Source organism: Poecilia reticulata, chromosome 5 (genome assembly GCF_904066995.2).
Source record: "Poecilia reticulata chromosome 5, P_reticulata-male-v2, whole genome shotgun sequence".
Lineage (NCBI taxonomy): Eukaryota > Metazoa > Chordata > Actinopteri > Cyprinodontiformes > Poeciliidae > Poecilia > Poecilia reticulata.
In genome coordinates, this window is record NC_088834.1 from 16773523 (window position 1) to 17017415 (window position 243893).

Genomic DNA, 243893 nt, shown 5'->3' on the forward strand with positions numbered 1-243893 from the left:
TGATAACAGTCATTCTTGAAGAATCCTTCGCGTTCATGACGGTGTGATGTCAGTCTTATGCTCACATTCCTCGTGCCCCGTCACACAAATCTCCAGTAAAAAGCACTGCAGTCTGTTTTTCATAGCAAGACAAAAGATGAACAATTTCTAACCGTACTGATCATCAACAAAAGTCGCTCAGATTGTTCTTTTACACAAAACACATACAGCTGGCATGAAGGGACTTTGGGACATAAATTTTAAACAAGCTCTTTAAATTCAGTTGCCTAAATGAAAATGTATAAACAAGCAAAAACTGGGCAAAAGCTTTCATCTCGACCCCAAAACATGAAATTTACCTTCGAGGCAGACGGATCGGATTCAAACAAACGAAGCCGTAAACAGCCTGCTGCCTTCCCATCATGCAGCTCTTCTGTGCATCTATAAAATGTCTGCCCGTAGCTGGAGGTTTGTTGATCAAAGGCGCTAAGACTTTGTGCCAAACAGAAACACAGCTTTGTTTTTGAAGGGGAATTGAGGGTAAACCTCACACAGCCTGGAATTGTTTGTGCTCCTTCACATTTAGCCTTAACGTAATCATTTACCTTTAATATGTTTTTAATGACTAAATGTAACATTAATGTTTTGAAGAGCCACATCCAGAGTCCAAACTGGAAGTTGGAGGAGCTAAAGATTAGGGTGATGGCAAGGAGACCTTCTAACCTATAAGATTTGGGGACTCATAAAATAAAACATTCTTCAAATGGAAAAAAGCAAAAGACACAAGGTAGAGAGGAATGAGTGAGAGTAAAGAAGAACAGAGGACACAAGATAGGACAAATGGAGTCAAGGAAGGTAGGAAGCTAGAAAGGAAGGACAGAAACGAGAGGTGGTGTAAGGATAAAAGGAGGGAAAGACTAGAGGGTAAAGAAGCAAGAGAAGAAGAAAGGAAAGAACGATACAAAGAAAGAAAACAAGGTAGAAGTAAGGCAGGATACTAAGAAAGGACAGACAGATACAAGGTAAAGAAGGAAAGGATGTGAAGAAGGACATAAAGGAAGTAAAGAAAGGATACCATGCAAGAAAGCAAGACTGACAGATACAAGGCAAAAAAAGAAAGGAAGGAAATATGGAAGCAGGACTCAGGAAAAAATAAGACAGAGGGAAGAACAGAAGGAAGAAAGGACACAATGTTTGCACAACAAGACAACAGGATTGGAATAAAGTATAAAAATACAAAATATCTTCAAATTTCATATGTTCTTTTTCAATACATAAGTATTGATATTTCTTATTTGAAGATATTTATTTGAAATTTGAAGATACAATATATCTTCAAAATTTGAAGATATTTTGTACAAATTTGTAAAACCCAAAAATCAGACTTGCAGAGTTTCCCAGGCTGGAGACGACTCTGATTAATTTATATGAACAGAAGACAGGAGACGGTTACCACAAACAGAGCATTTATTACATTCAAAGCAGAATAAAAGCCCTACAGTATATCAACAGGCTATAGTCATCAGGCCTCTGCGTGTATTATTGAAAACAGAGAAGTGCGTAGTGTTTATGTGAGCTCATTCTGATAACGCGGCTCTGTGGGTTTATGCCTTCAAAGAAAGATTCAAAGTGCCATAAGGATACTACAGAGGAAGCAGCGTGGAGGAGGAGCAAAGGCGAGCAGAGAGTCATTACAGCTGTGGCTCTAGCCTCCGTCTGACACGTGGGGCAGCGTGGGATGATGGTGCGCGTGAGGGTGGGCCTGCTTATCGGACAGGCTGTCTGCGTGGGGCAGAGAGTGGGCCAGGTCTCCGATCAGGGGGTCGGACAGAGACGGAGCTGAATCCAGGGTGTTGTCTGCTGGATAGAGCTGCATTACCGCCCCCTCCTGGACACTTTCCTTACTGCAGGACTGGCAGCTGCAGTGCAGGATCCGCTCCACCAGCTTGTCCACGCGTGGAGAATCCTCGCTGCCAGGGCACTCCAGAGTCACCTGCACGCAAACGCATTAACGCAAATTGACAGCCTTTTCTATTAAATACATTAAAAGATGCAAATAAACAATTAAATCCCCTTTTAAAATAAGAAATAAACATTTATTTCCTAAAATGCAACAACATAGCATTCCTTTGGCCATTTGTAGAAAAAGGTGCATCTTTAAAAAAATAAACGTGCAAAGATCAGCCCGTTCTGCTTGACTTAACATTAACACAGTGCAGGACTGATCCGTTTAGTTTTTCAGTTAACTGGTTAATAAATGGACAACAAAAGTTGCTTAGTAAGACATTTTTTATTTTTTCTGCAGAATTTGAACCAGGTCAAGCTAAAACTGCAACTTGAGGAGTTTTGATTAGAACATATTTACAAACAAAGGGTTTTTACATTTTAAATGCTAAAATATATACTTTTGTACAGTTTTGGCTTAATTGCAGATGTGACTATGTTGTTATTTTAGCTTTTTTGTTTGAGCCTGTACTTTAGGTAACGATTAATCAGTTACCAGACAATTATTATAATAATTGATTCAATGCAATTAATCTGATTAATCATTTCAGCCGTATGTGATCTTTCTGCTTTCTGACATTTTGAAGCGTTAGAAACATGGCCTGTAGTTTTATAAATGTTTTACAGTACAGTATTGGTAAATATCTGGTGGTGCGTTCAGCCCAGTTACTCTAACATTTCCATATAAAACCAGTGCAACTGACTGGCTTTAGAGATGACAATCACTAAACTGATCCCTCCTGTGTAATTTAACCTCAGTGGAAATCATCTTTACATCTGTGGAGGCTTCAGAGGCTTCTTCTTAGTAAACAAACAGCGTCAGGAAGACCAAGGAAAACATCAGAAGGTCAAAGAAGTTTAAAGCAGAGTTAGGTTAAAAACAATAACCTGAAGCAATGTTCAATCTATCACTCAAAACTGGAAAGAGTGTCAAACGAGCCCATCCTCCCAAACTGAAAGGCATGGCAATACTAAAATATTTATACCCCAAAATAAAAGTTGGTATATGCAAAAAAAATATAAATATTTTAATCTGTAAAACCTCAACACTTTTACAAGCTCAAAATGTCAGAGTTCTCAGTTCATTAGTTTCACACTAAAATATGAAATACTGAAGTTCTGCATGACTTTATGGCAGATTTTTCTACAGTTGGGAAACGTGAAATTCAGTATCTGAGAAAAAAAGAAACAGGAAGGACACTGAAGCAAGAGGAGAAAGAGTCTAAAGGACGAATGTAGGAAATGAGGAAGGAAGGACAGAAAGACCAGCGAGGAAAGAAAATAAGCAAGAAAACAAGGACACAAGGAATGGAGAAAGAAAGCAAGTAAATTACAAAGAAATCATGGAAGGAATGAAAGAAAGACTAAAGAGGGACAATCTTTATGCAATACTTTAGGGTTTAAAATCTGGAAATGCATTTTTTTATTATTATTTTCATATTTTCCTTTTTCCAGTCTTATCCAGACTTGAAAAATAAATAAATCAAATTCAAGTTTTTTAAACAAAACTACTAAAAGCACCAATGCTACAGCTTAAGGTTACCATGCTATGAGAATTTCATACTGACCCACGCCTATCTGACACTCAGTGAAACAGAGATAAAGTTGGTCAGCTTTTAACATGAAGTACAAATATTCATATTTAGACCTGCTGAGGAGCTTTACACAAACTCAGCCGGCTCTCCAGACCTCACACAACTCCCTCTCTGTTTCTATTACCCCCTGAAAATTATCATTCAGCCATTTCAACGAGAGCCGGAGCATCAGGGAGCAGTGTCTTCTTTCGTGGGAACCGACTCTGCTTTTCTTCAAACTCAATTAGATTAAGAGTCCTGAAACAACAATCATTTCCACAAAGGCATCCATTTCCACATAAACAGGAAGAAAGTGATTGAAAATGCATTTTTTTTTTCTTCTTCTTGCCTGTGTTCTCCTCCAGGAGGATTAGTACCTCACCTGTCATGTCTACCTGGCAGCTCTCCAAACTACACCTCCCACAAAGCCTTTGTTTTCACGACGATTTCCTTCTGGATTCAAATATCTACGTTGAAACGTGACGTCACACGCGCAAGATCCCGCCCCCGGCAAACTCGACAATGACTACCATTGGTTATAACTGTCAAGTCGTCAGCATAACCCGCTAAATCTTAAATATAAGCGTAATATATAACAGGAAATGGGACGCAATGTTACTAACCTTGCTCTCTTATCGACTGAAGGTAAAATTAAGTTCCTTTTTTTATCGTTTATTTCTGTTTGGCTGTTAACTTTTTCTGTGTTGCGGTTAACCGTCCCGTTCCGTTACCATAGCTACGCTCACTCAAAAGTTACCAAAATAAGAGCATATAGGTAGTTACAAAGGCGTTTTTACTCAGTTTACCTTTACACTACTAACTTTCAACACTAAAACAACTAGGAAATAAGGTCCAAGAATATCACATTTCACAGGTCAGTAAAAAGTTTTAATAATGTCAGCTAGAGGAGCTGGTGTCAGTTGGTTGCTATGGCAACGGGTCTGCGTGTACCGTAAAGCCGACACAGAGAGTGAGAATGAAAAAAGAAGATGAATGCAAGTTGTTTTGAGTTGCCTTAGCAGAATATAAAACACTACACTCTGCTTCATCTACTGAGACTGTTTTCATGGTTTTTCTCTTACGGTTGTTTAAAGAAGCAAACACATCTCATCCCACATCCACAGGCAAGTGTTGGTGTGCATTTGCACTCCAAAATCACAAAATGTTACCAAGTATTTTTGCTTTAGTTTCTTGTGGAAATATTTTAGTACACTTGAAATAAGGCAAACTTACAAGTAACTTTTCAGCAGGAAAAGCTTGTTTTAAGTCAATTCCTTCATATTCATGAAAAAGTACCATTTCTACTCACAAAATGGAGATTATTTCACTTATGGAGAAAAAAAAAAGTCTTATAAGACTTTTTTTCTCTCTTATTATAAGACGCTTATAATAAGACTTTTTTTCCAGTGGAACTTTTTTATAGACCAAAAACTTTACTAGACCAAAATACTTGGTGAGATTTTGTGTTTTTGCAGTGCGCTACGTTAGCTAACGCACAATAACTCTTACCACTTCCCACTGTGTCTGGGCAGGCGTGCAGGAGTCACAGTGCGCCAGGGACTCGGTGGACTGTGGGAACGTGTTTGGGACGCTGTAGCTGAAGCACTGGCCCAGACAGGCTCTGTACAACAAAGAGGAGAGAGTACATGAACGTGCCTGCCCCACAGACATGATGTGCTGGAGTCGACCGAAGCGCTCGCGCCTGTGTAAGCAAGAGCTGCAGGGGGAAAAAAAACAGAGCGCCTGAAATCTGAACTGATTTACAAAGCCTGAGGATTCTCAGAGGCCTCGGGGAAAACATACACTCACAAAATGGAGACTTGTTTTTCACAAATGGTGGTCATTTGAGAGTTTTCCGATGGTAAAATTGACATCAGGTTTCAGATGAATGAAGTGAGTATTTCCCACAAATGAAGGAGATATGTTTTGCTTTTGAACTTTTAACACATTGATTTTTAACCTCTAGATATCCAACATACAAAATCATTTATGTAACAAGAAACATTCAAAAGTAGGACAAATCTGAAACAGAAACTATTCTAACTTGGGCTACTTAAAGGTTAAATAAGTCAACCTCAGAAATCCAAAACTTATTTTTCAACATTTATTCTTCCATTGTCCATTAAACTTTAACTTAACTTTGTTAAAAGAAAATGTTCCACAGATATCTGTAAGAAAGTTTTACTAAACTAATATCTGCTCTCTTGCTGTTTTGGAGTCTGCATGACTTCATTGGAGAAGACTGCTTACCATAAATAGAGCCTGCACTCCAATCTAGAGAGAAAAGTATAAAATGATTTGCGCATGGAAGGCTCTTAATGTAACTTTCTTAATCCGATAAATCTGCACAGTCCTTATTTTAATTAATAGCCTTTATTTTAAAGGCCATTAATTTTCTTGTTCGATCTTTATGCAAATATGTAGAAATTTTAGCAATGAAAATATTAAAACTAATAAAACAGAAAAATAAAATGTCCTGATGCCAATAAACACCTGTGGTGAAATTATAAAGGTAATGAAAGGAAGCAAGTTAAGAGCAAACATAAAATAAAAATCAAGCTTAAGAAAACGTCACATTATTTTATGTAAAATAAGACAAGACAAAATAAGATGAAGATTAAAATAATATGAAATTCAACTAAAGATAACCCCAAGAAATGAATACAAACATTCAAATCTAAAATAAAATAAAAAATAAGTGAAAATAAACTATTAAGAATAAAATAAAATGATATTAAGAAAAATATTATAAAACTTAGGAATAAAATTGTCTACATCAAATTAAAGCAGAAACAAACTGAACAATTCAAAACAAGCTGCGTGAGGCTGCTGTTGTCTTTCAGCCTGTTGGCTGGACAACCAGAGAGGGCCTTCATCCTGACCTGTTTTGGATAGAGCGCGGCTGGCATCCTGTGTGTCCGACGATCTGAGTGATGTTCTTGGCTTCGCACCAGGCGCTCTTGTCGGGGAACAGCGCCAGGCGGTTGATGTGTGCAGGCGCTGCCGCTGAATGCAGCGCAAACAGCGTGCAGCAAATCTGAATCCTCTGCCACATGGCTGCACCTGTAAGGCAGGAAAACCACAGCATGTCACTGATAACTGCATTACTTCAACCGGTCCGACTACCGTCATGGTTTTACATGGATTTGCTTGTCTTGATGTTGACTGACAACTTCCAGGTGATTATCAGATAAATCCCCACTGATCAGCTTTTATCTAGATACAGTTGGCTCAGCTGCGTGAAGGATTCAGACGAGCTTTTAAATATGTCAGGGAGATGAAGATCTTGTTCCCGCAGATGTAAAACAAAGAAGCCAGGAGGCAAATATGTGCTCTTCCTGTCTACAACAGAACTGCTGTCCGCTGCTCGCTTTCACTCTCCTCCTTAAAAATGCCTCAGCCAGTAACGTCATTTAAATCCTTTTCTCCTGCTGCTTATAAAAAGTTCCTCGATGTCATCAACATTCAGACCTTTGTCCTCACTTTAGCACCTCCATCTGGCATTTATATTTTCCTGCAGCTATAATGTTCCCAGATTAAAGAGCTGAAGTCTAGACATGGATTTCATTCACAAAGAGCAATTAGAAATATGTCAAGGTCCAGATGAAGCACCCTGCTCATGCTAAAGTGAAAGCCTCCTCACATTTAAGGGTTAAAGTGTAATTCTGAGCTACAACTAAAACACAATAAATCAAACCACAATATCTGTCCACAGTTTAAATATATGAACACTTTGATGAAAGATTGGATTTTGTTTTGTAGCCGTTTTACTTTAGATAAACTATTTTCATTTTCAAATACCAACATTTCCACATAACTATATACTTTAGTTTGCCTGATTATGTAGGTTTTAAATATTAAATAATTAATGTTTTGATCAGTTATTCAGTACCCGAGTTGTGTTTTTACCAAATACTTCTTGAATGGCTACTTTTTACTTTTACTTTGTAAAAATATGTTGAAGCAGTGTTACTCTTACTTTACCTTTTATCAAAAGAGTGTTTTTTTTAAACACATGCAAATGAAAACTTCAAACGACCTCGAAAACGTCTGAAGAGCCGTTGAAGATATGAAGAAAGTCTGACAGAAAAATGACATGAAGAAATCAGCTAGTAACTGAAACAGAAGATTTTTTTAAATGTTTTACATTAAGATATAAACTGTAGTGATCTGCAAGTGAACTTTCATTAAAAAAACACCCAACAGGATCCTCACAGTTACCAGATCATTACATGTAATCATCACTAACTCAGTCTATTAAATTATTCCACATGTCACAGTGCAAATATAATTAGTTATATTTTTGCTTAACACGTATCCTTATGGATTCAAACTAATAAACATGTACCTTTTTCATATTTTGTCCAGCTACAGCCTCAAATGTAAACACATTTTGTTTTCTTTTTAAAATCCTGTGACCTCTATTAGACAGTAAGCAGGCAGGAGAGAGGAGGGAAGACATGCAGGAAAAGAAGTGAAAATCAAACCCAGGACAACCGAGCTGAGGCCTGCAGCCTCTGCTTACGGCGCACTGAGCCTCGCAGCACCGTCAAAGTACTTTTACAAAGCTTTTTTATGACATAAACATTATCAAGAAATGGATAATTGCACAGTGGACTCAAATGAGCACATTGTTTTTAAAATATGTTGCAAATAAAAATGCAAAACGGCTGTTGTGCATGTGCAACAAACCTTTATTACTCTCATAACCCTAAATAAAACCCAGAGTTTTCAGAAGAGACTCAGATTCAGATTTGTTTGCCAAAGCCAGCAAGGCCATGAAATAGTCCTAAGAGAATTCAACAGAAGTACAAATAAATATTTACAAAGTACAAAAGAAATCTAGCAAACAATATAGTAAAAAAATAATGGTTAAGAATGAATTAATTATATTTCACAGGTGGAATAAAACTATTAGTAACTTACTTGTCTGTGATTTAATCTCAGTGTAAGTTCAGGAGCTCTGTGAAACTATCTGAGGTTTGTTAGAGAATAAACAGCATCAGTAATAACAAGGAGCGCAGCAGAAGTGAAAGAACTGGTCTACATGGCATGTGTGGCAGAAATCACTGTCAAAACATAATGGTGGCACCGTTATGCTGTGGGAATGTTTTTTTTTTTTCAGTAGGGACAGGGAAGCACTAAAGATGTTACAGTCCAGGGAGAAACAGCAGCAAAAGAGGCTCATGTTCCAGGACAACCACCCTAAAATACAGCCAGAGCTACTAGCTACAGTACAGACAACAGAATTCATTGAGAGAATCAATGATCAAATCAATGAATTTGCAAATATAATTAAATGCTAAAAAGTGACAGTGTTAAACTTAGTGATAAGAACCACAATTCTTTATGTGACTGGTGTCTTAAAACAGCGTTACAAGAGCATTATTTGCGTTTGTGTGGCTATGACTGCTTTGTACACTGAAAAAAAAAACGATGGAGGTCCAACTTTTAAAAAATTGATTTGTTTCATGTAATCAAGTTAAGTTTGTCAAACTTACTTTGTTTACGTTTGTGTAGCATGACAACTTAATGTATTTACTTGAATAAACTTAATTGTACTTGTTACTTGTAACAAATTAACAAATTTTTTAAGTTGGATCAACTGTTTATTTTTTTCAGTGTACAGTCACAGCCAGACAGTTACCTAAAAATGAAGCAATAAATAAAGCTTTACACAAACTGCGGTGATAAAAGTTGAAGTCCATATCGCCCCTCTAAAGTGTAGCCTATGTTGTAATGTGAGAAAATAGGTTAAAAAAAACTTTTAGAAGTGTGAATACTTTAGCAACGCACTGACCTCTTTTCTCTTCTTCTAAAAAGAAAAATAAGAACACAACTATATCACTTTGGTTGGTGTAGTTTATTAGCCAGTGATCTTAAAAGCGCAAATTGGTCCTGTTTATCACTTTTATTATAAAAAAAATGTACAGAAAAAGTTTAACAGGACACTGAAAAAAGAAAAGGGAGGTCCAACAAATTAAAAATTATTTTGTTACATGTAACAGAATTAGGTTTGTCAAACTTACTTGTTTATCGTGACAACTTAATAAACTTAATATATTTACTTGGAAAAACCTTATGTGATTACGTGTAACCAATTAACTCATTTTTTTAAAGTTGATCACCTGTTAAATTATTTTTTTCAGTGTACAGTCACAACCAGTTTAAAAAACTGTAGTTTTCATCATTACTTTTATCGTGATCAACTTGAAGTCCATATCGTCTTATGTTTGTAATGTGGATAAAACTTATATCGGTGTGAATACTTTTGCAAAGCACCGATTCCCCCCCCCCGCCCTTTTTCTACAAAACACACACAATTAAACTTTTTATCTGTCAATTTGGTTGGTGTAGTTTGCATATTAAATCATATGGAAACTTTTCCAGTTTACTATTTTTAAAATAAATAACTTTAAAGGGTACTGGAACATCTCCAGAGGTGAGGGGTTAGTCGGGGCACCTACCAGCGCTCATCATCGCCGAGGTGAGGAGCCTCCTCCGGATGAACTCCGCGCAAAGTTCCGCTGATCCTCTATCCAGCGGAAATGTGAGGATGCGGGCTGCCTTCGTACCGACAACCACAAAAAACAAACAAAAAAAAAAAAAAAGCAACGTCGGTAATGATGATCCGAGCTCAGCCGGTCACACAACAGTTACATCATCCGGGAAAGAAGCGGCACCGAGCGTCGCCGTCCAAGCCGGGAAGAGGAAGGAGGATGATGGGGGATAGATAGAGAGGCAGAAGGCTATCTCATCTCCGAGTCTTTCCCCTTCAGCGTTCAGTCTCTCTGTAATTCCTCTGGAAAACACTTTCCAAGTTGTTGTCTTTCGTTGTAAAACTCTCATGCGAGGGGTTGAGGCGCGGCTGAGCCCTCAGTCAGGCGTCCTGCTGCGCCGTTTCTGGGAGAAACTAAACGAGGAGGAGGAAAAGGAAGAAGAGGAGGAGGAGGGGGGCCAAACTGCTGGAAAGGTTTCAAATGTTTCCCCAAAGTGGAGCCATCATATTTACTCTCCAAATGTGCAAATGCAACGAGATTAAACACACAAGGCGTGTTTACAGACATCCGCACACATCTGGCATTGCTTTGATAACATGTGCTTTCAGGTTTTGTAATTGAACATTAATAACAGCGTATAATAATGATGTATGGCTGGAAAACAGATGTGGATTCTGTCCCGTTTCTCAAGTTCTGGAACATTAAAAGAAAGTTTGAGATGCTGAAATTGTTGAAATAGCTGGTTACTAAACAGAAGCTCATGACAAATTGATTTATTTGAGGTCTGCAGTGAAACCGCAGAGAGACTCGTGAGCATGTGATATGCTGAGAGGCATTATGTTCCCTGGTTTGGCTGACCTGAGGGTGAGCCCTCCTTCAAATCCGATTTAAAAGGGAACGCAGGAAATAATAAGCTGACCTTTGGAGGAAATAGAAATCTGTGTCCTTGCGGTGTCAAAAACTCTGGTAAGTCAAAGCTGAAATCCATAGAAATAGACACAAATAACTAATTAAAGGTACAGTACATGCAAAATTATAACAATAATGATGTAAAATGTGACACGGTTCTGTAAACAGCTCAGTAAAATATAGAAATGGAATAAATAAGATGAATTATATATTCAGATTTAGATAGCAATGTTTCCAGCCTCATACTGTGTTTTGAATGTTGGCCAATTCTTCTTGGGCTTTTTTATGTCCGTAATTTCTGGCCAAGTAAGACTGGAAGGTAAAATCTGAAATGTGAACAAAATAACCTCAGTAAAATTATCAGCTTAGCAACATGAAATCAGATACTATTCTTTGCATAGTACATCACAAATTGTTTTTATTTTTCATAATACTACAACCAATCCATGAAAACCCATAAAATCATTCCCACATCATAATGCTGCCACCACCGTGTCTAACTCTTACCATCTAGTTGCTCTGTCTGAACATAGTTAATACATTATTTAGCCATAAAATAATGTTTGCATGATCAGCTTTTGCATTTTTGAGTCAAGTTTCAACTTGGCTAATGTCTTATATATTTATGTATTCATTAATTTTTTAAGTTAAACATTATTTTACCAGGAAGTCCCTTGAGACAAAATCTCCTTTATGAGGGTGACCTCAAAACAAATTATAAAAAGTGAGTATAGACAAATAAAACATCATAAGATTATCCTATGTGAACAAGAATAGAGTTTAAGATTGAGACTTATTTAAACAATTTAAAAGGGGTTAAATTGTTTAAATAAGAAGAGTTTTAAATTTGTTCATGGGAATAAATTGTTGGAGCTGAATGAGAATACCAACAAAAACACACATCTAAAAATATTTACTTTCTATTAAGCAAACCAGTCAGGATTTCCCCCAGAAAACGTGTTAAGCCTAGTGGTTGGGTGCTAGGGCAGTCCTCTAGCGGCGGCCATGTTTTTGAGTTAAATTTTTTTTTACAGTTGACAGAAAATTTTAAAATATCAACTGATAGTTATGCGTTATTGGAAGACTGAAAGATTAATACCTAAACACCAACTATAGTCTTAAAAAAAAGGCAATAATTAAAGAAAAAATCTAAAATAAATAAGCAATGCTAAGCCTGGCGCACAAGTAAAGCCTGGTGGCCCTCCAGGCTTATTATAAGCTGTGGGAAACCCTGATTTTAACAGCATCTTGTCTCTAATGCTCCCCAACACCAGACTCCTTTTGAGTCTGTTTTATTTAAAAGTGTCAACACTGTTAAGTATTCCCAGCTGAAGTCCAGTCGTCTGTTTTCTCTCTCCGTTCGTTTCATTGCCTTTACAGAGCAATTCGCTGCAACTAAGATAACCACTATTCAGAATTTCTCAACTGAACCACACTGTTTAATTTCAGCGCTATCTCTTTAATTTAAATGTTAAATGCTACCTCGATTGAAAGTCACATTAAAAGTTGAGAAGTTTGAAAAAATAAAATGCCTTAAAATATGTAAAAATACTTTTAGCTTTGTGGTCTCAGGCTTTAACAAACTTAATCTCTAGACTCCAGTAATGCAGCTTCTGCTCACATAGTTCAATTAAATTTCACACTTTAGTGAAATGTCACAATAAAAGTAATTGATTTTCCTCAGGGGGGAATCAGCTGAGAAACTATTTGCAGCTGAGAGATCCTGATCTCTGCAGCTGGCCCGGGCTTCTGGGGTGATGAGTACACTGCCTCTAATGTGTGCTCAAAATTAAATTTCTCTTTGGTCTTGTGGTGGGATCACAGATACAGATGGGTTCAATGCAGAAGTCAGATTCCTGTGTCTCTTAAAGAAATGTTTGGGAAATAAAGGAATTGTTCTTTGGGCACTCGAGTGTTACAAAAAGTCACAAAATTCAATTTGAGCAAAATCTTGGAGACAGTAACATCTGATAATCTTCATAACCCAGAAGTGGACTGAGAAAGTGGGATTTGACCTATAATGCTACCTTGAGCCAGTTAGGATAAGTTTATGAGATATACAAACATATTGATTACATTTTTTGCACAAAAGCATCCTTAGATACGATTTTAACTTGATCCGTTCTGCCTGTTTTCAGCTCCTTTCAGAATGAGCTGTTTTAGGGCCTCTTGTCACTTTAAATCCTAATATGTTTCTGCTGGCCATGCTCCCTCAACTCAACATTTACACTCCCATGTGAAAATGGCTGCAAACAGACGCACCATGATACGACTGTACATCTTTGAAAAGCAGAAGTGGAGCCTCCAGCACAACAAACAAGTATGCAGCACATGCTTTCTGGCTGGTAAGTGAACAACAAAACACTTGTCTTTCCCAGCAGCCATTGTACAGCAGTAAAACCAGCTGAGCAAACGTGCTGGAGATGTGCTTGGGTTGCTAGGTAACAACACATTTCCTGTCTATTGTGAGTCATTTTGAAACGGCTCGTTTTTAGAAGCAATTGAAACTCAAATGGAAGTATAAAGACAAACAAAAAAGTAATTTTGTCCCTTTAAGACCATCTTATCATTCTGGGGTGAAAATCTCAAAGAGCTACATCCCGCTCCTTCACTCACACCCAGCACACCTTCTGCTCCCGGGTGTTCTCGTCCACACTCGCGCCCCTATCGGCTTCACGCTTCACCTGCTAACAGCTATTTTAATGGATGGGGGATGAGTGACACGGTCTAATTTCTGACAGGGTTACTCTGTGCCAGATGCATCTCAGCACAAGAAGCGGGCCTTTGAGCGCGGTCCCAGGACCAGGCCCTGCTCCTATTGTGCAAAGGAATGTATGTGCTTACATTACTGACAAAACTGTTGCTGTGATGAAAAAGGAAATATGAGTGTCTGTGTAATGGAGAGGGTGCAGGCAGCGGTGTTTGCTTTGATGTGAAAGTGTTCAACATGTGTTACACTCCGACGTGAAAAGTGCAGAACTCACCTGTTAGTAATAAGGCCCGGGTTCCAGTCCAGAAAGGGCATTTCGCTACATTCCTCAGATTCTGCTCCACCAGGGTGGCTGGATGGATGTGTGCACAGTCTCTCCCTCACACACACACAGAAACATTTTCCTGTCACTTTCCAAACCCATGCAACAGCTCATTAGATTGTCATGCAGAGTTGGTGGATGCACAGGACAAAAGAGAGTGTGCAGATAAATCCTTTCTCAGCTTACACAGATAAAAAGCGGTTTTGGTAATTACAAACTCTTCTCTGCAATAATCACAATGTAAAACAGGACAATGCATGTTGAATCATGTTTGGTCTACTTCTAAAAAAGTGGGGAAAAAAACTTGATGTGGGTCTCCGTCTTCTCTTGATATCTGAAAGAAATCCATCTGTCCGTCCGTATCAAAGCAGCAGCAACAACCAAAGAATGTTGGTGGTGAAACAAAAACATAATAAACTTTTATATTACGAGATAAACAAACACAAACTTCTAAATTAAAAGGACACATTTCTCTATTAAAAACCTGAAAAGGGCAGCATGCATTTGAATTCAGTCCCTTTATTTTAATACTCCTCAATAAAATTAGAAGCAATCAAAAGCCTTCAGAAATCTGATTAGTAAAAAATCCATTTGTAATTTAATCCCATATAAATCTATCGGTTCTTTGAGGTTTGTTAGCGAACAAACTGGGTCATGAAGCCCAAACACAGCAGACAGGTCAGGGAGAAAACTTCAGAGACGTTTAAAGCAGAATGATGAGATAAAATAATATTAAAAACATTGAAAATCTTAGAGCTCTCTCTGTTCAATCCATCACCTGAACTGCAAATCCTCCAAAGACACGCCTGTCCACCCTGACTGACAAGGAGAGTATAAATCTGGTAGCTGTCAGGGAGCTGCATTAGAAAATGAAAGAGATACAGAGGGAAATTTAAGCAAAATATTTAGTTTGAAAATGTAACATTTAGTTTGGAAAATCATTATTTGGAACTAAATATTTAGTTAGCAAAATAAGTACTTAATTTGAAAGCTAAATATTTAGCTTGTTACATATTTAGTTTGGAGCTCTGACATTTATAAATGTATTAACATGGTGGAAACATGACTGAAAAATTAACAGCCACATTTTTTTCTGCTTGACAGGCTAAATAAACCAAATTATTGCTGTTGATTTTTTACTCTACACCTGCCCATACATAACTTATTAAAAATGAAAAAGCAACAACGTGGAGTGAAAGGAGTAAATGAGTACAACACCTAGAGGAAACTATTGATAAAACAGGAAGATTACATCACCAGTTTGGTAGTATTTCAGATATTTAAAAATGAATTGATAATTATTAACATTGACTGATATAAAAGCCTTATTTCGTGATGTTTTTCAGCCTAACTTGCCTTTTTCTGCAGGGAAAATGGAAGCTGGTCACAGTTGATTAGATGATGAATGAGCTAAAAACAGAACAATCATGGGGAAGAAACGCAAAAGACTGCAGGAAAAACTCCACACATACAACAAAGCAATGGTTAAAACAAGATTAGTTGTGATTTTCTTAAGTTGTGTGACGTTATCAGTCATCATTCCTTTACCTGTAACAGAAAGACGTTAAATTAGACATACTCTGTCTGAGTTGAGCAATTTAAAACAAGTCAAACAGAAAATGCTTAACATGATGTTAACAAAAAAAACAACAAACACATAAGTGGTCTACAGTTTCACAGCAGATCATTGTTGAGAGGCGTTTTGTTCGACAGTCATTTGGAGTTAGCTTGTTCAGTGCACCAGCTGCTTCAGCTGATGGAGAGTCCGCTGTAATCATTTTAAAACCACCATATGAGCTTAAAAGCACAGAAACGCTGACCAAGAGTGATATTCTGGTCCAAAAATCTAAACGTTTACTCCAGAGAGGAGGAGGCAGAGAGGTGCAGCTGATCTGGAGGACAGATAGATACAAGTCCCAGTCCGCATATAGAAACAATGACGTTCTTCCACAGAATAAAACCACACCATTTTTTAACAATGCTCTGTTGAAAAACGTAACAATTCCTAACAAATGCTGCGACCTGGGAAGTGGGAACTCGAAATTTCAACATGGCGACGCCCACATTGTTTGCCAACTCTCTTACAAGCATTATTTTAAGCTTTACCTTCCGTAGGTAAACACTATTTTTAATTTGTTCAGTTTAGAATTACAGGCCTTACATGCAACACTGATTTTAGACACTTTTTTGTGTGTCTTGTAAAATAAATGCGTTTCCACCGCAGCTCACATTGTAGATGCAAAGAGCGGCCATCTTGAAACGCAAAGTCCGCACTGGAGGTAGTTGACCGGAGTTGATCCCAGTTTCAGAATTGGCAAGGCCTTACAGTCGATATTTCCGACTGGGAAGTCGGAATTTCCCAGTTCCGAGTACAACTGGAACGCAGTATTTGTTGTATTTGCCCTGCTATATTTTTGGTTGGAGTTATTTTGCCAACATGAAGTGAGTACTTACTGCAGTGTATTCAGGTCATTAGACAGAAAAAAATAGTAAATTTTCACCAAAAAAACTCAGAAATTTTTAGATTAATCTCTAAACAAGGACATTTCTGAGCTCCAAAAGTAGAAAATTTGCTAGAAATAAACCCTCAAATTTTAAGATCTCATTAATTTTCTAGAAAAAAAAAAAGATTTTATAGAAAAAAAAAACTTGAAAATGTGTTTCAAAAAGGCAAACATTTTCAAAACTTGGGAAAAATAAAAACAAAAATCCAAGGTTTTTTTTCCAGAAAATTTGTTTTTTGATAGAAATGTACTCCTTTTTTATGTACAATGGCTCTGATATGCTCTTGTAAGGATATCTGGCTGACTAGGAATTAACATTTTCAACAAGGTCAACACGATACAACTTCTTTGTTCTAAAGGCATGGGAACTATTACTAAAAACTTAACAAAAACCTATTCCAAAAAACCTGAACCAAATCCTTAATGTGCTGAAATGGCCCAACTCCGTTTCTTTCTTACCTGTCAACATTTGGCTTTGTTCCCCTGCCAAATCCACGTCTTTATTCAATCATTCAGTACAACTATTCATCCTCCCACTCTCTGTACGGGCTGCAGATGCTGAACCTGGCTCTCATTCCAAAACAGCAGGAGTCTGAGTCTCCCCGCTCATTAACACAGAGCATTACCTTCCACCCCCAGAACACATTTCATTCTCACACTTTCACACAGCAATGGAAAAAACAGACAGAGAAAAAGCTTTATGCAATAATTTTATTAAATATACATTTACTGTATTACAAGATACACATAGTGGGCATCTTTGGAAGTCAGTGCCAAAGAAATCATTCAATTAAACAGATGAGATTCTCATGTTGTTCTTCAGTTTTTCATCACTGGTCCTGAAAAGTGAGAGGAGTTATAAAACCGACGTTCTGGTGTAAGAAGCAACACATTTTCCACTGCGTACTCACCTTAACCATGCGGCCATGAATCAGATATGGTGACCTGAAGTCATGCTGGCAGTTGCTGTATCCCATTCCCAACCCCAGGCCCGATCCGAACGACACAGGCCACGTTCGACCTGGTGGGAGGAGAGAACGGAAAAACAAAATCACATCTGCTTGTTTTCACAGAGATACAAAGAAATAAAACTTACGCTTAAAGAAGAGGACGGAGAACACGATGCCGATACCGACGCCAGTTGCTGCAAGAAGAGAAATATAAAGAAACTGATAAAAAGACAGAACATGAAGTCGGGTTATTATAACGACAGGCAGTTGCGTGCAAACAAGAAAAATAATCAAATCATTCAACATCTCTGCACAGGGAACAATGTGAATGCATTTTATTTAGCATGAATATGTGCAGAATAAAAACAGAATAAACCCAATAAATGTTTTCACATTTTGTCACATTACAAAATCTGTATGTTGCATAAATAGTAAAGTGAAAGGAATCAGTTTCTTTTTTTCATAAATATAAATATGGAAAGTGTGGGGTACATTTGTATTCATTCGTTTGGCTGCGATGAGCAACAAATCTATTAACTGCATGATAAAATAAAAGAAGCTCAAAAATATCCATTTGCATGATTTATTGTTTTTCTCTTTTCTCTCTTTTTACTAAAAACCAGATGATAAAAGTCTTCTGGAGATTTGGTCTCACAAAGCCCTATTTTGTTTACAGAGACTTCATAATTAATTTCATTTGTTGTTTCTGTTTTGGATATTAAAAATGTTTTCCAGTTCTAGTTAAATGTCATTTTAGAATTAAAATTTTATCCATCTTTACGAGTGTGTTATTGCATTATTATGACTTTACAATTATATTACTTGAAATTGGTCTCAAAGCAAATTAAATTTTCAGCAGGGAAGCTGCTCTGGGTTTAAGGATTCAGCCAAATATGGCGATCCTAGGGAGAAAACTAGTCAAATGTTGTAAAAGACACAGGACTGGGACAAATGCCCATCTATCAGCAGGACACAGACACTAAACATTCAGCTGGTGTTACAATTAAATCACAGCATATACCTAAAGTATCCCACAACACGATGCTGCCAGCATCACATTTCATTGACTCGAGTGAGATGATTAAAAATAGATGCTCATGTTTGTCAGTTTAAGTCTAAAAATTGTGATCATCATGTTTTTTTTTTTTTACTTTTCCATCCACAAGTAAAAAATTAATTAATTAAAACACACTACGCTAAAAAAACAAAATTAAACTAGTGCATAAATAGACAAATAATAGTAAAATTTCTACCAAAGGCAAAAACACAAAGTCTCTCCAATAATCACTTGATAATTATGAAATATTTCAAGGAAAAAAATGGTGTGCCTTTTTTTCGCTGCATAAATACTTTTATGTATTTACTCAAAGTACATAAAAGTTTGTGATTGTACAATGTAAAAAATATTCAAAGGAGTTATAAAATACAGTTGCTAAATTTTGCTCCTAGAGACTAAAAAACCCAAGACAGATAAGCCAGGGGGATCGACACGAGTGGGTCTGAAAGCATCCGTTGCAGGTCCGTCTGTGGAAACCAGGGAGGGTTATTAGTAAGAATGCATCTGTGCGCCGAGTTTCACCTCGCTGCAGGCCACACCACACCCAACAGCAGGCCGGCCAAAACACAAAACACATAAAAAAAGCCATTTGGGCCCATGCGGCTCCTAATTAGATACAGAGAACTATGCGGCATGACCGATGTGCCTCAACCAGAACCCTCAGACTGTTTCTTATTACACAGTTTACACATGTCAAACAAGACCACAAAACCCTCAGCTCATCTTTATTATCGGTACACATCAACAATAACTTTTCGTCCATTTCAAGCGACGACTTTGTTAAAATCTGAGACTTTCCGTCTGCTGGAGCCCGAGTCTTTCTTTGCTCTCCAGCCAGAATGTTTCTGAAGCCTCTGATTTTTCCACTGTCAGGGATAAAATGAAAGCTTTTGGGGGAAAATGAGAGGGTAGATCAATATCTCATTCCCTTTTCTTTTGTCTGGATTCCTCCTCGGGGACTGGATTATAACAAAAACATTTGTACATGAATCGAGTGAAAAAAAAAAACTCAGTGGGCTTTTCCAACAAATGAAGTCCAGAGCTGTTTAATTGCACTGTTATTCACTGTTTGAATTATTTTTTGCAAATGACTTCAAAAAGCCAGTCATATTCAATCAGCGTGATTGAATACTGCACCTCGAACCCTAACCCCGACTGTTTTACTCTGGCAAATGTTTCTGCTCCACACTGTTGTTTTTAACCAATACCATGACTTCAAATTCCTTTTTTGTTTCAGTCGCAAGTTATATTTGGAGACCACACTTGCAGCAAGGCAAAAAAGAAAATTATGTTTACCGAGCGTTACAGCTAAAATAAAAAGTGGATGTCTCCCTGGAAGGATTAAATCGGGCTCCACAGATGACGAAGCCAATCCAAAAACGGCTTAAACAATTAAATAAAAGCAGTTTTACAAGCATTTTAACACTAAATGAGATTTTTAATGACTATTACTCATTACCCTGGTGGATTTAGGATAAAATTTTAATTTTGCCAAAATGTTTTTATTAATGTTTTGGAATCATGACTAGTTAAAGAGAATGAAAAATTAGGGTGATGGCACGAAGGCTCTTCAACCTCAAACATGGATCCACAAATAAACCATCAAAATATCAGAGGAAACAACGAAAAGCTGGTCAGCAATTATAAGAAAGGTGTGATTTCTTTAGTGTTAGTTATTTTACTGTGATCACCGAGTCATGATTTTTGAAAATGTTGTAAACTCTAAGAAATGTATATTTTTAAGTACATTTTTTAGAATGACAATTCCTATCGGTAAGAAACTTCTTGGTTAAACAAAATCATTTTAAATTTAAAGTCACAGTATAATTTAAAGTCTAATTGTACCCTTTTGTCTTTTGTGGATAATTTTAGAAGACATTTTTTATTTCTTCTTTAGTTGCAGTAATTGTGGTTCGTATTTATTAACGTTTTTGACTGTCAACACGTACATGTTTACATTTATCACATGAACGTTAACTAAGACTCTCTTCATGAGCCAAGCTGCGTACATTTCTAACACAAAACATGAATGTTCCATTTAAGAAGCATGATAATGACATCTTTGATGTAATAAAACTTGTGTTTATAAGTGAAAACAACCCAGCTGCTTTGTGGCATTTCTTTGAGCTCCCTGCTCAAAGCTGTCAGCCGTGCCAAGGTGTCTGGTTGCCAGAGAAAATCTTCAGCATATGTTCAGCTCGAGGAGGCGCACAACAAAGCTCTGTAACTTTCCATAACCAAGCCGTCATGCAGCCCTGGCAGCCTTTTCTCTTGCATTATGTAAATGGGTTCACAGCTCATATCTTTTTATTCCTCCGAGTGATTTAGAAGCATTCTTCTGAGCATGAAACCAGATCCACCGTCAGAGTTAAATGATGAGTTATTCAGTACAGGATCTGCACCGTGATTCACAGTCCAAGAAAAAAAGTGAGCTGGACCTGCTTTACTCGTCTCTAGAGGTCAGAAATAAACACGGAATCGGGAATGAGAAACCAGTTTTACAGGCTGCAAGCCTATTAGCTCGTTCTGGATGTAGCAATTAGCAACATCCCCCTTTTTAACAGGAAACAACTGGGTTTATTTGAGCTGTGATGTTAAATCTGATGGCTGCCAAACGTAGCCTCTGAGACAATCTTACTCAAGTCTTTTAAGAAAAGCATGACAGTGATTCAACGGGCTTTAGGTTCACTGCTGAGTTTAGTTTCTCTAGCTTGATTCTGTGTTTTTGCACATTTAATGCAGGAAGTCTGCACCTGTGCAACCTGCGAAGTTTAGCAGAGATTTTAGCTGCCTCTTGTTCTGGGTGTCATCTGATGCATGTGCAGGGCCAATTCGCATCCTGATTTGGTACACAAGTATTGCTTCTTTTGTTAGGGGTGCAGCGATTGCAGCTTTTTGGTTGATCACTGACTGACATTTAAAAAGCCTGACTTCCAGATTCAGATTTATTTTGTTTAAAAAGTCGCCAATGTTGAGACAATTTCACCAAGTTAGCAATGCTGGGGAAACTATTTTTAACCGTGAATGTGCAGATGTGGCCAGATGGGCGTATCGGTCAGTTCTCTCTCGAAGCAGATCAAAACAGGACAGTGGCTGATTTCTAAACCTTTACCAAGGTAGAAAAGATCGGTTTCACACCGAAGTATCGGATGATCGAAAACCTCCCAAGATTATGGCAATCAGGGTCGCTTTATCGTGGGACTGTAATTTTTTGTCCCTTAATGAAGGAGCCCTTCATGACAGTCATATTTAGTACTTTTTGAAGGATTATTTTTCTCTCATGACCTTTTGCTAATCTGACTCCACATCTCACGTCTGCAGCACCAATAGCTGGTAAACCATGTTGTGATGACGTGCTGTTTACCAAAAATGTCTCCATAAATTTGTCAATCATCATCTGTGGTGTCACCTGTCCAAAGGGCATTATTCCACAAGTCTCGTGATTTTTAAAAAATGCAAATTTACAAACCTAAGTTCTTTTACACATTTTTATTACTGCCCTGGACATTAGCATTCAGCATAGTGTTGTTTAGTGCCAAGATACATCTTCTGTTTTATTCATCAGTAATTTGTTTTAGCATAACCACAAGGTAACGTTGCTTTGAGGTCTTTTACTGAAAAAATATGCAAATGTCTTTAATGTTTGAACCAGTCAATCAGGTAGTCATCGATGTTTCAATGAATTTGTGATTCCTTGTGTCACATTTTTCCTGTTGGCCTTGTGTTAAGACTAACACAAATATGTCACAGGAGTAAAATGCTAAAACTTCTCCCAGGAAATCATCCAGTAATCACTTCATTTGAAGTATTGGTAGCTTCTTATGCAGTAGTGGGGGCAGTAAGTCTGTTTCTGACACACTATGTTGAATGACAGTGTAATATTTCACATGTTGTTATTACTCTGATTCTGTGATTCACTCGTTTTAAGATCCAATATGAATCAACTCATTATCAACATGTTTGTTTTGATGCGTGAAATATTGGAACTGATGGAGAGTTTATCTTATTTTTACCAGGAGTGTTTAGGTAACAAAAGATCTATGTGAAGAGATAGAAATAATTTCAATCAGCAAAAGTGTTTCTCAAGATTTTAGATGCACCACAGTTAGAATAAGGGTCCATTGAACCTGAACATAGTAATTATAACCAAGCATTTTCTAAAAAAAAAAGATGCTCTCTACTAAGCAGACAAAAGTCAGAATAATGCATCTATAAGTATTCTAATAACAATGCATCCTCGGACATTTTTTTAATAATGTTCATTTAAAGTGCATCTCTTCCAATCTTAGGTATAGTTTTAAACATGTAATAAATAAGAGTTTTGAATGGTAAATCTGGAAACGGTATAATTCGTCTAAAAACAAGAAACCAGATTGCAAATCCATTGGATGTTAATAAAACGGGTACATTTCTTCCACACAACCGTAAGTTAACATATTTCCCACTTAATCGATCACAGATTTTCTTAAATAAAACAGCTATCCTCATTCATTCAGCTTTGACCTTAGCAACAGTTACAGCATGGTTACAATAATACCCAGCTCAAAAAGTTATCCTTTAAACCGTCCGCGGCTTTCTAAATGCCAAAACGCACAATGAAACTATTTAGACCAGTAAAGAAACATTAAACCACATGAAAGGAGAGATATTTACCTGTTTTTAAGGCTGTGTCAGCAAGACAGCGGTCCCATTTTCGCCCAAGCTCGTCTGCCATGTTTCCGGATGTGTCGGAGATCCACGAGAGTATCGCGAGATCGACATGAAGTCACGCGAATCCTCTGAGTTCTATTTGACTTGTTGACTTGATCTTGATCTAACATAGGTAAGCATGTAAAGAAAGTGGAATGAAAGTCTTAATAATAATAATAATAATAATAATAATAATAATAATAATAATAATAATAATAATAATAATAATAATAATAATAACATTAAATATTTTTGAATATGTTAGTTGTGCAATCAAAATTAATTGGCTAAAATCCATATGTTAGTTGTGCAATCAAAATTAATTGGCTAAAATCCTAAATTAAAACAATACGTTCTGGTTTCACATACAAGCAAATGTTTCAATAAATTTGATGACATAATTTATTGTCAGGTGTAATTATGATCTAAAGAAACTCGTAAGATTAATCTTATTTCATCAACAGGAGTGGAAGATGATTTTCAAACTTAATTTCACTCCCCATAACACTCAGCTATTCTAAAACTGTAGAACAGTTCTAAACTAGAACTGTGATGTCAAAAAAAGAAAGTTTATTCAAATTGACTGAAAAAGGGCATATGGTCTGTTTTGCTTTTTTTTTAGATAATTATTGGAAAAGAAAAGGAAGAAAATAAAAGGAAAAGAAAAGAGAATAAAGGAGAATAAACTGAAAGAAAAGAAGAGAGGCAAAAAGAAAAGGAAAGAAACAAAAAAATGAAAACAAAAGATGGAAAGAAAAGATAAGCAATGTTTGTAGTTATACTGATATATTTGGTGCTTTTTGCTTGATTGCTCCAACAAAGCACACATGGGAGTTAGATAATTGTTTCTAACACATCATCAACAAAACACAAAACTTGTTTTGGTTTACAAGCAGGTTTTTAGGGGAATGCATATTTCAGCAGTGTCGTTATGCTGTGATTTTGATAGAAAACACCTGGAATACATTTTAATGGCTGGGTTTGCTTTTTCACCAAATTCTTTGATTTTTTAGAAGCAACCACTAAGGAGGCAGAATAGAAGATCAAAAACTCCCAACTTTTGCACCTGCTTGGAAAACATTTATGCCACTTTCCCAAGTATTGATTTCTTTAAACAGATCAGTCAGAAAAAATTGTGTTTTAAGTGGTTCTATTTTATTTTCACATCAGGTATCTTCAAGATAATCGGTCTAAAAAAGATATTTGTTTCGAATATCAAGATGTTTGTTTCCAATTGTCCTATAACAGAGATCCAAGACACAGCTTCAGACTTCGCTTTCCGATTTAGATGTTTCACACTAACATGTCAACAATTAAATTCATCTACCCTTTTATAAATGAAATTCTCTCAGTGGGTAAAAATATACAGGTCTGTATAATCTCTATGTTCTTTATGTGCTATGTGTTTGTTTTCTTTAAACTAAGCTAAAATAAATTTTGATCATTTTGAAGTCAGCATACAACATTTCTGTGACTATTTTTTGGGGGAGGTAACCCACTGATTTCAACTTTGGAGCTACATGTAGATCTCGCTTAGATATCCATCAATGTTAAGTGTATCCCTGGTTTAGACCAGTATATTTTATCTAGATTAGACCAAGCAAAACTGCCTTTGCTAAGAGTGGACTAAGTTTTTTAGGTTTCTCAATTATCTGCTACTAATCCCAAAAGGTCAGAAAGGACACTGACATTTTTCCTCTTGTAAAACATAGAGGAAAAATGTCAGCTGGTCTGCATGAATTGTAATTTCCAACCAGAACAACTACACCTTTATAGACAGCCAGTATCTCTGTAATTGAGGTGTTTGTACTACTGATCATGCAGCACCAAAAATCATTTCTCTGAAGTAGATATAATTTACTTTGTCTTCAATGATTAGGCTTTGCAAACAATAAGTTACAATTGCAGAGCTAATTTAATTAGAAACAAATAGTAAGAATAGCGAAGAAAGAAGAAAAAAATGTTAGTACAGTGGGATTGTAGTGTTTTCATTAGCAGTAGCCATATTGGATTTTAGGGATTCGGTGGAGAAGCCACAACCTCTGATTTCTCAGTAAACAGAGACCACTGCTCTAGATGATCTATCACAACTTTTATCAGTTCTTGTTTGTTTGTTTCGTTTCCTTACATGTACAGACCCGTGACATTGCCATTTCAGACAGGTCCAGCAGCTATGCTCATGGTACTTTTGTACTGCACTTGTAGTACTTTCAGAACACAGACTTTTAAAAAAGTTTCCTGATTCTGTCAGGTGGAACGTGTGTATTGAAAAGCATCCTGTCACCCTTTTTGTTCCCAATGTAAACATACTCCTATAACTGTTTTGTCATAATTTTGTGTAACCGTCTTTCTGCCGCCCTCTGCGTCCGCATATTTGTCGCTCAGCGGCTCTCTTTCCATACTTGGCAATGCCTTTCTTGCTCCTTCGCTATTGGTTGCAAGCGAGCAGAGCTCAGAGTGACCCGGAGGTAGAAGCGAGGCCTGCTGTTTTCTCACCGCAGCCTCCTTCCTGTAGCCCGGTTGAGGAAGTGAATTTCGCTGACAGGGCTGGGTTCAGTGAGGGAGAGGCGAATAAAACATCTTCCACTGGGGGAACTAAAACAAATAAAACGAAAAGATTAAAAGTCGTGAGGAGCCAGGTGTATAACCACAGCGAAGCTAAGGCGTACAGCCGTTGGTGAAACCGTTCCCCGCAGAGACCGTCGCAGACATGGTAAGGGCCGTGCTAACGCTACTGGGAAGCGGGGAAGGGGTGAGAGGCTTCTGGTTGGAGTGCCGAAGCTCTCCGGCCAGCTGGATGTGCTGGCTGGTAACCCGAGAGGACCGGAGAGCATAACTCAAGGAGGCATCTTAACTGTGACCAATAAGGAGCAGTTAGCTTTGTGGTTAATCTAGCTTTTGTTTCTTCCTGCTAGTTAGCCACCTGCTAACAGCCAAGCTACATGCCCCGTAGGCACAGAGTTAGCACAGGATGTTTTGGATTTGACACAAGTTTGTTAACGGCAGCGGAGGAGATTCCTAATATAGCTCTCATACAATCCCTCCAGCCTTTAACGCAGACTTAAATAGCCGAGCGTCGGTTTGCCTGCTGCTAAAATAAAACTGCTGGCTCTTCCTTTTCTTAACCATGACTAGCTGGCAGCTCTCTGCTAGGTTTCCCTGGCTTAAGAGTTTCACAGTAACTTTGTTTCTCTGTAGCAATGCCGCTCATTTTAAAACATGTCACCAGTCGATCGACTCTTTTTGTATCTTTTCAAGTGGGTACATTGATGTTCCTTCAATTTTACAAACGATAATATTCAGGATTAACCAGGAAATCGTAAAATGACAGCTTAGGTCAGAGCAAGGCGCAATGTTATGAGAGTCTGATTGTATACAAATATTCGGTCAGAATTTAAACCATGATTTTCAAAAAAGCAGGCCTGTAAATATGATTCTGTGCTGACATGAATGATAATTCAAACAGACTCTTGATGACAGACATTACCAGCAACATCTTGTTGTACTACATCAGCATTGTCTTTTACAATAACAAATCTAACTGTTGGCCTGTTGCAAATAAACAGCATTAGTAATATTAGATTACATTATTTAAGTTAATACCCTTAAACCGATTAAAAGCCAACCCTGAACAATAAATTCTAGACTTTCCCATTGAATATTGTGAGCTATATTTTAAAAAAGAAACAAGTTTTCTCATGGATTTATTGAGAATCTGATCAAAGATTAATCAAAATTCAATTATAAGGAAAATCAAGAATTATATTCATGAATGTACCTGCTGACATCTATGCAAATGGAACATCAAGTAAAGACTAATAAACCAATTACAGACTAATTTTAATGGGAAATTTAAATTATTCACAGTTTTCCTTTTGTAAACATGTAAGAACTGCATCAGCCATTCTACTAGAGATTAGAGTTGGTCAGTTTTCCCTGGACTGTTTCACATGAAACCAATTAAAAGCTTAAAAGTCAGATTTATATAATATATATATATATATATATATATATATATATATATATATATATATATATTAGAGGTGTGCCGATTAATCAGCCACTGATCATAATCAGCCGATTTCCGTGAAAAAGTGTATGATCGGTGATCGCCGATCACGGTCTCTTGTTGCCGATCACACAAACCGATCACCTGCATCTAATTTCGCAGCCTGCCTGTGCAGCTGGTCTCTTCCTTTCTTCACACTGAGCAAACGCGCAGCAATAAATACTAAGCGATGTGTAACCATAACGCACTGAGTGATTGAGGACTTTTGCGTGTTGAGGTGAAAAATTGAAGCATGTGGGGTGAAGCAGGTCAAAATGCATCAACACGACGAATCTAATATGGCATAAAAACAATGCCATACTTGACGGAGTTTGGCTACATCGAGGCTCACTGCAGTAAAAAAGACATATGGAGCGACGATCAGATTGCAAGTAAAGCAGCGCGCAGCTACAAACACAAGAATTAGCATGACGGTAAGAAAGCTAAACAAATAACCTGGAAAATAATTTAAGTCTTTGAGCTGCAATTAAAGTCTAAGACGCTGGTTCTGCTCTCACTGTTGAACCACTGCTCCGCGCTACAGGTAGTAATATTTCACAGACGGAGCACCGCTTCTGCTCCACCTGGTAGTGACTCTCACACCGAACCTCTGCTTAAAGCTGCAGCATCTAACTTAAAAAAATACATTTAACACACGTATTAAAACTTTCGCTATCCTAACATGAGACAGATAATCTCTGAAAAAATAATCAATCTCCTCTGCCTCTTTCCTGTTTTGCACAATTACTCCGCTCAGTCAGAAACAACCAATCAGAACTAGCAGTAATCAGCTAGCCGCCATGCTATCAGGAAGTTTTCATTCAGTAACTGAGGTGGCTTAAGGTGGCTCTTTATTGTAATGGAACCTGTATTTGCCTTTGAATGTTAAGTTTTATACTTGAATTTCTTTGGCAATGTTGAGAGGTTTTATTTTGACTTTTTGCATTATTTAGCCTCTTCAGAGCCTTCATATGTTTTCAGTCTGTTAGAGATGGTATTAACGATAGCAGTACAATTTGCACAATGCCTGTTTTGTTTTTTTCTTTAAAAAAGTTAAAAACAAGTTTTTGTCTATATTAAGGTGAATTCATGGTTCCTTTTTCCATATAATGTAACCGGTAGAGCTTATGATTAAAAAAATAATAATTATGTGATCGGTATCGGTGATCAGCCCTCATGGGTGATCTGAATCGGCAGGAAAAAACCTGATCAGCACATCTCTAATATATATGTATATATGTATGTATCCATTAAATGGACTTACACAATTTTCTGTCTATACGTACAACTCTGTCAGTGACTTTTACTTTTAGATGTTTTTTCTTTAATACAAATCAAAGAAGGTTATGGACCTACACATCTATTAATAGCCTGCAGTACATGCAGGCTATTTTTCTTTATGTATAAAAAGCTTTGGGGGCAATTAACAAATAATTTATTACCCATGTACTTAATATGGGTATATCTGTTAATTTATCTCATTTTATGACCATTAAGTCATATAAAATACCTTTAAATTCTACATTTAATTTAATAGTATATTTTTTCAAATGTATTTGATGCTATGTCTATTGTTTATTGATTTGTTTCAATCTGTACACAAAGAGAAAGTTGGTCCATCTTGTATTTCCTGATTTAAAAGGTTAGCTGTTCTGTAATTTTTACCCAGCAGTTCTCTGTTTTTCTGTCGGGTCTTTCTATATAAGACAGTAACTAAAAACTCACTCTTTATCAGAATTCCAGCTAATCCTTTTATTCCCAGCCAGTCACATCGGACTTTAAATAGACCACATTCACCCACAGTACTGTGGTCTGTTTCACTGGCTTTTTTATTATTTAGTATCATTTAATTCAGTTTGGTTTCCTTTAAAAACCTAGATGAAAGAAGTGTTGGTAGTTGTAAAAATCTAATCTGCTGTAATCCATCTTTTTTTTTTTTTTTTGTCCTTCATGTTAAACCCACTTGGTTTATGTAGAAGTAGCACATCTCCATGCAAACTAAACACTGCTGTGTGTAAGAGGAGAGCAGCAGCTGGAGTTTCTCCGGTGTCGCCCTCTCTCCTTGGTCTCACCTCATCCATCCTGCTCCGCCCTGACCTGAGGGGGTTGTCTGCTGGTCTGAGCGGTGTTTACACCAGGAAAGCACTGCTGAGGAATGCAGCTGCTGTCTGAAACAGGCCGTCTCATCAGGTGAAAGAGATTTTGGAGAAGATGGGCAGCAGGTGACCTTAGAGAAGAGGCATTGCGTGGGAACTTGTTGAACTCGGTTCGGCTTAAGGAGCGTGTTTATATACTCCATCATGAACTCCTTTCTTGGATTATATTATAGTGCTGGATTATGTTAGTTTTACAACTTTTACAAGTACAGAAGGTGAAATAAACATGTGTAGTGGTGATTGTTGATTAATGCCAAGTTTCATAAATGGATCCTGTTCCTCACATGTAACTGTTTCTCTTGCCTCAAGAACAGAGGGACAATTTTGCTCAAGTCGAATTTTATTCCAGTATTAACTTTGACACCAGAGGAAAATGTTTGTCGCACAGAGTGTAAACCTGTAAGTCATGATAAAAAACAAGTTTTGTCTGTATGCTGTTCCAGTTTGGAGTGCATCCTCCCACACATTCCCCACAGTTTCATGCCCTGGCCGGTCCGCTCGGCCCTGCGATCTCATGACCTGCTGTTCGCTGTATGTTTGGGGAGAGAAAGCCCCCCTGGGGTTTAGTTCAGTCCTGCATCTGCTCCGTGCTTTGTAGCACTCACTCAGGTCTTCATTCAGCTGTAGCTTATTTGCTTGCCCTTTTACATTTCTCATTTCATAAAGCTGCTGCTGCAGCAGATAAAGGCCGTCACTGTAGATACAGAAGCTGCTGATGTACAGAAGGTAAAAATGTTTAGTCTGGCTGCTTTAAGCTGTTTTATGATTAACTCAGATGTTTAGCAAAGCAAATTTAACTGACAAGTTACACATGCATACAAAAGTCACCTCTGATTTCTTTGTATTTTACTGTCAGGTTGCCACAACTTGCTGGTTTTTCCACCTTCAGGTTTTCTCAAGGTCTTCCTTGACCACTTTTTAAAACTCACTTTCAGTCTGGCTTTTTAATTTAAGCTACTTGACTCTGATCTACCAGCCATTCAGACAAATAAGGTTCTAAAATTAAAGATTTTCTTAAAGGCATAGCATTCATATAATGTTCATCAAGTTATTTTGACCTAAAGCATCATCTTTATCTTCAGACACCTAAACTATGTGTACTGACATGGTTGGGTACAAGAGCTAGTTAAAAGTTTTAGCAAGAATTATATTCATTTAAGATTTTTTTTAATGTGCTTTTAATTCTCACACAAAACTACATAACCGTGTCTCCTCATACAATTAAATTGTTTAATTTATTTATTTTTGTTCCGTTCTATGCTGGTCCATCAGTTTTTAACCTCTATAAAGCATTTGCGTTATAGTTATCAGCATAAAAAGTGCTACAAAATTACATTTAATGCACAGAAGCTGCAGAAATAATCAGTTTTAAGGAAAAACATTGAAAGACCTTCAGAAAGCCTGGAGAAGTGTTGATCAAACCACTTTAAAGGATTAGAAGTAATCTGACTGCTGTCAAAGCAAACATGAAGAAATTAGAAGTGGTTTTAATGTTTTGGTTTCCGTTCATCGGATTGGTCGACGTTTTTTTTTGTCTTCTTCTTTTTTGTCTATGTATTATTGGGCGTTTGCTGCTTAACCTTCAGTTTTTTACTCCGTCTCTAGTTCAGACGCCATTCCTGCCCACTACATTATCAATATCCAGACACTGTACAGAAGCGGTCCTGTTTAAACACTTTTAGATTCGCCATTTGTCTTCCACATCCGTCAAAAGATAACAAGATGATTTACAGTTAAACAAGCACTTTATCAGTGGGATTTTATAACTTCCTGCCTGTCTTATATATGCCAAACAGGTTATATTATCGTATTAGTTGCCTATCTCGGTGGTAAAAACGAGTTAACTTAATAAGCAGAGGAAAGGCGATGAACCTCGGATTGATATGTGCTTTTACACATGCAGAGCAGTTTGTTGAAAGTGCTAAACATGTTGTAGCCACACCCTGTCAGTGAGCTCTCAGCAGCTTAATTTACGTTTTGGCTCATGATAAACACTGGGCCAGCAAAGCAGCTAAGGTTTCCACGGCACACATCGATCTTTCTCACCTAATGTCCTCTGGAAAAACACACACTTTATCACTCATTAAAAAGTTATTCAAATGTTAGATATAACCTTTTGTTAAACTATATATTATCTTCCCAGATGATTTAACCAGTATCTAAGCCTTATAAATTGGCAATCAGCAGTAATAATGCATTTCTGGTCCATTTGGGATGTGAACTAGTGCTTTTGTGCAAACCTGTTGTACTTTTTATGAACTTCTTTTTGTGTTTGACCTCAGAACATTTTCCTCTTCCTCTGCTTGTTCATGCCTGAGCAGTGCAGGGATCCCGGGCCAGGTCTTTGGGGCCCACTGCCCTGTCTGCTTCAGTCCATCAGACTCAGATGACTGTATTGCCTCCTCTGCATCCTGTCAGGTTTTACAGGAGCCTGTTCATCATCCATTCATTTACGTCATGTGGGTGGCAGCAGGGGAATGCCTAAACATGCAGGACATGCCCTGAGGACCAGGGTAATGAAACGTCTAAAATGCTCCATGCAAACTAAGGAGTGCACAATTCAGAAGTTCCTGGGTGATTTCCCATCTTCTTTTTTTTTTTTGTAAAACGTTGACCTACACATAGAAAATGTGATTAATATAAGAAGAGCTTTAACATAAAACATGAACACATTCAAATTTGGTTTTTTACTAGCCTTCCTGCTGTGAGCAGTCATTAAATATTTACCTTAAGGATTGAGGCATCCTCGTCTCTCTGTGGGGGAACATTTGCTGTAGATATATGGAGTTCCTTAATGGTCAAAATTATCCCAGAGTTGAGTTTTGAACAGTGTTGACAGTCTCCATTGGCACAGCTGTCATTACAGAAACAACCTCATCTGTGTGTGTTGTCTCCAGAATTTGGGTACTTATCTTGACTCTAAGATTTCCACAAACCGTGGCAACATTTCCTAAACCTGCCTGCTCCATAATCGACGCAGGATAATCAACGCAGAGTTCAAAAGTATAAAAACAGCAATCTTGCTGGAATATGTCCGGCCTTCCTGTTACCTGTTGAAACTCTGAGTTACAGAGACATGTCTCAACATGTTGCAGAGATTTGCTTCCTTTTAAATGGTCTCTTGCATCTCTGTTCTTTCGAAGACTTCATTATAAAACTCCCTATAATAAAGATGGACGTCTGCCAGACTGGAAATTCTTCATGTCTGTGTTGGTGATGCTCGTCTGTGGTTCACTTACTGGAAAAATAATGGACTTTCAGTTAATGACTGACCAGTAAAGCTAAAAATTGACTCTGGTGAAGAACTCATTTTTCCCCTCACACATCCCTGTCAAACAGTGCAAAATATTAAACATCTAATGGCCTATTTCTGCTAGAATTTTGACATAAAAACCTTGTTGTGATCTGTGTTCGTTTTGCAACTTAATAACTTTGACATATTTGCTGCTCCTTTTGTCCTTTACCAAACGCTCACATGGGAAGTCATGAGGCTCCTCAGGCTGAACTTGAGATGTGGAGTCTGTTACCGATCGCTGAGTACGAGAGAGATTTCCTGCAGAGGCGTAAAGATTTCCTGCACAGTCAGATTGTGCATTTAATGTACAGAATGTTGCAATACTGGTCATTACATGCTTTGTTTTTATTTGTGGAGCTGACGGATTATAGAGCTTTAAATACAAAGCAATTCAAAATATGCTAACGGATATGAAAGAGTGACTCATCCATCTGATGGCTTTTAATTACTGTGTATTGCATCTTTATGAAATTATTTAATTTCCTTGAAAAAATAAAATGTTTACCATACCGATAGTGCCATTTGTAATGCAGAACACATTTATCTGATTAATTGTAACATGTGACACAGTTTGATCAATGTTGTGCTTTCAAATAAAACTTTGTCTTAAACATGAATTATTCTTATTTAGAGGGAAAACATTTGTTTTTTTCCACTAAAACATAGAATTATTACATATGTCAAGCAATAAATATAGAATAAAAATGTATCAGTATGACCCTGATGTTTGAGAGTCACTTAAAAATATCAGTACAGCTCCTGAATCTCCAGAAGAAGTGGAGCTGCTGGACGACACAAGCTAACGCTATCTAGTTAAATTGGCTTTAGGGTCATGAAAAGTGACGGTGTTCTGACAGTCTGAGATGCTCTTCCTACCTGTAAATATCCAAACCTAATTATTGATTAAGAAGTAGAAATATTGCAATTAAATGCAAGTTTTGCTTTTAGCTAGAAAGAACCGTGATTCTTCAAAAATGTTGCAGCAGTCAGCATTGGAAATACAGTATTTCTTTCCTAGTCTCGGTGTTGAGTTTAAGGTTTTAGTAATGTGACAACCCTGGTGCACAGCAACAGGTGGTGGAGGGGAAGCAGCACTTATTTACTGTGTCATGCTGCCAAAAAATAGCGGTAATTCTCTTCAATCAAAACTGTAATGGTGTGACAGAAAATCTGAGTAAAGGAAAGCAATCAGTCACGACTTTTAATTTCAAAAAGGCACCATTTATTTCATTCATTTATTCTTACAACTGCTGTTTTTATTAGGTAGTTTTTCCACTTGCAGAAAGACAACATGATAGCTTTGTAAGCTCAGGAGAATCTGGGTGAGTGAGTTCATATGTTAATGTGCTTATTGAAGGTGAAGTGGATGAAATTGACTTTTTTTAAATAACTTTTTAAATATATTATGAATACCGTGTATAAATGATAGGATAAATGAAAAAAAAAAAAAAAACCTCTTGGTGCATTTTTTTTTACGTCAGCTATATAAACAACCATGTTAAGTAACTAAACCTCCATTATTAAATATTAGAAATTTGGGCTTTGCAGGTTTCTCGGCATATTTCATACTGTCATTAGTCATGTAACAAAAACAAACCTCTGTATCTTTTTAATCCATTAATGTAAAGGCATTCTGAATGACCTTATCGGTCATCTACGTCTTTTGTCCAATCTTTTGTTTGAGTTGCAGTTAATATTTAAATGAATTTTAGTTTAACGTTGCAGTCTGTCAATCACAATCAGGTCTTGATGTGAAATGTTTAAATCTTCACTAAATGTGGAGCTCTGGATCAGGTCACCTCTTTGGTTTTGTCTGAATAAAATATGTCTGTGTTTTGTTTTCTGTTTTTTTCTCAGCTTTCTTGCGTCCTTGTACTGCCGCTGTAACGATCCTAATCATTTGCCACACTGCATTCCTAGCGTTGGCGTCAACTTCCTGGGACGTCCACTCCTCAGAAGAAGATTCACTGACTGTTTTAATATTTCCCGCTAATATTTCCTGCAGTGAAATATCGGATTTGATCTCCTTGTAAAGGACGATTGCAACATTCCCAGTTTGATGTTTGTTTGGACTGGAACAACGGCTTCTGTGTAGTAACTGCTGCTACTGCGTTGCCGTATCGGCATCATGTTTCACACACACAAATGTTCTTGCTAAGCCGGAGCTCCTGATTTTATTGAAGTTCTCACACCCTGATGATGGGTTGTTGTGTGTTTTAGGTTGGGAGTAGCTGGCTGCCATTTGGCGTTATTGCCTGTGGACTTTACTTCTGCATTTTGGCTCAGTTTGTCTAAACGACTTAACAATTTATGTGTTTATGATCTGAGTTTGTACGCATTAAACCCCTAATGCGGAGGGGCGTAACGTGGTGTTGTGGAATGAGGTTCTGCAGTGATAAATGGCACATTCAGTCACAGTTGTTGATATTGACAATCTGGCTCTCCACCTGGGGCAGATTGGTGTTTCGGGTTTTAGAAGCTTTATTTTCTGGGATAATGTTAAAAGTAGATTCTCTGATGTCCAGAAACCCCATTTGTTTTTGTTTCTTTAAAGAAAGGCCATGTTGACTCTCTTCAATCAGGTTTGAGTTTTAAGTGTTTGACTTCTCTGTGTTTCAGAACGATCAACAGTTGGACTGTGCTCTGGACCTGATGAGGCGTCTGCCTCCTCAGCAGATCGAGAAGAACCTCAGTGACCTCATCGACCTGGTCAGTACTTTCCTTTGGTCTTTGCAGGGATTCCTGTATGCCTTTAAATTCCCTGTGTTTTATTTATTCCATGCAGCGATGATCATTTCTGCTCACTAACAATTTCTCGATGAATGGTTTTACTTTAGCAGCTAATATAGCAGTAATTTAGATTTTCTTTGTTGATTTTAACAGAAGTTGCATCATAAATTACCTTAACTTAGACATGAATCAAACACTTTTCCTCCAGGTTTTCCATCCGTTTCTTTTCAGCCAGATCCCCCCTCCTCCCCTCTAACCTGTCACCCCATGAACACCTGCTCTTTTCATTCCGAGTGACCACTATGTCCGGTTATTAGTGGTCATTATCACAGCTGTCAATCACCTCCACTGCCAACTTCTTCTTGGCTCTGCCCACCGCTGAAACTTTATCTTGCCAGCTAAAATCTCTTCTCCTGTTCCTGTTTTGTCCCACATCTCTCATCTTTTCCCCTCTGATCCTGCGTTTCTTTACCCTCCACTATATTCCCAGTTCAGACTCGTTTCTGTGCTCTTGGCCAGTCTGGGCTGCCAGGTGCGTTTATGTGGGAGAGTGTCTGTTTGTGGGCATGGGGGCTTTTGCAGAATAACAGGGCTGCCTTTGTGTCTGTGCTCTGATGCAAGAGCGTGAAGGAGGGGGGGACTCCATGTCAGTCTGTGAGAACTAATTTGTACCCCTTTATCCTTTAGATATTATATTTCAAAATTATATTTTATTCTACCTCATCTGGGTGATGCTGGAATGTGATTAGAGCTTAAAAGTATCAAATAACCCAACTCCATCTTTTGCTTTTCTGTTTCTCTTCCCTGAGAAAATCCTGTAAAGCTGCCATCAGTACCAGAGTCTCAACTAAAGCATCACTGAGATATCTGAGGAGTGTAGCTGCTTATTTGAACTAAATACAGTTTTGATTAGAGCCGATGTCTGTTTGGCTGTAGGTGCCCAGTCTGTGCGAGGACCTCCTCTCCTCAGTGGACCAGCCCCTGAAGATCGCCCGCGACAAAGTGGTGGGGAAAGACTACCTGCTCTGTGATTACAATCGAGACGGCGACTCCTACAGGTGCAGTACATCATTTAAATTAATTACCTGAGACGGAAAATTTATCCAATTATTATCTGGTGTGAGTCGTGACGATACCGCCTCATATGAAACTCCACAATATTTCACGTCAGTTTGAATTTTGTCAGGCCTGGTGATGTTAGAGCCTGACATCACCAGGCTCTGGTGATGTTTCCTGGGAAGTGGGTACTCGGAGCAGCCAGACTCGATGACAACGTTCTAGTTAAGAAGTCTGAATTTCAACATGGCGACGCCCTGAAACATTGTTTGCAAAAACTCGTACAAACATCATTTTAAGCTCTGCTTTCCATAAGTAAACAACACTTTTAATTTGTTCAGTTTAGAGCTGCAGACGCTACATGCAACATTGATTTTAGACGCTTCTACTTGTGTGTTTGGTAAAATAAACGTTTCCACCTCTGTTGACGCAAAGAGAGGCCATATTGAAATGCAAAGTCTGACTTAGAAGTCATAACTGGGGGGAAGTCAGAGTTGATCCCAGTTTCCCAGTGGGAAAACCGGCTTGGGATGGCTGATTTCTCCGACTGGGAAGTCGGAATTTCCCAGTTCTGAGTGGAACTGGAACACAGCAATAGTTGCTGCCAGCTTGGACCTTCATCTGATAAAATAGGTGCAAGGGATCAGTGTGCAACCGGAATATAAAGAAGAATTATAATGGGATTCATCAGCTGCAGGCTCCTCTCTCTGGTTGTCTTATGTGTCTAGGAGTAATGATGAACCGGAGGAGAATTTGGAAAGGCTTTTCTTAAATTTGTGCGATAGCCATAAGAAATGTCTTCCACATTTTAAGATGGTAGCGTTTTAGATGCTCTGTAGACAAAGAAACTGGTAAAATGCCACAGTGACTTGACACTAGTTTGCAAATAGTAGTTTGTAAAGACGCATTACCTCAATAAGAGTAGAGCTCTTTTAGTTCCCACTCTACAACTGCAAATATTTTAGTTTTAATATATTTCTTAAATTCTAGTTTAGTCTGATCCTGAGTCAGTGTAATTATATTATATTATACTATATATTATATTATGAATGAATGAATATAAAGTGGATTTTCTGTTTTACATCATCTCACAGCCTCAGTGTAGCATTAGCATGTAGAGTGTGTCTTCAGGACTCTTGGAATATTTTAGCAAACAATTATTACATCAATTAGAATAGTTTATCATGTTAATACTTTAATATTTTTATTTTCTAAAACCCACGCATGGCGATCACGAGCATGAGTACAACCAAGTGTTTAAGTGCAGGTGATTTTTGTTTTTTGCAGGGTAGAATGCACCTTATTTGTTATGACTTATAAAAATAACACAAAATAAATCCACTCCAAACCAAAACTGATCTCCGGCTAACTTTGTCTCTGTGCCTCCTTCAAAGTGAACAAAAAAATGTCAGAAAGTAGTTCCCCTGTCATGACTCGTTTAATGATTAGCATTGTTAGCAACCAAGCTTAATAGGGAGCAGAGGTCCCTATTAAGGACCTCTGCTCCTTAATAGAGATCTATTAAGGAGCAGAGGTCAGCAGAGCAGAGCAGAGGTCAGCGCTGAACCAGCTCTCCAGCGCTGATGCAGCAGGCCAATGCATCATGTTCTTACGCCAAGTTTTGCTGTTATTCAGTAGTTCCTTTTCCTGTTGCAGCAGAGCAAAGCGCAGCAGCAGCAGCAGCTACATTAGCATGGTTAAAAATAACCTGGATTCCTCTTTGCATAGCAGATTTTTGTTCGTGCTGCTCCTGCAGCAGCAATCGACTGACTGGAGATGTTTTATTTTCCCCTACAGTTCTACAAATTCAGCCTCAGGCCTTTTTACGCGCTTGTAGTCTCACCTTTAATTTGGTACTTGGAGGCTTGAAGTCTGTTTTGAGACTTAACACTGAATTTGTGTAATTTCTCAATCATCAGATCCCCGTGGAGTAATAAGTATGAACCTCCCATTGAAGATGGTGCGATGCCTTCAGCTCGGTTGAGGAAACTTGAAGTGGAAGCAAACAACGCCTTCGATCAGTACAGGGACCTGTGAGTGTCGGACTGGAGGTTAGTACGTACATATCAGTGCTGCCCCCTTGTGACCGTGGCATTATCTACCCGTAATGTTCAGGTACTTTGAGGGTGGCGTGTCCTCTGTGTATCTCTGGGACTTGGATCATGGCTTCGCAGGAGTTATTCTCATCAAAAAGGCCGGCGATGGATCCAAGAAGATTAAAGGATGCTGGGACTCCATTCATGTGGTGGAGGTGCAGGTGAGATAACGCTGACATTTCCAAACTTTGTTCATAGTTAACTTGGCTTCATTTTTCCCCATGAAATGAGGGTTTGCAGGTATATTCTTACCAAAATCCAGGTATCTGCTAAAATTATTTGAACTCTTTTCCATGATCAACATATATTTAAAATTATTTAAATATATGTTGAACCTTTTAAAGAAACAACTAGTTGGATGTTTTTGGCTGATTTCTAACCTTGTTTTCTGGCTCTACAGACTGAAATCAAGTTTTGCCATTGAGTTATTTATATTTTCACGCCTGATTTAAATAGTAATGGCTAAGACGCTCAAGCCTTTGACAGAAAACACAGAAAAGGAAACAACTGATATTATTATTTCTATTAGCTTATAAGTTTGGCCGTTTTGACTGAAAAACGTATCACGATATAAGCGTTTCGTATCAGTCTTGATAATTATTGATTTTTTTTTAGTTATAAATATCTGAATTACTGCCAAGCTGGTGGCATTACCTCTGGTTTTATTCTCAGTTTTCACTTCATGTCGTTTTTTTTTTTTTTCTTTAAGCAGTTAAGAAGCACAGTGGCAAAACTTTAAACTGCTGCTGTGCCAGTTACTCAACAGGCTGTTGCTAGGTAACCAAAGAATTAGTGAGTTGCTAGGTAACCAAAGAGCATTGAGTCAGTTGATTCCACCAACTTTGCTTATGTGACTCTAAGGTTGAATGGCTAAAGTCTTCCCACTTTTCCCAGAATGCAGTGCGGTTCTAGATCAGGTGTTCAGTGAATATTTTATATATTGAATATTAATCACTTGTCTACCCCTATCTATGTTCTTATTGATTTATTCCCCATTCCTGATTGCTACGATTATCTGATTTCCTATTGAACTCTTCTTGGGATTTATTTTTACGTCCCCCAGCATCAGTGAATGTTTGGAAAGTTGGTTGCTGTCATGTTTTCTAACGAGCTGCTGTTCGTCCTGTGAGCAGGAGAAGTCTAGCGGTCGCACTGCTCACTACAAACTCACCTCCACCGTCATGCTGTGGCTCCAGACAACCAAGACCGGCTCTGGCACCATGAACCTGGGAGGCAGCCTTACAAGACAGGTACAACGCTGCTCGACGGAGGAGCACTGCTGACCGTTTATCCGTCCTGACCAGGAATTAAAACACTCTTTAAATCTTTTTCACAGATGGAGAAAGACGAGACAGTCGGGGAGTCCTCACCTCATATCGCCAACATCGGCCGCCTTGTTGAAGTCGGTGCATTTATTTTTCTTTTAAGCTCTCTACTTAGAAATATCATTTGTGTTTTGTCAGATTTTCTAAACTTGCTTGAGAGAGAAGCAAAAATGTTTGTCAATATGAAACTAAAGTTCAAAGAAAATAAGAAGAGGACACAGTCTTTATGAAATAAAAAGTCACTCCATGAGTTTGATCTAGTTGTGAACAAGGTGGAGCTGCACAGCAAAATAACAAGGACTTAATCTAAACACTGAGCTTGTTCAGGGTAAATACAGATTTATTACCAAAATGGCATAAAATACAGTTTTACAAGCTATGCACACAAAAATAGGCCATCATTTTAAAAACTGAAATGACCTTTTGCAGAAAATCTTTGCCACTAGTAGATTTCTTACGTTATGCTACACATTTGTCACACCTTCATCTGAAAATGTTGTCCAGTTAAAATAAATAAAGCATTTTTAAAAATGGTAATAATTGTGCTGTTTCAGGACATGGAGAACAAGATTCGCTCCACACTGAATGAAATCTACTTTGGGAAGACCAAGGATATCGTTAACGGCTTAAGGTACGGCAAACACCTCAGAGTGGTCCTCACAACGTTTATTTATACCGTTTTCGCTCAGCAGCTTATTGAATCTGCCCCACAGTGAGTTAACCTCTAAGCTGCTGAACTCCCCTGTCTCTTCATTTCTCATATTTCTGTCTCCTCCACCAGCGCTGTTTCTGTTTTCATGTCTCTCATGTGTCACCTCTCTCTCCTCCTGCCGCCTCTCCTCTGTGCTCCAGATCTATCGAGTCTTTGCCCGATAATCAAAAGTACCGGCAGCTCCAGAGGGAGCTGTCGCAGGTCCTCACTCAGCGTCAGATCTTCATTGACTAGGGTCAGAGGTACAGCTGGCATGGCCGAGTGTTTCTGTGTGAAAATAACCTGAAGCCTGAGCTGAAGTCACAGCGGTACCAACAACCAGTTAGAAAACTGACACACCTTTTCCACAGGATGGTGCAAGAACAAACATCAGAACAGAAACCAGACTTGCATTTACTTGAGTAATTTTCTTAAAAATATTTACTTTTAGGAATATTTTTTAATACACTGTATTATTTACTTCTACTTGAGTAATTTAACCAAAACTTCACCGGACTAACACACACCTGCAGGTTTTGTTAAAGTTTCATAAGTTTTATATTGAAAGAAACTGTTTTTTTAAGTAACTACAATTCCAAAAAACTTTTTTTTTTTTTTTTTTAATTAACATACTTACGTTTAGCCATTTTTCTGATGTCCTGTTGCCCTGACTTGCCAGAGGATTTTTGACTCCGCCCTACAGGGAGTGTATGAATAAATTCGACCCTGAATGTAAAGTTTTGATCTCGTCTGAAGAAAATTTACAATAAGTTCAATATTTTGAGTCCCGTTTTGTGATTAAAAAAACATAAACTTCAAGAGAACAATTTGGGAAATTAATTTCCACTTGGGACACAAAGTGTCTTCAGTCAGAAGCTTCTTCAGATTTCCTGTAATACAGACTGCTACATCCCCATCTATAATAACTCTGAAGAATCTGAATTAATGAGATCCAACATTTAATTTCCCTTTGGGATCAATAAAGTATTTTTCAATTTAATTTAAATTAACTTTATATTTTGGTCTGTCTGATTAGTAATTTTTAAATATTAATTTGAAAAGTTACTCAGTAATTGAGTAACAAATACCTTTTACTCTTGGATGGTTACTTTTTACTTGAGTAAAAATATGTTGAAGTAGTTCTGCTCTTAATTGAGTAATATTTTTAAGACCTCTGCAAAGAACCGTCTATAAAATCAAACTTTATGTTCATCTGTGGAAGAAAATCTATTTAATTAAGCATCTAATTTTTAATCTCTTGCTTTAGGACAGACTTGCATGTCCAGCATTCAGAGTTAGAAACATTTGTGAAGCATGTTGTGAAGGTTTGTTTACCTTTGTGTTAACACACTAACCAGGCTGATGATTTTAATTAATTGTCCTCTCAGCTTGTTGTCCTGATGAGGTTGTTGTTTTTTTTTAATCACAATGAACAAACCCGACTTTTACAACCCAAAATTTGAGACGCTGAAATTAAAGAATGGCAACAGCGAACTTTAAAATGTACAAATAATGAAAGTCAAATTTTACACACAGGTTTGCCTGTGACAATGTTTACTCTAACAGTTTTAAGTTTTCACAGTGTGATCTGTTGGGGTCACATGTTTACATACACTCATGGATAACATCTCCATGTTCAGCTTTAGTTGATGCATTTTAACGCTTCTTTTTGCAGATATAACCGACATGTTTAAAAACAAGAATGTGATGCACAAGTTTGAATTTAATTTGGACCTGCAGTTCACAGTCAACTGTATTTATTTGTGCAATATGACAATCTCAAAGGAATGTTTGAAGGATTTATTAAGGCTGCAAATTATGTTTCAAGTGACATACAAGCAAATTCTGCAGGCCTGTTGGGAAATTGTATATTTGTAGTTGTGATGTTAAATCTTCTAAAAAGTGACAGTGTTATCATAAAATATATAAATAAAAAAGAAGGTATTGTGTTCTGTAATTGATATAGTTGCCAACAAAAGTATTATGTTTAGATGTTTTTCTGATGTCTTTCCAGAGGATTCTTGACTCCGTCCGACACGGAGTGTATGAATAAATTTGACCCTGACCGTAAAGTTTTGATCTCGTGTGAAGAAAATTCACAACAAATTCAATCTTCTGAGTCCGATTCTCAGATCTGAAGTAGAGATGCACCGATCCGATATTAATATCTGTATCAGTCCCAACATTTAAAATAAATCTAGATAAAGTGTGAAGAATAAGGGCAGATCTATTCAGTCTAATTCTATGCTTTGTGCTCTGAGCGACATCGTGCTTTATTATTTATTTTTATATTTATAGATCCTAATTGTACTTTATGTTTGCAGTTCATTTTTATATGTTTGACCCAGGCAGCCACCTTTTGTTGTTATATTGGCTGCTTTTCTCCTAATTGCACAGACTGAAGAAATTAAAGCTGTTTTTACATGTTTGAGCTTGTGAAGCTATTGGTGAATTTCAGTGTGCTGTACTGATGCAGAGTTATCAAATAAATTAGTAATTCAGTACATTTATGTCGATTCTTCTGTTTTTCTGTATCGGATCGGTATCGACCGATACCAAACATCATTTATCTGAATCGGTATCAGAAGTGAAAGAAGTGGGTCGGTGCTTCCCTAGTTTGAAATTTAGTGAACATGTGTTGTCATTCTTCTAAAATCTGTAAAAATGGTTAAAATAAATCAAATTAAAGCAAAAACTTTGATATTCCTGCCTGTCAGAGATGCTCTGCACGTCCCAATCCTCCCTCTGGTTGAGTAATTAATCATAATTAACCTGTTTTCTCTGACCTGTCGGGATGAGCGCGTCCCTCTCATTTTCAGTCTCAAATGTAGATGTGATGTTTGAGCGCTGATCATCTCTCTCTCTGTCTCTCTCTCTCTCTCTCTCTCTGCACAGGAGTGTTCAGAGTCAGGCTGACAAGCAACAGAAGGAGGCTCTGAAGGCCGACTTAGTGAAGGCCCTCAAAAGCAAACATAACGGCTAGAGAAGCTACTGTCGGTTCTCCTCTTCTCCCTTTCCATCTCTCCACCTCAACTCTGCCGTCTTTTCTTTCTGTCTCTCCCTCCGTACCCTTTTCAGTGCTGCACTCTTTTTATTTGTTGAAAACAAAAAAGGAAAAAATGCTTTGCTTTGTATGTTTTTTTTTTTGTTGTTGTTTTGTTTTTTTCCTCCGTCTTACGTTTTTTCATCTGCCATTAAGCCATTCGGTCTCACTCCGTTTCTCTCCGTCTCCCATGTTGTTGATAGTATTACCACGGTTAATGATAATCCTACAGTGTGTAGTAATTATCCCTGGTTCAAAGAAAACAGGAGCGACTCTGGACTCGGACACAGACTGAGCTGTAGTTGCTGTAGGCTTGGCGGCGGTTTTGTTTTACTCATCGGATTTATCTCCTGCACCTATTTTGTCTACGACTCCCTCCCCGATATATTTGTATAGAGTATAACTGTCCACATATATCTATCGGCCTTCTAAGGGATGTAAACATGAGGGCGTCCTTTCTTTCTGCACAACCAGGTTTTGACTTTGTTTTCCTCTTTCTGCATGCATGTGAGCCTGTGTGGGATCATGGGGATGGACTGTTATAATCACCCTGGACACAACACCCCACCCCAAACATGCACACAGACAAACATCACAGTTACTTCCCCCTCTACTCTTCTTCTCTCTCTTCATCTTCTGATTTTTGTTTGGGGGTCACAGTTTGTCTTTGTGTCTCAAAGGAAACATTTGTTTCCATTTTGGAGGGGAATCTTTTGTTCTTTTTTTTTTTTTTTTTGGTTTTGTCTTTTGTAAAGCTTATGATTCATATTGTATTAGAGCCTCCAGCAACAATAAAAACTGTAAAAGCTACACTTTGCTCCTCGGTCTTCATTTGATCTCACACCTACAGCAGGAAGTGGACGTTTAGACTCTTTAATAGCAAATATATGGGCACTCTTCAAACTACTCTGCAGCTAAAACATGTTGGAAACACATTTACACACTTTTAAATGTACTCTGAATTAATGCTAAAAAATGTTAAATATTGTATAATTTTAATGCTTCTTTGTTAAAAAAATGCTTTGGAAAAGTTTCTCTTCTCATCTTCTCACATGTCTTATGTTTTTTTCCTTTTCTATTTTTTTTGGTCCTGTGTGGAAAATATAATTTCAAACTTTGGTAAATGCTAAATTAACTGCAAAAGCTGACTTCAATTTCACACCTAGCCCTCATTCGAGTGAAGTTATTGGTTGAATGTAATATTTTAATTTTCATGGAAGCTGAATTTGAGGATTCACTAAGTAATTATCATTATTGGCTAAAACAAACACTTCTCTCAAGTGGAAAAGTAGGTAATACTTTGTTTGAAGGGGTGTACATAAGACTGACATGACACCGTCATAAACATGACATAACATCTGTCATGAACATTAAGAAGTCTTCATGAATGTTTGACAGTTGTCATTAAGTGTCATTTGGTAAATAATGACACTTTTAATGCAAAGTTGCTCTAAAAGGTGTATTATAAGTCCATTAAAAGTGTCAACTTAAATAAAATTCGCTAGTTTGTGGATTCATCTTTCATGTACTGCAAAGATTAAACCTGACATGCTGTATTAAATGTAGTTAAATGTACAGACATACATTTTCTAATCTCTAAAATTATTCTTTATTTTATGTTCTTGGGTTCCCTGGAAGATTTAATTTGATTCATCTTCAAGGATTCAGTCTAGTTAAGTGACGTCAGTGTCAAATATTTAGAAGAATCGCGATTTTCTGCGTTGCACTGGCAGAAGCTTGTGGTTTCTGGTTGTGCTGCTGCTGTTTGTCCACTAGGTGTCAGTGTTGTCAAGTATTTATGTCAGACCGGATATAAATATCTGACTGCGCTTGTTACTCTGCTTTACAAAGGCGTTCGTGTGAAAGTCACAAATGTCTCTAATATGCAATTTATATCTAAATATTTCCACCTTTTCCGTCAGGACTAACTTTTCTCATTCAGAACAGTGAGAGGAAACTGTTTAAATAACTAGAATGGATAAATAAGCCATGAAATTACACCAGAAGTATACAGATGTATTCTTAGCTTAATGGCTTCCGATTAGTGTGTTTTCACAGGTTATTCTAGATAGTAAAACATCAAGTATCCATAATTTTGGCCATTTGGGAGAACAATGGAATATTAAAACTTATTAATAAAAGTGTATTAGTATTGGCAATAGTAAAATTGTAAATAAATTCCAACCATCCACCCAAAAACAATTCTAGAAGTGTGACATTGTTTTACATATAAGGAAACCACATCTTGCTCGTGATCTCAGACATTTAGTTGTTTTTTATGTTAATATTTTCTTACAATGCTTTAACATTGTCTCCCATGATGCTCTAATTTCATGTGAAAGTTTTAAAGCAAATAGCCTATCTTTTCTCTAGAGCTGATTGAACTTAATTCAAGTGTAACTCTCCACCCGTCTAACAACATGCTGTGGTCATTTTTTATTAGGTTTTTTATTTTATTAAAAAACAGGATTTTTCCCAAAACAAGCTCTCAAACACGTGTTCCTTTTCATAAGTGCATAAGGCAACTAATCTGAGATATATTGTCAATCTCCTTTTAAAGAACTGATGTTATTTACTCCTTATTTTCAGACGTCTGCACTGTTTGTGGCTACTTTGTATTTTTTATGTTATTTTTTTATTTAAACAAGCTAATTCCCATTGAGATATGTATAGAAAAATGTTTTTCCAAGTCCTGGTCAAGAGGCAACAACAAATAAAACACAAAAATGTTACATGTTTAAAAGAAAACGACAAGGAGCGTGTTACTGAATCAAAACATTTTAGTTTGGAGGTAAATCCAGTAGCTGGAGATGGGCAGCAACCCTTCCGACCCCACTAAGGGACAAGGGTGTACAGAAGATGGATGGATGGTAAATCAAGTTATCAAAGTTTTCTGTCTTTTTACCCATTTCAGAGTGTTAATGCAACTTTTAAATGTTTTATTAGCCTGCTGAGATATCTAGTCTCCAGATTTGTCATTATATCAGTCATTTCTATCTTTATATTTCTGTAAATGTCATCTTCATGCTGATGATGCATTTGTGTACTTTTATGTCATCCAGAATTTTAAACCAGGAACAAATAGATGTCGTTCACAAAACCTACAAACATTAATAAGAAAAATACTGGAATCCTTTTTTATATGCAGCTGTTTGCTCTGTGTAATCTGGTTTTCTTTAGAGCAATCCTCTCTCTTTCTCAGCGTCTTGCACAAATGATGCACCTATCTTGAAGTTCTTTTTACTCTGCACATTTCCTTAAGCATGCATATTAGATTTTGAGGAACTACAGCATTATTTTTTTATGTTGTTAATTTATACGTCTCTTATTCTTACTTTTTTTTTGTTTTTATATCTTTCATCTTATTTTGAATTTGCATGCTTCTATTTAAATTGCTGTTTGTACACCTGAGTTTTCCCATTGAGGCAAAATAAAGATTTATTTCTTTTTCCATTCCATCTCTTTCAGGATTGTCGAGTTTGATTCTGCTTGAGATTTTCTGCTATTCCTAAAGTAGATCTTTTAAGCATCTGACTGCTTTCCTGTTAAGCTAGTAACCAGTTTTTGACCAAGAAACGAACAACCTTTCTATGTTTGGGGATTAGACATAAAACTTAATGTATGAATCTGTTAAATTTGGGTAATCCTGGGGTATCACTATAATCATGCTGCTGCACTTCAAGACTTTACTGATATTTATCCTGACAGTCATTTTTTATTCTTTGTTTTGGCCCAATGCTTCTGTGTCTCCACTATACAAATGTTTTTTTTAAGTCTTCCCACAAATTTTCAGCTTGACTCAAGTTTGACTAGACCATTTTTGATGAATATGTTTTGATGTAAAGACAGTTTCAGTTTCATATCTGGATACTAAAGTTTTCCACAGGATAATTGATGTTCGCTCATCTTTTATAAACAGTTTATGCTGTTATGGTGATAAACGGTATTTAAGGGTTTCCTGAAGCTTTCCGCTGAATGGCTGTCAAATTGCATTTACATTTTGAGCAAATTAATGACGCGATTGATTGTGATGTCAGGCGGAGTCATTAATCTGAGCAGAAGTCTGGCTGTTTTTTTGTGTTAATGAAGCTTTTAGAAAGTTATCATTTGTCTCTAATGGCAGAGTGTCTCCCTCTCTCTCTTTTTCCTCTTACACACACACACGCACGCACGCACACACACACACACACACACACACACACGCACACACACACACACACACACACACGCATGCAGGTTTATGTTAATGAGAAGTCTCAAGGCGCAGAGGGAGCAGAAGCCATTTTTCTATCATTCAAGCGAAGTTGTGCAGACTGAGCGGAGGTGCAGCTGCTTCTTGTCCCGGCTTGACTGACTGTATTTGTCCCATGTGAGAGCAGCTCTGACCGGACAAGGTTACCGCGGGATCCCCCTCTTCCAAACCTCCAGAGCGAGCGGAGAGAGCATGGCTCTTCCTCAACAAAGGGAAACTGGCGGCCGGTGGAAAGTTTAAAGAAGCGGGGAGCTGCAGAGTTGCGCGCTTGTCGGACTGGAAACTGAGGAGCGATGCACTTCGTTAGATGGGAGCTGCGGCTCATGCTGTGGTGTTATGAACTGGTTTCACTGGCGCGGGCTTACACCGTCCACATCAGCGAGGATGCGGGGGAGAGGACAGTCCTGGCCGGCGAGCAGCGCGGCGCATGGTGCGCCTTGGATCAGGTTCTCGCTCCTGGGTTCGCGCAGCGCTTTCTGGAGACGGACGCGGCGGCGGGCATCGTACTCCTCTCGGACTCGATACGGTGCCGCTCGCTGCCTTTAAACCCCTTCACTTTATACATAGTTGAGGACTGCTGGGACTCCGGACACAGACACCTCCTCACCAGTCAGTATGACGTTCATGTTCACGGTAGGAACTGTTCCCATAAGCGTAAGAGGAAATCTGATTGGGACTTGGAAGTCCTTAGTTTGTTCAGCCGCCGCAGCTCAGAGTGCCGCGGAGCAGGCGCTGCTTTATTTCCAGTGGGGGGTCTGCTGCCTGGGCCCCCGCTCCGCTGCAAGGTCCCCAGCAGCCGGGAGTTTTACTTCTCAGAGGGGGGTCTGTTTGTGTCTGAGCCGCTGTGTTTGGTGCAGGACAGGCTCCTGGAGCTGGACATGCTGTGTGACGTGCTCACAGAGAAGGGAGCCGGTGTTAAGCCCATCTCCATCCACTGGCGAGTGGGTCAAGGTCCATTCAGCCAGGCGCACTTACAGCAGCTCCTAGAGAGGGCAGCTCAGTCTGATTCAGGGATTGTGAGCAGGAAGAGGAGAAGCATCAACAGCAGCCCTCAGTTTAAGCCCCCAATGTACCAAGTGTCAGTGGCAGAGAACAAGCCGGCCGGGACGGCTGTGGTTGTCCTGAAGGCAGTGGATGTGGATGAGGGAGAGGCCGGAAGGCTGGAGTATTTCATTGAGGCTCTCTTTGACAGCCGCTCCAACAATCTTTTTGCTGTGGACCCGGCCAATGGTGCTGTATCAACAGTAGAGGTGCTGGACAGGGAAACAAAAGACACCCATGTGTTTCGTGTGACAGCGGTCGACCATGGCTCACCTCGTCGTACGGCCATGGCGACCCTCACTGTCTCCGTCAGTGACACCAACGACCACAATCCTGTGTTTGAGCAGCAGGACTATAAAGAAAGCATCAGGGAGAACCTGGAGATCGGCTACGAGGTGTTGACCGTGAGGGCCACAGATGGGGACGCACCTGTTAACGGGAACATCCTCTACAACATCCTCAACAGCAACGGGTCCAATGAGGTTTTTGAGATAGACTCCAGGTCCGGCGTCATCCGCACTAAAGGTCTAGTAGACAGAGAGGAGGTGGAGTCCTATATGCTGTTAGTGGAGGCAAACGACCAGGGTCGTGACCCCGGGCCCCGCAGCGCCACAGCCTCCGTTTACATTGTGGTGGAGGATGATAACGATAACGCCCCTCAGTTCAGCGAGAAGCGCTACGTGGTCCAGGTGCCAGAGGACATGACGCCAAACACAGAGATCCTGCAGGTCACCGCCACAGATCAGGACCGGGGGAGCAATGCTGTGGTCCACTTCAGCATCATGAGCGGAAACACCCGGGGCCAGTTTTACATCGATGCTCAGACAGGTAAAATGGACCTGGTGAGTCACCTGGACTATGAAGCTAACAAAGAATACACCTTGAGGATCCGGGCGCAGGACGGAGGACGCCCTCCTCTGTCCAACATCAGCGGCCTGGTCACGGTGCAGGTGCTGGACATCAACGACAACGCCCCCATCTTTGTCAGCACCCCGTTCCAGGCCACTGTGCTGGAGAATGTTCCTCTGGGCTACTCCATCATTCACATCCAAGCTGTAGATGCCGACTCTGGAGAAAACTCCAGGTTGGAGTACCGCCTCACTGAAACCACACCCCACTTTCCCTTCGCCATCAACAACAGCACAGGGTGGATCATAGTGGCGGCAGAGCTGGACAGGGAGAGTGTTGATTTCTACAACTTTGGAGTGGAGGCCTGTGATCATGGCTACCCTGTCATGTCCTCGTCCGCCAGCATCAGCATGACCATTCTGGACGTCAACGACAACAACCCAGAGTTCACGCAGAAAGCATACTACATGCGTCTGAATGAGGATGCAGCTGTGGGGACCAGCGTGGTGACAGTGTCAGCTGTGGACCAGGACATCAACAGCGTGGTGACTTACCAAATATCCAGTGGAAACACTCGCAACCGATTCTCCATCACAAGTCAGAGTGGAGGGGGTCTCATCACGCTCGCTCTACCTTTGGACTACAAACTGGAACGCCAGTACATCCTTACGGTCACTGCAAGCGATGGCACTCGCTTTGACACAGCCAAGGTTTTCGTGAACGTCACAGATGCCAACACACACCGCCCTGTCTTCCAGAGCTCACACTACACCGTCAACATCAACGAGGACAGGCCAGTGGCCACGACCGTGGTTGTGATCAGCGCCACCGATGAAGACACGGGCGAGAATGCACGCATTACCTACGTAATGGACGACAGCATCCCTCAGTTTGACATCGACCCTGACACTGGAGCTGTCACCACCCAGATGGAGCTGGACTACGAGGACCAGGTCTCCTACACTCTGGCCATCACCGCTCGGGACAACGGCATCCCACAGAAATCCGACACAACCTACCTGGAGATCCTAGTGAACGATGTCAACGACAACTCGCCCCGCTTCCTGAGAGACCACTATGTGGGGTCGGTGATGGAGGACGTGCCGGTGTTCACCAGCATGGTGCAGGTCTCTGCCATTGACAGGGACTCTGGCCTCAACGGACGTGTTTTCTACACCTTTCAGGGCGGGGACGACGGAGATGGGGACTTCATAATTGAATCCACCTCTGGCATTGTTCGCACGCTGCGCAGGTTAGACAGAGAAAACGTGCCTGTCTATAGCCTGCAGGCCTTTGCTGTAGATAAAGGTGTTCCCGCTCTGAAGACAGCTGTGAACATTCAAGTGACGATCCTGGATGTGAACGACAACCCTCCTGTATTTGAAAGAGACGAGTTTGACATCATGGTGGAAGAAAACAGCCCCATCGGCCTTGTGGTTGCACATATATCGGCTACAGACCCAGATGAAGGCAGCAACGCGCAGATTATGTATCAGATCGTGGAGGGGAACATCCCAGAGGTGTTCCAGCTGGATATCTTCTCCGGGGAACTGACTGCACTCATAGACCTGGACTACGAGCTGAAGTCTGAGTATATCATCGTGGTCCAGGCCACCTCTGCCCCTCTGGTGAGCCGGGCCACAGTCCACATCAAACTCATAGACAAGAACGACAACGTCCCGGTGCTGAAGAACTTCCAGATCATCTTCAACAACTACGTGACGGACAAATCCAGCAGCTTCCCCACTGGTGTGATCGGACGCATCCCGGCCCACGACCCCGACGTCTCGGATCAGCTGCACTACAGCTTCGAGGTGGGGAACGAGCTGAACCTGGTGCTGCTGAACCAAAGCACCGGGGAGATCCAGCTGAGCCGGGCCCTGGATAACAACCGGCCCCTGGAGGCCTCCATGCGGATCTCCGTGTCAGGTGAGACGGCTGGATAATTGCAGCCTCCACCCTGTGAGTGGAGTGCACTGTCGTAATATGAGATGAAGCCAGTGAGGCGTGCTATAGCACCAGTAGTATCCTGTCTCGTAACATTTTCACTTGGCTTCACAGAGTAATGACAATTATTTTATACAGATTTAGGTTTGATGTATGCATGAGGGAAGATTATTACGTGTAATCCTTCCTGTCTTGGGGAAATCACATTCAATCATTTATTGTTATTCATTGTTAATCATGGACCATAATTAACAATTAATTAAGCACATCCTGGTTTTACCCAGGTCTGTTTTAGCAATGTCTGCTGATTTAAATAGCTGTTAGTCTGAGCTCATCTGTGTCTTGTGGGATCTACTGGCCAGACTGATCATCCTCCTTAATTTCTTATCAAAGCTTCATTCCTGCACACAATGAAGAGCCGAAGTCAATTATGATCAATTTACCCAGATTATGAAGAGTCAGAGTGGTCTGCAACAGGGCTTTTGTTTGATTGGCTTCTTTTCACTTGACTAGACCTTTGGAAATCAATGTTTTATCACATGTCTGGAAGGATACAATGCAAAAACACAAACTTTTACCAAGTACTTTTGTCTTGTTTCTACTGCAAATATTTGAAGTAAGACAAAACTAGCTTAAAAGTAGCATTTCAGCAAGACATAGGAGCTTGTTTTAACTAAACAAAATACCTTAATATTGAAAATATATTATATTGAATAAATATAATATATAATATTGAAAAAAAATTACAAGATCCATTATATGTCTTGCTATATAGATTATATAGCAAGACATTCTGCCCATTTTAAAAGTGAAATAATCTGGCAGTGGAAGTAGTACTTTTTCATCAATATTGACAAGATATTGTCATAAAACAAACTCCTATGTCTTGCTGAAAACCTACTTATAAGTTAGGTTTGTCTTTTTGAAAGTGTAGTAGGATATTTTCACCAAACTAGACCAACAACACTCGGTGAGATGTTTGTGTTTTTGCAGTGCAGTTTAGTGTTCAAGGTGAGGGTGAAAGGTTATAGACAGGTAATATCTCACTTGCTGTGGACAAGTAATTGGTTCGTTTTGATGCTAACAGCTAGCCAAAATGAGACAGAGATGAAAGGGAAAATGACTCCAATCTCAAAAATGTTTATGAACTTTTAAACAGTCGTCATATTTGACAGCAATAGTAAACAATCAAGGTTAATTTTCTCTTAAACAGAGACTGAACTCACTCGTGTGTGTGTGTGTGTGTGTGTGTGTGTGTGTGTGTGTGTGTGTGTGTGTGTGTGTGTGCGTGTGCATGTGCGTGTTTGTGTGTGTTTGTGGACGTGTATTGGTGTGTGTGACTGTGTGAGATGTTGGTGCTGATTGGACTCCTTGGCACAACCTGAAAAATAACTGTAAGCTTAAATTAAACATTGGACATTTACAGGAAGAAGTGAGCATTTATCGCATCGTTTATCATTTATTGTGAAAAAGTTTGATTCGTTGTTGTCATGATACATTTTAGTTAATGTTAAAAAAACTGACTGGAATGTCATTTTTACTATTTTATCCTGTGTTTTTTTCATGAGTGCATAAAAAATATCAGTAAATTAAAAGATCTGATTAATTGAAGTTTCTGTGCAGCTTAGTGATGTAAATCACACTGCTGTTTATGTGGCGTCATGAAGAAATAGTTTTTCAAGAGCGGCATTTATATTTTTGGCACTATGGGTGATGTGTCATTCAGCTACCTATAAATATCATAATTTTTATCGTTATCTCTAGAGTAATACAAATATTGTGATAAAATCCACAAACATCGTGACAAAATCCATAAATATTGTGATAAAATCTACAAACATTGTGATAAAATCCACAAATATCTCGATAAAATCCTGGAAACAAGAGAGGTGAGAGTGGCTGTCGGTGTTTGAAGGCTCTCCTGTTGGACAGTTCGTTGTCCCTGAGGAGCAGCTAGCGCGTGGTTAGCGTGGGCAGTTGTTAGCGTACTTTGTGGCTCAGCGCTGCCCGTCTGGAGAACAATAGTGAGCTGTCGATGGAGCGACGGGGGCTGTGGCTCATACCAGGCTGAGGTTTGGGGCAACAGCTGTGACTCCGCTGAGGACCAATTAGAGGCCAGGTCTCCCTTGGCGCGTCCAGCACCTGCTGGGGTTTATGTGTCTGCTCCCCTGGCGGAGACAGAAGGACATGGAGGGGGACAGGAGCAGGGAGGGAGGACCTGTTGTGTAAACAGGGCAGAGGAAGGAACATGTAGCTGTACTGTAAAAAGAGGAGAAGAAGAAACAGGAAGAGGAGCGTCTCTGGATGCGGCTGACCCCAATTTTCCAGGGGCCTCATCTTGCAGGGACCTCCCAGGTCCCGCCTTTCTTTTCTCCTCCACGTTCCCCTTTAGGAGGCCCCCCATGATAAATGATTTTTAATGGTCTCTTTGTACCATCATCCTTTCTAAGCTCAACTTTCAACGATGTTCTCGTGAAACGGACAAGGTTATTGCTGTTAGCTAAAATAAATGAAATAACAAAAACATTTTTATTAACTGAAATAAATATTAACAGTAATTAATGGGGGAAAAACTAAAACTAACTGGACATATATTGTGAGTTTATAAAACTAATTAAAACAGTGCAATTAGAGATATAACACCCTTCGCTTCTGTGTTTATGAATCTACGATTTGTTTTATTTACAACAGTTTACATTAAGATGAGAAGAGAGCAGGTTGTTTTCACTATTCATCAGCCTTTTATGTATTTTTCCACACAAGCAGTTTACGTCAGCTGTCAGCACATTTCGTCTCTCCATGCTCCTCCTAGTGGGACTTAACCAAAAACAGAGTCAGCTGTTTGTTCAACAATAACTGAATTAATCTTTTGGAAACATTATCTTCTGTTAAGTATTCATTACCTAATCGGTGTTCACAATCACAATACTTGTTTTAAATTTGCACCTAAATATTAACACAAGTATGAAAAAGCCAATATATTGTAACTAATAAAAATTAAGCTGAAACTAAACTATATTTAACTAATAAATCACAATGAAATAAAGCTATTAAAAAAACTGAGGTAACTTTATCTTGCTTTAGTGTATTGATGTTATGCAGGTATTTTACTGTTTAAAACATTAAATATCACATTACAAAGGGATTCTTGAAGCAGATATAGAATGAACTCACTCAGAAGTATTTAAACTTTAGTAATAACTTTGATCAACTCAGTAAAAACCGTAGCACTTGATCGACATATCTGCTCTTAAATACTGTTGACTTGTTTAAACATTTAGTCAGCATGAATATGGTTGTATTTTTATTTTTTTCTCTTTATTTTAATATTTTCTTCTGTTTTCTGTTGTACGATATTCTGTTGTCAAATGTTTTCTGAACAGGTTGTTCCAGAAAACGAGAATTTATTCTAGATTAATTTACCTGGTTAAACAAAAATTAAAGCTAAAACTTTTATAAAAATGTTTGTTGAAACTGTAATTATGTTGTGATACTTTGGTATGAGACAGATAATCTGAAGAAAATTGATCTCCTCTGCTTTCTCCTGGTGTTGGCTAGAATCAACCAATGAGAGCCAGGAGGCGGGTCTTAGCATGCTGAATGCCAAGGCTAATTAGCATAGCCACTTGATGATGGAGGATAAACGGTTTTCCTGTAAAGGTAAATTGTTTCTCTGCCATTAGCACATTTAGCAGTGAGTACATGTGCTTTATTGAGAGCGTTAAGCCCCGCCTCCTGGCTCTGATTGGTTGTTTTGGTCGGGATCGGAGCATTTCTGCAGCAGCAGCTCAGGGAGGAGGTGGAGGAGATCGATCTTTTCACAGATCATCTGTCTCATATCAAACTGTCATTACATGCTTAACAAATATGTAAAATATATTTGTTTTTCTAAAAGTCTCATACTGCAGCTTTAAATAAAAAAGGTGACATATTTTTAAATTATACACAGCAACTCCTCTAAAACATTATAGGAGAATAAGGAGAATATCAGTGGAAGTGGTGATGGATACCAACAATATTAACATCCAGGTTTTCATTTCTGCAGGTCACATGAGCAGAAGCTGTTAAAAGGATAATAAAAACAAACACTCGCTTCAAAACAAAGGTTCAGAAATAACTTTGACACGCAGCAGCGGACAGACTCCTGCTGAGCTTCGTTCAGATGTTTTAGCATGATACTGTAATAAAACACTGTAATCACACAGAGGCATAATCAGGCACATTGCAGCCACACAGCTGGGGGATTTGCTGCCAGTGGTGCATAAATATGTAATGTTGACGAATTAATTACACGAGCCGGTTAGGAAGCCAGATTAATGACACTAGTATCCAGACACTGGCTGCAAGATGAAACTCTTAATAAACTCGTCTCTCTTACGAGTGGAAGTGTTGGATCCTGAATTAATTTTTCCAGGGCAGAAGAGGGCTTGGCTGTGTTTTTTTTCTCCAGGCTGTTAGCAGAATGCTGGTCACATGGCAGGCGAGACGCAGGTCTTCATCTGCGGGATTAGATCCGTGCATCTGTATCCTGGATGTTTCAGTCTGGTGTTGACATACGCAGGGGCTCATTCAGCGTTCCCAGGCAAGCGTGAGCCTGCATAAGTGCCTGTTTGCATTTGATTGCAGAGATTTCTTCCCCCGGCGGAAAGCCCTGATCGTTCTCATCCAGAGAGAGAAGCTAATTATTCCCCCTCACTACTCAGCAGCTTATTATCTTTGGTATTTGGAATATGGGCTCTATTTGTTGTGGAGTCAGTGGTTTTGTTTATGTGTCAATCTTTATGCATTCCTTGCTTTAAAAAGTCACCATTTTGGGTCTGGCACAGGTACGTTGAAATTCTCAGCTCTGCCACAACATGCTCCAAACTTTTCCCCGACTGCAGAGACTCTTTAATGAAATTATGTCTCTGAAATTATGTTTTCCATTTTTGCTCAGAGATTCAATGCACAGACAGGCGTCTGAGACTAATGGCTGCGGTTTGATTCAGATCACACCTCACTGCTGGTTGTACAAGCTCTCCAATCGGCGGACAGCGGGGATTTTATCTCTCAGCAGCCAGGTGTGAGTTCAAGGTGAAGCTCAAACTCCTTCACCAATGGAAATGTGTGAGCCGGCTGGCGACCCGAGCAAACAATAAAACCCGCACAACTGAGTCCGTATTATCACTTTCTGACTGTTTGGCATATTTTAATGCTTTACACCTGAATCATCTAAGCTTCAATGTGTGATATTCTGACAGAGGAGTGAGAATAAATAAGCAGAAACACCAGATATTAATAGAAGTAAAGATAAATAAAAAGCATAACCTTTTTCTGTATTCTGATTGCATGTTTAGATAATCATCATTGGGCATCAAAACTATTCACTCTTTCATTTGTATTTACTCAGATTAAAATAATTGCTATGTAGTTTCTTAATGTACTCTGTCTCCAATCAGCAGCCACTATAAAGAGAAAAGAATCTTAATTCAGACTCAAAACTGGAATAAAAAATGGTGTAAAGTGGAAACTTCTTTCAGCTAAATCATCAAGGAAGGTTTACAGAAAATAAATGTAAAAATAGGCAGTGGTGGAAAACCAAATTATAACATCTAAGGAACACAAGTTACATACGGTTACTATTCTATAGCATAAACTTCACTGAATATCAGATTAATGTGTTCAGAGGCAAATTTTGCTTTGAAAAACAAACTGATGGAAGTTTGAATAAAACCAAAGCACCATTTGTTTTTGAAACGGTGAATTATCCTTTCACAGAAGCACAAGCAGTTCTAAATTAACGCTTGAAACAAAATCACTTCTTATAAACCTTCCAGAAAATGAAAATCTGGGAAACTGAGGAAATATTTTATCATCTTAAACCAAACTGTCTAAAGATTCTCAAACATTTTTGAAAACATGCATAAATTATTTAGATTTCAAGCTTACAAAGTAAAGCTACAGTGGAATTAATCTGACTGAATATTTTAATACATTTTTGTTTTGTCCTGAACTTTCTTAGGTAACTGGAAATGCGCGTGTGTGTGTGTGTGTGTGTGTGTGTGTGTGTGTGGGTGTGTGTGTGTGTGTGTGTGTGTGTATGTGCGTGCGTGCGTGCGTGCGCGCGGGTGCGTGTGTGTGTGAATCTCTCCTCTTCTTGATGTCTGTTTTCCTCGCCCTTCAGTCAGAGGATTCAGTCGTAGTCTGCAGACCAGGATCATCCGTTCTTCTCTCTCGCCCTCGTTGCTCGGCGTTAGTCGCACTTTGAATCTCTGATGCCGCAAACTTTTCCTACATTCAAAAACACAGAATCTCACCAAGTATTTTTGTCCAGTTTCTATTGCAAATAATACCTTAGCACAGCTGAAATAAGACAAAACTAACTTACAAATAACTTTTCAGTAAATATAGGATCTTGTTTTAAGTCAGTAATTCTAAAATTGACTTTTTTAGCTTTACATAATGTCATAATTCCTCCATCAAAAACACACCTGGTGTGTTGCCTTGATTCTTTCATGCATGTTTGAGAAATCTTTCAATCTCCATGGCAACCATTCAGTCGTCCTTGGGATGTAGTTTTCAAGCTTCCGCCTCACAGAGCAGCTCCCACTCAGCTCCTACAGACTAGCCAGCAGCAATTAGCAAACATCTGGTGGAGCTGAGCATCAGCAGAGCTCTTTATAGGAGCTACTGCTCAGTGAAACTCTGGTACAAACATCTATAAAGGGTTAATAGAGGAGCCATGTTGTGTTGACTTCCTGAAGGCGGATTTTCAGAAAGAGGAGTATTTAAAGAGACAGAGGCCCAATTTCAAGGAGCTAAATCAGAAAGAACAATTTATTTATATAGGTAGGTAGATATGCTATAAAACTTCACTATGTGCCTGGAAACACATAATACTGCCCCTTTAATATTGATATATATTTTTTTACTTTTTAAAGTGAAATAATCTGCTGTCATTGGATCTGGTACTTTATCATCAATATTAATACATTCATTTACTTAAATCAGCTCCAACATCTTGCTGAAAAGTTACTTGTGAGTTAGTTTTGTCTTATTTAACTTATACTAAGTCATTTGCACTGGAAACCATAAATACTTGGAAAGTTTTTGTGTTTTTGCACCTTGATCCTCTTTCTCTTTCCGTCTTTTTGTTTCCCCCTCTGTCACCACTCTCCATTTTTCTTCTATCTATCCGAGTCTCACCCCTGCAGCCTCCACTGCTCCCTCCAATCATTTCGAGCTCCTCTGCCCTCCTCCCCCTTCCTCCCTGCTTTGACTGTTGTCCCCCCTGTGAAAGGAAGAATGCCTAAGAGAAATGGTTTATTAAGCACCCAGTTGTCATGGAGAGCCCAGCAATGCCTGAGAAATTCCTCGTGGGTGGGGACAACGGGTTAGGCCTCCTTTGTGGAGCGAATGAGGGGGAGGGGAGGCCCATAAACTTCTAAAGAGTAACTGTCCCCCTGTTCCCTGTTACCGATGAAGCATGTAAGGCCCTCTGCAGACCTGTGGTGCTCAGGGACACCATGACCTGTCCTGCAGGACGTTTCCACTGGACATGCATCGGCGTCAGCCGCAAAAAGTTTCCACAAGATGTCTGCAAAAACACAAAATCTTAACAAGTGTTTTTGGGCTGGTGGAAATACCTTCGTACACTTTGGGAAAACATTTTCAGTCGCTCAGTTCAACACTCCTGTCCCTCACTTCCGACGTCCATCATGGCGCCTTGAACGAACGAGTGACGTAGTTGCAAAGGGTCAAGAAGCGGCTACGTGTGCGGCGTTTTGGTGAAATTGTAGTGGGGGATTTTATAGAGGAGCTGTGGATTCACCCAAAACCTTTTATGAATCTGTGAGAGCTGGTGGGGCCAGCAGCACAACCTAAACAAACCGTGCCACCACTTCCTGTTGATCCTGTGTATGATGCGAAAACACTGTCTCCTAATGCAAAAACTTTTTATCTAAACATTTCCAAATTGCCGTGTTTCCATTCAGCTAATTTATTTTTGTAAGTTCAAGTTGTGCAGTGCTACGTTTAATGGAAACGCAGCTAATCTTACTGACGTTCTATTTTAATATAGTTTTGGCTATAAGCTTGTTTTTCTTTATTTAAAATCCTGGCGCTTTATCCTTGAAAATAAACAAGCAAATAAACTGACTGAGAAGGACGTTTCTTGTCTCGCCCCCGTTTTGTAAAATGTGTTTGTATGCATCATGTAGCAGCTTGTTTAAGTTTAACTCCTTAATATTGATTAATATTGATGAAAAAAGTCCTGGTTTCACTGGAACTAGTTGTTTTTCATCAGCATTAAGGAATTATTGACGTACACATGCAATGTTTACTTTTCAATTTCTTTCTCTTTCTTTTGCAACTTTTTTAATTTGTGCGAAAAGTTGTGTTTTTGTTTTTTTTTGCTGTTGCCATTGCTTACAACTAAATATATTTAAAATAAAAGGCAAATAATGGAAGAAATGTTGGAATATTTTGACGTACAAAAGGCAACAGATGTGAATAAACAAAAACTTTAAAATAATTAGCTTTTTATCACAGCTGGACAGTATTGGGTCCAACACAATAAAAACACCACCAATCAGATAATTAAGATTATACAAACCAAGGACAGAACTGAAAACAAGCTGCTACATCTTGCTGCACAGTTGCTTGTAAGTTAGTTTTGTCTCCTTTAAAGTGAACTAAGGTATTTGCAGTAGGTATTTGGTCGGACTTTGTGTTTTTGCAGGAGTAAAGTCAGGCCTTGCCGCACTCCAGAGGCCCTCTGTGCCTAAAAACCTCGGCGCCACATGACACCGTCGTCATTAAGCCCTTTGATTCGGGACACAGATGCGCTGAGAGAGTATTCGGTTTCCTGCTGCCGCCTTGTTTCTCAGCAGCAGAACCTCCTGATGGTCCGGATGGGTCCGGTCAGGTGCGGCGATGACATCATCCGGGGGTTAGGAGGGGAAGCGGTGTCAGGGATTAGGGTCGGCACATTGCTGGGGTGAGGTCTTGCGGAGCTTGCATATATCTTGGTGTTGTCCTGCTTTGTCCTCCGTGTCCCAGCAGACAATGGGACAGGGTCCTGTCTGCAGCCGCCCCCCCCGTGTCTTTGTGTCCACTCGTTTCCCCTGGTGACGCTGGCCTTTTTTACCAGGCTGCTTATTTATACCTGATTTAACCTATTTTCTTTTTGGGGTGATGATGTTTTAGGAAATTAATGATTGGACACATATCACACCCCAAGTCTCTGTTGTCCTAATTTAAAGGGGCTGCAGGGTCTCGGTTTATTAAAAAAGTGGAAGTTGTGTTTTTAATATACACACATTACGTTGCAGTAGTGATAAATCATCCTTTATTACTTTATATTAATATCCAGAATTTATTATAAATATTACAAATCAGATTTTCTAAAGGTTATTTAAAGTTTTCCTTGTACCATTTGGAAATGAGGGAATTGTTTTCTTTTGCATTACCTTGCAAAAGTTTTGCGTTCATTCACAATAAGTGAACAAATACATCCTGGTCTATTTTGTATGCACATTGATAAGAAATGTCCATTTAAAATTTAAAACGTTTTCATACATTTTTAACACTCTGGTGCAGAAAACTGGTCGAAAATCGACTTATTGACTTTGTGTTCAAGTTTTTGTGTGTAATATCTTTTGGTTCAGATTAAAGGACAAAACCAAAACTAAGATGGCGACAATATCTGATAAAAATAACTCTGAAATAATCCATACTTGTATTTTTTCTTTGTATCTTTCCTTCTTATGGAAGGTTTCTGTTTATTTACTTTTGCATTTTGTACATAAGTTTGTGGTGGATTTGTATCCTAAAGAAAAAAGATATAAAACTTCAGATAACTCACAAACAAGATGCAGATATAAAACTGTAAAGTAAAAACCTTGTTTTGTTGCAGTCTGTCAGTATTCAAGATGCATCAAGTCAAATTTTGACTAGAACATCATTGCGAGGGAAAGCAATTCTTCCCACGCAGCAATTTGTCTAAACTGTCCTTGATTTATTTATTTTTGTTTTGTTTTTGACGTCTTTTGAAATGCAAATGCTTGGAGGAATTGTTCTGTCGTTGGTAAAATTTTGTCTGGATGTAATTATATGATGTTAATTTATTCATTTAATACGTTTTTTAAATTTAAATCAAGTTTATTGTTGTGCCTGTTCATTCACCACCAGCTCTTTTCACGAACCTGACGCAGGTAAACTCTGCAACATCAGTGAAATATGTGTGAACGGGATATCAAGCGTAGGAAGAGTTTAGAGAAATATCAACAATATTTGCAACAATGTTTTATGGCTATAACTACAGGAGATCAAATAGTTGTGGATGAAGTTGCAGCAGGTTCCTAAAAGTCGTGTGACGAGTTTAACTCATTAAAGTAACGTAATAATGGTGATAAATGCTTTGAATTCCAGTCATTTCGTCTAATCTGGAGTTCACTGCTCCTTCTCTCCTCCTTTGAAATACAAAACAGAGTTTGAGCAGCGACGTTACTCCACACATTGTGCGCTCTGCAGATTATGTTTATCTTGCTGGCTGCTACACTTCCACTTTGTTGCACTCGTTTAGTGTCAGGCTGAGCCTTCGCTGTGACCTGGTTTTACTCGCCTCAGCTGGGAAATACGACCAGCGGAGGTGGAGAACCCTGCAGCTCAGGAGGTTTTTATGTTTTATTTCTGATTCATATTAATGCAGGATGAGGCACAAATGTCTCTTTCACCGCTGAGTGAGAATAAACAAATCACTGAGGTAAATCTGTTAATGTTTGTTACAATAAAACAATCTGCCGAATCAGAACCTGCTGTTGTGATAATTAACAGCAGGTTCAGATTCTCACAGTTTGATCATTAATCATAAAATTATTACGTTTTTCCACATGCACATACTAATTTAAAAACATGATACAATTGATTTTCTTTAAACCAGAGAAGCAACAGACATTGCTTCCAATGTTAAATGTTAAGTGTTATGTTATTGTGACATTTATTTGCTTTTATATTTTACATTTTTGTATTTGTGTTGTTTACTGAGCAAAACTTTGACTATAACAAGGTGCCACTGCAGCCTCTTATCAGCTATTTCCACCATGAAGACACTATGAACTACCATTAAAATATGAACCCAGTGGTTTTCATTCTAAAACCAGAGAAAATGAAATGTTAGTTGGTGCTTTGCACTTACCTGAACAAACAAATGTAGCTCTCAACACTGTAAAAACACAAAATGTTGCCTATTATTGGTCTAGTTGATAATGCAAATATCCTGGAATAAGATATATTCCAAGATATATATAGAATATTGTTTAGGTCCTTAATATAAATGGAAAAGTACGAAACATTTTTTCCATATTGTTAGTTAAAATGTCTCGTTCCTCTGGCAGATTATTTCACTGACACTTTTTCATCAGTATTAATACATGTCTGAGCTAAAGCAAGCTCCTGTTTCTTGCTGAGGTTAATTGTGAGTTAGTTTTCTCTTTTTTCAGGTGTACTAAGACATCTTTAGTAGGAACTACACCTGAAATACTTGGTGAGATTTTGTGCTTTTGCAGTGAATAAGACTGATAGGTGACGCTCTGTTAGTTATGCTTCTCAGTAACATAATTTTTCTAACCAGCCAAATTTGCATATTTTGTAAGCAAAGGAAAAGAGTAGTCTCCTTTCAGCCAGCTGACTGGAGGCGTGCAGCAAGAGATGGATTAAACTCTTCGCTTCATTCACTCTGAAATCTTCAAGTTTTGACATTTTTTTGTGCTGCTTGTTGTTGTAGAATATGAATCTTGTTTGTTGATCGCGTTGCGGCGTTAATGCAGTGTCTCACGTTTCTGCATGCTAACGTCTCTCGGTTGTTGTGCTGACAGAGGTTTTCCTTTGATATGCAAATGTTGTGATTGGAAGAGAGACGGACCTTCTTCTCCTCTGCTTCTGTGCAGAGCCAGGATTTGAGGAATGTCCTGCTGTTGAGGCTTTTCCCTTTTTTTCTGAAGATGCAGCAAAAAAAAAAAAAAAAATAAAAATAAAATGTTATCTGGGGGTTGCTGAGGCACATTTTGAAAATGAGTACGAATGACCTCTGTGCAGCAGTGTCAGCTGGCTGGAGGAGTCAGGCGAGGGATTGTGGGTTTGCTGTGTCTCTGGACTGATATCCTTGGTGTGACATTGAGCAGCACAAGCAGTTTTCATTATTGACTCCACAGGAGCTCCAGGAATCAGGAGCCGTTTGCTGCCGTCGTTATTACAGCTGATCTGTTGTCTTTTCTCTCTATTTGACCCTCTGCAGAAGATTAGGACCCAATTTTACACAATTATTTCAAAAACAAGGTTAGATGGGTTCAATTTTATTTGTGTTGAAACAAAGAAGAAACAAAGTCGCATTTTTACTCTGCAGAGCAGAGAGAGAAATTTCTGGCTCTTTACTTGATATCAGTGAATCTGTTGTGTAGGAGTTGGTGTCTTTTCCTTCTTTCTTCATGTTGGTTTACTGTTAAACACGAGCTGCTCGGTGATCTGCCGCGCTTACCGTTTTCTTTTTCAACAATGGCGTTTTCGTCTGGCTTCATGGCAAATCTGCTTCACTCGGCAATTTTTATCTGCTCTAAAAATGTATTTTAAAAGCATTTAATTTTTGCTATTTATTGTTCTAAAAGCGACTCTTGACCTGCACTTTATATGTAGAAAATAACTGGATTATAACTAAAGATGCACAAGAAAAAATATATGGTCAGTTTTCATCTTTATAAGAATTGGCTGGTGAATGGCTGCTAAAAAAATAATTTTTATTTCAATCAGTGACCATATAGGACCAGAGTCAGAGGACAGATACTATACAATATCACTAAGACATGCACTTGTGCAAATTATATTTTAGAATACATTTAGAAATATTTGTAGGAAAATGTTTTCCAAAATATTGTTTAAAATACCAAATGGATCTCAAACTGCAAATAAAATCCTTTTTTTCTGTCTTTTTTCACCTTGATGACAAATTTGAATGTTGGATAAAATAATTAAAATGCATTTTAATTTGACTGTTGATTTTTGTCTTGCTATTATGAAAACAAACAATTGACATTACATTCTTAAACAGATTTTATGATAAACAATGCACCATAAAACTTCTGGCTGCTGAAGGGTGAGAGAGAGCCAGACTTTCAACAGATAACAGGAAGGTAGAATGACGTTCAGCCAAGTTGCTTTGTTTTATATTTTGTAATTGTCTGCTGATGGCTATGCTAACTGTGCTAACTCATTTAAAATGCTAAAGACAGCTTACAGTTAAATCTTTTCAATCGTTGACCAACATCGCCTCTCTAACACTCACAGTGTGAAATAAATGACTCCTGTAATAAATAGTTACTGACCGTTTATGACAGGCTTGAAAACATACCTGAATGCTTATAACATAATTCTTAAAGACAATTTAAAATTATTTGTAATCAATATCAGCTGACAAAACCATTACAAAATGAAAAGCTCAGAAATCAACAACAAAAATGTGACTGCCTCAACTTTAAGAACCGGCAAAGTAAGTGAAAGATGGGGAAGTTAACTTAGAAAACTGTAGTTGAAAGTGATTTAAGGAGGAACTGCAGGCTATTTATTAGTGTTTTTTTCATGCTGTGAACTTTAAAGAACTCCTAATTTAGCTGAAACAAGCAAAAAACAAAAATTAACTAAAGAGTTCAGTAAAAGGGTAAATCACTTATTAGCCTAAAAGAAAGTAAAATAGACTTTACCCCAAACATTAAAGAAACCAGAACAAATTATTCTAGACAAATTAGACCAATTTTGCCAGAATTAAATGAGGAGGGTCTGCTCTGGGTCAGGATCTGAAGAGTCATGAAAACAGACGAACACTTCGAACAGCAGTGGCGTTGGGTCAGACGCAAAACCAGTGAATTTTTGACGTTTCCACTAAAAATACACACTTTGACCAGAGTAATAAAAGAGGCAAACAAAACAACAGTTTAACCAAACTATGGTTAAACTTTAGCTGATTTCATTGTGACAGAGATCCAGTTTAATATTAAAAAAAGATTAAACAGTGAAACAACAAATGAAGGCTTTCTAGAGACCTGGTAGCAGACTACGAGACGTTTAGGTACGTTTCCACTGTGGGAAAATTTCTCCTGGATTAAAGTATTCATAGGCCATAAATTAACCCCCTGAATCAGGGTAAAACCAGATTACTGAGGCAGAAGATAGCACTTTTGAGATTACCCTGAACCATCAGTGTAGAGCTCTGTGGATGGAGACTACTTTGGAAGAATATAGTAACCATTATGTTCCAGTAACTCCAGTTTAATCCCATCTACAGACTGGTTTTATAATCTGCAATTGCTTTTAAGTTATAGACTTCCACTTTTTGCGATCTGTAGAGTAAAGGAAGTCATTCCTACAGTTAAAGCTGCAGTAGGTAACTTTTATAAAAAAATTTTACGTGTACAGTATGTATTTTTAATTTTAATGCTTATATTATTATGTTATTCTCCCATCAAAAACTTACCTGGAGTTTTGCTTTGATTCTTTCAACTTCCAAAACCTGATCATAGTTTTCTGAACATCCCTGTTGTTTCTGTTTGTTTTTTACTATATTTATTTAAATTTACTTATTTATGTACACTGCCTTTGAGAGTTGCTATTTTTTCGTTCACACCAAAAACGCGTCCGACGCTTCGGATTTGACGCGCGTGCACCTTGAATGCAGATGATGGTGCATTCACACCAAACACGTTTTATGCGTCTGGTTTATATTCAAAGTCTATGTGGAGGTGTGTCGACGGCGCATCAGACGCATCAGAATCGCTCTAGCCGTTGTTTTCTGTTGCCGTCCTGCGTCAAATGCTCAAAACTCTCAAATGCTCCAAATTGCGCTGCGAAACGCACCTCCACATATACAATGAATGTAAACCATGACGTGTGAAACGCAATTGGTGTGAACGCACCATTAGAAAGCGTATTTACATGTAGCTCCTCCTTGGAGCTGAAGTCACCAGTCGAGCTTCTGCCTCACTCAGCTCCTCTAGACTAGCGGCAGCAGCAATTAGGAAACATTAGGAAACACCTGGTGGAACTGTGAGGCTGCTGATCTCAGCATAGGTACAACTACTTCTCAGTGAAACGCTTCTAAGAACGAAGGTTAGCAGCATCATGGAGGAGCATTGTTCTGATGAAATGCCAAAGGCTGAGTGCCAGAAAGAGCAGGAGCTTCTTAAAGAGACAGTGTCCCAATATCAAGGCGTTAAATTGCACAGTCGATTTTCTTTTAAGTCAAATTAAAGCATTTTTCTAACAACTGAAAGTAACATAGTTACTTGATTTCCCTATAAAATCTCACTGTGTGCCTGGAAAATACTTAATATACGGCCCATCTAACTTTTCTAAAACAGTTGTAAGTATTTCTGCCGTGAAGCTGGAAGTTAGTAGAACGAGAGGTTATAGTTTGCTGCTTTTTTTATTTCGATGCAGACAGGAGGAGGAGGAACAATCTCAACATCAGCAGATGTAATTAATATTATTACAATTCTGTATGACAGCAGAAATGCACACAGGATAGGGTGCAACCAGGGTTCAGGGTAATTAAAGATGATCTTTGTTATATTTGAGACATTAGATGTGGTTGCGGTTGTTTTTTAGTCTTGTGTTTAATTCACTGAGTCGGGTTAGCAGCATAAATCTGTTCCTCCTGCAGCCGTCAGTCCCCAGTCAGCCTTTAGTGTCCATTCAGGCAGAAGTTGAGTGTGCTTCACCTCTCAGCGCTGCTTAATTCAAACACGCCGCAGCACTACAGCGTTTTACTGCTCCCCTTTTGATCACCAGATCCAGAGATTCCTGCTTTTAAATTAAATGAATACCAAAACGAGGGCTCTTAACTTTAATGAAGGAGAGTTGATCTAATAGACATTATGCAGTTTTAGCTGTGGTAGAGCTGGAGTTGTAAGGCTCGTTTTTAAAGCCACGTTGGCTCTCATTAGTGCCTGTCCAGGACTGATTTGTTTCGTTTTTGCTCTCTGGCAGGTTAACTGAACCTTGGCTTGCTGACTGGTGTAAAGCAGGGGATTAAATCTTTTGTCCTGGTGGCTCTACTGATTTTTTCCCCCTCTCCTCTGTCAGCACTGATGAGGAACTTAATGATCAAGGTCATTTCTGTTTCACTGAGAGTGGGGGTTTTCTTGAAAAGGACACATTACGATTTGTGTATAAAAATGTAGTTTTTGTCAAATAAATTAAGTTATTAGAAAAATGGGTTATTAAAAGATAGGGCTGGACAGTAAATCAATAATCTATATCGCAATAGACACGTCATCAACGTCAATAAATAGTATGTCTGATAAAATATTCACTAAACTGTGACTCAGAACCGCACAGCATTCTGGGTGTTCGGATGAAAGATTTTTTTATGTTGGTGGAATCAAGTAGCTCGCACACTTTTTGGTTACCTAGCAACAACTTGTTGAGTAACTTCTGGTTACCTAGCAACAACCTGTTGCAGCAGCAGTTAACGTGCCTCATAAGTGCTTAAAAATGAAAAACAGCGTGGAGAGAAAACTGGACAAAACACAAACGTCATTCCACCAGTTCGGCAGTATTTCAGTTATTTAAAACCAAAAATTAATCAATAATGATTGATACAGGTCGCATTACGGCAAAACAAAAAACAAAAGAAACAAAACAAGCAAAAAAAAAAGTCGGAATTGGATCACTTCAGGCTACAGTGTGAATGCAGACACATAGACATTTCTGCCTAATGATAAAGATTTACAAACCAACGCAAGAGAGCTACTGATGGAAAAACAAGTGAAAGGTGATTAATTAGTCAGGGTTGCTCACATTGGCGGCAGGAAAGTCCACTAATTACCAAATGAGACTGGAAGCATCTGTAAGGGCAGAGCGTTTAATTCAGATTAATTAAACTGTGTCCTGTTGGTCCCACAGGACCTTCTCAGAGGTCATAAATCTGTGGTTGGTTTGGCTAACGAGCAGCAGCAGCCTCCCGCCTCTTTGTGACCCAGTGGGATCCAGACTGTGTGGTAAAATGTCACCAATTTATTACCTTTGATTTACAATTTTATTTCAATGCTTGAAACTTTTTCTTTCTTTTGTTGTGGTTTTCCTAACAGAAATGAACCTGGGATGATTTTATTTCCATTAACCACCAATACAGCAGCATGTTTCTGCAGCTGTCAGCAGTATATAAAATATAATAAGATTCTTATATATTTTTTGCAAGTGTTTCAGATGTATTCATATAGCAAACATTAGCTTCTTGTGGGATAATTTTCTAAATTTCTGTAGGACAAACTGACTGTATATGTAGCCGTTTTTACATGATAAACTTATTTAAAACTTCCAGTTTAAGCTGTTTGGATGAAGTCATTCCTCCAGTGTGATTTTTAATTAATGATCCTGTATTGACGTGTCGAGTAGGAGCGAGGCTTTGGGCTCTTTGATGCTCTAAGCACCCAGTGTGTGGTGCTCCGTCTGCAGAGAAATGATGCTGAACAGCAAAGACAGGCTCTGCTCAACCTCATTACTTTCTCACTCAGAGGTTTCCCCCAACATGACACACTTCTGCTGTGAAACCTGTGCAGCGGATCACAGATTAAACCTGGCTGAGGTGCTGTGAAGAATAGCTGTCTGAGTGGGATTAGTTATCACTTGTTTTATCCTCTGCTTTTTCTAACGACTGCTTTTATATGAGGTTGAGTTCAGCGTCTAGACTTCAACTTTTTCCTGTTTTATTGCATTAAAATCTCAAACTTGTTTGATGCTAGTTTTCTAATGTTTTCTTTAGAAAATTAATGTTTTCTAAAGGAAAAGTCTGAGGCCTTCACAGAATTAACACATTTATGACAAGTAAATCACAATTAGGTGATTTCTGTTGGGTTTTTTTTTATAAGTGTATCACACTAAAGGGGACTGATTACAAATGCAAATGTTTTCTGATTTTTGTTTGCAAAAAGGTTAGAAAACAATTTGAAATTTTATTTATTTGGAAGAGAGAAATCGCATTGTTTTAGATTTTTGTAAATGTGTCAGAATTAGGCAAAATATTATTCTTCATCTGTTTCTTCTGCTTCACAGTTATGCACTATTTGGTGTTGCTCTGCCACATAAAGTCCAATAAAACACATTGATGTTTGTGGTTCTAAAGTCACACACTAAAGTATAAGATGGATAGATAGTTCTGGTAAGGTACTGCGTTCTGGACCACCAACAAAGAGCCTCAAACAATCCTGACGTACTTCCAGAGCCACTCCCTGGATTTAGTTAATCAGTGAACCTTCAGTTCTTGTCTTTTAATGGCCGAAAGAAGGAACTTGCTCTCAGGTTGTGTAAACAGTTTTCCTTGCAGGAGCTCAAGTCTTAATTTAGTCCCTGTTTCTCTGGTACCTGAAAGTTTTTCTCCTGAGCCCAAATCCTTGTCACAAGCTCAGTGGACCGGGCCCAAGCTGCCGGCTGATGTCTCTGTCCTCAGCTGATTTGGTCCCAGAGTCCCTCTGATCTTTATCCACCATGACTTTGTTGACATTTTCTGGGACTCTGCGGGGAGATTGGATGCGGACTTTGTGTTGTAATTAGGCCGGTCAAACAGAGTGGCTCCCTGGCTTCGTCCTGACCTCCCTCTCAGCCGTTTATTAGCTCAGTGGGAGCTGGCTCCAGGAGAAATAAACATGACCTGGTTTGATTTTATGATTTTAATGGTAAACACTCATTTTTATTAACATACGATTAAATTTGCTAAAACCAGCTAGGCTTTGTTTAAGTTTTTGGAAATAAAAATCATTGGAGCTTTGTGACCGCTCAATCTCTCAGTTCTCAACCTTAGTTATAAATTAGTCAGATTAATAGTGAGTAATCAGTTCTTGAAATAATCGTTAACTGGAGTAAACTGACTCAAAAAAAAGCTAATTACTGAAAAAACAACACACTAAGAGCAGTAATTCATTACAATTGTACAAAAATGATTTTATCTGCGAATATGTTGTAGCCCAAAGTTTCCAAAGTGGCTTATTGTCACCTGGTTCAAATTAAGTAAAAAAAACCATCTATTAAGTAACTTTTGATATCCAATTATTAATCAGTAATCCAAAAAAAAAACCACTCAGATTAGCCCTACTCTGTATTAATGTTCAGTCAAGCGAGAAGAGTTGAGTAGTTTCAGCTGCAGATGCAGCCTTTGCTACAAATGACCAAGTTTACACTAAATAAATGCTATGTTACTGCAAATTAGGCAACAAAATGTATGTTTTTATTTTAAAAAAAGGGAACTGAATTATTTATTTGCATTTTTTTATGTTTTTGAAGTGTTGTAAAGTTCTGAGGGAGAAATCAATAGAGTAATCGATAGTTTAAATAATCGTTAATGTCCTCTGAGATTTCGCTACATCACAATGAGCCGACTTGTTTCTTTAATTCAGATTATTACAGACGATGTTCTGACCTTTATTTTTATGCCTGATTGAATTCAGGGAAATGTTTTCATCTGAATCATGCTTCTGCTGTTTGTCATTAAGCGTTGTTTACTCATTCTGACTGTCCGCGCCGCTCGTAGTGACGTATGGGTCGCTCCCTCACGCACAGAGCCATCCCCAGTCCTGCAGCCCTAAACCTCTTCCTAGCTCAGAGCATTCCTGGCACCAGGAGGCCCAGAGGGGTCGAACCACGGCTGAAAGCAGCGTCACACTCCAGAGCTGGCACCGGGTCTCGTAAACAAATAAGAATCCCATTTTTCCTCCTTTTTGCCTGCCCAAAGAGGCGCCGCTTACCCTCGGCTTTCCGTGGGCTCAGGGTACTTCCGTGGAGAATGACCCCTTTGAAGGATGGTCTGGTTTCTTTGAGAGGAGATTCTCCTCGCGCTCAGTTTCCCAGCGCTGCAGCTACCTCTGGACCGCCGCCCGAGCCCCCCGTCCAAGAATGTGAATTGGCAGAGGATGTAATTAAGGCGATGTTTCTCCTTACACTTGGCCTAACCTTTGAGAGCCGCAGCTCACGTAGAGCAGGGGTGTTTTTGTGGCGACTGTTGCTGCATAGTATCAGGTTTAGGTTTGTTTCAGACCCTTTGCAAGAACAGAACAGTTGGATGGAAAGACAGCGAAGCAGAATCAGCAAAACAAATAACACATTTATAGATCTTCTGCCTGTTCTGAAAAGGAATAAGTAGAAGCAAAAATATATATAAAAAAACATATAAAAGTTAAAATATCCAAAACAATTTTTGTTTTAGATAAGTTGGATGAATTAGTAAACAATAAGTCCTTGTATATTGTGTATAATAAGATGCATTGATGTCAGTTTATGGAATAATCCTGATGGTGAGATAAGAGGAGAGGAAAAATCTAAATCTCTTTCAGCGCTTTATAGATATTTGACATTTATTATGACATTGAGTAAGCTGATATATTTGTTGTGTATTTTTTTATGCAAGTATTTTTTGTTTATTTGAAATATGTTTGTACTAGTCTTTTGAGTTGAATAGCTAATTTTATTTTATGTGGAAAAACTCCTTTCTGCTCCTTTTCACCTTTGATTTCTTTTAGTTTTTACATGAACTATTCATACTACTATTAAAAAAATGAGTGAAAATAAAAAAATGAAATAAGTGTTTCATATCAGTTGATATCAATAAATATTGATTACGTTTTTTATTTTAAATGTCTGAAATCCTGCCAAACTGGTGACGTGACCTTTCCTGTTTTATCTGTAGTTTTGGCTCCCGGCCGTTGTTTAATTATTTTTAATCAGTTATGAGGAACGATGGTGAAACATGAAGCTTCTGCTGCGCAAGTTACTCTGCAGGTTGTTGCTAGATAACCAAAGAGTGAGCAAGTTGCTAGGTAACCAAAGAGTGAGTGAGTTAGTTGATTCCACCAACCTTCCTTAGCTAGCTCCCAGAATGCTGTGCGGTTTTAGATCGGAGTTCAGTAAAACTACTTAATGAATGTATTGATATAATCTGTTGACATTGATCACATATCGATTGCAAATATGTGTTGTTGTTGATTTGTTGTTCAGCCTTAGTGTAAACCGTGGCTGAAATCTGTCGGTTTGGTTTCCACTCTGTGTTTTAAAAGCGAGTGTGGGATCTGCCTCCGATCAAACGTGAAGGGAGCACAAACATGGCGGCTGTTTGTTCTCACTCTCTTGTATGCGTGTGTTACCTCGTGTACTCAGATGTAAGTTTTGTGTTTGTTTACAGTAAAGTGTGAATTAGAGAAGATCCCCCCCACCCTCTGTCTATCCTTTGATTTTTTTTCTCTTCTTCCACTTCCTCTGCTAAGGCCCTGTATTATTAGCGCACTGGGATTGCCTGACTGAAAGCTGAGGGATTAAGTCCGTGTCAAACATGCTTCTCTGTCTCACTTCCTCCACGACCTCTCCCCCTCCCCCTCCCCCTCTGTTGGCGCTCTGTGTTTAAACTAGCTCAGTGCCAGAACAGGGATCTGCTAACTTTGGGAAGTGCCGCTTGTGTGAATTTCTGCTTGCAGGTTTTGCTTTCTGGAGGGTTTCCAGACGTCCCACACAAAGCAGCTCATTGATTGTATTAGAGGCAGCAGTCAAGGCTTGTTTTTAGTGAAAACATTTCATTTGATTAAGCATGATTTGTGTTTGCTTTGAAGCTACTGTAACTTCAGCTCAGCTTGACTGAAAAAGTTGTCTTTTTCTCTCATTTTGACCTGAAATTTATTAAAATTATTAAAATGCCTAATAATTTATTGATATGTCCAGAATATGTGTTTTTAGGAACAGTAAGCTTTTTAACATGTATTACTCTGTTGAATTGCTTTTATTCGAATGGTCATATAAAATTTATGACAAATTTTTTATGCCTAACTTCTTACTGTTTTTTAAATTTACGTACAACTGTCGTGCAATGTAAGCTGACTTATTCAGTTTAGAGAATGTACATCAATGTACGGCTGCATTAAAAACTTAGAAGTTTGTTATGAAGATTATTAATTTAATACCAGCTTCTTGGTTAATTACTAAACCAGGTAGTTTTGTTGAGTAATTAACCATTTTTCAAGTCATTTCTGCATTTTGTGGTGTATAAAAAGTAATGTCCTGAAATGTTTGTCATGTTTGGCCTCGGCTTTGGTTTTGATCTTAGAAGAATTGGTCTGGACTCAATCCCTGATATTTACCAGCAGCATATTCTTGCACTTTTCTGAGTTACAAACATGTATTATGTTGTCACCGTAAGTCTCTAACAGCATCTAAACACAACTGGAAAGTCAATAAATATAGGGACAAAGTTTACAAGTAAGCAACAGTGGTCATTTCTTTCTGATTACAGCCCTGCTTTAATCATATTCAAACTGTCTTTTGGATCCGCACGCTTTGGAGAATTTTTTCAAAATCTGTTAGCTTTCAGAGGGGGCTAGTTACACTTTAACATTAGCTAAATGTGTCCAGCAGCTGCTCTTGCCGAGTCCCTTTTTGTCTCTGAGCAGAAGTTCAAAGCATCCAGGTTGATTGTGGGTTTATCTCAAACTTTCCAGAACGATTCAACCCCAAACTGCAGGCTTCCTGCTCGTTAGGAACAAGCTGGGCTTTCTCTCTGACTGAGGCCATTATTATAATCTTCATCATGATTTTACTCTTCAGTGAGCACTGCTTCTGTCAGAGACCTTCAGCTGAGGAGGAGTTAGGTTTTATTTTGAATGTGGTCTCAGGAGAAACGCAGACTGTAACACGTTTTTTTTTTTTTTTTACCGTGCATGGACTGATTTGATGCAATGTGCTGAAACAAAGTCATTTACATCTTATAGGCTCACAGCAGGGCTCCGTTTGCAGCTGATTATAGTGAATAAAAGCTTTACATGTGAGTTAATGTGAAGAACCGAACATGTAGGGGATAAAACATGATGTACGGAAGCAGCAGAGCTGCTGAGCTGGGAAAGGCAACGTAAAGCATAAATAATGAACCAGTGTGTTTCCATGGAGACAAAGAAAGCAGAGATGAGCTATGAATGCAGGCGTGAAACTGCTGATTAAAAACTTGGACTTTTCTGAAAGAAAGTGTACACTTGTTTTCTCTTGGCACTTATCTTTTATCTGTTCTGGCAGACGAACATGAAAAACATCCATTCCAGCCAAATAAATGTGAAAAGCAGCGTTAATGTTATATTTGTCAATGTGCCACTGTTCTAGTTGACCGTGTGGCCCGGCGGAGCCGAACCCCCATGACCTCACAACCCCACATGCAGTAGCTTGGTAAGACAAAATGCACTATGAAATGTGCATTTTGTTTAAACCAGTACAAATGAAAGAACATATATTTTGTTTATTAAGGTTAGGCCATTTGACATATTAACTGACCATCATTAAATGAGTATTTGGCACCAAGGGTAAAATTTGAATGTAAAAGATTTAGCAGACAGTTTTTTTTTATACTTAACTTGCTTTTAGCAAACTTTCATCACATTTAAAATGAAAATGCCTAAAACAACCGTCATATATTATCATGTTTACATTTCACCAAAGAGGAGCAAATCTAAATGTTAAATCTAAATCCAAGTATTAACAAAATGGTAAAATCTAAATCCTAAATAATGAATCTAGATCTTAAATCTAGATATAAATTTTAAATCTAAATCTTAAATATATTATCCACTTGTCAGTCCTGCCTGAATATATATATATATATATATATATATATATATATATATATATATATATATATATATATATATATATATATATATATATATATATATATATATATATATATATATATATATATATATATATATATATATATATATATATATATATACTGACTGTATAGCTCAATAGGTAAGTCACCAGTCTTCCACCCGGGAGACCCGGGTTCGAGGCCAGGCTGGGGGCTGGGGCAAAAAGTTACAACGGTGACATTGAGCTGTCAGTGTGGGTCCTTAGGCAAGACCCTTGGAGCTATATAGCCTACCTCATACCATGAGAGACACAAATAAGCATGACATGCCGGCTCAGACGTCGCCCGGTCAAACAAGGTCTGCGTCAGGTGCTGGGGGACCAGAGCACCCTGATGAAAAGTGGGCTACTGGAACAAGACGGAAATGGGCGAGAGATGAAAACATGGATCTGTTGGAATGCTACTACTCAAGTAATCCTAGCCAGAGGGGCTACATGCAAAGACTGTGGGAGGAATGGTTAGCTCGACATCCCCAGTCAACACTAACTGCCAAACAACTAGTAGCTCAGTGTTCCAACATCCGCAAACGGCAACTGCTGTCACAACTGGAGATTGACGAGGTACGACACAAGTGCTACGGGAAGGAGCCAGGATGCCAGGTCAGAAGGGAGTCAACTACAACTCCCCGCCCAGAGACTGGGTATGTAGCCCCAGTAATGAACGAACCATCTGAGCTGAACGAGGCAGCAACTGACCTGAGAGAGAGAATCATGGCCCGAATGAACACCAGACGACCCCGACGCCAATTACAACGGCTGAGTGAAGTACCATCAGAAAGTCTCATTGAAGATGTGAATTCGGCATTGAGAACGATCCCTACCAACACCATAACAGAAACCAATGAGCTGATATACAACTCAGCATCAGTGATCCTTGAGATGCTTGGTTATAAGAGCAACCATGAGACCCAATACCCACCATGGAAAAGACGGTTAGAGGCTAAGATCAAGATAACAAGGAGGGAAGTGAGTCAACTGTCAGAGCTCCAAAGGGGTGCAATGAAAAGATCAGTACCCAAGAAGTACAGCCAGATGCCCATACCTGAAGCACTCGAAACTGCCAAACAAAGGCTCCAAGCCTTGGCCAGCCGCCTAAAGAGATACACGAGAGAGAATGAAGCCAGGAGGATTAACCGGTTCTTCGCCACCCAACCAGCTAAAGTGTACTCTCAATGGCAGGGTAATAACAACAGAGCAGACCCACCCAGGCTGGAGACTGAACAATACTGGAAAGGCATATGGGAAAGGGAGGCGTCCCACAACAGCAATGCACAGTGGCTAACCTCTCTACGAGAGGACCACAGCAACCTCCCTGAACAAGCCTCGGTAACCATCACTGTGGCAGATGTCCAAGACAGAGTCTCGGGTATGAAAAACTGGACAGCACCAGGACCTGACATGATCCATGCCTACTGGCTTAAGAAACTCACTGCCCTCCATGAGCGACTGGCAGCTCAACTGAACCAGCTGCTACAAAATGGGACTCACCCTGAATGGTTAACTGAAGGGCGCACAATCCTGATACAGAAGGAACCCTCGAAGGGTTCAGTCCCATCCAACTATCGGCCAATAACCTGTCTCTCTACAACATGGAAGCTCATGTCAGGCATCATAGCGGCTAAGATAAGCGGGCACATGGATACATACATGAGCAAGGCACAGAAGGGCATAGGCATAAATAGCAGAGGAGCCAAACACCAACTCCTTGTAGACCACACAGTTGCCCGAGACTGCAAAACCCGACACACCAACCTGTGTACCGCTTGGATTGATTACAAGAAAGCCTATGACTCAATGCCACACACTTGGATCATTGAATGCTTAGAGATGTACAACATCAATAGGACTCTAAGAGCAAACCTTCATTGCAAACTCGATGGGGCTGTGGAAAACCACCCTTGAAGCCAACTGCAAACCACTTGCACAAGTGTCCATCAAATGTGGCATATACCAAGGAGATGCTTTGTCCCCACTGCTGTTCTGCATAGGCCTGAACCCTCTCAGCCAAATCATCAACAAGACTGGCTACGGATACCGACTCAAGAATGGGGCTACGATCAGTCACCTCCTCTACATGGATGACATCAAGCTGTACGCCAAGAGCGAGCGAGACATCGACTCACTGATCCACACCACCAGGATCTACAGCACTGACATTGGGATGTCATTCGGACTAGAGAAGTGTGGTCGGATGGTTACAAAGAGAGGGAAGGTCGCCCACACAGAAGGGGTCTCACTCCCAGAAGGAACAATAGCAGACATAGAGCACAGCTACAAGTACCTGGGAATACCACAAGCAAATGGCAACCTCGATGAGGTCACAAGGAAAGGAGCCACAGCCAAATACCTCCAACGAATAAGGCAAGTCCTGAGAAGCCAGCTCAATGGCAAGAACAAGATCCGTGCAATAAACAGCTATGCCTTACCAGTAATCAGATACCCTGCCGGAATAATTAGCTGGCCAATAGAAGAGATGAAGGCCACGGATGTTAAGACTAGGAAGCTACTAACCATGCATGGAGGGTTCCACCCCAAATCCAGCACCCTGAGACTGTACACGAGCCGTAAGGAAGGAGGCAGAGGACTAGTGAGTGTGAGAGCCACTGTCCAGGATGAAACATCCAAGATCCATAAATACATCAAGGACAAAGCCTCAACAGACGATGTGCTCAGCGAATGTCTCAGGCAATGGGGAACAGAAGACAAGGTGCTGGAAGTACCATCATGGGAGGACAAGCCCCTACATGGGATGTACCACCGACAAATAACTGAAGTGGCTGATGTCAGGAAAACCTACCAATGGCTGGAGAAAGCTGGACTCAAGGACAGCACAGAGGCTCTCATCCTGGCCGCCCAGGAACAGGCCCTAAACACCAGAGCAATAGAGGCTCAGATCTACCACACCAGACAAGACCCAAGGTGTAGGTTGTGCAAGGAGGCCCCTGAGACAGTCCAGCACATAATAGCAGGGTGCAAGATGCTGGCAGGGAAAGCGTACATGGAACGACATAACCAAGTGGCGGGCATAGTGTACAGGAACATCTGTGCAGAATATGGACTGGAAGCCCCAAGATCAAAGTGGGGAACACCCCCAAAAGTGGTGGAGAATGACCGAGCTAAGATCCTGTGGGACTTCCAGATCCAGACAGACAAGATGGTAATGCCGAACCAACCGGACATTGTGGTGGTGGATAAACAACAGAGGAAAGCCGTTGTGGTGGATGTAGCAATACCAAGTGATTACAACATCAGGAAAAAGGAGCATGAGAAATTGGAGAAATACCAGGGCCTCAGGGAGGAACTGGAAAAGACCTGGAAGGTGAAGACCACAGTGGTGCCTGTGGTCATCGGGGCCCTCGGGGCAGTCACCCCCAAACTGGAGCAGTGGCTCAAACAGATCCCAGGAACAACATCAGACATCTCAGTCCAGAAATGTGCAGTTCTAGGCACAGCCAAGATACTGCGCAGAACCCTCAAGCTCCCAGGCCTCTGGTAGAGGACCCGAGCTCAGAGGATGAAACAGACCACCCGCGGAGGGTGAGAAGGGAATTTTTTATATATATATATATATATATATATATATATATATATATATATATATATATATATATATATATATATATATATATATATTCCCTTCTATATATATATAGAAGGGAATTTTTTATATATATATATATATATATATATATATATATATATATATATATATATATATATATATATATATATATAGGGTGGCCTTTAACTAGGCCACCCCAAAACCATAATTGTCTGTCACTTTGAAGTGTCTCAGAGGTGAATTTCCTGATGTGCTTTAAAATGTGAGTATCTAACTGAATCACACAAATTTATATGATTTATTTAATTTGCATTTTTTTTGTGTGTGTGTTTGCCTTTTATTTTAAGGCATTTTAGTTTTTGTTTAAGTATTTTCAATCATGTCTTCCATTCACACATAATTATCTGGTCCTATTTTCAAATTTCCTTTCAACTTGAAACATTTTTTAAGACAGAAACTGGTGGACTGCCCTAGCGCTCTTCCCGCTAGGCTTAATGAGTTTTCTTGGGGAAACCCTGGTTTCCAGCTTGAAGCATCAGAAGTATTTTATGTGCGAGTGAGTTATAAAGGTTTTACACGTGAGAGTCCCTCCTCCTGCTTTAAACAGTTTTAAATCACTTTAATGCACCACATTGTAAAGGTGGCTCCTACTCACAGCCCTGCCTTAAATTCTGTGATCTGGGCCACATTTGAAAGTAGTTCAGGATCCACACTGAGTAACATTAGCTGAACGCTACAGTACGTCCCCATTTTAAAATATTCAACACTTCTTAGATTGAATATTTATAAGATGGTTTTTCTACTGATACAGCAGCATAGTGATGTTTGGAAATGCATCTATAAACAGAGTTTACTCAGTTCATATTATGTCAGGCTAAACTGTTTTTATTAAATTATTGAGGAAGAGAAATGGTTTCACAAAAACATGCTGGGATCCACACTCTCTTTTTTACTTTTACTTTAAAATACTAGAATGGCACAGTGTCAATTCACCAACTCCTACCAACCCATTTAGCCACTTCCTATCGGCTTATTTTTCTTATAGTTTAATTATTTTATGAATTGTTAGAAATAACAATCACAGAAATGTCCATATTGAATTGATAATGTAATTTATCCCCATATATTTTATAGCTTGTGACCCTTTTCCCTGTTATAGTTACTATGAATATGAATCAATCATATTTTCTCACAATAAATTCTGACAATATTAAATAAAATTACTTTTAGTGAACAGTGTGATCACTAAAGACTGTTCGGTGCAAAATTACTCCTTTTCATATCCAAAACGTCAGATATGAAGCAACCAAAACAAACACAAATGACATTAAACCGTCTTTGTTTTCGTTGCAAAGTTTCATCGGTAAAACCAGCTGACCAAATGTGCTCGAGTTCTGCTTGGGTTGCTAGGTAACGAACTGGGCATGGCTGTGGTTGCTAGGTAACATCACAGCGCTAATTTTCCAGGCACCAAAAAACATTAACTTATTGCCAGAGAAATGGCTGATGGTTTTTTTTAAGCACTTAAGCTGTTTTTAGAAGTTGAGACGTATAAAAACGTGCAAAATTTGAATTTTGCATAAAATGTCCATTTAAAGAAAACTAGATACGGTTATTTTAACGCTCTGCTTCGAGTCACGTTAATCCCGATGTGCTTCCTGTGTTTCTTCTCAGACGGCATCCACTCTGTATCAGCTCAGTGCCTCCTCCAGGTCACCATCATCACCGACGAGATGTTATCCAACAGCATCACCTTACGCCTGGCCAACACCTCCCAGGAGCACTTCCTGTCCCTGCTGCTCTCCCAGTTCCTGGACGGCGTGGCGCGCGTCCTTTCCGCTGCGCCCGAAGACGTCGTCATCTTCAACATCCAAGACGACACGGACGTTAGCGCACGCATCCTCAACGTCAGCTTGTCCGTGGCCGTTCCCGTGTTTGGAGACGGACACCAGCGTCCCGGACGTCTCGGGAGCGACAGGCCCGGCAGGGGGCCTGAAAGCGGGGAGTTTTTCGGCTCGGAGGAGCTCCAGGAGAGGCTCTATCTGAACCGCAGCCTCCTGGCACAGATCTCCTTTCAGGAGGTGCTTCCCTTTGACGACAACATCTGCCTGCGCGAGCCGTGTGAGAACTACATGAAGTGCGTGTCGGTGCTGAAATTCAACAGCCTGGCGCCGTTCGTGGCGTCCGACACCATCCTCTTTAGACCCATCCATCCCATCGCCGGGCTGCGCTGCCGCTGTCCCACCGGCTTTACAGGAGACTACTGCGAGACTGAGATTGACCTCTGCTACTCGAAGCCGTGTGGCGCGCACGGCGTGTGCCGCAGCAGGGAGGGGGGCTTCACCTGCGAGTGCCTTGAGGACTTCACAGGTAAAACCTCGATTCCTTGTCTGCAAAGAGTGATTGTCATTTGTCCACACCAGGCACTGATTGTGTGACGCTCAGTTAGTTACTGACGGTAAATGCTATGTCAGAGCTCAGCGATATGGCTGAAAAACTTATCACCTTATAAGGGTTTCATATCAGTCGATATCGATAACTATTGATCAGTTTTATGTTTTAAATATCTGAAGTACTGCCACACCGTTGCTTATGTTTTTAAACAGTTATGAGGCAGTGTGGCAAAACCTAAAACTGCTGTTGTGCAAATTACTCGACAGGTTGTTGCTAGGCAACCAAAGTTGGGGGTGAGACTTGAAGCTTCTTGTTACCCAGCAGCTTGTTGCTAAGTAACCAAGGGGTGAGTGAGTTAGTTGATGCTACCAACTTTTCTTAGAGAGCTAACAGCGGCTAAGATCTTTTCTCTGCCAGATAAAATGTCATACATAACATAAATCCTAAAGCAGCCCACTATGAAATAATGACTACAAATCTGGTCTTCTTTACACAAATTACAAAATTACAACTTATATCTCTAAAACAAATTGTTACCTTACCTTTGTTTTTGTTTTTTTTTACCAAATACAATTTAAACTTACTCATTTGCCTCTGATATTTTGTGTTCACAGAGAACAGCAGAATCAAAACTACAAAAAGAATCAAAGTAGTTCATTAATACTGAAACAAATTACAAATTTCAGTTTGGACTTGGGGTTTAAAGGCTTTTTTTTGTAGATTAAGGTTTTTATCAATCCTATCCAGGTTTAGACAGACCCCAACTTGACAAACCAGTTTTGATTTATCTAAAGAGAGAAAATATCCAACTCTAAATAAAATGTCAATATCAGACCTGACATTGAGGTTTTTGTCCTCCACAGAAATCAAGTCTAATGCTTAATTGGTTAGAGAAATAAACAACTGGCTAGTCACCAGTCAATAGAAATGGTGCATCCCTATAAAGCTATACCAGAGTTAAAAACCTTTGTGTTTGTTTTTAGAGACAGTAGAAGAGGCTTCTTTGAATTCCTGAGATTATGGATTATCTAGTCAAATTAATTAATCCGTCCAACATTGTGAAATAAGGTATGCTAGTTTAGGGTTTGTTTTCCATTAAATTTGTTTGGATCCCACCTTCCAAGTGTCAATTTTTGACTCTTTCACAAATGTCTGACTGGGACTTCATTGTTTACATCTGGCCATTTGACCCCTTCCTCAGCCCTTGTTGACTCTTTATTGGTTCAGACCGTCTGCTAATGAAAGGCTCTGCAGACACAATCTGAGTGATGAGGTATTGATTTGAGTTGACTCATTCCACTTGTAGAAAGCTACAGGAAAAATATACCGGAGTATTTACTTATCTGAGCGTTATATGATTGTAAAAAGAAAGTACAGTCTTTGCTTAGACTGACAGTTTTAATATACAACTGATCTGATCTTTGGCAGATTAGATTACATTTCTACCATTTTGTCTGTCAAGTTATCATCTCTGGTATTATTGCATCTAGTGTTTTTTTAAAACAAAAGGATTAGTGATAGTGAAAAGCTCAGTGTTTCTCCCTTTTGGTTATCTTCAGGTCTTCAAAATACTTCTCCAAAGGAAGTAGATCTAGGCCTGTTCACAGAAGTATTGCTGAAGAGAACAAGGGAAGGAAATTATTAATTTTTAATTATGGCTGCGGATGTACGGTGCGTCCCGGCTGTTAAATGCCTTGTAGTCAAAATACTTAAGAGAGAAAAAACAACATAAGTCTCAGAATATGCTGAGACTGAAGGGACAGCGGCTTCCTCTTTCAGCATCATGATGAGTTAATTTATCACTGACGGCGGCAATACAACAAACTGGTCTCAAAATTTGTTATTTACTCGGGACTGTAAATTTTTATTACATCTTCAAAGGGTGAAAGATCATCTGATGTAGTTTATGGCTAAAGGAAATAAGGAGATGCTAAAAAAAAAGAGTTTAAAATGTAAATGTATTCAATATGGAAATGAAGGTTGTTACCCTCATCTTTTTATAGAGAGGTTAAGTGGGTCAAATCCTGACTTTTAATGAGACTCAGGGTTTCATGCCATCATTGAACAAACCAAGGTTCTTGTTGGATAATTAGTTAGGTAGGATTTTTGGAAAAACTGAGGATACAAGACTTGCATAATACAAAGATGTCAAACATGCACAGAGAAATCAGCAGATTTTACTATCAGCTGGTCCAGATTAATGACTCTGAAACTTAAAATTCTGATCTTTTTCTGATCGGTGAATGCGCCATATTGAAGCGCTATCAGCAAAACTCACTGGTGTAGAGTTTACTTGTTTACTGTAAAATTAGTTTTTATCAGCTGATATTACTATTAGGTTGTTAGAATAATATGGCACACTTCAATACTTAAAATGCAATTTTTTTAAGCAATTAGGCGGAAAAACCTGAAACTTCTGGTGGCTGCTAGGTAACCACAAGTAACCACAAGTTAATCACCAAGTTGTTGCTAGGTAACCAAAGAGTGAGTGAGTTGATGCCAGCAATCTTGCTTTGCTTGCCCTGAGAGGTTGAGCGGCTGAAGCCTTTCCTTTGTCTACATCCCCCAGAATGCTGTGCGGTTCTATATCGCAGTTCAATTAAATGATTGAATATTGTATCAGATGGATTATCGATTGATATTAATCACGTGTCTTTCACAACATATACAGCTCTGGAAAAAAGTAAGAGCCCACTGTACTCTCCTGGGTTTTGAAAACCTCATTGGTTTTTCCATCAAATATTGATTTCTGAACTCTTCCTGAGTTAAAACATTAGTTTTGTTGTTTCTAAATGAATATGAACTTGTTCTCTTTGCATTATTAGAGGTCTGAAAGCACTGTGTCTTTTTTGTTATTTTGACCATTTTTCATTTTCAGTAAGTAAATACTATATTATTCTTGCAATTTCGGAGACATGTCAGTAGTTCATAGAATAAAAAAACAATGTTCATTTTATTCAAATATTTACCTGTAGATCATACAATAAGAGTAGCCCTAGATGCTTCATCTGTAGGAAGATGAAGCGTCTGGTGTTGACAAGTTGCTATGGGGGGGCCTCAAATGAAGATCTGCTGAGGACCCCAAAAAGTCTTAGGTCGGCCCTGGCTGCAGGAGATCAGCACCAATGATCCGGCTGGTATTTAAAATGGATGCCAGTCACGTTTGCCTCCAGCTAAAAATGTTTCCTATTCTTACATATTCTATTAAATTCCACCTCATCAAATACAGAAATGTTTTCTTTTCCTTTCCACTCATTTGCAAAGCTGCTTATGAAGCCTGAAATAGTGTCGGCTGCTAAGTGTGTGGGCCCGGTCGCTCTGAGTCCAGGCTGAGTGGCACTTATTAGTTCTCACACAGCAGTGGGTGTTGGAGCTGGATGGCAGGAGCTTTTAACGTGAATCAGCGCGGAGAAGGGGAGGCGCGGGGAGAGCAGTGGGCGTATTTTTACCCACACTTTCCAGAATTAATTCCCATCAGCTGGTGAGGTTTGAATGCGAGCGCTGTGAGATGCAGGTGCAGAAGGTCCTGCATCTGAAAATAAACCTGCAGCTGATGTTTCCTCATCAAACTGGGTCATTCAGGCAGGTTCTGTTTGAGGTGTTTTCCTCTGATCCAAAGCTCCCGCTGCTTCTCTTTCCACGAGTGTTGAGTTTGCCAGGCTCCGAACTTTGATGGGGCTCGGTATGTGTTCGAGTGCTCAGCTACGCCCTCCACGAGTCTGGGTGGGTGGGTAAGAGCCGGAGAAATGCCATGGTGTGTGTAGCAAGCGTACGCAGACGATCTGGGGACTCAACGTCTGTTGATGCGTATTTGTGTGTCTTCTAGTGCGTGAGCAGGCAACGTGGGTGTCGCCAGATGGTAGCAGGGAGGAAAAGGCAAAGGGACGAAGTGAATGGTTTCCTTTGGCTGAGTCACTTTGTAGATGCAGGAGAACAACATGTTGTTTAGCTTGAGCACATTTTCCTGCAGAAAAGGCTCAGCAGGAGAGTAGCATCTTTTTAAAACATCCCCACACTTTATTGCATGCAAGTATTCACCTGCTAAACGCTCACCTCAATCCCTCTGAAAGTGCTTTTTCTTTATCCTTTTTGTGATCAGGATTTAAATATGCAGGCGTGCTCCAGCTTTGGCTCAAAGAAAATAAGGCAAACTTCCACATTCAGAGCATCTCAGTGTCTATGATCGCCTGCCAAACACTAAAAGCCTCCACAGTTTGCTGCTGAGAACGAATAAAAAGCATTTCCAGTTGCATGCACCGTTTTTAAAAAGAGGAGAATTTGCATGTAGTTTGTCCCTGGAGAAAAATCAACCCGGAGAAAACGTCTCATTTCACAGCACTGATTCGTGAACAGAAAGCACACTGCAGAAGCACAAAAGATTATCAAGTGTTTTTGGTCTAGTTTCTATTGAAAATATCTTTGTGTACTTGAAAAATATAAAACTAACTTACCAGTAACTTTTCAGCAAGATCAAGCAGTTTGTTTTAAGTCAATAATTCCTTAATATTAATGGAAAAGTAATAGTTCCGCTGGCAGATTATTTCACTTATAATGTTAATGACCTAAAACAAGCTCCTTAATCCTGCTAAAAAATTACTTGTAAGTTAATTTTGTTTATTTCAAGTGTACTAAGGTAATAGAAATTAGACCAATAATACTTGGTGACCTATTAATAAACCATTAAAATTTCTCTGCGTCTAATTTGTATTTCTTAACACGTGGTAATATTTGTTAACTTGGTCCTATTCAAATGAAAACTGATTTGATTTGACTGATAAAATAATATTTAAGTAAACAACTGTTATCTTAAAGTTCAGTTTAAGTCAGCTCAGGCGGGCCGGATTTGACCTGCGAGCCTTAGGTTTCACACCAGTGGTTTAGAGAATTGATGTGAATTTAATTTATGGACAGAGTAACGAAGATACTAAAATAATCTGGTGACAATGTGAGCCAATTCCAGTTTATGATTCCTGTAAACCTCTGATGCCACAAAAGGTTTTTGTTTATTCTGGTTTTCCTGTTATCCTCTGTGTGACTAACATTATTGTAACGGTTTTCATCACTTATTTTGGGACCGTATTTATGTTAAAAGTATAAACATCTGGTTTCAACTGTGGATGTTATTTTAATCTTTACACGTGCTTGACTTTACCTGTTCAGTTTGTACCGTATTTTACAGATATAAAGTGCACCATGCTATAAGACGCACATAGAAATAAAGAAAAAACAAACAAACAAAAAAACTGGAAACGTACATATAAGCCGCACTGGGCTATAAGCCGCTGGTATCTCCGCCGCTCTCGGTTTTCCACAAGGACCTAATAAACCTGCTGGATATATTAAGGACGCAGCCCTGCGTCTCCAACGCCGAACCGTGGATTTGTCCACGCCGAGTTTACGCAGCGGCTCTATTTCCCTCCTGTACTGCCAGATTGACAGCCCTCAACTTAAAAGCTGCATCATAGTCGTGTCTCCTGCTAGCATGTCCTAAATGAAAATTAGCACTTTCTTCTTTGATTTCCAATTTTGACTTTCAATGATTCACTTCCTGCTAAAGTGCCCCCTGGAGGCTGAAGAAAAATCAACAGAAAAACCGCACCGGGCTATAAGCCGCATGGTTCAAAGCTTAGAAAAAAAGTAGCAACTTATAGTCCGAAAAATACGGTAGTAAGTCACAGGGTGGCCCACTAAATAATAATGACGGAAAACAGCACACAATAAGCAGAAACATGTCAATATTTTACTGAATTTACTGCAAATCAGAGAAAGAATAAACCAGCCTGAACCACATTATCAAAGTTTACATTAATCTGACGCCCACTGAGCGTGCCAGTTTTATGTTTGAATAAATATGCTGATGGTTTCCTGTAACAATCTACAGAGCAATCTTTCATCTTAGATCTAGTAGCAGTTAATTATCACCAGTCTGATTGCCTGCAATCACATTAACATATTGGTACACACATCATCGGGGTTTAATTTGGCACATGATTCGCTGCTCTCAGGAACCCAGCAGATTGATTTTAAAGCTTTGATACAGCTTGCTATTATTATTATGTGGTGCATAAATCTATCAGACACATAAACATCAGGGATTAAAGTATTAGTCTTCTCTTAATTAAAAACAGAATCCGACAGAACAGGGAAGGTTCTTGTTTAGTGTGAAAATACATCTAAGCTACAACAAAAAATAATAAGGAGCTGAAATTAAACAGTTAAAATAACATTTACAATTTGGTTTTTGTCTTCATTGTTGTGCAGCAGCTTGTCTTAGTTGCTTCTTTATTGAACAGATTAAACAATCACTTGATTAGGGTACAGAAACTGGAGCAGTAATTATGGATTTTAAAAAGGCTTATGCACATTTAACCATAAAATTTTTATTCAGAAGTCATAGACATGATTTTCTGTGGTTGTTTGAATCATATACTAAAAACATGAGCAATGTGTTACGAGTGGCAAGCTTTCATTGTTTCAAATTAACAGAGGTGTACCACAAGGCTCAATTCTTGGCCCACTTCTTTTAAATTTTATATATAAATGGTTTGCCATATAGCCCATGGCTATAGCCCATGTTGTTTAAAATGTTATTTCTCTATACAGCTGCCTTGATATAAATAAGTTAAACTAAACCTAAATTTGTCTGAACTATATAATATGTGAGGTTAATTACAGATAGAGATTTGTTTTTATTAGTAATGGTTGCTAACAATAGGAATAGAAAATGAAATATAAGGAATTGACTGAATATTACAAGCCAGGTCAAAGACAATCAATAATCCTCCTTACTTTAATGACCCCCTGCTGATTCATACATTCTTGAGCTGCTTATTAAATAAATCTTTTCCTAATCTTATGGTTGTTTTGTTCAAGAAACAGAAACATCCCAGAACTTAATCTGTGTTTTAATTTGGGCCTTTTGTGTGAAATTATCAGACTAAAATCACAATTCTCTGATTTAATAATCGGCATGTTTGAGTGGGTCAGCGTCCAGATGACCTGTAGCTTTATGAAAAGACTAAATTACTTGTGCATAAATCTGCTGCTTTACTGATCTGATCTCATTATTCACCTCATAATCCCGAGTGGTTGCTTGTTTCAGCTCCTACTGGTACAAAATACTTTGGTGAAACCGACTTTCACTCACTGGGTTTGTCATCTATGACCGCTCACTCGTTTCACTGCAAGACGCTGAAAAAATTTAATTCAGCTGTAAGACCTTTAAAGAAACTTTGAATGCAGGGTTTCTGTGCAATGATTCAGCTCTTTTATGCAAATACAACCTTGTTAAAATCTATACCTAATATTGATGGATGCAGATTAAAGTAGGTATTGACATACAGCTTAATAATAAAGTAAATTTTTATCTTCCACAATGGTAAATTTAAATCTGTGGCTGTTATTTATTCACAAGGCCTATCATTTTCCATCCTGTTTGTTGGGTTCAATAGTAACTGGATTTAATTTTATTTTGCATGCTTATTATGTGTTACAGAAAATACAACATGCCACAAATCTGTTTACCAGATGAATATCAATCATCAATTTACATAAAGCACACATATATACCACATAAATTACTTTATTTATTTTTTATTTGTGTATTAGATTTCTTAATCTGTCTGAATTTCGTACCACAAACAAGCAAAGGTGGTACGACAATAAAATATCCTTGAATATCACAGAAAACAATAAGCAAATATTTAAATATGAGGGTGAATGGGTCATATATTTATTTATATTGCCGTGTTTTTGTGGGTTATCTCAACTCATTTTAGTTTGGTTTTGTACATTTCTTTGAATTAAACTGATATTTTTTGGGATTTTTCTAACGTCTTTCAATTCAAATAATTATTACCTTTCTGTGCAGGACTGTTTGAGTAAAACTGACATAAATTAAGTTCAAATGTGATCAGAGATGTTACTAACACCTCATCAAATCATCAAACATGTTTCATTTATTATTATTATCTTTTGTCTAAAATTCAGTTGCATTTTTGGGTTGTTTGGCGAGTTGCTGCTTAATGATGCAAACCAGCAACAAACACATACTTTGTTTACTGTGTTGGATGTAAAAAGAGGCGTGAATACATCAGGAGAGACATGTTTGAGTTATTGATTGAATCGTTTGTGTCCCACGCTCCGATGTCCTGCTCACCTGGCTGCTGCACCTGCTGGGGGTTTCCTTCAGTAAACGTCTGACCACACGGAGGCATTTACCCGATAGCAATAAACGAAGAGCAATAAACCGGCTCTGGCAATATGTTTTCTCCACAGGAAGTCATATCTCAAAGTGGTTTTGACTTGATGTTGCGCTGCAGTGTTTGTCCTCCTTGATTGCCTGGAAAAAACTCTGAAAGCTTTATTGCTTTCCACTGGTTTTTAAATGAACAACAAGGCAGCTCTGTGAGGAAAAGCTTCGTTTTAGAGACGCCTGACTGCAGCTGTTTGCTACAGAGATAAAAAAACAGATGGAGTGCAATTAATACAAGCAGAGAGAAAGCTTTCTATCAATCATCATTCAATGTGGACAACACAGACATCACCATAAAGAGTAAAGTTTTGTTCATTCACACTTTATGTTAAATAACCCATCAGTTTATTAGAATATTTAATCTTTATTTAACCAGAAATATGATTATTTTCTAAAGAAAGAATACCATTGCTGTTGTTTAATTTAGACACCTAAATTAAAAGAACAGTTGATGTTTAGTTTATTACAAAAATAACACTACTTGTTGAACTTTTACACATTAACAACTGAGTAAAAATCTGTGTAAAGTGAAAAGTGTGGAGTGCTTTTGTATCCGGCTGCTATGAGCCAATCCAATGCCTTTGACTGGAGATAAATTCTTCCTAGTGTCGAAATGGATAATTAAAAAGGACCAAACATTCAGCCATGGGAGATTCCTTACGAATATGTGCACCTGTTATAAATGACAGTGGTTAGGATATTAAAGCTTACACGGACCTGTAGGTACAAAATGCACAGCAGTGTTTGGAAAATGTGGATTGATCACAACTGATATCATCGTTACAAAATAAACAAAAATACCAACCCAGAATGTATACATGAATTTTAACAGGTTTATTAACTCTTCTGGCACATCATTTGCTTTCCACTTTTCTGATGAGAATAAAACTTTACACATAAATTAATTCAGATCAATAGGACGGGTTTGCTGTAAAGTATGAAAACGTCTAAATAAAAAATTGACCCAGAAGGCAAACATCAAAAAAGCATCGCAGAACAAACACAAGTTGAGCTACTTATTATAATACGCTTCTTAATGCATGGCTTAGCAGAAAAACATGGCTGAATATTAGCCCAAAACACTAAATTACTTTCCCTCCAAGAATAACATCTCAACCAAGAACTCTTGAGTTTATTTAGACTGAATGGATTTTTCCCAAAACAAAGAACAGACTGAATGGAGTGATTAATAGTCGGGAGTAAATAAAGAGCCTGATAATCAGAGCTGAAGACGTGGGCTCTGGGTGTGTGTCAGTGTTACAGGAGCGCTGCAGAAACCTTCGCCCTGCTGACTGAGTGGCTTTGACACAAATTCCTGCCCACCCAGGGGACGACAAACAGCCTCGCCTCAGCAAATGCTGCAGTCCCGACGGGCCGGATGAGCGCGATAAGATGGATGTTATTCAGGAAAACTGCAGCTGACCAGAATGTCAGTGACGCCGATTTGGAAGAGTTTTATTTTCCTCACAGATCACAGATGACAACAATTTCTAATAAGCTTAAACCAAGATTCAAAACTGCTGCTTCACATCGTAATGGCTCTAGTTTTTGGAAAAGAAAATGGACCAATTTGTCTCTCCTCCACTTCACTCCACCATTATGAAACCAAGCGTCGCCTTTTCTGCCCATTTTACTTACATTTCATCCGTTTACACTTAACTCATTAGTTTAATTTCCTTGATAGTTTTCAATTATGATAAATAAATATAAAAATTTGAAAACCTCATGTATTATCCAACTTAGTTGCTTGTTATTTTCTGAACTTTTTATTTTTACTGATTGACTCAATTAATCGTTGCTAAATGAGAGAGATTAGTTTCACTGATCAATCTAATAAACTTCTTAGCAATCTCCTGATGGTAAATAATATTAATCAGAGTCACAGTTTCAAGCAAACAACCTATGAGCATATTAGACAAATATATTTTTCATTATAGGTTGTCAAATAGGTGTGAAACCTACAAACAGCTGACTGTAAATCAGCCAAACCTGTAAAAGTTTGTAAAGGAAAAAGGTAAAAATGATCGAAAAACATTTTCCCTTCAACTATAATCATCTGCTTGCAATTTTCATTTTTCCTCTGTTTCCTTTCATCTTGAAACAATTGCTCAATGTCAGTCTATAACAATTGCAACAATTTATTGTGATTTACTTTGATTGTTTTAGGTTTTGCTTTATATATAATTGGTAACATTTTAGTCCAGTGACTGCTTCATCTAATACCCCATTTATCTAATAATTAATTTTTTGTTGATCAATCTTTTTATAATCCAAATGTTTCTTTGCATTATAAAGGAACATTGCTGTGTTAAAATGTTGCTGTGTTTCATTTCTTTGTTTATCAAAATTAGTAATCTATTAATAGCTTCAGTAGAACTACAGAAATGTAACAAAAATAGCCTCAGATCAGGTGACGAGTATTTTACTGACTCGTCACCTGATCAACATTAAGGTGCAATTTATGCTCTCCAGTCAGTTTATTTCCTACTCTACAAAGTTAGATTTATTTTATCACTCTTTTACAAAACATGGATGTCGTGTCTGATGTGCAGGCTGCACACAAACTCTCTTTTCTTGTCTGATTTCTTGTAATGCTCTGATGAAGTCGTCAAGCCGTCTGCAAAGTGTGAAAAACGCTCAGAAAATCATCCTGAGCTGCCACAGTCTGCAGAAAAGTGCAATCATTTTGTCTTCAAAACCACTTCCAGCTCGGTGCTCTTGAGCCATCACGTTGTTTCGCTGAATGAGAATTGAGCTCAAACTGCAGCCTTATTCCCAGAGGGAGGCGGGGGGCGTCAGAGCAGAGAGAGAGGTTAACCCTGCAGCTGCCGCCAAGGAGAAATAAACCACGGTTCACAGTCTGAACATGTCACAACGAATAATGATGCATCAGAATTTGAAATCAGATGTCAATTGATGCTCCTAATCAATTATTTTTTTATCAATTTGCCCTGCAGACCTGTTTGAATGTGAAACTATTTTTACATCACAGACATTAGGATTAGGATTAATAAGATTGGAATTTCGGAGACGTGTTGTCAGTAGTTCATAGAATAAAATAACAATGTTCACTTTACTCAAACATTTACCTATAAAAAGTAAAATCAGAGAAACTGATCGTTTTAACCTCCTGGTCATGAACTGTATTAATCCTCGTTCCTCCTCTCCACCGATCTCCAGGAGAGCGCTGCGAGCTGTCGTCCCGTTCGGGTCGCTGCGCTGCTGGAGTCTGTAAGAACGGAGGCACCTGCGTGAACCTGCTGGTCGGCGGCTTCAAGTGTGAGTGTCCGTCCGGCGGCTACGAGAAGCCCTACTGCGAGATGACCACTCGCAACTTCCCTCCAAACTCCTTCCTCACCTTCAAGGGCCTCCGCCAGCGCTTCCACTTCACCCTCTCCCTCACGTAAGCCCTCCCGCTCCGCCGCCTGTCAGTGATTCACACTCCACCCACATCACACATGGGTTAGTGCTCACCTCCATCGTTGGGTGCTCAGATTTACATAACCTTAATGGAGATAAGTGACAGTAACAGCATCATTGGAAAGCAGTCCTCCTCATAAGGGCCACTTCAGAGTCAGAGTAAAGCCCTGATACTGAGCCATTAGAGTTGACTAAGTGTTGGATGTGAGCAGCTATGTTAACTAAAAGATGAGCCAAAAAAAGCTTTGTTTTTGGAGAGGTGTTGCATAACGGGAGGATGTTAGTCCCATAAAGTCGGGTCTTATTACAGTCACTGTGTCAGTCGTCACTTTGAGCTGTGAGTCAGAGGTTGGCCTATTTCAGCACAGTCTTCCTCTCCCTGGCGGTGACTGACAGAAGCTGTCTCATCAGCATCATCATTACTGCGGTCAGTCTTCCTTGTGATTTCTGCTTCTGGTCAGTCTGTGTAACCCAGTAGCCAAGAAATCGGGGCATGCTCCTGGGAGTGTTATTTCTAGGCATGACTGTAGATGGAGTCAAATTTATTTGATCACTCAAACCATGACAGGTTTGACAATCAGCTCGACTGTCGTCTGATACTCGACGCAAGGGAACCGTGGAAAATGTTTCAAATGGGTGTAAAAATGTAAAATTATGAATGTATGATAAAGGTGGCCTGTTATGCTTTAGGTCTAAACAAAACATGTTCATTACATTTTCTGAACAAACTCCTTCTCAGATAATGAGATTTTAGTATGTCCAGTTTAGAATGAGAATGAGATGTTTGAGTTCTTCTTGTCGCCCCCAACTCAAACTATTAGGGCTGTTGTAAAAGAATATTTTAGTAATCGAGTACTCTAGTCATTATTTTTACGATTCTTTCTCTCTGTATAACTAGCTGGGAGCGCCCTTCCCACCGTACGCCTTCAAATGGTGGGAACCGCACTGCCGGGAGGGAAAAAGCTGTTGTACTACAACCGTCGCATCCGTAACTTTAAAAACGCTTAATGGTCCCCCCAAAAATGACAGAAACCCAGAGACACTGCCTTTATGCTGCTAGCACATAGCAGCAACTCAGAGGTGGAAGTGAGCGCGCTGCCCATCACAGACAAGGATCTGGCTCGAACATGGTGCGCTAAATGATAAAACATAATTTTACGAAGCTTTGAGGCAGATACATTTTCAAGGAGTCGTTATAGCCCTAGAAATTATACAACTATACAATTATACAACCATACATATTTAAAAAGCATTAGTAGGGCCTCCTGCATAACCAACAAGAATGCAGCAAGTGGTTTTTGGATGGTAAGTCAGGAAACAAAGCACTTTCCAGCAGCAATTGTACGGCGCATACAGCAGTAAAACCAGCTGACCAAACGTGCTGGGGCTCTACTTGGGTTGATAGGTAACGGTGACTTAACAACCGTTTTTGAAAGGGCTCGTTTTCTAGACACCAAAACACTTTGACTGACTGCCACAAACTGACTGGGTGTTTTTTTAAGCACTTGGGTTTTTTAGCTGCGGTAGAGACACAAATGGAAGTACAAAAATGTGCAAAATGGAAGTTAAAATTTTTCAAAACAAACTCAAATACTTTGTATAACTTGATTTGGTATAACTGGCTGTAATCACATTTCAGAAGGAGGACTTGAGTTGAATAAATCTTTGGATTTGCTCAGCAGAATGTAGGTTTTGTAAGTAGTGATTTCAGCTAATTAAGCCAGATGCTGCGGGTCAGAGTTAAGCTGCATGCCGGGACAGACGGGCCTCCCCATCTGTGTGATGAAATAAGGTCCGATTTAAAAGCTGTTCACTGTGTTTCGTATCTGTCACAACAGGTCAAAACAAGTGTCGGCTTTCAGATATCACACAGAAATGCGTCCTGACATTTTAGCGCAGATGTTGCAGCGGCTGTCGCTCACAAAGGCCGCCGGTGGAAACAAAACCCCCTCAGTGAGCTTTACGGACCCGGTCCGCCTTTAAGGATCCGATGACGGTCCCTTTTTGATGAAGAACCGCTCGGACCGGTTTTGAAAGCGGGCCTTGTTTCAGAGGCTCGTCGGAGGAACTGCGAAGTGGCTGCTGTGAGAAAGGTGTCGGGTCTGTCACCTGAGCCAGCGCCGATCTGGTTTCTCACTGAAAAAAGCCTCCATTATGACAACTCCGGACCCGGATCCAGCTCTGCAGGAGTGAAAACTAATTTTAGGCCTTTAACTTTACAGGCGAGGCTTAGATTTCACCATAAATGCAGTCCTTTGTTTCGGGTTCAGCAGCGGCTCAACGTATCAGCTGTTAACAGAGATGTAAAATAAAAAGCTGTTTCATGTTGATGTTTATAGTTATTCTGTAAATTAAGCATGCTAGGATGATATTTTGATGTTTTGAATAATCTCAGTGAATGAGGGAAAATATACAATATTGTTAGTATTCCAGAGAAAATGTGAGTTTAAATCTATCAGTAAGTAAAAGGAGCCTGGTAGAAATATTAGTTTGCTCTGCAGGTACAACATAAACAACATATTGCATTTTTAGGATCAGATTTTTTGTTGTTTTTTATTAAATAATCCAATGGTCTCAATTAAATCGAGACTAAAAAGCTTTACAGAAAAACAATTATCTGAGCACCAATTAGGTCAGTGTGGTAGATATGTGCTTCTGAACTGGTTTTTAAATGGTTTTGCTACCAATAAGCCAGAACTTTTCATTTATAAGACACTTTGATCAATGATTTTCCAGGCTTTTCAAAGATCTTTGGACTACTTGTTGGACTCCTAGCATTAGTTTGGTGTGGAGTGATTTTGATGTAGCTTAATCTCCTTATTTTCAGTCATAATAATTTATAGAAATCAGTGAAAACATAACGTGCAGTGATTTGTCTCAAAACGTTTTCACATTTTCTTCCTTTTATAAACCCATAAATCCTTCAGACATATATTTTACTTTCCTGCAGGAAGCAACACCCACAAAACCAAACATGCAGACAGATCTATGGTGCAGATCAAACCAATTTTCATGTGCTCCATTGACCCAGGGCCTAAATCTAATAGACTTTGTCTGGCAAGACTTGAGAATGTCTCCAAGCTGAGTTTAATCTGACTTGAGTTTAAACAAGTTAAGAAAGAAAAAAAGTTTTTTTCACTCATAAAATGTGCAAAACACACAGAGGCTTGAAGCTAGCATTGACTCTGAAGGGCTGGATACAAATACACGCCTCCTCTTTTAGATTTATGTTTGTTAACACATTTAAAAACCATGAATCATATTTCTCCAACCTCACAAATATAAAATACTTTAGATTGATCCATTACAGTGATCTGTAACCTTTATAATCCAAAGAGACTCTTATGTCATCAGTCCAGCAGAACTAATGTTATGTTACCTTTTGAAAAAACAAAACTTTTAACTTTGGAGGAATATCTACTGCAGGAAATGTGTTATAATTGTTAAAGATCCACCGTTTTGTTTGGGTTTTAGGATTTAATATAAAAATAAGCAGAAAACCTTTGCAAAAGGAGGATGGGTTCATTTTCAGCTATGGGATGTTATTTGTGGAAAATCATGTGGATAAAAAACACTTAGTTTCCAATCTAATGGTAAGAACAAATCTAAAAGAATACCTGTATCGTTTGGGCTTTTTGTGGAAGTTTGTCATATAAAACAAACAAACAAACAAAACAGCTAAAATCCGCATTTGCTGTTATATAAATATAAACATTAACTTGTTTATAATTTTCTCTGCAGGCCCTCTAGTTTATCACAAACACAATCTGAAATTTTTTTGGTTGTTACTTGACAAAACTGAAAAGGCTGAAGGGATGTAAATACTTTCCTGTGCAGGAACCATTAAACACCTCTGGTTCCTTCCTACTGGTGCCTAAATGTTGAGGAATATCTTCATACTGGGTAGAAAGGTGTGAAACAAACTGCAAACATTTGAATGACCAACTTTAAAAGCCATTGATAAACCCTGACATGTAGCCAGACACATCATTGCTAAGCTAACAGGAAATGGTAAATGTAAGGAATTAAAGGATCGATCACGGTTCTTCCTTTATTGTCTTTAAATAACCAGACTAGCTGGTTGAAGCAGTAACGTGTTCGTAACGTGTTCGAGCGACGCAGGAAGCTGAGAGGTCTCCTAAGTCATTACAGTTCATCCTGTTGGGAGCTCGAACCAATTTCAGATTAACGACCCATTAGACACGTTCACTTAAGGAAGCACCAGGAGATAATTTAAGGTATTAGGATTCATCCTACTTTTATTTGCCCTTCATATTTAATACACCTTTGAAACTTTCACTTCCACCTTCTCAAAGTAAACAATTTAAAAACTACAGCAGATATGGAGATGTTAATTGTGTGGATTTTACTGTAAGTCCCACAGAGGGTTTTCCTCTTTCCGCCCCGCTGGTCCCACCCTATGGATCTTGGCGTGTTATCATAGCGTGACACGGTCCCCCACATACGGCCAGGCTGGTTGTTATTTTTACTGATGGGTGCCTAATGTGACGCGCAGTGATGCCAGTAAAGTCGCTGTTTAGTTCTGGCTGATTACCCTCATAGTTCAGAGGGCTTAAGGGGGGGCAATGTGGAGCATCCTTTTAAATCGATACGTCAGAGAGTGAAAGAGGATGTAGATGCTGATTCTCTTTGGCTTTCTGGGCTTTTTGCTGTATCTCCACCTCTATTATCCACTGGAGCATCAGCATCCTCTTTTTCTCTGAGGTCACGATTAGTGTTTTTTTTTTTTTTTTTCCAGTAAGCAGGTCAGTGTTGCAATGCCCCCTGGCTGCTCTTCAGCTCGGGAATCCTGCACTAACAGCATCATGACAACATCGCCTGAAACCCTGATGACTTCAGGAGAGGCGAGGGGGGCTGCAGCTGCTAAAACTAACCGCACTGATAGACATCCGGATGTTTGAACGACATCTTTCCTCTGAAAGTAAAAGAGAAATCACAGGAAAAAAGCTGCGTCTCCATTAGAGGGAAGAGAGAGAGTCAGAGTGACCTTTGTGGAGGAGAAATGTATTCCTCTAAGGACGCTGCATTTTAGTCGAGTAACTGACCAGAAAATTCAGACGCCAATCTGTACAGCATTGTTCGGTTTGCTATGGGGAAGATGCAAAAACTGCAAAAACACAAATACTTTTGTCTGGGTTCTGGTACAAATATCTTAGTACACTTGAAGTAAGACAAAGATAACTTAAAAGTATTCATTCAGCATGCTATAGGAGCTTGTTTTCAGTAAATAATTGCTTAAAACTGGCATATTATTGTTCTTTTAACAAAACATTTTCTCCAGGTTATAAATGAAATAATCTGCCAGGGAAACTAGAACTTTAATCAACAACATGGATTTATTTACTTAAAACAAGCTCATGCTGAAAAGTTGCTTCTAAGTTTGTCTTGTGAACTAAGATATTTGGTAAGTTTTTGTGTCTTTGCAGTGAAATAATGTAGGTTTAAATATCGCAGTGACCCGTTTCTGCAGACCACAGCAGACAGGTGAATAAGGGAAGTTTTATAACCTTCTGTGCACAGATAGAGCGAAACGAAGTAAACTTTCTGCTTCTAAATGTCTTTATGTATTAAAATATGCATAAAAGAGCACAAATCTTCTAATGTTGTGGCTTTGAGCGTGCAGAAGCAGAAATCTGACTTAAACGTTTGGTTAGACACCAGGAACGTTCTGCTCTCTCTTCTGCGAGGAGGAGAAAACATTTTTAAAGATGTTTTTGCCATCACTCTGAACCGTCTTACTACGCTCTGCTTCCTGCTTGCAGCCCTCTGATGCCCCCACCCCACAGCTTTGACTTTGCCCTAGTTTTCGTCTCTTTGTTTTAGTGTCATTTAATGTGCATCTCCTATCTATTCCTTTCCTGAAAACTGAAAAGTTCCCATTTTTCACTGAGACTTGAGCTTTCGGTGAACATCATTATCTGGAGAATTTACCCTTGTGATCAAACTGATAGTAAATGATGATTTAATATAATTTGAAATGTCTCCTGCAGTAAGGTGAATGTGAGGAAATAGTAGATGCTGTTAAATAGGTCAGAGCAGACCATTACTCTATTTCTTCTCTCTCATATGTCTGCCAGCATATGCTGTTTCTACTTTATCAGTTGTGTGATATAAATAGACTTACTCTGAGGGAAAATTTAATCTGAGCATCAATTTTAACTCCAAGCAACAGAAAACAGGAGGTTAAACAGAGTGAGTGAAAATGTCTTTTCTTATGTCCAACTGAGTCTGATCACCAAAACCTTTACTCAAGTAAGAGAAGCACGACTTTAACATGTTTTTTTTTTTTTAAGGTTTTATCGGCTCCAGGGGCCTTTATTTGATAGTTAGTTGACAGGAAAGTGGGTAATGAGAGAGAGGGAAGACATGCAGCAAAGGTCACCAGGCCAGGAATCGAGCTTGCGACGGCCACATCGAGGACTGAGGCCTCCATATGTGGACTGTGCTTAACCCCTGCGCCACCACAGCACACCCTCAATGTGTTTTTAATCAAGTAAAAGTAAAAAGTCATCCAAGAAATTACTTAAAAGTAAAAAAGTAGCTGGTAAAGAGGGTATGCAAGTGATTTTAAAATAATGCTGTCAGACAGACATATATGAAGTTGCAATGAAATGTAAATGTAAACTAATTCTGATATTTAAAGGACTCAAATAAAAAAAATGACTACAAATAATTACAAACTAATATGGTGGAGTAATACTGCCATACTAAGAAAAAAATAAATACAATTACGAGAAAAAAAGTTGCACAAGAATTAAGTTTCAGTGTATTTTAATCATACTTTTGTATTCAGTGTAAACTTTTAACATGTTTGATGGTTGCAGTGTCAGCATCACATTGTTTTAATGGGCTGTTACCTAAAAACATTTTAAATACAAACTGTACAGTAAAAGTTTTCCAATTTGTTTCCTGTAATTTACAGAATCTAAAGATGTGTTGTGGGTGTCCTAGAAAATTCTTAAGATATTTCGTGTTTAAGTCTCTCTCAAATTTATTTACGAACTTGTTTTCTTGTTCAAAGCATTATTTGTTTTATTTTTTAACATTTTATTACAGCCTTATTTTAAGGTAAATTTTAGAATGAGATATCATTTCAGAAACAGATATGAGAGCTCAGAGTTGGTTGGAAAAAGTTAAAAGTAATAATCTTGTTTTTCAGATTCGCCACCAAAGAGCCAAACGGTTTGTTGATGTATAACGGACGCTTCAACGAGAAACATGACTTCATCGCCATGGAGATTATCAACGAGCAGATTCAGCTCACCTTCTCTGCAGGTACATTTTCATGTTTCTTTTTCTTCCCTCTACACAAAATCGTCAAGTCAAATGAACCTGAGGGCCAAAATAATGTTCTTTTACCTCGGCAACAATAAGCTAAGCATCCAAAGTAGTCAGATTTATTGTTGGGATAGGATGTGAAAATTAAAATAGATCCAAAACTTTAAAAAGGTTTTACGGGTTTGCCTCCTTAAAAGAAATGTTACACACAATCAGACCACGGACCACAAATGGCCCTAGGGCCGCAGTTTGGACAGCTTGAGTGCGTCTCCTGACCCCTGCTGTTGTTCCTCAGGAGAAACCCAGACCACAGTTTCTCCGTTCATCCTGGGAGGCGTCAGCGATGGCCAGTGGCACACGGTGGAGGTCCATTACTACAACAAGGTCAGTGGGAACGACTCACTTCATTCGGCATAAATGCTTCAATGTATTCTTCAGTATTCAAGGAATTTAAATGTTTTACTTTCTGTCCATAATAATTTGCATTGAAAATGTTGACAGGCTAACAGGAAGTTTTTATGCTAAGTTAATCATCTGAAACCTGACGTGTTATGGATTCATGATGTACAGCGGTTCCTTTAAACCAGAGTTGATCAGAGTTTCAAACTTTTAGCCAACAGAAGACCAGCTACAGACACACCGGTAACCGGAGCTGTCTGCTCTCAAACATGGAAACACTTTATTTGAAGGGCTGCACATAAGACTGACATGACACATAAACATGACATCTGTTACGAAGATGAAGTAGTCTTCATAAATGTTTACGACAGTTGTAATTAAGTGTCCATTTGGTAAATAATGACACTTTTAATGCAAAGTTCCATTAAAATTTGCATTAAAAGTCCATTAAAAGTGTCAACTTTGCATTAAAACTATCATGATTGCAGTTTTCTGGACGACGGCAGATTACTGATCTTTAAAAGAATCTGACCTGCTGATTCCAATTTTGACCAATGCTATATTTTTTGCTCTGAAATGTTGATAAATATATCAAGAAAGTTGTTGAGTTGGTAACAGTGGAGTGACTTTTAACTGTAAACCTGCAGACGTGAGCTGATCCAACGTCTCTCACAAAGGAGGACAGTGGTTGATTTTTAGACCTTTGCTGAGGGAGATCGGCTTCCTTTCTATCACCAAAATTAATGAATTGGTCAAGCCCCAAATGAACATTAATTACTTGATTGTGCTATAAATGGCAATATAACGTATAATGCTACCTTTTTAAGGATTATATGCTTAAAAACTGGCAGTATGTGTATTTTCCACTTGGAGGTGCATTTGATAAATGAGGGCTGTTGTTTTGTAGGACCTTTAAAAAGCCACAGTGTAAGTGTGAACCTGTTAGCATTCAGAGTGTTGTTGTCCTGCAGGCACAGATGACTGGCAGCTGCCACTCTTCCTCTGTGGTCCTCAGCATGTTCGTAGCCTGTCTGTAAACGGTGCAGACAGGGAACTGTGGGCTGTTCTCTGTCTGCTGACATGCTGATGATGTGGAAGAGAGCCAGAGCGACTCTGACCCAAACAGACCCTCAGACCAGACATGAGGGGGCCTGACTGAATGAAAACCAGAGAGTGGGAAGACATTGTTTTTCCAGACATGCTCTGATTGTTCTAAATATGTTTGGCTGCTACGTTTCTGTGTAAGAATATCAGAACGGCTCAATCAGTGCAGGAATGTGTGGAGCTGTTGTCTGCGCTCAGTATTTTCCCACCCTGGACAAACACAAACACACACAGGATGTCACATTTTTGTCTATTGAGGAAGTCACTTTGCATCATAAAGATGCTGCCAGGCAACCCTCCTGCAGCGCACATTTACCATTCAATGTGTATGATGACATGAGCGTGTCAGATTTTAGCCTGCGGCATGCAGTGATGAAGAGGGAGTTTGGATGAAAACTTGTTGACTCTTTGCTTTTTAATCTTTTTTTTTGTTTTTCTGCAGACATTAAAACCTCATTAATCCCTCAAATCTAATGGCTCACTGATTCCTTTCTGTTTCTCCAACCTGCACGTTTCATTGCAAGCGTGCTGCATGTGATTACCAGTGTGATAAAAATAACTTCAGGTTTCTGTGAGAAGGGGCACGGCTCAGCTGCCTAACTCGACTGAAACTCAAATAATTCAAAACATTTATTTATTTAAATGAGCTTTAGAGTTGTCATGGTAAAAACTAGGAGAGAATTTGTCAAAAATGTTTAGTCCACTTCAGTCGAACTCCGGTTTGTTTGCCGAGAAAGTCCGGTTCGTTTAGGGAGGTGTGAACTCTGATGTGGACCTAAAAACCTGAACTCTGGTCCACATTAAACCCAAGTTTCCATTCATTTGAAGTGAACTCTGGCGTAGTTCAGATCCACGTTTACGCTAATCGGACCGGAGACCGCTCGAAAAGCAGGAAGTGGACTACAGCATAGGGAATTCTGGGTACATACAACAAAAACAAACTTGCACGTCTCCTTGCGCTATTTCTACTAGCGCTAGCATGCCTAGTGCTAGCATGTCTCCCAGTACTAGCATTTCTCCTAGCACTAGCATTTCTTCTAGTACTAGCATGTCTCCTAACGCTAGCATGTCTCCTAGTGCTATCAGGAGAAATGTTTTTTTTTTTTTAACCAAAGAGAAATCCTGCAAATGTTAAAATCTGATGGTATTCCATTTTTGTTTACGTTTTGTGAAGAGGGAAGTTGAGCTCATGTCTTCTTCAGAGGTTTTTGTGTCGTTTCGTTCAGTGATTCTTGGTGCAGCGCCACCACAAGTGAACTGCAGCAGCTTCAAATGTAACAAATGTTGCAGCTTTGGTCTACCGGACTATGAGGTGCGAAAATCCTCCTGGTTACTAGACCAGCCGAGGGAGGGACGTCTGATTAGCACTTAAGAAAGACTGCACAGAAACTTCATTCTGGCATTAGTTTATGGTGAGAATGTAATTATTTTATTGGTTTCATTTATGTATTGCTGAAGAGTCTCTGCTTCAACACACCTGAGTCATTTAATAGGTAGGCCTGTCACAGTAACACATTCTGCTGGATGACAAATTGTCGCAGAAGTTATTGCGATTAAATTGTTGTTTTGAGACTTTTTTTCAAGTAAAAATAATGAATAATAATTTAAGAACACATCCTCAAAAATCAATAAACTTTAAATTATAATGAATATTTAACACTGGACATGGAAGACATTTTAAATATTCCAAATAAATAAACAAAACAACAGAAACAACAAAAAGTGAATTATGGAGCCACTGTAAACAAATTTGTCCTTCAATAAAAGACCGAAGCACCAAACTGACGACTTTTATCAGTTTTTGGTAGAAAAACGATAAACCATGCAGATGAAAACTATTGAGCTTGTTTTAAATTATCATGCCAGTAATTGATTCATTGCTTGTTGCAACAGGCCTAATGATGGGGTCATAATTACCAGAAGTGTTTGGGGGTTTCCTAGCTGAACTCTCCACCTTGGTTGTGCTGCTCCTCCTGAGGTGGGAACAGAAGCTCCTCCTGCTGGAGGTGTCCCACAGCTCCCCTCTCTGACCCATCCCTATCCGCAGGGGGCGGTGCAGGGGGGTGTTTTAGATTGAAATGTGGCTTTCAGCGGGGTGGGGGACTGTGGAGAATGGCAATGACCGCTGCCTTTGTGTTTGGCCCCCGCTTCCTTTGGGGGCCGCGGGCAGTGAATGATGCGGCCTCGGGGGAAGGTGCCCCTCTCCTCCTCTAAAGCCAAGCGGCGGAGCAGCGACAGAGGAGGGCGAAGAAAGTATGAACGAGTCGGGGCCGACCTCTCCTGTTGCTATGGTTTCCCAGTCAATCTCAGATCCAGTATTTGTGCCGCCTGCTGTCATGCTCCTTCCTCACTTTTGTCACCCTCTGCTCCCCCCATGTGACAGGGAACTCATATTCCCATAATCCCCTGTAGTGGCGGGCGAGAGCGGTGTTTAATGTGCTGCAGAGCAAATATGTGCGCTGCAGTCAGCTGTGACAGGACGGCGTTTTGTGCAGCGGAGAGACGTCCTGACAGACGGGCTTTATTGGAGAGTCAATAGGCGTGACTGATGACAGCAGAGGTCGCTGAAAGGAGCGTCCAAGCTGGAGCGCTGCCTTCCTCCAGCGCTTTCACAGCGCAGGGGAAAAGCCGTGGAAAAGAGCATGTCGGATGATTTCACCTTCATCAATTCACACAACATGTTTGCTTTTTTCATCATCGACAAATTTGTAACAAATTGGCCTCAAAGAGCTCAAACCGGAAAGGAAAAAGCTTCCTTTGGGGTTGTGGTGTTTTTGTTTTTTTAAACATTTCACCGCTGAGTGATGGAGAGTTTCACTGTGCATTGTGACTTTCTGTGGGAAAGGTGCAAAGTTACACGGCCCGAGCGGTTATATATTATCAAATAAGCCTCTCTGAAGGCATTAATTCACCAGAAATGCTCTCTGTGGTTATTAAACCATGAGCCTTTCTAAAGTGAGACAGTCAATCCGGAAAATTGATTGCTAAAGCTGAGCTGCAAGGTGTCCAGCAGAATAATTAGGAAGCTCCTGATGGTTCTTAATGAGCTGTTTACCTTCAAGACAAGACATAATGCTCTGAGCATGCTCAGTGGCACTTCTCACCATTTATCTCCTCAGACACTCCATCCTGCAGCAACTCTGGTTAAACATTTAAATCTACAACATTTCATGGTTTGTATTCAATTGATTATATATGTGGATTTTCAGGTTTGTTTTGGTGAGAATTACTATAAAAGGTCGGGGCAACGCCTACGTTATGGGGCTAAAATGGTGAAGATAAATGTGAAAAAGTCAGGCTTTAGCAGGTTTGTTTTCAATTTACATCAAGCTTTATAACAGAAAGTTTTGGTGTTTAGATTACCAACAAGCCCATAAAATATAAATCATGAAGAAAAATGTTTTAAACTTAAAACATCTGAAATATGTCAGCAGATTTGTTTTCTGATGGATTCATTTTACTTAATTTGAGTGAATATGTTAACCTTTTGAAACTTTTAGGCAACTTTAACCATATACAGCACAAGTACTAGCACATTTGATTCTAATGGTTTTGGCACATTTTGCCATAAATTTGTGTAGAAACTGTGAAATAGAATAGATTTTTAAGAGTTGTTTAGCGAAATGGGGGTCTGCGTTACATCCAGAATACCCAAAATTGTTCCTATAGAGTAGCACTACTTCAAAATATTTTACTTATCTGGTAAAAAGGCTTCTCAGTTACTGAGTAAATGATTTAAACATCAATCATTTAATATTAAAAAAATTACATCAGCAGCCAGACCAAAATAAAATTGGATATGTGAAAATTGTGGCATTTTAAAGACCGTTAAAGCTCTTGAATAGTTACAAAACCTTTCTGAATGTAACATCACAAATCAGCAGGCACTGCCTGTCTCCTAGCAACAACAACAAACCCAACTCGTTTCCTAGCAACACAAGCTGAGTTCCAGCATGTTTGATCAGCTGTATGCGCTGTACAATGGCTGCTGGAAGAGCCAAGAGTTTTGTTGTTGACCTACCACACAGGAACCACTTGTTGCATTTTTGTTGGATGTGCAGGAGGCTCCACTTGTGCTTTTCAAAGCTGTATGGTTGTATAATTGCGCATCTGTTTTCAGCCGTTGAGTTGGGCGGCGTGGCCGGCAGCAGTTTATTTGGATTTAAAGTGACTAAAATCTCATTATCGGAGAATGAGTTTGTGTAAACAGTTTAATGAACATGTTCTGAATGATTTACCAGTTCAAGGAAGCTCAGGAGGTCACCGTTAATACTGTCCCCGTCTCGTTCATATCACAAGACTGCAGGAATTCGGTGGGCTGCAGCCTCTCCTGTAACTGGAAACTCTGAGAATTAATCTAATCTGCTCAGTGTGGAAATCATTAATCTAGTGACGTGAGTGACGTCACTAGATTAATGTGAGTGACGTTCAACTGCGGCGGCGCCTTGAGCTAAAATTAAATCAGTCATTGTCGCATTGTCTCATAGAGTCTGTTTGATTTTTAATAAACCTCCGCCGTGATGGAGCAGCTGAGGATGTTGCAGTTAGATGTCCACTTTCTCTCCCTCTGGATGTCTGCTGCATCGCAGACAGATAAAGCTGTCTGATCCATAACAGCTGAGCAATCAGGAAATTATAGTTCCTCAAACCCCTCGAGCCGAACTGAAAGGTTCTGTTTTAATCCAACCTCATAAAGTGTTAAAGATCCTGACAGTAAAAAAAATAAATAAATAACGTCACTTATTTTTTAATATCTGCTCATGAGATGATTAAATGTGTGTGAGCAGCTGAGTGCTTGGCGGCTCCAGCTCGAACCCACGTGACCTCTGAGTGACCCCGGAGACGCCGGGCAGCGTGTGACGAGGTCGCGGCCTTTTATTGACGCCATCATAACTCTTTCCACCCTGAACCCGCCTCCTTTAGTTGCTATTGATTCCAGACACAAAGAGTAAGATTTCTATCCTCCTACAGAGTAAAACCCTCCAAATGTGTGTTTGTCTGTTTTCACCGTTGGAAGTTTTTAGAAATCATGTTGAACATTTGGCTCAGTGTTTTGTTCAATGAAATTTATCAGACTGCTAGGATATTTTTTAACCGCACCGATTGAAATGTTTGTGTATGTTGATATCATCTATGTGGTTTGAAGGATTAAAACTGTGCAAAAGTCTTGAGTCATGCACAGTTATTGAGCTAAATCAATATTTCTTCTTGGCACTCCAAGTAACAAAGCTGAAGTTTAATGAAAAGTTGAAGAAAATCTAAAGTTGATAATGATTAGATCATTAATCAACTTTTGCACCATATTCTGTTGTGCAAAGCTCAAAATGTCCCCTGAACTTTTTCACATTTTGTCACATTTACATCCACAAACTTCACAATATTTAAATTTAGATTTTATACAATGAATCAAACTAAAGTAATGATGAGTTTTAAAGTGTGACTTTCAGATTTTTTGTTTTATAACCTAAACCTGAGTTTGATTTTCTCTCTAATTTTGTCCAACACACCTCTGAGATCTTCTCGTTAATTTACACTGAGACTAAATTAAACAGGAGGGTTGTTTACACTTCTAAAGGTAATTGATTGCTCTTTATTTAATTAGAGGCTTCAGAGTGAAATAGACTGAAAACAGATATTTGAAACATTGTTTTTCTTCCAGTCAATGACTATTTGAGTCTTGTTTTTGAAAAAATCCCACTGGATGCCTGTATCTTAGCAACCCCAGCCAAGCCCAGCCCGTAGCAACACAAGCGGAGTTCCAGCATTTCCAACATATTAAAGTCAGGGTTCTTTAACCGTTGTATGCGCTTTAATGAATTTTTGAAAATGCATTAAACTCTATGGTGTAATATGATAAAAAGTGTTGAAGGCTCTGGTTTCGCAGTTAATGGTGACCTGTTTTTGGCTGTAATTTGTTTCTGTCTGGTCTACAGCCGATCCTGAACCAGGCCGGTTTGCCTCAGGGCCCTTCGGACCAGAAGGTCGTCGTGGTGACGGTGGACGACTGTGATTCCTCTGTGGCATTGAGATTCGGTCACATGATCGGAAATTACTCGTGCTCGGCCCAAGGAAGCCAGTCTGGATCCAAAAAGTAAGTGTGTCTCAGTAAGGGGCTGAGTTGTTGTTATTATTATTATTATTATTATTATTATTATTATTATTATTATTATTTATAAGCCGTATTATGATGTTTTTAAACCAGATTAAATTTTAATTGACTTTTTTTTCTTCTAAAGAAAAAAGACACAAAAAATATTTTCAAAAGTGTTTTTTATTTCAGTCATCCCTTCTGTGAGTTTTAGTTGTAGAATTTCTCTGTTGTGCTAAGATGATTTTTGTTTAATTACAAGAATATAGTTGAAAAAAGTTACAGTTTTACTACAAAATTACAAGAAAAAAGTTTTTTTTATAAAATAAAAGCTTTGAGAGAGCTATCAGAATCTGACTTGAGCAGCTCAGTTCACATCTTTCTTTGATGTGAACTGAGCTGCTCAGTTCACATCAAGAATCATCTGTTACATTTATACCAAAGTATAACTTTACAAAATGCTCAACATTCTTCAACGTAAACTTTAGTTGTTTTTGGTATATGAGTGCTCATAAAATTACTATTTTATTCTGGTATAATTTCCACTCCGTTGTTGTACGACTGTATTCTTGTAATATTATGACTTTATTCTCTAATTAAAAATAAACTCTTAGCCTGAGCCTCATATTCCATCATAGAGTTGATCTGAATTCAAAATCCAAATAAATATAAGCTGCAAAACAAGATGGCGGCTCTGACATCACTCTGAATTATTGAAACCCAAGGAATGAACTGGTGGGAAAAATACAGATTTTCCAAAAGTGAAATCTTAAAAAAACAAAAATTTGATTAATTGACCAAATTGATTTCTTGTCCAGCCTTAAGGAAAACTTATCCTCTCATTTTTTTTTCCCCTTTTTGTGTGAATTATTTTGTGAATCAGATTTCTTTGGTTGCAGCTTGGAGTGAAGATGTTTAGAAACATCATTGTCTGTGTACTTTCTTTATTTACGTCTTTCAGATAAACATTGCAGATCACATGATGAATTTCTCCTGTGTTTCGCTCGATGCTGCACGGCTCACCGCGTCCCTTTGTGTCCTCAGATCTCTGGACCTGACCGGGCCCCTGCTCCTCGGAGGAGTCCCCAAACTTCCAGAGGACTTTCCCGTCCGGAACCAGCAGTTCGTGGGCTGCATGAAGAACCTGCGCATCGACAACCAGCACGTCGACATGGCCAGCTACATCGCAAACAACGGCACCCTGCCAGGTAAATCGGCCTTCTGCGGCGCAGCTTCATTCAGTTTGTGGCTGAGCAGTCGAGTGTGGAAAACCTGCAGAGGAAATAACCGTAATGAGAACAGCTGGAAGGGAAATGATGGCCGTACCTGCTATGAATATTTGATGACCAGCCGACTCTGATTCTCTGATGAAATAATGAGCCAGGACACATCAAACGGATTATTCCTCTGCTTTCCCACACCTCCCAGGATGCTCTGCCAAGAGACATTTCTGCAACAATAACCCGTGTGTGAACGGAGGGACGTGTGTGAACCTGTGGGGCTCCTTCAGCTGCGACTGCCTGCTTGGATTTGGAGGGCAGAACTGTGAGCGAGGTGAGCTAAGGAGGAAAAGCAGTGCTGCCATTTTATCTGGGCGGATGCTCCGGTTTACTTACAAAAACAGGTTCAAACAGATAAAAACTCAGAAAACCTCTGTTTATTGTTTAATAACTTCCAGTCCTGAATTAACAACTCCACATCCATCTCTTCAATCAAACGTTTTCAGGGCTCGGATGGGTGCTTGAAATCCTTGAAAATGCTTGAATTTCGGTGTTTTCAAGGTTTGAAAAGTGATTGGTTTCTGTATAAAGTTATTGAAAGTTTGGTAATAAAGTGTAATGATTAAAGCCTAAGTTTGGAAAGTGATATTTATAGCTGAGAACAGATATTTTCATACACTTAATAAAAAGACACTGAGATTTTTTTTATTTTGATCATTGCCTGAATTTAAATCAGACTAAACTTTTCTTGTTTCAGGTCATTTAGAATTAACAAACTTATTTCTATTTGCTACAAGCCAGAAAACTTAGTGAGAATTTTTATGAGAGATGTTTTGTGACTTTCTTTGTTTATCGTGTTAAATTTGAGGGAAAGTCAAATTAAATGGAGAACATTACCTAGAAAGAAGCTGTACCAATACCAAAACTTCACTGCAATAAAAGTCTAATTTCAAATATCTTAGTAGAACTGAAATAAGACAAAATTAACTCATATGTAACTTTTCAGCAAGACACAGGAGCTTTTGTCAGTAAATAATCCCATAATATTGATGAAAACGTTCTAGTTTTATTGGCAGATTAGTTCACTTGCAACATGGGAAAACTGTTTTGTTGTGAATTGAATAATTTGTCAATGTAACAAGTACTTTTTCATTAATAAATTGACTTAAAACAAGCTCCTATGTCTTTCTGAAAAGTCAGTTTTGTCTTTTTTCAAGTGTCCTCAGATATTTGTACCAGAAACTAGACAAAAATCACTCATCAAGATTTTAGTGGGGGGTTTTTTAAGTGCTGGGAAAATTGTAACCAAACATATGTTGATTGTTTACAGTCATATTTCTCATCGATACAAATCTCTGCAGACACAAAAAAAGCGATCCCTAGGCCAGCAGCCGGGCTGCTGGGAAATGTCCCGGTGCGCCCGACGGCCGGTCCGCCTCAGGCTGGCAGTGATGATGTATCATCATCATCATCATCATCATCATGTCACCTAAAGAGAATCTCTCATCTTTCAGTCTCTGTGTGCCTTTCTTCATCCGGACTCCCTCTGTGTGTCGTTCCTGCAGTCATGGCCAACCCGCTGCGTTTCCAAGGCGATAGCCTGCTGCAGTGGAACAACCTGGAGGCGTTGGCAGCCTCCGTCCTCTGGCACGTCGAGCTCATGTTCCGCACCCGTCAGTCCAGCTCCCTGCTGCTCCACATCTCCTCAGGCCTGCAGCACAACCTCACGCTGCAGGTGAGATCCCACCTCCTCCTTTTTCACAAAGGATGCTGGGAGAAAATCACTCTTCTCGGAAAAGAGGCTGTTCTTGTAATATTTTCAGCTGCCTTCCTGATTTCGTCTAGACGGGGGATTCTTTGATGTTGCTCTTTCTGTTCCCAGCAGTATACACTGAGGACGTGCAGCAGCTCAGAGTCTGAACTTTTGAACCCACAGATTGTCTTTTTATCTCCCTCCCTCTGTTTTGGTGCTGCGTAGCTGCGTGGGGGGAGCGTGCTGATGGGGCTGCACAGGGGGGAGGACTCCACTCTGTCGCGGGTGGAGGAGGTGCTGGTGAACGACGGGGACTGGCATCATCTGCAGCTGGACATCAGCAGCCTGGGCGGCGCCGCCAGCCGCCACCAGGCCGTGCTGTCGTTGGATCAGGGGCTCTACCTGGTGAGTGGGTGGACCGACACGTGAAATGTGATGAAACATCGAGGGGTTTATGCTAATGCCGTCATGCTGCTGTCCAGGCCAGCATGGAGGTGGACGGAAAGCTGCGGGAGTCCAAGCTGAAGACTGTCAGCGTTGGTGGTTTGGCAAAGCCTGATGGGAAAATTCAGCAAGGCTTCCGTGGCTGCCTGCAGGTTTGTCCTCTTCAGAGCTGAATGCATGCTAAAGCTAATAAAGAGTCAAGATGTAGACAATAGAGAATCACCCAACTAATTGTTTTAGTTATTAATTATTCTATCGATCATTTTGACGATTAATCTGATTTTAAAAATGGACACATTCTGCAGGTTTTTCATTTATCTGCTTAAGCTGGGAGTTATTGTTGTGAAAATAATTTTTTTTTCTAAAATTTTCCAGATGTTTTCAGTCAAGGAGAATCAGTTAAAGCTCATAGGATGACAGTCAAAGCCGACGTTTTAAAAACATCAACAAGGAAACATTTTTACTTGCTGCAGTTGCCCTTTCCTGATTCAAACTGTTTCGTGCTTCATGAAACTGCGCAGCATAAGTACGGTGCCTCCCCTCCTCCAGGGCCTGCGTGTCGGTGGCGCCCTCAGCTTGTCCATGGCGAGGAAGGTGAACGTGGAGCCGGGCTGCAGCGTGCCGGACACCTGCAGCTCCAACCCCTGTCCTGCCAACAGCTTCTGCAGTGACGACTGGGATAGCTACTCCTGCACCTGCCTCAGCGGTCAGTCCCTGCACACACTGCGGTCGCTTCGCGACTCCAGATCGCAGCGGCTCATCATCGTCGGCTGTATTTCTCTGCAGGTTACTATGGCACCAACTGCACTGAAGCGTGCTCGCTGAACCCCTGCGAACACGCCGCTGCGTGCTCCAGGAAGCCGAGCGCAGCCCGCGGCTACACCTGCGACTGTCCCAGGAACTATTTCGGCCGATACTGTGAGAAAAAGTACGTCTGGGTTCCTAATTAATGAAGCCATAATATTGACACTTTCCATATTTCCTCTTGTAATCCTGTTGATGACAAAAAACCCACATTGGACCCTCTTGTTATTTTTATTTACTTCAAAAATAAAAACAGCACAAAGAATAAAACCATATTCTGAGCTGCATTGCCACAACCCAAACCTCGTTAACTGTTTAATAAGCAATTAATATTCAAGTTTATTTGTAGAGGGTCTTAGTATTGTCTCTAATATTACAAATTCCTATGCATGAGAGTTTTCAACCTGCAAATTGTCATCCTGCACATATTTTCACTTGTTTTAGTCATTCTTACCCCAATAAACTGAAATTACCATAAGAAATATGAACTTAATTTGACCTGAAGATCTGAATAAACTGAGTACTGCTGCCCATAATTAACAGCAGCTGTTGTTGTGGATCATTTAATTAGTGAACATTTAAAATAAACTGGCTGTGTTCTTCCACAGGACTGACTTGCCGTGTCCCAGAGGTTGGTGGGGTCATAAGACCTGTGGGCCCTGCAACTGCCCCACTGACCGAGGGTTTGACTCCGACTGCAACAAGACAAGCGGCGAGTGTCGCTGTAAGGTGAGTCTGAAGACCTGAATTATTCATCTTCACCTGTCGCTCTCAGACTCAGGACCCAAAGAGAAAACAGAGCTGTGTAGAGTAACGTCCATGGAAACATGGCAAAGCAAAAGGGAGCAACAATTCTAATAAGGAGTTGATGATAATCCATCCATGACTTTTTATAAAGTAGAATAAAAATATCCTAAATTTCTGTGCAACAGCAGAAACGTTACAGGAAATAACAGCAAATAAAACAAAGGATGCATCTGCAGATAAAAAACGCTTCAGTCCTTTCTGCTTAGCATCAATGCTGACTGATCTGCTGATGGATTTTTGGATCAATCGATTGATAAGTGGATAGAAAAGTCAAGACGCAGAGGACGAACGAAGATGTTCTTTGATTGATTTGGGGGAAATTGAGAGTGAAGAATGTTTATCCAGATTTATTTTATTTAACTGATGGACATAAAATGCGTTATTTATTTAAGCACTTTGTTTTTACTTTTAAATACATTAAAAAAAATTTAAAAAATGTTTATGTCTGTGCGCTTATATGTTTACATTTTATTGTTTTATTGGGCGTCTGTAACAGAGTGAATGACTCACATGAAAAGACTAAATTTCTTTAAAGAATTTGATCCAAGTGAAGCTAAAGCTGATACTAGAGGATATTTACAGGAAAACATGTTGTTTTAAATCTCAAATACAAAATAATTTTTGCACAGTTTTTCAGGAGTTTTAGTGTTCTTTCAGGAAATGACCTTTTATAGAGTCTGCATGCTTAAGTTAATTATTAATTGATTAATAAATTAGTTGATGATTATTTCAATAATAAATGCATCACTATTAATCGTTTCAGTCCTGAATGCAAGCATCCGCCTTCATAGTCTGAATACCCGTCAGGATCATTAGATCCCTGAACCAATCAGGATCCAGCTGAGAGATTAAAGAGCCTCCTTTATAAATGTGTAGGAACCTGAAAGTCTTATTTTGACCTGAAAAATAACAACAATGACATCTTATAGGTTCGGTAAAGTGTTGTTATTTTCCAGTTTGACCCACCAGCAGTTCAGCTGTTGCACGTTTTCGCCTCTTGGCTTCACATTTTTGCCGGCACAGAAAAGCGAAGGTGCCGTTCCTTAGCGACGTGTCTCTCCGTCTCCTCGTTCAGGACAACCACTACCGTCCCGAGGGCAGCGACACCTGCCTGCTGTGCGACTGCTACCCCGTCGGCTCGTTCTCCAGGGCCTGTGACAGAGAGAGCGGCCAGTGCCAGTGCAAGCCAGGCGTCATCGGGCGCCAGTGCGATCGCTGTGACAACCCGTTCGCCGAGGTCTCTGCCAGCGGCTGCGAAGGTCTGAATGGAACAGCTCTATATTTCATAAAAGCTACATAAATATTTAAAAATATCTCACATTTTCTCTCCTTCGTGCTCCTTCTCTCGCAGTAATCTATGACAGCTGCCCTCAGGCCATCGAGGCGGGGATATGGTGGCCCAGGACTAAGTTTGGTCTCCCTGCAGCCGTCCCCTGTCCCAGGGGAAGTGTTGGTATGATGGCTTTTTGGCACCTCATCAAATTATCATAAAATAATGGCAATACATGAACTCAGCCTGAAGGCTTCTCCTGGCTCAGCTCCACTGTGACGACTCTGTGTCCGCATTCCCAGGAACAGCAATCCGGCACTGTGACGAGCACAAGGGCTGGCTTCCTCCCAACCTCTTCAACTGCACCTCCGTCACCTTCAGCAAGCTCAAAGCCTTGGTGAGTAGCTCCTCCCAACAGAACAACACCCAATCCTACCTCACAACGTGATGGAGACATGAGATGATTACATCAATAAACAGATGTAATCAATAAAAGCCAATGTTGAAAGACATAAAGGTGACCTGATATGCTTCGCTGAACAGGTTAGGATAGATTTATGAATGATGCAAAACATTTGTTGCACAAAATTATTCTTAGATAATTAGATTTCAATCTGATCAGTTCCTCCTTTTCAGAATAAAATGTTTCAGGGCTTTTTGTCGCATTAAATCAAAATAAGCTGCTGCTGGTCACACCGTCCAACTCAGTGTTTACACTCGCACATGAAAATGGAAAATGGAAACTAGAGCTTCAAAATAAAATGTCCTATTTTTTTAATACCAAATTCAGTTTCTGATTTTCATCAAGTTTTTTCCCCTCAAGTTACAAATCGCAGAAAACGTCTTGGCTTTTATTTAAATCTTTCTATGAGTTGACCTGAATTCAAAACTGAAACAGTGAGAAGCTTTTAAAGACACTTGTTAAACAAGATGGTGGTTCTTAATATCACTCTGGAAACCCAAGAAGTTAAATTTTAAAAAACAGAATTTTTTTCTTTCCAGCCCAATTGCAAACAGATACACAATTATACAGCTGTACATCTTTGAAAAGCAGAAGTGAAGTTTTATTTCTGAATGAAAAGTCAACATGTGCTCAAGTTCCGCTTGGGTTGCTAGGTAACAGGCTGAACTTTGCTGGGGTTGCTAGGTGACGGCACAGTGTCCGTCAAATATGACTTTTGAAACGGCTCATTTCCCTACACCAAAAAAAACTTAAATTATTACCGGAAAACGTCGGGGTGTTTTTTGTTGTTTTATTTTTTGTTTGGCTGTTTTTAGAAGCAGAAGAAACTCAAACGGAAAAATAAAAACACAGATATTGTGTAAAGGGAAAGGTTCTTTCTTTTCTTTCATGCTCTCCCACTCATCCAGTGACATCAGTGTTTATGTATAATGAAGTTAGTGAAGATCTGTACAAAGTCACCTTACAACCACAGATGTCACTGCGTCATATTTAGGTTTTGCATAATAAACACAAAGTTTTTATGAAGTTGAATCACAATGACAACTTGCTTTCAAAATCAAAACTAGACAGAAAACTAGGGGGAAAAGTTCCAGCCTATTCCTTTTTTGTTAAATTCTGGGTTAGTGAAGGAGAATTTTGTTTTTTTCTGTTTGTAGTGTTGATAATTTGCTAAAATAAAGTGATACTGAAGTGAAAGTTTGGTGAATTTCTGAGAGGAAACTCTGATTATCATCTAGAAGTTTACATACACTCATCATGAATCTAACATTTTGTGAAAGAATCACTAACAGCTTACTTCCCGCTGGTAGCAGAGGAAAAAAAAATCAATCTTAAAATGGTCCAATGCATGAATAAAATGTAGAAGTGACTGAATATTTGTGTCTGACTTCCCTCCTCCAGTCAGAAAAGCTGCACCGCAACACGTCGCTCCTCAACTCTGGGCGCGTTCAGCAGACCGCCGCCCTGCTGGCCAACGCCACCGCCCACACAGATACCTTCTACGGCAGCGACGTCAAAGTGGCGTACCGCCTCACTCAGGTCCTGCTGCAGCACGAGATCAACCAGCAGGGCTTCAACCTCACGGCCACGCAGGACGTCCACTTCACCGAGGTGAGCGCAGTGGCGTAGCCAGAGAGGGGGGCCAGGGGGGCCAGTGCCCCCCCTGTCATCTGATTGGCCCCCCCCGTGGTCCCCCCTGTTGATTGACATGTAACGGCACCAGGTTATTCCTGTACATTATTTGGAATCATTCTAAGTCAATATATCTAAAGAAGAAAAGCAATAATAAATATATGAAAAGAAAATGTATAAAACTTTATATAAGTCCATGTGATGACATAAATAAATAGATTTTTATCAGGCGCGATACCAGCCTCCTTTATACTCATAACAACAAGCTGATATTCTTCTCCTGGATGTTTCAGTTGTGCTGCGCTGTGGTGCAACTCAAAGGCTAAAGCGCTTCATACCTGGTGGTTGTAAAACACCAATAAGTTATTTATTGATCCTCCGCAAAAAAGAGAAAAAACCGAAGAGGGGCAGACAATGTTCGTAGTTTGGAGCAGAGGTGGCGCTGGAGTTTTTTTGTTGTCTGTCAAAAAAAAAAAAAAAATTTTATTTCCAATTTGTAGTCATCAAACGAAACATTTATTATTTCTCTGCGAGAACGTTTTTAAAATCAGGCAACATTTCACGAAATGACGTGATTAGAAGACAGCAGAACTCTGATCGTTTCCTGATCCCGCATCACTTCCCTCTGCGGGAGAAAAAACCAGCAGAAGCAGATCAGCTGCGCTAGGCGCTTCAAAGCCTCTGGTCCGTTAAAGCGACCAGATCAGAGATGATTCTCTGACAGATATTGTTCTTAGTCTGATTAATAATGAGCTCCACAATGTTCTCCGTGGGTAAAGTTGAAACTGTCTGCGCACCAAGTGGTCAGCTGATCACAGTCTGGACAGAAACCAGCGAACCGCTCTCTGTTCTTATCAAGACGAGGTGAGGAGGGAATCTGACATATTAACTCAGTTAAGTTTTTACTGGTTTTGTTTTTAAAACATCATTAACGTATGCAGTGTAACTATATATTGTATATTTGGCGTTTGCCATCTCACGTGTGATTAATTGGAGCATTTACGCGCATTTATTGCCCAGCGCTCTGCGCTTGTTTCTGTTTATCGGATCTGCACTTTAATTTCTTTCCTCTCTCAACAGTCAGCTGTTATTCCTCTACTTAAACTATAATAAGTAGATCATAAAATTCTCTTTAGTTTTTCTCTGTGTGCTCCAAACTCATTAAATGTAAACTCATCAGAAGCCCGAACCACCATCAGGCTAATTCTGGTCCGACCCGAACTATTGTTACCTGTCAAATTACCTGTCCAAGCAGAGCTTCCTAACCAAGGTGTCCATAACTCTTCAACACGCTGTCAGCTCCCGGTCAGAAAGACGCATTTAGTTCAGTGTCCATGAGATGATATTCAGAAAGGATCTTTTATTTGATTGATTTTAGTTTCCTCTGCGATTAACTCTTTGCATAAAGTCTATCATGTCTCCATGTGCGGCAGTCAAAGGTGTTAATTATAAGATGTCAAATGACAGAGGGGCTTAAAAATTAACCAAATATTCAGTTTGGTTATTTTTTTAAATTTTATATATATATAGATGTGCACACACACATTTAAAATTTTGTCCCCCCGAGAGGTAGTCCTGGCCCCCCCTTCGCCCCCCCAACTTTAAAAGTCTAGCTCCGCCACTGGGTGAGCGGTGAACCTCACACCAACTCTGCAAAGCGAAACTTAAAGGAAAGCAACAGCAAAGACTTTGTATCACTGTGAGTCTGAAGTATCGATCGCTTTGTGACAGAACCTGATCGCGGTGGGCAGCAGCGTCCTGGCTCCAGAGACGAAGACGCACTGGGAGCTGATCCAGCACTCGGAGGGCGGCTCGGCGGCGCTGCTGCGGCACTACGAGGATTATGCCAACACACTGGCTCAGAACATGAGGAAGACCTACCTGAGCCCCTTCACCATCGTCACGCCTAACATAGGTGAGGATGGTTACAATGCAACAGGAAAACCTGCATTTATTTACTTTAGTTTTTATGTTCAGTAGCATCTCTAAGCGGGGGGGGGAGGCGGGGCCATGGCCCCTTCTGAAAAACGCTGCCCACCACCGGCCAATCAGAGGCATGATTATGTCAGAGAAATACATAAAAACCCAGTAAATAATTGAATAATGAGTCAATAAAATTACATAATGTCTGTCTTGTGTTTTTTTCTTCTTTTTTTTTTAGTTTTTTCCCCTAATATTTTCACTATCCTGGTCTGGATGCCCCACTGTTAATATTCTTAGAAATATTTACAACCACCATAATTACTGCAGCTACTAATACTACCAATAATAATAATATTTACTATGATTATTATTATTAGTAGTAGTAGTAGTAGAGGTTGTGTGCAATATAATAAAAATAAAATGCCTTTTCAGCTTTGTCATATGTATTTTCAATAACTTTTTTAACATTTTAAATATTAATGATACTATAATTGTTTTTTTTTTTAATGAAGAATGTCATTTCTTAGTAATCTCCAAAAATGCACATCAAAGGTTACACCACATGTGTTCATTAAAAGATGGAGACCAAATGCAAACGTTTGTCAAAAACACTAAAAACCCCACAAAATGTTTTTATCTGTTTAAACAAGATATACTTCCCTTTTCGCCAAGATTTATAGATTATATGAATCTTATAATAAAACTGAATAATTCTAACAATATTAATATTGACAATTTGTGAACTCAGTTCAAACAAGTTTGAATTATTTGGTTATTTCACTTACTAAAATTAAAAATCTGTGCAGATTCTTCTGCTCCTTTCAGTGAGGAAACAAGAAAACATTAATAATGAAAATTTTGCTTGTGTATAATTTACACTTTCTCCAGAACTGCAGTCATAAGAAATCTGAGCAAAACTCCAAAATCTAATATTTATACCTCACACCTGTTGTGATTATGTGTGTGTGTGTGTTTTTTTTTTATCATATTCATTATTTAAATATTTTATTTTTAATTTGCTCAGCGCTTTGTGTTCTTGGAAACTGGATATTTCTTTAGATGAACTCGACATATTTAGGTCATTTCAAGCTGAGATACATTATATAAAATCTGATTTATTTGAGTTTTTGACGCTTCCTCATCTTTTGTCCGGTTCTGCAGTCATCTCCGTGGACCGCCTGAAAAAGATTAACTTTGCCGGAGCCAGGCTGCCGCGGTACCAGTCCCTGAGAGGCCCGCGTCCCGCGGACCAGGAGACGGCCGTCACTCTCCCCGACTCGGTCTTCCAGCCGCCCATGGACAGCAGGGGCCACAGACACCTGGACGTTTTCCCAGAGTCCTCCTCGCAGAGGAACCACTCGGCTAACAGGAAGAGGCGACACCCGGACGACAGCCAGCAGGACGCGGTGGCCAGCGTCATCATCTTCCACAGCCTGGCGTCGCTTCTGCCCGAGAGCTACGACCCGGACAAGAGGAGTCTGCGGTGAGACGAAGCTCTGTCGTTTCTTAAAGTTTATTACTGTAAATATTTGATGTGGATGCAGAGGAGAAAATGGAGTAAGGCTGCATTATGGATGTGGAACAAAAACCTGAATGAACTTCTCTGATTGTTTGAAATGTGGAAGTTCAGATGATTGAATTTAGATGCCATGAACAAAGTAATTTTGGATTTGTATATGGCAAGTTAAACCGCAAAAACACAAAGTTTTACCAATAATTTTGGGCTATTTCTAGTACAAATATCTCAGTACATTTCAATTAAAATAAAACTAACTTACAAGTAACTTTTCAGCAAAATAAAGGAGTTTGTTTTAAGTCAATAATCATTTAATATTGACTTTAAAAAGTTTGAGTTGGCAGATTATTTCACTTACAGCAAGACATTATTCCCATGTTATTCGTTAAATAATCTGCCACTGAAACTCAAACTTTTTCAGCATTATTGATTTAAAACGAGCTGCTACGTCTCGCTGAAAAGTTACTTTTAAGTAAGTTTTGTTTTAATTCAACTTTAATTCCAGACAAAAAATACGTGGCAAGATTTTGCAGTGTAACTGCAGCCATCAGATTACACAACACCCAACTCTGGACTCACTTATAGCTTTATTAATATATTAATATACGTTTTATTATTTCATTTTACTTATTTGCTTTATATTTAGGTTGTATTTAACATTAGTGCACCGATTGCAATTTTCTGTCCGATTACTGATTTAAAAAAAAAAACCCTGGTCTGCCGATTCCGGTTTTGACCGATACCAATACTGACTTTACTTGTTTGAAACGTTGCTAAAAATATCAGACGTCTGACTGGAGAACGAAAAAGGACAGTGGTTGATTTTTAGACCTTTGTTAAGGTAGATAAAATAGGTAGATAAGATCATGTAGGTAAAATTTTATTAAAATACCTTTGTATATGCTTTTCATAAGTTTTATGTCGCTTATGGTTACAGCGATTTGGCTCGAGTCGCTTTGTCGACAGAAAAGCGTTTTCCATGTTCTGATTCTGACTCGTTTTGCGGCAGCGTGCCGAAGCGTCCGGTCATCAACACGCCGGTGGTCAGCATCACAGTGCACGACAACGACGAGCTGCTGCAGCACGCGCTGGACAAGCCCATCACGGTGCAGTTTCGCCTGGTCGCCACTGAGGAGCGCTCCAAGCCCATCTGCGTGTTCTGGAACCACACCATCCTGTGAGTGCGAGGCCGCTCGGCGTGACGGACCGACAGGGCGGCGCCGCACTCCTCTCATGACGCCTGGTTGTGTTTCAGAGGGGGAAGCGGCGGCTGGTCAGCGAAAGGCTGCGAGGTGGTTTTCAGGAACAGCTCCCACATCAGCTGCCAGTGTTACCACATGACCAGCTTCGCCGTGCTGATGGACGTCTCCAGGAGGGAGGTGAGTCGGCCCTCCGATCAGCAGCAGCCTGGCTGCAGCTCTGTGCTAAATAAACGATGTTTGCACCAGAACGGAGAAATCCTGCCCATCAAAATCCTGACGTGGAGCACAGCTGGCGTGACGCTGGGCTTCCTCTTCCTCACCTCCGTCTTCCTCGTGTCCCTGAGAGCCATGCAGTGCAACAAGACAAGTATAATCAACAATGGAGCCGGCGCTCTCTTTCTGTCTGAGCTCATCTTCATCCTGGGAATCAACCAGGCTGACAACCCGGTAAACCACTTAGCCTGTCTCTTCTTCTCTCCTCACACTTTTCCTGCTTTTTCATCCCAATTCTGGAAGTTTTTCCACTGGTTTCCATTTCCAGATTTTCCCATCACTCTAAGCCATATGTTTCTCAGCAGCAGGTTGATCTAAATGTTTCAATGGAGCAAGGTTAGAGGTGAAGCCTTTGCAGATGCACTGGCAAGTCCTGTAACGGCTGAGTCTTCAAATGGCCTAATAATTCTTAGATTTAAAGTTTTCTGATATGTTTGACATTAAAGGTTCGTCTGTGGTTCAGTCTGTCCTTCTGTCCTGCAGTTCCTGTGCACAGTCATCGCCATCCTGCTGCACTTCTTCTACCTCTGCTCCTTCTCCTGGCTCTTCCTGGAAGGCCTGCACATCTACCGCATGATCAGCGAAGTCCGAGACATCAACTATGGACCCATGAGGTTCTACTACCTGATCGGATGGGGCGTCCCGGCCTTCATCACCGGTCTGGGTCTTCCTCATTTAAAGGAAAACAATGTGTCTGACATTATGGATTTAGCTTCTGCCAGTCTGAATCAAATGTGAAGCCAGGTTGTGATGATGTGAAATAGAGATGATCGCATTGGTCCAAAATATCAATAATATATATTATAACACTAACATGCTAAGATCAATACTTTAATTTAAGATTCTCTCATGAAATTTCAACTGAACTCCACCTCAAAAAGATTTTTGCTTTGATTTACTTTCGTATTATAGTTGTTTGTTTATTTAAGGAAAAAAAACACAAATTACTTTATTCTATTCTTTCTGTTTGTTTTATTAATCTGTTATGAAGTACGTTGTATAAACTTTGTCCAAATTCTGTCTTTAGGTTTTTAAAAAACACCTAAAGGTCAGAAGTTTAATATATCAAACTTGAATCAAAGGTAATAAAATCAGTGTAGTATTGGCAGTACTGACTCTTTATTTAATTTATATTAAATGAATAAATTGTTACTAAAACATGCAGCATCTCATCCCTCCAGTGTGAACAGCACTATGAAGCTTACTACTTCCGGTAAGCTTCATAGTGCATATAATGAAACAAAATAAAACCACTGAATAAATAAACACATTTGGCCAAACTTCACATCTGTAATACTGTTAAAATAAAACCCTGGTGCACTATTGTGTATTAAGATTTTAAACGATGCATTAAAATGAAAAATGTCCTACAGAGTTTAGTTTTAGAGTCTGTGGTTTGTGGCGTAATCTCCAGGTTTGGCAGTGGGATTGGACCCTGAAGGCTACGGAAACCCCGACTTCTGCTGGCTCTCCATGTTCGACACGCTGATCTGGAGCTTCGCTGGACCGATCGCCCTGGCGGTGTCGGTGAGTCCGTGCTCACAGGATGTCCGACTGAATGTATTGTGAACGAAGTCACCTTGGCAGAGTTTGTCGAATTGTTTTTATCCAGATTAAATGTTTAGGCTCACAGGTGTGAGATGTCTGGTGTTTTGTCTGCAGATGAACATCTTCCTGTACATCCTGTCGTCCAGAGCCTCCTGCACACTGAGACACCACAGCATCGAGAAGAAAGATCCCCGAGTGTGAGTATCCAGACTCGGTCATTAAACATCTCTAAAGGTGTTAGCCTTACCCAAACAAGTTAGCTTAGATCTATGGGCTAACCAGAATATGTTCATTACATTTTTTCACAAAATCATTCTTGGTTAATGATATTTTAGTCGGGTCAGTTCTTCCTAGTGTGAGACCCTAAAACAGATTGAGCTGCTTTAGGGGGTCCTGTCACTTTAAATCCTATTCAGCTGCTGCTGGCCACGCCCCCAACCCAACGTTTACATCCACACACGAAACTGGCAGCAAACAGATGTTCAATTATGCAACAGTACATCTTTGAAAAGCATTAGCAAAGCCTTCTGCACAACCAACAAGAATGCAGCATGTGGTTTCTGCATGGTAATTCAACAAAGAAACACTTGTCTCTTCCAGCAGCTGTTGTAAAACCTAATGTACTCGAGCTCCCCTTGGGTTGCCAGGTAACGAGCTGGGCTTCAGTGGGGTTGCTAGGTTATGCGTTGGGCTTCACTGGGGTTGCTAGGTGAGTAGCAGCTCCAGCTGGTTTTGAAACGGCTCAATTTGAAACATTAACTTATTGCCAAAATTCACATTTTGCCTAACAGATGATCAATAGACCAGAAGGAACTCATCATCGGCTTTCATTCTTCGGATCCCTGAACCTTTGCAGATGCTCACTAACTTCTTCCCTCCTTCTCTGGTTGGGTTTTATCCTGCAGCTCGGGCCTGAAGACCGCCGGCGGCGTCCTGTTCCTGGTTTCCGTCACGTGCTTCCTGGCTCTTCTCTCCGTCAACAGTGACGTGATCGTCTTCCACTACCTGTTTGCAGGTTTCAACTGTGTGCAGGTGAGACCTGAGCCTCGACCGCTGACAGCTAATGACTGCAAGTCCTGTCACCTGATCTTTGTCCTTCACGTTGTTTTTGTTTTGCTTTGTTGTTGCAGGGTCCGTTTGTTTTCTTTTTCCGCATCGTCTTCAATAAGGAGGCGAGGAAGGCCATGAAGTACTGCTGCAGCAGGAAACGCCCCGATCACTTGATCAAATCTAAAGCTTCGGTGAGTTCAGAGGAAGAGCCTTTAATATGAATCTCTTTCATTTATCGGAGTTATATTATGTGATTTAGTTACAAGTAGTCCAGATTTTTGATTAGACAGCAGGTTTCCTTTGTTCATTCATTCATTCATTCATTCATTCATTCATTCATTCATTCATTCATTCATTCATTCATTCATATTTTCTTTATTTATTGATTGTTTTCTTTGTCTCCATCTTTCTGAATTTCTCTTTCTGTCTTTTTCCTGTTATTCATTCATTGTAGGTTATATATTTAAAGGCTGATCCATGTAGAAATATCTAAATATCGTTGATATTTACTTTAAGAAATTATCTTTACAAACCCTGAAATCGGAAACTTGAGCCTCAAGCAGTCAGGAAGTCAAACATGAGAATCGTTTGGTTAAAAAAGGCCGATGCATCTTCTCTTCCCTTTTCTGAACAGAAAAAAACCTTCATTACCAACGACTTTATATTATTTACTATGTCTTCTCAGGTTTTCTACAGAAAATAATCCTAAAAGTTAAAACGGTTCAACACCGTTTTCTGTCCCTATGTGTTTAAATGATCAGCTGTGCATAAGTCAGCAGGTCTTCCATCTCTGCGCTGCTTCATGTTCCAGTCATTTGATCGTTGTAAAGCCTTTTCTCTCTTTGGTTCCAGAGCTACAAAGGCAACAGCAGCTACATGGACGGCCGGTTGTACCACCTTCCCTTTGGAGACTCCAGCGTGTCTCTGAACGGCACCATGCAGAGCGGAAAGAGCCAGCAGAGCTACGTCCCGTTTGCCCTCCGGTGAGGGCGATGCTTCAGGAGCGGCCGTGTGGTGATGATGATGATGGTGGTGGTGGAGTAACAGTGAGCTGTTCTGTCTTCCTACAGGGAGGACGGACTGAACAACAGCCAGGCTCACATCGCTCTGAACGACCAGACGTCGCTCTTCCACGAGACGAAGGAGCGTCTGGACGGTATCGTCTTTCATCCGCCTCACCAACACAGGTTCCACCTCCAGACTTCACCTAACGCTCTGTCTGTCCGCACGGCAGACCATGACACGGACTCAGACAGCGACCTGTCCCTGGAGGACGACCAGAGCGGGTCCTACACCTCCACACACTCCTCTGACAGCGAGGATGAGGAGGGTCCGCTCCCACCAGAGGAATGCTGGGAAAACCTGGCGTCTAACGGGACTAAGAGACCTCAGCCGCAGGGTAAAGAGCCAGATCACACTGGACATATTTCAGTTTTCCATCCTTCTGGTTGGTTATGCTTTTTGTTTTTGTGGGGGGAAAAAGATCGCAAATAGAGAGAAAGATAAAACCAGCCACTGGTTCGACACTGTTTGTTTCATCCAGAGGATCTGAAGCCTCGACTATTGAGAAACGATTGCTTCCTGGAGGCGTGGACTGCGTTGAAGTTTTATGTTTTACCCAATCACTAACGTTTGTCCGTTTTGCGTGTGATGCAAAACGGACAAAAGTTTTGCATCGTTTTGCTTACCGGAAAATGCCATCCTCACTGCAAAAAGAGAAGAGCCAATCTGAAAGGCAGTGAAAGCTGCAGCATGTAGCAAAAGTATGTTTTTTACATATTTGTTGAAACTGTCGCCATGTCGTGACAGTATAACATGTGAATTGCTGATCGACCCGGTTGAAAATCTACCGGAGGAATCCATTTCAATTAGATAAATCCCAGAGGGAGCAGAGAAGAGAGGTGAAAATCAAGCAAAGTTTCTTAGAAAGACAAAAGCCAGGCTTAGGGATCTTTGAACTTTGACTCCTTTCATCTCCTTGCCAGCAGAATTGAACAAACTCCACATGATCACGTTTGTGACATGAAGACACGCCTCCTTTGATTTTTATGTAGAAAGCATCTGACTTGGTGACCCCAAGATGCTGCTTTTCTCAGCCATTGTTTTGTTTCATTGTAGTCTTTTTATTTTTTTTACTGTAGGAACTGAATTTAATTTTTGTCCCTCCGTTTTTCAGACAACAGTTTAGGTCCGATGCCCTGGCCTGTGAACCGCTCAGCAGCAGTGAGTGACGATGAGCTTGGCGATGGCGAGGGATCAAAGCTGAACAGTCCAGAGTCAACGCAGCCAACTCCGGGTCGCAGAGCAGACGAAAGGTCGCAGGACTGCATGACGACGCTGCTGCCTGCATTCCCAAACATCGGCGCCCATCCGCACAGAGGCAAGCCCTGAAAATCACAACCATTCACTGATCTAATGTTGGCTATACTGAGAGCAGAGATAAATCCGATTCTACGGAATGACAAAAGTGCCACTGTGTCATAAATAAATAAATCATACAATTATAATGAATGTCTGTCAGTAAAATGAATTAAAGTTGGAACCAATTTGGCAATAGACACAATGAAAAATAAACTATTATACAGTTATTTACATGTGAAAAATGTGCATAATATCTAATTAATAAAAAAGTTATCATATGATCAGCATTTATTTATTCATTTGCTGTATGAATAGTCTTATAATTCAATAAATAAACAAGTAAATAAACATTTATATATTTAATCACTAAAATACATTAGAAATAATAGATGAATGAGCAAATATATCCATGAATATTTAAATGTTCAAAAAAATTTATAAAAACAAATTGGATGTAGAAATTATTTATTGAAATTTGCATTTATTTGTTAAAACAATATATTATTTATGCATTTATTACATAATAAATACTAAATACATGTTGTAAAATATCTGTATTGTATATATATATTATATATACTTACATGGGTTTGTCTTTAAATACATAATTGAACATACATACATGCAATTAAAATTCCCCAGTTACTCAAATGATTGGCTGTTAAAGTAGTTGTAAATTTATCTGATATTCAATAAATCTTTTTTAGAGATAAATATTATTAATATTATTTATTTAGTTATTTGAATTTGGCACATTTGAACTTCCATAAAATACAATCCAAGTTTTTTTTTTATGTTTGTGTGAATTATTTAAAATATATATTTTTTAAATCATAGCGCATTTTCAATTAATTTGCTTCTCACTTAAAATATGACAGATCAAAGTAATAAGTTAGTAAATGAATCACTTAACTGAATTTTGTCACTTTGGGGCTCCCATATGTCGGACCTTCATGCAGGTATCCTAAAGAAGAAGCAGCTTTCTCCCATCGTGGAGCGGAACAGCGTCCATCACGTCCACAGTGAGCCTCGTGAAGGAACGCCCGGCACGCCGTCACCGCAAGGATCCTCCTCTAGCGAGACCCGGTCCGGGCCGCCCAAGCCCGGCCTGCCGGAGCAGCTGAACGGCGTGGCGCTGAGCATCAAGGCGGGGACGGTGGACGGAGACTCGTCAGGATCAGAGTGAGTGAAACTCAGAGAAACAGAGATGTCTGCCTGTCGATGTCTCCCCCTGCTGCCGGTTCATCCAGCGTCCTCCAGCTGTCTGTGTCCAACTTACCGTTTGTCCTCAGTGACTGTTGTTTTCATCGATCACTGCCACGTAGATTTAATGTCCAAATAAACACAAGATTCTCTAATACATGACACAAATTTAGAGTTCAAACCACTACGTGACAGAACATTAATTAAGTCGCTGCTGAAGGAGTTTCTGTTTTTTATGATGCACAACAGACATTGGCCTCTTTAAATTACATTTAATCTAATAACTAAAAAAGCTTCTGGCAACACGAGTTAATTCAGCTGAATGTTGTTCTTGGTGTTCTTTTCAACCTGCAGTTTTACGGCGCCCCCAAGGGGACATGGGGAAAAAAGGTCTTCTGCTTTCCCAGACTCCTCTTCCTCATGATCAAATACATCCTGGTCTATTTGGTATACAGTCACAAATGTCAATTTAAACTTTCAAATACTTACACGTTTAAAGAGCCTCAGTGAAAATGTGTTTATTATTGAATCTTTGGTGCAGAAATCTGATTGTACAGTTTTCCTCAGACAAAATAAGAGTTTTATTAATTTCCTGAAGGCAAAGGATTTTTGTTTATATTCTTCGATTTGTGATGAGAAGATGTGAAAAGTCATAAAATAAATTAACAAATCATAATCTCTCATAGGCTGCACAGTGGCGCAGTTGGTAGAGCTGTTGCCTTGCAGCAAGAAGGTTCTGGGTTCGATTCCCGGCCTGGGGTCTTTCTGCATGGAGTTTGCATGTTCTCCCTGTGCGTGCGTGGGTTTTCTCCGGGTACTCCGGTTTCCTCCCACAGTCCAAAAACATGACTGTCAGGTTAATTGGCCTCTCCAAATTGCCCCTAGGTGTGAGTGTGTGTGTGCATGGTTGTGTGTCCTGTGTGTCTCTGTGTTGCCCTGCGACAGACTGGCGACCTGTCCAGGGTGAACCCCGCCTCTCGCCCGAAACGTTGGCTGGAGATGGGCACCAGCACCCCTCCCGACCCCACTGAGGGAAAAAGGGTGCAAGAAAATGGATGGATGGATGGATAATCTCTCATAGAAAAATAAATTAATAAAAATCCAACTTTTAACTTGAGTTCAAGTATTTGTTAGAAAAATAATTCTGCTTTACTAAATTACTGGTGTCGTGATTATTGATGCACCTAAAGGTAACTTTGTACGGTGCAAGATCCGTAATGCTGCGGGCCTTCAGAGGCTCTGAGAACCTGGTTGGTTCATGTAATTTGATTTAAAGTTTTCAACGTACATAAATTAAATAACTATTTAATATTTACATTCAGAATTTGAAATAATTTGTAAACAATAATCTTCATAGTTTGTTGTGTTGCCATAGTTACAATCTGATGCTATCAGTTTAATTTCTGTATTTAAGCTCAGTGTAGATCTCAGCAAATAATAACCCATAATCAGTTTTATCAGCCCTGATTATTGGTAAAACAGATCATTTAAAACGCCTGCATTAAGAGACTTTTTAAAGTTTCTGAAATGCTTTTTGGCTTTTCTAACAACCATAAAAATCAAATATCCTAATTATTCTTCTTTCTCTTCCCTTTCCAAAATCAAAACTCACAGATTTTTATTCTTTAATTTTGCCCCATGAATTTCTGATCCAGAACCAATCGGGATCTTCACATCCATTTAGCATCATCATCATCATCACCTCACAGTCTGAGCCTCACAATTTTACCATCATTTATCGTTTCTTCTTCCTCATGTTGTGCCATCTTCATCCTCACTCTTCGCTCATCCTCTTCCTCACATCAGCCCTCCCGCCTCTCTGTCTCCCAGCAGCCACTGCAACAACAGCTCCATGTGACCCCGCTGATGGAGGGATGTGTCTTTGCAGGTCAGAGAGCCTCCCTCCTCCTCTCCACTCGCCGGACTCCACCTTGAGGAGAGACGACGCCTCTTCGTCATCACAATGCGCTGAAAGTGTGTGAGTTCATATGAGTGTGAGCCAAACGTCAGGAGTCACACGGATAAAACAAGCCTCCCTTTAAAGAAATTTTGTTTACATACTTGAAGAAATGCACTTTTTTTTAAATTTGCTGTCCAGATATGTTGATGGTCAACCTTTTTTTATTTTTTTATCGTTTTCTTTTTTTAATTCCTGATTATGAAAACTGTTTTGAAGTCTGTGTCTGGGTGGGTCGTCCAGACGTCCGCCCCGACGTTCAGGGAAACCTCTTTTTGTCATTTTTTAACTGTTTTGTTGGTTGCTGTGAGCATCTCTGTGCCTGCCGCTGCAGGAGGTCAGACTCAGGCGACTGAGTCAAACAAAAAGACAAACATCCGTCAGCTTTGAGTCGTTTATGTATTTCTGTGTGTGTGGACGTTGAACTGAACTTCAGGAGAAATTAGCTGATTTACGCCAGACATTAACATACTCTGTATAAAAAAAAACCACTATCTTTTTTTCTCTCTCTCTCTGAAGGACAACAAAATCTGATATTTTATGTTGTAGGTCAGTCAGGATTACATAGATTATTTATATTTGTTAAAATTGACAATAATCAGAGAGAAGAACTTTTAGATAATTTCTGAAACATTATTTAAAGGTGACCTATTTTGTTAAATTCACTTTTTGCACGTTTTTGTTCTTCCACCAACTGCTTCTAAAGACAGCCAAAGTGCTTAAAAACATCTGGTAGTGAGTTCGTGTTTCCTGGTGTCTGGAAAATGAGCTGCTTCAAAAACCTCCAGATTAAGTCACATTCAATGGGCACTGCGCTGTTACCTAGCAACCCCAACCCAGCCCATTGCCTAGCAAACCAAGAGGAGCTCCAGCATTTTGCTCAGCTGGTTTTATCGCTGTATGCGCTGAACAATGGCTGCTGGAAAAGACAAGTGTTTTCTTGTTGACTTACCATCCAGAAACGACTTGCTGCATTCTTGTTGGTTTTGCAGGATGCTCCACTTCTGCTTTTCAAAGATGTATGGTGTAATCATGGAGCAGCAGTTAATTTGGATTTGAAGTGACAGTGCGTTCTGAAAAGAGCTCAGCAGACAAAAATCTCATTATCTAATGATTTTCAGCTCAACAAAATGTTTTGTACAGCCAATAGACCTATTTAAGTTGTTAAAGGAAGTATAATGGGTCACCTTTAAATTCAGAAGTTGACATAATTTCTCTTAGTATTTGATAAACCTTTACACAGATATTCTGTACTTCCTTCTTTCCTTAAGGTTTTTCCCAACAGTTTGCTGTAGTTTTTGTCCCATTCCTCCTGTCAGCAGCAGGTTTGGATTGCAACTCCACCGTTCATTTAGTTGTCTTTCTCAGTAATTTATCAGAATAATTAGGATAAAAAATGATTAGCTTTAACTTCCTGGCTGATGTCTTTAGATGCTGCTTCAGTATTCCCATATTTTCCTTAAGATGCCATTTGTTTTCATGAATTAGATGGCACCCTTTTTCCTCTAAAAGTAACAACATGACCAATGTTAGTCTCATTGGTCATAATAATGTCTCCAAAAATGCAGTTCTTTGTTACTGCTTCCATATTTATCATACAGGATTTCCCAGATAGTTTAAAGCATTAATCTTTTGGTTTGTAAACTTCTGATTTGAAGAAATCAGTACAATTCTCTTTGTTTTATATTTAGGAAATATAAATATTTTAACAATCCAAACGGCCAAACAGTGAAGAAAACAAGGTAGTGTGTCTTTATACATGGTGTATTTCAATCTTTTCAAATGCTCCATATAAGCTACATTTTGGTCGAATCTGCGCAAGTAGGAATCAAAAGACGTTTAATGAATCTTCTGTTTGTTGGTGTGAACCACTGGGAGCTTGTTGCTACAGATGCTCTCAGATTTTGTCATTAAATATGAGGGATGAACACGTTTGAGCTCAGTGACTAAACGGCTGTATTTTATAGACTAGACACAACTATGACTTTTTGTAAAAAAAATAAATGCGTGAGCTGTAATCCATTCTTCTGTACAGAGCAGCCTGTAAATGAATCAAGAACATATCTTTAATGTATTTAGAGAAGCTCTGAAGGAAAGCTACTGCTGTTGTTGCCATTTTTTTATGTATAAACTACATGCCATACAGAGAAACACTGCAGAATCATTCGTGGTGTTATAACACGATGTCCAAACAAAGGATTGTCTCTTTTATTCTACTACTCCTGTTTTTACAAAATAAAATGTTTTTGTACCACTTTTGGCTTCAGTTGTTTTTCCCTTTACAGACCAAAAACCTGCTGCAGCATGGAGGAGATTCCTGTTGCAGCTTCATACTTATAAGAGTTTTACATTCTCCAAGTGTAAAAATTTTATTAGCCTGAACCCTCAACCCGCATTTCAATCTTACCCTAAACCCTTATCAATCAATCAATCCAATCAGTCCTCACTTCAACCTTACAGTTAACACCACCTTCAACCCTTCACCTCAATCTTTACCCTTAACACTCGCCTTAATCCCCACTTCAACCCTACACTAAATCCAACTCTCCAATCTCACCTGAACCCTACCATCAACCCTCTCCTCAACTCTCATTTCAACTGTTTACCTACTTCAACCTTTGCCTCAACTTAACCCCTCATCTCATCCCATCGAGGTGCTTGGCTGCCACATGAAAGGGTTAGAAGTCATTTAACTCACTTAGAGACATAAGTTTTTGAATCTCTTTGGGCCACATCAACCCCATTAACCCTTAATTTAAAATCTCCACCTGGATATTTTTGCTTATTTTAATTGTGCGCTGTTCTTTAAATGTCCTGTGAGTAAATATATTTCCCCATTTATCCATAACAACTAGAACTTTCAATATCTAGCAAGTTATTTTCAGAATCTACCGTCTATTAAAAGATTGCCCCTCATTAACTCCCTGCTACTGCTGGGGTGAAATTACCGTAATAAACTGATATTGGCTGGAGAGCCAAGTGTGGCGGAATTACGGTACTGCAAATTTGTCTGAAACATTTAGGACTTATAGGGTTTAAATTGCACTACAACCATATCTGACCCCTCCCCTAGTAGGCACCATGACCTGCCTCACACTAAACCAATCTGACTTCTTCCCAAACGATTCCTTCAGGACTCTTCCTCTTTTAGCCCTCCTTTCTCTGAACCTCCGGTTTTCAATTACCTGTGGTGGCGCTACGTAGCTAGAGGAAACATGAAAACCTCTGAAGACCAGCGTGACGTCATCAGTCACAAAATGTAAACAAAGTGTGGTGCCAGATTTTAGCGTGTGTAGTGCTAAACTCGCACATTTTAGCTCTATTTACCCAGAATGTTCTGCACTGGGGGGGCTGTGGTGGCGCAGGGGCCCTAGTCCTCATGCTGGTGGTCGCAGGTTCGATTCCCAGCCTGGCAACATTTGCTGCATGTCTTCCCCTCTCTCTCATGACCCTCTTGTCAAACTATTTTCAAATAAAGGCCACTAAAGCCAATAAAACCTTTAAAAGACAAACAAACTTAAATTCTTTAAAAAAAAAAAAAAAAAAAAGAATGCTCTGCACTGTAGTTTGCTTTCTGGTATTGGAGCGCTGTCCGGTCCGCATGAACTGCTCCAGAGTTCACTTTAACTGAGCCGAGTCCAGAGTTGAGTTATGCATTCACATTTTCCCAAAATAAACTGAACTTTCTACACAAACGAACCAGTTTTATTAAAGCAGACTGAAACTAAAACTTCAGTTTACTCATTTAACCCACCAAATAAAGAAAATCCTTTTGTTGTAACAGCTCATTTTATTTAAAAAAAAGATGTTTTTGAATAGATGCAGACAGCTTAAATACAATCTAAAATTAATCTTACACATATTTTTGTAATACTGGGAACAAACTACTTTTTAAAACAATTTGCATCTAGTAGCATTTCAATGTTGAAGTAGCAATTAGCACTGTAGCTACAATGAGAAAAGTATAGTGTGGAGTTTGTATACAAATACACGAAAGGCAATAAAACACACGTTTGCATACTCTTGGTTTCCATGAGCTCCTCATAAATAATGCAAATCCACCACCGCTGAGGTGAGTTTTCATTGGTCCGTTCATCTCTGCTTTTCATAAATACAACAAAAATCAGGTTTCTGTTAGTTTGTCTGGAGTGTTTTCAGTTTGAATCCTCCAGGCTGCTGCTCTTCTGCTCTGAGTTGCAGTCGCAGAGTCGATGCATGATGCTCTGCAGGCTGGGCTGCACGATGCCGAGCAGCGGTCTGAGGGAAGGGTCCCCGTTCCAGCAAGCCTCCATCAGCTGCCAACACTCCTCGTCGAACGTGGGAACCCGCTCCGGTCTGGATCCTGGAACGACGGACGTACAGGGAACCAATCACTCAGAAACTAAACCACAAACTGACCCAGATCGATCCTGAATGATCCTCAGACCGTAAGAACGATCCAGCTGCTGTCCTGCTGAATGTCCAGCAGGTGGCAGTACAGGCTATATTCTGAACTGTCCAGATTCAGACAGTAGAGATGTAAATAATTATTTTAGTTATAAATTATCAAGGCGATTAATCGGATTTGATAATCTATAAAAATCGGCACATTCTGCAGATCTTTTTATTTCGAACCTTTTTTTTTATGAAACACCAAACACATTAAAAGATGCAAATAATTAACTTTAATTTTTAAAACAAGAAAGCAAACATTTCACTGTCTAAAATACAGTAACAGCATTCCTTTATCATTTGTAGTAAGTGATGCATCTGCAGCTAAAAAATATATCTAACATCAACATGTGAAAACCTCAGTCCTTTAATAATCGGACAGCAAAAAAATTATTTTAAAATATTTTTTTACCGAGTTTGAACCAGTCGATCTTTACAGACAAAGATATATTTTTTAATCTTAAAAGAAAAATGTATATCATTTTTTCTTCATTCTGCTGTGAGCATGTTGCCTTCATTTGAGCCTCTGTACCAGTTCATAATTAATCCACTACTAAATTAATTTATGATTATTTCAATATTCAAGTCATCATGATTTACCTGAGAAGTTCGTCTTTCTTGTTGCTAGTCAACAAGAACAGACACAAACCAGAGCTAAAAGCTCCCTCCTTCACGAGCGACATCTTTACCTTTCTTGACGTTGTTCCACAGCTGGTCCTTACTGGAGCATTTCTCAAAGGCTTCTGGGAGTTTCACTGAACCAGTGCAGAGATACCAGAACAAGATCCCGAAGGCGTACACGTCCACCGAGTTATCGTACTTTCCTGTCGAGAGAAAACATCCGAAATTAGGTCCTGCATTTGTCTGAATGTTGAAGAGCTGCGCTTAGACAGCTAAGATGTTTTAAGTAGAAACTGGTATGCAGTGGTTCCCAAAAGACTTCACACCTCAAACCTTTCATTCATAAATCTAAATGTATTTAATGTGACAGACCAGAACAAAACTGTTTCAAAGTTACAAATGAGTAAAAATGAGAACAATCTGAGGAGCTGAGGGTGGCTGTGGCTGGGAGCAAAGCTCAGCAGTCTCAGGGTTGTGGATCCTCCAGCAGCAAGTCGACGTGCCCAGAGATCTGCATGTCGCTGTAGGAGTCAAAGTTTGCGAAAATGACTCCAGTTTATGAAAAGAAAAATTATATTTAACTTCAGTCAATTTACCCTGACACCCCAAAGTAAATTCGTACCCCGGGAAGCTAATGAAATGCGTGTCTGTGATGAACAAGCGCTTCAGAAACTTTTATTAACCTTTACTGAGGCGTGGGGGTCTGCAGTGACAGATGCAGCTTTCTGTGACATCAACAGTTTTACACGCTTCTCTGAAGGACATTTAGCAGCTATAAAACGGGTCTACTGCCTTAAAAAAGTCTTCTTTAAAGTCTTGCTACAACATTTAGGTCTGGACTTTGACTAGAGTCAAGAAAACTTGTCAAGAGGCTTGAAAAACCTGAGATGGGTACGGAGGATCACGTCTCTGAAGGGGAACGATCTCAACATGCAGCCAGAGGCTGCACCATTTTCCCCCCACAACCAGTAACTACTTTATGTTTGTCCAACACAGGAAATACAAACAAAATACATTCAGGTTTGTGGCTGAAATGTGACAAAACGTATAAAAGTTAAAGGGACATGAATACCTGTGAAGAGCTCTGGAGCCATGTGGATGGGAGTCCCAACGATGCTGCCAGACATCATGGCCTCGGGTTTGCAGAAACCCAGATCAGTGATCTTTGCACGATTCTGTTTGTCCAACTTAAAGAAAAACAGGGAATACAATGGTTTAATTAAACAATTTGAAATAATTAGAGCTGCAACTAATTTGAGTAATCAATTATTCTATCGATGATTAATTGCACACATTCTGAATATTTTTCATTAAAAAACTTAAGCCTTTAAATGCAACATTATCTGCATATTAAAAGATGCAAATGAACAATTTACATTCTTTTTTACATAAAGTCAACACTTTACTGCCTAAAATATCTAAAATGCAGAACAATAGTGTTACGCCTCATCATTTGTGTTTTACTTTAACCCTTTCTGCTGGACATCAGTGCAATGAAGCTAAATAGATTTAAACCAGGTTGTGGTAAAACTGTGACGCTTCAGGAGTTCTGGGTAAAACTTTTAAAGACAAAGAATGTCTTTTTACATCTTAAGTGCAAAATGTATATATTTTTTTAGTTTGTTGTTCTTTTGGCAAATGGCAGCAATTTCTTTTAGTCTGTGTACTCAGGTTAACGATTAATTACTAAATTAGTTGCTTATTTCAATAAGCAATCATGATTAATCGGTTTATCATTAATTATTTTATAATTATTTTATAAAAATAATTATAAAATGTTTACTAAAGTATGTGATATGACTTATAAGAGCTAAAAAAATGTGATGTGAACTGCATATTACCAATAATTACCAAACAATTCAATTTGTAGGACAAATGCTACTTTAAGGACTTTTTAATAAATCAGGAAATTTTAATTATGATGAATAGAAATTTTACTGCAGAAATGAAAAGCATAAAATCATTGAGAACATATTCTCAGATCAAAAATGTAACATTTTCTCAGACTATTTTGTAACTAATGAAATTAACACCTAGTTGTCATGACAACAAAATGGCAGATTCAAGCTATCCACCTGTTTATGCGCCGATATGTGTCACACAACCCATAAAAGGCATAATTAGTTCACTGCTTGATTGATTTGAACTTACCAGAACATTTTTTAGTTTAATGTCTCGGTGTACGAGGCCCTGGCTGTGCAGGAACCGGATCCCCTCCACCACATCCAGGGCGATCTGCAGCCTCTCTCTGAGCGACAAACCAGCCTGGTGCATCAAAAAAACAAAAACTAACTCAGAGTTTCTGCTTTGTTGTTCTCAGTCAAGAGTTTACTGCGTCATCAAGCGACCTTTAACCCGGTGTAGAGATCTCTGTGCAGTCGCTCCATGATAAGCAGCACGGCGATGCTGGAGCCGTCTCCGTAGGTGTGATCGATCACGGAGCCGTGCAGGTCGACCAGCCGCTCGTGCTTGGGCAGAGTCCTGCAGCAACAGCGCAGAAAAAACAAAGAGATTCCCGTCATGTAAGCAATAAAAACCTGCTCACGTTTTATCTGAAGGTAAACATTTAGTTTGCATCAGGAGCTCAAAAATCTGAGCCCTGATGCTGCCGTTAGTGATGCACTGCAGGTCTGAACCAACGTCAGGAACAGTTTTCCCATTACAGGGTCCGGTTCAGCCTCCAGAGCAAAACTAACACCAGCTCCAGTAAAAACAAGTCATTTCTCATATTATCCTGCAGGCAGCTGAAAGCAGACGTTAAAAGTTTTCATGACCTAAAAGGGTAGCAAAGGTTTAAAATAAAGATGCAGCTTAACCACAAAATTGCGTAAATTGAAATTACAGAAATAATGGAAACAAGGCAATTTTGAAAAAAAAAATTTCTAAAAGGTTTTGGCTCAAGGATGAGGTGGTTTTTCATCAAAACATTTTTTTTGCATCACTTCAGTCACATAATTGACAGTCGTATGTTGCCACTGGCACAAATCAGGAAGTAGACAACAGGAAGTGGTAAAAGGAAGATGCCTTTTGATTTTCAGACATTGTGGCTTGTTGCAAAAAAAGACTGAAAGAGGCGCCGACGACTAATGAGCGCCAGCATCACGGCTGAATTATGAATATATTTACTGCAACTGTTTACATTCGTCGTTGTTTTAATGACTTGTTGCATGAACAAGCTTTCTCACATTATTTTAATTTAATTTATTTAATGGAAACAGCAGAATTTAGACCACAGGTTCCCAAAATGCGGTGCAGGGGCCATTTGTAGCCTTCTGCAGAATTTTGTGCAGCTGATGCAAATCGACACTTTTTCCTCTTTAGAGCATTTTTGAAAAGAAACTTTTAAATAAAAATCTCTTTTACTAAACTCAAAGCATTCAGCCCAAATAAGGAAATAATCAACTCCAAAAAAAAAAGTGAGAAACATGTCTTACAACGCAATCATGCAAAACTTTTTCTGTTTTGTATCTACAATGATTTAAATTGTTACTTTAGTTTATTTTTGAGGAGATAACTTTTTTTTAAAAAGCACAGAAACTTTGATTTAAAATACTTTTCATGACTTCCAAGTGCTTTCAACAGAATGGTTTAGTCTCTTCCACCGATTTGGACAAAGATTTGTGCATATTTGTACTGGAAACGCAGCGACTGCGGCCCTGATGCTCATGAATTGTAGCTCACCTGGTGTAGTGAAACTCCAAAGCCAAGTCGTTCCAGTGTTTATCGTCAGGAGGAATCACAGACTTCAGGGCGCATGGGTAATGACCTCCCCAGTTGTCACACAGGTACACCACTCCATACTGGCCCCGGCCCAGTTCCTTGCCAAGCTTAGGCTTGCCTGTGAGAAAACAAAAGCCACGAACTCTGGTACTGATAATAGACAATAAAGGTGTGTATATTTGTAAAGCTGCAGGATAACTTGAGCAATCCACACCCAGCAGTGGCATGTTTGCAATAAGAAGAGAAGAATAGCAGCAAATTTCTACTATTAATCTGCCACTAGTTGCTGCTGAGGCCGTTATCAGTAGGACTGCAGATAGAGAGACTGTGTTACATTCCTGGTGAAAACAAATATCCAGACTTACTCAAGAAGTGCAACAGTTAAACAGCTGCTTCTTTAAATAAAAAGTGGGAAAAGACTCATTTCCTTTCCACTTTTTAAATGGATTTGAACTCTGTAAATTAAGACTCAACGTTTCCTCAACACTTCAGGGTTTTAGTTTTTGATCCGTCAGATTAGAGAATGAAACATGAACTGGATGAGATGAAGACTTTTCTTCAAAAAACAAAACATGATCTGGTTCTTGCACCAGCTTGAGGAGGCAGCATTATGTGTTCTCCAGGAACATTGAGCCATTTTATAGCATAATAAAGTAACTATTTTACTTTAAATTGTTGTTATACAGTATACACATTTCTGGAAAACCTGAAGAGCCCACTGCAGTGAACCACATTGAAAACCTCCTGGTTTTAATGTTGATTTCTGAACTCTTCCCGAGTTAAAACATTAGTGTTGTTGTTTCTAAATGAACACAAACTTGTTTTCTTTGCATTATTTCAGGTCTGAAAGCTCTGTGTATTTTTGTTGTTTTGACAATTTCTCATTGTCTGCAAACAAATACAACATTTTTGCTTTGAATTTCAGTCATTTTGTCAGTAATTCATAGAATAAAATAATGTCCATTTTACTCAAACATATATCTATAAAGAGTAAAATCAGAAAAAATGATCATTTTAAGTGCTCTCTTAATGTTTTCCAGAGTTCTCTCTGTGTATATATGATATCAAAAATCTTTGACTTTGCAAATTAACACCTTGAAATTGGGCCTCTGTCTCTTTAAAACCTCCTGCTTTTCCCGACTCTCCGCCTTCAGGAAGTCATCACAACATGGCTCCTCTATTAACCCTTTACCAACCAGCGTTTAACTAACAAGCAGCTCCTATAACGAGCTCAGCAGGACTGCAGGTCCATCAGGTGTTTGCCAATTTCTGCTGGCTAGTCTGCAGGAGACGCGGGGAAGATTGGAAACTCCAGCTCTGAGGAGGAGATGTGCCTTCGATCCCTCCAGGTGTTTTGCCCAGCTGATTGGTTGCCATGGAGATGAAAGGTTTTTTTCAAACATGCATGAAAGAATCAAGGCAACGAGAATGTACTTGACACCACGACTTTGCAGGTTAGCACACTGTTCCTCTGCGGTTCTCGCTTTGTTTACATTCTGTGGTTTAACACTGGAGTTCAGCCATTAACCCATTCATCTGAAGAGAAGTTTTACTGGATTCGGCGTGAACAAAGAGAGCGGGTGGTTGGCTGGTGACTCACCGTGCAGCAGCACGTCCCTCAGGGAGCGGCTCTCCAACGACAGCCGGGCCAGCCGCGGGGCGTGGTCCTTCCTCACACGCAGCCACAGGTCCTCTGTGCGCTCCAGACGACCCGTGTGACCTTCCTCCAGCTGCAGACACACAAAAAACATTAACACCTCCTGTTCACCATTTGATTAAAAATATCTCCTGTAAAACCTTCAATTTGTTGTAACATTGTTCTAATAACATCAATATTTATGAGAAAACAAAACGCAGGACAAATCCCTCCATCTCCTATTATATTGTTTTTATTTATTATTATTAATAAAAACACTATAATTCAGATACAAGATAACATGTTACAATATGTATAACTTAGCAGTATATTTAAGGTTAATATTTGTTAAAGTAGGAAATCTTAAGACTTTTCAGGAATCGGATGAAGCCACAAAGTTTCACATAATTTAAAGATAAATAGAAGCTTCAGCTTTTGACAAAAACAAAAACAAAAAGAAATGCTTATTTTGTCTGTCACCTGATTTTTTCTCACTTTCTCTAAACTGGATTATTGTTAGATATACAAAGTTTTAACAGCTTTCTATTTATGCTGTTCTCAGGGACTAAGACCTTTGATGTAATTATTCAGACTCCTGACTGTTGAGGTCCTGAAGTTCACCCAGTTATTGCCTAATAAATGCATTTATAAACAGAGTGTGACAGTAAATAAATGTCCTCAGGTTGAGCGTAAACATTTTGGTCTGCAGCTGAAAGATTTTTCTCAAAAGGTTTTCAGTGTGTTTGGATATTAAACACATTCAAAGTAAATAAAACTGATTTAAAACCTGAAAACTGATCTCAAACCTGCTATATGGCTTAAAAGTAAAATCTCAGATATTTTGATACTAAAGTTGGATTTCTAAGTTTAATAATTATGTTACTCACTTTTTTTTCTAAAAAATAAAAAATAAAATCACAAATGACCAAAAATGACCAAAAAAAAAAAATTTTTATTCAATAATTGATATTTTTGAGTTGACCTGAATTAAAGTCTAAATAAATAAAATAGGTAAAAAAAGTTTTTGTGTGGGTTAAAATCACTCTGAAAACCCAAGAAGTGCATTGGTGGGAAAAAAATCCACATTTTCCAAATATTAAATCTTCAAAAACAGAAAATTGGAATAACTGATAACTTTACATTAGCACTAAACAAGCAAATTATTCTGAATAATAATAATTATATGCAACCAAAACCAACTAAATAACAGATGAAAACAATAAAATATGGCTATAGAAGACTAACAGATGTAAAATAATAAAAAAAAACTGTTACATAGTTAAAAATTTAAAATGAAGTTGAACTGTACTCAGATCCCACGTAGTAAAAATAGAAACTTGTTTATGTGGGAAGGTAAAATATTATATCTAAAGCATCAAACAGCAGCAGAACAAAAACAAAAAGCCAGACTTTAACATCAGAGGCTTTCTAGAACCATTTATTCAACACCTGCAGCTTTTGCACTATTTTACATTCATGTGCAGCTATAATCCTTTTTTAATGCAAAGCCACGTTGAGACGACAGCAGGAGTTCATCTCTGCAGGTCCTGAGAGCTCAGCTCGTTTTCCAGGCGGCGCTGTGACAGACGGCTGCTGACGTCATTTTCATCGCATGTCTCTTCTGGGCTGAATGTCCAGCTGATAGCTGAACGCAATCAGCGCAATTATTCCCTCCGAAACATTTCCAAAGCCTCGATCCACATCGCTGCGTGTATAAGATGGTTATGTTGATTGTAATCAGTTTCACTGCACCTCGGATAAACAATTAGCGAGTGTGAAGATGTAGGCGGCAATGTGAGCCTTGTGATTATTATTAAAATAAGTCAAAGGAGAATGAGAGGACGAACACAGGTCTATTTCTGGGCTTCAAAGGCAATGAGAATAAAAAACAAACGGGCTCGGTCACTCTGCCAGGCTGATGCAGAGAGTTCACAGGCTTTCAGAGCATTTAGAGCAACTGGCTGCAAATCAATGCCATCAATCAAGTAAATTATCAGAGTAATGCAAGTTTATTAGCTGAGCAATGGGTTTATGAAAGCAAGTAGGAAAAACAGACAAAACGGAAAAAACCTGCACAGACAGGTGGAGAGCAGCTGTTCTAGTGTCATTATGATCCGTTTTACTGAATTTAACTTAAATTATCATCATGATGTTGTTTTATTAGTTTTTACTGTAAATGTCTGTTGTCTCTGTCCAACCCAGGGGCGTCAAACTCATTTTCGCTTTGGGCCAAATAAAGATCATGAATGCTCTTAAACAGCTGATTGAGCCTGAATGTATTGATAAAACCTGTTCAAATACTGTTATTCAACATGTTTTCAGTCCCTCCAGGATTTTGAGATTCTTTTTGTGACTTTTTTGCAATAAATATCAAAGTGTTTGTAGTACTAATTTGGAAATATCTGCGCTTATTTATGCTGGTAAATGCGACTTTTTATGTCTCGCTGTACAGATCGTGGACTATAATCTGACATCAATTAAGGCTGAGGAAGCTGTCTAAGACATGCAAGAAAACTTTTGAGAAAAATCTGCAATAAACTCCCAATTATGTATTAGCACAAACAAGTGTGGGGATTTGTTGATTTTCCACGACAATTCTCAAGAAACTGGAGGAACTGATTGATATTTTGGCAGTAAATCGACAAAAACTGCATTAATTTGACTGATAACATAATTTTTAATCACTTAGTGTTTAGTCTAGAGGGCCCCATTAAAAGCTATGGCGGGCCAGATTTGGCCCAGGGGCCTCGAGTTGGACACATGTGCTCTAACCTTACTTTGCTATAAATAATCAAATCCTCGAGATCAGAACTTCAGTCTTGTTTTGCGTATTATGAAACTTCCCCAGCTTCAACAAACTGGGTCCACACTAATAAATGACCGCCGCCGCTGCGAAACGTCAACTTCAGCGGCTAAGACAATAATTTCAATCTGTTGTTGTGAAGCAGGGAAAATCTGAGACATGCAGGATAGTGGGTCCCGTGGACTGGAGTGGAAAACCCCTGCTGCGGATCTTGTCTGACAGCGTTCTTAAGGCATTGTGGGAAAACGCTTACGAAAGATTTGGAAATCAAAGGGATGGAAAATGTAATTTAGGACCTAAAAGTCCAAACCAGCAGGAAGCGCCTACTGAGAGATCTTGCAGCTTTAGAAGCATCTCTGCTCCAACACATCAACTAAAAACCTCTGCAGAGATGAACGAGGATCCAGCTGTTTACGTCCTGAATGCTTTGGCATGAAGTGATATTTTTACAATAATAAATAGAGGTTGGTGATATAAACTTAATTGTGATAGTAATAAAAGTGACGATAAGAGCCATTTATAAGGGAACAGCAATCATAGCTGCACTAAAAACAAACACTTGTCACTTGTTTTTTAGGACACCAGTCACAAAGAAGAGTGATTTGTGTCACAGTAACTGCATTGGATCATATTTTCAAATGTATTGATAAGTATCGATGCCATTTCTGAACAAACAGTGGATAAAATAGAAAAAGAAATAGCAATTATAACTATACGGACAGAGTAGGAAAAAAAATAACCAGAATTTATTGTGAAAATGATCAATAAAAATAATAAAAATAAAGGATAAACAACATGATACAAGGCCATCCCTAATAATAAACAATGAAAGTGTTAAAAAGTCTACATCTTGCTTCCTGAAATATTACAAAATATATATTTAATTATTTATCATTTTCTCTGGGAATTTTGCTGGAGAAGTCATTTCGATAATATTGTTGTTTTGAGACAATTTACAGGCGATATAACAGTAATAATAAGGCATGAACTCTTTTTTAAAGATCAATAAACTTTACATTACAATGAATATTTAAACTGGAAGACATTTTAAGTATCCAACATAAATAAACAAAAATAAATAAAATGAATTATGAAGTCTCTGTAAACAAAACTGTCCTTCAAACAAAAGTTGAGACCAAAGAACCTGACTGAAAACTTTTATCATCCGGTTTTTGGTAGCAAAAAAACAATAAATCATGCAAATGGAAATTATTGAGCTTATTTTAATTAATTATGCGATTAATTGGTTTATTGAACAGGCCTGATGTCAGCAGGACCGTTTACTGCAGAATTGGTAAAACAATAATGCTAAATGTGTTTTCTTGCCTCTCTCAGTTAAACTGATTTGCTGGATAAAAACAAAAGTGTTCAGGGAATATGATGAGCATATTTTTCAAATGCATTTGAACTTTCAGTGTTCTTTAAAAATGACCTCAGTCAGATGAATTTAGGGTTTCTGAGCGTTATGGAAGAGGAGGCGCTCTAACCTGGCGTAAAGACGCTGCGAAGGCCTCGTGGGAACTGTTCAGCCGGGTTCTGAACTGGGAGCAGATGCTCCGGGCCAGTTTGGCAGCGCTCAGACTCTCTATCGCATCCTGGGCGACTTTCCGCTTCCACTCTGGTGTGATGGCAGGAGGGTTCACCAACGTTATCCGGTGGATTATCTAAGAAAGACAAAGATGTGAAGCATTAAAAATATATAATAAATTCAGAGTTTACTAAGGTTTTTTAAGAGGTTTCTTGAGTCGTCACCTGTTTGATTTGCTCCCAGACCAGTTTAGTCACAGAGGATCCTGAATGGAAGGTGACCTCCACATGATAGGCAGCATTAAGTAACTAAAGAGCAAGAAAGGAGGAGCAGGATTAAAAGTCTCACCTAAAAGATACATGTCATCTAATAATCCAGACTGCTGTTTTGATGAATCCACAAATCTGGAGTAAATGTCCAGAAAACGGCAAAACTGCTGAAACAGTTTTTTTTTTTTTAAATCAAGGCTAAAATCTGACATATTTGAGTTGTTTTTGACCAGTAGCACATTGACTATTATATTTGATGTAAATTTGCTTGATGATTCTGATGGCATTTGAGAAAATGTGATGTTTATTGCTGTTTCATACTTGATTACTTTATTATGTTTTTATGGTGTTTAGCATTTTGAACGGCCTTGTTGACTAAATGTGGTACAAATAAACTTGACAAAATTATCAGACATTGTTCTGTTATAACCACCAAACCAACGTGAAGTCATGCATATTTGTAAAGAGGAAGGAAAATATACGGATTTCATTTCTTTTCCCACAAATTGCCACCTTTCTAAAATAATGGTCGAAGTCATTTTTGGCCAAAAGATGATTTAGGCAAAAAAATAAAATCAAATCAAATTCGGCAAAAATTTATTTAAGCCATTATTTTAGGAAGGTAAAAAAATAAAAACTTTGAAAAAATCAGTCAACACCAGTTGTAGTTTCTCTGTTATAGTCCGTCTTTGCTCATCTAGAGACTGAAATGATCTCTGGGACTCTTCAGATTGAGCTGTTTTAGGTAGAGATGTGCCGATCAGGTTTTTTCCTGCCGACTCCGATCACCCATGGCAGCGCGATACCGATCACCGATACCAATCACTGATACCGATCACATAATTTACATTTTTTTTTATCATAAACACTACGGTTACATTATGTGGAAAAAGAAACCATGAATTCACCTTAATTTAGACAAAAACTTGTTTTTAATAACTTTTTCCAAGAAGAAAACTAAACAAAACAGACATTCTGCAAATTGTACTGCTATCAGTAATACTATCTTTAACAGACTGATAACATATGAAGGCTCTGAAGAGGCTAAATAATACAAAGAGCCAAAATAAAACCTCTCAACATTGCCAAAAAAATTCAAGTATAAAACTTAACATTCAAAGGCAAAAACAGGATCCATTACAATAAACAATCCTGAGTTACTGAATGAAAACTTCCTGATAGCATGGCGGCTAGCTGATTACTGCTAGTTCTGATTGGCTGTTTCTGACTGAGCGGAGTAATTATGCAGAACAGGGAGGAGATCGATTAATTTGTCAGAGATCATCTGTCTCATGTTAGGACAGCGAAAGTTTCAATACGTATGTAAAATGTATTTTTTCAGGTTAGATGCTGCAGCTTTGAGCACAGGTTCGGTGTGAGAGTCACTACCAGGTGGAGTAGAAGCGGCGCTCCGTCTGTGAAATATTACTACTTGTAGCGTGTAGCAGCAGTTCGACAGCGAGAGCAGAACCAGCGTCTTACATCGCAGCTCGAAGACTTAAATAATTTTGCGGATTGTTTAGCTTTCTGACCGTCATGCTAATCCGGGTGAGCGTTTGTAGCTGTGCGCTGCTTTACCTGCTATCTGATCCTCCATATGTCTTTTTTACTGCAGTGAGCCTCGATGTAGCCAAATTCCGTCATGTATGGCATGGCATTGTTTTTATGCCATATTAGATTCGTCGTGTTGATGCATTTTGACCTGCTTCAATTTTCTGCCGCAACACGCAAACTTCCCCAGTCACTCAGTGCATTAGTTTCACGTCGCTTAGGATTTGTTGCTGTGCGTTTGCTCAGAGTGAAGGAAAAAGGAGACCAGCTGCACAGGCAGGCTGCAAAATGAGATGCAGGTGATCGGTCTGTGTGATCGGCAACAAGAGACCGTGATCGGCGTTCACCGATCATATGCTTTTTCACGGAAATTGGCCGATTATGATCGGTGGCCGATCGATCGGCACACCTCTAGTTTTAGGGCAACTTGTCACTTTAAATCCAAATAAACTGCTGCTGGCTTTGCACCTCCAACTCAACGTTTACACTGCACATTGAAAAGCAGAAATGGAGCCTCCTGCAAAACCAACAAGAATGCAGCAAATGTTTTCTGGGTGGTAAGTCAACAACAAAACTCTTGCCTTTTCCAGCAGCACAATCAGCGGTAAAACCAGCTGACCAAATGTGCTGGAGTTCTGCTTGGGTTGCTAGGTGACAGGGCTGGGCTCGGCTGGGGTTGCTAGGTAACGGCTTTTTGAAACAGCTCATTTTTCAGATTCCAGAAAACATTTAAGTTATTGCAACAAATCATCAGTTTTTTCAACACACTGGCTGTTTTCTGAAGCAGCTGAAACCCGAGTGGAAGTATAAAAACGTGCAAAACATTAATTTTCTGTAATAATCGTCTTAAGTCATTTGCAGCTTCTAACAGGCCACCATAAACTGTGCAGTAGAGGATCATGAAGTTATGTAAAAGAAAACAAAGCTGCAGATTTTGATTTGAACATTTTCCCTTCTCAGCAGCGTCACAAAATGCGCTCCACTGTTCATCATAAGCTCCTCCCCACCTGTTTTAGATGCTCAGACGTAACATTGTGCGCAGAGGAATCAAAGTTGGACTTCTCCAGACTTTCGAGGCATCGCTCCAGAGTTCCCACAAAGCTCTCCCTCAGATAGTCCACGGAGCTGATCAGCTTATTGGCCACCGCCTGATTCAGACGCAGCACTATCAGCTCCTGGATCAAGTGGATGCAGGACTGTATTTCCTTTGACGTAACAGGCTCTCCATTGGTCGTTACGATGATGTCTGCAGATAACAGAAAAGTCTGTAAGATAATGTGCCACATGTGTGTGTGCGCGCCATTAGCACAAACAAATATGGATGTCATGAGCTGCTCATTGGAGATCGACCATAATGCACCTGTGCAGCTGTGTTAATCAAGTGTAAAAAAATTTAAATAGAGATTAAAAAGAGGTAATAGAAGCATTGTTTTCCCTTTTTTAATAATATATTGTTGTTACACATATAAGCAATATTTCTCAGATACATTCAGGTTTATTAATCAACGCAGTAGCTTTTCTCTCCTACATACGTCTATATATCTGTGGAAATCAGTGGAGTTTGGATGCCAGGGTCGTAGATTTTTTCAAATTACCTATAAATTTTTATTCATTTTTATGGATTATCTTTACACCAATCAATATCCTGGTTCCTATAAATGTGTTTTGTAATTCAACGCTTTTCATGACTCAATTTTCTAAATTTTCTATGAAGCTATGAATGTCAGAGAGCAAAAAAATTTGCTCTGCTGAATTAAAATGATGTTTCCCATTTTCCTGCAAATCATCAAAATACATTAGTGATGCTGGCTTCCAATTAGGCAGAGCAGTAGGGAGATTTTCACAGTTTTTGGCATCCAAATAATCTAAGATCAATTTAAGTTCATAATATTTTAATAATTCTGAACTGGATTGTCCAATATCACCGATTTCCAAATAAAAAAAAACATTTTGTGATCCTGAACACAGGTGTTCAAGAATGCTCCAACATTTACAGATAACAAAGCTGATGGACACATTTTTAGGAATAGATCGTTTCTGAAATGTTTAATGGAAAACCTTTGGTAGACAAAGTATTTTTCTTTTGTCTCCTATGTTTTGTTTATTTTTCACTGTAATACCAGTGAGAAAGATCACAAAATCCAGCAGCTTTTTACTGAAAAACAAACAAATTTGATGATTATTGTGATAATATGAGTGTAGGAAAGAGTCTGAGACTCTTAAAGAGACAGAGGCCAATTTCAAGGCAGCAGATGTGAAGACAAATTACTTTTAAGTTGTTTTCATATATGTACGCCATTTTTTATAACTCTAGGTAATAGAGTTACTTGATTGTGCTATAAAATGGAATTATGTGTGTGAAAAATGCATAAAACTGAAGAATTCAGCAATGGAAGATTTCTGCACAGGGTTGCTTTTGCTCGTGTTTTTCACATATCACAAAATTTAAAAAGTATTTGTCTATTTCAGAGTTTAAGACTAAGCTCTTCATTAAGGAGTTCAAAGTTAAAACATTAAATATCCATCATATCTGTTCCAAATTGCCTCCAGTGGTCATATGTACACTATATTTATGTTGCACAGTCATATTAAACCCTGATGCAAACTAAGAGACTTTAGAGGTAACAAACTTGAACAATTATATTCAAGTATGTTTTTTAAGAGTCTTATTTAATTTAGGAAATAATACAAATAATCAGACACAACTTGTGTTGTTTTGTGGCCATAACCCAGATTTCTTTGTTGTTAATAATTCACATGCTTCACGTTGGCAGTTGGTCATAATTGGTGATGTGTGCCAAGACGAGAAATAACACTGATCAGGTGTAATCATGGAAATGAAGCAAAAATGAGAACATTTTAGAAAGAAAATGTTCATCACACATCCACACTGATTTGCAGTAAGTATTTGTTTCCCATTTGCAGAGTTTAAAGGGAGGTCTATAAATTATTGCTAAAGTGAGTAAATAGATTTTAATGTGGTGTAAAATCTCAACAGGGTCCAACTTTATGAAAATGTAGGACAGAAATCCTGTCTTGAACATTCCCAGAAGGATTGCTGGCATCGATTGACAACACGGTTCCTCTTCCAGCTACTTAACAGTTCAGCCAAACTTTTAGGACAAATTGCAAAACCTCAGCTCAATCAAATGGACTCAAGCCTTTTAGGCTCATAACTGGAAACTTCTGTTCTGTGGAGAAAACGGAGAAGCTTCATTTGCTTTTCTCTCAAACAAATTATAAATCAGTTTCACAAAATACAGGAAAGGACGGATAAACCCTAAATAGTCTGAATACGTCTTTAATGGACGGTCACAGTCTCTGGTAAAAGACTAAAATAGGAGACATTTGTTCTGTTTTTATGTGATTATTGAACAGTGAAAGGAAAAGAATTAACACAAAGCAAATTTCTAACTTTAAACAACTGTACCTGAAAATTTGAAAACACTGATATCTGACAGAAAAGCCTGTCCAGCCTCTTCATAGACTGAAATAAAGCTCTGAAAGTGCTGTTTGCAATTAATAAAAATGATCCGTCAGCTCAAAACAAACAAGCTTTTTCTCATTCCAGCTGCTTTTCATCCACCTTTTATGACCTGCCCACATTCTCAACAGGAAAAGCCGCTAAAACCAGACAGAGAATTTAATACTGATATTTAATTGGCCATTTAGTGGGTCAAATTACTCAAGTTATGTCCAGACTTATGTACCTTACTTTAGAGCTGAAACAATTAATCAGATTAATTGTGATTAATTGACTATTGAAATAATTGCTAACTAATTTACCAACAATTAATCATTTACAAGAGAATACAGACTCCAAAAAAGGCCATTTGCTGAAAGAACACCATGAGAGCAGAGCAGATACTAAGCAAAAGCTATAAAAAAAATATATACATTTTGCCTTTAAGATAAAAAAAAAAACATCTTTAAATATATTCTACCCAGAACTTCTCATCTGGTTAAAAACAAAAAACTAATTAAAAGAAATCTATTGAGCACCTTTTGGTATCCAATCAATTGCTAATGGAAAAAATAAACATATCAGCTCTACACTATATTGATGTCAAGTCATGTAGAAAGGGCTGAGCTTTTCACATTTTGATGTTGGAAGCATTTCTTGTAGGTGTAGATTCATCCTTTTCTACAAACGATTAGGCATTCACTCAAGGAATGCTCTGTTGTTGCATTTTAGAAAATAAAATGTTTATTTTGCCATTTAAAAACAATTATTTGTTTATTTGGATTTTCTTACTCATTTCAAATAATGTATAAAATAAGCTCAAGTGATTAAATGAAATATCTGCAGAAAGAGATTTTTTTGTACAATTAATAGATTCATCTTCAGATTAGATTAGTAAAATAACTGTAGTTAGTTATAAAATGCAATACCAGAGTTTAATTTATTGGCCATGTAGTAAGTCAACCCTGCAGAAGGTCACATAGTTTACTCAGGCTACATCCAGACTGCATCATGTTATTTATGCTTCCCAAACTCCAGAAAGCTGAAAGAAACCCTTCTAGCAGTCATTAGTTCATTAGTGTCCAGAGTGGCGCCTCACTGACCTGTAAACTCCAGATTGGCTGCGTCCTCCAGCAGCTGCTCCTTCATGCTGCTGAGGGTCTCCACGATCATCTCCTTCATCTCCTCCTGCTTTCGGTTTGCGATGGCCATCAGGGAGTTGAAGAGTTCACCCTCTTTCTCACGAGTGTACTCCAGCCTGCGGGGAGTTATCTGCAGGTCCCTCTGCATGTCGAAAGCCTGCAGGGGAGCGATGCAAAGACGACAAAGGTCTGTTAGTGTTTGTGCTGCAGGACTGCAAGGGGTCAAAATACTCTGGCAGCAAACGGGTCACGGATTGACGACAGCAAACCAGCGCTAGAATGCGTCATCTTCTGACCTGGTTGATGAAAAGATCAAGACATCGACAGTGAAGCCCGTTAAGCAGGTTGGCTGCTTCTACTTGTTGGTTCTGGAGAACTTGGCGAGCGAACGGCACCAGCGGCCGAGGCTGCCTTTCGAAAGATTCTAGCAACATGCTCTGGGGCTTAGCCCCTGGGGCGGAAGCCTGCGTAGGGGCTCCACAGGAACAGTGTCCGGTCTGAGTGTTCAGGAAGCCGAGTGAGAGCAGCTGCTTGTGGAGGATGCTCTTCTCCCTCTCCTTCTCCGCCCGGTGGCTGGATTCTGGGGAGGCCGTTGGCGTGGAATCAGGGATGCGGAGAAAACAAATGGGAAACGAGAGCAGCTCTTTGACCTTCCGCAGCTCGGCCACCTGCTCCGAGCTGAGAGAGTCCTGGTTGATGGCGTAGAGGATGACGGGTACGACGTGGCGAATGCAGTCTTCCAGAGCCTCTTCTATGGGCTGGACGCTTGGACAGGGGACCACCATGACCTTTGTTTCCTAAAGAGAAACATCAATATTTAATATTCAAGCCATTTTGCTTCTTTTCACCTCAAAATTCGCCATATATTTTTGTGGTACGCCAGCAGTTATTTTGTAAGTAGGATTTATAGCTGCAGACACGTGGAGCAGGTCTCTAACTTTACACATTGAGATACGACATTTATGCATACTTCGCTTTCCATTCTGCAAAAGAGGAGCCTGGCCATCGTCTTCCTGTGCAATTCAACTCAAGTAATTGTTAACTGGAGAACAGAGACTAAAAAAACAACAAAGACAAGCAGAAAGAAGCAGCCAAAACTTTAAATATGTATATATAGATCTTGAATTTCATATAAAAAAATTCATCTGCAAATAAGTTCTGTCCAGAACTCTTCAAGTTTTAGTTTTAGCTTCACCTGGCTCAAATTCTGTAAAAAATTTTTTTTAAAGATATCCTAATAAACATCTTTGCAATGCAATTAGTAAATGGTTAATTGAAAAAAAAAATGTCAACAGATTAGACCTACACTAGATTTATGTTAGGTCGAACAGAAAAGATTGAAATTTTCACATATTTATAAGTATTTTTTAGCCGAATGTGCATCTTTTGATACAAATGATCAAGCATTCGCTAAAGGAATGCTGTGTTAAACATTTTATTGCCTAAGGAATTTGTTTAACGGCATATTATAATGCATTTTTATATTGTATAAATAAAAAAAGTTTGAAATGTGCAATTAAAAAAAAAACAAATCAAACTGATAGATTAATCAATAACTAAAATAATCGTGAGCTGCTGCCCTGTTTCCACTCCATATTAAGGGGGTTAAAACATAATTTTGTTCCTACATCCATTTACAATGAAATTAATTTTCATTTTCAGAATAAACAAGGTGCTGTAAATATGTTCCTTCCTAACTTTGTGCAGAAACAGCTGCTACAAGCTGCCTGGCGCACAGCGGTGAGTAAATAAACATTTAGCCGAGTGCCTTTGTTTTTCAAACTGGTTTGATTTATCTGGTTAACTTGTTGTCGCCTCATCAGTTACATTGAACTGCGACCATTGAATTCAAAGACCTGATTACAATCAGCCGCACGGCCGAGACAACACAAGAGTTTATGCCTCTATTTACAAGGCAAACTTGGCAAACCTTCACAGTAAAAGCTGCATCTACCCATGATGCACTTTGAACTTCAGACAGCTAATTAAAACCCTTTATAGTTTGACTGCTGATCATAAAAACAGTGAGAATGTTCATCATGCAACGTGTTCTCGGGTAGCAGGCTGTAATTCATCCCTGACAAATATACATAAGAAAATATGATATATAACACAACTACTACTAAAATTAATGTTACACTGATGCTAAAGTTAAATTGAATAATCATTGAATCGTTGTCTATAAGGTAACAATTGTGAAGGTTACAAAAATGATGTTATTTTACTTTAAAAATTAGATTAAAGTTTAAAATGCTGTCCCTGTGTTTCTCTGAAAAACATAAAAATCAAAAATTTCTGTAGTCACAGCCTGGAAGGGATGCAGTTCTGTGAATGCAACGTATTTATACTACTATCACCGAGTAACGAGAAAAACTGAAAATATTTGTTTTATTACTGTGGTGAACAGTCCTCAAAGTCCCAACAATAAAACTTAGCTTTAAATCTCTGAGTATTGTCCTACATATATACTAACAAACTGGTCTCTTTCTACACTTGTCCAAATATTCTAAAACTATTTCAAGTCATGAAAACTACATGGTCAACAAGAACAAATGTAATGGTTTCTTAGTGCTGCAAAGTCGTGGGAAGTTTTAGGGTTGGAAACTTTCCATTTGAATCACCGTATAACTGGAATTTAAGGGAATAAAAAAAAAATCAACACTTAATTGTAAAGCAATTAAATTTCATGCAAGTACACTTGATTACCATGCAATTTCTCAATCACATGCAAGTGTGTAGCGCATTAATTACTGCATACTGCAGGGCGATATGCGCCACATGCACGTGCATTTCTCCATCACATGCACCGATTATTTCTAGAACCTGGAGGCCACATTTTTCAGTCCAGATCACAAGAGCAACAATGCATAAAATGTTAATTATTTTTATATTGCTTGCATTAAAAAAAAGTACATTTTGGTAATAGTTGATAAATGTAATTGATGTACGATATATATCAATTAAACAGGCATACAATCGCATGACTATAACAAAATAAAACGTTAAGACATATACATTTAAATATGAGAAATTTCCAGTCAAATGTATAAATTGATTTGCTGGATGTGGTTGGTTATTTGTCCAAGCGAACGCAGTATTTGCAGGGAATATTGGATGGAAAAGACCTGTCTGTGATTGATGGTGGGATGGTTTATTTACATTAACCTAATCGATTTTGAACTGCAGACACAGAGGCAAGCGAGTGTGAGGTGTAAACACATACACCACACATTCTTCTTTAGTCAGAATATGTGCCAACATCAGTCTCATTATGCGCTCAACAGGAACTTCTAAAACGTTAAATTATATTTGCGGTTCACCTTGAGTGTTGAGGCTTTTATTTTTGAAGCCTATTTTGATGCAGTACTCTCCAAACAGAAAGGCAGCTGGGAAAACCCTTCATATTATGTCTGATCATTGAAATAACATTAACTACAATAAATCACATTTAGGTCACTAATGTGGCTTTTCCATCCTAGCAATCTTTACACCACTTCTCCTGAGTTTCTGATGTTTGTTGCTAAAATTTATATCAGCTGTCCGCATCACACACTGTAAAGGTCCGTCCTAATGGCCAAATATACCAGTGTTTGTAAAAAACCAACAAACATTTGGACATTATTTTAATATTGTTTGATGAAGAATTAAACATTTCAGACCAGTGTAAGCCAAAAATTGCTGAAAAACAGCCAAAAAAAATGAGAACATCTGCTTGTATCACATGTTCCTTTCTATTCTTAACACATTGCAGCACATAAATATTTGCGGTGGTCTTAGGAATGTTTGTGATGGAGGAGAAAAAAAAAGAATTACGCAAATAAAGAGATTTTCTTAAGCCTCGATAAATAACATTAGCAAAAATAGACTCGCAGATGGTCTGAAAGAGAAAGGATGAAAAAAAGGCGAGAGATAGGGATGACCAACCACATAACAAAGGAGACAGTCAGTCCCGTCTCCAAGAAACAAGAGGCGAGTCGGCCTGGCCAGTCTCTTTGGAACAAAGATAGCCTGCAAACTTTTGTTTATGGCAAGTTGAAGTCAGTACAGTGTTTGAATTGCCTTCATGTAACCCTGTTCCTAATAGCAACTCATTAAAATAATGTCTGACTGCTGATTTTAAGATAGAGAATCGCTATAATCTTCAAAGCCTGACAGTAACTAAGCGCTTTATGGACATCATTGCATATCGTTCCTCAACAGTGCTAACTGGGACTGCATTGTAAAACCACAGCAGTCACAGTGAGTGTTAGCAGCATCCGAGTGACTATAAACCTGAGCAAGTCTGAACAGAATAATGCGAAAAATGGTTTCCATTAAAGGTGACCTATAACCTTGAACAGGTTATGATACGTCTATGTGGTTTATAAAACATGTTCATAACATTTTAAAGATTGTTAATAAGATTTTAGTCAGTTCTGCCTATTCTGAGCTCCTTTCAGAATGAGATGTTTTAGGGCCTCCTGTCACTTTAAATCCTAGTCAGCTGTTGCTTGCCACTCCCCCAACTCAACTTTTACACTTGTTCCTGAAAATGTCTGCAAACAGATACAAAATTATACAACCGTACATGTTTGGAAAACAGAAGTGCACAACCAATAAGAATGTCACATGTGGTTTCTGGATGCCCAGCAGTCACACATGCAGAGGTAAGACCAGCTGATTAAAGTGCTGGAACTCAGATTGGGTTGCTAGGTGACAGGCTGGGCTTTCCTGGGGTTGCTAGGCAACGGAGCAGTGCCCATGGACTGTGACTCAGCAATAAGGAGATTCTTTACAGACACTAAAATACATTAACTTACTTCCAACAGCCGAGTGTTTTTTCAAACACTTGGGCTGTTTCTAGAAGCAGTTGAGACTAGGCCTGTCGCGATAACAAATTTTGCTGGCCAATAAATTGCAGGGTTTCCCCCAGAAAACTTGCTAAGCCCGGTGGTCGAGGCGGTCCACCGTGTTTTTGTATTAAAAGATATTAAGTTGACAGGAAATGTAAAAGTATTACTGTGTAATTATATGTTACGGGAAAAGATCTCCAGTAAAATGCTATTTAAACCCACAACTAGTCTAAAAACAACAAATTTGCACTTCTGTTTAATCCAAATTAAGTCAGCAGCTCCATCAGGCCCCCAGGGCTTCAGAGGCCCCATAAACGCTAATATTTTAAAACAGACCACAGATACATAAATGTAACATTTGTTTATTGAGATTATCAATGCTATTAAATTTTATTCAATTGTTTAGGCATACATAAGTTAAAAGATTTTAAATTGTTTAACATTTAAATATAAGATTTTAAGGAGCTGGCAAGTTTACGTTGCAAAACTTCAAAGAACAATATTCATAGTTAGATTGTTTTGTTACCATAGCAACAATCTGATGCTGTGAGTTTAATCTTTTAATTTACAAATACAAATTAGTAAACTGTGATTACACTTATTGCTTTTTAGGCTGGCCAATTAAACTACTCCCTTCTCCCATATTTTACTAAATCTAACACAGAAGCTGTTAGAGGTGTTTTTAGCAACAAAAGGGGCCCCTAAATAAAATTCTGCTCAAGGCCTCATACAGCCTTGGACCGGCCCTGCATGATGAGGTAATATGGTTTGATGCATCGTGTAACCGGAAAAGTAATACTAAAAAATAATAAAATAATATAAAATCAGCGTATTGCATGACTCTGAAGAGAGCGCGAAAGCTCCTCACCGGGCTGAACCTGCATGATGAGGTTAGCGCTGCTCGTTATCCACAAACGCTCCGGCCAACCGGGACCACAGACAAACTTTACAGGGAAGACAGATAAAAAGCCACACGCTGAGCAGCGTGTTGAGATGTAAATAATTGTTCTTTCACAAAGATAAATCATTCTCACCACCAGGGGCGGGTCTACTGGGGTGGCAGTTGCCACCCCAAATGAGAGCCTTGCCACCCCTGTTGCCACCCCAGCTGGCGACTATGAATTCAATAAATAGTTATGGGAAATCGGGTATTAAGCGCATGCATCTCTTTTTTCTGACAACATTGAATGCAACACAACGTAACCTGACACCCACTGCTAAGTAGCGGGAAGTGCGAGAGAAGGACAGAGTGCCAGCAGCAGATATGAATGGATATAAATTACGCGACTGGACATTACGTGACTTAAGGTGCGCCACACCTGCGCCATTGCTGTCCATTGAGTCAACATTATGGATTGTCAGGGAAATACCACAGTCACGCAAAGAATCTGCAAAATGGACGCAATATTTAGCGGTTAATTCAACCCTATAAATTAGATAACAAGGGCTTCAGATTTAACAGGTGAGGAAAACGTTTTAACTTAAAGAAAACATCGAACAAGTGAGCAGTGGGTCAGGTATTCTAGCCTAACTTTTGCTAGCCTTCTATTGACTTTGATAACCTTAACATGTGCTGCACAGTTCGGTGTGTTTTGGTTCCGTTAGCATTAAAACAGGTCAACCCACACACCAAGTCATCAGTAGAGCAGCTGTTTAAATCAGCTAATCAAACATCAGCTAATCAACCGCTGCTATGCTCAGGCGAAAACTTATTAATAATGACAATATAGACATCAAGCCTGACAGCATAATGCAACAGACTGAATGTTCCGTTTTGGTGCTTTTGCTACTTTTTTGTGTGGGAAATGTTTGTTTTTTGGTGTTGATTCCCCTGATCAGTAATCTCAGCTTTATCTGCTCGTTGAGCTGTTGTCTGTCGGTTGCCATGGCAACGGGTCCGTGTAAAGCCGACACACAGAGTGAGAAAAGGCAGAATAGAAGTGGTGTTTGGTTCTTCACCTGTTTATCAGCTTTATTGTACCTTTATTGTGGTGCACTGTCTGCAGCCGCTGCAATTCCTAAAAGTTAAACAAGCGACAAAAACTGAACTAATCATCAAACTACGGCTCCTATAGCTTATTTAAAATAAAACGATTGACCAATATAAAAGAGAAATTTGCCCCTTCTTGTATCTTGACAGAACTAACAGAAACAAAACTGTTTATAGATTTGTATCACGGAGAATTTATGGTTTCACTTTATTTGAAGGGGTGTGCATAACACTGACATGACACTGTCATAAACATGAAGAAGTCTTTATGAATGTTTATGACACTTGTCATGAAGTGTCATTCCATAAATAATGACACTTTTAATGCAAAGTTGCTCTAAAAGTTGCATTAAAAGTCCATTATATACTGGCATATGCTGCCACCCCTGAAAAAATCCATGCCCCGCTCTTGCCACCCCATAAATATTTTTCTAGATCCGTCCCTGCTCACCACTCCACAACGCACACCTCTGAATTCGCTACAAGTTATTCCTGCGGTTCACATGGAGCTGTGAAACCAGCGCTAACACGGCGGGTTTTAAACTCTTACCTAGAGTTCTCCAAAGGATCATAATTCCTCACAGTAGGTTTATATAAATATCCATACAGGTCAGCCTGTGTTCAGTTTGAGTGAAAGGAGGCGCGCGCGATACGTGCCGAGGTAAAGCAGCGGCAGCGCGTGAGGCAAAGCGCAGAGGCGCCAGCTGTGTGATTAGTCCGAGAGCTGTCGGGTTTAAATGCATAAACTATAAACCTATCTATTATAAACCTATCCTTTAGGAATAAATCTACTAGTGAAATGCTAAGAGCAAAAGAGACACTTTCAGCCGGCTTTAAAAAAAAAAAAAAAGATTTTTTTTTGTATTTTCCTAGAAACGTAAACAAGCAACGCTTAGCCTGGCGGCGGGGCTAGTAAAGCATGGCGGGCCGCCAGGCTTATAATACACTGGGGGAAACCTTGAATTGTTTTAGAAGTTATTGCAATAAATGATAAAATTGTTGTTTTGAGACCATTTTTAAATAATATAATGGTAACGGAAAAATAATAAAACAAGAACGCATTCTAAAAGATCAGTAAACTTTTAATCTAATGAACATTTAACACTGGAACTAGAAGCCATTTTAAATATCCAAAATAAATGAAGAAAACAACAAGTAAAATTGATTTGGAAATCTTTGGAAACAAAACGTCCTTCAAAAAAAGGGTTTGTTGAGACCAAAGCATCAAACTCCAGACTTTATCAACCAGTTTTCGTTGTAAAGAGGAAAAAAAGAGATAAATGACAAATAATGCCAATGAAAATTATTAAGTTTGTTTAATTTATTATTTGATTAATTGATTATTGTGACAGGCCTAGTTGAGAAAAAAATGGAAGAATAAAAAATTTACAAAATACAAATTTTGAATAACAGATCCCTTGTTTGGCCTATTTTCCCCTCACATTTTAGGTCAAACTAAAATTTATATCAGACAAAAATAACCTGAGCTGCTACAAAAAATTAAAACTTTATTAAGTAGAAAAAAATTGATCCAAGTCTACTCGTCCCTGTAAGAAAACTGAAAACCCCCTTCTTGTTAAATCAACTGTGTGACATTTTTGAGGGAGGTGAGTTCAATTTCACTTGGCAAACTAAACGTTAGGCCTGATTCCTGCCCAAGAATCAAGAAATCAGATCTCAAAAACTACACATTATTGCCTTATTTGATCTGATCTGATCTAAAGAAACTCAAAATCAGGTGAGAAACAAAATCACTGATATCCAGTCTTTCCAGTCTGGAAAGAATTGAAAAGCTCTTTCTAAGTTTCAAGCCTCCAGTGAATCCCAGCGAGAAAAACAGAGAAATCCAGGAGCAGCGTGGGCGTTCCTGGAAGCGGCGCATCAAAAACCTCTTTCACAAAACATCTCCGTCATAAGCCCGTGAAGACGAGCCACCTCTAACTCCCCCTGGCCACTCATTTATCACAAGTTAAACATCAAGAACAAGCTACCAGTGTTGGTCAACAGGTGGTGTTGTGCAGCACTGACTCCAGAATTATCTATACAAGTGGTTCTTAACCTGGGTTCGATCGAACCCCAGGGGTTCGATGAGTCGGTCTCAGGGGTTCGGCGGAGCCTCTGCCGCGGAGGTAAAGACACACTTGTGTAAAGTCGTGATGACGCCCCGCTTTGCCATCTCTTGCTGCAGAGGATGACGTTACATTGCTTAGCCAATCAGTGCTGCAGAGGAGCACTGATTGAAGGAGCTCCACTCTCAGCATGGATTTGAACTTTTGTCTTTAATTACTTCAGCAAAGCTCACAGTTTATACCAAATTCTGTAGCTTTCGGTGTACTTCTAAATCTGCTCCTTAGTCGCATCTTTTCGAGGTTGGTACTGCCTCTAGTGGCGTGGGGGTGGTAACACAACTAATATAATTGCATTACTAAATCAGAATACCGCAAAGTCTTTATTATTCATTATTAATTTTTCATTCTCTTAAGAATGTAGAGCTAATTAAATGACCTAAACAGAACCTTAAAGTGGTTACGGTTTCTCTCAATGGCCAACCTGTTGAAACTGTGGCAAATTTTAAATGCCTTGGGTCGTTCCTGCACAGTCAGCTCAATTTTGCTGAAAACACTGACTATATTTTGAAGAACTGTTCTCAGAGACTCTACCTTTTAAGAAGACTTGGTGATCTTGGGGTGACCCAACTAGACCCAAATTCAAGACATTGGGTCACCCCTATGTCTTGAATTTGGGGGGGGGAAAATAATATTTTATTTATTACTACAGAAGGGTTCAGTGAAAGCGCATATGAAACTGGTGGGTTCGGTACCTCAAAAAAGGTTAAGAACCATTGATCTATACAAAGGAAATATGTTTTCAAAAAAACATGGCTTTCTCATGCGAACCTGCTATTCTGGGTAGTCAACCAAGCAAAATCTGGGTCTAAAAACTGCAGAAGAATATGCAACAAACTTCCTGAAAATGTGAAATATATTTGGCAGTGTCATCCAAAAACACAAAGAATAGGTAAATTATAACTCTTGTTTAATTTCACATTAGATAAGACAGTATCTGGTGCAAGCGAGAAACCAACTTTGTCCCTTAGGAGCTCCATAAAATATACTAAACATTTAGATTATCTCCAAGATTTATGGTAACATTTTCTGGACTGATAAGAAAAGGTTCAGCTTTTCGGAAGGTGTGTTTGATTACATCTGGTATAAAAATGGTAAATGGACTGAACTTATATAGAGCTTTTCCAATCATTGAGAAAACTCAAACTAGACACCAATACAAAGAGTGGTGGGTAACTTTGGGTTAAGTGTCTTGCCCAGCACCACATCAACACGTGACAGGAGGAAGCCAAGATCGAACCTACAACCTTCCCATCACAAGACGATTACAGAGCCACAGTCGCCCAAGATTGGAGAAACAATATCATACCGACAGCCATTAATCCATGAGCCTTTTGGAGCAAAACAATGATCTGAAGTAAGTGCACATATTTATCAACCAGCCAATTTATCGGTGCCGATTTCCATAACTTTGAGAGATCAGTGACCGGCCGATACTTATATGTGAGGCTGATCTCATCACTAATCTTATCTACCTCATCAAAGGTCACTGTCATCTTTTGACTGATCGATCGGCCCATCAGGTCATGTCTGCACATTTGTAGTTAACGGTCACCCCACTGGTACCAACTCAGAAACAAATCGACCATGAAAACTGCAATCGGTGCACCCCTAATCTGAAATAGACCAGCGAATCCACCTCTGAATGGCTCAAACTAACAGGCTGGCAGAACCAAACCAGGCTAAACAGGACAAATCTAAAACAACAACAAATCTCATCCAGTTTCATTGCAGTTTGACTTTGTTACTACCAATTATTAAAAAAAAAAAAAAAAAAGAGTACCTGCTAATATCACAACCATTTAACAAATGTTGTTTGTTGAGACCATTTTTAATTTAGGCTGGGAGCCGAGCCTAAACTCCAGCATGAAGGACAGCTAATTAACAAGCTGGTTCTCGTCTGCAGGGCCTTGAAAGCACAGTGCTGTGATTATAGCAGAACCGTGTGAATACCACAGCCGGCAGAGAGATTCTGCGGCTTCATTTATCTCGTGTTTAATCACAGCTCTGCCTTACCAATTCAGCGGGAACATGAACCTCAGCAGCACGCTGCTTCAGCATGTGACAAACCCATGTTTGTCAATAAGAACAAACATATAGAGCAAGATTAAACTCGTCCTTATGTTGTTTGAACCATCATTGCATAAGAGTGACACACTTTGATCTAAAAAAAGCAAATCCATCCATGGAAATTTGAATATTGGTGTAAAATTATTAGTTTTGTTTTGCTGACAGATGTTTTCCTTTCATGCAGTTCTCTGTGACGTAAATGCAAATTTGTAGCCAAATGAAAATGAGGTCAAGGTCAAGACCCGGGTCATAACCTCTGGACATCTCACCGTGTGCATCAAGCTTTGGTAAAAATTGATTTCTACTTCAGCTGTTCTGTATTAAATGTTGTTTTAGCTAAGGCTTAAAAAAAAAAGAAACACAATTTTTTCTTGTCAGTGTCAAAGAGTTCGGATTTTTCCATGGCAACGGCATCACAGCAAAGAGCTTGGGATCTTTTTTTTTACGTGACCCAGTCATGTGAATCACACCAGACCAGTGGCATTACGTAAGGGGGCTGGGACGGGACGGGTGGGTCATCCCGCTGCACAGCTAAGCCCAGTTTCTTGGGCTGTGTGATGCTTGATGAAGGATCTTGGTCTAAGCGATTAGAGGCCAATTTCCATGTGTCCCACATGACAGGAGTGACTGCGATCCTTCCCCCGTGTCCAATGTGTTCACCCCCAAGGGATATTGTGATTTTCAGGTCACAGCGAATGAAATCGCTGAATGACTGCAGCATGTCTGACGTTTCTCCCTATTCTCACACAATTATGGGTCTATTTCAACAAATGCTTGAAGCAAACAGTGAGAGCAGCTGCTAAGAAGTGCATTCCTGAACAGCAGCATAAATCAGGTAGAGTGAGGGGGAAGGAAAGTGAACGGCCCAGGAAATAATCTGCTCAGCTCTGTAATCTGTCTGTGAGCTGAGCCATGTGAGAAAAAACTAGTTGAACTTTACAAGAAAAAGCAAAGAAGGAAATCTATGCATCGGTTTTTGTATCTGGAGAAAGAACAACCTCCCTACAAAATAAAACACAGAAGAGACATGAATTATTTAACGTGAATAGATTAAGATGATAAATTATCCATGATTTGTTTTAGAAGATGATCAAATAAAGACAAAGGAAACATACATCATGTGAGCATCAATATTTAAGCATGGCTACAAATCAAATTAATTTACGTCTGAACTTTGACTAGGTCAGTTTAACATGAATATACTTTGATCTGACTAACTTAAAAGTAAATGTTAAGCCAGATATAAGGGCTTGTTTTACATAAATAATTTCTTAATATTGGCAGATTATTTCACTTAAAACATTTTTCCTATGTTATAAGTGAACTAGTACTTTGAGTAAGATATCTGCAATAGATCAAAACTATTCGGTAGGATTTTGTGTTTGTGCAGTGTGTGAAGCTCAATAGGTTGGTGTAAAAAGCTGCAGAGACATGGAGTCAGAGTGGTTGCATCCTACCTGAAGCAGAGGATGATGCAGGGTGATTTCCAGCTCTGCTAGTCTGTGGGCCGGGTCCTCACACTCCTCATGGATTTCCAGGTCCTCCCTGGGAACTGTATCCCAGCGACCACGGTTTGCAGCCAACTGGTGGACCAGCTCATACTGGCCGGGCAGCGCCAAGCTGAGCCGCGTCTGTCTGCCGTGAGTAAAACACAGCTTCCTCCGCTTGCAGACAATGCCTTGGACGCTGCTGCAGGCCTCCCCGGCCTCTGCACCCAGAGGCAGCAGCCGTTCCCCCAGCAGGCAGTTGAGCAGCTGGTAGCGGGCGGCGCAGTCCTGGCCGAGCACCAGGATGTACGGAGCAGCTCCCACCGTGTTGCGCAGGAACTCTTCCTCATGACTAGGGAAGGAGATGCAGCTAAGCTGGCCTGCAAAAGGATTTCACCAAATCAAACACATGAGCTGCAACTTCAGTGATGCATGGTTTTCAGAAACAAATATTTATGACTCTTGAGTTTTTTTATTCGGCAGCAATGTAAAATTAGATGAACTACTTAAGGATGCAGGGTTTCCTCTACATGTAACCGATCGTGGCGCACCGCCACTTCAAAATAAGAGCTGCCACATTTTCAGAAAGACGTTTTCTTCATATTTTAAAACAATGTAAAGCACTGTGCACTTACACCAACCATAACCAGAGTTTGAAATTAGTTTAAATATCAAATAGGGCTGCACCGATTGCAGTTTTCTGACTGCTCACCGATTACCAATCTTTAAAAAGCCTGACCTGTCGATTCTGATGTTGACAGATACTGACTTTTCTGGTCTGAAATGTTGCTAAACATAGGAAGAAAGTTGCTGAGTTGGTAACAATAGGATGACTTTTGTTAACTGCAAACGTGCAGATATGACCTGGTGGGCCAGTCTGTCATTCTGGACAGCGGTTGATTTTCAGATCTTTGTCGAGGCAGATAAGATCGATGGATATGTGCATGCTTCTCATGCACATATCGACCGATCACAGATCTATTAATCAGTGCACCTCTATCACAAAACATTAACATTTACTTTATATTGTAAGTCTGAAAAGCTGGCTACTGTGTACTGTGCTGCTTTCAGGAGTGAAGTAAAACTAGAGACGACAATCCAAAGTAGGAGAGAAAAGGTGAAACAAAAGGTACCTAAAGAAGGCTTGGATGAATTAATTTTTAGCTCAAGCCTGTGAAAGCGACCCATAGTTTAACATATGTTGCATTTGAATGACAGTAAAGTGGTTAATTAATATAGTTTGGCCAGTAATTAATCAGCAGTGTTGTGTCAGCCCACCACCATTTTTTAAAATAAATCCCAGATTATCTACCACAGCGTCTTTCTCAGAATAAGCTGTAGATTGCTGCAAAAGACATCAAAATATTTTGTATCCGATACCAGCCCTCGGCTATTAGTCCTGATCTAACCCAAAGATGAGGAACACATGCACAGAGGAACCAATTCAGCCTCCTTCCTGTACTTTCGGGGATAATCCTGCAGGACGCTGAGTCACAGTCTCCAAGAGTTATATAACAAAAACAGGACAACAAACACCAGGTTTATGTGCTGACTGCACCGGATATTTAGATGAACTCACATTTACTTTACACCAAATTTTAAAAAAAAGACCAGGGACAAAAATAAACTACTGTTCACATGAATCTTTAAAAAAAAAAAAACATGAAGAGCCTTAATGCAAAAACAACATTTTTCCCCATACAGATAAATATGTATATTTAGATTAACTACCCATATTATAAAGTGAGGTTTAAAAACAATCATTTTTGTTCCTTTTCCAGCATCATGACCCTGTTAGACCAGATCCAGATGAAAAACAAGAACATTTACTGCTTTTTTCCTATTATTTAACCAAATACAATTCTACTTAGTCAAAACCTCGGTTTCTTATCAACCCTCTCGTATGTGTATTTATTTTGCAGATATTTAGTTAAATGACATATTTAGTGAGTACTGTCTCGATGTTGGACTGTAGAAGTTTACAAAATACAACAAATTTTGAATTAGAGATGCACTTAACCGATACAGAGCTGTGATTTCTGTAAGGTCGGATTCTTAATTTTTATATTCCAAATGTCACAAATAAAAAAGGAGGAAAAAGTTCAGCCTGTTCTGTAATAGAGCTGGATGTTTTGAATCCCATGGATTACAAGATTATCCCCATTCCTCAAATGTTTCATGACTTTTTTACAACTCATAAAGGTGATTCAAACTGCATGTAGTTGGCCGAGGTGCTTAAAAACAAAAAGTGCAGGAGTTACTATTTTTTGGTATTTATTCATAAAAGATTTGGAGGTCAGGAGGCCTAAGTATTTGGCTTGCAGATGACCAATTGGAGCAGATAAAGGTACCCCTTTATCTGCTCCAATTGGTCAATTGGTCACCTTTATCTGCTCCAATTGGTCAATTGGTCACCTTTATCTGCTCCAATTGGTCATCTGCAAGCCAAATACAATATTGGCAGACTGATAATAAAGTTTCATAAATAAGGTTTTGAACTGAACAATTGCAAGTAAGATATTTGTTTTTTTGGGCTGGTGACCTGTCCAAATTTACCCAATGGCTGCTGGAGAAGGTTGGAAGGATGAACGGTTTATCTGCACTTTTAAACATTTTCAGAAACAGCTAGAGAAACACCTGCTTGTGAATTTAAGTACAGGCATTGACTAATTCAGACACACTGGATGACACACTATGTGTTTGATTCTGACCAAATAATAGTTTTGGTTTGCACCGATTACATAGTAATACCCACAGCAGTGTGTAATAGAAAAATAATACATATTGTCTGCTTAATTTCCTTTAATTGGCTCTTGCATGCAAAGAACTGCCTGGCAAAAGTGCAAGAAACAGATGCACCCAAAGGCCACACGATGTGGGTGAAATAACCGAGAACAAAAAGCAATCAAGCAGGTGATGGTTAAAGCTGCGTCTCTACATGCTGACCTGTTTTTCTGTTACTAATGGGGCTGAGCTTTCCCTTTGTTCTTCATCTCATATTTGGGTTGTATGAGCAGGATGTGGTGAAGTGTATAAAACTGTGTGCAATTCAATTTGTGCATCTGCTCTGACTAGTCAAGTGGCAGAATCTTTGAACGCTGATTGCATCTACAGACAACGGTGGACCTTTCTGTAATGTATTGAAAGTTTTGCTAGATAATTTCCACCACAAGTGTTAAAGTCACACCAAACCGAGAATGAGGACTATGATTCCTTCAAAAGGCGGTGTAGAAATTAATCCATCACTCTAAAGAATCACATTAATGCAGTTTAATGAACACAGTCCTGAAACCACAAACAGGGCATGGGGTTAGGAATTACACTTACTGAGCTAGCCTTGAAAATGGACTCGACTGGAGAAAAATACTCATTAGAAGAAAAGACACTTGGAGAGGTCGCTGATTTTTGTTGGTCGTTGTAGGAAATGTTACAAGACTTGTGAAGATCATCGTTAACAAGTAGAAACATTTTTCTTAAACTTAACTTACTGCATATGAAACTAATTCTGAGTTAATCAACCCAAGGTGCATTATAAACCTGATGGGCCACCAGGATTTACTTGTACTCTCACCAGGCTTGGCATTGCTTATTTACTTAAGAAGTTTTAAAATGTTTGCATTTTTTAAGATTTTATTGTTGGTCTTCTGGAGTAAAACTTACAATCTTTCAATTACACATGATTATCAAGTGATATTTTCAAATTTCCTGTCAACTTTAAACATTTTTTAAAAGAAAAACATGACGGGCCACTGGATGAATGACTGCCCAACCACCGGGCCTAGCAGGTTTTCTGGGGGAAACCTTGATCAGCCCTTTCCTTTTCTTTTCTTTTCAAGTTCAGTTTTGATCCATTTGAGTTTGTAATTAGACAAAAGTTGGATAATTTTATCAAAGTTTGGCCAGGTTTTAAAAGGTTGCTGCTTCAAGACAGATTAAATGTTTCCCCTTTCATTGGAGATGCAGCAGAAAGTATCAGAGCGCTCAGTTTTCTCCGGCATGGAGTAATGTTGTGCTGCGCAATGCTGGTCAGCTGCCCTAAAGCAAGGTCCAAACATTTACAGAATAGACTATTTAGACAGAGTGATGTCATAAAAACATCTAAAATTAGCCCAACATTACACTACAAAGAATAAGACAGGAAAAATAAGCATGTCTACTTAAAATATAGTGGTAAATCTAGAGGTCTTGTATTCTACATTTTTGCTTCAAGATGATATACAAAGTTATTATAATACTAAATCAACATGTAATATTTTTTTTGCTTCATTAGGAAAACTGTTTCTCTTATTTAAATTAAATGTAAGCATAAATACTACAATGCAGTAAAACTATTATACTTCATCTCCCATTATAATAATCTGATACGAGTTTAGTAATAATTATAATATGAAATTGGCTATAATCCAATAGAGTCTAGATGTGATAACACAACCACAGAGACAAGCTTTGAGAAATCCAAACTGTGCTGAAAAGAGTCTAAAAGATGTTTGAGTCTATTTGGACCAATCCAAATAGATTGCTTTCTTTAAATCTTGATCTTATCTCAGCTAGTTTAATTGAAACATGAAAGTCGCTCTTTATATATCAACATAAAAAAGAAGAGAAAAAAACATGGATTTAGCTCTTTCCATTGAGGGCAGCTCTGTGGTCTTAATATTTTGATCAAGGCTAATCTTCAGCTTAACATTGTTCATTCAAAGCTGGGAAACAGTTTTGACCTGCTTTTAACATCATTACTGATCGTTTTCACCTTTCCCAAAGATGTGCTACACCACTTCCACACAGCCCATCTCTTGCTGTTCTCAGTTCTTGGTATGGTTGAGCTCTGCTGGTTCTCAACACCAATACAGATTTTCTTTCATGAGAGGTTCACAGTTTGGATTAAAAGGTTTAAACTTGGACCCATGTGGTCGTTCCAGCAGGACAGTGATCCCAAAAACATAACAAAACTTGTTTTGGGATCAAAACTCCAGGTGGTCAAATAAACGGAAACATGTTAGAAACGTGACCAGACTTTATAAAGTAATTAACATGGTTGTGAATTAAATGCAGACTAAAATAAAACTGTAAAAACACTGAGGAAAAAACAGAACGTATATATGCACCAGGATTATATATAAAAAAATTATATTGTGCCAGACCAATTTTACTTTGACTGAAAAAATCATATTTTAGTCCAAGTAAAATCAAAACAAGCAACTCCCACCATTTTTCAGTCAATAAACACATGAACAAACAAAACGTATAATGATTGTTAGCTCTATGAATAGATTTAAGATTAAAGCTTGCACACAAAAGCTGTAATAGAAGAAGTTATAAAACACTTTTTTCCTCTTTAATGGATCTTTAAAAAAAAAAATCACCAGGTAAGACTTCAAAGAAAGACGGAAATCGGCAAAACCTTCAATTCAGCAAAGATTTCAACATAATCAGTGCATTTAGTCTGCTCATGCATTATAGAGGAAGTCTGTTTTATCACCTTAATCAACGCTTTTTTTACCCACAGCAAGCAGATCTGAGCCTTCTGCACCAACAATTTGTTGGTCCCCAGTCTTTTCGGGTTGCAAACATCCTTCTTTGATTAAATGTCAATCATCGTCTTATTCAGATGATGTGGCTGCGTGTGTTCAAGCTTACCTGCCTCCAGGGATGCTGAATCTGAGCTTATGGTTGCTGCACATGCATTGCTGTAGTTTTGCCTTATTTCTCTGAAGAACACATTGGTCTCCTTCAAGTTTTTCTTCAGCTGTATGGAGTGCTTGTTGTAGCTGTTAAATGTTCTCTGCAGTTCCCGGCCTAAAGGAGTATTTTTTTGTTGCTGTACATTTCCCTCCATGGTCGACAGGTTGAGCTGTTGTCTTCTTGACGTGATTTGATTTATTTATTTTTTTTCTTAGCAGGGTTCAAATTCCGAGGGTCTTTTTATATTATTTTTTTAAGCAGCAACAGAAATAAAGACGTCCTTTTATGTCAACAACTAGTTAGTTGTCATGCTTGTCCTCCTCATGTGGCTAAGATTATTATTAACTAATTCAACAAAATGAATAGTAGTAGGTAAAAGAAATATACCTTGAACAGGAGTGTATCAATAGTAAACAGTAGCTTTAGTCTCTCAGAGGAGTGAGCATTTAATGTTTTACGGACGAAAGCTGCTAGCTAGCTTGACGTCGCGTGCAAAACAAATTGAGTCGAAAATTTACCAAGCTAGCTTGTTTCATTTTGTGATTTTAAAAATATATACTCCAGGTAAAAACGTCGGATAGTATCTAGATGTTGTTTTACTCACTTACATGCTACGTTATGTCTGCCCCACTTATATGCTGTTATATCTGTCTGCAACCTAGCTCCTCCAGATACGTTAGCGCCGCTAGCCAGAGGGCATCGCCTGCCCGTTAACAGCTTGGCCTGGCAACACAAACATCCTCTTTAACTTCACATAAACCTTCCAGAGCTCGGCGGTGCAGCCCCCAGTGTAAAAGACGGGGCCCAAACTCCTCTGAACATGAACAGCCAAAGCGGGACCACGGCGCCAGTCTTCTTCCCGACGAGGCTTTGCGTCCGTGGGGAGGGGACTGCTTCCTAAAGTGGCCGTAGAGCAGGAAAACCAGAAGACATCTTCCAGCCTGGAGAGGGACAATAACGCAACTAAACGAGGATGGCAGCGTCAGTTGGCGAAGAAGACATGAACGGGAAAGGCTGCAGTGTCGCAGGGCGAGGTGTGTCCAAACCGAACCGCATAGCTGAGCAGGGACCAGGTAATCAAATCACAGCTAAGCAGAAAGTCGAGCAGAGCAAAGTTAGGGAATGAAAGGGGCGGGGCCAGAAGTGACAGGGCGCATTGTCACATGGGAAATGTAGGAAAACTGTCAACAACTGCTGTCATTTCTTCTTCTTGTTTTTTTTATGGCGGTTGGCAAACAATTTAATGCGCATTGCCGCCGCCTTCCAGGTTGGAGTATGGATCAGACAACTACAACAATCTTCCCAAAACACCCGCTCTTCTTAAAAAACTAATACTGATAAAAAACTACGTCCCCAGATGATCTTTGAAACAATTCCCTTATATCTAATTTACTTTTATTCCTATATACATTTCTAATTAACAACTATCTTTCATGAACATACTTGTTACATTCAAAAAGAAAAAAATTGTGCTATTCCTGTTTATCCATAATAAATACCACAGCCTGTATTATGTTTCTTAATTGCTTTAAGAGTTGTTGGGATTTCTGATTTCCAATGTCTTTTTTATTTGTTCTTACTTTGGAAACACACCTGATTATGTGAAAGATGATAGATAGGTGGATGGAAAGTAAAACTAAAATTAAAGATGAACAAAAAACACTTAATAAAATTACACAAAGACACAACAGAAAGGATAAAGACAGAAGATATCAACTATCTTAATTTTTAGTATGAAGATTAAATGGTGTCTCTGAAGGTAAACACCACATAACCAGATGCACATTACCTTAAACACACCATCTTATAATATTAGATATTGTGGTGGCTTTATTTTATTGTGTTTTGAATTGAGTGTTTAATTAGCTTATTCACTTGATTTTTATGCTTTCTCTTATTTTATTTATTGCTGATGTTCATCACTTTGTTTCAGCTGCGGCTGATGTTAAAGTATTTCATATATAAAGTTGTATCCATGCTGTAAAAATACATTACATCAGAAAAAGTCTGAAAGAAAATCAACTGGATAAATTTTGCAAAACCAGCATTTGTACTGAATTTTGATCTAGAAAGGCAGATAGTTCATTTTATTTTCTCTGGAGGCACAAAACACATCACAAGTTCCACGTCATCTTGAAAACATTGTTTCCACAGCTAAACGATGCCAAAGGCTCTTGAAACTTTATGAGTGGTGAACACCTTTTTGAACACCGTTGACATTTAGGACATTATTTTTGCGTTTCTACTGACTGGCCAATATAAATCTCTGTCTTGTTTGAGCATAAAACTTTTCCCCATTTGATGTGATCTTAGTTTCTGCTAAAATTTTCCGTGAAGGTGTCAGTTTTGGAGCAGGTGCTTCTATCTTGGTCGCTGCCCAGTTGATTTCCACTGGGGAAGCTGGTGTTACAAGTTCCCAGTTCAAGGTAGACCGGAATCTCGTAAAGTTGTTCTTTTGCTTATATGTTGAGGTATGGGCCCCAAAAAAGCAACTATTTTGAATAAACTTTGCTAAGTTTCCCAAAAAGAGTAGCAAATATCTAGCCAGGATTGCGAATCATGGACTTCCTTTATTAATCAGAGTTAATTTCTTCAGGTCAACAAAAGCTGCAAAAAAAAAAAAAATGTTACTGTAAACTATAAAATTTATTCACTCTAAATCTTACTTCTTTTTTTTTTATGAAAGAGTCACATTTACAGTCAAACTGATAATAATTAATATTTTGTAACTCTACCTTACTATCCTTCTTGTTTTTTTTTGGAAGTGCTGATGATGTGATGTTTTTTCTAGGTCATGTGTTTGTTTTTCTCTAAATTTTGGTCACAACTGCAAGACTTGGCACCAGAATGTGTTCATATCCATTGTTCATCTTGTGCACAATGTTCCTTTGCATGCACGAGTGAATAAATGTCTGGCACATCGCTCTGCCAACAAGATGCAAAACAAACGGACTGTCCACGGGGGGTTAATCAAGACACAATGTGTGGATGAGCGGCTACTTTTCAAAAATTAAATCTGACGACTGCTGATCAGAACATCCTCACTGACACGTCCATTAGCTGTTCCCAAGAGCACACACATCTCACAGATAAATATATACACTTTACACACTTAACAAACATATATAAGTGCAATAAAGTGTACACACAGTAGTCATGTGCTCCATCTTTTTGATTTCATTGAAGTGGTCCAAAACGCTTAACCTACTTCATGAAAACAGGTGACGCGATGCTGACCTCTTGTGGCCCCCAGCTGCAATGACATGGCATCATCAAAACTTGTTCCTTATTTTCTTTAATTATCTAAAGCCTCTGAACAAAAGTGAATACAAGTATAATGCGCGCTAACCATAGTGCAGCTAAAAAAAGGAGTGAAAACTATGTGTATAAGCTGTACGATAGAATGGAACTGTAAATAACTATTTATTAAAAAAACTGATTTAAGGAAAAATCTCACTGTGCTCCTTTGTATTGTTCAGATAGTTACAAAAATAAGAGACAGATCTGTCTATGACCAACACTGACCAACTTTTTGCATTTTTGCTCGTATTTTTGTATATCTCGTTTATAGTCTGCTGTTATACATCCACATATTGAACTATCCTACCCTACTCAGTTGCAATTTTCTTTCAATCTAAGGATGCTATTGGTAATGACTGCAGTGTTTTTTTTCTTAGTAATTTTTTTTTTACTGTAGTCTGTTATTTCTGATGTTTAGACTGTTATTTTGCACTTTTAAATTAAACTACGTTGCACTTTGGTTTAGCTGAATTTCCCTTAATTTCTATTCTATTCTATTCTATTCTATTCTATTCTATTCTATTCTCCAGAAAGAAACAACGCGTATCCTCCAAACAATGTTGAAGATATTATCACATTAATTTAGGATCTTTCGAGGTAAATGTGCTAAACAAATTTATATCCTAGAAAACATGATACACTTTAACAGCATAATAAGATAAAACTCTCTTTTTTTTTTATTCATTTAAATGCTATATTCGCGCTCTGATGCGCTACTGACTTCTCAATTTATTAATGGCGTTTGTTCTATCGACCTGTGCATCCCGACTGGGAGAGCAACAACTTGAAAGCAACCAAAGTAGGCGAAAGCAAATCAAGAAATGCTAAATAAAGCATAATATGAGGAAATAGAAACACAATCAATGAAACTGATAAAAGAGAAAGAAAAACTGAGGGCACTCTACTTTCACGGACATCTGATCCGTCACCTGAAACGCCTCCTCCCCCGCTTGACGTAGTGCTGTGCGGGCGGTGCTCCCTCTCTCCCCCTCTTACATGTGTACCTGCATATCTCTGCGCTTCATGTTTGTCTTTCCTCGGCGTTTGCTCAGAGCTCTCCACGGGAGACCTCTTAAGAGTTCATTTCAAACCAGACCAGGGAGAACCACGTCGGCTCCGGAGTCCCTGGGATGCGTTTTAGAGCACCAACACCTGACTCTGAAAGTAGGTAACAAAGACCCACCACCACCACCACCACGGCGTGTGTCAGCATGGATGGCCCACACGCTGCCCGCTTCCCACCGGATGACGACACTCATTTTGGGAAAACTCCGTCCCAGCTGCCCGCGAAGAGGCAAGCCGTGAAAAGACACCATCACAAACACAACCTGAAGCACAGGTACGAGTTCCTGGAGACCCTGGGCAAAGGGACCTACGGAAAGGTGAAGAAAGCCAAGGAAAGATCTGGCAGACTGGTGAGACACAGCAGATTATCTTCTCTGTTTTTGTTAATAATGCATGGCCACACACCAAGTTTGCAACCTGCCTGCTCACCACCTGTTGTTTACAGGTAGAGGGGTTGTTCTTATGAAGCCTGCCAGCAGGTAGTGTGTGTTTTAAAATTTAAGTAAGAGGGGAAAACGGACGAGAGTTCATGTTTCACTGTAGGGAAATTGGGATGTTTCTCCGTGAAATGCAGAATGCGTGTTTTTATGTATTTCTTTATTAAAAAAATAAATAGAATTGCGAAACATGCATTGAATCCAAACCAGTTGTTTAAATAACCAATCAGGAGCCGAGTTTGGCAGCTGTGCAAATACATTGCACAAACTGAGACCTTTCACAACAGCAGCTAGTCAGAGGTGGGGAGCAACTACTTACAGCTACGTGTAACTTTTTGGAGAAAATGTACACAACAGCCAAGACCCTGGGTTCATATACATCAAGGCTTGATGTAATCAAACCTTGATGTAATCGAGCCTTATCTACACATTGTGTCTTGATTAGGACGGTGTAGTTTTAGCGCATTGTCCTTTTTTTATTTTTGCTTGAATAGTGTAATGTAGTAAAGCTACTCTTGAATATAAAATGTCTGAATAATACTCTTACTAACCCTGAATGTAGGACAAAAATATTTTAATCAAAAATGCACCAAGCACAGACACTAACCTGCAGTTTATGACAAAGTAAGACTTATTGTTTGTACGCTTCATTGTTTCAGTGCTATATTTGGAGGTCAAGTGAACAGAAACGGCATATATTGCAAGTGGAAGTACTTTATCTTGTTCTTACACCTTACCGATATTTCATAACTTTTATACTAAAAAAATAGGGAAAGTATTTCCTTAAATTTATTTTGTAATGATATAGTATTTGCCTTTAAAACACCAGAATTGTCACATAACTTTATATTTTTATCTGTCTCATGACATCATTTTAAAAATTAGAATCAGATGCCCTGTATACTGAGTAGCCATTTTAATCAAATACTTTTTACTCTCTTGTATGGTTACTTTTTACTTCTAGTTGAATACAAATATGTGGAAGTAATGCAACTCTTCTCACCTTTGCAACTAGTTGAACATCATCACTTTGACTTGACACGCACACATGAGTCATGGCACAAAGGCATTGTGTTGGGCTGACAAAAGCAGGTTTTCCCCTGAAGGAGTCTTTGACAGGAAAGTTTAGAAACTTTCTTTCAAACTTCCTGATTCAGGAAGAGGGGGATGTTCAGGTGAATACCGATTCACTTTGATACAAGGAAATGAGAAGCATTTAAAAGAAAAGGGAAGGAGGGAAAAAAAAGCTAAAAATGGAAAATGTAAATTATATTCCCTAATATGGTTTGACTATTTCTACTTTTAGATAAAAAATATGAATGTTTCAGTTTAACATTTTATGTTTTTAAACAAGAAGTGAAATAAACATTTGGTTTTTGTTTCCCATTAGTAAAAACAGTTATGGCTAAACTGAGAAAAAAAATAAATGGTGTTGGTGTTTACAGTGTAAAATAATTTTAATTAAATGCTATAGAAAGTGGAATAGGCACCATGGTTTAGGAACAAAGTACCGGCCTTCCCCCTCATTCTGCTGCACACTGCTGTTTAGCTGAATGAAAGATGGCTTCTACACTTTCACTTTATCTACAAGAAAAATAAATTTGACATGCTGTTTTAAAGGGGTAAATATAAGCTAATAATTTGAACATTATGGATGATAATCACATTTACTTTAAAGGCACATTTAGCTTATGTTTATATTATGTGTTTAATAACATAACTAATGACTCATTATTTGTACAATTTATGCTTTTCTGTGTTAGTCATTTTCACTCCTAACTAATTTAGCTAATGCTATATATATATTTTTTTTTTTGGGGGGGGGGGGGGGGGGGGGGTATTTTTACTCAAGTCTGGTTCAACAAATGCATGATTCAGTGCCTGTTTTTGTTTTCATAAAATTCAACAAGTTGCAGCAAACAGGACGTCACAAGTGAAAGCAGGAATATTTTAATGGTTTAGTTTCAATTATCTGATTTCATTCAGGTCACTGCTAAAAATAACAGGCTGGGCTCAACGTTCATGTTTTTCTTATCGGATCTTTTCGCCTTTTACACATGGCGTGTAGCATGAGCGAAAGCCGTTTCATCTCAGGAAATTCCCTGAGATTCTTGAAGCAAACATGCAGTGATTCAAGTTCAGTCTTGTCTACACGCCCTCTCTTCTTTCTCACCGTCTGACCTGACTTATCGCCGAGCAGATCTTGAGAAATGAGTCTGTGTCTGAGATTCATTCCTGTTGACAAGTTTCCTGACACAATATGCCTCGGGTCTAAATCAGTCTAGAGAGAAGACAAGTGAAGTAACGATACGAAACGTAAAGGAACAAGGCATTATTTTCCGATAATAAATGCTCGGTAATGATAACTGGTTTGACCCGGACAATGGACGGCTCTGTCTCTCTTATCACTGCCGCTGCCCCTGTTGTCTAAGCTCACATATTTTATGACATGATCCTGTTTAGGTTGGGGGTCAGTAGATGTGAAGTGCTGCTAATCACATACCAGGAAAACTGTAGGTTTGGCCCCTACATTGGATTATAATATTCACTAATTCTGAATAAGTTTGGTTTAATTTTAAAGCAGAGCTTTACTAAACTGCTTTTAAAGTTAATTTATGACGTACTCAGTAGAAACTACTGTGTTGTTCCACAAATACTTTTACCTACGTCAACATTTCATGACAAAGATTTGCTTAAAGCAGGTGAAATGATTTTATCTGGTCTAGACTTAAGGTCAGAGATTATAAAAGACTGGGATGAATTTTTATTCTACAGTGGAAGTTGTATTCGCATAAACACTGGTTTTTATTATGACAAGGAGAAGATAAGAAAGTGTCCAAGTAAAAATTAATGACCTGAGCTGAAGTTTTAAAGTAACTTGCTGGTTTGCTAAATAGTGAAAGTGTTTCTGTTCTGTAAAAATGTCATCACATTTCCCTCAGACCTTAGTTAAATGTGAATAAAAATACTTTTTAAATATTTCTGACTATAACATACATGTGCAAAATTTTAGGGAGGTGATCACAAGGCCAATATTTTCAGTTGCAGATAAAGTAAGAATTGAAAATCTTCAATTTTATTGTGTTTTTTTGACCAGCAATATAAATACATAGTGAAGATAATATATAAGCTAGTTTACTTAATCTTTTCTGCATCAATCAATTAAAATAGAAATATTTAATTAACATCACAAATAAGTTGGAAAGCTCTGACATCTAAGATTATTGTCCTACAAACCCATTATTCTCTTGTTTCCTAATTAGCTTCAGGTTAGCGCAGTACATGAGCTTTTTTTGATTGTTTAAAAAACTAGTCAGCAGTTAAAAACACCAAAAACTTAAATCTGCTCTCTGTTTACAAGATCATTTTGTTTTAATCACATAAATATTCAATCAGTGTAGTTTAATAATAATCCAATCTTTTTTTTTAACCTCTTTCTGGATCAGATGGCACAGCTAGCTAGCAGCTACTAGCTAGCTAGTGTTGGCTGTTTTGTAGTCATGGATTAAAGGTTTGATTTTTGTGTCTCTTTGTAGGGAATATCATGTTAAAACGCTATCATCTATTTTAATTTGTCTGTTTTTCTGCTCTTTTTGATTTAGAGCAGAAACCCTAAATTCCAGATCACAAAACATGTTGGCTAATTCTTGCAGCATTATTGCTTTTGGAAGGAAAATGGCTGGTTTCGATTTAAAAGAAAAATCTTAAGCTTTACTATGTTGTGCTGTTCAGCTAATAAAACAGTTACAGGTTGATGTAATTGCATATATTTATATCAATTTGATAGCTTTTTGTTAGCTTGTGACTCAATTAGTATAACAAACAGTATTTTCTTACTAATCCTAATGGGTAACATTTTATTTGAAGGGGTGTGCATAAGACTGACATGACACTGTCATAAACATGGCATAACATCTGTCATGAACATAAAGAAGTCTTTATGAATGTTTGACTGTTGTCATGAAGTGTCATTCGGTAAATAATGACGCTTTTAATGCAAAGTTGCATTGAAAGTCCATTAAAAGTGCCAACTTTGCATGATTTTGTAAATAGTGACAATGCAAAGTTGGCATTTTTAATGGACTTTCAATGCAACCTTTAGAGCAACTTTGCATTAAAAGTGTCATTATGTACCGAATGACACTTTATGACAACAGTCATAAACATTCATAAAGATTTCTTTATGTTCATGACAGATGTTATGTCATGTTTATGACAGTGTCATGCCAGTCTTATGCACACCCCTTCAAATAAAGTTACCTGCTAAGGCTATAACTGTACTCTTTGGAGTTTGTGATAATAATTTTTATCAAACATGCTGTGATATTAAATTTGAGAGTATGCATATTTACCATTTGTTGTTAGTCAGTTATATTATGGCTTAGAACCAATAAACTTAAATTAGATAATAAATATTCTATCTCCTCCCCTTTTTACAAGGTTATTAACAGTTTTTTCATACCTTATTTTTCAATCCAGCAGGTTTATCTCTACAAACCAACCTTTTTTTTTTCTTTTTTTTAAATCACAGCTAGCTAGTTGATTTTACCGTTACTGTGTTTGTACAGAGAGGCAGTGTGAAATTTGTACATTTTCACCACTAGTTGTGTATTGTGTGAAGCAGATTGGCCTCCAACAAAGACGGCACAGAGTCTGAAAACCCCCACAGGGGTGTGAGGTCGTCACGAGTAGGATTTCACACCCTGTGAAAGCTATGCTAACAAACGCAGGAAACGGCCAGAATCGGGAAAAGGAGTCAGTGTCGTGGTGGGAATGTTGTGCTGACCCTAGAGAAAGAGCTACTCCAGACAGTCTGACTCACGACAAGAGACTGCTGCGTGTCGAAAGTGATTTAGCAAGTCGCTGCTTTACTCATTCTCCCGAGTCTCCAGCCTTGAGGGTTTAGAGATAAGCAGAGAAAAAGGAGGACACCCCACCGGCTGGGCCATCTGCCGCCTCATGACACCCTGAGCTTTGGGCAGACTGATGACGCACACAGAGGAATCCCAGGCATCTGGGCTGCAAATAGACAACCGTGACATACAAACATGAATGCAGCCTTAAAAAAAAAAAAACAGACTCCATAGCTCCCATTCAGACGTTCTTCTAAGGGCTCAAAAGAAAAAAATGGTGGAAAATATTTATTTTCCTTCTTGCATTCCTAAATATTTAGTCTCGTGTTCATTTGGCCTATTTAGAAAAAGCTGTGCAGAAGTTTTTGGTCCACTTCCCTCAGCTGGTGGTCAAGAATTTCATTGTTTTGAAATGACGGACAAAAAGCATTACTACTTTTGTACCTTTCTTTTCCTACCTAAAAACAAATCATTTCATATACTGTATGCAGTTCCTTAAAGGATGGCATACAAATGTTTTGTCATAGTCAAGTATTTTCATAACTTTATACAAACAAATGTTACCTAAAATCTAAATGTAAATGTGTTTTAATTCAACAACAACAATGTTTTACATCTGAAAAATCTGGCATAAAACGACTTAAACTAACCAAAGGTATGAAATGATGGAGCACAATGATCAGGACCAGGGCTGAATACTGATTTTAATGTTTAGTCTTAGAAAAGCTACTTTTTTTGCTTTTAATGCAAAGATTTTTTTTAAAAGTCAGCATTTCCTTTTCATATGAAATTGTAAATGATGCTGGTGAAATTCAAGTGAACATCTTGCCCGAAGCCATTTTCATAGAAAAATAATTTACATGAACTCACTTTGGAGTCACTTGTGACTACAATGGTTGATGTTTTGTTTTTTAATGGCTTGATATTATTAGTCGTGGTGGGTAAGACATTTCCACTGTGTGACAACCTCGAATAAACAAAGGTTTCTCTGTATCTCTGAAATAATGCAGTAATTTACTCCACTGTGGGTGTTTGTTTATTTCTTAACCAAAAAATGGGTTGCAGTAGCTTTCTTTCTGCTAGCTAGTGGTTAGCAACAGGTAGGGGAGCGGCAATGTTTAATAAATCTTACTTTCCTCAGCCTCTCATTAAAAGGAAACAGTATGACTGCAAACATAAAATCTTCTATGCTCTGTAATAAAAAAAGATATAATAAAACACATTAATTCAAGCATTTTGTCCCATTTTTTTCTTTTAGGTGGCTGTAAAATCGATCAGAAAGGAGAAGATCAAGGATGAGCAAGACCTGGTTCATATTCGGCGAGAAATTGAGATCATGTCCTCGCTGTGTCACCCCCACATCATAACCATTTACGAAGGTACGAATTTAATGCTCCTGAGAGCTTAGATTTACCAGGTAGTGTTCAACATTTTCAAACCGCCAGCTGTAAGAAAAACAGGAAAAAAAAAAGACATCTTGCTGTGAGAGACGGGAATTGAGAGTTTAGTCACGAAGGTCTTTGTGTTGAAGACTTGATGTGGTTATATAAGTGCTCAGTACCGCAGCAGCTCTGAGATAATGTGTTGACTCTTTTGTCCTCTGTCACCAATCGACTCTAATGAGACGGTCATTATCAGTGCTTCTTCATCCTTGTTATAGAAACCTGTAACACAGCATCCTAGTGTTGGAAATGTTTAAGCAAGGGATGCTCTTCTGCTTTCGTAGTTTTCGAGAACAAGGACAAAATTGTGATAGTGATGGAGTATGCCAGCCAGGGGGATCTGTACGACTACATCTGCGACAAGAAAAACCTCTCCGAACACGAAGCCAGGCACTTTTTCAGGCAAATCGTATCTGCTGTGCACTACTGCCATCAGGTAAGAATGTTTCACTCATAAAATCATAATTCAAACACCATAGAAACGGGTTATACATTTTCCACCTAAAAATGTTACGTAAGGGGCGTTATTTACCGTCACCAGGCAGCTCTGAACAGGGAGGCTGTGGGAACAATGAGACAGAAATGAGCAGAGCTAGCGCTGGGGCTAGAGGCCAGCTCTTCCAGAACACACACACACACACACACACACACACACACACACACACACACACACTGTCTAACAGTTTAATGAGGGTGTGAATGAACAGAACCTCCTCCCTGACAAACACACAAGAGTTGGTTGTTTCTATGGTCCAGTCCAGCACAGTGACATTTAGGGCTTACTACATGTCAGGGTGAACAGTCTGCACTTTGGACTACCTTCATAAATGTTTGCTGGGATGAAACTTACTGCTAATTGCTTATCGTAGACGACGTCAGCCATCTGTCTTATTTTACTTTTATGGGGCACTCATTTCTTGTTAAATATTTAATCTTCCGTGCTTGCATAACGTGAAAGGTCATCAACGCGTGTTTTATTACCCACAATGTTAGCACAAACTATCAGTTTTTACCTAGATGCATCTTCGATATAAACAAATACAACAAAACTCTAGAATGCATTATCATACTGATTGTGAAACGCAGCTTGGTGATGTGTTTTTTTTTTTTTTTACTCCAAGGGAAACTAATTTGAGTCAAAGGTATTCCCCCCTGCAGAGCGAAGGACAAAGACACATAGCTGACATACTTGAAGAAAATGTTCAGTTTGAAAAAGAAAGAAATAACACTTTTGCATAATGTGGACATTTTAATATTAACTGATGTACAATAATGAGAATGAAGCTGAATTTTATGCTGCAGTTATGTCACATTTTTTAACAACTTTTTATTTCCTCCTAGAATGGAATAGTACACAGGGACCTGAAACTGGAGAATATTTTACTAGATGGCAACGGCAATGTGAAGGTATGCATGCTACGCTGACACCCTGTTTTATTGACACGCAACAACTCGTGAAAGTTGGAAATTTTTTACCAGCATTTTTCTTTCTCAGATTATGTTATACCAATAAAATGCATTGAAATGAATTCTTTACATTATTACTTTTTTTTCTTACTTACAGTGGCTATTAAAATTGCATATTTGCCAAATTACCAAGAAGTAGTCTTTAATTCGACTGAAAATCAAACAAATCAGTGAGGGGGGGAAATGTTGAAAATAAAAAGTGAGGAGCAACTGGCTGCATAAGTGTATAAACCCTTTGTTTTATAGACCGTGTGATTTAAATTCAGCTCTTGAATGTACTCCTCCCAACAATTAGTGTGAATCTGTCTGCCCAGGATGGCTGAAGGCGCTGCAGTCTTCAGTACTATTTCTTTGTTTTACAAGTAGAGTTGCAGGAGAAAGAACCTTTTTTTTCTTATATATATATATATGCCACATTTTCACAAAATGTTTGTGCACCATACCCAAAGTAAAACATAGGTTTCCATCAAGGTAGATGTGAGTCTACCTTGAGTCACTGTGAGTCTGAGTAAACATCACAATCAACAATGAAATGCTTCACCTGAAGGAAATTAAAGTTTTGGAATAGAGTATATAGAGCGGAAAACTGAATACGACACTTGAAGCGAGCCGTGGAGATGAGATGCCATTAAAGTCTGACAGATTTACACACTTATGCAACCAGGTTACCTACTTGTTTTTGTATACCTTTTCCACAAATATTTGTTTTTCAAATGAATTGTACAGAATGTATGTCACATTAAATGAGGAAAATGATTAATAATGCTTTTACTTTACAAAACCTGTCACTTTACTAAATGTTGCGTGTATTCTTTAGACTCGCTGTACGAGCTATTATTTAAATAAAAAATAATTATCTTCACTAAATGGTGTCTGTAGTAATGGAAAGATGAAATGGTAATCTACTATACCATGAGACATGAAGGTAATATTTTGACTTCTTACCTTTTCAGATTGCAGATTTTGGGTTGTCCAACCTCTACCACAGAGATGAATACCTTCAGACCTTCTGTGGCAGCCCTTTATACGCGTCCCCAGAGATCGTCAATGGACGGCCGTACCATGGGCCTGAGGTTGACACCTGGTCCCTTGGCGTGCTGTTGTACACATTGGTTCATGGCACCATGCCATTTGATGGGCTCAACCACAAAATCCTGGTGCAGCAGATTAGCACAGGGAGCTACCGGAAACCAAGCAAACCATCTGGTACATCTGATGCTCTTCATTTGGATGTGTAATCTTATTTCTAAGCCAAACTTGAGCACTAGATCTATAATGTTTTCCTTCTTTTGCTCTCACAGATGCTTGTGGACTCATTCGTTGGATGCTCATGGTGAATCCCGAGCGCAGAGCCACAATTGAGGAGGTTGCGGGACATTGGTGGCTGAACTGGGGCTACCAGCAGCCGCTGCTCTGCGAGAGGAAAAGCAGTTTGACAGAGCAAACCAGTTCACTGGTGTCTTCATCAAATCCCACTGGGCTGACCACTGTTGCTAGCTGGCTGCGGCGTACATCCAGGCCTTTACTGGAGAACGGCTCCAAGATGCGCTGCCTGCTCCGCTCGCAGGTTGGCGGAGGTGAAGTAGTCCGGCAGCGCTCTCTACGAAGGTCTCAAAAAGAGAATAACGTCTCGCAGACGGTTAATGAAACAATCACAGACTCCCGGCCCTGTAAGGGTATTCTAAAAAGGCGCAATAGTGCAAAACAGAAGGCAATACATGAAAGCCCGAATGTGGGTGTGGTGAATTCCCAGAACATTTCTCATGTCACTTCTCCTGCAGCGCTGCCACGTAAAGGCATCCTCAAGAAACCCGCAGAGAAAGAGTCTGGTTATTATTCTTCTTCACCTGAACACAGTGACTCTGGCTGGGTGCCACAAACTAAAGAGTGTCCTTCAGCTCCAACCTGTAGAAAAGGTATCCTCAAGCGAAATGGAAAGTTCTCTTCTGGTGGGCTTCAAGAGTTTGGCTCTCTGGATCAGCTGGCAGCTTCTTTACCAATAGGAGCCACCAGGTCCAGACCAAGCGGAGCTATCAGCGAAGACAGCATTCTGTCCTCGGAGTCCTTTGATCAGCTGGACCTGCCGGACCACGTGAGACCCCTGACACAATCGGACAAACCAGCCAAAACCAGCATGAGAGGCAGCGTCTCTGCAGACAATCTGTTGGACATAGCTGAGGACGGGATTCTGAGGGACGGAGTGCTGAGACCGTGGGACTGCTACAGGTCCGGAGTGTCCGACAGCGCCTTCTCAATCAGTGACTGCGATAATGTGACAGAAACTTACAAACAGGCCATGGCTATACGGGGATCTGCAGCAAACTAAGGATCCGGCTTTAGGAAAGAACAAACTACTAAGGACATGATGGCCAAAATGGGGCTTCTGGAAAACTTGAAGAATTGCACCAAACCAAAACGGGAGGAAAAGCGTATAAAGATCTGAATATGTTTTAGGTGATTCATAACTGGGATTTAATCTGGAAAATTAGACTGATTTTAATTGTATTTAAACTAAGCAGAGCTAAGGATCAGTTAAACATCAAAGATTTTTGGGACATGAGAGCTAAAGCTCAACATTTCAGAGCTGTAATGTTCTTCTTCGTTTGTCTCACATTTTAACCAAAACAATAGTTTGGAAAACATATTTCAAGTACAGCAGTCGACTGGACAACTTTCTCCTTTAATTCTCTCTTTATGACCAGTGTTTCACGTTGGCCTACTTTTCACATTTATGACCATTTGTTGCTGTTGATTTACAAAGTCTTTTATTTCCGTTGGTGTGCGTCAACACAGTTTTGACCCATTTAAATTTCAGTTTTGTGACCAGTGTGTAGGTTAAATGTTAGGATTACTTATCTGCTGTTATGGCTTTTATTGTGTGCAAACTGATATTTTGTAAACCAAAGAGTCAATCTACTCAGATGTTGGTGTGTTTTGTAAAACAAGAAGTGCCAAGATTATGTTTGCCTGTAAGTGAAATGTAATCTCAGTGTTTTGTTTCTTTTCATGTTTTCCCTGAAATTACTTGTTTGGATAATGACTTGAAAAAAAATAATTACGGGGTTCAACAGGTGTGACCAGTCAAACCTGCTTTTGCCTCCTCGCTTGCACTAATGCATAAACAGGTGGCTTCTGACTATTTGCATGCATGTGGCCGGTTCTAAGAGAGGGCGAGGCGCACCAACGCTTTGTTTCTCTCACGGGAATAGAAACACGTGCTTGTTTGTCTCTGCATATCTATGTAAGGATTGGGCACAGAGTGTGAGCTGTTCGAATATCTTGACTTGTATCAGGGTAAAACTTGGAATGAACAACCATATATGCAGATGATATTTTTATTTAAGCCTAAATATTCTCGCATATCAGTTTGGCTCTGGATAATAACGTCTACTGTTTTTGTTTTGGTTTTTTTAAGCAAGAAAGATGATATTGTTTGGTTAAAAATGTATACAATACACACAAGTTGCCTAATTCCTATTGGTTTTAAGTTAGGCGTGGTAGAGCAATTTTTATGACCTTTAACTTTAATGTCAAAGCTGCATGTGTATGCTGCTGTTCAAAAAATCTTTTGTCTTTAAATTAATATGGTAGTTTTATTGTAGGTAATCAGGAACGGATTACCTGCGTATGTGCACAAGAAATAATGTTTCTGCTGGAAGCTATAGGGAAAACGAGCAAGTTTACAAAGGCACTTTTGGTGAACAGAGTAAAGTGTATGTGGGCATTTTGACTTTTTCCTCTCCTCAGAGAAGGTGAAGGTTTGGAGGCTTTGCTCTTGCATTTTATGATGTCTGTGTTTGCCAAAGTTTCCAGCTTGTCATTGGTTTGTTTTATCTACATTCCTGGGATGAAGAAATCAATAAAAAAACAACAAAGAACTAATTTGCTGACTAATGCTGTTTGTGATCCACATGAATGTTTAGTTATTTTTTTAAATTGGATTCATTTGAGGTTGGAGTTGTTAGAAAAGTGCAGCAACATCAGTTTCAACTTATCAGAGCAGCAGATGAGGTACAAAGAAACTCAAACACTACGGTAGAAAGTAAGCAAACATTGCTGTCAAGGTTGAAGTGCAGCTTAGTATCACAGACGATTTGCAAGCACAATCAGAATTATTAGAACAGATCTTTGTTTTAAATACAATATAAATTTGACAACAGGTTTTCATCATAATGAGGAAAATAACATTTAGAAATTGGGGTGTGGATATAATTTCGCTGCTTCCCAAATTTAGTCTTCTGGCTGCAGTTTAAATCATCTGAACAGTTCATGGTAGGGAGGAATTTTTGAGCTTGATTTCCTGAGATGGTGTAAGCGGTGTCAGGATTACATCCTGGATGTCTGCAGGAGTGCAGCTGATCTCTGAACTGTGTGCTTCTCTCCTGCCAACTCCCTCCTGGAAACAGGAGGGCAGACTGAGCTCCAGCACGCTTCCTAACAGCTCGCAGCAGCAGATGACGGCACCCTGTTCGGGGTCAAGAATCACAAACGGCTGGTTTCAAGGTGATGGGAGAGCTTAACATATGGAAATGCTCTGTTTAAGCATTCTTGGCAAAAAAGTAGATCAAGGTCAATAAGAAAATCATCAAACAGTTAATTTATTCCAGTAGTTTGAATCAAAGCGAGGCCTGATTCAATTCATTACACACAACAACACTGCTGAGAAAAATATATTTGTACCCTTGCAGATTTATTTATGTTTTGCTCTTTACTACACTTAAATGTTTCAGAACAGAAAGGAGAACAGGTATCCAAACCAACCTGGTTTAGGTTTCTTAAATCTAATGGTGAACAACTCTGGCAGCATTTACAGCCGCATGAAATACCAAGAAGTGTTTGGATAAGTGGCAAAGAGTTTTTCACATCGTTTTTGGAGAGTTGTTGTAATTAAGTCACGTTGTAGGGTTTTATAGCATGAATGACCTGCTTAAGGTCTTACCAAAGTACTTGAAGTTCAGGTTTTGACTAAGCCACTCAAACGCCTTCAGGAGCAAAGGTGGACATGTTGTGTTTTCTTCAAATTACCAAGTTTGTTTATGCTTAGGACCAGCTGATTCTCTAGCTCTGTCTAGTTGAGCTCAGCTTTCCAAACAGTGTAGCTAATCACAATGGTTTAACAGGGGAGGAAATAAAATTTTCACTTAAGGTGGTTTAAGCTTTTTGTCTAAGCAAATGGGGGAAAAAAATCATTTGAGCACTGCTTTTCAGATTTACTCAGATTGTCTGATGTTTAATTTTGTTTGAGTGGCTGAAACATTTAAGTGTGGCAAAAAAAAGAAAAAAAGAAGCAAAAACAGGGCTGTTTTTGCTTTTTTTCTTGAGGTTGATAAGGAAGTTTGGGGAGAAAAAAGCTCCAAAACATACTGTTGACCGGGCAAAGTCAAAGCGATTGCAGCAAATACTGGTTAAATATTATCCTCCTTACCAGATCAGCAGCCAACAGGCTGGCCAAAAACGTGATAACTGACTCTAAGCTGTGGCTGTCCACCATCTTTAGCTTCTGTATGGCAGTGCTCACGCAGGCACATGTAAGAGTAGAGGGCAGGAAGGACAAAAACCTGCAATCTGGAGACACAAAAAGGGGGTGAGTTACTAGAGATTTCATCATTGTAAGGATTTCTGAGCTGCTGAAGGCTACAGGGTAACACTGAGTCACACCCTGAAAGACAAATAGAGAGAGGAAATCCTTCCCCAAAGCCTGTCCACCTAATATCCTAATTGCTGCAGGCAGGACAAATCGTGAGACAAATCCATTCTGTGTTTACGTCACAACTTTTTGAATGTCGCAAAAAGTTGAGATCCGGGAATTATTTTTACTGAAAGTGCTGTAACGTTATAGTCTGTCTGAAAGAGAACCAACTGAAGGCATCCTTGTGACCTGCTGCCTCTGGCACCATCACGGAGAATCGTGGGAACTGAGCCAGCTGAATAGTCGGACTCAGGTCTTTCACGGTAGGACAATGCAGGATTACACAAACTCAGCTCCCTGCCTCCAAAACAAAGTGCTGACACATCGTGACCACAGCAATGGCTGTTGCCACTGCAACTGTTCGCTGCTTGTAAAGATGTTTGATTTCACAGGAGCAAAAAATGCTTGATTATATAAAAGTTATCAGCTATGCAGTCACTCAAAATGTAAAACAGACTCCTTTTATGACCAGATGAAATGTGTAACCAAGCTAATCAATCAGCTTTTGTTCCTCTTTGCTGGAGCCAACCACCTCATGTGTAGGTAACAATGTTATGCAACTCACCCATTGTTGCCACAGCGATGTAGGAGTGAACATGTCGGCGGATGTGCTGGAGGTGAGGGGCCTGGACGAAAGGGAGAGCGTGAAGAATGGACTCCAGGAAGTCAGAGGGGACCACAGAGGCCAGACACCAGTTTAACCTGGAAACCACCGCCACCTCCCACTGCTGCAACATACACATTCCTCTAAATCAACCTACCATCATAATCCCACTGCAAGGACATTCACATACATGAGGCCACAGGTTATTGGCCCCCATCACCCCACGCTGACACCAAGGAAGTCATGTATGCATGAATACCTTTAAATGATCAACAAGGGCTGCAAAAAAAGAAGCACATTTCTTGCATAGTTTAAAATGGATTCACAATTATTCTGACATTTCAGAATTATAACATTGTTGATGTCTTGTATCAATGTGAGCTTCATTTTTAACATAAAGTTAGTACAACTAATGATTCATGTCGAGAATATTCTTAATGTTTGGGAATGTTCTTTATTATATACAAAGTAGTTTTCTGCACAGGGTTCCTGCAAGTTTTCCAGGTCAGATTCCCAAACTTTTCCAGACTCCCCAGTTCTTTGTAGGCCATTTTAGATACAAAGGTTCATTTTAGCGTATTTTTCTACCATTACCAGGCTGAAAGTGTTACCTGAATCTGAATAAATTGGTGGCACTTTAATTCAAATAACATGTTAACCAATGTACATTTTTGTACATTCCACCCAGATAATACAATAGATACATTATTTTATTTATTTATTTTTATCAAAAAGTCTAATTTTGTTGATTACGATTTATTTGAAAAAGCAACAAAAAGCATAAAACGTCCAAGAGGATGAATGTTTTTTTACAGGAACTGCACTTGCCAAATCTGGCCTTCATGGAAATATATTACAGGAAGACTGCTGTTATTTTTATTAGATCAGTTCTGGAGACAAGTAAAAAGATAAATCTGAACCAAGTTGGCTCAAGAGATAGATTAACATGTTAATTTCTTCAAAATGTGACTATTCAGTAACTGGTCCTAGTTAAATAAAGTTCAATTCCAAGTGAATACTTTTGCAAAGGTTTTTATGCTAAAAAGAATAAATATATTTTAGAAGCATGGATTTAAATGGGGTCTGCACAGTGGCGCAGTTGGTAGAGTTGTTGCCTTGCAGCAAGAAGGTTCTGGGTTCGATTCCCAGCCCCGGTCTTTCTGCATGGAGTTTGCATGTTCTCCCTGTGCATGCGTGGGTTTTCTCCGGGTACTCTGGTTTCCTCCCACAGTTCAAAAACATGACTGTCAGGTTAATTGGCTTCTCTAAATTGCCCCTAGGTGTGAGTGTGTGTGTGTGCATGGTTGTGTGTCCAGTGTGTCTCTGTGTTGCCCTGTGACAGACTGGCAACCTGTCCAGGGTGCACCCCGCCTCCTGCCCAGTACGCTAGCTGGAGATAGGCACCAGCAACCCTCCCAACCCCACTGAGGGACAAGGGTGCAAGAAGATGGATGGCTTTTATGTAACCTTTTTTGCACTACTGTTACTTATTTTTGACTCTTCACCTTTTGTGGATCCTGGAAAATACACATTTTCTCCAAAATATGAAGCAAAGTAAAAAAAAATTAAAATAAAAGGAAGAAAATAGAAAGATAACAAATTTACCAAAATATCTGAGACTGAGACAGAGTTGTCTGTGTAGATAGAAAGCTTGTCAGCTGTCAGGGGGACAGTTTCTCTCATTTTGGAGGCCAGGAACATGCAAGCCACCCCTAAAAGCTGCAGCTTGGACCTCTCGATAGGAAAACGGCTCAGGTAAGAGTCCATATAGTGCACCGCCTGCGGAAACACCTCCTCTTCACACAGCTGCTCCTCACACACCTAAGAAAACGGTGGCTTTTGTGATTATTACACAAAAAAATACTGGATGTATTTCATGAAAATTAAGACAAAATTTGACATGCCTTTAACATCCACACGGTGACAATCCTCCTCATGTGCGGCTGGATGTCCTTCTGAACTTTCCCGAAGAAGCAGGAGGACACCCGGCAGGTCTCCTCCAGGGCCCGCAGGTTGTCCAGGACCCTGAGGTCGCCGACAACAGGGAGGTCTTTACCCGCTCTGAGAACCACACCCTGCGCTGATTCATGGATAGTTTTTGCTCCCGAGTCATATCTGAATCTTTCCATCTTTCTCTAAACGCTTTTGAATAACAAACGTAGCATCCAGCTGCCCGTAAAGACGTTAGCTAACTTCAAAAACTTCTTTTTTTGGGGCTAGCATTAGCTGCTTTGCTAAGTGTGCTGTTACCATGGCGACAAGAGCTAAACGGTCTCCGGCATACAGATTTCTTCCGTTTCTTACGGAAAAGAATATAAACCACTGAAAATGAGTCATTTTTAATATTGGAAAACAGTCAAAATTCTGAGATTAAATTAAGAACTCTGACCTTTATTCTCAGATTTTTGTTTTTCAGTGGCCCTACTACTCTTCCATTTTTTTTTTGCTCCGCTCGCTGCTCAGATTATTAAATCTTATCAACTTGAGTAAATAATAATAATAATAATAATAATAATAATAATAATAAAATAATCTCTCAAAGATACTTATTTCTTACAGGAAAATGGTCAACATTCTGAGCTTTAGTCCAGACACACTTGGGTTATGTAGCAAAATGACAGGTATTTCAAACACCTGAAGGCAGTTGTGGAATCACAGCCAATTATTAGATCTAGAGACAAAATTTGCATGTACCTTTGTGTGTACTTTTTCCACATAGGCCAGTTTAGTTTTGATAGCTCTTTGTTTTTGAGTTTTATTTACTTGGGTTGCCGTCGTCACGTTTTAACATTTGAAATGTTGATATTTTTCACTGTAGAAAAAGAAAAAAAATGACAAAATCTTTACAGGCACCTGAGAAATCCCATATAGAAGGAAACTGGGAACAAATCATTCGAAAGTATGGGGCTACAGAAAGAAACCTAAAGACTGAAATGTTTCCTGGCCTTAGCCAACACAGAAAAAACACAGGGAAAAATTGTGTTATGAAAACTCCTGTTTAAAGTTTTAGCAATAAAAAATAGTCGACTGAAATTACCATTATCTAGGAAGGTTATTAATTTTTTGATAAAGGAGATGTGTTTAACAGCAACCATTATCAGAGGTTCTGTTTGACATCATACAAAGGTTTTCATGCAAAAGAAGTCTGTGCTGTTTCTTCATTGTGACAAACTTAATGATTACAAGCAAAAGATTAGATGTTCCTGGAGTGACTGAAATAAATAGAAACTTTAATTATTCAATCATTCCAAGACTTTAATAATGGATAGACTTAACCAGTTTGAGCTTGTGTGGCTTGTTAATAAATAAAAATCAATGACCATATCTATATCATTCATTAGATTTTTAATCCATATTGCTAGTTTATCCAACTCTGAATTCCCACAGCTTCTTTATTCTCAAGCTCAGATTTGTGTTACGAAATAACATCTTACATCACCACTAATAAGCATGTTTTATCTGCGATAACAAGACACAGCATGACCAGATTTCACCAAGGTCTTGTTATTTTAAAATTTCCAACATGAAGGCAGCCAAAAGTCTTTTTAAGCTGAGGGAACATGAAAAAGCAGACTATGTCAGTCCATTTCAACTATAGCAGGGAGTCCAACTTCAACATCTCTTGACTCTGAGTTCTGCAGCTCTCTGCGAATCTCTGCTGAAATCTGAGGGTGTGTTTGGATCCGGAGGAGCTCCAGCAGCGCTTCCTTCTGCTCAGCGGCCAGGTCGGCTTTGTAGCGCTGGGCCAGGGTCAAGAGGCTCTGGTGCCACAGCACAGGAAGAACACGTTTCTCACTGCGGAAAGACAGGAAGTGGGCCACCAAGGCATCTAGGACACGGAAAGGCAGGGCGTACTTCTTGTCTAGCAGGAGACGCAGGAAAATGCTGTTGGCACCGTTGTACTCCATCTCTGCCAATTTAAGCATTGCCGCGCTGAAAGACGAGAACCATTAAACCAGTTATGCAACACTGACCTTGCATTGACTTACACGGATCACACGCTAAAACGGTTTTTGGAGACAGTGGGTCTGATGTGCGACACAATGAGGCGGTGAGTAGCGGCGTGTGGATGTGAGGAAGACGCCTTACCTGGAGTGCAGCACCGGGATGGAGCATTTAGTTAGTATGCTTCCAATGATGATGGCTTCCCTCAGCGTGCACGTCCCAGACTCGCATAACGGAATCAGTATACCTGCGTTCCAACAAAGGCACAAAATATTACATCAGTGCTCCAACGGAAAACAGAAAACAACTTAAAGCAGTAGAATGCAAAGCAGGTGGAACAAAAATAACTTAAGATTAGGGCTGCTACTAACAATTATTTCAGTCATCAATTAATTGCACAAAGAAGTTGCCGCATTCGATATTTTACAGACACATGAGCTTTTTTATGTACAACACTAGAAATGCATCAACAAATGCTAATATTCAATCTCAATTCCAACGTCACATAAGAAAATAAATATTTTATTGCCTAAAATTTTATAACATAGCATTCCTTTGGTAAGGTAAGGCAATTTGATTTATATAGCACATTCTCAGCAACAAGGCAATTCAAAGTGCTTTACATAAATTAGAGGAGATGCAGACAAAATAACAAAATTTTAAAAAAAGAACTCCACAATTTATACACTAATAGGAGTTTCTCTGGATAAACTAATAGATAAACTAAAAGGTTGCACTTGCAAAGCTGGCTGTATTTAAAGCTTTTAATACTAAAGCATGGACAAATATAAAAAGAACTTATGAGGGTAAATATTTAATTTTATGCTCATTTTACCTTCACAAAGAGAGACTAAGTGGATGATTAGTTCATTTTTTAACATTTTTTTAATCACAAGACGTCATGTAATTATTGGTAGTCATACATTTTATTAATTTGAGGCCAACACCGCCACCTGGTGGTAATGACTCTCATAGTTTTTGTTGTTTTATTTATAGTTTATTTCCCTCCCTCTATTATTTAGGACATGGATTGTTTTTGCGTAATCGTCCCTTTCAAAGTGGAGCAACTTGCTGACACAAGAACCAACAGGATTAAAAGAAGATGAACTGTTCAACAGAGACACGAGTTCTGTTCTGACCCAGTTTAGTTGGACTGCGAAGCTCGTTATGCAGCAACAAGCAGCGGTGTCGTTTACTCAATAGGCAGCTGCTAATCCTCTCCCAGCGTCCCCCAGAATAAAATGTATAAATCTAGCACTAAATTTAGAAATGTGTCAGATCCCAGGGAGGGTGATATTTCTGCTCTGCGACAAGCTGTCAAATCCTTTCATTCATTTAATTCACCCACTTTGTTTCTGCAAAAGGACATAAAAAACTGGATCTTGGCCCGGCCTGCAGTGAACATGAAACGAGGACCTACATAGCGATTACTGTTTACCAAGCAAATTAGAGAACAGATGGACTCTGTTCAGGAGCTTCAGCTTCAGGATGCAGTGCACTGGCTGTTTTAGGAGAAGTTCAGATTGTTGCCCTGTTGTTAACAAGTACGGCAGCAGCTCCTCCTTCACTGTAATCAGCCCTGTCTATGTCACGTTTACCCTGAAGGACTGCTGAGGGCCACACAAGTCCAAACTTGTGCTGCTGAATCACAAGTTTGCTCCCTACTTTGTGGTAGGGAGCAATATCCGGCTGAAAAACGCCACAGCCAACAGGGATTAAATAAAACAGTGTTATTTATGTAGATGCTACGTGTTGAAGTAACATCCATGTGGGTGGGTGGGCTCCAGGTTTCTCAAGAGAACCTTGCTCCAGCGTCTAACTGCCTCTGTTTACTTATCTTCTTCCCCGAAGCGCCTCCAGGTGTCATGATTTACCCAAACACACACCCCGCCGTCAGAGGAATAAAAAACACGTGAGGAATCAGGTCAGGCCACCTTTGTTCATCGTGCCGTGGTCCAGTTCTGAAGTTCACTTGCCCATTCTTTGTTTTCTTGGTCAGGGGCAGGAGCCCCCTGACTGATCCGCAGCACCGTGCACTACAGGCTGCGATGCCCTGCAGGCTTTGACGTCTATCTAAGTGGGTCAGACTTCTCCTCCCAGGTCCATTAGTGAGCGTTGACTGCATGACCTTGTCGCCGCATTACCAAAGTCACAGCAGCTCAACAAAAGCACCAAAAGTTATTTTAATTAGGGCTGCATCTAACCATCGATTTAGTTATCGATTAGTCTGACGATTAATCAGAAAAAATAATTGGCAATTCTGCAGATTTTTCATGTAGCAACTTTATCCTTTTTTAAAAAAATATTAGAAATACATTAAAAGATGCAAATAAATAATTCAGTTTATTTTTTCAGTAAGAAAATAAAAAACGTTATTGCCTGAAATGCAATAACAACATTCCTTCAGTGCACACTTGATCATTTGTAGCATCTAAAAGAATACCTCTAACATCAACATGTGAAAAGCTCAGTCCTTTCTACTTGATTTAAGACCAACACCATGTAGGCCTGATCTGTTGATTATGTTTAGACTGACAAATTAATAACTGGATACCAAAAGATGTTGAGCAGGAGATTATTTTTTTTACAGCATTTGAATGCTGATGAAGCTAAAACGATGTCACTTTAGGAGTTCTGCGTGGAACATATTTACAGACAAAGTATTTTTTTTATGTCTTAAATGTGAAATGCATACATATTTGTACAGTTTTGTTTTAATTACTACACTGAATGTGTTGTTTCTTCAGCAAACACAGTCCAAAGGTGTGACTGTTGGGTTCATTTGTCTCTAATTTGTCCTTCAGCGTGTGTGTCCCTGTGTTGAACTGGCATCCTGTCCAGGGTATACTCCGCCTCTCGCCCAGTGACCGCTGGAGATAAGTAGGTACTACGGATGGATGAATGTCCACAGCTCCACTTTGCTCTACCTTCTAATTCATAAACTGATTTTTAAGAACCGACTTGGTGTTAAGGCCACTCTGTGAGCCAACCTGTCAGCTCTATGCATGCATTAATGCTGCAGCAGCGAGCAGTTCACCACCACGCTTCTCCTAAGCCTTTCTGCATCTCCTGTGCAGTCACATGCTGTTCTGATTTACTTTAGGCCAGCCAGACATGCAGATTTCGTTATGTTGTAAGACCTTCCATTTAGTCGTTAGCAAAGTCAGGATAGAGTCCCACCTTTAAACCACGCTCCTGGTTTGAACAGGGCCTTTTTCAGGGCGCTGTAGAGATGAAAGTTGAGTCGCTTGTACTCTGCGATGTCGTCCCGGACTCTCGGCAGCAGCACCAGGTTGTAAAATCTCTGAGCCATTCGCTCTTTGAGATTGGAGGAAAATATTCTGAAACAACAAAGCGTTATTTTACCATTTTAAATCATCTACCTCGGTTACCTCCACACTACTGAACTTTAACTGAAAATCAAAGAAGTCAGATGAACCACCTGGTTGCTTGGTACATGGCAGCCGCAGTCCAGGACTCCGGATCGGTCAAATACAGAACCTGCTCCCAGTTTGAGAGCGCTGGTATTATTTTAAAAGCCTTTGGCAGCTTACCGCTGCGATACCTTGACAAAACCTGTCAGAGAAGAGAAAAAAAAACTACGAATTCAGTTTCAATTGTTTCTACATTTAACTCACATTTCTAAATAAAACAAACCTGCAACAGCCAAATCCAACTGAGAAGAATTTGAATTTACACGGGTTTGTAGCAGGACTGAACCATTCCAGGGAAACATATGATAACGTTAATGAATGTTGCCATGACAATGTAACTAGTGATGAGTAAATACTTAATAAAACCGTGTTGATGTTGTTCTACTCAGAGCACTTGTTGTCTACCCAGATACTGTAAAAATGTAGCTTAACACCAACAAGATGGTTTTATTGTAAACGTTGCTCATGGCTGCAGCTGCTTTTTTAGCAATAAAACAACTTAGTTTCAGGTTCTCAATCACCTTGGCAGAACATCTAAATGTCCACATCAGCACATTCAAGATGATTATATTATCTTCAGTCCAAGCTATTCTTTATAATATTGATATTGCTTCATGTTGCTTTGATAATAAATTTGTGGAATATTGTGCAGCTCTCTCATTACTAGTTTGTTTTTGCACATTTCCATTTAAGCCAACATCTTTCTGCCAGAGTATATTTAATGTAGAGTACAGGAACTACGACGGTTCGAGTGGTGGAGGCTGAACAGTATCATCAGGCAGAAACCAGAGCATCCAACAGTCAAAACTTTGCTTATTTATTAGACCATTTTAATAGCAGTGGATGGAGTTTTGACAAGGCTGGATGGTCATGTTATATAAACATCTGCAGCATGGGACAAGCAGATGTTATGACAAATCGTCCATCGAGACATTTGTTGTGAATTGGTTCTATATAACTAAACTGAATTTAATTGAACTGGATGGGATGGTACGGGGTTTTGAGTAAAAGTCATACATGTGATCCTATTGACTGTGGATATAAAGAAAATGCAATAAGTGTGGAAACCAAAATATGAATAGTTTGTGCTTAATAATTTTGCCCTAATTAAAAAATATTCTGTATCAACCACCTGTGCTGGTGGACAAACTTTATGTCGTTGTTGTACTGCAGTCAGGGACCGAACAAAATCAGTCCAGGGGACACAAAAGGTCCCCTGGCTGCACTTTGGTCACCCGGGCCCTCACCCAGTGGGTTTAGAAGAAATGCAGGTGAACTCACCTTACTCACACCTTTGTACACCTCTATGATTCTGGGGTCCAGCTCGGGCATCGGGTGACCGGACACCTCAGACATCACTGTTCCAACCTCAGTCTGCTTCTCTGTGATCTTTTCCATGATGATGTCCGCCAAGGTTCTCCTGCAACCATCGTAAAAACAAGACCAGCTTAGAACCGGAAGACAGGCATAACTTCACATATAATCTACGATAATCCCCACGGTTAGATTCAAAATGAATTCAGGTGGTTGCTTCTTACCTCACTGGAGGGTTCTTATTCATGAACATCTCAATGGCCTTTTCATCGTCGGCGTCCACAACAACTTCAGAGTCGCCTTCCGCATCGGCATCGGCATCACCAGCACCTGCGTGTCCCAGTGCAGGCCACTCCTCATCTGAGTCCGCATCCTGAGAGTCGGGGCCTTTAATGGGATTACATGGAAATAAATAAACATTTAGGTCATCACAGTGAGCTCAGATCACACTGCCCGCTTGTTTTTCCATTTCAATATTCCACACTTTCTAAATTCTTCCAGCAGTTAAAACAGCAGTCTGGACATTAGGGTACCAAGTATTTACCTAGTTAAGTTTTATTATCAGGACGTCATAAAACAACATGACATGAAAGATGACCTTTGATTTGGAGGGCTCCATTTCAAAATCTATAACTTTAAATTCATCAAGTGTCAACTTGATATTCTGACATAAAACACTACTTTGGAACATCTTTGTTTATTTGTAAAAAATAAAATCTAAGATAAAAAGAGAGCCTTCCAAGAAGTGTACCTTTAAACAGTTTTTATTCACCTTTAACTTTGATCTGATTAAAGGGGGGTGAACAGATTTTGTTTCCTTACCACTTCACAGTTCCACACAACTTTGTGTTTTTCTGTCACATAAATAGACTGAACCTCATGTTTGTAATCTGATCAAATGTGATAAAAGTTAAGTGTGTATGGATAAATTTGAAAGGCAGTATAAAATACAGCAGATCAGCCTTTATGGTGAATTGAGGACATAGATAAATCAACCGAGTTGACAAAAACATGTTAAACACGCAGAATGAAGGGTACTTGAGCTGGTTTTCTTAGAAGATGAGTTAAAAATATCACTGAACACAAAATAGGTGCTTAATATTTCACTAAGTATACAGTTTCCAGTTCAAAGTGTAAACTAAATTTGTCCATAAAAAAATTCAACTGTAGAGTACAGAGACATTTTACAAAAACTAAACAAATTACAACTATGATTAACTCTTCATTCAGTAAAACCGGCTTATTATTTTTTTAAGCTGTTTAAGTTTTTAAAGAAGAGCCAGCCAGCCATTAAAATAAAACTTAAACCTCTCCAAACTTACCGAGAACAGTGACTGGTGTCTTTTTCTTCTCCGGGGCCAGTCCATATTCAGTCTGCAGCTCTTCCTGTTGAATCCGGGCCTGCTGTAAGATCTTCCTCGACAATCGATCATCTACGTACTGATCGTCGTTTTCTGAGCGGACGTCTCGCCCCTTCACCCGGCCTCGGGCTCGGATCGTGTCCGCCTGCAGGATCTGGTCGGCCAGCGCCACCGCCTCGGTCGCCCCGCCGCCGCTCTTCTCTCCACCTCCTTTGGATCTCTTTACTTTGGGCATCACTGCTCCGTAGCTCAGGCTGACACAATAATATAAGTGTTATATGTTAGCATTGGTAACTAAAAGTATAAGCACACGTCTGGCAAACAGTGTAAACAGTCTGTTGTTCAACACGTGTGGAAGTCGACCTCAAAGGAAGTGACGTAAATCACGACGTACAACATCCAGTTTAGCAAAAGCAATTTAAAAAAACGTATCGAATAATTACTATAATACAAGAATGCCCACTTAGTTTATCTGATGTAATTAACATATATATTATTGTTTAAATAACAAAAAAAGAAAAAAGCAGCCCTTCTTTTAGCTACATAGTAATTATTGGATTGTTCATGACCCGGAAGTACTCAAAGCGAAACGACAAGGCAGGAGGAGAGAACGAAAAATATCAATGGGAGTAACTTGGTGAGTTCACAGTTGATGGTAATACTTATATTTATTCTTTATATGCTTTAATCTGTGATTTCGCACATTTATTATCATTTATTATATCTGTTTTGTTGTTTCGCTTTTGTGAATCAACACTAGATAAATAATATGGGATGTCTGGTAACAGAACTAGACCCTGCCTGGCATCCCACTACTTCCCCGTAAACATTCTCTGACTGTGGTGTTGTATTTACTGCAGTGTGTGTCCGGTTCCTGTGGCGGAGGGAAAGAGTGTGCAGCAGACAGTGGACATCCTGCATAAGAAACTGGAGCAGCTGGGTGCTGTGAAGCAGGGCAGCTTCTGTGTGGACTGTGAGACTTATCAGTCTACAGGAAATCCAGGCGGTAAAGTTCAGCAATCTACCTCACCTTTGTTACGGAAAGGTTTATGCTTTGTGTCGTCGTCCATTTGAAGAACCCATTTGTTCCAAAGCTTTCACTTCCTGGTATCTTGAGATGTTGCTCCGATATTCCTGCGTTTTGTTCGTTCCTCATGATTCAATGTATTTTAAGTGCACCAGTCCCTCCTGCCGCAAACACCCAAATAAGATGACGTTGCCACTTTCACACTTCACAGTTGAGATGGTATTCTCAACCCCTTTTTCCTCCTAAGGTGACAAAACTCACATTTTTATGATTTCAGACCACAAATTAATGTCTTTGAGTGTACTGAACTGTAATATGTGGTACAAGATTTGATTCATTGTGTATATTGACACTCCAGGCTTCCCCTTGCTGTTTATATGAAATCATTCATCTTTATGGACTCTGTTATAAGAACAATGAAGGAAACAGTTTGGCACTTCTAATAGTGGCATATTAAATTACAACGGAGAAAAGAATATGAAAATGCATACAAAATACAATTCAAGTTACAACAGCAAATATATGTTTAAAGTGCAGTCCAAAGCCTATTGTTGATCTTTACTGCTTGTGGGTGAACTTTATATTTGCATATAATTGTCTGAACAGAAGAACATGAAACTTTCAAGCCTCTTGAAATTGTCCCCAACAATAATTTTCCATGATGTCACCTTTAAGTCAGGTGGGAAAAATCAGTAGAAAAATATCTAACATGCTGGGCAGTGGGCATTGAAGAGCAGGATTGAAAAACACTGGCATAAATATATGAGTTTTTATTGTATAGGTAAACTTCGGCATAATGTGATATGTTTTAAGATATTTTAGCCTACTTCATTTTGTTAGTCAAGTTAAGTTCAAATGAATGGCACTAGTTTTTTCATTTAAGTTGAAGTTAATTTGAATAGCTCTTTTTCAGATTACAATACTCAATAGTGCTTTGACTTAATCTTAAAATGTAAAAACCTACAATTCTCACCAAAGTGACTCTGTTGCTTTACTTTGCAAAACTTTCTGCATTTCTATAAAGTCAGTGTTGCCTTCCTGTTGCAGGTCAGCCCTCCAAACTCTTATATGTGATGCACAACTCTGAGGTTCCCCTGAGCTGCATGGCTCTGTTTGAGGGAGGACCCTGCCTGACAGCAGACGCAAACTTTGACGTCCTCATGGTGAAGCTGAAAAGTCATTTCCAGAACGCCAAGGGACACAAAGTGGAGTGCCGTGGCTCGAGATATCGCTACTGTGACTTCTTGATCAAAGTCGGCGCTGTCACAATGAGCTCCAGCGCCAGGGGGATATCTGTGGAGGTGCGGCCACGGTTTGATATTAGAAGCAAGAGAAGAGCTTCTCAGTCTGTCAGTTTTAACTGTGGGTTTGTTTCTGACAGGTAGAATATTGTCCCTGTGTGGTACCAGGGGATTGCTGGAACCTCATGAGGGAGTTCATGCAGTCCTTTCTAGGCAACAACGTTCCAGAACTTCCAACCGTGTTTGCTGCCAAACCTGAGGGTCTCTTCGCTCCAGCGGACTGTGTTGACACCATGACTCAGTACCTGGAGCTGTTCAACAAACTTCGTAAATTACAGATCCCTGCAAGCAATGTGCGTTGAGTCTGCAACATAGTTTTTTTTAATTTTTTTTATTACTGTGTTCATATGTTTGTTCTAGTCCCATGGATCAGTCTGACAGCATAAGAGTTGTTGCAAGCCTGCTGTTCATTTAGCTGTAGCTACAACTGTGCATTAATCTCCCTAACTTGTTGAAAACCTTTTTGTAATAAAATAAAATAAAAAAACGCTTAATATTAAAAAGTATCTAGAGTCTATGTTTTTACTTTTATGCTCATTTTTCAACATCCTGATGAAAGATGAGTGTATTAAATACTAATATACAAGCAAGGTTCTTCATAATATGATAGAAAAAGTCTTTATATTTTTATACAAGCGATATAAATAATTTGGGTGTTTTTTTTTTTAGATTACTATAACGAAGCAGAGACAATATTAATATAATGAAACTTCAAAAACCTTAATGGTTGGTCACGTTTGAGCGATCTAGAAAGACTGAAACTGATCATCTTTTTACAATAATCAACCATTTCATAGACCTTTCAGGTACAAATATAATAAATTAGGGGTAATTGTAGGTTAAAAAATAGATGGATAGATGGTAAAGTACTTTAAGTAAAGATCTATGACAGTATTATATTTTTTACAAATGTAGTTTTGATTAAAACATTGTTTTCTATTATTTAATTTCAACATAAACAATGACAGAATTCAAAAGAACGAATATCCCTTGTCATTCAGTAGGGAAATTTAGGTTTACCAGCAGCAAGTTGAAGGTAAAAGAAATGAGAACAAGAGACTGTTCAGTGAAGGCAAATTTACAACACAAGAAAAATAATGTGCAGTAATTAAAACTGCACATTAAAAGAAATGTGTAACTGAGTAGTTCAACATGTGCATGCAGTGGTGGCATCTGTGGTTTTGTACAGTTAAGTAAATAAGCTGCTTAAAATTATTTGAAACTGGAACAAAAATAGGATGGACTTTCTTAAATTTCCCCAGAGGGACAGAATATTTTAGTAATTCAAATCTGTTTGCTGTGATTGTGTACACCACCCTTGCACAAGTATTTATACCACTGTTATCTGTTCTTATTCTTTATGTTAGTCTAAAAGTAAAATTTATTCTCCAATAATTTATTATTGGTGTTTCATTCCATAGATCAAAATAAACCAATACACAATTGTGTAAACGAAGGAGAAGAATAGTTTGCAATTTCTTTATTACCTTTGCACATCTAGAGACAAAAATTCTCAGTTTTTCTTTAGAAACTAGCTCCTCTTCAGTCAGCATTAACAGAGACAGAACAAGTTTAAATCTCTTATTAATGCTCTTATTTCCCATCTGGTCGGTTTCGATGCACAATACTCTGTCTTTCTAAATTTGTAATTATGCCATACTCTTTGACCATCGCTTTAAAATGTTCAAACTTTGTATTTTATAACCTAAGACCTGTATAGTTAACCTGTAAAGCAGCTTTATTTATACTAAGATTAAATTATAGCGTGACAAAAACTGAAAAATAAGAGCATGAATGCTTCTGTAAAAGGCAGTCTGTGGGATAAACTACTGATCGTCTAAAGTAGTTACTGTTCTTGTGAGAACAGGAAACTTTTCTTGCTGCAGGCAGCAGCTTTTGTACTGGTGTCACTTTTTGTGTCAACTTCCAACTACAATCACTCGCAGTGGGCTTTGGGAGAAATCACCTCCAGCGCAGATTAAAATCTACATTACCACTCTCCTCTTTCTGCATTTTATTAGCTTAATTTCAACCATCTGACACCCGGACCACACGGTTTATTATGAGGGGAACCGGAGTCAGGTAGCCGTTCTTTTCGCCCGAGCTTCGGGTTATTGTTCCATGTGGCCTCGGTGGGTGGACGGAAGGACGGCCCATCCTGCCGCCTGTTGTTCAGCTGCTGGGCCAATAAGATCCCGGCTACCGCTCAGTCCCGGTCCAATGAGAGCAGCTGGGTCCGGGCTCGTTTAGAGAGTTGGGTTGTTCAATCTGTGAGGAGGACAACAATCCGCCGCAGCTCTCAGAGTGAACCGGATGGATGGATGCTGACGATGGTAACCTTACTTTGCTTTTTTTCCCTAAATAAAAGGTGATGCAAATGTAGTAAAAAACAAAAAAACCAACAAAAAAAAAAAAAAAACGAGTGCAACCGAGGCCCGGCGTCCATCTCTATAGGCGGCTCTACGCGGAGAATGTCACCGGGGAGTTTTTAAACGGTTCGCTCGGGGAGCTTAGCCGTTAGTTAACGTTAGCGAACAACAACAACCGTTAGGTTAACTTCAATTGTCCTCGCTTAAAAAACGCGTTAGCAGCCGAGCTAATGCTACTTCTTATTTAGCAACTGGAGTGGTCACCACTTTAAATACTGCAAGTATAACAAAGTGGGCTCCAGGTAAAACACAGCAAAGGGGGTTTATAGCAGGAGCTAAAGCCCTGTGCAGAGCCGCTGCAGCTAGCTGCTAGCGGCGTTAGCTAACTTACTGCTGGCTGGGCTCACAGCAACAAAGTTGTTGGAGGTTCCTGGAGAGTGGCTCTCCGACTGTTCTTTGTTCTGGCTCAACATGGAGATGGTGAGCTAGAGGCTAGCATGGCTTGAGGAGAAAGCTCCCCTCCCCTTGAACCGGACAGCAGATAAAAACACACATAGACGCAGCGGAGATGTAGTGATGTTAAATATCAGGGTTAATGCGATTGTAACGTGAACATGCACGCGGCAGCAGCACAACATAACACGGCTTGTGTGCAACCAAGAAGGGACCAGTTGCCCTGACCCAGAGAGATCATGGTTTCTCTTCAGGGAAATTTTTCAGCGTTAAGCAGTGAATGAGTTGCACAAAGAGGAAAAACTGGTTTAGATCAGAACACCACAAAGGATTAACCATGCTATTTTAACACACGTACCCTTTTTGTATATTTTAAGGAAGTGGTGGTAGAAATAATTCTAATCCTTATTTAAAGTACTTGTTAAAATACACCATGAAACTTTGTCAAAAGAATTTACAATTTAACACATGCTGAAAGTTTGTTGATTAGAAAGACCAGCTCAATAAAATGTGGGATAAACGCCATGTTTGTGTGGGACACGTTAAAAAGTCTCCCCTCTAACGTTTTTTTTCTGTCATAACTAAGTATTTCAGATTGCCAAACAAATTTGTCAAACATAAGTAAAAACAAAAATAAACTATTAAGTCACTAAACCGATGTGGTCCTTTGTGAACAATTTCCGTCTTTGTTAAATTAGAAATTAGCTGTGATTAATTGTATCTGTTGGTTTTAATTTCTGCAGTCAGGCCACTCGAGGATGATTTTTGCCAGAGCTGTGCAACCAAGACATTAAACGAAACATGAAGTTGGTGCACACACAAAAGAAAAATCTCAAACAAGCCCTATCAAAAAAATAAAATAAAACAAATCAAGAGCAGATGAGAATAAAGCGTACTGACATTTATCAGTCTGGAAATAGTTACAGAGCCATTACTAAGTCTTTTCGAGTCAAGTAAAGCCCAGTGAGAGCAAATGGAGAAAACATTTAGAAATGTTCCCAGAAGAGGATGGGCTACCAAAATTACCCTCCAATATGGCCGAGTTTAAACAATTCTGCAAAGACAAGTGGGGCAATATTCTTCAACAGTGACGTAAAATACTGTGTGGTCGTTATTGCCAAAGGTGGTATATCTATGTCTTGCATTTAAGGGGCAATTACTTTTTCACACATGGCCAGATTAAGTTGGAAAACTTTTCCCTTAAATGTAATGGTATTTTTTATTTACTAGGGTTGCCATTGTCTCATAAAAATATGTTTAAACAGGATCGTTAAGCATGAAAATAAAATCAGAGGAAATCTGTGAAGAGTTTATTACTTTTTCAGTGGACTGTGTCCTAAAAGGTAGTCAAATCTTTGATATCTAACTCAAAATATTAACACAGTAAATATGCACATTATAAAACAAATTTTTTGGGATAAAAAATATGTTGTTTTTCTACTACTCCCACTGTTAAAATTACACTATTTATTCTTGAGTTCCTCTTCATATAAAGTCAGTTGATATCTTCATTAAAAACAAAAATCACAATTGTAAAAGCCAATTTTTAAAGCTTTTATACAGGAGCCAAAGTTTGATCTCGGTTCATAATGAAACGAAGCTAACAGTCAGAGCTTGAAAACAATAAGGAATTGCAAAAAATTATTTAAAATAATCATGTATTGTATGTCCTGCTAGATTTCATTCACAATCTTGTTAATAGTTAAATAAATGAATACAAGGTAACCCTCCTTGTTAAAATAAATCTGTTATGATGCGTTTAGTGACTATTTTCTTCAGGAATTGGAAAAAGCCTTCATTAAAATTCTTCATGTGAAACACTGCAAATGCCTTATTTGTAGAGGTGTGCCGATCGATCGGCCACCGATCATAATCGGCCGATTTCCATGAAAAAGTGTATGATCGCCGATCACGGCTCTTGTTGCCGATCACACAAACCGATCACCTGCATCTCATTTTGCAGCCTGCCTGTGCAGCTGGTCTCTTTCCTTCACACTGCGCAAACGCGCAGCAACAAATCCTAAGCGATGAGGAACTATAACGCACTGGGGGGAAGTTTGCGCGTTATGGCGGAAAATTGAAGCACGTGGGGTGAAGCACGTCAAAATGCATCAACACGACGAATCTAATATGGCATAAAAACAATGCCATACTTGAGTTTGGCTACATCGAGGCTCACTGCAGTAAAAAAGACATATGGAGGATCAGATAGCAGGTAAAGCGGCGCACAGCTACAAACACTCACCCGGATTAGCATGACGGTGAGAAAGCTAAACAAATAACCCACAAAATTATTTAAGTATTCGAGCTGCGATGTAAGACGCTGGTTCTGCTCTCACTGTTGAACCGCTGCTACGCGCTACAGGTAGTAATATTTCACAGACTGAGCGCCGCTTTTGCTCCACCTGGTAGTGACTCTCACACCGAACCTTTGCTTAAAGCTGCAGCATCTAACTTAAAAAAACATTTTACATACGTATTAAAACTTTCGCTATCCTAACATGAGACAGATAATCTCTGAAAGAATAATCGATCTCCTCTCTTTTCTGCATAATTACTCCGCTCAGTCAGAAACAGCCACTCAGAACTAGCAGTAATCAGCTAGCCGCCATGCTAACAAGAAGTTTTCATTCAGTAACTCAGGATTGTTTATTGCAATGGAACCTTTATTTGCCTTTGAATGTTAAGTTTTATACTTGAATTTTTTTGGCAATGTTGAGAGGTTTTATTTTGGCTCTTTGTATTATTTAGCCTCTTCAGAGCCTTCATATGTTATCAGTCTGTTAAAGATAGTATTACTGATAGCAGTACAATTTGCACAATGCCTGTTTTGTTTAGTTTTCTTCTTGGAAAAAGTTATTAAAAACAAGTTTTTGTCTAAATTAAGGTGAATTTATGGTTCCTTTTTCCATATAATGTAACCAGTAAAATAATAATTATGTGATCGGTATCGGTGATCGGAATCGGCAGGAAAAAACCTGATTGGCACATCTCTAGATTTTTGGGTAGTATTATTTAGCGGTTCCGACAGCCTTATTAATTGGTCCATTATGCGACCTGTCATGACTGTTTTCCAGTCTTCTCCTGTTGGTGCTGGTGCTGACGGTGGACGTGAGTGATCGGCCTGAGGCTTGTTGCTGATTTCAGATGATATGACGCAACAGATCTGATCAAGAGAACTTCTTGTACAGTTAGTATACCCGTTTCATTTCCTCTCTCTCTCTCTCTCTCTCTCTCTCTATATATATATATATATATATATATATATATATATATATATATATATGTATGCTCAGTAGCTCTGCTTATTAGAAGAGACAGTGGTCTACGGCGCTTTGCAGGGTTCAACTCCTTTTAACTTTTCTACCGGTCACATTTGCGGACCTGATTGTGTTTTATTGGGATTTTGTGTCATAGAGGAACACAGTGTAGCATATCCGTGAATACAAAAATTACAGATGTGTTTTCAGAAAATGTTCAGTCTCAGCTGTTCTGACCCTCAGAGGTCAGTGTGAGCACTGAACTGGGTCAGGAATAAAGTAGGGGAGATGGTTTTTGCGGGGTTTGGTTATAAAACAAGATCCCAGTTTACCGTTTCCCCTACCCTCTGTCCCCAACAGGAACACGGCATGTACCTAGTAATTGTATGTGTTTACAGTTAATTCTATTGATTTTATTAGCCTAAATAAACAAAATTAGATCACGCTCGTCTACTTTCAGCTCTCTTTTTTGAAACACCAAAGTTAACAAAACCTGGTCAAAAAAAATTGCTCTGTACTTCTCTCAGACGCTGAGTCGCAAGATGAAAATGTCGCAAAACAAAAAGCATATCTGAGATTTTTTAAACGCAATTTATATAATTTTAATGGCAGCACTTGCACTCCTGTGAGTAACAGCAAGAGTAGCTTTCCTACTCCTGATACACATGGCGAAGGTGCTAGAACACAAAATGTGTCTTTCCTCCGACAAAAATCCAGTCATCGAATAAAAGGTTGTGATCCTTCTTGACTGTCTGAGGGGAAATACTCCCCCCAACAGTATTAGACTAAGCTTGGTAAGTAAATGAATACATGATCATTAGAGAAACATACAGTAGGTAAAGACTTAAAGATGGAGAGAGACGGATAAATAAATATATAGATACAGAGATAAAGAAATGTAGACATAAATGGGCCAAACATCTGAGTTCTTGTATTTGGAGGCTTTGGAAACCTTCTTCCAGAAGCCAAGAAAGATTAATTGCAGCAAATAAAATTTTGCAGATGATTACAGCCAACTATAACTGTTCCAGCATTTATTCAAGTACTTCTTTAATAATTGTTAAATATATTTTGCTGGTAGTAGTGGTGGTTACATTGATTGCAGCAAGCTATTATTCTATGAAGTGACTGATGTTATTAAAAGAAAGCAATGAAAACAATACTTATCCAAGTGTTTGACTTTGCACAACACCCCTGTTCACGCTACAACTCTGCTGTTTATGAAAGAGTGGCTGGAAGAGATTTATTGTTGAAAGAAAGCCATAAGTAGTCATGTTTGCAGTTTGCAACATGAGCAAACACGTGGTCCGCCTTCATGCAGGACAGTGACTGCAAAAATACAGTCGGGATCAAAACGGATTCATATGTTAGACTGGCGCAGTCAAAATTACGGCATAAATCAGAATGAGAATCAGTGGCGTGATACAATGGTTGCTGTTCGCAGATTCTGCTAATCTGTCAGAGTTTGAGTTATTTTCTAAAAATAAAAATGGATAAAAATCTGAGGAAATGCAGAGCAGGTATAGACCTACCCCAAAAGACAATAACTGTAAGTTTGTTCACCAATGTAGTGTTGTGAAAAGGTTTGAGTGGCATCATAAGTTGTTGTAGAAGTTATTGCCATAAACGATAATGCTGTTCTGAGACCGATTTCAGGTATTATGTCAGTGGTATAATACTGGTGACATAATAATCGGAGTTCACCCTCTCATAGTTCAATAAACTTGAATTCCTAAAAAACATTTAACACTGGAAGACATTTTAAATGTCCAAAATAAATAAATAAAGTCACCGTAGTCTTTGTAAGCAAAGTTGTTCTGAAAGAAAGGAGCTTGTTAAGACTGAAACTTTTTGTTATCCAGTTTTTGGAAGAAAGAGACAGAAAAAACTAGATCATGCAAATGGAAATTATCAATCTGTCATGCAATTAATTGATTTATTGCTTATTTTCTACAGATTTAGTATGGTTACTTTTACAAGGCACTGGAAATCATATTTTCACATTAACAAACGTGCAACTTTTCTTTCTTCCTGTGTGAATCTTCCATCAGAATGAGTTGCTGCTTCGCTGCAGGACGTGTGTCCTATAACTGAGGCCACATGTGCATCCGGACAGATGGATCGCTGTAAGCACGTGGTTCGCCTTCGTCTGGGCCAAGACCATTCCATCCTCAATCCACAGAAATGGCACTGTGTGGAGTGCAGCACCACAGATTCAGTGTGGGCCTGCCTCAAGTGCTCCCATGTTGCCTGTGGACGCTTCATAGAGGAGCACTTCCTCAAACACTTTCAGGAGTCCCAACACCCACTGGCCATGGAGGTGCGTGAGCTGGACGTCTTCTGCTTCGCCTGTGGAGACTATGTACTGAACGATAATGCAGAGGGAGACCTCAAGCTCCTCAGAGGCGCTCTCTCTACCGTCCGGAGCCCAGGTAGGCGGTCGCTGCGCTCCTCCACCGGGGGGGACTGTGCCCCCTGGGTGTTGGAAGGTGGGCCGCAACCTGCCATGCAGCTGGCCCTTCGCCACAGGAGGAAAGCGCTCCTAGGGAAGATGCTTCAGACGTGGATTAGAAAACACCAAGAGGTTCAGAACCAGCGCAAGGAGAAACTTGAGGAGGCCAGGAGACAAAAGAAGGAGGTGAAAAGGAAACTCCTGGAAGACCTCGGCAACATTCCTCCCAGGAAGAGTGCCAGGCTTCTGACTCAGGCGCCACGTTCAACCATGACACTCATTCCTCGCAAATTTCGCGACCCCCCAGAACGCCTACCTCCACCTCCCAAGAAGCCTTCACTCCTCGCCCTGCCCCGCAGGGCGCCACAGATCAGGAGAGCCGCTAAGTTGAGGAGGTACTACTCCACGCACGCGGTGACGCGGAGGAGGCACGCTCCAGGTGTCACCGGTCTGCGCAACTTGGGAAACACGTGCTACATGAACTCAATATTGCAAGTGCTGAGCCACCTGCAGAAATTCAGGGAGTGTTTCCTCACTTTGGACCTGTGTGAGACTGAGGAGCTGCTGGCCAAGACCAACCACTCCCAGGGCGTTAAGGGGGTGACTGGAGCGGTCGTCAACAGCGGCACCACGCCGCCACTGTCGGAGAACCCTTTGGGACGCATGGGGAAGGCGGGGTGTTGGAATTTGCCCGTGGACAAAAAGGAGAGCGTCGCCCCGTCCCCGCAGGCTGCAGAACTGGTCCAGCCCAAAGAGCCTCGCTGCTCGACTCGCCAGCAAATGTCTCTGTGTCACGAGCTGCATACGCTATTCAGGGTCATGTGGTCGGGCCGGTGGACTCTCGTCTCTCCATTCGCCATGCTGCACTCTGTGTGGAATCTCATCCCGGCGTTCCGCGGTTACGACCAGCAAGACGCCCAGGAGTTCCTGTGTGAGCTGCTGGACAAGGTGCAGCAGGAGCTGGACACGGAGGGGTCCAAGCGGCGGATAGTCATCCCCATCACAAAGAGGAAGCTGTCCAAGCAAGTGCTGAAGGTTCTGAACACCATCTTTCACGGGCAGCTGCTCAGCCAGGTGAGACCGGCAGCATGGCAGCAAATCCAGCTGTTCAGCACTGATTAGTAATGCTCCAGTCAGACCTTTTTTTAGACTTAATACTGAATAAAATCTCAGATTTTTGTCATACCTGATCAAATTTCAATTGATTTTTGATTTCTCCTTGCTTGCTTTTCTAAAAAAGAAATTGCAAATGACAGAAATTATTTCCAAAAAGTGATTTTTATTTCCATCATCCTCTCTGTGAGATGTATGGTGGAGCGTTAGGGCCAGGCTATTAGGATCTTTGTTATGAAAATCTAGTCATGGTATCGGCAGAATAAAGACACAATTTTATCAGAAAAAAACAACAAAGCTAAAATGTGAGGAAGAAGTCGTTTTGATGAGAAATGGCTTCCAAAGGGTTATCAAGATCTGATCTCAGCAGTTCAGTCCGTGTCATTCTTTCTTCTAAATAGACAGTTGTTTGCACGGTCGTTTCAAAATTGTACTACTGATAATAATTTCATACAGGTGTGTTTAAAAGATTACGTATTTCCTTATCTGTAAGACTTATACTGAAGTATAACGTCATAAAATGCTCAATAATTTTAATTATTCTGTAGGAGTTCTCACAAAGTTACTTAATTTTCCTGATATTACGACTTTATTCTTGTTATTATAGTCATAATTACCATCAAATTGACTTAAATTCAGTCCAAATAAATGGAAGCTGTAAAACACGGTTTTGGAACAACATGGTAAGCATAAGACCTGCTGACATCACTCTGAACTTTAGAAACTCAAGGAGTGCATTGGTAAAATAAAATAAAATAAAAAATCCATATTTTCTAAAAATGAATACAGAATTTAGTATTGTCTCAGCAGTAGGTACATGATTTGGTCACTTTATACCAGGAGTATTTAACCAAGTTTGATGAATAATAAATGTGGCTGCACCAAAGTTTATTTAGTATAAAATTAGATGGTAAAAAGCACAAGGGGTGTGGTTATTAAAAGACCAATTCTGTGTGTTGTGTGAAATATTTTCCATTGTAATGAGTTTTAATTTTGCCTTAATTTAAAATCTCAGTCCATTTCATTCACCTGTGGTGGAGGCCAAATTTTCATCATTGTTATTATGCACAAAGTCATTCCAGGGGCCACAAAATGGCCCCAAGCTGCTCTGTGGACAGCCCTGATTTAATGAACGGGGGGCAGGGAGAGCAGACTTTTCTCTATTTGACTTCCAGGTCACTGATCAGTTGAAAACTGGCCAATTCCATATATGGCTTATCTATTGGTGCAGCTCTATTGTAACAAGAAAAAAACCAATTTCTTTCTTGTTACAACTCCTCTTTTTGTTATTTTTGCTTGTTTCTTTATATAAAAGACTTTGTTTCCTCTAAACAATGAAACATTTCCCTAAAGTCTGAGAAGAGCAAATGATGGTCAGGTTTCTTCTTCACCTCAAAAGCCATGGTTGTTTTTTCTGTGACAGTCATTCATTTCACTTTAAAATTGTAATTTTTCTGTAATTGGTTGCACAGCCTCTCATCAGCTACCAATTATTCAGCATTCAGCTCCATCACTGTGTTGTTTGGGCTTTACTTTGTTTTAGGGAAACTTTTAAAGATCATTTTTGTAAAGTAAGATTTTAATCATTTCAACGGACATTTCAACAGTTTTTGTTGAAAGCTTGACTCTGTTGGACCTTCGACAAACTCCAGACAAATATTCACATGTGCAAAATACAGTTTCTACTTAAATGGCACTTGACAAATTTTTTTATTTGTTTTTGCTCATATTGGACCCATATTTCATATACAGCCCAGTTCTGATCTTTTAACTCTCAAAAAAAAAAATCGAGCTCTACCACTTCCGTATGTGGTGCTAAATCACATTGTTTTCAAGGCGTCTGCAGCCTCAGCGGTCATGTCACATTTTATCTGACTTTTTCGTCATGGACAGGAGAAACGTGTCATAATTCTGCACCAGAAGAAGCCAGACATGGTAAACCAGGATGTAAATCGTGGCTGAAGCAAGCAGCGATTATTATGAAAATAATACAGAAGCTGCAGGCATGTGCCACAAAATGCCACTGCTATTAGTTAATGCTTTCTTTTTATTAGCTTGCTTTGTTTTGATGTGATCACACCGATACTGCTCCAAAATTTAGAACTGATCCAAAGATGGCGGCGTTAATTGTTACTTCCGTGAACAATGCACTGTTGTGTGACATCAGCGCATGCGGGTCGCTTTGGGTCGTAAATTCTTCACACAGAAGTCTGATTGTGGTCGCATTTTATTAGTAGCATAAACGGCCGCTTAGTCACAACGACCACTGAAGAGTGTTGTTGTTGTTCACGGCAGCTTACTCTGTTTGGTTATGGGGTGTTCAGATTAGGACAGTCGATTAATCTATCAATTATTCTGATGATTAGTTGGATAAAAAAATTGGCACCTTCTTCAAATTTTTCATTTAGTCACTAAAGCTTTTTTCATACAATATTACAAGTTCATTAAAAGATGCAAATAAGTTGGTCAATTCCCTTTATGAATACGAAAATAAAAATGTTAAGATTCAGAAACGGCATTCCTTTAATGTATGTTTATTTTAAATATATCTGAAATGCAAAATAGTTATTATATACAGTTTTGGTTTAATTACTGCTCAGAATGTGGTGTTCTTTCAGCTAATGGCCTTTTCTGAGTCTGTTTACTCCAGTTAATGATTAATCAATTTACTGAATTAGGTTGCAATTATTTCAATTATTAATTAATCACTTCAGACCAGATTTTTGAGTTTGACCAGCTAGTTTCACTCTGCATCTCTAATTCGGACACTTTATCAGTCAGACCTTATTTATACAGTCCTCTTCAACAAAATGCAGAATTTAACAACAGAAGTTGCATGATTATATATGAAGCTTCAGAAAATAAGAATTTAAAACGCTACTTGATTGATATTATCCTCATCTCTTCCTTTCTCCTCTTGTCCTGTTTTTAGGTGACGTGTCTGTCCTGTAAGCACAAGTCCAACACAGTGGAGCCGTTCTGGGATTTATCGCTGGAGTTTCCAGAGAGATATCACAGCAGGAACAAAGGCCCAGGCGCCACTGCTTACCAGCGCAGCTGCTCCCTCATAGAGATGCTGTCCAAGTTTACAGAGATGGAGGCTCTTGAAGGCAACATCTATGCCTGCAACCACTGCAACAGTTAGTACAAACCTTTCTCGCCAGCTGCATTTTCACTTGATAACTTTCACAACAGAAATAAAAAGAAAACACCGTATTTTCCGGTGCACCTCACTATAAACTCACCCACAAAGTTTAAAAAAAAAACAACAACAAAAACTGGAAACATACAAGATATAAGCCGCTAGTATCTCCGCCGTTCTCGGTTTTCCACTTAACAAAACTGCTCTTAAGGACGCAGCATCATGGATTTGTTCGCTTCGAGCTTAGCGGCTATCGATCTGTACTGCCAGATCGATAACCTTCAGCTTAAAAGCTGCATCATATGAACTTCTTTTTGTGGTTTCCATGATGAGGGGGTTTGAGTTTGAAATCATTTCTCCACCGTGCCATGCTGCTAGCATGTGCTTGTTCTAAATGAAAATCAGCACTTTCTTCTTTGATTTCCAATTTTGACTTCCAATGATTCTTTTCCTGCTAAAGCGCCATCTGGTGGTTGAAGAAAAATCTACAGAAAAGCAGCACCGGGCTACAAGCCGTATGGTTCAAAGCGTGGGGAAAGAGTAGCGGCTTAAAGTCCGAAAAATACGTATTTTTCATGTCTAAATGATGATTATTTACCAAGGTTATCAATTAAACAATAAGCCTCAGGACCAGATGAGACATTGCTCCCTCTTTTCAAGTTTGAAAGAGTCCAGAAGCACACAGGCAAAAGGGAAAGTTAAAGAGAAACTGTTGTCTGGTTTTTAGAATTATAAAGGTTTTTAGTTGACAGTTCTGTGTCAAAGTTAAAGAAAACTTTTAAATTGCCTCCTTATATAAAGTATTTGACCTGAACAGATTAAATGGATACTTGTTGAACCCAAAATGCTGATGAAGTTCTTGTTTAGATTTTCTACTTCACCGTGTTTTACCCCTGATTTAGAGCCACGTCGCCATTTTTGAACCCATCTACTTAACCATTTGGTAATCTCTTACTTCTCTAGTTAAATTTATTTGATGGAAAATATTTTGGATTAATTGTGGAATTCAATAATCCTTTATTTTTATGGTTCTGCTTTCTGTTGCAAAAGGTTAAGTCTCCTGGAACAAGATGCATTATAAATGGTAATCAAATGTTAAGGATGGATTATACAGCTCTGGAAAAAATTAAGAGGCCACTTAAAATGATCAGTTTCTCTGAATTCACTCTTCATAGGTAAATGTTTGAGTAAAATGAACTTTGTTATTTTATTCTATGAACTACTGACATGTCTCTGAAATTCTAAGCAAAAATGTAGTATTTATTTCCAGAAAATGAGAAATGGTCAAAATAACAAAAAGATGCAGTGGTTTCAGACCTCAAATAATGCAAAGAAAACAAGTTCATATTCATTTAGAAACAAAAACAAATGTTTTAACTCAGGAAGAGCTTAGAAATCAACATTTGGTGGAAAAACCAGGAGGTTTTCAATGTGGTTCACTGCAGTTGGCTCTTCATTTTTTCCAGAGCTGTTTACTAACGTCACAAGTATCCTTAAAGTAGACTCAGTAAGTTCTAGAAAATGAGTAGTTGACAAAGCGTTTAGTAAACGTCTCCAGAGTGGATACCAACTCATTCATGTCGGTACAAAATGTCCGCCGACAGACTGCTCCGTATCATGACTGAAAACATCTAGTAAGAAAAGAAAAGAAAAGAAAATCAAGGCTCTTTTTCTTCTGCGTTTGGTTGATTTGATGTAAACTAAACTTGCCTGGCAGGGAGTGTGTGTGGCGCTAAGGAGGGGAGTCGGCGCTCACTGGAAACAAAGTGCTGCAGTTGATTAATGACACTCGAAGATAATTTGTGCAGAACAGGACCGCTGTTCAGGGTGATCACTTTTTTTTCTTCATTAGAAGACAGATTTTCCATTTTGGTTAGAGTTTTATTGGTTGACTGGGATGGTGGGGGATCCCTGCTTATGTCTGAAACTTACAACTTTTGAACCATTAATAATTATTTTATTAATGAAGTGCTTTCAAGCAAAGTGCTGGACATCTGGGTACAAAACAGATTTAGGATTTAGAATCAAGATCAAAACTGTTTCGTTTTGCAGGTTTATGCAACAAAATTAATCCGATTAATGTATAAACACATCACTATTCAGATTTGCTTTGTAATATATTTGAAAACGGTATATAATTTTTTATTTTTCTTAGTTCAGTCAAAAGAGAAATACATTGTGGTTTGTGGTTGTACTGAGTAAATGTGAGAAGGCTCAGTGGGTGTGAACACAGGTCACTGTAGCTCAGTTATGTGCACTTTAACCATTTCTGTTTATTTCATTTGAATAATGCAAATGCCTGTTGCTCTGAAGTTTGAGAAATTTTAATTTAAAACATCTGAACAAAGTAAAATGGCTTCTAAGTGCAGATTGTTGTTCTCCTACCTAAGAACACAAACCATAGAGGTACTGGTCTTTTGTTGAAGTGATGTAAAATAAATTGCTGGACACAGTGAAGTAGTTCTTAAAAGAATGACGTTGCAGATTTAATAATGTGAATTTTTTCATTATTATTTTGTGGAATAACTTTTAATTCTCTCTCCTGGTTTTAGAAAGAAGAAGAAAATCATCCCACAAACCCTTAGTTCTGTCAGAAGCACGTAAGCAGCTTCTGATCTACCGCTTACCTCAGGTTTTACGGCTGCACCTCAAACGTTTCAGGCAAGTTTCTCTGCCGCCTTTCCTTCCTGTCTGATAAACTTCTTTAAAAAAAAAAAAAAAAAGCTACCCACGTTGCTCTGTGGTTGTTTCTGTGTCTGTGTCTTGTTTTTAATGCCAAATCTTCCCTGTGGCAGATGGTCGGGCCGGAACCACAGGGAGAAAATCGGCGTCCATGTGGCCTTTGACCAGGTTCTGAACATCAAACCGTACTGCTGCACAGACTCAGGTCACTCTGTCCACAGAGGAGGCTACACCTACGATCTGTCGGCTGTGGTCATGCATCATGGTAAAGGCTTCGGCTCAGGGCACTACACCGCATACTGCTACAACACAGAAGGAGGTGAGGAAACGCTCGTCCTCGTGTCCCGCTCCCGTCCCGTCTCGTCGGGGTCGCTGTTTACCTTTTTGTCTTGTGTTCTTCAGGTTTCTGGGTCCACTGTAACGACTCTGAGATGAAGGTTTGCAGCGTGGAGGAAGTGTGCAACACTCAGGCCTATATTCTCTTCTATACCCAGAGGTCTGCCTAGGTACCTCTCTCGCTGTGACTTGTACTGAGGGCTGCATTTGAGGCGACGGTGTCTGAAGCTTTCCCTGATGTCACTTTGAAAGGGTTTGCCAAATGAGACGGTAACGAGGGCAAAGGGGAAGCCGACCGTACGGACGCATGTCAGCAACTTAAAATATCATAGGAAAGTTCGTTTCTGTCAGTAGTTCAATGCAAAGGGATGAAACTCTTGTCACATTTAGATTCATTAGAGTGATATTCAGTTCATTTTCATGAATTAAAGCTGTTTTGAAACCTAAAATTAGTTTCTCAAAAAAAATTATATTACATTAGATCAATTAAGTCAAGTTTATTTATATGGTGTATTTAAGCGGCAAGGCAATTGATGAATGCATTACATAATAAAAAAAACAACACAAAAAAGAAACTTTACTTTACAGTGGCAAACTAAAAATAATAGAAAGTTGTAATCCAGAGCAGAATTAATCAATGCACCACTTATTATGAAACGCTAAGCAGGTTGTTTTCTAATCTTGATTTAAAGGAACTCGGGTGTTTTTTGCAGTTTTCTGGATGTCTGTAGAGGCTGAATGCTGCTTTGCCATGTTTGGTTCTGGTTCTGTTGATGCAGATCAGAACAAGAAGGCTGATACAACAACAACAGATCTGTAAGGTATTTTGGTGCCAAGACGTTCAGTGGTTTATAAACTAAGAATTTTAAAGTCTGTTCTCTGAGCTACAGGAGTTTAGGTGTGGGGTGATTTTCTCCGTCTTCCTGGTTTTAGTCAGGACGCGAGCAGCAGCGTTCTGGATCAGCTGCAAACCCGTAAACACATTGTTGTAATAATCAATGCAACTATAGTTAAATCCATGGACGAGTGTCTTTTTATCGTGTTGGGACGTTAGTCTTTTAACCCTGGAAACGTTTTTCAGGTGACAGAAGGCCGATTGTAATAATGGGAAATTTCTTTGACTGGTTGCTGCAGGTGGGCTTTTATCGTATTTATCATTTATTATGATAAATTTCTCATTGTCACGATGATTTCCAATTGATGTTTGGAAGAAAAAAAACTATCCATACTGTTAGAATCGTTAGTTTTACTTCTCTTCCACTGTTTGTTCAATGAAAGTATCAATAACTATCAAAAAACTTTAGCAACTCTAATCCGACTTCTTCATTTAATGTTTTAAAAGAGCATTGTATTTTGGAGCTATCATTGCCATGTCCTGCAGTTGCAGTTTATATAATAACAAAAAAGAAGTAATAAATAGTTTTTATTGTTATGATAGTATCACAAAGCATCATGATAAAACTTTAACTGTACATCGCCCGCCTCTACAGTCTACTGGATAATCATCCATAAAATCACATTTGCATTATTTTTTTTATTCGTCTTGCGTAATATTTTAAAGTTCTGAGAAACTATATTTTGGGTTTTCATTAACTGCATCAAATTAACAGGAATAAATGCGTGGAATATGTGGCTCCATGTAATGTATCTGCGTACGGTGGGAGTTTTGCATTGAATTACTGACTAAATTCAACCTTTTCACGTTCTAATTTGTCGAGATGCGTCTGTGGTTGGAGATGAGACCGATGGGGAGGTGGTGGGTAACTTTTGCCATGTCTAATAGTAGGCAAACTTTATTAATGTTTAGAGGGCAGGATAATGTCTGTTAGAGGGAGAGACCTTTTCATAAATGAGGCTGCAGGTTTTTCGGCCTGCAGGACGAACTTTTTACTTCATGGCCTGAAGACTGTGGGGGCAGGTCCTGTCCTGCTGAACACCAACATGTGTGTCCTTGTTTTTACACCACAATCAGGCTGGAAACGCCCAGACGCTCCACTGAGACAGCATTTTACATTCACGGGCAACACGGATTCTGGAGCTTGAAACGCTTCTTTTGTTTTCATATTTTAGTGTTACACGTTTGATCTCTGAGCACTAAACATGCGACCAGTCCAAACTCCGTGCTGCCTCCTGTTCGACTTTTTTAATTATTGTGTAATATCAAATATGAAGCTTTTAATACTCACCGTGTGTCATTTGTATTTCTTTTTTTTTTTTCTTCCTCCAATGTACGCTGTGACTGGATACTGTGTCTTAGTCTCAAGACTCTCAGAGAACATGAATAGTTTTTTTTTTTTTTTTTTTTTGTCTTTCTATTTTAACTGTATGAAAAGAGGCGAATAAACTGAGTTTCCAACGAATGATGATGAATGAAGGGAAGCTGCAATTCTCTGGAGGGGCTGCTGGTCCTACTGTACGTTTGGCTCACTTATTCCTTTAAGAAGCAGCTCCTCCTGCGGTTTAACGGTTTGACCGCTGCACCTCTGTCTAACCTGCTGGCAGACGAGAAAAAAAAGGAAAAAAAACAGCAGAGGAAGGTGAATCTGAAGAATGTGTTTCTGGGGAGGTATACCCGTTTTAAAGTCGTGCACCTGAAAGCAATATATTGTACATCGTTCATCCTAACAGGAAGTTGAAATAAAATCAGGAATTCCTCTGCTTATTATCCAAGGTTTTGTTCTTTGTTTTGTTTTTTGTTTTTTTTCTACTCTGCTGTTTCTATCGAGGTCTTTAGAATTTGCTAGGTAATCAAGAAAACTGTTGTGTTTGATACGAGTCAAATGCAAAACACATTTGTGAACTCTGTGAAAGTTGGAACAATCTAAATGACGATGAATGTCTTACTTGATAGCGGTCAGTTGTGGCCATGCCACTGGCTCTGATCTCCTTGAGTTCTGTCTTGTACTGTAAGAATACCTGTCATAAATGTATTGTTCGTAAGGGTTTTGCCTGACAGTAATTATTAAAAAGACGACAAACACATCTGAATGGTTTTTTTTTTTCCCTTCTTGTTTTTAGCAGATTTGATGGTTTAAACCCGGGTGATGTTTGTGCTTTCGACGTATCTGAATCACACAAGTAGGTCATCAGCAGGGCTCCTGACTGCTTGCTGAGGAGATAATTCAGCCGTCCGATGCAGGTGCACAGGACTAAAGACGCATGGAAAAGTTGAGACGCCTGGTCTGCACCAGTGAAGTTCCAGTCTGTAAACAAATTCAAACGGTGAGAAATCTGATCTTTTTTTTTGTCAAAACTAAGATCAGGCTATAAATGCATCAACAAAATGACCTTTTGATGCACTTTGATTTTGTTTACCATCAGAAAGACCATATGATTTTTATTTTGTCATCATGCAAAAGTTAAAGGTGGGTGAACTTGCTTCTTTTTTTTTCCACTTTCACTGTATTAATCCTGTGGAAAAACATTGCTGGAGCACCAGGAACAGAGAAGACACGATTTATAAAAACAGGACATGATTTGGGGATTTTAAGATTGTCAGCCTGATAGGTTTGCCGTCAAAGAAGGATTTATTGTAAAAACTAAAGATTTTGGTCAGTGTTTCATATATTTCTAAGTTTTGCATGAAAGATTCACACCAGGGGTTTGGTTCAGAGATCCTCTGTATCTTAATGAACTTGTCAAAAACAACAAAAAGCCATTAGTTTCAGCTTAAACATCTTCTCTTTGTACCATAAAAATGTATCAAGCATAGTCTCATATATGAAATCATTTATTTCTTACACGGTTTAATAAAACGGCAATATTTGTTTTTGCAAACTGGATATAAACGTTGACATGCCAGGTAATTTGACACCGTTGGTAGCTGTAGGTTTACACTGTTAGTATTTGTGTACAGAATCAATTATTTCATTCAGCGTTGTGAGTTTTAGCAGGTTCAGCTGTAACCCTCCCTCCCCCTTCACCGAAAAAAGAAAAAAGCCTAATAGCACTGCAGTAACACCAGAACAGGATGTGAAAGAAAAACACGAGAATGACTGAGTGGAGAAACAACATATCTGCACTTTTGTTTCCGACAACAGAACTGGCAGAAAAGACATTTATTCGTCATTGATGAGATGCTAACTCATGCCAGCTGGATGCATCTGAGAACATGCATGAGAGCACGTAACATTCATGGAAAAAAAAACATCTTGGTTTCAAACATATGCTGCAGCTTCAACATGAAGATTTACAGTCAGCGCAAGTCGATCCTTTGTGTCTCTTAAATGGTTAGAAAATCAGATTTCTTGCAGGAAACTCTTTTTTTTTGGTGATAGCAATGGGATTAATGGTCTGTCATCCACACCTGAATATTTGAATGGAGCGAGGTGATGTCTTTATTTAACTGGAGAGCGGTAAAGTTCTACCTCGAATGTACCAAGCCCAACAAGTTTCTCTCCGGCTCCTTCTGATGAAGCTTCTTTGTGTCTCCTTGCTCTCGTCCTTCCTTTAAATCCAGGTTTTAGCTGGGCAACAACCACAATTCCACAAAATCCCACTGCTTCCACAGGATGAACAGCAGCAAGGCCAGCAGGACGGTGGCGGCCACGCGTGCCCGGGTCTTCATCAACGGGGTGATGAAGTTGGCCAAAGTGGAGACGAAGACCAGGAGCACGGCCATGAGAGCCAGGATGACGTTGATGAGCTTCCCCAGGAGAGCCCGGGCGTTGGCGTTCTCCACTCCCTCCAGCTGGACCACCTGCTGCTGCTGCTGCTGCAGCTCCAGCTTGGTGATGCGGGTCAAGCACGACTCCACAGCTTCCTGCACAGCACAGGCCCAGAAAACAAGGGGGAACGACCAGGTGAGCCAATCTCACTGTGAATGATCGTTTCTATTTCAAACATTAACTACTAACTTTCCCTTTCTTCATTTTTGATGGTGTGATTTTTACAGACGCTCACACAAAATGGAAAACTTACATCTACAAGAGATCAGTTTGTTTTTTTTGGTATAAAATATTTACATTTGTGCCTATTAACCCTCTTTTTGTTTCCTGTCCCTTCTCATGTAAACTCAGGAGAGACATTAAGAATTGGTTGTCACTGAAAACCGAGGACGTCCTGGAGGTTTACCATCACTCATATAGTATACTACATTCATAACCTTGATAGCAAATATCTGATGTGGTAAACATTGTTTTCTTGCTTGCTAAAATTACTATATACTGCTGTAACTGGAGAGGTTCTACCACTTGTTTTGATTATTTCACTGAAATATTTGAAATCTGTATATGTGCTTGCTGTTATGTGCTTGTCTTTTACAGTCTTAAACCCATCATGGTTTCTTTCCCCCTTACCCTGTACTTCAACGATTCATTGTTTAATAAATTTTTAAAAAAGAGAGACCGCTGGTTAGCTGTAGTTGTCACGCCAGGCCACTAAGTGGTGCTGTGATTTTAGATCGTCATCGAACCCCCACGCGCTTTTGAACGTTAGCTTAGCTTGCATATTAGCTTCATAGTAAACGGTAACCATTCTTCATCTCCCATGAACGGAGTGCTCATGTAACACATATTCATTATCAGAAATATGCCAAACTTAACATGTAAAGTAGCACAATGACATCCACGAATGTTTTTATCTTCCCGCGCATGCGTAGATTAAATCTTGAAGCCGTTCTTTCTGGGCATGCGCGCTGTCACATCTGTGAAGTACTTCACATCTCAGAAACGTTTCATAAAGTGTTGGTTTGAGAGATGTTCCGGTTTTTATGAAAATGGAACCTTAATTCCCTTCCCATTAAAGGTAATTTATTCATCAATTTCTAGTCAAATCCATTTAAAGTTACTGGATCATCAAAAAAGTGCAGCACAGATGGATGGCAAAAAGAACGAGTCAGGTTTTATCTTCAGAGAAAGAAGTGAAGCAGAAGCAGAACTTCCTCCTCGCCCAACAAACCATTAAGATAAAGCATTCTGAATGCAATTGCTGACGTTAAAAGTATGCACCATTAATCATTCAGATGTCATAATAACGCAACTTGTAAATAAAACAAAAACAGGCACATAAATAAATCATAAGGTACAAAGTGGATACATTACTGAGTCAACATCCAAGTTAGCAAATAAGCACAGAAGTAAGTCAGTAAATAAATATACTTACTAATGTTAGCATATAAATTATTCAGCGAGGATGCTAGTAAAAACTAAATAAGCAAGGAGGCTAAGTAACTAAATAGGTTGGTAAATATGTTAGTAATTAAATATGTATACGGGTGAGTTACCTGGTAAGAAAGGAAGCAATTAAAGTATGTAAGTAAATAATTATGTAGGTTGAAAAAAGTTAATAAGTAAGTTACCGAGTAAGTAATTAGTGAGTAGGTAAGTAAATAAATATAGTTAAGTTAATCAGTGAATATAAAAATGAACAAATATAGAAGTAAACGATTAAATCAGTAAGTAAGTAAATAACTAAATATGTAAGCCAAAGAGTTTGAATAAATGTAAGTCAGTGAAACAATACGTTTGTAAGAGAGTAAATAATTATATTGTAAGTAAATACTGTATGGCTTATGTAAGCTATTAAATGTCTACAAAGAAGTAAGTACATACACATGTAAATAAGTGAATAAGTATGAAAGTAAATAAATATTTAAGTAAGTAAGGCAAAAAGTGAATGAGTTTATGAATAAAAAATGCTTCTGGTAGTAAGTCAATGCTGAACTCAATCAGTATATCAATAATTATGTAGGTAGTAAATAATTAACTACCTAAGTAGAGACGATAAATAAATAAGTAAATGAGTGGAAAAGAAAGTCAATAATCGAGTTGATAAGTAACTGAGAGTGTAAATAAATCTGCAGTCCTGGGGTCAGTGTTTACCTGAATGTCTCTGGCTCTCTCGTAGGACTGGTAGGCGACCTTTTCCTCCATGCTGGCGAGTTCCTGCTTGAGGTTGGTCATCTCATTCTGGTGCAGCTCTGTTAGATCATTCAGCTGCTCCTCCAGCCTCTCATACCTGAACATACAACCAAACCAACCCAGCAGAACAGAGCAAAATGCTCGATTAGGACATCTACCCACAGCCGGATGTAATGTGTGTGTTGTATTGCTGGAATCCAAATATTATTTTCTTTTTGTCTCAGAATGACCTTTGACATTTCCTTTTATTACAATGACAATGAACACTGATGTTTATTTCTGTTTTGATCTCCTAATCCCTGCAGTAATAACTCACTGGACAACAGAAGACGTATTAATCCTGAGCTGAAAATAGACTGTTAGCAAGAGTCCTGCTCTCTCTGCGCTGCTCTCACACAGAAACGTTCATGTTTAAGTCCAAGAACACGACAGAGCGGTTGGTTTTTAAAACATGCCCGTCTTCTGTAGAAAGAACGGGGAGGCCGCTCAGACAAACGTGATGTTAGTTTTGATGTTTGAGGTTTGGTTTATGATTGGGTAATCTGTTTTCTGATGGCTTTGTGAGGAGCTACGGCAGGCCATTTTAACATAAAATTGGTTTATTTTGACTTTCTGTAATTACATTCTATACATGTAAAAATGCATTTCAACTAGACACAACTACATTTTACCATCCTGAATGATAATTGATCATTTAAATGATCTACATTCATATTTGGACTAGTAAAAATAATAATAATCCAAGATATCTTCAATTACATTTTGACAAGTTAAAAAACATCTCATAAATGAATTGGCATTCATTTATCTTGAATGCCAATTCAAGATAAATGAAATAGAAAAGCAGTCTAATTAAAGATATCTTTAATTGATTTGGAGATATCTTAAAATAAATTTTGAAAGTCAAAATTGCAAGTCCACACATCTGCAATTTAATTTGTACTAGTCAAATCTATAATTATTTAAATTTACTTTATGACTAGTTAAAATTTCATTGTTGATATATGTAATATGTGTTTCAGATAGTCAGATATCCTGATTAGAAACTTCAATACAGATTCATGGTAAATCTGATGTCATTTATATTATTCAGAATGAAATTAGAGATCTCTCAAATAGTTATTTTGTCTAGCTAAAGTATAATTAGAGATATCTTCATTTGTTAATACGTCAGATATTTGGAATTGAATTGTGGTGAAGCTGATTTTATGGTAAGACGGCCTGCCGTAGAGACCGTCCTGCAGAACAGCAGCAGGAATGTGGAGGGTCTGAGTTTGTTTCTACCTGTATCTCTCTTCCTGCAGACACTGCGTCATGTAGGAGTAGTCGCTCTGCAGCTGGCCCTTCATGTCCTCGATGGCGTCCTCCATGTGCGTCTGGCTGGCCTTGATCTCCTGCAGCCCCTCCAGCAGGGAGTCCCATGAGCTGTGCATGTGATGGTGGTGGTGGTGGTGTCCGTCCAGTCGGGGGCTCCCCATCGTAGGGCCCAGCATCCCCCCTCCGACCACTCCTCCCGCTCCGGCCCCACCGGAGTTGCTGCCCGCTCCGGAGCCCGATGTGGCACTGGAGCACTCGTCGTCGCTGCCGTACTTGGGGCTGGACACCAAAGTGGCGCTGCCGCTGAGAGCTCGGGGCGTTGGGGCGTCCTCAGAGTGTCCCCCGACTCCGTCCTCCAGCGTGTCCTTCAGGTGAGCAATATTATCCGCACTTCCAAACTTGTTCCTGATCAGGCTGGCGAACTCCCTCGGCTTTGAGACCACGGCCGTGTGAGTGAGGGCCGAGACGCCACCTTTGACCCCCTCGACCACTCCACCTCCAAACCCGCTTATCCCAGCGCGAACGTTGGCCCCCACGTCCTTTAAGCCCTGCTGCATGTCCCGCAGGACATCCTTGGGCTGCCGGGCCGGTCCGTTCTGCAGAGAGAGAAGAGAAGAGAAATCTTTTCTCTGATATCTTGACTCTCATTACAACACTCAGGTTGAGGTTCTAAAGAGAGAAAACAGAGCAGCCCTCCCCTCCCCTGCAGCTCCACCCATCAGCTCCTTCAGACTAGCCAGCAGCAATTGGCAAACACCAGCTGAAACCGTGCATCTACTGAGCTCATTATACGAGCTACTTCTCAAATACTGCTGGTAAAATCTGTTGAGAAACATTGTGATGATGTGTTGAAGGCTGAGATTCGGAGAGAGCGGGAGCTTCTTAAAGTGAAAATTAAATCAAAATTAATTTGATAACAATTTAAGGTAACATAATATCTTTACAAAATGTAACTATGAGACTGGAAAATACTACACAATACTGCCCCTTTAAATCTTTCTGAATAATTTAAAAAGTGTTTTCTTTGCTTTTTATGATCTATTTATATTACTTGACTCACACATAAGTTGTTGTAGGATGCCTTAATTTTTTCACAGAATGCATATTTGGACGGATGTGTCCTCATAAAGATTGCCTGAGTCAATGCCAGTCAGGAGCTAAAGCGAACAGCGCCACCGTTGGACCGGACCCGTGTACCTGTTCGATCTCCTTTAGCTTCTTGTGATAGTGCTCTAGCTTCTTGTGCAGATGTGCGATGGTCTGTGCCGACTTCTGGTTCTTCTTCTCGAACACCTGCTTGATCCTGGACGCTTGCTGTTTGTCCGCATTGTGGGCCAGCTTCAGGTATTCGGCCACGTTGTCGTCGCGCGCCTCCTGCTCCACGCGGATCTGCTCTGTGACCTTCAGGATCTTCTGCTGGAGATGCTCCAGAGCGGCGCGCGTCCGCTGGGGCTCGCCGACGCTCGCAGCCTCCGCGCCCCCCGCCGCCCCGGCCACCGCCGCCGCCGATCCGTCCGTGCTGATGTTGCTGTCAGAGCCGCCATGGCTGGAGGTGGGGGGCAGACCTAAGGTTGCCACCTCACTCTTGTCCAGCTGTGGAGACAGAAGCAGAGGCTGTAGATTCCTCCAGCTGATCACAATGACACTGCAAACGCCTCATCCCTCTCTTTATTGACTTGTACATAAAAATCATTAAATCTCTGCTCCTCCAGCCAGAATATGTTGGTCTTGAAGAAACAATGTCTCGTATTCTGGGAAGCATTTATTACCGTAGGTGAGATTTCAGATAACTTGACGTTTGCTGTACTAATCTTATTAGGCCTATTGATTGTCATGACTGGATTTATGGTCACTTTGTTGCACAAGTTCCATAAATCAGCAGAAACTGGCTCCTCTAAAGAGCCGCCAAGCCTTCTGAGAATTAAAATAAATGATACCCATAAACATAAAGTGGGCCCATTTGAAATTGAATTAAGAAATTACAATTAACCGGAATAATGGAGGTCAAGCTGAGGACTGAAAAACCAAAAAAATCTGTTGAAGTAGCAAATTCAAAGCCAAGGAAGTCGGTTAATAAGAAATATCTGTGCAGAAATATGATCACATGGTCATGGAAATGGCGTTTACAAACGAGCAGCCAAACATATCTGTGATATTCTGGAAACAGATTATTCATTTGTGGGTTAAATAAAAAAAAAAAAATAAAGAAGCAAAATCATCCTACAGATTTTGTTTTATGTAAGTGGAAAAAGTCTTAAAGAAAAAATATTTTCCTGCAGCTCCACAATCTCATGATGAAAAGTTTAGAAAGTCGCCTGATCAATTTAACTTACGAAGAGGAATAAGTCAGTTTTTGGTGTCACAGTCATCAGTTGCTCACAGTAAAGTAAATCAAAACGTTCAACAAATGTAACTGTTTGTTTTACTTTACTGTTTTAGGTAGGTCTGACTTGTAGGAACTTTTAATTAAAAATATTTGTCTCGCTGTCTCATGGGGGTATAATTATGCCGTGACACAAAAGTCGATTAGTCTTACCAGGTCTTCAAAATTGGAAAGACAAGAACTCATGGGCATGCAGGTCAGGTTGCTGTGTGGATCAGGATGGAGCCATTTTTTAAGATTCCACGTCTTCCTCTCCTCCAGCGAATCAAGCGGCTTCAATTTGATCCGAGTCTATTTTTATTTTAGGCTTAAGACTCACAAAGGCTGTGCAAACACTTTGGAAAAAAAACAAAACAAAAAGCAGATAAATCTTAGTGTCAGACAAAAACAATCTGACATTTTACACACAGCAGCTTTCAAACGATGACTTCATTAATTCAGGGTAGATAAAGCGATTGAACGTATAATTGTCTCCCTGGAAAACCATGAATCAGCCGTGACTCAACCCATCATCATGCTCAGAGTCACTTCAGTGTGATTACTGCTACATCTGTAGAGTTAAGAAGATACTGAAACAGAACCTGCATGACGCCATGAAGTCTAGAGAAAACGACAAATGGAGAAAACGCGGTGAAGTTCCCCAATAGCGACCAAAATCACTCTTATGTCAAGTGGATTACAGAAAGAGCCTGGAAGGCTGAGCAAGAAGAAACACTGCCTCACATTTTTAAAGATCTTCTGATCATCATTAAGATTTTTTAAAAAATATTTTGTGGGCTGATAAGACAAAAAATGTCTTTTAAAGAAGATGTGTGTCTGTTTCTAACACAGCATTTCAGAAAAGCAGCATCATATCAGCAGTTGAACTAAAAGGTATTTTCTAGTATGCTTTTAAATTATTAGTATGCAGATTATTTCACTGGTAATAAGGCATTTTGTCCATGTTAAAAGTGAAATAATATGTCAATGGAAATATTATTTTTTTAAATCAGTATTAGGTTATTGTTGACTTAAAAGAAAGTACTATATCTTTCCCAAAAGCTGCTTTTATGTTAGTTTTGTCTTACTGCAATTATAGCAAGATATTTTCATTAGAAATTAGAACAAAAATATTTGGTAAGACGTGTTTTTGCAGCGTGACGAACTGGACTGTTGTGCTTCTTCAGGACCTGGATGACCTGATATCCCGACTGAACAATCCTGAACCAGAATATCTGGTCATGAGTTCCTGGTCCAAAGCTCAAGATCAAAACACAATCTAAAGCACACCAGAAAGTTCACGTCTAAACGTTACAAATTGCACAAAATGTAGGTTTTGTTGAGGCCTAGTCAGAGTCTGTACTACTGAGATTCTTCAGATGGTTTGAAAACCCTCAAATGAGGATGAATTAAAACAATTTTGCAAACCAGAGTAGATAAAAAAACAACAACTCCTCATCTGCTTGCCGGGGAAGTGTGGCAAAACCTGTTATATGTGACAAAAAAGTTAATCGAAAAGAAGATAAATACTTTTTCACAGCAGAAATCACTTAAGAAATGAAAAGCTGTGCTGCAGAAAATACAGTTTGGACGAAATATGAGTTGCTCTCAAGATAAATAGACTCTGTAGCATCCAGAACGTCAATAGTGAGTGAATGAAATGCACTTTAAAGACTTTCAAGCACATGTGTGGAGGCGTTGATTTTTAAATGAACTATCAGATTGGAGCGTTAATGTTAATACACAATGGTACATCACTCAGCACCTGATCAGGACTTGTGAAAAATGTCCACAAATCTGAAACTGATACCGTAACAAACCGAGGAGCAGTGATTATCTTAGAAAAGACTCACTGTGAGCAGGATGCAAATGAAGGTAAACATGAAAACTGGAGCAAAGACTGGATTCATAAAAGGAAAGCTTTTCTATCAAAATGGTATCTTGGAGTAAATGTTTGCATGAAGAAACATTTTTGTTCTAAATCCACCTGAAAAGCCATTAAAACTAAATGTGAGAGTTTAAATCTGAAGGTTTTGCCATCATCAACAGACCTCAGTGTTATGCAAGATGACCTGAGAATCCCTGGGAACCAAAAGCTTTTTTCACGAAACCCGAATCAAGATCCTCTAAATTAAACCTGACAGATTCTAACCTGCCAATAAAATATGTAACGTTTCACTCCAGCTTGCCTCAGAAGGAGCCCAGATATTGAGACGCAGACTCTTTTAGGTCGCTCTGCCTGGCTGAAAATTAGAACAAAATGCATTTTTATTTATTTTGTTTGCATTAAAAAACATACAAGTTTAATTTATCTACCAGAGAAAAAGAAAAGATAAAAAAAATTATAGTTTTTTTTTGTGCTCAATTAAAAACATTTAAATAAAGAAATGCCTCCTTGTATAATAATCTGAACTACATGAACCAGGATGAAAGCAACATTTGACGCTGAGGTGACTGGTCTCATTAAGAAAGACTCATTTTTAGGCCAAAGCAAAATCCCTGAGCTCCTGAAATCAGTTTATTTCTGACCCCTGCTGTGCAGCTATAATTGATTTGGTGGAGGGATCAGGAAGTACACAGAGTGGCTATTATCCATTAATTAGATGAAACATAACTGGACTGCTTTCCTCTCAGCACACACTCTGAACCTAAAGCAAGGGTGTAACTATTTTTTTTTAAAATGTGCATTTAAAAACATGCAGCTGCATGCCAGATAATACTGTGCAGATTAAAGGAGTTCCCCTCCTTACATATTTATTCTGGTCTTTCATTTTTGTCTCGTATAAATGTTTTACATAATTGAACAAAGTGTAATGTCAGAAAAAGTAATTTGAGTTTTTAAAGTGGAAAAAAAGCTATCCAAACCAAGCAGGACCTATGAGAATGAAATATTTATTCATTTTCATAAATTATGAATTTACTTCAATTAAGCCAAAGTCTTGGTTCAGTTTCACTGGCCACACCCAGTTCTGCAGAATCAAGAAACCACTGAAACAGAGCCTGTCTGACAACAGAGGTCTTAAAAAGCAACAAATCATTCATAATCTAAAAGAAATGCAAGAAAGAGATGACAAACAAACTCACCGAAAAGGTAACAAAACCATTTTTGAAGGCTTTAAGGGAACCAGTGAAAAATGTTTCCACGTTTGGAGGGAATCAGAAAACATGGCGAACGTCTCAGAAGATGCTGACCAACCAAAATTACTCCCAAGAGCAAATCAACGCCGCCAAATCACAGAAGAGCTCAGAACAACATCTAAGGTTCACGATTCAGCGAGAAGAACGAAACAGAGTAAAAATTGCCTCCATGGGGGAGTTTCAAGGCAGAAACAGCAGCCAAACAAAAAAATAACACAAAGATCCAGCTTGTATTTTATCAAAAACATCCTCATATTCACCACAACCTTCCTGTTCCTCATCCGTAAGGCAGACCTGTTCAGTCTATTTTTATTCTGTGTTGTCCTTTATAATTTATTTTACATTATACTTAGCATTCCTAATTACGATTTCTGAACAGTTTGAAAACCGGTTTGTTTCAGTTTACTTTTTACATGTTCGACTAAGGTTGTCGGCGTTTTGTTGACAACCTGAGAGCTTCAGGAAACTGGAGAAGAACATTGTCTGTTTCACTCCTAAAGACACCGACTGAACAAATTAAAGTTGTCTTTAAATGTTGACCAATGCAGCTTTCGGTGTATTTAAGTGTGCTGCAATGGTACTGAGTCATCAGGTACACTTACAATTTAGTACATTTAAGTTTGTGTTTAAAAGGAAATAAATATTGTGAGTCAGTTCAGCGCCGTTTTCCTGTATCAGATCGATATCGACCGATGCTAAACCTCAGGTATCTATGTCAGTATCAGAAGTGGGGGGGAAAAGTAGCTTCCCCATCTAAATGCTGTTCATGTCAAAAACAGCATTTCATAGTCGCTGTTTTGTCTGATATTAAAATGTTTGTGGAAGCAGCAGACATTTAACGTAGAGCCTGTTTCAGAGCCCTGGATAAGTTCATGCAGACATAAACCTAAAAACATTTCTTATTTGACGTGTGAGGAAATAACCTAAGCAAATAATCAACCAATCATCGATCCATGAGGGGATTCCCAGCTCAGGCTTCTACATGGCGGCGATCTCCAGCTCAGTCGTGTCACAACACTAATCAGAGGCTGCAAACATCTCACTGCGCTGTTTTGATCTTTCTAATGCCTTTGGTTTATCTGTCATATAGCTTCCTGCGCTTTGTGGCTATAGAGCAAGGCGGGCAGTGTTTTTTTTTTTCCTTGAATCTAGGTTGCAATCTCACAGCAGCACCAGGGAGGAGAATAACAGATGACTTGGACTCCCTGGTGATTAATCGTGTCCCGATCTTCACTGAGAGAGTGAGATGCTTCTGCAGCCGCCAAGCTAGTGTAGTAGGAGGAGGTGGCGGTGGAGGGGCTGCCGTCCAGCCGGGTGTAAACAGACAACAGACTGGAATAAAGCATCTGAAATGCATCGAGAGCGATGGATGGGCGGATGGATGAGGGATGGATGGATGGATGAGGGATGCTGCATGTGATGATGAGGGATGGGATGGCAGCCGTCTGAAGCATGGAAGAAGACATGAGGGACGGGGCATGCCTGAGCCCTCTGGAGACACGGCGTGGACACGCGGGGGACGGTGACACACAAGCAGCACAGCAATAAATGAAATCAGAAACGTTACCATACTGCTTTAATCCAATTTGTGCAGTGCCATTGCAAGGCTGTCTTCCAGGCCCATCCTCTTCCTCCCTCCTTCCTCACCCCCCCCACCCCCACCCCCAGCTCAAATATAGTATCTTCACCCCCCTCTCCCCAGCCGCTTTCAGGCGGACTACCACCTCTACAGGATCCTACAGCTCCATTGTTGCAGCCATCGATATCTGCTGCCTCCCTCTCCCTCGCTCTGATCTATTTTCCTCCCCTTCTCTCCCTCAGAGGTTTTCCTCCGCCTCCCTCTGCCTCGCTTCCCTCTGTACCTCCGCTTCGATCCACATGCAAATGCTGTAGCCGTGCTGCCCTGTAATGGATGTGGGAGCTCGGGGACAGATGGATGGAGATGAATCTGGGCGGGGAGGGGGGATGGGAGCGCTCAGCGCAGGCGTGCAGGTGCTCCTGTGCGGCGGAGGCCAGCGAGGGGAAGGGAGGGAGCGCACTACAGCCGCCTTTAAACACACACACACACACACACACACACACACACACACACACACACACACACACACACACACACACACACACACACACGCGCGCGCTGTGTACACAGCGGTGACTCCCTTGTCTCCGCTAAAGACTGAAGGATTTGGTGTCACAACAACAGGAGGTTGTGGGAGTGACGCGCAGCTTCGTGAAGTTTCACCCGCCCAACTTCTTGATGTTTCTGTGCAGGTCGGTGTGTCAGCACGGAGGAAAACGAGCTTTCATCACTAACTGGAGAGCATTTCACAGGATGTGAAGCAAAGCGAAACGAAAGAGAAGTCTCCTGAATAATAACAGCAGCAACAAATGTTTTCACGCCCTTTATCAGTTTGTTATGTTGGAGCAGGGACGTCCAAGCTTTTGGTCGTCAAGTCAAAATAACTCGTTTTGCAACATTTGTTACATTTTCAGCTAGTGCGTTTCGTGTTCACGCGACACTGTCAAACAAGCAAAACAACAACAAAAACCTAATTGAAAAACCTGTTCACCTCTTTTATCTGTGGTGGCGCTGCACCAAGAGCCACTGAAGGAAACGCGACACAAAAACCTCCGAAGAAGACATGAGCGCAACTTCCTTCTTCATAAAATCTAAACAAAAGTCAGATTTTCGCGGTTACAGGATTTCTCTTTTGTCTTTGGTAAAAGACAACGAGCCATTTCTCCCGCTACTGCTAGACTCCCCGTTTTCTTTCGTTGTATTTACCCAGAATGCCCTGCGCCGTAGTTCACTTCCTGCTTTTGGAGCGGTCTCTGGTCCGCTTTCACTCAGCGCTCGCATCGGAGTTTATTTAAATTAATTTTTAGACAGACCAGAGTTTGCTATTGTGGTCCACATCACAGCTCAATTTCTTTTCAGGCGGATTAAAAAGAAATACAAAGAAATGTTGTAATTTTTTAGATATTGATTGGGGGAAAAAAATGAACGCAATTTAGCCAATTGTGAGCAATAAAATCAATATTTAGGTTGTTCTTTCTTTGGTAACTATTTATCCAAGTCTGACCAATTAATCAAAAGCAGAGTGTTTGCAAAGTGAGGTGTTGTTTAAAAGTTGTACCTGGAAGAGAATGCAATATCTGTGATTAGTTAAAAACAAACACCTGGTTTCACTTTTAATATTTTCTACTGTTAGAAAATTTTAATGTCTGTGATAATTTTGACTTAATTAGAAATAGAAAATTATCATCTATATCAACCACCTGCACTGGGAGAGCAAATTGGTGTCATTATTAAACTGAAGTCAGAGGCCAAAAACAGTCATTCCAGGGGCAGCAAATGGCCCCTGGACCGCACTTTGGACACCAATGTATCACTGCCAAAAGCATCAATGTGTTTTCTGGGATTTTGGGTGAAAGACCAATAGAAAGTAGCATTATTGTAAGACGGAAAGACAATGAATCTTTGAATGAAAATCTGAGATGTGTGGGAGGCTTACCTATTTGACCCTCTTTACTCTGAAACCTCTAAATAAACTGTCTGTATGTAATTTAATCTCAGAAGGCCTCGGTGGTTTCTTGGAGAATATTAGAGAAGAAACAGCATCATGAAAGAAAAAAACACAAGTTTAAAGCAAATTTAGGTTATAAAACAACATCCTCTAAATCCAACATCTAAAACAGGAAGGCGTGGGGAGCAGCTTGAATCTGTCCAAATACAATACAGTGTCATATTATACAATTTATCTTCTCTGTTTTAAAGATAACAACTGTGCTTGCTTAAAATAATCTATTTGTATGTTTTTATTGACATTTTGTGCATGTCTTCCAAAATGAGCACAGATGAGATGCAATACGGAGGTCACCAGTAGAGGGCGCATCGAGGCCATTTTTATTAGATAAGTTGCACCTTTAACCGCCTTCAGGGTTTTTCATTTATCTTAAAGGATTAGTTCAGATTTCTTTGAAGTGGGGTTCTGTGAAGCGGTCATGACCTTTCAATATCTTACCTGCAGCAGATGTTTATCTTTGCATTTTCTCTTTTGGTGAAACAGAAATTTGTTGATCAGTAAATCGTAAACTGAAGAGGAGCCGAGATAAAACTAATTTCTATCAATTTTTAAACGTGTCAAAGTGATTTTTAAAACTATTTGAACTTTTATATGTCTGTTGACATGGATGTCAATAGTTACAATGAGGGCAATTGAACAGTTTCCATTTATTATCAGCTGAATGTGGCTTAAGAAGTTAAATGTAAATTATTTTTTTAAAAGCCCTGCATGAGCACTATCAAGCTTGTAAACTAAAACCACAGAGTTTGAAAATCCTCTCTGCTTGGGGACTTCTTCTGAAAATGATTATCAGCTCTACTGGCAGCAGATTCTGCATAATTTGTTCCTTTGAACATTTCAAGTAACACTGCTCCTTCCTTTTACAATCAGTAGTAATTAATTTGCTCCTCAGATCCCTTTTTTTCCCAGGGACAATATTCTCACTGCTCTGAGTTATTTAAAAGGATAGAAAATGTCAAATCAATTCTATGGTTTCTGTGGGGTTTTAAACCTAACCTCAGCAAAAACACAACTAGATTAAAGTTACACTCATGTCCTGAATAATGTTTAAGTTCACAAATGTTTTTTCATACATGTTTTCTTACAGATGTGATTTGTTTTTATTTTTGTTATACATTTTTACTGTAAATTACGCCATTTTCAGCTATACATTGAAGTCATATCTGATAAGTCATATGTTAATTCTTTTAAATTCCTTCTGTCAACCTGCTGGGATCTACACATGAGAATTAGCCTCTGGCTAAATCTTGCATATTTATATGACATATTCCTGTTGATTAATACTACTTGCCTTCTTTATCAAATAAAATAAATTCAGAATCCAACAGATTCAACACTAGTATTTATTATAAAACAAGGAAAAATGGTAAAAAATGTGTGTGTAAGCCTAAGAAGCCTCCATAATTCAGTAACTTGTGGAACCAGCTTTAGCAGCAGTAACTTAAATTTGTCATTTTTTTTCCTCAAACCTGTTTGAGTCTCTAATGTTTGGGCTCTCTGCTCTTCACAGCTTCGCTTCAGATCACGATGGCCTCACATTTTGACATCACGATTCTCACGGCTCACAGTTGACTCATGGGAGCAAGGGTCAGAGGTCGTGCAGCTGCAGATCATCAGCCCTCCTCCCTGACACTTGAGACGAGGTGTTCGGTTTTCAAATGTTGCTGTGAAGGACTTCAATCCTGGTTCACTGAGATGCTTTGCTGCACGCTGCTCAGTCTCAGCTTGAGGTGAATTTGGAAACGCTCCTAAACGTTTTCTTGCTGTGAAATTTATTTCTCGCTGCAGCAGGATGGACTAGAGATGGCTTTATGTTTGTTTCTATATGATGTTTGTTCATCGTTTTAAAAGTGCTTATAAATGAAGACGGCTCGGCTCGTGACTCTTGGGGAGCTGCAGCTGCTGATGTCTTTGTTTAACGCATCTGCAAGCGATCAGAAACTCCTAATGCGGTCAGATCGGCTCACGGTCATTTATCATAGTGAATTATGAAGATTTGGCTGCTGAAAGCCTCTGGAAGAAGCAAGGGTGTACTTAGTTTTTCCTATTCAGACTTAGTTTTTTTATTTATTGAATTAAATAAATGTGAAATCTGCTGTGTTTTTTACACTTTGAGGTTAGATTTAAATTATTAGGAACTTGTTTAAACCCAGATACTTTATAAAATGTGCTGATGCTTAAAATCCAGTTGGTAAAAAAGGGTGTACTTTCTTTTTTTACTATGACTGGAGTTTTAACCTTCAAATGTAGATAACACATTGTGCTTTACATGTCACAACCTAGTAGTTATAAATGATGAAAATGTGCTTTTCTTCTGCTCACATTGTTCTGAACTGTAGAAAGGCCCTCTAGCTATTTTGTATCCTTCAGCCGGTGAAATATGAAGGTCACAAGGTTACTTTGTGGGGTGAACGCTCTGAGGTTTGCCTTCAGCAACAATCTGACTTTGTTGATGAAGCACCGATGAGCCGCTTACTGCGTCAGTCAGAGAGGATAGATGTGACATGCAGAAACAGATCAATCACCACATTGTTTTTCCAGAGGGAGGCCGCTGTCTTTTCTGCTAAATCTAGGTGATGACATTTCTGTTCGACAGGCAGCACGGGTCACATTGAACATTTGGACATTTTGTTCCATGTAAAAGGAAACTGAAGGCCTCAGTGCTTTTGCTATCTTGGTCGTCCCACCTTTAAATTAAAAATTCCTACAAGAAACTCAATACTGCATGACACTATAGTACCTTTGTGAATAAATATATACCTGAGAGCTCCTGCTAAGCTGTAATCCCACACAGCTGAGGATGGCAAACGTAGCTAAATCCAAACCAATGCCATCCACTCCCTGGGTTTTGATTTTAAATTTCTGCACATTTGGACGTTTTGTCGTGTTACAAACTTAAACTTCAGTTAATTTCACAGTATTTTTGGTGTATAACTGTAAAGTGGAGAAAGTTGATACATAAAAATACATAAAAAATAAAAATCTGAAACCTTTTGACTGATCTTGGAAAAAAAAATAGAGTAAGTTCAGTCAGATGGGATGGAGAGTTTCTGTGGACAACAGTTTGTAAATTCTGCCACAATTTTTTATTACTAGTGTAGGAAAGGTTGAATCGGTTAATCGGATTCATTGTGATTAATCAATTATTGAATAATGAACTAATTTAGTAATGGATTAATTGTTAAATACAGTGGCTCTGAAAACCCCCCAAAAAATATTTGGTGAAATAACAGCAGCAGAGCAAAACTGGACAAATATACATTTACCATTTAAGATGAAAAACCTTTTTTATCCTTTGCTTCAAATGATCAGGAAAAACAAACACTAAAATAATGCTCCTACTGCATTTAGGCAATAAAATATTTTCTTATATAAAAAGGGACTTGGATGTTTGCTGATTTGTATTTTTAAATATGGAATAAAATAAGTTTAAGTGGTTAAAAGAAACCTCTGCAGAATCCACCAATTAATCGCCAGAATAATTGATCGCTAAAATAATTGTTAGCTGCAGCCATAAAAGTGAATTTAGTTAGGAATATTAAAGGGACTATAATGGTATGCCACACTTCCCAGATTTTAATTTAATATATATATAAATTTTTAAAAATCAATGAAAACTATGTGTTGTTTTCTTTTTCTTTACACTCTTTGATCCAGCAGATAATGTTCTATTAAAACACCATGAAGTTTGTGATTATAATCGGTCAAACTGAACCAGAGGACTTTTGAAAGGTGTTGTAAATTAACAAAAAAAAAAAAACTTAAGTAAAAAAAGAAAGACAAAGCCACTCAAATACATTTGAAACATTTATTCAGGTTAGGAAACGTCATAATTAAACAATCAAAACAGAAGACACTTGGAATATCATCTTTCAATAAATAAAGGAATAGACATTTTTGCAGCTTTTCTTAAACAGAAACAATATATTTATAAGGTTTGTGCATAAGCGTCTACTAACAGAAGTGCATTCATTGTGTGTGGCAGTTTTTTGCCTGGGATTTGCAGCGGTGGACATTTCAAAGCTGTCAGTATGTAAAGGATTAGAATTACAGGCCCTTGTCTGCGACCTGTTCAGATTATCCATAGCAGCAGGATTTGCCAGAACAGATAAATGTCAGGAAAAAGAAATAAAAAAAAGGAACACGCTTTGTTTGATAAAATGTGCTTTAGATTGGCAAATAATACATTTGTGTTTCCAGGAACACTTTCTTCTGATTGTCCTTTATGGAGCTTAAAAAATACCGAGAGGCACAGTAAAGGCTCTGGATGTGCAACACTGCAATGTTTTTCATTTAATGCTACTATGCTAAATAAAACTTTATCTCTCAATCTGAGTTAGATTACAACATATATCCTACGAACAGGAGCCAGAGGCTAATAACTCTGTTAAATTGTCTGGGTTGATTTTTTTTTTTTTAAATGACAACTTTTACAAACAGTAGAATGGATGGGAAAAAAAACAGGGTGGCACTTCTGTCATTTGGCATCTAAGCAAAGCTTCTGCATGTTCAAGAGATCAGAGCTCCTCAAGTATTTCCCTACAAAGGACGTAGAAAACACAGTAAAAAAAAACAACAACAACAGTGCATTTGAACAAAGGAGACTAAGTGCTTCCTCCTGGTCTTCAGCTTCTTCCTGCGAACCCAACAGCCTCAGCGACATCTCAAATCGCTCCATCCAGGTCTTCTTGTCGGTAGAGTTACAGAGAAGCTGAGGTTTTTGAAAGAGCCGTGGGATGGACGACCGCAGCAAATGTCAGTCAGCACTTTGGCGAGCCCTTGATCCAAATGAGTATAAATCCACTGATTCCAGGGATTACTGTTAATCTTTTCTGCTCAAATGCCCCCATCTTTCCACCGACAGGGGGAAAAAAAACAAGCCAGCTCCCTCCTTTACTGACCCTAATTACCATATACTGTAGACGAGCAGCTGAGGTCCCTTCTGGGGTTTTTTTTTTGTTTACATGATTCATGGTTGTAGTCTGTGTGATTCCTGAGTCAGGTGCTGCCCGTGTGGTTTCTTGGGAGCTTTGGCAGCGTTTCTGTGGATATCACTCCCCGGATTTCCTCGGCATCCACACAACTCGTCTCTTGGCCTGATAGAAATCTGTTGGGATAAAGAGAACGATGTTTATCTCTCGCTAAACTAGAGCTGGGAAATCAATCAGTGACAATCTACATCGATAGATAATAATGCATCTGCTATACATGGGATATTGACTGAACTGCGACCAGAACCAAACAGCATTCTGGGAGAAAAACTAGCCACTCAACCTGTCAAGGCCAGCCAAGTAAGATTGGTTGCACCAAATAACTCACTCGCTCTTTGGTTACCTAGCAACCACCTGCTGAGTAACTTGTGGTTACCTAGCAACAACCTGCTGAGTAACTTGCCCAGCAGCAGTTTATGCTTCATAGCTGCTTAAAAGCAGTGGCGCAACTACACATTATTCAGGTGGATGCGAAAACATAGATCGGCGCCCCCCTTCCCCCCGAGGGAAGGAACGTCAGGGTGAAGGAGCGACGCTCACTCAACACCCCCCCCGCCCCCCCTCCACCACCACCCCACCCGAGGTGACGATACGTGAAAGGTAAAACTCGCTACATTTACCTCGTTATGTGCGCGAGGTAAGGCGCGCTGAAGTGTAAGGGAGAACATTGGCGTGCCGCACCCTCCAGACGGGGTTTTGGCGCCCCCTCTGGTGCTGCGCCCCTATGCGTTGCATACCCTGCATACCCACTTTTTGCGCCACTGCTTAAAAGTAAAAAAAAAATACCAGTGTGGAGTGAAAACTGGATAAAACGTCACAACACCAGTTTGGCAGCAATTTAGACATTTAAAACGAAAAAACTAATCGATAATTACCTTTATTGACTGATATGAAACGTTTATATCGTGATAAGTTTTTCAGCCATGTCTGACACTAACAACTATTAATTCTCTGCACTGATAGATGAGGACTGACCTGTGATGTTCGTCTGTTTCCTCTTCAGCACAGCTTTGTCTCCCTTCTCCGGCGTTTTCTCCAGGTCCTCCAGGTCCCACTTCTCTGGCATCTGAGGGATGTTCTCCTTCTCCACCCTTGCTGGTTTGGTCCGAACAGCCCGTCCTGCCAGCCCCAGGCCCTCTGCCAGCACGCAGGACCTGTAGAGCAGTGGCACCCTGGTTTCTGGGATGCCCTCCCACTTGAAGTCGCTGCTTTCCAGGGGCTTGTTCGACTTGAAGTCAAAGCCCCATCGTCTGGACGCTTCGTCCAGGTCTTTGCGCAGCGCTGCCTTGTACTCCACCTGCAGCTGGTCTCGGTCCACAGGGCCGAACAGGTTCCTGCGGGCCTGTCTGTTCCCCCCTAGGGAGCTCAGCATCGACTTGTGAGGAGCCATGATTCTGCACTGAAAATGAAACACAACAGGTCTCTGGTTAATTTTAAAAGCCACCGTCTCAAAGAAAGTTACAACTACTTGGATAATTTCTCGAAAACCCCTCTTTAAAGATGAACTCATCTATTTTAATGTAAAGTTGAATCCTTACACAAACAACCAATTAAAAATTAAAGCCATAGAGTTCACAAACAGAAAATGAGAGCCCAGACTCACCATCTTTCTGCCTTAACACCTCCTGTGTGAAGAAGCAGCCTGACTGCAGCGCTGCTTTTAACAAGGCAGGCAGCCGTCAGTGACTCACCGCCCCTCCTCTCTATAGCTCTTGGTACATGCCTGGACATAATCTGGCGGACATGTAGGAACAAATCCACCGTGGTGTCTCAGCAGCCACAAGGTGGTAGTGTAACGCCTTCCTGAGGACTGAGGCGTTTTCCTTATGTGGGGGGTCAAACCTGTGCAAGGACCTGTTTTTGAGATCTGCACAATGACTTACTAGAGGGGCGCTGATATAAATGACTCCACACAAATCAAGCAAAGAGCAAACAAGTTCCTACCAGTTCATACGATTTTTGCTTTCCAATAAATTTTAAATAAATCTGCCCCAGGCTACCGTGGCTTTCCAGTTACTGCATAGTGAGGGGCAATTATTATAATGAGAAGGAAATAATTTGACATCTGATGAGGCAGATAACCTCTTGCTATAAGAAGGAGGTGAAGGCATGTTAACTTCTGCAGCCTTAAAAAATGAATAGGATTTCATGCATTTTAGTAGGTTTTGTGATTTAAAGGTGTATTATGCAAAATTCACTTTTTGCATATTTTTCCATTTGAATCTCAACTGTTTAAAAAAAACAGTCCAAGCGCTTTTTTGCAAGGAGTTCATGTTTTATGGTGTCTGGAAAATGAGTTGCTTCAAAACCTTCCCGATTATTAACTCACAGTCGACAGGCACTGCGTCGTTACCCAGGAACCCCAGCACATTTGGTCAGCTGCTTTTACTGCTGTATGTACTGCACAATGGTTGCTGGAAAAGAAAAGTGTTTCACACAGGAAGGCTTATGGGGGCCTAACCCTAACCCTCCAAAGACTATCTTCTATGTAAATACCCATCACCTTCTGAGTGAATAACCGCAACACTTCAAATGTGACAAAGGTTTGAAGGCTAATAATGTAGTCTCTGCTTAAACTGCCATGATGTTCTTGAAACAGAAGTTTTTTAGGTCAAAAGAAGACCAGTTTGGTCTTGGGACCAAAATGGCTTCAACTAATCTGGATTTAGAGTGGACCACCGATATTCGCGGTCCACTGTAAATCGAGCTGCTTTTTCTTTAGAATATTTTAGATAAACTCTATGGACTGCAAACAGTTGGGGATCCACTGTATGCCAGCAGAAGACACTAAGACGAACACATTTGATAAAACCTACATTTAGGAATCCTAATCAATCCCTTGAAGGTTCATTTGGAGGTTAGTGAATGGGTTACTGGGATTTTCAAAACCCTTTAGGTTTATCTATTTGTAATACATCTAATGAATCCACCAACCACCAAGTGAAGTACAGTGCTGAAGGAGAATGAATGAACAGCACTGTGTCCCAGCTTTGCTCCCGTCTCCACCCTATCCTGGCACTAGACGTCAGACTTGGAGGAGGTGCTCAAACCCCAGAGTGGGATTATTTACTGGATGTTAGACTGGGAGGAGGCGCTCCAACCCCAGAGTGGAATGATTCAAGCAGTGGCGGGAAGCAGGAGAGGAACCCTGCCCATTTTCTATCTCCTACTCTGCTCCACGTGAGTCTGCAGCTCGTGTCCAGCAGTCAAAGCTGGGCTGTCACTTTCTGCAGGGCAGGAGAACCCACACAACTCTGGCACGTGTGTAAAAATAACCCAACAACAAGTCAAGGTGACCTCTGAAGCTGGTAGATGGAAAATCTGACTGAGAAAACTAGATTTATATCAGCTAGTCACAATGGAGAAGATGAATCTTGAATGAATGGGACAAGTGATTCAAACCTTGTATGGTTTAAAAAAAAAGATAAATTAGGCTACTTTTAGATACTGAAACCTTCTACAGAGCTCCGTTTTGTGTTTTCTCCAGTCTGGTAAAAAGTTAAAGTTATTTTTACTTACATGTTGATTCAAATGAAGTCCAGTTCTTCTTCTGTGGTATCAAGTGAGTCTGCCTGTCCACCTCTTTGTTGTCTTCGACTCACAGCTTCACAACAATGACGATGAAGTTGGTTTTGTTATCCAATCCACACTCTCCACAAATCACACGGACACGTTACGGTCTCCTGCGAGGTTCTCCCAGATTTCCCACAGCCACGCACACGGACTAAACTTTTATTGACTGCCGTGGAGTGGGAAGACCCTCCTCCAGAAGGGGTGGGGTCTGCTGTGCCCAAAACGTGGCCACGGTCCAGCAAAAACACGAGTAACACGAGTTACACGTGAACGTTTGGCTCAGAAAGTAGGAGGAAATTCCTGCTCAGGAGGTTCGGATCCCGCAGTAGCTCCTTCCCAGCTCCTCCACCCCGCGACTGAGCACAGTATCCTGGATACAGAAACACACACACACGCACGCACGCACACACGCACGCACTCCGGGTTTATTTCTCTTTCTGTAATATTCTAGGTTTTTTCTTTTTGTTTCACTTAACTGAAAGAATAACTACGCAAAAGAAAGTAAAAGTTCTCCAAACTGTTGAGAGTATCTTTGCGACGGGCTTTAGAAACTACACTGTCCAGTGTATTGCAGAAGTATTTATACCTCATAATCTTTTTTTATGTGACGTTACAACCACAAACTTAAAATTGTTTTATTAAAAAAATTTTTTGGGGGGGTAGGAGGGGTTGTTATAGACAAAGTTGTGCAAATATATTAAAAGATACAGGCAAAAAATGTAACTTTCTGTTCCTGCTGAAGAATAAAAACAAATCCAAACATCACTGTTTGTTTCCTGCTGCACAGTGTTCTGCATGTAGTCCAGAATGATAATTTTTTTAATTTGTAGGTGTGTCACACTGCATAATTTGATCTGTATTGCTGATACAAATACTGATATTCTGACCTTTCTGTTCTTTGTGGTTTTTCCTTTGAATTATTTTGTTCTAATCTACAACAGAATTGAAATCAAGCTTATAGGTGCCTACAAAATACTTTAATGACATTTTATTAACATAATTTGCATGCATTTTTCTTAAATAAAGTGCAAAAAAAGAGAAATAATCACTGGAGAGCGAATTGAAACAAAATCTCTTTTGCGGTAGAGTTAAGAAGCTACAACACCAAAATAAAACTGAATTTCAAGAGTGAATCTGAAGCTAATTATCGAACTTACCTTGCTAGTATCAATTCAGTGCTGTTACCAACTTGGTATCAATATGTTTTTTTATCAATCTGCCCATTTCCACTGGCAAAATCACCATCTACCACATGCTCTCTACACTACTGGTGTCAAAATGCAAACTGGGCTTCTTATGGATTATTGTTTTTCAACAATGGCTTTCTTTTAGTCACTTTTCCATGTCAGATTTGATAAGTACAGGGATAATAGTTATACTTCAAACAGACTGTCCTACCTGAGCTGTGGATCCCTGCAGCCAATTGTCATGGAAGAAATTACTTTAACAAGAGCCTGGATGAGAAGAAATAAGAAATGTATTAAAACTTTGCAAGGTGAGAACAGAAATACAGAGTGAAAGGAGTCTGTCAGTCTGCTCTGACTAACAGTGGATTTGGCTACCTTTTATAGGTTCTGGTCAGAGAAGAGAGACTGGATTGGACAATATTTGTGAATCCCTGATTGTTATGTATTCTGTGGAGCCCAACAGATGGTCTTGCCATTTGTCTATTGTTAAGGAAAGGGGGTTGTTCTTTGATGGTAAAGGGGGCAGATAAGTCCTGGGGTGGGGAAATAACATTAGACAGGATCAAGGACATCCCCTGCTGTCATATGGCACTGTAGGAATCTATAGGAGAGCAGCTTGATCAATCTCATGATAAGATCATGCAGACACATGATCTTATCATCAGACACAATCTGAAGCACAAAAAGGGTGAGGAGCACATTATAAAATTTTCCATCGCACTAATCCAGAGTTATAAGCTTTTACCCCAATAACTGTTAATGGCTCAAATGAACTGCTACTTTTCTAACGTCCTATATCAGCTAGCTGTGCTGTAGTGCTAACTCTAACAAAAGGTGGAGTGGAGAATTCTCCATTCTCCATGCTAACTTCTTGATGTGTGAGGTTGAAGAAGAGTCAGTGAGTTGAATCCATTTATTAATACCAAAATACAGCTGGTCCATTGTTCATGCTATCCGCTAGCAGAACAAAATGGCATCCAAGAATAGTTTGTGATCCCCTTTGTTAGCCTCTCTCTAAGCTACACCCTAGAGAGGGCGTTCCCTAGCGTGTGATATCCTGTAATCTTAGCTTTGAGGCCGTTTCCTAACATGTCATTTCCTCTAGCTTTTGCAACTA

At 39.2% G+C, this 243893-nt stretch overlaps 12 protein-coding genes and 1 long non-coding RNA gene across 24 annotated transcripts; 6 read left to right on the forward strand and 7 right to left on the reverse strand.

Moving 5' to 3' along the window:
* Positions 1 to 1428: 1428 nt before the first annotated feature.
* Positions 1429 to 10490, reverse strand: nbl1 (NBL1, DAN family BMP antagonist). The gene is made up of 4 exons (XM_008409785.3): positions 10025 to 10490; positions 6440 to 6620; positions 5067 to 5178; positions 1429 to 1972 (listed from the first exon to the last, which is right to left on the reverse strand). Exons 1-4 carry the CDS (start codon positions 10035 to 10037, stop codon positions 1685 to 1687), a joined length of 594 nt encoding a protein of 197 aa, XP_008408007.1. The 5' UTR covers positions 10038 to 10490; the 3' UTR covers positions 1429 to 1684.
* Positions 4017 to 8177, forward strand: LOC103465170 (uncharacterized). 3 transcript variants are annotated; one of them, XR_533763.2, is made up of 3 exons: positions 4022 to 4202; positions 5090 to 5450; positions 7986 to 8177. It is a non-coding gene; the product is annotated as an uncharacterized LOC103465170 (long non-coding RNA). The 3 variants fall into 3 exon arrangements; XR_533761.3 differs by lacking the exon at positions 7986 to 8177 and adding an exon at positions 5776 to 6446; XR_533762.2 differs by lacking the exon at positions 7986 to 8177 and having other exon boundaries at positions 4017 to 4202; positions 5090 to 5446.
* A 6709-nt stretch (positions 10491 to 17199) lies between the features above and the next one.
* Positions 17200 to 23316, reverse strand: LOC103465172 (mitochondrial contact site and cristae organizing system subunit 10). Its single transcript, XM_008409787.2, has 4 exons — positions 23163 to 23316; positions 17599 to 17646; positions 17414 to 17523; positions 17200 to 17341 (listed from the first exon to the last, which is right to left on the reverse strand). Exons 1-4 carry the CDS (start codon positions 23221 to 23223, stop codon positions 17333 to 17335), a joined length of 228 nt encoding a protein of 75 aa, XP_008408009.1. The 5' UTR covers positions 23224 to 23316; the 3' UTR covers positions 17200 to 17332.
* A 2333-nt stretch (positions 23317 to 25649) lies between these two features.
* Positions 25650 to 44448, forward strand: capzb (capping actin protein of muscle Z-line subunit beta). 3 transcript variants are annotated; one of them, XM_008409788.3, is made up of 10 exons: positions 25650 to 25911; positions 35317 to 35406; positions 36364 to 36485; positions 38403 to 38516; positions 38599 to 38740; positions 39713 to 39829; positions 39916 to 39981; positions 40459 to 40535; positions 40757 to 40858; positions 43491 to 44448. In XM_008409788.3, exons 1-9 carry the CDS (start codon positions 25909 to 25911, stop codon positions 40848 to 40850), a joined length of 825 nt encoding a protein of 274 aa, XP_008408010.1. In that variant the 5' UTR covers positions 25650 to 25908; the 3' UTR covers positions 40851 to 40858; positions 43491 to 44448. The 3 variants fall into 3 exon arrangements, with proteins under 3 accessions (XP_008408010.1, XP_008408011.1, XP_008408012.1); XM_008409789.3 differs by having other exon boundaries at positions 40757 to 40851; XM_008409790.3 differs by lacking the exon at positions 40757 to 40858.
* A 3443-nt stretch (positions 44449 to 47891) lies between these two features.
* celsr2 (cadherin, EGF LAG seven-pass G-type receptor 2) lies at positions 47892 to 131618 on the forward strand. Of its 6 annotated transcripts, none has more exons than XM_008409793.3 (34): positions 47893 to 51709; positions 80655 to 81350; positions 92809 to 93031; positions 100229 to 100344; positions 100643 to 100731; positions 107784 to 107941; positions 108983 to 109146; positions 109367 to 109492; positions 110724 to 110893; positions 111137 to 111316; positions 111394 to 111507; positions 111905 to 112061; positions 112142 to 112283; positions 112768 to 112888; positions 114042 to 114225; positions 114318 to 114419; positions 114539 to 114633; positions 116101 to 116310; positions 118063 to 118246; positions 119416 to 119737; positions 120780 to 120947; positions 121026 to 121149; positions 121219 to 121419; positions 121729 to 121903; positions 122660 to 122772; positions 122908 to 122990; positions 123699 to 123825; positions 123924 to 124034; positions 124696 to 124826; positions 124914 to 124999; positions 125078 to 125242; positions 126020 to 126223; positions 127164 to 127386; positions 129296 to 131618. In XM_008409793.3, the coding sequence occupies exons 1-34, from the start codon at positions 48184 to 48186 to the stop codon at positions 129387 to 129389; spliced, it is 9084 nt and encodes a 3027-aa protein (XP_008408015.2). In that variant the 5' UTR covers positions 47893 to 48183; the 3' UTR covers positions 129390 to 131618. The 6 variants fall into 6 exon arrangements, with proteins under 6 accessions (XP_008408014.2, XP_017160395.2, XP_081463307.1 ...); XM_081607182.1 differs by lacking the exon at positions 129296 to 131618 and adding an exon at positions 129022 to 129231; XM_008409792.3 differs by having other exon boundaries at positions 47892 to 51709; positions 124914 to 125242; positions 129238 to 131618.
* Positions 131619 to 133134: 1516 nt separating this feature from the next.
* On the reverse strand, positions 133135 to 169875 carry dstyk (dual serine/threonine and tyrosine protein kinase). The gene is made up of 14 exons (XM_008409794.3): positions 168671 to 169875; positions 163004 to 163413; positions 150825 to 151325; positions 150490 to 150685; positions 146931 to 147169; positions 144328 to 144411; positions 144063 to 144239; positions 139737 to 139866; positions 138098 to 138254; positions 136765 to 136897; positions 136568 to 136681; positions 135489 to 135603; positions 134485 to 134619; positions 133135 to 133706 (listed from the first exon to the last, which is right to left on the reverse strand). Exons 1-14 carry the CDS (start codon positions 168867 to 168869, stop codon positions 133519 to 133521), a joined length of 2778 nt encoding a protein of 925 aa, XP_008408016.1. The 5' UTR covers positions 168870 to 169875; the 3' UTR covers positions 133135 to 133518.
* A 3053-nt stretch (positions 169876 to 172928) lies between these two features.
* On the forward strand, positions 172929 to 185161 carry nuak2 (NUAK family, SNF1-like kinase, 2). The gene is made up of 6 exons (XM_008409795.3): positions 172929 to 173430; positions 179629 to 179749; positions 180097 to 180248; positions 181154 to 181219; positions 182233 to 182485; positions 182581 to 185161. Exons 1-6 carry the CDS (start codon positions 173227 to 173229, stop codon positions 183603 to 183605), a joined length of 1821 nt encoding a protein of 606 aa, XP_008408017.1. The 5' UTR covers positions 172929 to 173226; the 3' UTR covers positions 183606 to 185161.
* Positions 185162 to 185317: 156 nt separating this feature from the next.
* On the reverse strand, positions 185318 to 189977 carry ccnd3 (cyclin D3). Its single transcript, XM_008409797.3, has 5 exons — positions 189477 to 189977; positions 189178 to 189393; positions 187534 to 187696; positions 186705 to 186844; positions 185318 to 185744 (listed from the first exon to the last, which is right to left on the reverse strand). The coding sequence occupies exons 1-5, from the start codon at positions 189699 to 189701 to the stop codon at positions 185547 to 185549; spliced, it is 942 nt and encodes a 313-aa protein (XP_008408019.2). The 5' UTR covers positions 189702 to 189977; the 3' UTR covers positions 185318 to 185546.
* A 923-nt stretch (positions 189978 to 190900) lies between these two features.
* Positions 190901 to 198013, reverse strand: bysl (bystin-like). The gene is made up of 7 exons (XM_008409798.3): positions 197588 to 198013; positions 196490 to 196652; positions 196233 to 196371; positions 194960 to 195093; positions 194698 to 194858; positions 191662 to 191764; positions 190901 to 191505 (listed from the first exon to the last, which is right to left on the reverse strand). The coding sequence occupies exons 1-7, from the start codon at positions 197859 to 197861 to the stop codon at positions 191151 to 191153; spliced, it is 1329 nt and encodes a 442-aa protein (XP_008408020.2). The 5' UTR covers positions 197862 to 198013; the 3' UTR covers positions 190901 to 191150.
* Positions 198014 to 198116: 103 nt separating this feature from the next.
* On the forward strand, positions 198117 to 200460 carry med20 (mediator complex subunit 20). Its single transcript, XM_008409799.3, has 4 exons — positions 198117 to 198263; positions 198487 to 198632; positions 199701 to 199954; positions 200035 to 200460. The coding sequence occupies exons 1-4, from the start codon at positions 198250 to 198252 to the stop codon at positions 200254 to 200256; spliced, it is 636 nt and encodes a 211-aa protein (XP_008408021.1). The 5' UTR covers positions 198117 to 198249; the 3' UTR covers positions 200257 to 200460.
* A 1623-nt stretch (positions 200461 to 202083) lies between these two features.
* Positions 202084 to 218741, forward strand: usp49 (ubiquitin specific peptidase 49). 2 transcript variants are annotated; one of them, XM_081607183.1, is made up of 7 exons: positions 202084 to 202287; positions 205854 to 205966; positions 208088 to 209562; positions 212534 to 212741; positions 215296 to 215404; positions 215539 to 215744; positions 215828 to 218741. In XM_081607183.1, exons 3-7 carry the CDS (start codon positions 208153 to 208155, stop codon positions 215929 to 215931), a joined length of 2037 nt encoding a protein of 678 aa, XP_081463309.1. In that variant the 5' UTR covers positions 202084 to 202287; positions 205854 to 205966; positions 208088 to 208152; the 3' UTR covers positions 215932 to 218741. The 2 variants fall into 2 exon arrangements, with proteins under 2 accessions (XP_081463309.1, XP_008408022.1); XM_008409800.3 differs by lacking the exon at positions 205854 to 205966.
* A 734-nt stretch (positions 218742 to 219475) lies between these two features.
* tmcc2 (transmembrane and coiled-coil domain family 2) lies at positions 219476 to 231440 on the reverse strand. Of its 2 annotated transcripts, XM_008409801.3 has the most exons (6): positions 231006 to 231440; positions 226475 to 226656; positions 225136 to 225531; positions 223906 to 224534; positions 222583 to 222718; positions 219476 to 220523 (listed from the first exon to the last, which is right to left on the reverse strand). In XM_008409801.3, exons 2-6 carry the CDS (start codon positions 226511 to 226513, stop codon positions 220224 to 220226), a joined length of 1500 nt encoding a protein of 499 aa, XP_008408023.1. In that variant the 5' UTR covers positions 226514 to 226656; positions 231006 to 231440; the 3' UTR covers positions 219476 to 220223. The 2 variants fall into 2 exon arrangements, with proteins under 2 accessions (XP_008408023.1, XP_008408024.1); XM_008409802.3 differs by lacking the exon at positions 226475 to 226656 and having other exon boundaries at positions 231006 to 231438.
* Positions 231441 to 236819: 5379 nt separating this feature from the next.
* cdkn1a (cyclin dependent kinase inhibitor 1A) lies at positions 236820 to 242130 on the reverse strand. Its single transcript, XM_008409803.3, has 3 exons — positions 241536 to 242130; positions 238992 to 239415; positions 236820 to 238132 (listed from the first exon to the last, which is right to left on the reverse strand). The coding sequence occupies exons 2-3, from the start codon at positions 239404 to 239406 to the stop codon at positions 238077 to 238079; spliced, it is 471 nt and encodes a 156-aa protein (XP_008408025.1). The 5' UTR covers positions 239407 to 239415; positions 241536 to 242130; the 3' UTR covers positions 236820 to 238076.
* Between the last annotated feature and the right edge of the window lie 1763 nt (positions 242131 to 243893).

Coding starts and splice junctions, on each gene's coding strand:
- nbl1 (XM_008409785.3), bottom strand. Junction 5,179..6,439: donor CCGCGCTCTATCCAAAACAG/GTCAGGATGAAG, acceptor TTTGTTGTACAG/AGCCTGTCTGGGCCAGTGCT. Junction 1,973..5,066: donor CCCAGACACAGTGGGAAGTG/GTAAGAGTTATT, acceptor GTTTGCGTGCAG/GTGACTCTGGAGTGCCCTGG.
- LOC103465172 (XM_008409787.2), bottom strand. CDS start 23,223: ATGGCAGACGAGCTTGGGCGAAAATGGGACCGCTGTCTTGCTGACACA. Junction 17,647..23,162: donor TGACACAGCCTTAAAAACAG/GTAAATATCTCT, acceptor CTCTTCTTGCAG/CAACTGGCGTCGGTATCGGC. Junction 17,524..17,598: donor CTCCGTCCTCTTCTTTAAGC/GTAAGTTTTATT, acceptor TCCTCCCACCAG/GTCGAACGTGGCCTGTGTCG.
- capzb (XM_008409788.3), top strand. Junction 36,486..38,402: donor CGAGACGGCGACTCCTACAG/GTGCAGTACATC, acceptor CTCAATCATCAG/ATCCCCGTGGAGTAATAAGT. Junction 38,517..38,598: donor TTCGATCAGTACAGGGACCT/GTGAGTGTCGGA, acceptor CGTAATGTTCAG/GTACTTTGAGGGTGGCGTGT.
- celsr2 (XM_008409791.3), top strand. CDS start 48,184: ATGCACTTCGTTAGATGGGAGCTGCGGCTCATGCTGTGGTGTTATGAA. Junction 109,493..110,723: donor AGGGCAGAACTGTGAGCGAG/GTGAGCTAAGGA, acceptor TCGTTCCTGCAG/TCATGGCCAACCCGCTGCGT. Junction 124,035..124,695: donor TGATCAAATCTAAAGCTTCG/GTGAGTTCAGAG, acceptor CTTTGGTTCCAG/AGCTACAAAGGCAACAGCAG.
- dstyk (XM_008409794.3), bottom strand. CDS start 168,869: ATGGAGGGAAATGTACAGCAACAAAAAAATACTCCTTTAGGCCGGGAA. Junction 151,326..163,003: donor TGCATCATCCTCTGCTTCAG/GTAGGATGCAAC, acceptor GTTTCTCTTTAG/GAAACAAAGGTCATGGTGGT. Junction 133,707..134,484: donor GTGGAACAACGTCAAGAAAG/GTAAAGATGTCG, acceptor CCGTCGTTCCAG/GATCCAGACCGGAGCGGGTT.
- nuak2 (XM_008409795.3), top strand. CDS start 173,227: ATGGATGGCCCACACGCTGCCCGCTTCCCACCGGATGACGACACTCAT. Junction 180,249..181,153: donor CTGTGCACTACTGCCATCAG/GTAAGAATGTTT, acceptor ATTTCCTCCTAG/AATGGAATAGTACACAGGGA. Junction 182,486..182,580: donor GAAACCAAGCAAACCATCTG/GTACATCTGATG, acceptor TTGCTCTCACAG/ATGCTTGTGGACTCATTCGT.
- ccnd3 (XM_008409797.3), bottom strand. CDS start 189,701: ATGGAAAGATTCAGATATGACTCGGGAGCAAAAACTATCCATGAATCA. Junction 186,845..187,533: donor CATCGCTGTGGCAACAATGG/GTGAGTTGCATA, acceptor TTGTGTCTCCAG/ATTGCAGGTTTTTGTCCTTC. Junction 185,745..186,704: donor GCCTGTTGGCTGCTGATCTG/GTAAGGAGGATA, acceptor GACCCCGAACAG/GGTGCCGTCATCTGCTGCTG.
- bysl (XM_008409798.3), bottom strand. CDS start 197,861: ATGCCCAAAGTAAAGAGATCCAAAGGAGGTGGAGAGAAGAGCGGCGGC. Junction 191,765..194,697: donor ACCAGGAGCGTGGTTTAAAG/GTGGGACTCTAT, acceptor GTTGGAACGCAG/GTATACTGATTCCGTTATGC. Junction 191,506..191,661: donor ATCCCGGTGCTGCACTCCAG/GTAAGGCGTCTT, acceptor CTCGTCTTTCAG/CGCGGCAATGCTTAAATTGG.
- med20 (XM_008409799.3), top strand. Junction 198,633..199,700: donor GTCTACAGGAAATCCAGGCG/GTAAAGTTCAGC, acceptor TTCCTGTTGCAG/GTCAGCCCTCCAAACTCTTA. Junction 199,955..200,034: donor CCAGGGGGATATCTGTGGAG/GTGCGGCCACGG, acceptor TGTTTCTGACAG/GTAGAATATTGTCCCTGTGT.
- usp49 (XM_081607183.1), top strand. CDS start 208,153: ATGGATCGCTGTAAGCACGTGGTTCGCCTTCGTCTGGGCCAAGACCAT. Junction 212,742..215,295: donor TGCCTGCAACCACTGCAACA/GTTAGTACAAAC, acceptor TCCTGGTTTTAG/AAAGAAGAAGAAAATCATCC. Junction 215,745..215,827: donor CTGCTACAACACAGAAGGAG/GTGAGGAAACGC, acceptor TGTGTTCTTCAG/GTTTCTGGGTCCACTGTAAC.
- tmcc2 (XM_008409801.3), bottom strand. CDS start 226,513: ATGCCCATGAGTTCTTGTCTTTCCAATTTTGAAGACCTG. Junction 225,532..226,474: donor TTTCCAATTTTGAAGACCTG/GTAAGACTAATC, acceptor CTGTCTCCACAG/CTGGACAAGAGTGAGGTGGC. Junction 224,535..225,135: donor AGCTAAAGGAGATCGAACAG/GTACACGGGTCC, acceptor CTCTCTCTGCAG/AACGGACCGGCCCGGCAGCC.
- cdkn1a (XM_008409803.3), bottom strand. CDS start 239,406: ATGGCTCCTCACAAGTCGATGCTGAGCTCCCTAGGGGGGAACAGACAG. Junction 238,133..238,991: donor GAAACAGACGAACATCACAG/GTCAGTCCTCAT, acceptor TTATCCCAACAG/ATTTCTATCAGGCCAAGAGA.